The 288,358-nt window shown below is 36.7% G+C and overlaps 1 protein-coding gene across 5 annotated transcripts; it reads left to right on the plus strand.

Moving 5' to 3' along the window:
- The first annotated feature begins 15,101 nt into the window (after positions 1–15,101).
- Positions 15,102–216,202, plus strand: DIAPH3 (diaphanous related formin 3). Of its 5 annotated transcripts, XM_064713699.1 has the most exons (28): positions 16,047–16,262; positions 27,193–27,225; positions 37,680–37,853; positions 41,323–41,427; positions 46,664–46,794; positions 47,572–47,646; positions 47,811–47,880; positions 48,282–48,418; positions 48,863–48,968; positions 58,446–58,556; positions 58,996–59,114; positions 59,843–59,959; positions 61,158–61,276; positions 61,396–61,460; positions 62,121–62,225; positions 64,476–64,814; positions 65,798–65,912; positions 99,512–99,610; positions 100,549–100,643; positions 106,958–107,059; positions 118,343–118,582; positions 121,133–121,262; positions 130,780–130,904; positions 140,613–140,777; positions 144,725–144,860; positions 160,484–160,579; positions 161,007–161,066; positions 214,727–216,202. In XM_064713699.1, exons 1-28 carry the CDS (start codon positions 16,083–16,085, stop codon positions 214,981–214,983), a joined length of 3,606 nt encoding a protein of 1,201 aa, XP_064569769.1. In that variant the 5' UTR covers positions 16,047–16,082; the 3' UTR covers positions 214,984–216,202. The 5 variants fall into 5 exon arrangements, with proteins under 5 accessions (XP_064569798.1, XP_064569769.1, XP_064569779.1 ...); XM_064713728.1 differs by lacking the exons at positions 16,047–16,262; positions 27,193–27,225 and adding an exon at positions 15,102–15,174; XM_064713709.1 differs by lacking the exon at positions 27,193–27,225.
- The last annotated feature ends 72,156 nt before the right edge of the window (positions 216,203–288,358 follow it).

Consider the following 288,358-nt stretch of genomic DNA (forward strand, 5'->3'; position numbering starts at 1 on the left):
GTCCAAATTATGCATACAGAAACATACAAGGTAACAGACTGTGTGCAACACTCATACCTGGCTTGTATTGCACAGCAGGCATTTGATTAATGAACTGCATATTTCAAGTTTTGAGTATCTAGTTTTGAAAATTTAGCCCATGTATCCATTCACTACAAGTAACAGTATTGACTAAACCACTTTAACACTTGTTGTCTATTTAAATGATACTTATCCAAGTAAAATAGACAGACATTTGGACAACAAGACAATGACTGTTTTATCTCCTTTCTTCTCTATCTAGAGACAAGTATTCCATAAAGCAAGAACAGGAACTACAAAAACCAGTTCACATACTGGAGTTTGAAGTGTTTTCTGCAAGGAAAAAAAAAGAAAAAAGAGAACTCATTGACAGCTTGTTTATGACTAGAAGAGTGTAAACACACATCTATTTTATTTAACTTGCTAATCCTCTGACACAACTTGTGAGGTGTCTGATCAGCAGGCTTCTTGTTCATCTTCCACTGTAGAAGTATCTCTGCTTTCCTTAGGGGTACTGACAGCTGGCAGCAATCAGAGCCATCTGACTGCCAGAATCTCATTTAAAGGCAATGACATTCAGCTACAGAAATGAAAATTACTTTAATTCACTCTATTGTACTGTGCATCTCAATGAAAAAAATGCAAACTCTCTTGAGAATGGAGACATTTAGACCCTTTCTTCTGGAAAGGGTTTTGTTCACTAATCAGTACTTCAGAGGTGAGCAGTGCAGGACATTTCTTGTTCTTGAGCAGGCCTCAGGCATAGAGCAGCTATGCCTATCATAATCCACTTTGGATATATTGTCTTCAAGTTCAACATTAGGACACAATCTTCTTCAGAATTAGCATAATTGTTTTATTTGTGGTCTTTCAAACAAAGGCAAGACATTTTTCAGCAAATCACACTTTTGAAACAAATCCCTCCACCTATCTGGATTTTCAGCTCATTCAGGGCAAGTCAAGTATAAGTTATCCTATCATGTGCTGGAGTGCTGGAGTAGAGTCTCGTGTAATTTCCTTCTATCTTGTCCTCTCCAATTCTCTAAGAAAGTCAAGCCAAAAGGGTTTTTAATGACAGAGATGGAAGGTGAAAGAACTTTTCCTAAAAATTTCAAGCGGTATCAAGCTTTCTCAGCATATTGTTCTGACTTTGAAAAATGTTAGGGGCTTAGTCTCCTAGACCCAGTGTATATTAAATTTCCTGGAACTACCAAGTGGTTTTCCAGCAATTTCCAGCTTCTCCCAGTGTCAGGTTTTGATATAGCACAACTCCCTAGAAAAGTGAAAAAGATAAACTGAATGTCCCAGTGCTCTAGAGAACTTTATATATTGCTGGACAGATGGACTAACAAGAACCAGTGATGGGACTTACACAATCTTTTTCTATGTCATCACTTGTAATTTCTGCAGAGCAGTGGGGTCTATTTTGCTTCTTACTCAGCATGTTAGTAATTGGTTACCATAGTATGACCAGGTCTGTATCAAAATTTCAATCCATGCATGTCTCTGTCATATGCCTATTATCTTTCTTGTCCTTTAAGTTTCAGAGCATTGTAGGCTTCTTAAGCATAAATTGGTTCTTCTGAATTCAGTTCTCAGGAAATGCTAGCTATGTCACACTTTTATACATTGGTGTTCAATCTTCAGCTGTGTATTCCAGTTTCTAATTTCAATCAGGATTTTTATCAGATGTCTCCTTTTTCCTGGCATTACATATTTGGCTTCTGTATCACAAACAGATTATTACATATTTTCAGACTTTTTCTACATTCATCCTTCATGCATTTCACATTTGTATGGGAGGCCCCACAATCTGTCCAGCTTCATAGTGTACTGACATGATGAAGTTACTTAACAATTAGCTTAAGTTAATTAAAAACTATGACGCATAGCAAGTGACAGAACCAGATATAAGTTAAGGACATTATGATTGTCTTCCTTCTCATTCATTGCTTAGATGGCAAATGCAAGTGTTGCTTAAAATTTTGTCTTTGACAACCCAGGTGAAAATTCTAGTAGTCTTTTACATGTCCTATTTTTCAACTCGGATTTTTTTCCTCTACCATTTACTCACAATACTTGTGTTCAGTAGCCACATCAGGGCAAAGCACTTGGATGATATCTTATTTATTCAGTGACAAGTGCCAAATGTTTCTGCATAATAGAACACATATGTAGTTCATTCTTTGGCTCTCTAATTCAAACCCAGTTATTATAACAGTAGATTCCTCACATTTCTTTCTCTCTTTTAACATGACATGTTTGCTGTAGTCCAAAACAATTTATTCACAATATTTAAAAAGTTAACTATAATCCCCATTTCATACTAATTGCATAACCTACTGATCAGGTTACCCAGATGATGAGCTGTGCTAAAATTCCACACTGAAAGAGATGTACAACACTACAACCCAAAACTTTGAGTTGTCCTGTACCAAAGTAGACAAAAGTCCAGTGGTGAGAGCTGCAGTGTAGGGCTGCAGAACTCAAATTGACTCAAGTTGTTTCCATGGAATATTCTATGAAAGAATGTATCCAGCAAAACCTTGGAGTAGGGGAGAGCTGGTATTGCTATCTACTCACTACCCAAATAAATAACTCCAGCAATCTAGAAAACTGACCACATTTCTTTCAGCTATAAAAATTAATCATTATATTATCAGTTCTCCTGTACACTTTTCTCTGCCATTTTTCCTCATATCTGTATACTTTCCCAAACTTATTTTGCAACAACATGTTAAATTTTGTACATAGGATTAGAAGGCATGCATTGAGCAGTTAATAATGGGTACTCATTTTTTTTCCAGTTCCATTTCTGGTCATTTCTTGGTATTGTAGAAGATCTTTATACAGTTTTCCTAAACTGAGTATTTCATCAGTCAAAGCCTAGGTAAATCAAGAGTAGAGAGATAAAAATGTCATTAGTTCAGCTGTTTATTATTTTTTCCTTGAGGTGACATCAGATACAAAACCCTTGCAGCTTAAAACTGAACCAAGATACATACTGCAACAGATTGCCCATCTGGTGTGACTTCAGAGTATTAAAATATTCTGCAGGCTATCAGCACAAGGACCAGTCAAAATCTTTGCAATCGCCCAGACATCTTATTTCACACTACAGAGAGTTGTGTGATCTCCAATTAAGATGTTCAGAATCACCATTATTAGCTTGTGATGAATGTTGATCATAGCACCCAACCACAACAGTTCTGCATTTCAGCTACAACTGTCCAGCTAATATGCAGTTACTGAAACAAGGTTTTGATCCAAAATATTACAGAAAATCAGGAACTGTCATTTACAGAGTGTGAAATCAAACGACTTTCTAGACTCTGTTGAACACTGTCACTGTAGATTAATGTGATACAACTAAATGATTGCAAAGGCATGATTTACATAAGACTGAATCTGAATGAATATAGCTTGTATAATCTCCCAGTTTAAAATAAATGGTTATACAACGACAACTTTGATTCTAGATACACAGATCATTTTCCTCTATTTCCACCTAAAACATAAATGGATAATTATATCCGTCCCCACCTCCCTCTCAGAAGCTATACTAATAGACATGGGCATAAAACATTCAATTATGAGATTGTGCACACACATAGTTCAAAGCTAGAAAATACCACAAGTCTGAAAACGGTATTGAACAATGTCAATTATAAAGTATGGATTATTTACTAAATATGGCAAACATTTAGAAATTACAACAGGTACTTAGTTACTTGTAATACTAGTCAAAGAGTGGAAAGTTAAGTATGAGAAGCAAGCTGAAATATCTGTTCTGGTGAATTTTCTCATGTAAACACCGGCAGAAACTAACAGAGAAAGTCTAGAAATCAGAGTTCAGGTGTTGTAGTTTTCGCATGTAACACAAGTATCAAGCTCTGTGTATTAATCAAGACATTTATTATTGTAAAATGCCAGAGCTGTTTAGAATGCGGGAAAAAAAGCAATGCCCCAAAAGCTTGTTGTCTCTTTGTGGAAGACAGACAGGAAGGAGATGAAGATGAAACCAGGAGCAATACATAACAATGAGAGAGGCTGTATTTAATTCTTCACTTCTGTGGGCAGATTGGCAATGGAGAATTCTAAAGAAAGATTAAAACATTTAAGTTGTTTGCAGATGCTTACATACGACTTCTTCATAGACTGAATGCCATCTGGGGAGAAGGCACAAAGGTACCTGTTTAGAAAGCTAACATCTTCATGATGAGACTGCTGGCATGTACCTATTAGGGAGTTAATTTCTTAATCTTGCAAAAGTTTACAAAGTTGAATGCGAAGCTCTGCAAGTGAGAAAAAACCCCAATATATTGTAGCAGAAAAGAGGAAAAAAAAAGACAAAACAGAAATATTGAATAGATTTTGCCAAGAACATGTTTTAGAACACTTAGGTTAGTAGCAGCATTAATTCTTTTAATCACCATCCAAGTAATTCTGTACAACAGGAGAGTGCATTTGCAACTTAACACTTTGCACAGTTTTTGAAGTAGTTTAACATCCATAATGATAACAGCCTGCAGCAAAAGGAGTAAGGGAACTAGTCATTAAACCTTTCAGGGAAAAAAAAAATCTGTCTTCAGTTTTCAGACTATCAAAACCTATTTTCAAAGACGTGCAGATTACCTTGGAAGTGTGATTATTCGAGATTTTATTCTCTGAGGATCACAAAAGAATTTTATTGTTAATTCCAAGGGGTCATTAGCATTGCTATTTAACTATATCTGTGATTCTGAATTAATATGAATATGTGTAATAAAATCTATTGAAAGGGAGTGAATTTATTGACTGAAGATCACTGAAATCCCCAGAACAGCTTGAGAGAATGAGTTTTACCTCACCTGCTTTCAGCATTTAAATATACTCTTCTGGTCTAAACCAGGTATCAAAGCATCTTCTATAGTCAGTGAAGACATAGAAGGATTTCCAGAGGTTCTTTCCATTTGTTCTAAATTCACATTTTAAGAGTGAATTTTTGTAGATGTTAGTTTTTCTTCACTACATAAAAGTGAGAACCTCAATAAAGTGTTAATTCCTTAATCATAGAAAGAGGCTAGCTTAGTTCTTTACTGATTTTATTGTCCTTAGCCAGAGAATATGGACCTCTCCTACACGTAAATGCTACAAAACTCCCACATATTTTGTTTTACAGAACCATACCACATTGAAATACTCTCATTTCAGTTATGTTGTCACTTGTTCCCACTATTGTAACTGACTTGTGACACGAAGGGCCACAGGGAAGTCACATCACCTAAGCAGAACTTGGAGTGATCATTACAGGCACAAGGAGTCTCAGAATGAGTAACACCATTGTGGGGGGGTGGAGGGTGGATGAGTCAAGCTCATGATATGTTGAAGCAATGCAGTTTATTTGGGATCGGTACATTCCAGCACTCTGTTCTCAGCAACATTCCATACATAAGCCTGCCTGCTGCCTTGAGCTGTGAGCTCTTTGCCCTGCTCTTGCTTCTGGGCATGCTGTTCTTCCAAAAATACTCTTTTTTTGGTATCCTATTTCCAGCAAAGAATGAAAGAGTTGACCACTGTAGTGCTTTTAATTATGTGTATTTTAAACCATCTTTAGGGCAACATTCTTCCTTTTTCCATGTTGTAGTTCATATATAGAAAGCTGTTTGAAAGTATATGCCATGCACCCAATGCTGTAAATGGATTATTACATCTTGGCTGGTTTATTAATCTCCCACCATCCTGCAAGCCTGCGCAGGCAGATCTTCATATTCCCTATCTTTCAGTAGGACAAAAAGAGGTCTTCGTTGGTGCCTTTGTAAATGGAAAACCTGCATCTATTTGATGTCCAGATTTGAAGCTCACAAAACATACAGTAAATAACAATTTTATGAGCACTTACTGGGGTATAATGATTGACTTCTTGATGACCTCCTCCTTGATTTAAAATATTGTTAAAGACTTTCCTTACTCCTTTGAGGAGACTTCCTCTTCATTGGAACCAGCACCAATGTTCCATACAAGGGGAAATGAACTCATGAATGAAAACAAATAGAGTTTTGTAGACAGATGTGAATAAGGAATTACATTACTTTTCAGAGACTAATAGACACACTTGCAATACTGGATTTTTTTTTCTCTCATATTAAGGGTGGCAGTAGAAGCAACAAACAAAGCTCTTGAGCCTCATGAGTTACTCATCATCCATACATGATGGATTCCTATACGTATCACATCACAGAAAAGAAGACAGACTTTCACTCTGCCAGATATGAACCCTGTCGATTCCACACAGTATGGGACTCCCAAGCTTCTTGTGTTTCATCACTGTGGATACACTCAATCATTTCCAGACCCTTGTTACAGTCACGGGAACTGCTCCTGATGCTGGTCTTGTTGCCATCCCATTGCAGGGGTTCCATACTGGTGTCTCCTATTACAAAAGTTTCATACCTTCTTGGTTTTTCTTGTGGACATCTCCTCAGCACACTAACTCCTTCATCTTCACAATATAGCCAACCAACTCCAGTTCCCTTCTCACCCAGCCACCCCACTCTTTTATAGCACTCTTCTTCTCATAGGTCACAGCTGTGGCCTGTTCAAGTCAGGTCTGTTCCTAATCTTTGATAATTGGCCCAGTTGCAGCTCCTTAGGGGTAAGATTACTTTCTACACTATCTTTATTTTCTTATATCCTATCCCCCTACATGATCTTTGGCCTGACTTTCTCAGACTTGCTTCATCATCCCAAAGTCGCCTGACAATCTGGACTACTGGATAAACCTGGCTATCACCTCTGGGCTGGTCTTTCTTTCCTCTGGCTGGAATCAGTGGGATGGGTCCTGGACAGCAAGGGCCCTTGTCCTGCTGGCCATGGTATCTCCCTCAGCACCATATCCCTTAGGGAAAGCTGGTGTTCACCATGCCCTGACGCCTAAACCGAGGCTGAGATTCTGCTCTCTCTAAATTTTCCATTTATAAGGAAACTATGTCAACTGGCTTTTACTTCTCTGGCAAATACACCTTGGTTTCATAAGTGTCCATTCTGGTTGGGCTGTCATACAATGAACCAAAAGCATCTTGAGACCCTATTGCCTATGGCCAGCTGAGGGGCAATCCTGTAATTGTTACAATAAAATTTCTTTCACTTGCCTCCCTCCCCTCAAACACATATCTGACAGCTAATTGCATCTCTAGGTCCTACAGGACATCACACTCCAATATAATCATATCTCCATTTCTGCAGAAATACTTTGTGAAACTAAGTTAAAGTGCTCATTTTTCTTAACCAACAGCTTTCATTTATCACAACATAGGTGAAGGAAGATGGAAACTTATGAAGTTTATTCTGATTCACACTGTCATAAAACTGCCACTTAAGAAACTTCCTAGGAAAAAACCCTAAGCTTAGCTGTGCTGCACTGGAAGACTACTTGTGATGCAAAGTACACCCTCCAATTACACTCTTCATCATCCTATGACAAGAGATGAAGCTACTATTTAGCATAAGAAAGACAGTGCATTGCACTCTGTAGAAATTTATGACTATGTGTGTTAAAAAGCCATTAAAAATCAGGTTGTCCATTGAAACTTGCCAAGAAACAGAGCATCAGAAAAATAAAATGCAGTTTGGATAGCAACAGAGAGACTTGCATTACCCACAAAGTTGCTGATTATGTTTCATATACAATGTATTTCAGGAATTTCCTCAAATAATATATATTGGTTTTTTAAAAAAGGATGCCTTTTTCTTAATCTACATGTACAGTACTTACTGTAACTGAATATTAAGTTGCAGTAACCATAATATGATTATATCCACTACTCTGGCAAGAGGAAAAAGTAGACTGAGAAACTTAAAGATGGATTAGAATAAGAAAATCAGAGAGAAATAAAAACTATATAAACCAATTATAGTCAATTTTGAGACTTCTGCAATACATAACTAACACATAAAAAGCATTATATATGCACATACATATATGTATTTATCTCTCTTTCTCTCCCTCCCTCTCTTTAAAAGATACATCTATCAAAAGAAAATAAGGGACTTCTGAAAGCAAACTGTATCATGCCCTAGTAGAAAGTAATATAAATTATCACAAGGAAAAATGAAAGACAGAATCTTAGAAGAAAATTTGGAAAGTGAATAATAAAAATATACAGAAGTATATTAAAAAAAGGAAAGCTATGAGGAATTTGGAGAGTTATCAAAAGTAATGGAAGATAATTGTATCTCAGAAGTCTGACAGAAGGCTTGAAATCTTTGCAGTGAACGCCCTGAAAAAATCACTAAGCTTGATCACACTTCTATGGACCCTTATATTCACAAAAAAAAAAACCTTCAGCATGTGTGGGGGCATAGAATGTAAGAAAACAAGATAGTGCAGAATGTAATCTGGCCCCTGAGGAGTTGCAGCTGCCCTAATTACCAAAGATTACAGCAGGCCTGCCCTTAACAGGCCACAGCTGTGTCCAATGAGGTTGAGTGCTATAAAAGAGGGGGGAAGCTGGTTGAGAAGGGAGCTGGTATTTTCTGCCTGTGCTGTGAAGAAGAAGGAGTCAGTGCTGTGAGGAGATGCCCACGAGACGAGAAATCACCAAGAAGGTATGAGAGCTTCGCAATAAGATGACTACAAGTGTGATTTTATCTCTGTTTGTTTTTTTTTTTTTAAAGACAAAATTGAATGTTTGCAATAATTTTACTAGGAGCATAACTATAGAATAGGCAAGGTTTGAACAGATCATTTAATTCTTTAGGCAGCTCTGAAAATCCCACACGAAGTATAAAATTAAGTAACGCAGCCTTTATTGCGGCCCGTGACGCTCAGACCATTTACAATTTATATCACCTGTCAGGCTTGGCCGAGTCACTTCAACTAAAGTTAGAACTGAAGATAATTTGGTCCATAATTAAATTACAAACCTGAACTTTCTAATAACGTAGTATGCAACGTATCCTAAATAGTGCCACAAATCACATCTTAAATATCCTCGTAAAGAGCCATTTGATGAACTGTATAATGGACTTCTTTACTGGTTTTTCCCATCTAGGCAGTATCTTGAAGGAGGTATATTAGATTTCCTCAGCTGAATGAGAGGCTAGCCTAAAATATTTTGTGAGAAATTATTAGCAACATGTAATCCACAATAAATTGATGAAGCAAACTACTTTCCTACTTCTTATATCCTCATCTTTTACAAGGTGACTTTGAGAGCTTCAAGAAGGAGAGTGGTGCTATTCAGACTACAAATATTTCTGAAAGTCCTTAAATTCTAACTAGAAAAGACAAAAAATGAATCCATTGCATGTTAAATTTTGTTTGGAATTTCAAAAGTGTATGACTGATATATCAATAACAGGACTGTGGCATATGCTGTCCTCAGGAATGCCTTTCTTGTCTGTCCATTCTGGAGTAAAGATGGCTATACTTGCAGGCTCTACTAAAACCTGCAGGATCTTGCTTTGTTGTTTTCTTCAGTAAAAACTTTCATCTTATAAAAAAAAGGTGTTGTAGTATTTTAGGCACGACTCTCACTGGAAATTTCGTTTAAGCTTGAGTCATTTAATTAGATCTTCAAAGTGGAAAATACTGCCATGCAAACACCAAGAATAGGCCTGAAGTCCTTTGTGCTTCTCTGAAATCCAAGTATTTTCTACAACTGTTGCAAGATAGATACACATTCCATTGACACTTAGCTCTGATACCATCCTGCAAGTGTGACAGTCCAAGACTCCTAGTGATAAGGATGGCAATCAGGGATATTCTGGTTTCCAAAAGTATTTCTACTTGTAACAGAAATGAATTGCAAGAAATATGACCATAATAGGACTTTCCTGAAATACAACCAAAATACCTTTTCTATAAGTAAGGGAAGAAAAGGGCTGTTTGCTGAAGACTCTAGTTCAGATATTCTTAAGAAACAAGAAATATATGTGCCAAGAGGTCTGATGAGTTCAGCTTTATGAACACTGTGATTGAAATGTCTCAAAGCTGCTTGTTTTTACAGACTATTTGCCATACCAGGCAAGACATAATTTTCTTTAATTTTTCTTTAATTATCTGTCCTTCCACAAGTCCCCCTCTACTTCTGCCTAAACTATTATACAAATATTAACTAGCACACACTACTCATCTTCCAGGGTGCCACTGAATTATGGCAAACAATTGTTTAGAGTACTTCTAACTGTACATAGCATGCTGGGCAGTCAAGACAGATGAGAGCAAGAGCAGGGCTTTAAAAGAGACGCATCATAAGACAAGTGCCATCATATGTTCTTAAAGCATCACATGAGAAAAATTATCTTATTACCAAAGAAGAGCCTAGGGAATATCAAAGAGAATTACTATTTTTTAGCACTGTCTTGGTTTAAGACAATTTAAAGAAGCGGATTCTTTAAAATGAGTTACCTCCGCTTAGTTTCAACCAATCCCTTTCCTCAATAAGGAATATGAGTATATATAAGTGAAAAAATAACTATTTGCTAACAAGCAAAACAGCAAGAAGCAATATATAGCAGTGAGTAATCACTAGATAGAAAATTGCAAAATCTCACCAACTCCAGAGAAACTACGAAACACCCAGAATGTTCCCAAATCTGCTGACCATGTGTAGGGAGACAAAGGGAGAATGGTGTCAGACCCTTTCCAAGGGTGCCCATGTGACACCCCAGTTACTTAATTCCAGGGTATGACCAAGATTTTTTTTTTTTGCTCTGGGTAGACACAAAGGAGACAACCCCAACCAGATATCCTTAAAAGGTAAAAACCACAAAAGTTTACTGGCAAACCTCATGAAATAAAGTAACATTGGCAAAAGAGTAAATGCAGCATAACATCACTTAACACAGAAAAGACTTAGCCCAGAGAAAACATAACATCGAGTGGATTTAAAGGTTATGGGAGAAGAGCGTTCAAAGAAGAAAGGGAGAAAGGCAGGAGAGGCATAGAAAAACAGTCATAGCTCCCAACTCATGGGTAGCAGCGATGTCAAAACCCCAAGACGATGGCAGGGCTAAAAGACAACAGGCTTGTCCTGTGGTTGGGCTTTTTTAAAATCCTGGACCCAGGTGGGACCCGCGGGTCTTGGTCACTCAGGGGCTGGGTCAGGCAACACTGGGGCTGCTCCATTGTGCTCTGACTGACAGACACTGAGGGGCTGGGGGGTATCAGGGGCACAGCACCCCTCGCCAGAGCCAGCTCTGACCCACGCCCTACCACACATTCCGAGCTTCCCGAGATGCCCTGAAACAGACTGCTTTCCCACTCTTTTACAGCCGGCCACGGGTGACCGTGTGATCTGGGAAACAAAGGGACAAGGCGGTGGCCAGAAGATCTCTCCCAGTAAGGCAGGAGCTGCTGCAGGAGCTCCAGCGGCCGATGAGAGGCGCTGGCGGGCTGGGTCAGCTCGGGCGGCTCCTCCTGCTGCCCGGGGCTCGGCTGGGGTGGAGCGGAGCGCTCTGCGGGCTCCAGCGCCGGCTGCCCCAGCCCGGGAACCCGCTCGCTTGGCGAAATTCACTCGGAAGCTGCTTGTGATGGCGAAATGCAATTTTTCTGAGTGGATACTGTTGCAAGCCCAGAAAAACAAACAAAAAAAAAACCCCTAAAATGCCCAACAGGCAAAAAGCCAACTGCCCAAAACAAGCCCCCTGAAGCAGAGCCTGCGCCTGCAGCAGCACTGCCAGGCACAAGCGCAGGCTGGCTCAGGTGCCCCAGCCTTGTAAAGGGACCTGGGGACCGGCAGCTCCCAGCTGCCCTAAAATGCCAGATCTTGGAATCTGCTGGGTCTGAGAAAGACAGTAACAAGTTTGGGGCTGAGACAGATATGGAATATAATAACACTCTGTGTTACCCACCACAAGCATTTAGCCTGAACTCAGTTCTCAGAATCTCTTCAAATAGATTCATAACAAACATAAGTTATCCTGATCATGAGCTTATGCAAAAGAAAGATTCAATCCTTTATGAAGAACGATTAAAACCAAAACTCCTTTTTGTCACATTTTAGTAGACTTACAATTCTGTAAGTTTTACAACTAAGATCATAACCATAATCATATATCAGAAAATGCCTAATACATTTTTCTCTTGTAAGAACTTAAGGTTAGTGTCGTATTAGTTGGCAAATTTTCAGTTCTTTCCTTTTTCTGATTATCATGATCTTCTAGGATAGGTTTAGCTATGGATTTTAATTTTTCCCAGTCTCTGCTAGAAACAGAATGTAGAGATGACACATACTACTACAGGGGCAGTGACACTGACTAAAGAAGAATCAAATTATGTGCAAAAAAGCCAAAATAATTGTTTGTTTTACAGGAAATAAAACTAAAGCAAATTTTTGTCAATAAAACTTTATTATTTGAACAGAGGATGAATTTTCTCATAACTGTACCATAAATTTGTTAATATATTAGTATGATAAACTTACAGCCATGTTCCTTAGTAAACTTAATAGGCTAGACTAGATGAACAATTTGAGATTTTATCTTCCCATTATCCTAATAATGAAATAATATGTTTTGCGAGCCACCCATGCTGTGAAAATTAAGTAAGATCTTGTCCACAGGTTACATTTAAGGAAATTACATTGCAATAAATTTAAAATACTAATGAGTGTTGTTTCAATCTAAAAATACAACTGTTAAAGACTTTCTTAGATAAAACAAGAATCAATTGCCTCTATAAGACACAAGGACAGGCCATGTTTTTCTAATGTAATTTTTATTGGCCTTGTGAGTTAACAATCACATATGTTTTTGTAAGTCCAGTATTAATTTTTTAAATAAGATGGTAGGAAAGGTATAAGATACATATTCAACTGGTACAACTTACAAATAGCTATGCAAGTTTGAGAGATTTGGGCAAGAATTGCCTGTTTGGGGCTTTCCATATGAGAAAGAAGACATTTTGCTGAAAAGACATTTGCCATTTGCTTGTCTCTGCCAAGCCACAGGAGCTGTGGTTAGGAAGGTTTTCCTTGTTAGCGTACTTAAATAGAGTAGTAATAAACTTGTAAAAACAAGTTGCTTGCTTGTAAAAACAACTTGTTGCTTGCTTTGTAAAAAGAATAACACTGCTGAAAAAATCCATCATAACTTTTATGTGACAGGTCAAAAGGATGAATCTCACAAAAGAACAGTTAATTGACTGTTTTCTTCTTATGTGAAAGAATTGGGTGTCTCCAAATTAAATGTGGACAACTGCCTAAACACAGGAAAGGCTGCCTTTGAAATACTTTGTACAGGAATATATTTGGAAAACTGCCTCTCTGGAACAAGGAATATTAGGAGGGTATTCTTTATTATTTTTTTTAAAGTCATGAGTCACAGTATATTAAAAAAAATAAAAGAGAGATGGAAGAGAAAGCTAAAAGCCTAAATGAATCCATCAGTCTAAAGGACCACTTCTGCAAATGTCCATGGTTAACTTTATGCACTTACTTTGTCTTGGACTTTCATATTTGAAAAATTCTCATTCCAGAACAAACATAATGCAAAATGGCCAAGCTATTTGCATGCCCTGGACAATCTGCATGCTATGACTACACAGAATCTCTGCACAATTTTAGTATTAGTGATGCATTTCTTTCTCAGAGTTTTTTCCTCAGTCATGATTAATCTTAGTAAACTGAGCTGTTGCAATAGTGTATTTGTTCTGTGAAACACCTAATGAGCACAAGAGGGGCAGTATAAAATAATAATAATGAATCAAAAGTACTAGCATTTACTTTTGGCTTAGTAAAACCGTCTGATAAATTATTCCCTTCAGTGTTTCTCTGTTATTGCAACACAGTACCTTGAAAGTGATATATTGGCACAAGCCATTGTGTTCTACCACAGTGCAATTAGGAGGTCCATTTAAACAGCTTTATCATATGCACACATAGCTTGATTAATTTTCTAATCAAATGTTCCAGGAAATCATTAACCATGACATTAAACACTGTTCTGCTAATTATACTCTCCACAAAGAATTCCAATATAAATTTACAAAACATCTATAGAAAGGTGCCAAAGGATGAAACAGTTTAACTTATACAAATAATTTCGGCATCTACTCTGCGTGGCCCCACAGCTCCTCGCCCTGCAAAGGCTGAGTCTGGGGCTGAATTCTGCTCTGTTTCACCAGAACTCTGTGTACTGGCAGATGTTACATTTTGTAGGTCACTGCCTGTGTAAGTCATGGTGAAGGACTGAATGAAAAGAAATTCTTCTGTTTAGGAAATACTCTAGAGGTATAAATGCTGAGTATTAGCATTTTCTTAATGATGCCTAACACTGAGATTTGGAAATAGATTTTCTTCTACATAAGTCTCCAGTTTGCATCATTATTCTAACTACTCTTAATTTAAAATAAAGATAAATGCAAGGTATTGATTGTAGTAATGAGAATTCAATTGCCTTGTAAACCATATGCAATTTGCTAGTTTACAGCATAATGAAATCTCTATTTATGTATTTCTCCGTAAACCACAGTGTCTTGCAGGTCTTTCAGTGATGGAAAACAACAGATTGCATTGAACAAATGCAGACTGTAGGTACACCTGTTCTTTTGGCCTTGGCAGAACAGTTAGCAGCTCCTCCACACAGACTGTGTCCATCACAAAACAGAAACTCAGCCGCAGGAGGATGATGGAAACACTGCCACTGCTTTGGATAGGTACTGTGTCTCTTCTGTGTCATTCCACCTTCTTAACCCAATACTTCCAGGCTGGTATAAAAGTAAAAGGAGAAGTATTAATAATAGATAATATATATAGGTATGTATGTATATCTCTGTATGTATTGCTCTCTACAGCTACCAGAGAAGAGGTTCTCATGGAAGTGGGGGCCAGTCTATACTGTGACTGCAGGGACAGGACCAGAGGAAATGGCCTAAAACTGAGACAGGGGAGATTCAGATCTGTGGAGGGATGGAATGTAGGAGAATAGTGCAGAAGGCAATCTCACCCCTGAGGAGTTGCAGCTGCACTAATCACCAAAGGTTAGGAAACAGGCCTGCCCCTAATAGGCCACAGCTGTGTCCAGTAAGAAGAAGAGTGCTACAAAAGCGTGGGTGAGGAGTTGTTGGAGTTTGTTTGTTGTGCTGTGAAGGGAGTGGGGGGTTTGTGGCTGTAGTGAGAAGAAGAAGGAGTCAATGCTGTGAGGAGGTGCCCATGAGAAACCACCAAGAAGGTATGGGACTTTTACAATACGATGACAACACAGATCAGGCATTAGAAAATTATTTTCACTGTTCAGATGGGCAAGTGTTGAAATAGGTTGCTTGGGGAGGTGATGGAGTCCCCGTCCCTGGGGGTGTTTTAAGAGGTGGTTTGGATTTTTGGACTGGATGATTGTAAAGGTCTCTTCCAAACTCGATGATTCTACGATTCTGTATAATAATGTATATTTACATATAAAAGTCAGTGTTCTAATGATATAAAAAGGTTATATAGAAATAGGTGAACCATTTTTCACCTGTTAAACAGCGGCTTGAGGTAAGGAATCAGAATTTTTAACAAAGCCACTTGTTGGCAATCGGCATCCTAGGCCAAAGAGGTGAGGAGCCCGCCCCGTGATCAGATCCCGAGCATTCAGGCTGCAGAGAAGACAGGATTTGCACGATGAGGACACTAGCTCTCCCCTCCGCCGTGTGTCCGTGCGCGCACCCCGGAGGCGCCGTTACCGCACCCGGCGGGCCGCTCCCGTTCCCGGCGGGGCGGGGCCCGGCGCGAGTGGCTGACTCACCGCGCACGGGCGCAGCTCCCGCCAACCGGGAGGCGCCGCCGCGGGCGCGGATTGGCCGGGGCGGGCGGGCGGGGGCGGGGCCGGCGGTGGCGGGACGGTTCGGACGGCGCGGACGTTGCCGCGCTCCGCCAGCCGCGGCCGTTGGGAGCACGCGGCGCGGGCGTGGCGGGATTAGAGCTTCTCCCCGCTAAATCCTGCGCTGCGCTGAGGCCGCGGCTTTAGCGCTCAGCCCCGCTCCTCCCCCCGCGGCGCCCTGCTGGCCGAGCCCAGCTAAGCCGCGCTAATCGCGGGCGCCCAGCTCGGCCGGGGCCGCCGGGCCTGGGCCCGATCGCGGGCGGCGCTCCCCCCTGCCCATGTCCCTTCCTCGCTCGTGCGCGGCCATGGAGCCTCCGCGGCCGCGCTACTGCGCCCCGTCCCCGCCGCCGGGTCGCGGCGGGCGGGAGAACAAGGGGCTCCGTCCCCGGAAGGGCCCGCCGGGCACCGGGAGCGCCGGGGGCCCCGAGGAGGCGGCGGACAGCAGGAAGCCCAAATTCGTAAGTACGAGCCGGTGCCGCGGCAGGGGTGCCCGGGGAGTGGGGCCTGGCTGGCCTGTGCCCAGGGGGCCCGGCCGGGCGGGCGGTGACAGCCCCGTGTCCGTCCCCGCCGGGGCCAGTCAGTGCCCTGGGCCCGCCGAGACCGGGCAGAGTGGGAGTACGTGGCACAGTCGAGTTCAGCTGGGCTTCCAAGGCTGATCCCGCCTAGTCCAGCTCGCCTCTTGCTCGCCCCTGTGAAAGGGTGCAAGAAGTTTTCAGTTCTCTCCCGAGAACCTCATCGCAAAGGTTCATTGCCTTTGCTTGCTGCGTGACAGCTCTGGTTGCAAGGGGAATAGAACAGATTTCCAGCTCTTAAACGGTGTTACTTCTAATAGGATGTGGAGTTTGGTTTGTTGTGGTTCTTTTTTTTTTTTTTTTTTTTTTTTTACTTGAGTGATATAAACTCTACAGTGTAAAAGCTGTCTTTGAATTTAAAGGACTTAGTGAAGTTCTCTTCCATAGGCCCGCTTTTACAAGCTTTTGGCTAGCACATCAAGAAACTGGGAAACTCAAGGTGGCTTGTCATGAGATAATGTGTCTGCAAGATGTGCTCTAACCAAAGCGTACCCAGAAATAACCAGTTTTTGTTTGGACATGATGAAAATTCCAAGCATTAGAGTTGGGACCAACGTATATTCTACAGGCCTTGTATCCACACAATCAATTGGGTTGGAAAACACCTCTGAAATCATCAAATCTAATCTGACCACCACCATGTCAACTTGACCGTGGCACCAAGTGCTGTGTTGAGTCTTTCCTTAAACACTTTCAGGGATGGTGACTCCACCACCTCCCAGGGTAGCCCATTCCAATGTCTCATCACCCTTTCTGTGAAGAAATTCCTCATTATGTCCAGCCTAAACATCCTGCGGTGTAGTTTGAGACTGTCCTCTTATCCTGTCGCTGGTTGCCAGGGAGAAGGGGCTGAACCCATCTGGATACAATCTCCTTTCAGGGAGTATCTGCCGCATGCAGAGGAAATGCACCCTGTGCTCATATTCAGGTGATGCATGTTGAGCTTTGTTCAGCTGTCCCTGATCCCACCTGCTCTAAACTGTATTTGTTACAAATAATTACAAAAGAGATACCATAACGTTTATATTAGACTCTTGATTCTAAGGTGTATTTATGAAGTGTTCAGTACTTGAGTGCCTGGCACTTGTGCACAGGTTCAAAAAAGTTAGCCAATAAGCGGTATCAAACAGGCTGGCCAGACCCATTCTGGAGGGTCACAGCGTGCTCCTGGAATATTCCTGTTTGCTGCAATCTTTTTGTATTGTGGCTGCAGAGACTGCTGTTTGAACCATGTCCCTGTGCCGTTTTCTGTATGTGAGAATGGGCATAATTGAAACTGACCAAGAGCTACACGGGCATAAATGAAACTGACCGAGAGCTTCATGGTTATAAATGAAGCTGACCAAGAGCTATTTGCTTGGCTTCCTAAGTGGCTGTGTATCTATCCACTGGGGACACACGTGTTTTAGTCAGGAAGGTGACGTGGCCCCTCACTTGATGAGGCTTTCAAAAGGGCTCATGATTGTTCTTGTGTTCTGAGTTAGAAATAGCAGCAAGATATTCTCAAGAGGTCAAAACATCAAAAGAGACTTTACTGGCAACCTCAGACAATCAAAGATCTTTGGCAAAAGGTTTAGTGCAACATTCAATCAACATAAAATTCATCTCTAAGCATTAACTTGGCCCATTCGACTTGGCAGACTTTAAGCCCTTTTAAGTTACTCAGAAATTCTAAGAAGTGGGAATTAGAAGAAAAAGGAGAGGAAGACAAAAAAAGATATAAAAAAGGACACACATAGCTACCAGCTGCTGGGTTCCAGCAGTGCTCAGCTGACAGAAGTTCCAAGAGGAGATAGGGTGAAGACATGTGCTTGCCTTGTGTTCACCTTTAAATACCCCTTGGCCTTCTGGGGCCCCTCCCCCAGGTGGGACTTCTGTTTGTTTGGCTGCTCAGGAGCTGGGTGAGGGGCTCCAGAGGCCAGGTGTGGAGCATTGCCTCCTCTGTGCCAGGGACTGGCAGCCGCTGTGGGGCTGGGGTACTCCAGGAGTGGGGTGTGTGTGCAGAGCAGGGCATCCCCTTGCCAAGGCAAGGCCCAACCAGCCCCTTGCCCCCCACACACATATACCTCAAAGTGTCTCGTGACACCAGATCTTCCTAGTCTCTCAAAATATGCTTTAGTATATGATCTGCGAGGAGAAACCTGTGTGGTCTGGCCACTGTAAAAGATTGGATGGTGTTGTTGCTGTATGAGTTGAGAGTTGGATTATTCCTTTTGTGAGAGTCATGGATTTTTGTGTGTTTGTGACTGACAAGCGCTCTGGGTCAAGAGAGTTAAAGTACTACTAGTACTTTAACTGCCAAGTTCTTATGCAGATATCACAATGGTTTTCATTTTTTCCTATAATTATGTGCTAAAACAGAAGTAGTGTATTGCCATCATGTTCAGTTTTGCTAATCATGTGTTAAAAGGGCAGTGCAATAGTTTCTATGGAGAAGAACATGGATAGATATGTGATAAAAGCCATTGAGACTTTTTTCTTAGATGACATTTCATCTTTTCAGTGAAAGCAGGCCTTTTCTCTGGTGCAGGTGAGTTGGGTATATATGTCTAGGACTCCCAGGCTGTGCAAGGGTGATTTTGATAATGTTTCAATATAGGTATCAGCTGGCTATTTTTTTAAGGTCATGGTGTTGAGGTCACAGCTACAGAAAATAAAGGAGGTTGAATTTGGGGTTCTGACTCAGGTTTGTAGGGTATATAATAATCTTGTAGGTAGGTGTGAATTTTGATAATTTTTTTTTGCCTCTTCCTGTTCCCCTGCCCAGTTTCTTTTTAAGCAGGGATAGATGAGAATGCCCTTAATTCATGAGAATGCTTTGTCAAGCTGCAATTTTCAAAAGCACCATAGTTCTAATGATAGTCCTATTTTCATCTTTAAATAATGTCTTAAAGCAAAGATTTTATCCTTGGATGTTGATAGGGACTGCAGAATTATGGATTGAACATGGATTGTATTCTAGGTGTGCCATAAACTCACTGGCTGACCTTATTGCTCTCTACAGCTGCCTGGAAGGAGTCTGTAGTGAGGTGGAGGTCAGTGACCTCTCCTTAGTAACAAGTGACAGAACAAGAGGAAAGGGCCTCAAGTTGGACCAGAGTAGGTTTAGATTGGGTATTAAGTAAACTTTCTTCACTGAAAGGGTGGCCAGGCACTGGAAGAGGCTGCCCAGAGAAGCGGTTGGGTCACCATCTCATAAGGTGTTGCAAAGATGCATAGATAGTGATGAACTTGGCAGTGTTTGGTTTATGGTTGGGACTTGATCTTAGAGATATTTTCCAACTTGTCTTCTTTGCATCTAACTCTTTCTGTAATACATCTTCAATGTAATTTTAATAGTTAAATTAGTTTTGTGTCCGAATGTGTAAAGCCTGACTCTCATGCCTTTGGGCTCTCTGTAATCCAGTTTTAGATTTAGCTTATGCCCTTTTCTCTGTTTGGGGTATTTAGAGTACCATACCTCATGTTACCTCCGTTTTATTTCTATCTGTGTACATTTGTCAGATTAAAGTAGCTGTTAGATTTATTGACCTCAAGTAATACAGATTATGTGAATGTAATATTTCTCAGTGTTCAAGGCTTGAAAATAAGTTCCAGGTTGGACCCTTCCAGTCAATGCAACATATTGATCTGTCATAGCAGATATGCTAATCTGGAAAATAATTTGATTCCCTGACAAACCTTGAGGTAAAATTGGATTGCTTATTGACAAAGGTGACATCATTAACATGCATCTCGGTTTTTTTCTCCCTTCTAAAGAAAATTCTTTTTTTAAGTGAGGAAAATACAGTTTTTTAAAATGCATATGAGGGATGGAGGGGGGAGAAAGAGGCATTGGAATCAGCCACTATAACTGTTTAGCCCTGTCAAATGAGGCCTTGATGGACTCTTTTTGAATAAACTTCTCAAAAGAAGTGAATGAGTTTCAAGTCTCAGTTGTCTTGGTTCTTTTGCAGAATAATTTTAGATACTTTTTTTGGAAGAGTGATGGTTCATTTTGAGGCACATACCAGCATGACTTTGTTCAACAGGTCCAAGTTTTTAGAGGAGTGGGACTTCTAAAAGGGTAAAAGAATTTCTGTGGTACTGTGGTATACTTCAGCTTATTGAAAGCTCATCCCTAAACCCCTTGTCGTTTAGGATCTTGTGAAAAGAGGAAATCTACAGAAGGATGGCAGATATTTAACCTGTTCTCTATGTATACATTGATTGAGCAAGAAACTTCTGAAATCTGCTAGGGCAAGGTGGGGCAAAAAGCAATTGTTTGCCACTTGCTCTCCTTTATTTCCCCCCTTCCCCCACCTTAGTAATGTTTGAAAAACATTACAGTGCATGCTGTATTATGTGACTTCCAACTGCACTTTACAAATGCTACTTGTAGACAGTGGTCCTCAAGAGATCAACTTCAATTTTTTAGCTCAAATTAGAGGTGTTTCTATTAATTTCAGTCTAGTGTTGACCTGACTTCAGTGCCTTTCAGGTTATGTTTTTGATTAAGTTCTTTATGAAATATATGAGTCAAGAAGGGTTTGTTTACACCAATCTGTTAAAAATAGACAAATTAACAGTTGCATTTAACAGTGTCTATAAATCAAAGAAAGATGTAGTTAAGAGGGAAAGCACTTCCATTTCTCTGGCATAGAGTAGAAAGGTAAGACCAATCTGTGTCAATATCTTTAATTACAAAGTGACTGAATTATTGCTGCAGTTATGCTGCAGTGTAAGACCTTGAATCTAAATTAGTCTTTTAAAGAAATGATTGCTGAACAGATGTTACCTAAAACACTTTATCGCAGCTTTGTAAAATTGTAAATTCTTCATGCTGTTATTTTTGTTGGCATGAATTAACACTGTGGGTTATGATACTAAATTTTAGTGCTGTGTTATAGCACTTTGTTATATGATCTTACCTGTAAGCACCAATTTTGAGTTTAACTCATCAATGCCTAAAGAATATCACTGTGTAGAACCTGTCATGTTAAGGTAGTTTTGCTCCTGATTGCTTTTCAGACTGCTTTTCAAGCAGCAGAGACAGAGTGTGTGATAAAGCCATTATCTAAATGCTGAAGTAGTATATTGGAAATTAAAAGCAAGAAATGGTGTGCAGTTTGTAAATTGCATTTTCAGACTGAGGTAGCAAAATTACTGAGGGAATATTGTTACAAAGGAGACCCTAAAGTGATAGCATTTTCTGTAATCATCCCATTAACTTTTCTCTGAGTCTACAGGTTTTCTTCAGTCCTTGATTTGGTCTTCTACTTGTGTTTCTGCTGGAGAATATCCTTTGGGGAAAAAAAACCAGCTAGTGTTGAATCTCTTTTTGGTGATAATATTAATGGCAATGCATTCTTGCTCACTTAAAATTTACAAAGATGCAGAGGGTTGTGATTATATGAACATCCTAGTCTTCATTTGTCTGGTTTCAGTGTTCATATTTTGTTGGTCTTTCTGTTATAGTAGCAATGCCCATCCCTGCCAGGCATGATCTGAGTTTCAGTACCAAACAATCTGTGTATTTAAACTATATGCTTACATTCAGAAAGTTAGATGAGCAGCATCACTTTGTGCTTGTGCCCCGGTGAAAAGACCACTTGTGGAGAATGTAGATGCTGCTCCTTTTGGTGGAGTGCTAAAACTCTTAGATGATACAGACTATACTCAGTATTGTACTAGGCTGGTCTTCACTGGTTCCGGCCCACACTGCCCTGTAGTGTTGGTGGAAAAGCTGAAGACATGGGATCAGAGTCCAACGTGAGATGTCATTATCCTGAATTCTGATCCTGTTTCCTTGAACTGCTTGTACCACATCTAGAGAGAATTTTGTCCATAAATATGCATATGTAAAGGCAGGGAAATAGATGTAATGACACAAAAGATCGGACTAGTACTGTTGATCCAATTAAGTAGGATTTGTCATTGCTTTGCTTCACTGTCTCTACCTGGATTTGACTGCGGTAATTATATAGGCAATCCCTCAAGTTATTACATTCTATCTGGCAGATGAACTTCAAGTATGTACTGCTGTTTGGATGTGCAATATAAGATCATCATCATCTTGTATGTTGATACCTGGGCAACAAGATAATGTTGCCCCATCACCCTCCCTGGTTTGCCCCTCCTCCCTTCCTTGCTTTTGATGCCGAGGCTTTTTGTGCAAAAAGCTGTAGCTATGCGGAAAGAAGTAGTTACTTTGTAACAGGTTGTGTGAACGAAGCATTTTTTAGGAATCAGCAGATTTAGCAGAACAAGCTAACTGCAAAAAGCTAACCACTGGCTGTTTGAGCAGACAAGCTTATAGAGCATGTGCAGAGACAGAGGTGAAAAGTTCACACCCGAGGAAGACTTCTGAGCCTTCATCCAAAACGACCACCAGGAGGCTGATGACCACCTTGTTCAGAAACCACGTATGTGCTACAAGAGCTTATGTAATCATTAGAAAATATGGAATTAGAAATTAGAATATGATAATTAGAATATATGTAATTAGAAAATATGTTACAATGTGAAGGTTAGGAAAGTATAATATGTGCATTAAGTAGAAAAAGTATAAAAGCTTATACTGTGTGAAGAATGGAAGAGTGAGTTTGTGGTGGAGCTGTCCCACTCATTCCTGGCGCTGAATAAAAAAATACCTGCTCCGTAGGCCTTATTCTGTGAAGTACAGTTTTCTTGCTTAGTTTTCAGGCATAAGTATGACAATAAGATTCTTTACTGTGGATGTATATGAAGCTTATAGTGTTTGGCTTCTTTTAGCTGGATGGTGTGAAAGTTGCCTCACACCTGTCTTCATCATGTGTGACCTTTTCAAGAGGCACAGTACTCTTTCTGTCTCCAGAGCAGTCATCTTGTTGCTGTGCTTGTGTTGTGGAACTCAGCCCTTGTATCCTGCTGTACCTTTCAGCTTCTGTTTAAGACTCTCACTATCTTTGGAGTTTTGCCAGCTCATCAAGAACACAGTATCACATGGTGCATGTGTGTGTATATCCTCTGTCTTATGACACTGGTTATTTAACAGTATGCCTGAGGGACATCATCTCCCATAAGGGCTAATTCTGTCAGATTGCTTGCTTTCTTCAAAAATGATTTACCCGTGTATTTCTTTCTCATTGGACTTAGCTTCAAGAGAACTGCTTCTACTCAATTGCAAAACAAAATGACCTCTTCCTCTATGTCCTAGACTAAAAACTAAGGTACACTGAGGAGTGCAATTTTAAAATTTAGCTTATAAAAGTGTTGTATATCTGAAGACTAAGCAATGGTGTTACTTCTGCTTTTCTAACTGTAGGTGCAGCTGACAAATCTCTCCTTCTGAACTGTCCTGAGTAACTCTTTAATCTCGTAGTGCTTTCATATATCTCTGACTAGAAAACACAATGTCAGCATATTTAAAATATTGATAATTTGTCTTTCAGTTTTGCATATCTACTTTCTACATGACAGAGAAGAGACAGACTGGAGTAACACTTGTACATAGCTCCTATGCCTTCAAATCAATAACTTTGTTATTGTGGAGTAGTTCATGGAAGGCTCAGAATAGCATAGAAATATTTTCATCCATTGTAGCATTGAAGTAGTATTCTGTAAAATTACTTAATGTTTTTGGCAGTGACTGAATATTATAGGAATATTACTTAAGTCACATTTATTTACTTGCAGGCCTGTGTTTAAGGCAACCTGTTCACTTGAGCAGAATGTCTTTTGTGAGCTGATATATCTGAGCCTGAAAATAGAAATATGTCCCTGTGGTAATAAAGCACTCCAGCCTCTACCTGGTATTTACCTGACTCCTAGTCTAGTTATTTGTACCCTTACTAGAAATATGTTTTCTTCGGCTGTCAAGAGTAAAAATATTCTCTTGTTCTTGAGCCACAGCACTCCTCTATATGCAATGCCATTAAAAGATCCAGTGTGGTGTGTTTCTTTGTTGTGGTTTTTGTTGTTAAGACCACATGCAATGTTCCACGTATCTGTATCCTTGAATGCTGTAGGAGACCAGTAAAGCTGTCAATTGATTTTACCTTTCACAGCCTTCTCAGAAGAAAAGGACTAGGTGAGGGAGTGGGGAAAAAGAGATCCCCAGTTCTGTTTTAACCAGCCCCTCTGACTGAGAAGCATTATAACATAAAGTTTACTAAATAAGTATTTAGAGATGTCTTACATCAAGTCGTTCAGCCTTTTGAATTCTGAAAGAGCTGAACATTAGGGTGTAGTTTGCATGGCATTTCTTCTCCTCTGTAAAGTCTCTAAATATGTCACCAGTGTTGATATTTGATGCTAGTTGAGTAGATTCTTACTTAAGAACCTGCTTTTTGCGCTTGCCTTCAAACTAGGCTCCACAACTTTTTATGAAAGAAATGCTGATATTTTTAGACTTCTGTACTCTAGGTGTCCAGTAAGATGTAGACTTTGAGAGGAGGCTCATATCTGTATGTTGAATTTGTTATACTGTTTTGGTGCCCTTACTTGTTTGTGTGGTAGTCTTTTTTCACTAATTACTCAGATGATTTGGGTCAGTGAGGTGTTCTGATACACAAAATGGAAAGATTTTCACTCGTTACCATATTAAATTACACTGCTGGATTTCATTACTTAAATGAAAAATAAAATACTGGCTTGAACAATCCCACTAACTTCTGTCTTTTTCAAAGAACAAAACCTGAATCTGAAATTGCCTGGTTACCTGCAAGATGATGGTGTCTTGTATGGAGCAATTTCAAAACACCCAACATCTGTTCTTAAGTGGAAATGAACCTGATGTTGTTGCTTTCCTGTGTACATGAGTTTGACATGAATCTTGAATTTCCACTCAAAGCATAGAATGCAGGTGGTTTTCATTCTAAGCAGATTATGTAATCTCCTGCCATGCTAGAGGAGCTCCACGATGGTATTTGTGCATTGCTTAAGGCTTAGTGATTTAAGTCATCTGTATGAAAAAGGAATAAATTTTCATGTTCTTCTCTACCTAGTTGCACTGTCAGACCATATGTTAGTGTTTTCTCTTGCAGTTTTGCTCACTTAAGGATAGAAGTAATATACCAAACCTTGGTAAATGAAAAGTCATGAGCTTTTGCAAATGACACCAGTTAACACTTTTACTGTCTTTGCAGATAATTAGCAGAATGGGAAAAACAAGTGATAAACCCCAGTTCTATAGCAGTGTGTGATGCAAAAGTCTGATCTACCCCTGTGGCAGGAGAGCACCATTGAGAAGACTGGGATACAGATCTTCAGTCTCCTGGTTGAATTGGAATAGTTCTTATTTATTTCAAATCCTCACCTATTAGAACGTGGAATGGAATTATAGTAAAGGTTCAGTAGTGACCTAGCACCTTTTTAAGCTTTTTTTTTTTGTTTGTAGAACGTAGTGTGTCACTGAATACTGTGTTTCTTTGCACCTTATTTGTCTTTTATTTTTAACTCCATAACCATTCATCAGACATTTCTTCCTCAGTTTCTTGACACTTTTCAGACTAGACCTATTGTGACTTAACACATATTGTTCTTTAATTCTGAGGGGTGAGCCAGAGAAGGTATCAGAAGTAATGGTCACAATCATAGAACGATTAAAGTTGAAAGCCTCTGAGATCATCGTCATTAACCTAGCACCACTACTTTTGCTGCCAAACTCAAGTGTTACGTCTCTGTCTGCCTTTTGACCACTTCCAGGGATGTTGATTCCACATTTCCCTGGGCAGCCTGCTTCAATGCCTGACTACCCTTTCAGTGAATAATTTTTTCCTAATATCTTAGCTAATCTCCAGTGGTTTACCTTGACGCCATTTTCTCTTGTTCTATTGTGTGTTAGCTGAGGGAAGAGACTGACCCTTACCTTGCTAAAACCTCCTTTCAGGTTGTAGTCAATTATTGTTGTCTTGGTGAAGAGTTTCCAAATCTGTCAATTAGGAAATAGTTGTTGACAGTTGCTGTAGCTGTGGCCAAGCTGTGTACACTAGGCAGGGAGGGGAATCTAAGAGAAGGGTAAGAGTCTACCTCAGTAAGTATCTGACTTCACATTCTTGACATTTTCCTGCTTAGTCGGTTCTCAGCCTCCTCATAAAAATGTTACCTGGGATCCCTGCAATACTGACTCATCCGTTGCCAATGTTCTGTGCTGCTCTTTGATTTTGTGTAAGAGCTGTACATCCTGACACTTGCTGTGTTTGTAAATATGCAGTGGAGAGCAAATATTGGTTCAGAAACTACTGTTTTGAGTGATCTATAGGTTTTATTGGATGCTGCTATTATTAAATGCTTAGTTCAGTTTCTGCTCACAAGTTCATGTTCTGCTCGTGTTGCTCACATTACACAGAAGTATTACTTGAGACTTTTCAACAGTGTGAGTAGTTTGAGTGTTGCAGCTTGATGGATAGTTTTGAACTCTTGAGGAGCTCTGTGTTCTTCTATTGAATTTGAAATCTCTGGATGATTTGTTGTCAGTGTCCCCACAGCCATCTTGAGAGGACGCATGTCTTGTATCTGAATTTTGAATGTGCAGGTCGTCTGTATATTTAGCTATAAAGCATAATTTAGTTATGAAATATCATAAAACGCAACTTCTTTCAAGCTGTGTTTGGTTCACAGTCTTCTGATATTCTGTTGGAGGATCAAATCGAAGTTTTTTAAAATCTGTATAACTTGCTGTGCCATGTAAACCAGCAAGGTACAACTTGCCAAGAAACTTAGTTCATTTCAGGCCTCAGGATTCGACACTATATAACTTGCATGCGATTTTGAATTAAAGTAACTATAACTAGGCTTATTTTTTTTTTTTTTACGGAACAATTTTGATGTGACTGCTTTCCTGTTTGATTTACAGCACTTAAATATCAAGACACTGACAGATGATGTGGTAAGACAACTTCAGTTTTGCTTTGGCTGGGCTAAGCAAATAACCTTACTGCTAATGCAATAAAAATAACCTTACTAATACAGGAAACTATCTTAACTTTGAGGATAATTTAGTTAATTGGCAAAGTCTCACTGCACTGGTAATTAGCTGTAACATAATCAGTATGAGTAGCAAAAATGTATGGATGGCTTTGAAGTATGCTCTAATCACAGCTAAATGAGCCTGACACAGGTAATTGTGCCAATCTACATGCAGTATAGTTAAGATATCTGTGATTGCATGTTTAATATCAAAGTTACTTAGGCTGCATGGCTAGCTTAAAATAACATGTTTAACAAAGTAACATTTGCTTGTGAAACTCATTATTGCTTGCTCAAACCACCTTAAGTATATTCAGTGTCATGTTTAATGCTGTTTCTCAAATTTGATCAGAGATGAGTTCTGTATCTAACCACAAACCAGATTTTTTTCTTGCTCTTGAAGTTACCTATTTCACTTCCTGCACTATTCTTTTGTGCATAATATTTTTTTCTTAAAATACATAATTTTACAATGCCTTTGAATTTGCCTAGGAAGTAATGTTTTGTCATCACCTGAAGATCAGCTGTTATGACTTCAGTGCTATGTAGAGTTCTTGCTAAAGTACTTCTGTGTGTAGCTAGGAGCTGAAGTGCAGAGAGATTTATGTCTGTCAGTCTTAGTTTTACTTAAATCATCTGTTTCTATTTCTTTAGCAGAATTTCATTGGATGGAAATTATGATTAAGAAAATTTGAGTTTGATTGGCTGATAATACAAGTTTGATTGTATAAACTTGTGTTTATCTTGGAAGGCTAAGAAAATACTATCAGCTTTCTGAAAGCAAAAGTATTTTTTGGTAACTAGAAAACAAGTTTCGAATAGTGTCATGTAAGTGTTGTAGTCGGGATACATGAGATCTTGCTGGTTGTTTTTGTGAGGTGCATTTTTTTCCTTTTAAAGAGGCTAGACTGCTGCATTTTTGCATTTTACAAAGCTTATTGGACTTGTCCAGCTTGTAATCCTAGCCTCAAAAAATTGGCAGGTTTTTTGTTCATTTTGGGAATAAGAACAAAAAGTCTGTCATCTCTGTAGTAACCAAACTTTTCCCCAACTCCTTAAATTTCTCAGAGCATGAAAAAGGCCCCTTCACAGAGGAATGAAATCTCATTTGCAGGGTAGTACCAAATTGTTCATATGAATATATGTTTTTGAAAAGGGGAATGACAGCTATTTAGTAAAAGGCTAACAGTGAAATAAATTACAGCACCACAACATTTGAGAACTTTTAAATACACATTAAGGGGGGATATTCTGTTTACTTGCAGCATCATCTTGGAATGAGGGTACGCTTTCAAATGGACACTTTTTATTCCTCTATTTCAGTTTTCTGTTGGTTTAATCTTTCTGTGTGTGATTCTGGGACAAGAACAAAATAAGTAGTAAGAGAAGGTGAAGAAAATGAAGGTTTAAGATAACTTGATTTTGTAGCTTTCAATGAAATAATAGATTTCCTTTCTTCTCATGGGCAATCTCATGGGCAAGTAAGTTAACTTGCATGTTAACTTACTGCTTCATTATGCTTTATGAAATATTTATATTTCTGAACCCATTTCTTATAAATACAGTTGTATTTGTAAGTTGGTTAGTGACCAGGAACTTCTTTTGTTTTTAAATTCAGGTGTGTTAGCAGCATGTTGAGAATCTAAAAATGCAGGCTGTTTTTCAATATCTAAATTGGATTATTTGTGAGATGCTGATGAATTGTCTACTTTTAGTGATAAATCCTCATTAAGTTCAAAAACCTTGGTTTTTACACATGTGCTTCTTTTAGCTTGATTGTTTGCTATCTGCAAAGATGGCAATTGCGTTCTTGTTTCACAGAGGAATGGAAAGCAGGCAGCTGAGATATCAAATTATCTCTCTCAAGTGCTCCATATTCCAACAATCACAGAATCATCAATGTTTGAAGATACCTTCAAGATCATGTAGTTCTACTATCAACATTGCACCACCATAATCACCCCTAAACTATATCAAGTGCCACCTCCAGATGTCTTGTGAGCAGTTCCAGAGATGGTTACTCCATCATGCTCCTGGGCAACTCATTCCAATACCTAACCACTCTACCAGTAATTTTTTTTCCCTAATGTCCAATCTGAACCTCCCTGGGTGCAACTTAAAGCCATTTCTTCCCATCCTTTCACTTGAGATGGCAGAAGAGACCACATTGCACCTTGCTAAGACCTTCTTTCAGGTATTTGTACAGAGCAGTGGGATCCCCCTTGAACCTCTTCTGCTCCAACATAAACATCCCCAGCTCCCTCAGCTGCTCCTCATAGGACTTGCTTTCTAGACCCTTCTTTCACCAGCTGCATTGCCCTTCTCTGGACACACTCCAGCACCTCAATGCCTTTTTTGTAGTGAGGGGCCCAAAACTGAACCAGGATTGGAAGTGAAGCCTCACCAGAGCATCATCAGCGAGATGGTCACTGCCCTGGTCCTGCTGGCCACACTATTTCTAATACAGGCCAGGATGCCATTTGCCTTCTTGGCTACCTAGGCACATGCTGGCTCATGTTCAGCCGCTGTCAACCAGCACCTCCAGGTCCTTTTCTGCTCAGCCATGTTCCAGCCACTCTGACCTCAACCTGTAGCTCTGCAAGGGGCTTTGTGTGACACAGATTGAGGATCTGGCACGTGGATTTATTTGAACATCAGGCTGCTGTCCTCAGTCCATTGATCCAACCGGTCCAGATTCCTCTGCAGAGCCTTCCTGCCTTCCAAGAGATCAACACTTGTCAACCAGTGTGGTGTCATCTGCGCACTAACTGAGAGAGCACTTAACCCCTTAGTCCAGATCACTGATGAAGACATTTGACAGGATGGCCCCAATACTGAGCCTTGGGGAACCTCACTTGTGACCAGATACCAGCTTGATGTGGCACCATTCACTACCACTCCCTGGATTCAGCCATCCAAACAGTTTTTCACCCAGCAAAGAACGTACCTGTCCAAGCCATGAGCAGCCAGTTTCTCTATGAGAATGCTGTGGGAAATGGTGTGAAATGCCTCAGTGAAGTCTAGGGAAGCACCATCCACAGCCTTTTCCTTATCCACTGACTAGGTCAAATGATTATAGAAGGAGATCAGGTTGGTCAAGCAGGACCTGCCTTTCCCAAACCCATGCTGGCTGGGCCTGATGTCCTAATTGTCCTGTACATTCTGTATACTGACACTCAGGATGATCTGTTCCAAGACTTCCCCTGGTACCTAGGTTAGTTTGACAGGCCTGTGGTTCCTTGGATCATCTTTCCAACACTTCTTTTAGGTGGCCTTTATATTTGCTAATTTACAGTCAACTGGGAGTTCTCCAGATAATCAGGACTGCTGGTAAATGGCTGAAAGTAGATTGGTGAGCTCTTTTACCAGCTCCCTCATTATTCTCTGGTACATCCTATCCAGACTCATAGACTTGTGGGTGTTTAACTTGCATAGCAGATCACTATCCATTTCCTCCTGGATTATGGGTGCTTCACTTGGCTTCCTATCCCTAACTTTCATCTCTGGGAGTTGGGTTTGCTGAGCACAACTGGTTTTATTATTAAAGACTGAGGTGAAGAAGGCATTAAATACCTCAGCCTTTTTGTCATCCTTAGACACGACGCTACCATATGCAAGCAGCAAAAAATGGAGACTCTGCATAGCTGTACTTTGCTGTTAATGTATTCGTTGAAACTTTTGTTGTCTGTAACAACAGTGACCAGGTTCCAGTTTGGCTTTGACTCTTCTACTTTTTCACCTTACATAACCTTACAACATCCTTGTAGTCCCCCCAAGTTATCTGACCCTCCTTCCAGAAGTGATACGCTTGTTTTTCCTTTTTCCTCGCCTGAGCCTCGAGTTTCAGCCTAAAGTTCTCTGTTTAGTCAGGCTGGTCTTTTCCTCCGCTGGATTTTCTTATGGCATATGGGGACCCCCTGCTTCTATATCTTTAAAATTTTCTTTATTAAAGTATCTTCAGCCTTCCTGGACTTCTTTACTCTTCAGAATTGATTCCAAGGGGCTTTGTCAGTCCATGTCCTAAAAAGGCCAAAATCTGCCTACCTGAAGCCCAAAGTAGCAATTCTTCTGGTGCCCATCCTTACTTTATTCAGAATTGAGAACTTTATCAATGTTGTACTTCCTGTGCCCAAAATGGCCACCATGCACACCATATCACCCGCTAGTCCTTCTCTGCTCACAAAGATGTATTGGGACAGCTCCCTTGGTAGGTTGGGAGGGGATTCACCTGGCATCCCAAGCAGGGACCTACATCCATTCTCCCTGTCTCTTAGGTCCCCTCTTCCTTATTGGGGGTGAGGACCTTCCACTTCCTGAGATCCAGTTTGCTGGCATGTTTGTCTCAGTGTTGGCAGAGAGAGAGAGAGACAGTAAGACTCAGAAAGATTAAAAAACCTCCATATTAACAGAATTTTATTAAAAGGTATCTTATGTAGACAAAAAAGAAAAACATACTGAAATTCCTTAGAGCATCAAAGTATACTGATTTCATAGCAATTGCTTTAAAGATTAGAAAGGCTGTATAATTTTCAGTATATAGAGAAATAAGATTCAGAGTGAAATATTGTCTACGCATTTGGGATGTGATTGTGCACAAGTCTAAATTCTATAAATTTAAGATTGGTAAAATAATCTCTGAGATTGAGCTTATAAGGAATAAGAAGTCATTTTATCAAAGGGTTTCTTCTGTGTATCTTGGTTTATGCAAGTCTTGCTCTTCCTAAAAGCTCTACTGCTGGCTGTGGAATTTCTCACATACTAAGAAGTTAATCTTGTAGAGCAATTTGGCTGTCAAAGAAAGAATATACTTTTTTTAATCTTCTGGAGCTTCAAGGAGGAAAAATATGTTAAGAGGTCTTTGACTTAGCGTCATTGGAAGTAACTTCTTTGATCTTTTGAGAAGTATTTCTGCTGGTAAGTGGGTTACTTTAAGTTCCGAAGATACTGAAATAAATTGTTGCAACCCAGTTCATCGTGTTGGTTGCCTATCCAGTAGGAATAATAATTATTTCAAGTCAAGACACAGGATTTGTTCCACTTTGTATTCTCCTTTTGTTCCTTCCTATGTTGATAATGCTCCCCTAAGCTTTTGTTATCTGTCAGCATCAGGGTTTTACAGCAGACTTTCATGACTGAGCTGTTGGCTTCTGTGACCAAAATGACTGGCAAAATGTCTGTGAAACTGAGTTATTCTGTAGTGCTTGAGCAGATTTTTTAGATGTGAAAAAGTGTTTACTGGGTATATAAATAGCAAGCAGTCAAAAATGTGAACTTGAAAATAAAGGGTGGCGGTACTTTTTGTCCTACATATCTGTAAGGCAGTGTGAGAGGAACACCCGGTAAAAGAGCAAAAGCTATAAGCAATACTTTTGGCTTTATGCTTTCACTCAGGAAAGGAATATTTTGTACCTGTAGATATTTTATATCAGAACTCTTCTAAAAGACTGAGCTTAGTGATCGCCATCAGTGTCTTAATGGTCCATGTATATATGAATATATTTTTTATATATATGTGAATGTGTGTGTCTCTTCATGAGAATGCGAGTGAAAGAAAGAAGATTCTTCAATGCTTCTAGTAAGGTATTTTAGGTTAAACCGTAATAATTCTGTAATGCTCTGTCTTCATAATGAGGTATCAGAAGTTGTGTCCTTAGAAAGACAACCTATGGGGAAGATACCTATGTCAGGGACCAAAGACGAGTCTAAGGCCTAATGTATTTGGTCTGTGATTGTGCACGTCAACAAGATAATGTAGAAGAAGAACTTATTGTTAGTTGGCAGGACTAACCTTCAGAAATGAAACTATGTATCAGTGGAATTCATCCTGTGAAAGGGGAATGATAAAGCTGTTGTTGGCATGGAGATGTGATCATGGGCCCTTGTGACCTCATCTCATGCGCTTTGCCCCATGTGAGATGATGTTGAAACTGGCCACTCCTGAGGGGGAGATGTAAGGGTGGAGGAGAGAGGATGACATGATGCACACGGTTTTCAGCAGGGAACACGCTGAAGGTGTGTCGCCCTCCTGCCCCTCCCACTCAGGAGCCGTGCTCTTATCTCCATCTGCTCGGCAGCTTCTCCAACATCCAGGGGTCGGTATGTATTTATTGCAAACACAACTAATAAAATTGACTTGCTTTGCTGTTCTGACTGCGTCTTGAGTTTTTTGTGCGCAGGCATTCTCCTGAACCCATAACAATAACTTCCTACATCTTTCTTCCCTCCCCCTTTCATTCCTTCTCCTCCAGACTGATTACAGTAGCCTTTGAGAATTTTAAAGATTTTGAGTGTCCTGGAAACAAATCTGATCTTTCTCTTGGAGCCAGTATTTTATTACATATGGTTCAGGTCTGGTTTAAGATCAGACTCCTAATTAAGAACATCACCCAGACATTTGCCCAAAAGCTGGGTAATTTGGAGTGGAGGAGTGTGTGGCACTGTATGGGCTAGTGTCTAGGGCAGTGGTCTGCGATTGCACTTAACCCCTAGCAAGTGCATAATCCAGAAAAACCAGTAAAAGTTTTGGCCTTGGAAAAGCTATTCTGCCACCTTGGCAATGCAGGAGGATCCAAACCCCTGCAATGTGTTGGGACCTGGCCCAGGCCTACTGAGCCGTGCCCAGCGCTGCCCAGTGCCCTCGGGAGAGAGAGAAGGTCTCTAAATCCGACAGTGAGACACCAGGCCCACAGCTGTTCTAGTCACCGTGACAGACACTGTGGTTAGTTCACGCCTGATGACAAACAGTGCCACTGAAGCAGAGAAACAACATGTGCTGGTGTCACTTGCCCCGGTACAGAAGCAGAAGAAATGTATATGAAGGTAACCTTTCAAAAAAGATTTAGCAAAAGCAGTCAAGGAGAACAAGGAGGTTGGAGAGGGTGGAGAGGAGGCAGAAGCAGGGCTATCACAAGGGCCATTTTCAGTGCTGTTGCTAAGGCCATCACTTACAGTGATAATGTGTTTTTTTACATGCATGTGCTGGATTTTATTTTTGAGGAATTTCTTAATATAAGAATAAGTGTTTTGATGTGTTAATTAAGGGAGAGATGAGGGAGGCAGGGTGGCACTGAATTAACACCTTTTATTCCTGCATGCATAGCAGATTTATTAATGGGTGTTGTCTTGATAAGCTGTAGTGCCAAAAATTATTCTAGCAGTAACTGATCCATTGATTCCTGCATTATCAAATGTGTAAGTTCAATATATGCTATTTTCTTATGGAGAAAGGTACAAGAAGTCATCACTAAGATCAAAATCAGAGCACAAAAAAAATTACTTTCTAGGGACCTAATTAGAAAGTGTGATGAGTCAGAAAGTTTGTATTGTGGATCTCTTTGTAACTTTGACTTTTCAGGGCCATGGTGTAGGCATAAAATCACTTTCATATTTCATGGACTCTCAGTGGAATAATAGTCAGCCTTTGAAATAAGCCAATAAAACCTTGCCGTTCATCCTTGATGGTTGCTTGATTTTGGCTCATACAGATTTTTTTCTGACTTTTCTAGAGCACTGTTGCTGTATGCATCTATATATATCCATTGATAAAATAAATACCAAAAAATAGAAAAGATGCAAGGTCAAACCTGCTTTAAACTCTAGTGACACTGTATCAAAGCTAAGCTTAGCTATAACCTGTTGGTTAGCCTGATTTAAAATGTTTTGGTGTAACATGGAAGATTATTGAACTTTTTTTTTTTTGCCGTTTCCTCCTCTATGCACTTGGATCGCCAGCAGCATCAGTGGTAGATTTCATTACACCCAAGCAATGAAATTTCTATTCTTTCTGTATAGTGCTTTCTGTGGACCATGAAATTATTTGCCTGTGTGGAATACTGAGAAGTATTAACTTTTCTGAAGCACTATCAATGTATAATTCAAAAGGGAAGTATATGTAGAATATCCACACTCTACTGCTGTGCAAATCTTGTTATGAATTCCCTTTTATTAATGTATGGGAATCTTCTTTTTAGGTTGCATTGTTTTAAATTATTTAAAATAATTAGTTTGGCACATTTTTAAATGTATTTATAATCCTATTATCTCAATTTATCTTAAATGTTCTGTCTGATCAAATATATTCCAAGATGTGCTTTCTTGCTCTAGGATGAGTGGTATAGGATTTGGTGAATATGGGGAATATAAAGGTTATGGCATAATGTATAATGATGCAAAACATGTACTAGATATTCAAGAGAAGATTAAAACCAAAATATAAACTAAAACTGGGAACCAGTGAAATATCTCTTTTCAAGGAGGAATAGGCCCTTCTCCCTGAATAAGGGCTGTCTGTTTCTAGAGACCTCTGGCACTGCATGCAGTTCTGCATGGCCAGAACTTCTGTTGCTGCTGCTGTGTGGAGCAGGAGAAGGAAGAGGAGACACTTGGGGAGCACAGATGGTAAAGAAGGGACTGAGATTTTTCAGGAGATACTGGAAAAGAAATTTAAGGCACAGCTGTCTTAAACATAATTTGTTCTCTGTTCACTGATTCATGGGCCGAAATCCATTATTTAGCCAAAGTGTCTTCCCTCTACACCTTTTTCAAGTCTGTACGTGAACCATCTACAAATACAATGGCTTGTATGTTAGGTTATGCACTTTATAGTGAAGATATGGGGGCATGCAGAAGCTACAGGCTAACTCATTTTTTGGAGCAGGCACGCTGCCTTTCATCAGTACTTATGAAAGACATTGCTTGAAAAGAAAAGTCTCATATAATAGGATTTTTTTACAATTCCTGTCTAGTCACTTCAGTTTGAAGTCTGGCTTCATCTCCCCATGCTTACCATAGACTTCTGATTTTAAAAGCAGGAAGGGAAGTTGCTTCCCAGTCAAGATGTAAGATGGTTTTTGTTACTGATGACTGCTACTTCACTTCCAGTGATGTTAGCCTCCCTTTTGCTTTTGTTGCATTCTTTATCTTCCTGGGTCTTGCCTATGTAATTATTCCTGTAGAGTATGCTCTTCCTCATTGCCTGCTGGTTTGATGTGACACTGAAGGGCCCCATCATCCATGCTGAGCTCTTTTATGTTTATGCTATATTAATTTTGTGCTTTTGCATGTTCTACAACCATCTGTGAGTAGCTTACGATCTATTTCTTTGTTCCAAGAACTGTTTCTTTTCAATTTTGAACTGGAAGAAGTAAAGTCTTTATATTTTTCCTCTAAACATCTCTTCATGGATGTCTGATAGTCAATTCTTGCTCTGACTAGAGTGGAACACTTGTACCCAATTTTTGCTACTGATTTCTTTGCTCTCTCTGATCTTAATTCCACAGATGCTATAATAATTTTACTTGTCATTTAGTTTGGTAACTGATGTACTTGTCTCAAGATACTTATCTTAAAGATATATTGAAGCCTCAGAATATTTTTGCATAGCATTCCGAGACAGAAGTCAGTTGATACGGTTGAAATCTTGTCCAAAATCTCTTATGCATCAAATGTTTCCATGACTTTCTTTTGTGTTGAGGAGTGTGATGTTGCTGTTTGTATCTGTTCAAAAGAGTGTTACAAAGATGATGATGTAGCACATCACGTTAGGTGTCCTCTGCTTTTGCCTTCTGCCCCCACGTGCCTTAAAACACAAGCTGTAGCATGGAAAATGTGTAAAGTTTCATTTAGTAACTCTTGATCAAAAAGTTGGTAAATATCTAACCTGTTTAAAATCCCACAACCCAAACCACTTTTCTAAAGAAGGTTTTTGGCTCTTGGAAGGGTTAATAAAGCCAGAGTGATTGATGTGTGCTGGGGATTAGTCATAAGGATCATTCATGGAATCATAAACATACTCTGTGTAGCTTTAATAGGGGAGTCAATGGTTTCTCCAAAATTAGTTTTTAAATAATTGGAACAAAGGCACTAAATTTTGTATTACATGATACAAAAAGAAATCGAAATATAAAGAAACGTGTCTTAGTTATGCTAACTTGTCTTTTAATAAAAAGCAGTTTCTTTGCATGTCTATATATTCTGTAGCCATGCTAGGAGTACAGCTGTTTCTGGGTAACTAAAACCACTTTAAAACTATGCTTTTGGTAAATCAGCCTGCTTTCTCATATTCTACATGTAACGCTTGGAAAGAATTCTTCATAAATTGGTTTTGTAGATATCTATTTCTCCAAACTTTCTGTAAAATTCTGATGTTCTGCATGATTTCTTTCTAATGTAATGGGATTCTGGTCGGTTAACTCCAGTGCTAGGCAACTGACCATCATATGTATCTTTAGGAAAAGCCTTTAGAATAAGGCAGTTAAAGAACAGGTAAGCTACCACAGAAAAATAAGGATTTTCAACTTCCAAGAACACCCATGTTAATTAGAGTTACCCAGAATGGAAGCAGTATGTGATATGTTACACCTTTTATATTTTCAGTTGGATAGATTTGCCAGTATAAGAATTCCAAGAAGTAAAAAAGAAAGACCTCCTCTGCCACATATGAAGCAGTCACACTCTACAGATTGGCCATCCACACCCATGGACCTGGAGGGTTTTGCTACAAAACCACTGTCGGAAAGGGAAATCATAGCACTGTTTGAAAAAATGATGGTAAGAATCTTACAGTTTCTTTTACTTAAAGATTGACAAGATGGCTAAGTGATAGGTGGAACAGGTATTCTTCTGTGCATGTGTTCTAATCTTTACCTGAATTATTAATATAATTGTTATTGTGAGTTGTAATTGTGTATTTATTAGGATGTTTCTCAGGAAATAAAGTATTGGATTATTTTTGCAAAATTTTGGTCCAAGTATATTTAAACAGAAATTAAAAAAGAGATTATGCAACATGTTTTGAGGAGGAACAAGTAGTGGGGGATCTTTCTTCCTTTTAAGAGATGATGTGAAACTTTTACAAAGAGATTTTATGCCTTCAAATGTCACGGTCACATTTAGTTCTCAATTTATATGCCATGTCACTCTTGCACAAAAAGAAAGAATTGCCTCCAAAGCAGCATTTGTCTGCAAATTTGCTTCTTTCCTTAGTTGTCATTGTTAGTGCACTACAAAAGAGCAGTCATAAAGACCATGTGGCATTGGTAGCACCTCAGTAGGTTGAGCTTTTTGTCGTGATGATGACATTTTGGGCAATTGAAAACTAAACACGAATGGCCATGAGAAAAGAGTGACTGAAATCTGAAGAGCACAAGAGAACACTAACAAGGAGAATGATGCCCAGATTATTATTTCTTTCTCTGCCTCACAGCAAGTAACAAGTAACTCTTGAAATACAAAGGGACTGCCAGGGACTGGAATGTGGAGAAAATGCAATGTGCAATGAGAGAAGTATCTTCGTGGAATTTGTACTTCCTAGTACTCAGTGATAATAGTTTAGTTTTGAAGAAGCTTTTGTAGAACTCTTGAGAACTGTAACTGAAGGATAACATGCAGGTTTTTCATGGTTAAACTGGTGAGGGAAAGGAATAATTAACTGTTACCGACTTCTCTATTTGTACTTATTGCCAAATGGTTCATTTTTCTTTGATGTCTTGCTTCTCTTAAAAATTTTGCTGTAACAGATAATTGCTCAGAAAATGGGAGAGTTCTTTTTAATAAAAGTGAAGGTGTGCCTTCAAAAACACCCCTTGCATTTAGATGATATTTCTCTACCATCCTAAAGACATTGTGGTATAGAGTAGACTGTGATGTTGTACTGTGCCATAAATAAATAGAAACTTTCAATAAATCCTCAGAAACCTACTACTGCATGTCTAGATAAGTACAGATGCTTATATCCATGGATCCTGGAATAATTAATTCCAATTTTAAAACTACTTTGCAAAATATGTTAAAGTAGTGATGACATCTGGATAATTTGAATGCTTTCCTAGTTTCATTGAATAACAAAGCACTTAAACTTGTATTAAGCTACTTTATCAGTGTTGTTTTATCTATAACATGCACTACAGAAGGGATTTTTCAGATTATCCACATTTGAATGGGCTGGAATAAAGCTAGTTTAGTTACAGTAGATTACATAGCTAATTATATATTGTAGCCTCTAGTTTGCTGTTCTGATCAAATTAAGTGATTTGGAGGGGTGGATTGGTGAACAATTTGAACAGTTTGTTGTAGCCAGGCTTTTAGAAATAATTTTGTATGGAAAAATAGTCAATGTGTTAGTACTGAAGGGAGAAGTTTTTCAATTCTTAGGGTTTACTGAATGTCTTACCTTGGGCTTTTCCTGGATGCTTATGGCTTCCTTCTCCCACTATTTTATCCAGTGGCATCTTGTGTGGTTTTCATGGCAAAAATTATGAAAGAGCTCATAAAACCAGATAATAAATATAATAATTGTCATTTACCTCTTTTAGTTTCTGTTAGTGCTATTAGGAAAATATCCATGTGAAATGATATATTCTTCTTTTCCAAAGAGGTACTGCTTACCTGTAGAATATACTTCAGTTATTTAAGAGATAAAGGATGGAGATGAAGTATTTTATTAACTAAGCAATATCTGTTGTGCCCCTTGTATCACTCTAATCTGTATAAATTAATTGTCTCAATGATGTTTTGTTTGTTAAAAACAAGAACAAAGAAATTACTTTTTACTGCACACACAGACAGAATATTTCCCATCAATTAACCTGCTGTTATACCTAGGCTTATGGAATACAGTTTATGTTGACAGTTTTCTTAATTCTTGGGGCTTCTTTTTGTGTTTAGATACTTTTATTTAAGTTTAGAAACTACTTTTCAGAAAACATGAAAGAGCAAGTCTGAAAGAAACTATTTTAAATAGAAGAATGAACTTTGCAATAGCTACATGATAACGTGAAAAGGGTTTTTATTCAGTAAGTTAAGTTCAAAATTAATCCTGTCCCAGCTGAAACCAGGATAGGGGTCAAGCATTTTCTGCAATATCTTCTCAAAGCTTGGATTTATACAAAAGTGTAAATGTTTCTAGGAACTGTGCTTCATTCTTTTCTACTCAGTGTGAAAGCTATTGAAGGACAAAGAAACTTGAGTTTTGGTGTAGTACAAATTCTAAGGATTGTCTGTACTGTTTGTCTTTGATTTCTGACTAGGTGAAATAACTTTGATATCAAGATGGTTACTCACTGATTTTGTAGCATTGCTGCTGCCAAAGCTGATGAGGATTCACCTCATGAGTCTCAGCTGAAAATAACTGCAGTAATTCTTGCTAAGCTTGAGCAATGCACATAGTAAATCACATGCTGTGTGTGCTTCATATGTGTATGCCAAAATTGTTAATTGTTCCTGCTAACTTTATTTTAATTTTTTTTCTCTTTTCCCTTTTATTTATTAACTTATACCATGATGAGGAATGCCATTTCTCACCGATGTGCGAAAGATTGCAATGATCAGAGCATGTGTAGGCTGGAGCAGTAGAACTCCCTGTGTCATAGATGCTAGTGACATACAGGAGTGTCATTTGTGTGGTTTTCAGTGTAGGTCTCTCTGCTCTTTTTGACCTCTGGATTTATATTGGGGTGAATGAATTATGATGGGGTTTTGATAATGGTTGAATGTTTTGATTTAATCCTTAAAAATTTGGCCTTGCTTATTGCAAAGATGTTTATTAATTTGTGAACTTGTTTCAGTGCAAACCACATTCTGCTGCCAAGATGAACCATTTGGAAACAGAGGAAGAGAATTACGGAATAAATTAAAAATATGTAAAATACTGGTTTGAGTACATTTATAAATGTTTTGGGGAATATTAAATAATGCTCTTCTGTAGTTTGGTGCATACATGTGTGAAACTGTGGATCTTTCCTAAGAAAAGAGTGTACTAAAAATGGTTGTGATGCACTTGTTAATCCTAGTATAGTTGACTGGTTTTGTTTTTTTCAGTCTGAGTTCAGAGGGATATGGATAAGGATTTTTATGGTTTTGATTAACATCTTATGAAATGTTGTTTGTATAACAGCTTTCACTTGTATGAGTTTGTATTTTTATGTCTTTATTTATTTAAGTCAGTCTCTTACCTTAAAGTAATTCTGTTGATGTATGGTATTTAAGACTGTTTTTTCTTTTTTTTCCTATCCCATTCTAGGAGGATATGAATTTAAACGAAGACAAGAAGATGCCATTGAGAGAAAAAGATTTTCATACCAAAAAAGAAATGGTGATGCAATATATTAGCAGTGCTTCCAAGTCTGTAAGTAAATGACTAAAAGCTTACATTATTTCCCGTTGGTCAGAAAAAGAGATGCATGCATGTTACATTCCTTTGACTAACTTCTGTTTCTCATAGTGCTCTTTGAAAATATTTGTGTCTGTCTTGCTTTTTACAAGTTACAGTGGCAGATAGTCACTTGTACTTAGAATGTGTCTTCCATACAGAAACCAGCATTTCTAAAGATATGGCTAAGAGTAGAGATGGAAAGATTCTGCAAAAACTTCTTGCAAAAGTTTGGTGTGAACCTTTTTCTTTTCTAGCATTGTTTAAAAATAATTCCTCAGCTGATGAGCCTTTTTCATGCCTGACTTTGGAAACAGAGTTCATGTTTGATGTTATGTAATAGCTGATAATGAAAATGTTTTGCACAAAATCAATTATTGTCCATTTTTTACCTATAATGATTGGTTGCTCTAAAGCAGTGCAAGGAGTTGTATATAAAGGCCAAATTAAGGATTCACTTGGCATAAGAAGAAGGCTTAGTTTTTGCAGAGTGAGAACTGACTCCTGTGCTAAATGCTGCATAGCTAATCCTGTCCTCTGATATTCTGATTGTTTTAGAATTCATGTGTTTGAATCTTCAGCTCTCACTGCTGTATGTGACTAGAGATATCAGTAAAAATAATCTGGATGTAATTATAACTAAGTACTGAGAAACTAAAACATTAAAGATAGTAATTTAAGTGAGATATGTATCTTACTGTCTACTTCACATGATGTATATTATTAGTGTTATGCTTTAGCACTTTTAGTAAGGTAGGTATGCCTTGTGCAGGACCTAACTGCCTGGAGATTACATTTTTTAAGATGAGTTTATTAAAGCTACTAGTCTTGTCTATAGCTTAACAGGTCCTTAATACCAGAAGATTAGGTCTAGCTTGTTTTTCTTTTTTTAGAGATATTGCATGGGAAATCAAGAAACTTCAGACTAATAGATCTTACAACATTCTTGAAATTTATCTACCCAAAATAGTATGTAAAGGTTTATATATCATTGGCATCCCTAGCCTCTATATGTATTTTAAGACCTCAGTTTTTTGATCTAAAAAGTAATGTTGTAATAGAACATGACTGGCTCTGCAGAGTTGCTGCATTCACATCTGTTGCTGAAATCATAGCATGCTGATGGTGGTGATGTTAAGGCTCTCTTTGTCAAGAGGAAGATTTTCAGGTCTTTGCTTCTTGGCCACAGAGTATGTCTCATTGATCCTTCTTTCTGAGTGCCATTCACAATTTTCCTTTTTTCTTTGGATGTTGTCACACTTGTGTTTTGGCAATGGAGCTTCTTGCACTATGCCCAGAGGAGCTGTATAAGGTGCTTTCTGGAAGAGGACAGGTCTGTTTCCTCCCCCAGGACAATGATTTGTTATCACACACTGTTGTCTTGTGTGTTTTCCTAAGGCTTCCAACAGCATTTTTTTTTCTATTCCCTTCTCTTTTCTTCCCTCTGCTGCTAGACCATGTATTCCTCTCTCCGTGGTGGGAGATGACTAAAGAGCAATCTGTGCAGGCAAACTTGTCTTTCCTGAACTCTCTTTCTGCTGTTGTGTCTTTACTGGAAGTGACATTCACCTGTTGTGTACTGGGAGAAGCTGTTTCAGTGAGGCACAGATTCAGTACTTCAATCCAGTTGTGCTGCAGATGATTTCAGATTAGTGCTGGAGCTATTGGGATGGGAAATGTCTTCCCTTGCAATTGAAAACTCTTTGTTCCAGGCATGGTCTTTCTTTCCTTGAGTTAGTTGGACTGAGTGCCTTCTGAGTCTAGAGAGAATAGTGCACTGCACCCCAAGAGTACTTGGTTAACTTTTGGTGTACTGTGACTTTGTGGAAGTGTCATACTTTTTTGGAACAGGTGAAATGCCACGTAGCTCCTGACTGTTGTGTGCAACTAATCCCATCTTGGGCCTCCCTTCTATGAGTGATAGTGCAGTAACTTCTTTTGGTGGTTCGTACTTCTTTTCATACTTCTTGAACTTTAGGGAGATGGGTACTAAGATATTTCGCCTTGGGAAAGATATCCTCATTCACAAATATTATGGAGAGTACTGAGCATGTTTCATTTAAAGCAATTATCATTTGAAGAACTATTAAAATGAAGAACAGAGACTGCACCTCTAATGAATCAATGAAAATGAAACAGCCTCTAGTGATCAAAGTGGGCTCTACTGTAATCAAAGCTTTATTATTGACCTCAGTGTCAGGGTTTCTGTTTCTCAGAAGTGCACAGCTCCTTTCCAATAATCACAAAGCACACCTCTTTGCATAGTAATACCTGCAGAAAAGAAAAGTTTTGAAAATAAAATTTCATGTTATGGAGTTAATATTCAAGGGGAAATAAAATGCATTGCTCTCATGTTACTCAGCCATCGTTTTTGCTGTTTTATACGTTCAAAGCACACAAACTGGGTTTTTAAAGTGAATTTTCTTCTTAGTATTTTGTTTTTGTTGTTCGCATTGTGCCCTTGTGATGTTTTAACTAGATTAATTAATGCTGACTTCATGCTGCATCTGCTCACAGACCAGTTGTTCTTCAGTTGAGCAATTAAGTTTCTAGAGGCACTGGTGCCTCAAGATATTTCCTGTTTCTCAGTAAACTTGAACATTTTGAACTTAAGCAGCTTTTCTCATGCTGAAATGCAGCTAATATAATCTGTTTCACAATTGACACCAAATGCAGCTCTCATTTTATTTAAGCACTGCAGATGTATCATATTCTTATTATGTTGCAGAACTTTGGCATAATATGAATAAGTGGTACTTAGCACTGTGGTAGTTTGTTGTACAGACATGTTTACTGGTTCTTTTGCATAGGGTGATGTTCCAGTAGGGAACTGAGTCTGAAATGGGATGACTGGTTACTCTCTGGATGTTGATGTGAGTCTCCACTGCGTGTGGCACTGTTTTCAGATGGGTCACATGAGGCTTTCTGAAATGTCATTCTAGTGCTTTCTTCTAGTCTGACTGGGCTCCTGTCCCATGTGACCTTTGTACTGCACACATTTGCTATTGATTATATTAAATTCCTTCCAAAATATCTTCTAACCATCTTAACTGTATGTCCTATTCATATGACTGTCCTATATGACTGTGCATCAAAAGAAAGAAATTTTACTGACAACTTACAAGTATTTTGGTTACATCAGTTTTGTCAATTTTACAGCAAGAACTGCTGGGAGAAGTCACTGGAAATGACAGATTCTCCACGCAGGATATTAATCCTTATGCTTAGGCATACAAGTAGTGCTTATCAAGTAGTGTATGCACATCAGGAGCTGCCAGCAGAATTTCTGAGACGTCTTGAAATTTCCAACTCTCTTGTAACATTTAGTTAAATACTTTGTCTGCTGGGAGTTTGGTCATTTTGTCTCTAGTCAGTCTGTTATCTTATCTATGCAGAGTCCAGCTGGAAAGAGCCATGAAAGAAAACTGAAACTACTGAGTTTCATTTTGTTTGCAGGAACATTTATTGTTCCTGATTTTTAAAAATTTTCTCTGGGTTTCCTAGATCTGTCTTCCAGATTCTCATCTCAACCCTCATCCTTTGCTGTACATCTCATCAACTTTTTTTTGTGGAGCATAGTTATTGGAAGTTACCCTCATACTTAAGCAAGTAGGGATATCTATCAATTCAGAAGCATGTTTGGAATGACATTCCATGTATTACACATGGTGTTTCAAAATATAACACGAGATGCTATATTTTTGGGAGGATTGCTGGTAGCAGGTGTTTAGAATTAGACTGGAAGAGACCCTGGAGATAGTTGCATCCAACTTCTTATCTATTCCAATTTAAATATCGCTGATAGGGGAGACTACACAGTGTGCCTGAGCAAACTGTTCCAGTGCTTCACCAGCCTCATGCTTAAGAAAACAGAGGGAGGAGGGGGGAAGTTTGTGGTTGTCTTATGTTTAACCATTTTCCTGTATTTCAATTTGTTCTTCTTGTCCTTTCACTGATAGGGTTCCCCTGAGCCTTCTCTTCTTGGGGCTAAACAATCTCAGTTCTACCAGCCTCTCAATGTACTACAGATTCTCTTGTAATTGTGCCCACAGCCCTTTCTGGATTCATTCCAATATGTCCATGTCTCTCATGCTGGGGAGTCAGGAACTGGACAGAATTCTCCAGATGTCTCACCACTGCTGAGCTGAAGGGAAGGGTCATCTCCCTCAACCAGCTGGTGATGCATTCACCTGTGCTCAGCTTGTCATTCATCACAACCCCTATTTTCCTACAAGCCTACATTCCAGCTGGTAGCTTCAGCACACGTTGGTGCATGGGTTTATTCCTCCTCAGGTTCAAGATTTACAGTTTTCTGTTGTGGAACTTTGTGAAATTCCTCTTCCCATTTTACTTGTCTGTTGATGTTCCTCTCAATGGCAGCTCAGCAGCCTGGTCTGTCTGTATACACTTCCCAGCTTTTAACTTAATTTCTTTGCTAGAAACTGTTTGATCATCTACTTCATAGGAAAAAAAGATTACTTCTCAGTATTTCCTGAGGATCTAACAAAGGGAGAAAACACCACCTGTATGAAACTAGCTATAATAATATAATGAGACTACCTTACCATTTACATTGAATAATTTCAAGTTATTATTGCACTGCAGGTGTAATTCTCTTCAATTACTGACTTAAGCCACTAGTTAATCAAGAGGTATTTAGTAAGTCTCTTTGTGCAACATGACAGTTGTACTTCTATTTTCAAATAAAGGAGTCTTGCAATGAATTAAGTCAAATCTAAGTTTTATGCACCATTGTATGCCTGTTTTTTTGTATTTAGATATGTTCTGTCGAAAATATATGGTATGCTGCTTTTTTGCTCTGTATGCTTGTGTGAATGCAGTTACCCTTCTGGACATGTGCCCTGTCATCTCTTCAGAGGACCTCATAATTGATCTTTTCTTCTGTTGACTATTGACTTATTAAGATCTTTGCAATGCATAAACAGAATCCATTCGATACAAAAAATTTATTTCACTGAGCATGTGTGATAAATTTGTACGTTTCATGCCTGTTGTTTTTGTCTGCTGGTAATAAATTTATTCATAAAATGACCAAATTTAGTCAGTGTTTGGCAAATAGCAGATAGGCATCAAAGTTACAGGTTTACAGGTCTACATTATATATTATTCAAGGAACAGAAATGAAACTTAGCCATTAATAATCTGTTTAAGTTCTATATGCATCAAATAAAGTGTATTTTCTGTGTTTCAGGGAAGTCTCAAGAACAGTAGGAAGATTTCTCCCCAAGAATTTATTCAGGATTTAAAATCTGGGTCAACGGATGAAAGACTAGTCGCTTGCTTAGAATCTCTCCGGGTGTCCTTGACCAGTAATCCTGTCAGGTAACATCATTAGCACATGTTGAAGAGATTAATCATATTCTAATTTCTTAATGGATTAAAATTAATGGATATGTAGAAGGTTTTCTGGTTAATGAGTATGTGTGCATTAGTGAGTGATTTTAACTTCTTTCTGTTTCATTGATTATGTATCCTCTGTAGGTCTGTTATTTTTAATAGAGTTGTCTGATCTATACAAGGTAATACTAAGGGAAGGTAAATTACATGTGGTGCAGAAGCAATTCCCTTTGTTTTCTAATGCTAAGTAGTCAGTTGTTTTTCATTTTCATTTTTAAAATATTTTCTAAGTCTTTGATCTTCTAACTTATTTTTGTCAGGGTAATCAATAACGGGAGTTAGGCACCTTGGTGTAAGTTTGTTCACCAGAAAACATATATATTTCTAAATGTGTCCTGCTGCTTCTGTCCAGTGTACTTTAGGCTTTCATCCTTCCTTCCTTCTGGTATTTTTTTCTGCACCTGTAGGGTTTATCTATTCAGAAGAAAGAACAATCTTTGTTTACCTGCTTTATTGAAGGAAGGTTTAACTCTTCAGTAACCATTGATAAGACTTAATTTTGATTTGTTTCATGCAGCTTGATTTCTGAATGCTGACTTTATTTCATTAAATTAGATTTTTTCCTATTCTATTTATCTTGGAGATATTTTGGGTTTAACACCATCCAGTTATGCATGCTTTTATTTATGGTGACAATTTTCTTTCACTGTGATTAGTCTTCAAAATATCAAATTTTTAAAATGTCTTTTTTCTCTCTCCTAGCTGGGTTGTAAACTTTGGCCAAGAAGGTCTGGGACTGCTGCTGGATATTTTGGAACGATTGGTTGAGACAAAAAAGTAAGTATTTAGTATAAAATTAACTTTTCTAAATATAAATAGATTATAAATATAATATAAATTATATATAATATCTAATTATATATAGAAATATCTTAATGTAAAGTTAGCTTTTCTTAATATTTAAAGATCATTTATTTACACTAAAATTTTGATTTATTCAGTCAGGACAGACTTGTGAAAAGGAGTCAGCATAAAGTTATACAGTGTTTGAAAGCCTTCATGAATAATAAGGTATGGGATTTTATTTATTCTAGAAACAAAATTACTACAGTTCAATTAGATAAAGTACCTCCTGATGAGTGTAAGTCCATATGCAGTTTGGTGAAGTGGTGGGTTGGTCAGTTGTGGTTTGAAGTTCTTTGTGTCTGCCAGAAGTCTGCCACTTTCTCTCTGCAGAAATATAGCAAGAAACTAATGCAAGCTTTTGGTGCTGTTATATGCCCTTCTGACAGAATAAGGGACCTATTTGAGACTTTTTCTCTCTTTTTTTTTTTTTTTTGTTTTGTTTTGATTAGTTCACAGACTAAAATGTCATTTGAAATACTTATTTGAGGGGAACTATTGATGTCATTAACTAGATACTTGATGGTCATTTGGATTCCCTCCCTTACAAATGTTCTTCTGTTGTTTAGTATGGGTTGGAACGAATTTTGGGAGAAGAGAGGAGCCTTTTGTTGCTGGCCAAAGCAATTGATCCCAAGCAAACTAACATGATGACGGATATAGTTAAACTCTTATCTGCAATGTGCATTGTTGGGGAGGAAAACATGTAAGTACTGTATTTAAGCAAGAAATATAAGGTATTTTTACAATATCCCAAATTATATCTGAATGAAATTAGAAAATCTTCAACTTAGTTTTGAAAGTAGTATCTGTATTATATTGTCAGTTTTCAGCATACCTTTGTGAGTTTTTTTATCGTGGCCATATCAGTGAGTTTTCTTTTTCACGTCTAGATGTACTGGTAAGATGGAAATAGTTATACAGCAATTCTTTTGCTTACTATTTCTTACCACACTTTTTTGACCCTTGTAATCCAGTAAGTAATTCTTCAGTTACAAAAATCGCTAAAGGCAGCAAGTATTGCTTAAACCTCCTAAATTTGTTTACAAGAAATTGAGGCAGGTGAATAATTTGGCAGCATGGCTTTTAAGATAGCAAATAAACAAGTTTAAATATCTCTCCTGAGTGAAATTATTCTCTTTTCTCACAGCCTTGAAAAAATATTGGAAGCTGTAACAGCAGCAGCAGAGGAGAGGAATGTTGATAGATTCTCTCCTATTGTAGAAGGTCTTCAGGATAACTCAGTTCAGCTGCAAGTAAGTAATTTTTTTTAATCACACTAACAAGTGAAAATAAAATTGCATGATTTTCTGGACTGAACAAGTCATTACAATAAAAGGAAGTAGGAATACTGTTTCAAGTTGGGGTCAGATTTTGGAATATTGTTTATAATTTTGTCTTTTAAGGTGTGGCATGGGAAGATTTGGCCTGGAAACATGGGGGTGTTCCAAGTCAATTTGTTGATTTTCCACTGAGATCTTAGCTTTGTGAGTCAAAAGACAATATATATTTAAAATAAAGGATAAGTCATATGTTTGGATACAAAAAGATCATATCACTTCTGGAAATATTTGTTGAAATTGAATATTGATTATAGTAAAAAAGCAAGTTTTTAGGCAACTGCATTTTATAATTAATGTTTTAAATCATTGGGAGGTCTGTCTCTCATGGTCACTTTATGATATCATAAAATTGCACCCAGAAGGTCTGAGGAAAGAAAACTTGCACCTTATTTTCAATTTGCCTCAGTTGGGTGTGGAGTTTACTGCAGGAAGGCACAAAGTATTCACTTTGTTTGAATGATCATTATGAATCATTGGTCTGTGAGTGTAGATATGAACTCATTGATATTCATGTAATCAGGTTGAACTGAGAGCTGTTCAAAATTTAAATCTTTAAAATCTTCTACTATCTTGCTTAACATATTTATTTGCTTGCATGAGACATATTTTTAATATGCTTTGCTTAAAGCATATTTCAGCTTAAACTAGAAATCTTGATTTTTATTTCATGTCTATTTCACTGTTCTATTCTAAAGCTTCAAGCCTTCTCCAAGGTCTTGGGTCAAACACTGTATCCATCTCTATCTCTGGGCTTGTGTGTTTGAGGCCTTGGTAGCTCTCTGTGCTTGCATTTCTCACATTAATTCTTTGTTACTATTACAAAAATAGTAAAAGATTAAAGTTTGAAAGAAATGCTTGCATTACTCAGCTTTTATATTAAATAGTTCATGGCTGATAATGAGTTGCTGTTTGTTTTATTTGTCTCACAGAAAAGCTAACCATAAAGGAATATTTGCAGGTGGAGAATTGTTTGTAGTTCAATTTTTCCAGTACTGATGGAATTCTCTTTTGAAAAATTGTGCCTTCTTTCTTACCCCTTCTCTCTTCTAATCATAGACTGTTTTGGGTTGGAAGGCTCTTTAAAGGCCTTGTGCTTCCAACCCAGCTGCCTTGAGGGGGAATCTTTTCACCAGACCAGGTTGCTCAAGGCCTAGTTCAGTTTCATCTTGAACACTTCTAGGGATGGGGCATCCACAGTTTCCCTGGGCTATCCATGAATTTTATGGACTTTCAAAAAAATTCTGAGGTATCAATTTTTCTCTGGGATATGAAAAAAAATTAAAATACTTCGATTTTAAAAAGTATTAAATGTAAATATTAATGATTCATTCATCATTATTTGATTCATTGATTCAATACTTTAGATCACAAAAATTCTTTTTTCAATTCCAGGATGTTGTATCTAAGTTAAGAGAATTCAAGAGTCTTTGTAGAGCATATAAGGATTTGAGGACTACCAAGTTGAAATTAGGAGGATGTTGTTTTGAGTGTAGTGCTGAATTTTCAGGGCTTGTGTATATTTGCATCTGTGTAGATTTCATGAAGGAAAAAAAAAACTAGTGTAGATTTAATAGAGAAAAAAAGTTAACATCTGTAACTTCCTTTTCTTTATAGTTGAAAATGCATGTGAAACTCCCCTTAAAGCAGGCTGTTACTCTATTTGAGCCACCAGGCAAGTTAACTTAATCCTTAGTATCTCTCATTTTACCCATGATGGGCACCCACTGTTTGCAGGGGTGCTCAGCTCCATGAGCAAGATACCACTGGTGAGATAACCAATTCAGCGCAGAAAACTTCAGTTGAATTACCTATGCAGCAGCAATTTTAATTTTTCTAGGACTACTATTCAGATATTTAAAAAGTTTGTTTCTACTAGTTATGCCTTCTACCTCAATTGGGCTATACCTCCATCTGGTATTTTGTTATCCTCTAATATAGAAGATAGAAGCATTGTTAAAAATGAGAATTTACTCTAAATATTACTGTTGCAATACTTCTGCTAAAATACTTATGCTAAATATATTCATTTGGTTTTGCTGAGAGTGTTAGCCTCAAGTTTCTGCAAATAGGTAATGCTTTGCCATTTAGTTTTCTATATCTTATGTAGACATAGAAACTCATTAAAAGTTCTTTTCTGTTTATTTTTTTAGTTAAACTTTCATTACAGTATGTTCCTTCTGCTAAAAGGCTTTTTGATATTTACTTTTTCAGACTTCATAAATGGTTGCTAGATTTCTATTTTTTAAGACCAGAAAAATCAAGCCTTCTCATGTGAATCAGCTGTACACTTTTCTAACAATGACATTGACCTGGTGGTTAATTTGACAGGGTTTTAATGAGACAGAAGTTTACAGTTGTCAGTTACTTGGCATACTTGCCTTGATTGTCTGCTTGATGTATGTATGCTTGCTTTGTGGCAGTTCAATTTGACACTAACAACTGACCTTTTCAATTTTGAATTGACTTAACATTTCTGTTACTAGAAGACTGAATACATAAAAGGCCTCAGTAGGGTGATTTTTGTATTTTTAGTGGAAGCTCTGTCTATCTATTTTTTGCATTTGTTGAATGCAAAAGATGTTGTATCTTTCATAAAATCCAAAATTATGGAAGGCATACTTAGTTGATTTTGGTTCAAGACAAGATTAGTAGTCTTATTCTGAAAATATAACTACAGCCAGGAGTAATATCAAGTTTCTGGTTTTGCTAAAGTAAATGTAGTTCAACATCTTAAGCCTAAAACGCGAATAGGGCAATCTTGTACCTTGTGTATTTATGATGACGACTGAAAAGTCTAATATTTCACTTGTTCAAGTCATGGAGGCAGGAAATACAGCTCTTCTGACACAACCCATTTTGATATGTAAGAAAGTTAAGAAAACAACAACAACAACTTGTTTGTTGCCTATTTCTCATTCTTCTAGGAGAATCAAGTGAGTGCTTATACTCTGTAATCATCAACTTTCACCACTGCTTCTCAAGCAGGTGGTTTAACTAACAGCAGAGTGCTATTCTTCCATGCAGATCTAGTTGCAGATCCCAGCTCCTTCTAATTTTCTAGTTAGGACTGAGAAGAGGAACAGTGGTGAAGCAAAGGTGCAGTTTTTCCTTTCCTGGATAAGTTCCTGAAAAATGGATACTCCTCATCCATGTGGAAGTGTGCAGGTTCATGCATAATATCCTAGGAGAAGCCTTTTTGTAAGAAAGTAAAAGATCCCAGGTATTCATCAATAGCCTTAACCTCACAGTGTTTTCAATTGTCAGGGAATACCATTTTATCTTTATCATTTACTACTATAAGAATGTGAGATGGCTGTGACATTTTGGTTTGCTGAACAACTTGATGATTCTTGGTTGCTCTGTGCTAATGAGGTCCTTCCCATAACTGGTTCTGTAATAGGGTCAATCAGAACAAAGCTTACCTTGCCTAAATGTCAAGACTGCAGAAACTAATTTCAAATTATTGTGGTCTTGTGTGATTTAAGTAGTTTATGCTAACCCCTAGGTATTGAATTAGTTTCACTTGGAATATGATTTAAATGTTTGTGATCTACTATCAGGTTCCTGCTATTGCCTTTATCATTAGTCCTTTAAAAAGTTTTTAAACTTAGAAAAAAGAATTTGTGATCTAATTTACTCAAATCTAGATGTGTAAGCATTGTGTCTTGCTTAGACTTGTTTTTCTTTCCTCTTGTGTAACTTTTTCTCATTCTGCTTTTTGTAGGCTTATGTTTGGGACTTTCACTATTACTCTGTATTCCTACACAAATAAATAGTTAGCTAATATTATCCAATGGATCTTTGTCTTGTTTGTTCCAGGAAGGCTAAAGTATATTCTTGTTCTGAGCTGCAATTTAATTCCCACTTGATCGAATTTGACTAGAAATACTAGAATAGCAGTACATCTTACTGATTAATTTATTGCTTTTCATCATTGTATCATGGCTCTGTTTGAGTAACACATGTGCATGTGTATTGTGTTGATTTGGCAAATTTAAACTAAATAATACTTTTTTGGTACAATTACATCTGTAGATATCCTTTCATTGAAATTGCCCTACTATCTCAAAGATAAAGCTATAGTTTGCTCTTGATCAGGATTTTCATAGTAGTACTTTTTCAGTCTCTGATTGACTCCTCACTGATAGTTTTAATCATCTGTGATAAATGCTGTTTCCTTGCTTAACAGTCCTTTCACATAGTGTTTTGCAGGGAAACATACTGTGTTTTAAACTGCTGTCATAACAATGACAAAGATTCCAAATTGTATATAATCAAACAACATGGAGTTGAAATGTAAATGTAACCTTGTAGTACTGTACTTTGGTACTGACTCTGTGGTAGTGAAGTGTACAATCATTGAAATGCCTCCCTGATGTTAACAGGAGAGCAGGTGTTGGTGGCAGCTGTCAGTGCACCGAATTACTGGTTTTGAATGGCACAACTAATTGAATCCAGAAAATGCAATTGAATGAAAGATTTTGTACTCCAGAGAGATGAATTGGAGATGATATAACTTGTTTCAACTAAATAAGATCAAAATGAGAGGAAGTAAAAATTTTCATCTTGGCTGTTGAAGGGGAGGACAAATACTCATAAAGTGGACCCATACCAAAACAAATACAAAAAGCTTTAAAAAGAAAGCCCATACTCAGATAATAAGACAGTATATTCTTTAAGGGTTTATTGCAGTAAATTTAACTGGTTTGATTGCTTGCGTTTTAAACCACTTGTGACGTCCAAATTCTTCTGTTGTGCCATTGTAACTTGTGCAGTTTGTGGGCCTAAAAAATACACCTGGTATTCAAAGCCAAGGACTTAATTATTAGTCTAAGCGATGTCTAAGTGTTCTAATAAAATTGCTCTCAGTAGTGCTAACACTTCTCCACCCCATGCCATGCCTATACATTTCTATGCTGCATTTCATTTGTGGTCATATTCTATCCACTAATTACAGAAATGTATGTAACAGTAAACTTTATTCCAGAGACTTGCCAAGGCTGAGAAAAATGTACACCTAGTGGGGTGATAGTGATTCTGTTACTCAACAAATCCTGTTGCAACTAAATAAGCCAAAACTGAGCTCCAGACAGGCAAGCCAAGTCTCAGTGAAGCCTGAGAGGTCTGGAAGCATGTAGTGTTAGCTTAATACAAAACCTATAGCCTGTTACTAGCAAAAATAAGTGGGCTACAAGGCCATGTGTCCTGAAGAAGACTGTAGAGAAGTACAGACAAGTATTCAATATGAGGAGCTTTTTCTTTGTTCAAAGCTCTTGGTTGTGCAGCAGAACCTTTCATCTCTGTTGGTTGCTATTGAGACAATTCCTGGAAGATTTTTTTCAGTCTACTTTTGAAAAGTGGACTGGGCACCTTAGCTGGTTTCAAAATTTTGGATATTGTAGCGTTTGGATGTAAGAGAATTATATTATTTGTATTTATCTTTTGGTTGTTGTAGTTACCTTTGCTGGGGTTAGCACCCTTCTTTCTTACCTAGTGTAGAGTGATGCTTTGGCAGTAACAAACATTAGAGTAACTCTCAGGAAAAAGTACTTGTGCAGAAACAGGCTTGAAGAGTAATACAGAGGTTTTGTTTGAATTTGAAGAAAATAATTGATAAGTTAACCAAGTCCTATTTCCCCCTAAGTTTCTAAAATGCTGTAGACATAGATACAGAAGCAAATTGTATAAAATGAGGGCAATAACACATTTCAGGGAGGAGAAGTATCATAAGAATTGTTCTGACAGGCACTACAAAGATGAAAAATCCACTGTGAGAGTTAAAGGCTCAAATTGTTATCTATTTAGCAGCTTTATAAGAAGAGAAGAATAACCAAGGGTTTTTTCTTATGTATAACTTCAAAGAAGCCCCAAATCAGGAAGATCTTTCTACAGGAAACATACTTGCTATAAGGCAAAACAGTCTGTGTTGCGGTATTGTTAGCTATATTCCTATTTACCTGAGCTCTTTTATAGCTGAGTGCTACTAATGGGATGCCTGTACCTTTTGGAAAGAAAACACACCGTAAGTATATTCTTCTTTGATGCGTGAGGTTATTTACTTTTCCTCATCAGGTGATGATCTAATTGCCCTCACTGTAAAGAATATGGAGAAGGGACAGGAGCAGGCTTTCATTGCCTTGCCAAGTTTGTTAAACACTTTGCTAACAAAAACATACAAAGGCAGACTTACAGTGAGGCAGGGGGGAAAACATTAGGAAACATTACTTGAACAGAATTTAATATGGCGTAATTTTTGAGCCATATAAACTTTTTTAAAAACAGACTTTTAAACATCAAATTCAATATTACTTATTATTAGTAGAATTTTTGATATTATCTACTTAGCATGCTGTTTTCTACATTTTTCTGAATTGTTTAAATATTTGTCAAACTTGTTTAAATTTTTAAAGTCCAGACTTAGATTGGAACATTCTTGCCTGTTCCTTGGGCCTTTCAAACAGCTCTGATTGATTCGTGAAATAGGACTTTGCTTTGCAAAGCCATTTATTTATACTGTCTCTTTATTGATATTACATTTTTTGTATTACTCATTAATTTTGTTCTCAACTATAAAAAATATATTTCTATTGTAGAAGAAGTCAAACTTGCCAATCTGTAGTTGTCCAGATCTTCCTGAAAGTGGCCTTTTAAATGTCAATACAATTTCACCATCTTTATTTTCTTCAGTGTCAAGATACATTTCAGTATAAACTTGGATTATTTTGTCCTCAATTTTTTTTAAAGCTTTGAATGTTTGAAGGGTGAATGCTCTTTTGTTACTTCTCATGTTGGCTTGGTTCTCTGAGTTCTTCTGCCACTTAGGAACTGTTTTGTCTCTGTTCTATTTTGTGATCTCCTCTCACATGCCAGAATGACAAAGTGTTGCTATTTGTGTTGCTTTGTTTTCTTTGGGCACTTCTTTACACCGTGGTCTTTTACTGACTCTACAGATTCTGTTGTCTTCCTTCTTTTGCTATCTTTGAGGAATTAGATGTGTTAGTCATAGATGCTTTTGCAAATTGTCCATCAAAGTTCTCTGACTCTTTTATTATATTTTCATATTTGATTGGTTAGTTTTGATTCCTCCTCCCCTCCACTGGTGTTGAATTATTTTGTTTAGGTGTTGTAACTTGATTATTGTCTAACACTGGAGTAAGTTACAGAAATCTATCTTAACACTTTTGCAGTTGATTTAAATAATCCTTTTGAGTCCTGTATGCAGTTTTGAGTCCCACAATATAAGAAGGACATAAGACTGTTAGAATGTGTCCAAAGGAGGGCATTGAGGATGGTGAAGGTCCTTGAGGGGAAGCTGTATGAGGAGCAATTGAGGTCACTTGGTTTGTTTAGCCAGGAGAAGAGGAAACTGAGGGGAGACCTCATTGCAATCTGCAGCTTCCTTGTGAGGGGAAGAGGCAGGCAGGCACTGATCTCTTCTCTGTGGTGACCTGTGACAGGACCCAAGGGTTCTTTCAGCCTGAAGCTGTGTCAGGGGATATTTAAGTTAGATGTTAGGATTGGGTACCAGTTTTTCACCCAGAGGGTGATTGGGCACCGGAGCAGCTCCCCATGGAAGTGGTCACAGCACTAAGCCTGTTGGAGTTCAAGAAGGATTTGGACAATGCTGTGAGGCACAAGGTGTGGTTCTCAGGACTTCCCTGAGGGAGTTGGACTTGATGATCCTTTTGAATCCCTTCCCACTCAGGACATTCTATGATTTTATATCTTTAATTTAGTGTGATTTTCCTTATTTATATCAATAAACCAAAACCAATACTTTTCTATTATGCAAATATAGATATTTGCATGTACTGAATTTCATAAAAGTTCTGAGGCAACAGAAGTTAATTTCAGCTCTTTCTTCAAGTAAGAAGAACTCCCAGCTCCTAATGCAGAGTTGTGGGGCCCTCGAGATTCTCTTTTCAAGTGACTCCAAATACCGTCATTTACAGGTTTGGGTGAAGAATACCTCATACTTAATTGGGTCATTCTAACCCTAAAAACCTTTTGTAGCTCACAGTCTGCTTGATTTTATCAGCAGGTTCATTGCTCTCACATTAACAGATTGTTTACATTTGTTACATCTCTGTTCCCATAACTAAGCTGATCTCTTCTAGAGTGTTAGCCAGTAAATTCATCTACATAGACTAACACTGCAGTCAAACAGGCCTAAATTATGCTAATTGCCATTCACCTCCATAACAGTTCAGCTGAAATGATATATAAAGCTACTCTCATGCTTACCTACTTTGCAGTAGGGTAAAAGTGAGATAATGGTTGTGGTCTGTGCTATTATGTAATCTTAGCATGTTCCTTTTGGAAACCTAATGGATCTTATTGTTTCTCACAGTCTGTTTCAAAGTAGCTTGTACATCTTTGTACCTAGTTGTTCTTGTGGCCGTATGTAAATTCAGTACTTGGAATTATGCGTGCTTTGGAGATGACTGGGATAGCATCTTTCCGGTATCACCTTTTGCCTATGGCATAATGCATCATCATTTTTTAAACTATAAAAGGCTTTACAGCAAAGTATTTGAACCAGATTGCTTTAATTGTTGACATAGTATGTGAGTTCCAAATAGAATTATAATGGTCTTATCCTTTTAAAAAGCCCCTACAATGCTGGAATTACTTGAATAACATATTTTTTGTAAACTGAAGCAAAAAGTGCAAACAATAAAGAGGGTAAAAAAGGGAAATAATGTCTCTTTTCATGTGTATTAGAAATAAACAGTAAGTTGCCATAATTCTAAAGGCTTGTGAATCCAGACAGTGAATTCTTGCTGCTCCTGGCTGTGGGTTTTCAAGATGAGTCTCTTAATTTTTCAGAAGAGGGTCTGCTCAGTAGTTGGCCTGATTCTTTCTTTTGAGCTGAAGGAGTGATTCCCATGAAGTATTCTATAATATTCAATATGTTTAAAGAATGACTATTTCAAAAAACAAGCGGGGAAAAAACCCCATTCTGTTTTTCAGGCTCAGTTTAATTTACTCAGCATTTTAAAGAAAAGATATGTTTCACTATACACAGACTGCATTTTTTTACTAACTTCTTATATATATGTATAGATAAATGTATATTTGCAATGATTTTTATATGTCCATTATTATGCTTTATCTGCTAAAGTTCATTGGCTAAAGGAACTTATATTTGTATAAAATTACAAAATTCAATGGAGTGGAAAAATATTTAATTGTAATGGAAATTTGTGAACTAGAATTTGATATTTATAGCTCATGTGGCTGATGAGGAATTTAAGTATCTTATTTAGAAGATTACAGTAGTTTCATAATTAGAAATTATGTAATGTCTAGTTATTAGTTTGTTGTATCTTCTTCATTGTGATGCATATTGAAATATTAGAAATAAGATTATTATTTACTCTATTGCAGGTAGCTTGCATGCAGCTCATCAATGCTCTTGTTACATCTCCTGACGACTTGGATTTTAGGCTTCACATCAGAAATGAATTTATGCGCAGTGGATTGAAAGAGTTATTGCCAGTAAGCGTCTTGTCTTCTCTCTTTGCATTACTGTTTAAATTTTTTAATTATTTGAGCCTGAGAGCGGGAATGCGAGAACAAGTTCTAATAAATTATCTTCAAAGGCATTTTATTAAGTTTGGGAAAGAACAGTAAGGGACGAGAATCAGCCTTAAAATAAAAATTAAAAGGTGAAATGTGCTTTCTGAGTTTTATTCTGATTTTATTCTGATTCCTCAACATTTTATGACTTTGCTAAGAACATGTGATACTCTGTTGTTCAAAACTTTTAAGCCAGCCTGAAAGTTCATTTACCTTTTGAATATTTAACTTAACTCATGCGTTGTTGTAATTTTGAACTTTTAACTATTATAAACATATGGAATTTATTAAAGAGATACATTTATTTACATATGGAAATACTAATTTTGCAAGTCTTTGTGCTGTTTCTTCATTGCAGCAACTACGATATATAAAGAATGAAGCACTAGATATTCAGCTGAAAGTGTTCAATGAGCATAAAGAAGAAGACATGATTGAATTCTCTCATCGTTTAGAAGATATTAGATCTGAACTAGAATATCCTTTTGAGGGTGATATGATCTTTGCTTGTGTCAGAAACAGTGTGGCCAGCAGGAGCAGGACGCTGATCATTCCCCTGTATTAGGCACTGGTGAGGCTGCACCTTGAATTTGGTGCTCAGTTTTGGGCCCCTCACCCACAAGAAGGACGTGGAGGGGCTGGAGCGTGTCCAGAGAGGGCTCTGGAGCACAAGTCCTGTGAGGAGCAGCTGAGAGCGCTGGGGTTATTCTGGAGAAGGATGCTCAGGGGGGCCTTGTAGCTCTCAGTGACTACCTGAAAGCAGGTTATAGGTCAGCCAATTCTCCCAAGTAACAAGGGACTGAATGGGAGGAAAGGGCCTCACACATAGAGGTGTGCTGTATGAGGTTGAGATTGGATAATAGGAAAAATTTCTCAGAGAAAGGGTTGTCAAGCACTGGAATAGGCTGCTCAGGGAAATGATGGAGTCTCCATCCCTGAAGATACTTAAAAAGATTTCTAGATGAGACATGTAGTGGCATGGCTGAATGATGGACTTGGCAGTGCTTGGCTAATAGTTGGATTTTATCATCTTCTAAGAGGTCTATTCCAACATAAATGATTTAATTATATCAGCAGGACAAACAGGAACAAAATAAAGCATTTAATGGATATTTTTTCGCTATAATTTCTGTTTAAAGAGGTTATCAGTAAACATTGACTAAAATGTTTTGATTCTTTGTTATTATTCTCCTTAACACTTTCACTGAAGTAAATGATGTTTACAACATGGTGTGGAATACAGTTAAGGACACTAGTGCTGAAGGATATTTTCTTTCTATTCTCCAACATCTTTTGCTGATAAGAAATGATTATTTTATCCGGTATGTTTAATGCTGTTTTAAATGTTAATTATGGATTTTTTTTTTTTTTATTATGCAGTCATTAATAGAATATTTCTTCCATAAATCCAATGATAGGTTTTAGTCTTTCTGTGTGGATTGTAATTTGTGAGCTCATGTTCAAAAGAATCCACTTGGAATCAATAATTCCATCTATATGTTTTTATCTCTTCTGCTTAGCGTATAATTTTATTTTATGAACATAGAAAACTATTTTTGTTAAGAGCTGGGCCTTTTTGATTGCAAGTATAAGTGATCAGGAGAGATATCTTAATCAGTTATAAGTCATGGTAGTAGCATTATAATTTTGTGGTGTATTTGAGTCAAAGGACAAAACCGAGTATGCAAAGAAATGCACTATTTACAGAAATCTGAATATATGCCTAATTAAGATTAACTTTTGGGTTGGAATTGAGTATTTTCAGTATATATTATAGGTCAGTGTAGACATGTTTGAGTCTCCTGGAAAGTTCATCAGCTAAATTAAGGGGAAACAGTTAATGAAACTTTAGTGTTTCAAGCTGAAAAATACTTTCCTTCCAAAACTCTTGTGTTGTCTTTGAGGAAAGACTGGAGGAATGAGGTGTGAACTGAACAGGGGCCATCTGTTTTCTGCACAACATTCTGCATAACCTTGCATTTCAGGCAAGGTCTAGCACAGATGTATGTTTAAAGGTTAAGGGTGCTTACCTGCTATGGTACATCTGTGCTAGACCTCTTCCATCTGAAAAGGTTTAAACTCACAGCTTGCATGTTCTGGGCAAGTGACCCAGCTGTCATACCCCCTGGCATTTTAGAACAAGGTGTTTTTCATTCCTTGTACTGAAGCACGGCTGCAATGCACTTCTACTTAGAAAAGTCACAAAACTAGTGGAATCAAGCTGAAGGAAGAGCATTTTCTTTACTGAGAGGAAGCAGGAGATCTTTCCTTCCTATATTTCTGCAGGGAGGGAGATGTAGATTTTATAATACAAGAATTATTTATCTTTAGGACCACTGTTTTTTCAGGCTTTTTGTGAACTCCTTTTGTGTAATAAACTGCCATATGTAACTTTCCTTTGAAACTTTTACCTTTCTGTGGAAAAAAATCAGCCCGAAGCATTTGACTTTGTTCACAGACAAGATTTTAAATATAGATTGATTAATAAATATCTGTAAAATAGCTAATTTTTCTCTTTAGTCCACAGTATTTCAAACTAATTGAAGAGTGTGTATCACAGATAGTGTTACATCGAAGTGGAACAGACCCAGATTTCACGTATCGTAAGAGATTAGATATCAATTTCAGCCACTTACTAGGTAAGTACCATGCTTGGAAACGATTACAGCATCATACTTCCTTATATGAAACTGAATAGCTGACTAAGAATCTTGTGTTCCCTACATATGTGTAAGTGTGTTTGTTGGTTTTTTTCCAGATGTTTGTGTAGATAGAGCAAGATTAGAAGAATGTGAAGAGAGGGCTTCTGAACTTTCCAGAAAAGTAAGTCATTCTTCATCGCATCATCATGTGATCAAAGGATGGACATGGAATTACTTAATAGAATAATGAATGGCATAACTGAACCATGGAATAGTCTTAACTTTTACTTACTATTAGTTCTGTGTTAAAGTGGAAATTGAGATGTTCTTGTAGATTAGGAAGCAGAGAGGTATGAAGTAGTTAACCTTAACTGAGAGTCTTTCTACTATTTAAATTTTCATGTACAACTCTTCCAAAAAGCAGCTTTATTTCAGCAGTTACCAGTTTCCCTAACAAAATAAACAATGGGAGAATAAAAACAGACTCCTTCATATCTACAGACTGTATTAGTGTACATCCATGGCTTTCAAGCTCCTCTGTGTAATGTAATATACATTAAGTATATTACATTAATATACGTTGACATACGTTAAGTATATACGTTATATACTTAATATACGTTAAGTATACGTTATGCCATTTTGTATAGTGGAGACCTGTTGTGACGATTCAGATGATTCTTCCACTCAGCAGACACATGGAAGTTGGAATAGCAGACATGTGTCCTTGGTATTGTTATCACGTATGTTGTAAAAAGCACAAAAGGAAAAGGTGGAATTTAAAGAAACTATGCAGAACTGACTGGTACCAACAATTTTCTTTTTACTTCTCTTTTCTTAGTTTGAAAAAGATTTTGTAGTTCATCAGGAGACTCAGGCCCTGCTTCAAAAAAAAGAGGAAAGAATCAATGAACTTGAAAAAGAATTACAAGCTTTTAAATCACAGGTAAAAGACAGTATAAGTGAATGTATGAAATACTCTTTTTGAAAGGGACTCCTTTTGCATCTTCTTCAGATTTTGATAGTATGGTTGAGAGGTTTTTCAAAGAATCTTTGTTATCAATTATTATTGAATGTTAGTTTCCTTTATTTCTGTTTTATATAAATAATTGTAATGTGACAATAATTAACTGTGAGTTCCCAGATGATCCTTTTTATGCCTGAGCTCAGTTAATTAAACTAGTTTCTTAGGTTTCATTTGGGTTTTGCTTTCAGAGTCATACATTTCCAAAGTAATTAAGCACATAGGGTAATAAGTCTTATGCTTTTAGATTAGCATTCATCATTGTAATCTTTATCCCTGCACAGGAAATTGCTTATTATGCAGTTTGCTATACTGAGGCCTTACCATGGATATCCAGCAGTGAAAGAAATAACCTGTGGCTGGATAAGAACATTTCCTGATAATTTTTCAATTTTCAAGCATAAATATGTGATGGAGAGGAATAGTGCAGATTTTTTGAGAGTAATACTTGAGTTACTTGTAAGTGCTTCAACTCTTAAAGCTATGTAAGAAGACTGTGTGACCAAATGATATTTCCTGTGCCTGGGAGTAGCAAGAACAGTCTAAAAATGCCTGAAGAAGAAAACATCAGAAAAACATGCTTTCTAGGTGTTTATTTTAATACTTCTGAGGATTTTTAAGAAAAATTTATTGGCTTCTTTAATTTTCTTAGTGAGGAAAATTAATTTAGCTCTCCTTTGGTCTATTTAGAAATGTCATTCTCATTCATGTTTCTGGTCAAAATTAATTGTTAATGTCAAAGTCAAACATTTAACAAAAGCAAGAAATTGTTGCAGCCTAAAAAACTAAATATAGTAAGAGTGGTACATCATTCATTAAGAAAGTACTTTTCTGTGTGTATCTTGAAGTCATACTTAAATACTATTTGTAAGTGAAATTGGTTTCCTCCATTTTTTACTTTTTCTGTTATTCCCTGCATGAAATATAAATACTTTTATATGCAGACAGAGCATAACATATGATTCTGCACACTAATTACCATACCATGAATTATCCCACTGTTGTTAATAGGATACATGAAAAGTTTTGTAAATGTCAGGTAATTGATTACTGCAACTTAGTACTTTTAATCTTTGGCTTCTGTATGGCATCAATTGCTACTTAGCATGTTGACTTCTACCTCTAATACTATTTTTTTCTCTGGTCTCATTCCTTTACTCTCTTCTTGCAACTGGTATGTGTTGATGTATTTCTTTCATTTCTGGAGCACAACTGTTCAGTGTCTATTTGTCAGTGTAAACAATGCTTATGCTCAGAAATTCAAAACATTATCATGCTGTTGTGCTAGCATTTATATGTATTCATTGATATTCAGCTATTTCCTTTTAGAAATTTAAAATCTTTTGCATATTGTATTTCCTTTAATTTTCTAAAATAATCATTTTCAGCTCATAGTTAGTTGAGGAGGTAATTAGTGCTATCACCAGTAGATAAATATTTCTTATTCTTTTATTTTTGTCAGATACTTTCATGTTTATGTTTACAGGCCTATGATAGAGTTTTTCAAATAGTAGTAGTAATTTTATTAGACTTGCTGAAGTTCTAATCCTATTTTGATACATTATAGATGTCGTTTCTATATGGAATAAGAAGCTAGTGTGTAAGGAACACTAATTTTTGGATGGATATTTTTTCATTATTGCTTCATGTTTTCAATTTTGTAGAATGAGAATGGTCCTAAATTGGAAGATACCTGTTTTTCAGTAGGATTATTTATCTCTTCAGATTTTACTGTTATGTACTTGGAATGTTTCTCTGTCATCTGTAGGATGAAAACAACAGAGACTAGGATGTTACTTTTTTTTTAATTTGAGGTAAACCATGGTAATCTAGGTAAGATCTCAGGATATCTATCATAGCCTTTTTAGCTCATGGTCAGTGAAATGCAAAAGGTGGGAAACACCATTTCAGTTTGTCATTTTTGGTGTGCACCCCCCAGGTCTGAATGTCTGCTTCAAAATATTGGCACATCCAATCATGAAATCAAAAGCACATTGGCCTTTTGATTTCATGATTTTGATTAAGAATGTTATCATTCTTGTTTGACTGTTCTATACAAGACAAATGGCATTGACTTTCAACTGGCTTTCTGTATTTAATCTGTAAACTATGATTGTTGGAGCATTTTGTTGGCAAAACAGTGAAACTGAATAAGACTATTTTCCTTATCAGTATGGCTCTCTGCCACCTGGTTTTCTGCCATCAACTCATGGAGATGCATCTGTTGTTCCACGGAAAGGTGCAGGACCACATCCATTTCCACCCCCTCCTCCTCCACCACCGCTGCCTTCTAATGGAGCAATTCCACCACCACCGCCTCCCCCACCTCCTCCACCACTTCTGAATAGCTTGGGAGCTCCTCTGGGTTTTGCTGGTGCTCCTCCACCACCACCTCTGCCAGGCCTGCCTGGAATACAGTGGTCCCCGCCTTCGTGTGCTTTGCCATTTGGAATGAAGCCTAAAAAAGAATTCAAACCTGAGGTTACCATGAAAAGACTCAACTGGTCTAAGGTAGTGTTGATTAAGGACAAATACTTGATGTAAAATCTGACATTGAACTTGGGGAAAATAGATTGTCAGAAGTAAGACTAGACAAGCAATTTATACATTAGTTAAAATTATGTAAGATATGAATACTTTCTGTCTTTAGTTTTTCATTGTGTTTTGAAAACTGTGTTTCATTAACCCATGAATCATCTGGGCAAGTATCTGTTGACTTTATGAGATGCCTGGAAAAGTCAGTTCTGGTCTAAAATAAAACAACCTTGATAGCAGGATGCTTCTTATGCTTCCTATTACGCCTTGTTTTTCAGCAGACTCTTTATGTTGGATCAGTCACTGAACTATACTGATAGCTATACAGTTTCCAAACAAGTGTCTTGAATCGATCTAGCCTGGGCTGGAAACAGGGAGTGCAGGTCTCTCCATTTGTCTGTAGTACTTCAATGTACTTCCATAAATTTAATGACTGACAAAATACAGACTGAATTTGGAGTTTGGTTGGTTTTGGTTTTGTTTTTTTCTCCTTCTCCGTTGTGACAAGATTAAGTATACCAGTCTGCTACTGAGTTTGGAAACTATATTTAGACCAAAAATAAGTCAGTAAAGAGATTTTCACAATTAATGAAGTAATCAAAGCTAAATTCTGAATAGTTAGGTACTTCGTATCTAGTTAAACCGATTGTCTTCAGAGATTATTTGAAGTTTGCCCAAGTTTTAACTCTAGACCAAAGCTAATTTTCGCCTTGTAGATCTTGGATAACATAGTGTGTTGTCTGCATTGTTACAATCAGTTTTTTTCCAAACTCACTTATTTTAAATATTATTATTTTTAATGAGAAATATATTAACAGCTCTGAGGATTAATTGTGTACTAAAAATTAACATGTTTTACAGAGCTCTTAAATGTTCAATGTGCTTTAGACTTTACAGAACACTGTTTCTGCCTTGTATCAAAATAATGAATAAAATTTTGTTTTGTCTCTTGCTTGTAGATCAGACCTCAGGAGATGACAGAATCCTGTTTTTGGGTTAAGGCAGAGGAAGACAAGTATGAGAATGCTGACATGCTTTGCAAATTGGAACTTACATTTTGTTGTCAAAAAAGGGGTAAGTAGCTGATGGATTTAATTTTCAGCTTTTGGAGATGCCTTTAACATTCTTAGGACTTAAATATATGAAAAAACCTTCAGAGTATAATAATAATGTTCTTATTTCTAAGTGGGATGTATGAAGAAAAATGTCTGAAAATCCTAGACTGCTTAAAGCAGTAATATTGAACTATTTTATGTAAGCATGACAATAATTGTGTGAGCTGTAGGAAACTCTTACTGAAAAAAAACCCAAGAAGTTCTTCTGGGAAATACAGATTTTATTTATCACATTAAAAAAATTATAATATTTTATCAGAATACCTTCCTCAATTACTGAAATCTAATCTGGAGCCCAGAAAGTGATGTGTTTACCCTCAGAATTGATATGATAATTGATCTTGTGTGTTGGATCTGTGATGGACGATAGTCTTTCAGTAATTATTTTTTACTTCCTGATAAACCTGTAGGAGCACAGATCTCCTTTGATATTTGCCTAGCTTCTTTAGCTTTTAAGGCATTGTAAAGCAACAGAATATTTGAAAGTATTCCTGGCTTTAAAACTTTTCTGCTTTCTGTGGCAGTAAGTTGTTTTAGTAGTAGTTTAGGTTATTCTGTCTCATATATAAAATGCCTGTTACTTCCTGACACATTTTTTTCTACCTCCTTTTTTGATATCAGAGATGCAGTATTTTAGAGCAGTCAAAGGCTTGTGATTTCTTTGCAAATTAAACAGGGGCCTTTGTATTTTTACTTTGTTTTAAAAATTCTATTTTGATTTTTTTATTAATTAAATGACATGGCAGTCTCAATTTTTTCCTTTTTGAGGGGTATGCTTTAGTGTGTATAATCCAATATTTTTTTACCATAACCAAGAACTTTATTCCACTCTTGTCAAAGCGTGATTTTTATGCCTTAGCAGTGTTTCTGATTTAAGTATTACAGCTTGTTGCTGCAGATACCTAATAATATTAAGAATGTTGCACAAAGATAAAAAGGCAAGAAAACCTCGCCATAGACATATTTGCTTGAATCTATTAAAGTAAGTCTAGAAGCTAATTATGGTGCCTTTAGAATGTTAGGAGAATTCCCAAGAATATTCCCTGAATTAATAGGTTGAAAGTTTTAAAAGCCACTGGAGGAAATAATTTCCTGTGTGTAATTAAACAGTAAAATTTGGGAGACAAGATGATGTTCAGGCCAAACATTTTAATGCCTCAGAAGAGGATTGTGAGTCTCCACAGACAGCAAGAACATTAGAGTTAACAAGATTAACATCCCTCAATATTTAACAGAATGGACTGAATACATTGTTTTGACAAAACCCAATAGAAGAGAGTTACTGGATCTACAGCTGGAAAGTCAGTGAAGTACACTTTTATATGAAACGTGTGTGTGTGCAGCAATTTAAAGGCTGTAGTCCCCAGTGGCAAATTTATTTCTTTTTTACAAGTGAGGCTTACTGCTTAATAATTTTAGTTTTAAGTTTTGAAATCTCTCTCATCCCACATGGGTGATATAAGTGTGCCATCATCTTAATTTTTCAAAGGAAGTGAAGACACTAAAGATTTTATTTAGAACAGCAAGTAGGTATTTAAAGGGCAACATGGAACTAAATTTAATCTTTGTTCAAGTGAGTGGTTTACAGCACTTTAAGTGAAAGCCTAAGTGTGTTAGTAGGCAGGACCAGATCTCAAGGTCCCTTGTTGACAGCATGAATTCCAGGACAGAGGACAGAAAAACAACTGCTTTTGTTCTCATGACCACGGAGAGAGGGCATACTTCTTTGTAGCTTATACTTAATTTACTGATTATAACAAAACTTACCAAAGAAATTAGAGACATATAGTCTTCTTCACAATCTTGATGAGATTTAACAACAGGCTCTTTGAAGTAAAATCAGCAAGCTATTCACTACTCTCAAATTGGGAACAGTCCTTAACTGTTTCTAAAGCTTTGTGTCTATAACCAGAAAGAAGAGAAATTGAAAATTATTCTGTAGCCAAATGATGGCATGCAAAGAATGAGCTGGTTTCCACTCTGCTGAAGGGTCTGCTTATGCACTCTTTTCATTAAAATCTTTGCATAAGAAGAGGTATCTGGTAGAGGAAGTGGGGATCAGAATGTTCAATGATGCTTCAAGTGAACTTTATTATCATTAAGTAAAATCAAATTGAGGTACTCAAATATTCAGTTGGTGCATTTTGTCAGCTAATATGCCAAAAGTATATCAGCATTGATCTAGAAAAGGAAGTCTTATGTCTATGTAAATAATCCACTGAAGAATTTTCACTAGAAAAAAGAATACAGAACAGTATAGAATAGATTTGAAGATTCAGCAGATGTTTGTACAGGAGTTATAAAATATGTTGATTCTGAAGGGGCATTGAAGCAATTGAAAAACTGAAGATGCTATGGAGCTATGAAAGAAATACTGTTGCAAGAATAAAGAAGTAAAAGAGAGCCTAGCTTCAGACTCTGGGAACTTTTGTTGAGTGTATCCAGGGATATTTTGGAGACATGAACCACAGAAGAAACCCCTGAAGGTCATGTGAAAGTCTAACAACTTTTCGAGAAGGGACCAGTCTAGTTTATCTCGTTCAGGACTTTCTCCAACTGAGTTTGAGGTATTTTTCCAGATAGAGATGTAGGGATGGATAGCCTATTCCCATGTTTGTCATTGTGGTGAATTTTTTTTCATACTCTCTTTTGGGATGTCTTTTGTTGTAACTTGTGCCTATTTCCTCTTGCTGTTGTGGACCTCCAAGAATTCTGGTTCCCTCTTATTTCCAGCCTTCTGTCAGGTTATTTTTTTTTCATCAGTAAGTTTTCCCTTGTTCTTTATTATCCTTCTCAAGACTGATGACTTTTTCAACTTTTCTGTCTGCATCTTTTTGTTTCAGCCCTCAAGTCATATTGATGATTTTCTGCTCTACTCATTCCAAAGTACCTATACTTTTTTTCAAGTGGAGAAACCCATACAAAATACTCTAGATACTTCTCTCTGAGAGTGGGGAAGTGTCTCCCTGAGAAGGGGAGTAGAGGGAAATAACCACTTCTTTGACTTGTTGCTGGCAGCAGTCTTGGTACTTTACTGGAGGAAATGTTTTCACTGTGCTGCTCGCTGATGGTGGTTGCGGAAAGTCCATACACTATGGATAATATAGGGTATTTTCTTTTGTGTTTTATAAAGCTGGTTTTGTCACTTTTCGAAAGTTGAATAATTTTGTGAAAGCAACATGTTTTATAACAATAAAACCTTGAGATGAACACTGGGAAGTATCAAAGCACTAGTTGTTGATGGTATTCTCGTAGCAACTTAATGAAGGTGAAATGAGATTTTTTTTCATTAATTTCGAATTTAGTCAAGGGCATAATGGCAAACCAACTCCTTTGTCATAAAAGCCTGAGCGAGAGGCCTCCATGTGTGTCAGTGCTTGAGTGTGTACTTGAGGTCATTGTTGTTGTGCTTGTTGTGGTGATATCCCTAACTGATACAGTGAATCTATCACCTGTGAAATGCCACTGGATTATCATTGTGGTTACCCTTGTTGTGGTTTGTTTCGGTCGTTGGTTTTGGTTGTGAGTTGGTTACCTGAGTAGAGTTGGTTTTGTGTACCTCTGACAGTTTCATGACTATTCTCTGGCTGGGAGGAAAGAAAAATAATTGACAAGTTCTGAAAATAAGGTGATGAATATGAATGGTTTGCATGGGTGGTCTTTGGTTATGTGATACATTTTAATGGGAAAAAGAAGGATTAGTATGAAGAGTGGTTGGAAGAGACATGAAAGAGAAAGAAATGAAAACTCAAGAGACTAAGAATTAGCCACCAGGGTTATCCTCATGATCTCAGACCAATGAAGAAATTCTGTGTAAACCCTTTTTGGCAACAATGGTTTTAAAGGAATCTCTTACTATGATTTTTGGGGAACATTTAACTAAATGTGTGACTTAAAGTCAATTGATATGTGAAATATTGAATAGCAGAGCTGGAGCTTACATGTGCTTTTATGTTATTTAATCCTAAGAGATAAGATGAACAAACACAAATGCTCATTATTGAATGTCAGCTGCTTTGTAATACACTAGAAGCCTGTGGAAGAATAATCACTGGTCTGTAAAGCTAACATACTGCTAACTTTGCTGGAATTATTAGATGTACAGGCAGGGGAGTGACATTTGCATAAAAGATAGCATGTGCTCTAGAATGATGGAAATCTTGTGGGGTAAAAGAAATCTCCTGTGCGAAGCCTTGGGAATGGAAATTCCTTCTGTAATAATTTATCGTAATATTAGCTCTTGGATCACATCATGAATATGATGAGAAAATGTTAAGATTAGAGAAGCTGAATATTTTGTGATTAAAAAGTGGGAGGTTTAACTATATACAAGATTTGAGTAAACTTTGTGTTGTAATACAGAAAAATTGCCAGCACCTAAAGCTGCGGGGTAAAAAACTGCATGTGTCTTGATAGGGAAGTTCAAGATAGTATTGCAAGAAAAAAGTTAGCATTAAAAATGTAAAAGCTTGAAGATAATGGGAAAACTCATTTAATGTATCTAGATAAATATAAACAGGATGCTTTTCATATATTCATTGTGAATCTTGAATTTCTTGCAAAGGAAGCCTTTGCTAATTAGCCTAATTAGCCTTCAGCTAATTTTGAAATGTGTATTTAATTTTTTGTAGATTAAGCTAGCTAAGGAATTGGTGGTACCACTTGGAGACAACTTCAAAAGTTCAGTAGGTTTAAAGAACATTAGGAAAATTCAGGGAAAAATGGTCCAAAAGAAATACGAAGGGTTACATTTGTAAGAGGGAACTTTCTCTTTTGCTGAGTGAGGAGAATGGATTATAAGAAGTGGTAAGGCTGGCATAATGTCTTTTCTATGAACCTCTCTTATTGAAGTTCTTGTTTTTAAATCATTGATAGGATTGCCATGTTGCTTGGAGTGGCTTCAAACTACTATGTTTAAGACTTAGAATACTTACCTTTAAAATAAGGTAAATTTTAATATGCAAACACTGTGTTGATGTAGTTACTTTGAAGAGTTCTGGTGTGGAGAAGATCATAGCAGTAAGTTGTTGAAGTCAGTGAGTAAGTGCAATTAATGTAGTGAGACTGTAGTAGTTAGGCATAATGTGAGATATGTGTTCAGGATAACGAGAGAATCAACTGCAAATTCCTTACAGGAATCCTTTGGGCGGTTGAAGTGGCTTGCCAAGGTGGTTCCAAGACTTAGGAGGTTGTGTAGAGTACACAAGAAGGCGACCTCTAACCAAAAAAGAAATCTTGAAGCGTTTCAATCCAAAATGACAAGCTGGAAAACTCATGTATGCAAAATATAAGAAAGCTAGTAGTTTCATGAAATATGGGCTTTATAATTAATGGACTGTATTTATAAATATCCTACCAATATGTTGATTTGGCTTGATCCAAAGACTCTTATGTTTAAAGTGGTAAAGTCCAAATGAAGATTAGTAATTGCACATCAAACATACAAGAAATCACTTCTAAATCCTTCATTATTTTTAGCAATATGCAGATAACTGCAGCTAATGGGAGATGGCATGAAAAAATTAGAAATGTTCTCTTCTTTCTTTTGTGGATATCAAAGGGAATTAATCTTGGAAACTCGAGAGAGAAAGATTGCATGATCTCTCTTATTTTTTTTTTATCAACTGGGACAGATTTTCATCCTAATCTTATTGGAAATGGCAGTGTCTGATCCCATCACACCAGAGCTCCTGCCAGACTTGATTATTCAGAAATAAAGCACTTCTGTGGGAGTACTATCTCTGTTGGCACTTGACTTGAAAAGGTCAATATAGTTATAATTTTTTCCCCCTGTATACTCTGTAAGAAAAATCAAGACCTAAGGTGCTATAGTGCCAATTAAGTCTCAAATTTTTTAAATCAGAAAAGAGAGTAAATGCTACCAAGAAGATCAAATTAGCAATATAAATCAGTTTAGTGCCATGTTTAACACACCACAGCCTACCTTGCATAAGCAAGAGAACATGCTGTCATCCATCTGAAAGATTAGGTGGAGCCCAATAACCTTGTATTTTCCTCCTCCTCCAGAGGATTTATCAGAGATAGTTCCAAACTGTACTTCTTGTAGAATCTTATTATTACAAACCTGTAAGACTGCCAACAATACAGTTTAGTAACTTCTGCTGTAATACAGCTCTGAGTAACCTGAGTTGCCTTTTAATGTAACTGTACAAGTAGAAGTAATTAAAGCCTGCTATGCATTTGTTTGGCTGCCTTTCAGGATTATACTAACTATCCTGAAAGCACAATTATTCAAAAAGATTTGTGCATATAAAATGAAATAAGGAAAGCCAGGTTATTTCTGAAGAAGGCAGGAGTAAGTTACAAGCATTTGCAAGGAACAGCCACTAACACATTGAAATGTCAGTGGTATCTTGCAACTCAAGTGTGTCATCGTCTCATGGAGACACTGAATGGTATATTTAGTGTTGCTTGGTTATAAATTAATAATATAATATAAACTATATTAGTTGTTTATATTCTTAGCAAATAGAATGATATCTGCTCTTGTCCTTTTTAAATATTTGTAACAAATCATATTTGTTAATGTGGAGACTGATGCATAATAATCAGTGAGTAAATGTACTTCTGTGGTGCACTGAGCTTGGCTGGCTGCCAGATGCCCACCCACCTGCTCTCTGATAAAATACAAAAGCTTGTTACTGATTAGTGTCATGGTGGAACAGACCCAATGGAGGGAAAAGTAATCCAACTTAATTTATTTTTTCTGTTGTCCTGTCATGGATAGGAGAAACATTCAGTTGTTCAGACTGTTAAATGCATTTAAAGAAGTGGAATATGAATAACTCTTAAAACCTGACTTTGATATCCAGATAATTCTGTGAATGTGTGGCAAACAGAAAATAGAAAACCTGAAAAAAAAACATTAGCATAGCAGTGGTTAAAATAGCCTAACAATAACTTTTTTTTTATAGAGTGATTTTTTTTTAAGCTAAAATTGTGACATGTCTTCCAATTTATTCTCCTTCTTTGACAATTTCTTAGGATGAATTCTCCCTTGAATTAATGAATTATTGAATGACTGTGTCATCAGTGTTCTAATCTATGTCAGAATCATGAGTAACATCAGACCATTCTTCTTCTAGGACTGTAGGAAAGGGTGTGTCAGCATATATTGTAAATAGGATTAGAACAACCTTTTATTAGATAAGGTACTTTGATTTGTATTTTCAGTTAGGAACTACTTTGTCAGATAGTGAAAATATATTATTGAAAAGCTTGTTACAGCATTTGTAAGCATCTACCTAAGCACAGTATTAACCATACCTTAATTTTAATTTATTTTACCTTTTTCTTTTTCTTTTTGACAGAGTAGTAGTTTGTGCTGTTATTAAATGAGGGTTTCTTACCTTCTACCCACAGACTATTATTTGCTGTCAGCTTCAAACCAGATTGAGTGCTAGCCTTTTCTGCTCAGTGAAGTGCCTGGACAGAGTAGTTCCTTTAGTTCACCTTTAGCTTTTGCTTTCAAACAATTGATTCTTTTTTTTTTAATAGTTGATTTCCACACAAAATACAATATCAGTCTGCAGTCACTTTATGTTTGATGAAAATATGACAGTATATTCAGGGTAACAAAAGCACTACACTCCCATTTCCCAACACTGTGGTAGGAAAAGCCTTTGAAGTCTTCATGTTTTAGAAGCAATAAAAGCATTCCTTTATTGACTTCTACTAGAAAATGTTTCCATAGTGTGAACAAGTAAGATCTTAGAGCAGGTAGATATTATTTTCATGTATCTAGAAATCAAAAAAGGTCTACTCAATTTCATAAAGCCAAAACTATAAATACCAACAGAATAGAAAAATGAGTTTGGATCCTAAAATGCAAGTTATGGAAAGTCATCCCAGTGCCCTGCTCAGTCTAATAATTTTGTTTATTTAATGGAAAATACTCACTTGAAGAACTTCAATATAATTGTCACTATACTGGCGAGGATTCTGCATGAATTAATTTTCTAATATTTGTATCACACAGGAGGTATAAAACTCTATGCCTGGTACAAACCTATTTTCATGGGTTTTTACCTCCTATTTGGCTTTGCTACAAGTTTATGCACTAAATGCTTTTGATGAATTTCCAATCTAATGTTGCAAGCATTTACGTCTGACTAAAGGTAACACTATATTTGCATGTAATAAAATCTTCATTACACTGCTGCTTTTATTGCAGCCTTTTTTCATTGTGAACTGAGAAAAATAATTTACATGCAAGAAAAGTTTAACAAACCTTATTTGGCAAACCTTCAAAGTCACTGTTGATGAAAATTATTAGCATTTAAATTTCCATGAGCACTAGTTTTTTGTCCTTTAGAAAATCTATAATTTAGTTTTTCAGTGAATGGCTTGTTTCAGAAGAAATTCATTTCAAGGACAGTTCATTTTGAAAAACAAAAAATCAAGGAGATTATGCATTAATGGAGCAGTGATGTCCAATTAGGCAGCTGTTAGACAGTACTTGGGTACTGGCATGCCATGCAGACTTGAGCAGTATTATATTTGGCAGTCTTTGGTTCTGTTTGCATTTGATCAGGTTCGGCTGGAACAATATTTTAAGCTATTCATATGTATGGCTATGGACATTTTCTTTTCTTACCCACTAGGATTACATAATCTTCATTATCTACTAACTTTGTAAAAATATGGCCTGGCCTTATCTAATACATAATTTATTTTCTTAATTAAATTGAGTTCTTAATTAAAAAAAAACAGTAAGTTGAGTACTTCATATGAATTTTTGTGAAAGAGGCTTCCATTGTGGGCTGCTGTTCTCTGCATGATCTCAACATCATAAATTTCTCATACAATTTTCTCATTCTAAATAGATTTTTCTAGTCTCTATCTTGCCCTGATAGTTTGCTGACAGATATTTTAACAGGGCTCTTTCAATATTTTTTATGAAATAAACATCACCATGAAGCACTTTTGTAAATGTTCTGTACATGATGTACCCCCCCATTAAAAGCAATCAGGTTCTGAAGGTTATGTAAGAATTGAGAGAATTTATTTGATCTGAAGTAATTGGATTTTTTTGAGGTTAAATCAGAGCTTTAACAAAATATTCTTTTACATATGATATAATCTAGTTCCACATTCTGAAAACTTTTGTAATAGGGCAGGATGTGTTTGCACTGTTTTAGTTGTTGGCTGGCACAATAGTTGAATATTTACAGGGAAATAGTTGTGTTTTCAGATACATTCTTCTTCTGGATGAGTTTGTTGCATTCAGTGTCATTTAAATTTAAGAGAATGAGGGCGTGGACAACGTATCCTGTCGATTTTAACATCTTCATATTTCTGTTTTATGGCTTTGCTGCTCCACTCTTCCTATTCTTACAAGTTAGTGGAACTCTACTTTTTTAACTCACAAGATAGTTCTTCCACCTTACTCACCTCTAACATCAGTTACTGAGTAATGAAACTCAAAAAATTTCATCTGCTGCATTACTCAGTTTAACAGTTGTAAAGACTAAATGTTTCCTGCTGTGCAATCTGACTTGTCCTTTGATATAGAAATGGCTTTTTCTAAAATTGTAAATGCATATGTATTGCTGGCAAGGATAAGAAGCTAGAAGGAGCTTGCTTTAGGGTGGCTGCTTATCTTTGCCGTTCCTAGACTGCGTGGTGTAGTGTCTTGGGGCACTTAAAATTTGGCTGCAATGGACTTGATACATATGAAACAGAATTATGGTTTTCGTTGCTGGCGTATCAGTGTAAGGTCTTGAGAGATACTGGGTCATCTGTTGGAAACAGTGGGAGGATGAAAAAATAAAATCAAATCAGTGTTCAGCAAGATTGTTTGAAAAACAGCTGCTACCAAAGCTGACACCATGGAAGGTAGCTGTGGCTGGAATGCTGGAAGACAAACTTGGATTCAAGGAATGGTTGCACATTGCAGCAAAAATCTTGGCATCTGTAATGTTGCTGTAAAAAGAAACAAACATGGATAGATGTAGCTAAAACCAAAGCAGTTTAGATCACCTTAAGTTCAAAAAGCCAAAAGAGAAAGTTTATTTTCAGTACTAATCTAGTAGTGTGAACTACTGTTCTGTGAACTGCTGTTTTAATGCTCTATAGAAGAGAAGCTGTAGTGATAAATGGACTTGTTCAAACTTTAAAAAGGGGAAGATAAAATCCATTTGCTGCTAGCAGTTGACTCTCAGAATGTACCTGGGATTGCTCCTTATTCAGCAGAATAAGGAAGAGGTAGTGATGAAGTGGGAACAAATGGTGACATAAGCTAAGCTGTGCAGATGCATGCTTTATAATAAACAAAAAAAATCTCAACCACTTCAACAAAAATGGGTTTTTGAGAACAGGATGCTCATATGCACTGGAAATAGACAGTTCTGATCTCCAGGTTTCTGTTGCTGAGAACCTGGGAGTATAGACTGAAACGCAAAGTAGGAAGCATATTTGGAACTATATTAAAGCCCTCCTGAAACTACAGTGGCAAAAATAAGTCAGTATGAAAAGAATAGGAGAAATTAAAGGCAAAGCATTCCTTGTGTGAAGGAGCTAATGTGCTTCTGATTTGTCAAGAAAATTCATTTTGTTAGAGCTCATGCTTGCCTTTAGGATGAAATGTAAATTGTGTTATTCATAACTTTCTTAAAAATAATAACACATTGTTAATTTGTAGGAGTCTTGTTTGTTTTGGATTGTCAGTGTAGGTCTTGGTACTTATACCATTCCAGGCTCTGAAGCTAAGGCTTATTCTTTGATCACCAGCTGAAGTTTTCTGTTTACTCAGGGTAATGTTTGTATTCCACCTTTTGAGGGAGAGGGAAGTCATATAGATTTAATCAAATTATAATTCTGCTGCAGGAACTGCATTTACATATAATGTTATTTAGGTCAAATAAAATGAGCATGTTGTTACTAGTAGAACTATTAACTAATTTTTATGCATCTAAAATTAGACTAATTCTTCAATATCTGTAAGGTCTAGTGACTAGGTAGTCAACTGTTATGCATACATGAATGTAACAGGAAAAGAGGGATAGAATCCAATTGCACAATGTTTAGAGATGCTAACTAAACAATACGAAAAAGACTCCAGCTGGTACAAAATAGATTCATTTTTCCCTTTTTGTCTTTTTCCAGCAATTAAAAAATTGTGGCTAGTGCAAAGATGTGTGAAGAGATAGTATAGAAATACTACTGTTGTTCTCATATGATAAACTATATTTTTCTTCACAAAAGATGTGTGCAATAACCAAATCTGCATACTAGACTAATTATGCAGAATCTCTGTAATAGAGACTACATCATCTTCAGTCTTGTAGAACTCTTGCACAGACTTTGAGGAGCAGGACTTCAAGTAGCTGTCATACAAATATTGTTTGCCTGAATTGCTGGAGGAATAAGAAGCTTTCTGGACAGAGGCTTAAAAACTTGCATATTAGAATTTGCCTAAAACTATATTTACAGTATATTTGTCTGATATTCCTACTTAGGTAGATACATTAGATTATCAAATATCTATTTTTGTTGCAGAAATACATACCCTCTTTAACATAAGATGATATGAAGTTACATTCACTTTTAGAGTGTGATGTAGTATTAATGTGTTCTCCAGCCAACAAAGGCAAGAATTCACTTGCAATTCCAGCATTTCTGTTGTTTAGTTTCTGTCAAATAGTGTGTCAGAACAGCATTTCAGTGAGAATGAATGCTGCAGATCTCTCCTGCTTGCTTTTTAAAAAAAAATTCTAAAATGGTGAATATTCTTAAAGCTTGCTTGTAATGGATGCTTTCTGACTTTGAATCTCTGTGTTTATGATTGGCTCATCACTTCATTCCTTAATGTACCACAAGAGTGTCTCATAGTACAGTAAATGATCTGTATTACTGAATAGTTATTACAGGTTTGGTGAAAGAGGAGAGAAAACCCTAATACAGATGTTAGAAGTAATGTCAGTTGTACATCTGTAATAATGCATAAGAAATGTGATTCTGTAATTGGAAGATGCACAGCGATGATTTTAACTAGAAAACTTTTTTGCACTTTTTGGAAAAGTGAAGTCAGTGTTATTTTCTGCAAGATTTATTTTCAGGGAAATAGATACTTGTTGTCTTGTAACCCAGAATCCAAATGCTTCATTGATTCCTGTTTCTGTCATATTTTTCATATTTCTCTGTCATATTAGAGAGAGCTTTTAACAGAATATTTTAATTTGAAGAAAATTGTAGCATTTTCTTTGCTATTTATATGGAATAGTACACTGAACGTTAAATCTTTGAGTCTATTTAAATATTGCTAAGCACTTAGCTTGTGAATTAATGGAAAAGGTTCTTTTGTGGATTCTAAATCATGTGGATTCACCTAAATTACAAAATTTACTTCACTCTTTGTATTTTTTATAGTAATGATTAAAAGCTTTTAATGTGCAAATTGTGAAAAACTGTTCTAAGATTAGAACACTTACATGTTGATGGAAAATGGTGCTGCAGATTATTATATAGTCTTCAGTTATACTCTCCACTTCTGAGGAAAAGGTTAAGGTGATTTACACATTTGATATGCATCCTGTTTACTTTCCTACAGAAACTGGAACTTTTTTGGCACTTTCTAAATATTGTATATGTCATAACTGAGCATTAAAATGGATTATGTTTATGATTTAAAAGAAATTCTCATATCCTGTTTCAGGGTTGAGAACTATGTAACTCTTTACATTGTATTTTACTGCACATCTCATGCCACTGACTACAAATAAATAACATGTACCTTTTTGCAGAGTTTGGGTGGCTCTAACTGTTAAGTGCAATCACAAAAAATACACTTTAAAATTTGAGGAAATTCATGCAAGGAGCAAGTGCTGTATAAATGCAAATATGAAAAACAATGAAGTTTCTTGGAAGTATTTTTAGCAGGTAGCTTTGTATTGTTGAATACAAGTGAAGATAAGCAGTAGCTGAGAAAATCATATTAACTGGTATAGATTATAAAGTTTTTTAATGTAACTTTCTGGAAAGTGACAGTAGGAAGTAAGGACTATTTGCACAAAATCAGCCTGTGGATGTATGACGGCGCTGCTAGGTTAAACTTCTTTTGGGAATGAAATACATGCTTTTGTTTCAATATTTTAGTTCTGGCACTGCAGTATAGCAGACTTAAAATAATCAAGGAAGTTTTATTGGTTTTAGTATATAACCAATATCTCAAACTTATTTATTTGGAGAAAAAAAAGATGTAAACTGCTTGTATCTTTCAAAAAGTTGGATAGGTGCATCACTATCAGAAGCAGCACTGAGAAAACTATATTACTTTCCCCAGTTTCATTTTATTATTTTTACAATCTGGAGAGAACAGATGTTGTTATTTACAGTAATTAACCAGATCAACTTAAAACCCCCTCTCTGGTAAATGTTTGGATATACATTGATAAGTGTAATGATAGGAGTCAATCATGGTAGTTCTAATGGCTTGCTTTTCTTATAGATTGCTATTGAAAAATATTGATTAATGGTATTAAATAAATCTTTTACAATACAAAGCTATGTCTTATTTACTGAATATTTTAGGTGAGAGTCCTTGTATCCCTTAGGAAAGAAAATACTCTGGTAGCTGAATAATCTGGTGTATATAGGTATGTGATGCAATTCTCTTGTGCCATAGATACCTTCATGAGTATGTTATGAATAGAGCAATTTTATTTGTTTCTGATAAAATGACTTGTGGATAGAATTCCTACATGATCCTTTCCCTCTTCTTTAGCCTTGTTAGTGTTCTTGTCTTTCAAGGCTTATTTCAACAGAATCAAAACTTTAATCAACAGTGCATAATGTCATAAAATTAGCTAAATAATCATTGCCTCATTTTATATGTTTTTCTTAGTACTTTTTATTAGATTTTTCCTGTGTCAGATCTGTCCAAAATCAATAGCTTAAATGGGCACTCTTCTGAACAGACTTGAATAATTTGCTTATTACAGGGTATATTAAAGCATATAATCTAAATAAAGGTATGCTCCATTTACCTTTATTTGCAGTCTCATTATGGCTTGAGACTATGAGAGTTCAGTATGATGAGCACAGATTCTTAGCAGTGTAACTCACGAGCTTAGAGGGAATGCCCTGTAACAGTGTAATCTTTTGCTTGACACACAGCACATTGAAGCTTCCAAAACCTCATTTACTTTAGCTGCTCCTAATATACTGGGCAACCCTTAAAATAGTCTTACAGTTTGATGTAAACTGTACAGTGTTAGGTAGAAACTTTTAATCTAGAATATCTTGATAGAATCCAGTTGTATCCAGCTTGAATATATGAGGCCAGTCAGATCCCTTGGCCTATAGAAGACTCAGAAAGGGCTATGGTTTCTTGGCTGTTAAACATCCCCCTCCAAGAAAAAGAAAATAATACACCACCCCCCCCCACCCTCCCCCAAAATGGCCTGCCTTTGCTTGTGCTCTGGAACACTTAATTTCTTTTCACTAGTTAATTTTCTATAATTTTCTAACATTTTAAAGATGTATTTAGGAAGTAAGTTGAAATTGTTTTTCAGACTTTTTAGCAAAAATTATTACAGAAATACTTAAGAGTAATTTCTGTAGTTTATGAGCTGAAGCAAGCATTAATTGTATGAGCTGGTATTTAATTTTAAAAACATTTAAAAAAAATTACTGTTAGCAATGTTAACACACTGGAATGAGTGTGGAGGTCAAGGTGGGAAATAAGGTTTAGGTGACTGCATTCCCTTATCTTTTTCTGCTAAGGTTCAGCATACTTTCAGTATGAGTGACCCCTTGAATTTAAAGAACATCTCATAAACTAATTGTTAGTGTTTGATCTGAAGTCCTCAGACTGTTGTCAGAAAGCTATTTTTGATGTGCATTGTACGACTGAAAGCATAGTATTTGTGATAGTTCATGAATTCCTACTGCAGATTATGTAAGGCTATTAATTATCTATCTTATTGAGGAGGTGCAGTACAGACTTATACACAGTAGTTCTTATTCTTCATTAACATTTTCTGCAGAATGTGGACTATGTTGTTAGTATTCATCTATTAACAAGTTAATGCTGTTGATAATACCTGGATTTATTTATTAAATATGGCAAGTTGAGCCACATGGAGACTTTGTGTGACCTTGATTGACATTGGCTTTAGTTATAGATCTCTGTAACTTGTTTATCATGCAATTACTCCCTTGTGCTCTGGAGATTTGCTGTTCAGTACAATTTGTTTATTACACTTAAAAGTGGATTGCTTTGTTACTTGTTGCTTTAAGTTTGAAAGATACATTTATGCTGCTTTCAGTAAGTAAATAATCTGGTTCATTCGGATTTTTCTCAGAAACTATTTTGACATATTTTTATCAAGTGGAATGTTCCCATGTGCAACTGAGAGCTTGCTCACCTGTAACATGTTTGCTACATAAATATTAAGCTTCAAATGTTGGGTTGAGTTCCTTCCGAGAGACTTTTCTCAGAAAACTGTACATGCATGCAATGATTTTCTCTGTGGTTCAGAGAGAAAATATCTTCTCCTATTTCTTGGACATTCAAGAGTAAATCTCTAAGATGCACATAGCAGAATAGCAATGCACTTTGTGCACCTACACTGCAGGCTGTCTGCTCGCTCCTGTTCATACACTGTCTGTTTCTACAGTGCTAAAGACTGTAGTTTAGTTGAGGTGGAATGTGACATTCTTGTGGGTAGACAGATATGTGAGATATGGACGTTCCCTTAGTAGAGCAAACCAAACATTCTTATAACTGTAACTTCTATTGTTCATCTTAATTTCCTTAATTCTGGGTAATTTTAAACCTTAGTCTTTACTTTGAGATCTTTACATATACTTGTAAGAATAGGTAGATCAGAATTATAGCTGTTGCTATTACTGTTGTTGTTTGATGCGAAACTAATGTTTAAAGGTGATAGTTTAGTTGCTTAAGTATAAGATGATAAATTTTCTGAGTTTTAGCATGTTTAAATCTGCCTGATAGTTTAATGACTGAGATAATTTAAATTAAAAAGACACTTCTGTTTACCTTAGATCTTAAACTAAATCAGACACTCATTATTGAGTAATGATTATGAAAAATCAAAATAGTATGATTTTTAAAAAATTATGTAAACAGTCCTTTTGTAATCAACAAGATTATTCTAACAAAAAACTTAGAAATGATCAAGAATTATAGTTTGCCACTTTTATTTTCTAGTAGAAATAGTAATGAGCTATTAAATTTCTGGCTCTGCACAGCTTTAGACTTTTCAGTAGGTTTCCAGCGTATGTTTCTGTCTTTGTATATTTTTCTTTAATTTTGCATATGTTATGTAAAATCAGTGTAATGTCTTATGTTACATTCTTGTACCACATCTTATTGTTATGTATCCAAATATTTTTTATAAACTATTTATGCATGTCTTTTTGACTTTCTACTGCCTCCTGTCTTCACCATAGCAACTATATTCTTGAATCTTTTTCAGCCTGTATTATGTCTTATATTATTTTTACCTTTCTACATGTAAAAAAGATTCCGAACTTTACTCATCGAGCATTCATATTAAAAATGTATCTTAACATCATATTGGATAAATTGCTAATTTGTGCTTCTCTGTAAGCATTGCAACCTCTGCTTTTTAAACAGATTTGTATGCTATGGTTTTAGAGATTAGGAAGCAAAGCATCTTTATTTTTTCTTTCATTTTTGTTGCACTTTAGGACTGTGATTTTAAAAAATATTTGGTTGAAACTATGATTTTTAGTATGTGTTGAAAATAATGGCTATGCAGCTTTAAGTACAGATCTTTTTTCCCCAGTTTGAAACAACAGCAGTTTTTTAAAATGTGTTTTCTATTATAGTTAACTTGGGGTTTTAAATATACCCACAGAGAATTAAAACAATGCTACCTTTATGGCTTCTAATGAAGAAATGTCATCTTATACCAAAGTTTCAGTTTTTCTTGGAGAAGGCTTTTAGCATGATGTGTTTCACGATAAAATCATAAAGTGGTATTTTGTAAATTTCTCTAATATACATCAAAGGAATTTTTTTCTACCAAATTTCAGGGAAAATGCAGGTCATAGCTTAGAAATAATTATGCTTCTAGATATGTACAGTATTTAAATGTAAATGTAAACAACAATAGCTTTGCATATTTATTGACAGAATTACAATGATGTCTCTGAGTGCCATGTATAGTCAAGTTTAGATCTGTGTGTTGGTTTGAAGTTAAGTGGACAGAGAAAAGAGTATTTTAAAAGTTGAACAGGTCTGTTATTGTTTTTTGATTAGTAGCTTATGTGGTTGCATTTTTCTTACAAAATAAATGCAAGAAGGCAACTCTGGATCATTTTTGTGGTGAGATAGCTTTAGAAGTAGAATTACTGTGCAGAGTCTCAGTGTCTGCTGCTGAAAGCCTGGATGATAGTAAGGGAAATTGTAGCTGTCAAGTACATGTTCCAGTCACTGAATAATGAATCAATTATGTCGGTACTTTTGATCAACAACAATAAAAATATCAACATTACAGAGCTAGTGTAAGCTTGTGTATTTCTAATCTCAGTGTCATATTTTTGCAAGCGGATAGCCTAGAGAAACATTGCTGTTTGGTTTTAGATGGTACTGAATAGTTGTCTTGAACATTGGAACAGTACAGACTCAGTATTTGGGGACCTAACTTTTGAAACATTATGGAATCTTTTTGATTTATTTGGTTTACTATTTGAAGCAGCATGGAAAGAAGTACAGCTAAAAGGGACTGGAAAGCTTTGGAAGAAGAATTTTGCATTTTTTCATTGTCTAATACAGTCCTGGTTATCTGTGGTGCTAGTGTGGACAGTTTTAAACTAGTCATGAAAGATTGAAGGCTCTACTTGGAAGTGGGAAACTGCTGTATAACCTCCCTCCTTCCTCTTATAGAGCAATGTAAATACAGCCACATTTTCCTTCAGGTTGACTGGGTAAAAGGCATTTTGGATTCAACTGCTGAGTGCTTTCAAAGAGACAACAGCTTCCTATTTTCATTCTGAGGAACAAAGGCTTCATTTTCTAGAGTGGATAAAGAAGACAAAAGTTGGAATTACTGTCCTGATTTTGAGTATTGATCAGATCAGTTCTTCTTAAACCCACCACCTCAATTATAAAACATGACATTATGAACATGTTGTTATGACACATTATCTTTTTCTTTTCTTATCCTAAATTTAAAATCACTAAGCCAAGTTTTGTAAAGTGTGGTATAAGAAAAGAAATGAAAAAAAAAACCCAACATTTTTTTCAGAGGTTCATGAATTGCACTATGATCATCTAAATCCTGCATAATGAAGGCAGATCATTGTATTTGACTATGGACAGAGTTCAGACCACTTCCTATCCTGGAGGAGTTCAGTGTTTGTACCTCTGGTAGGGGAAAAGAAGGAGAGAAGGGCAGGAGCATAGCTGACAAAGAACCTTCAATGGTGACTGCATAATGTTTAGAAGTCTTGATTTCTGAAGGCAGAAACCAAAAAATGCTCCCTATGACTATATGGCATTTTCCCATTCTTGTACTTCATTTTGGGTAAAATTAAACTGCTATATCAATGCTGCCATGACACTTGTTTTTGTTTTCACATGTGAAGAAATTTTGGTCTTTTTCTTTACAGAAAGGTTTATCCATCCAGAATCCAGAGACACTGGATATATATTTATTTATTTTTAGGTGAGGATTTTTTTCTGCTGTAGATTTTTGGATGAATTTTCCTTCCAAAAGTTTATCCATCTGAAATTTTGCTGGATATGTGTCTTTGGATGCACTTGAGATTCAGTGGAACCTTAGTAGAGAAAATAACTCAAATGTGTAGATAGAATTCCATCTGCCTTCTCTTTTTCCATAAGGTCCTTCCATAAAGCATTGTTAGCTTTTATGTGTTCTTAATCCCGTTTTCCAGAGTAAGTATGGGAAGTCTAAGAGGTTTTTGAACTCACTCTTTCTGAAGTAAGTGTTGGAAGTGTGAGAACTATAGACAAACAATGCTTAAGTATTTGGGAAAAAACTATCACCACCAGTCCACTAGCCCTCCCCTCCCCACTCCCCCCCACCCCAAAAAAAAAGCACCATAGGAGAAACACAACCAACAGTTCCAACAGCTTTCTCTCCATTCTTGACTTGCACTGGTATAGTTAAACCAAAAGTAAACATCATGTTTGCATCCCATCTGTTGTAAGTGTGCCAAAATCTCTATTGTATAGAGGCTCCAAAAGACTTCATTTGCAGATGCACCAGACATTGTTATAAGGAGAATGAATGGGTGGGATTTAGGATGAATAAGCATTGATTGCTGTATGGAGAGAACTTTATGATAATAATGTGGTTGTTGGTTGCTTCAAGTGCATTTATGCTTTTACCAGCTGTTCTCTTGCTGGTAACTCTAAGCATCATATTGCTTTTAAAAGGGTGATATTTATTCTGTTAACTCCAGGATGCTGTTCCAGGTAATGGATGATGTGTGAGTAGAGCACAGGAGAGAGTTACACAACTGTTAGAGAGAGAGGGTTTGCCTTTCAGTGATTGGAATCCATTGAGACATGTTATCCACGTGTACAGATGTAACTTTTTCTATTTTGAACATATGAGGTTGAAAGTAAAGTTCCTGCACCATGTTTGTATGGGAACATCCCCAGTTTTGGGGAAGACCATGATGACTAAAAAGTATGCTTTAAGAAATGGCAGTGGCTCAAAGACTTGTGGCCTTACACTGGAAACTATAAGTGCATTTATTCTCAGTGCTGCCTTTTAGTATGTGTTGAAAATAATGGCTATGGAGCTCTAAGTATGGCTTTTTCAGAAATCAGTTAAAACAGAAAACAATTAATGGATTAACAACTGGTTTTAAACTGTATTTGAAACCTTTCCTGTTTCCTGAAGACTTGCTAGCTGCAGAAAAGTAAGTCTTGCACTTTTCTCTTTCGTTCTTTCTTTCGTTCTTTCTTTCTTTCGTTCTTTCTTTCTTTCGTTCTTTCTTTCTTTCTTTCTTTCGTTCTTTCTTTCGTTCTTTCGTTTGTAATTATGCTTGTCCAGCTTTCTGTTATGAATAGATGCACTGGTCTGTCTCCATGTTGTCACTATGTGTGGTCTTTTCCTAAGGCAGTGGAAAATTTTAATTTAAGTCTGTTTCTTCTTTAAGTTGAAATTATTTTTTCCCTACACAATTGCCTTCTATGTAAATTGACATCACTGTCTGTTGCTGGAGGCCCATTTACTAGTTTCAAATTGAAGAATTTGGTCAGGATGTAGGTTTCTAATGGATCTTCAATGCAGTTTTTTTCTGCATCTAAAGTCAGACTTTCTGTTGAAAATCTGCTTTCATTTTTATAGCTCTTCTTTCATCACCAAGATTTTCTTTTTATCCTAGTAAAAAGACTGAATAATTTCTACAGGTATCTGTCACTTAATAATAAAAATACAAACAAAGCCCATTTCTATTATGAAGTCAGCCTTCTTACTATGAATAATTTTAAAGAAATAATGTTTTTCTAGAAATGGAGATTTTTCTGTTGCTGAAGTAGAACACTTTGATTTTGACAATTTCCTGGGAAACTACAGATAAATGTAGATGATGTTTTCCTCTGACTTCAAAAAAGGCTGAGTTTTGGGGCAGCAAAAGCTACAATTAATGCAGCGTTGAAGTGATTCTTCTAGAAGAGACAGGGAACACTATCAGCACATAGGAGTGTATTAAAAGAGTTAAAAATCTGAAAAATTGTTTAAATATAATTTGTAAGTAATCTTGTTAGGTTTTGTGGTGTGGGTTTTGGTTTTTATTTTTGTATCAGTATATTATAATAACCATAGGTTAGGTAGACATATAGTCTATTTTCCTTTAGCTTGTTGTGGAATAAAATTATACAGCTCCATGTACGGTTGTTTTCCTTAGTGATTTGTACTCGATCTGAATTGTTTTGATATATTCCTAAATATGACACTTATCTTGCAGAGGAGTACAGGAAACTTATCATCAGAGTTTTGTAAAGGTGGTTTATGATCTGGGAGTTGTATAAATTATTCTTGTGATTTTATTAGCATTTAAATTAATAACTGACAAGCTAAGCTTCACTTTATATTGTGTGACAATTTTATAAATACTATAGAGTTGTGAGCTCACATATTGTGATATTTGTCATGTGTTCTGGAGAAATTTTTATCTTAGAAATATAATGCAACTGGGTCATTACAGCCTAAAATATGTTAAGATTTCTTGCTAATGAAATATCTTGAAAGCTGCTGAACAGGACAGATGACTTTTAAAGCTAATTGTAATTCACTGAGGCACACTATAATCTATAGGCAAGTTCACCTCTGCACTGTTCCTGTCCAGTTGTTGTCTCAAACAATTATCACCAAGTTATTGTTCTGGTATGAGCCATGTCATGCTTCAAAGTGAGATGAAAAAAATTAATGAGGGTGCATGAATGCTTGTTAAGTAGATACAGTTATGCTCAGTTATGCTCTCAACATTCTTCACTATGACTGTTGAGATTGAGGCAATGTACTCTAATGAGACCATGCAAACAAATGTGCTGACTGACAGCTCTTTCTTTAGCAATAAAAAATGTTGGCTAAATTCATATTTTGTTTCAGCGTAATCCTTCAAGTGCTTGTGCACATAAAATTGAAGTGCTTGTGCGCTTGAATTTAACTTACACTGTAGACCATTATTGTTTTTTTCTTTATTCAATTATGTAAATCCATTTCACTGCTTTTATTAGAAACTGTGTATGATATTTAGTGATGATTGCAAGGGAATCATGCATCATTTAGTAGTTATAGCAAGGGAATACTGAAGGGGGTTTTATTTGTTTTTACTGGCAAAAAAGACAGCACCTTTTCTAGAAGTTATATTCAAACATGTCTGAGGACTATTTCATAGATTCATTAGTTCATTATCAATGATATGCAGAAACACTGAACAGTTTTTCTACAAATTACAATCAAAGACACAGTGGTAGATTAAAAAAAGGAGAGTGAAGTGTGTGTCAGATTCGGCATAAGAAAAGTAAATTATGCTAGGCAATAGATAACATTTTAGTTTTTTGAGATGACAGTTTTTCTAAGCAAAACAAATATGATCTGTTTAAAGTCCGGATTGCAGTAGGACTGCCATTGTACCAGTATTAATGAAAAGTGGGATTAGCTGCAGACTTGTAAAACAGGTACGTTTAAGAGGATGTGGGGAATATTGAAAAAGGCTGCATTGGACTATGAGGCTATTAATAGAGTTTTTGAAGGATCAGTTTTGGGAATAATTATTTACTAAATAGTCTCAATGATCTGTTGCATATGTTAAGAAAAGGCTGAACTTTGTGATGGCAGAGTTTGGAAGCATTTTCAGATTCAAGAAGGGTAGGATGTTACAGAAGCTGGATGAGTAGAAGAAAGACAAATTTGAGAACAAAGCCAAATACTTAAATATGATTGGCAAATGTTATGTTACTTTTAAGTCCTCTTAGTTCTGAAAGAGCTTGCTCTGTTCAAGTGGATTTCAAGTAATCTCATGGTAGTTTTTACTACATGTAGGGTTTACAAAACCGAAACTGCAGGACTTCTTTTATACAAAGCCTTTAACTGTAGCTTCACTTGTTGATTTGAAACAGAACTTTTCTCACATAGCAGAGAAATTTTAACATGTTTAATCCCTTTTTCACATTGCTAAATGCTACTGCATTTGCCTACCTCATATTTACCAGTATGCTGTAGAGACCCCAGCATGTACCTGATGGCTGCGGGGGCCAGTACAGAGAGCAGGACAGGAAGATAGGTAGCTTGTTACTGGCTTTGCCTGGCCTTGCTGGCATTCCTTTGCTAATTGTGGATTATTCAGACCTCTGGTAGCTGACTGACTGCTTAAAGGTGGCAGAATATTGGTTGTGTTTGAGAATGGAGAGTGTGAGTGTAGCTATTGCGCAAGAAAGCAAAGAAACCTGGGAATTAAACACGTGAGAAAGAATCATTCTGAAACAAGCTCACACTTCTCCAGTCCATTCAGATGGATTTGATATTGGCTAAGAGCATAGCACAGTTCTCTTGCCTTCCCTTGTGGTCAGGGAATCAGAACTTAGTGGAGATGCTCATGCCTGAAATTTAACACTGTGAACACAAATTTTAGGTTAGCACTAGAATCTGTGATTTTTTTACTTCAGTTTATGTACATATGGGTATTTTTAGATATATATATATATGTATTGGTTGTTTACAAAAAAAAAGGAAATAAAGATGAGGGAAGGAGAGCAGAACAAATCCTGGATTTCATAGAAATGTTTCCAGTAGGGAAGCATTGTCATTAATATGTTTACAAGTCACGCTTTGTAATGTGGCTTTCAGTTCTACTGTCCCAGACTCAAGGCAGATTAAATCACAGATGCGTAGAAGCTTCTGGTATCATCAGGTGAAGAGATTAAATGGATTTGAACTATTTAATTAAAAATATCAAAGATCATGTTGTAGTGCTAAGATATTTTGACATTCTTTAAGAAGAGCATTAGAAAGGGAAAAGAACTGTTTAAACCGCAAGAAATAAGTAAAAACTAGTCATGAATAAATTGAACTGCAGATTGGTTCCAGACAAGTAGTTCAGAGAGATTCAGGCACACTTGCCTTGAGAATGCCTCTTTAAGAAAAAGACCTCAATATTTTAAAAATAGACCTAACAAAATTATGAAAAATGTATCTGCTGTGCTTTGTTTTAGGAGTTACCCGAACTTTGGACTATGAGTTCCTATTTTACGTTTATTAGATGACACAGTAGTTACTATTAATTGTTGCAAAACTTTACAAGTAAGGGATAGATTTGCATTCCTTTATGTTGTCTCTCCTGCTCCCATACAGCACATAGGGTACACGTTTGTAAGCAGCCGGTTTATCAGCGGTGCATGAGGAAGAGGGTGGGTTGCACATTGCAGGATGGGAGATCCACAGTGATTTGTCTTTTTTTTGGCTTGCCTCCCAGATTTCCGAGCTCTCAGGGATTGTAACAAGGGGTAAGCAGTCTCACTCTGAAGGTTCAAACCCAGACATCTGACCTGCAAGGCCACTACTTTCAGGCTGCTATTCAGCTAATGCCATCGTCCTGGAGATCTAGTCGCTATGGCTGACTATATACCAGCCTTTCATGTCTTAGGCTGATAGAAGTGTCCCATCCTGATCTCCAGATATGCTTCAGGTGCTTTGATGTACTTTAGGTGCTAGTGTGGGAGTGCTCTTTATTATCTCTGATACCCTTGATTGCCTGCTGCCTTTGTAATTTGGCAGTTCACTGCTGGCCATGGCTCTTCATTCCATTTCAGTCAGAATACAACAGCTCCTCCCTAGTAATTCCAGTTTGCTATTCTTTTCCATTTGCCCTTTTAGTTTGGAGTCCCATGTACTGCTGTTTCTTGTCACAAGTTAATGATCAGTCCTTTGTCAGGTTGGTACTGCCCCTGCCTTTGTGGTTTGTGAGGCACTGACAGTGCTATGAGGTGACAGTGGTAGCCTAGTAAGTTTTTTGTCCCTCTTATGTCAGATCATTCGTTCCTGCCCTTGCACTACCTCATCTATTCTAGTTCCATGTCTTGGGGTGTTTTTGTATAGTCACTCAAAGAATTAGCTTGAAAGCCTAATCCAGTGTTTTCCTCCTGGAAATAATTTGAATTGTATTAAGTTAATATCAGACATTAACAACAGAATTAAAAATAACATCAGAACACAGAGAATACTTTATAAAAAGTATTCAGCAAAATTGTTCAGCAAAATTACTTACAGATGAATAACATATAGTGCAATATGCACTATATTGTACTACAGTGTTCTGCAATGAAATTACATCTACATAATAACTAATAAAAATTGTGTTTCTTGTGAATTGAGGTATTGTTCATCAATAAGGATATTTAGTTAAACTGATTTTGAGACTGGATGCTGGTAAGATTATACAACAATATTTTACACAAGTGAAATGAACCCCATAGTTTAAAGGAAGGAGAAGAGGTCTTGATGGAATAATTTTTCTGTCAGAAAAAGTCTTCAACCTATATGTATACTCAGATGGTACTTGTTAACTTTAAATCTTACAATAACAAAGATCAAATCAATTATGAAAAATGTCTCTCTAATCAGTTACAGTGTACTATTCTGAGAGCAATTACCTTTAAAAACAAATGGTTAATTAAAAATGTGTAATTTTTGTTTATAATTTATATGATAGCAAATTTCATGAACTTGTTATGTGCCATTTCAGTGGCAGGCAAATCTGGTGCTGCTAGATGGGGGGAGTCCAATTCTTTTCTTGTTTGATAGTGTTTATATGGCTGTGCAGGGAAGTGGCACAACAGAAAGCTAAGCTCTGGAATTCACTATACAGATAAAAATAGGAAAATAGTGAATAGCTTCCTTCAGATGCATTGCGAGCTTCTGCTCTGCTGGGATCACAGGATGGTGCTCTTTGAGCAACAGAGCGCATGTCAGTTCATTGATGCTCAGTTGAAGAGGCCTGACTGATGTCTTCTGCCCTGCTTCTGGTTACATGATCTGCCTCTCTTCGGTGCTCATTTGATTACTCCATAAGCTGATTAAACTTACTACTTTAACGTCACATTTCCCCCCATCCCTGTTAATTTTTTGGTCATTTTTGTGAGTTGAAGTTTTGAAAGTACATTGATTATCATGCTTCCCTTTTCATAAATTCTAGGACTATGCAAGCAGGACAAAAGCAGAGTGTGTGTGTAGGGGAAGGAATGAACTTTCATATATTTCCGGAAACGCTCAGCTGTGTCTCCATACTGTGGCTTTTGGAATCGTAGAATAGTTGGGATTGGAAGGCCCATCTAGTCAAACTCATCTGCAGTGGGCAGGGACATTGTCCATGACATCAAATTGCTCAGAGCCACATCTGGCCTGCCTTCGAATGTTTCCAGGAGTGAGGCATCTGCAGCTTCTCCAGGCAACCACTGTTTCCTCACCTGCACTGTAAAAAATGTTACCTATATATCTAGTCTAAATCAATGGTTTTTAGGCTAAAACCCTTGTCCTGTCACAACAGACACTAATTTGTATAAGCTCCCTTGAAATATTCAAGAGCTTCAAGGTCTCCCTAGAGGCTTCTCTTCTCTAAGATAAACAAACCCAGCTCTCTCAGCCTGTATTTGTAGAAGTGCTGCAGCTCTCTGATTGTCTTTGTGGCCTTCCTCTGGACCTGGGCCAAGAGGTTCATGTCCTTCCTGTGGTGGGGACCCCAGAGCTCAGTGCAGCACTCCAGGTGGGGTTTCACCAGAGTGAAGTAGAGGGGTAGAATCACCTCCTTTGATCTCTTGGCCAGGCTGCTTTTGATGCAGCGCAGGATGGGATAGATTTCTGGGCGACAAGTGCACATTGTCAGGTCATGTCCAGTCATTCATCCACCAGCACCCTCACGTCCTCCTCCAAAGGTGAAAAAGCTTAAATTACTACATGTTCAAAGACTTGTAGTCTTTAAAACTCAAGGCTGGAAACATCTGTATTAAATTGAAAGTGAAGATTATGATGAAGTAATTTTTCCCGGGTAGTAAATTAAGATATAAAAACCAAAAAGATTCTTCTACTTTGTTTTGTGAATAAATAATAAATACCAACATTTTCAAGACTTGCACAGTAAGAAGAACTGAAATTAGCTTGTATGCTGGACTTTGGTCTAGAAATAGGCCAAGTCATGCTTCTAGAAGCTATTTGGTGAAGTTTAAAGAGTTTTGATATCAAACAAAGTAATGAATTCTTCATTAAAAGATAAAAAAATATTTAACTTGTAGACTCACCTAAAAAAGACCCAGAGCATAGTTAAGGAAATACAGAGACAGCAGCATATTAAGCATATTTAACAGATGCTACATATAATCTGTAAGCAGCAAAAGCCACATCTTTGAGTGTCTCTTTTTCATGCAGATTTCACTTAGGAGTATGTGCTTGTATATTAATGGTGAGGACTTCAGTTGGTTTCTGATTGTAACTGCTTTGCGATTTAGAGCTAAGGTTTAAAATTTTCATACTATTGAATTTTTAACATGGATAAAGATCTAATAAAAATGCTATATAAAAATATGATTTAGTGTGTCATATCTGCCTTCCAAAGGAAAAAAAAGGAGTAAGACACTTTTTTTCCTGTTTCCAAATGCTGAAGCTCTGAATTATTTCTGTTTGATAATAATGAACTTTCCTCCAAGCTGGACTTTGGGAGAACACCACATTAGCACACGAAACATAACTTCCACGGTCAGTAGAGTGAGTTTTAGAATAGGTCAATAAAGTGGACAGTAACAGATTGCTAGGACCAGCTGGTATTCACCCTGGACTTCTAAGGGAACTGAAGGATGAAACAGCTCAGCTATGAACTGGGCTATGTAAACTGTCGCTTGAATTTATGCCAACATCAGAAGAAAGGAAGCAAGGTGACAGTTTTAAAAAAGGCTTGAATATCTACTATTGCCAAAGTTGATACCAATTGATACAATCAATAAATTACTGATATACTGGCAAAAAAAGGGTTTTGGGAACTGTTAATAAAGGAAAACAAAGTAATCAGTTAATGTTTCATTATAAAAGTTCAAACTGTGCCCACATTCTCCACATTTTTTGTGGTTTCCTTTCTTCTTACTAATAAAAAGTATAGTAGAGATACAGTGAAATGGATCAAGATTATAAAAAATGATGTCTTTCTTCGCACAAAGCACAATTAAGAACTGGGACTGTGCTGAAGGACTTAAAGTTCAACATTTATTAGGGTTAAAGAGGAATTACACAAATGTAATGCGAGAACAATCTGTCAGGGATTATTAAATGAAAAGATTTTGCTCTGGAATTCAACAATGTTTGAAAGGCAACTGTTGAACACCAAACAGTAGAGGGGAACACTTGCCATTCCAATTTACAATCAATAATGTTATGGTGTTTCTTGAATCAGCTATGCTCCCTTTGGGTACAAGTGCACTCAGAGCTGTTATTCAGCTTTTGATGCCTTTGGCAAGTGATGGATCAGCTTTGTAAGGCCCAAACAACTAAATCTTGATGGTAGGAATATATCTTAGAATGGGGAGATCTGGAAACTATAGAATTAAGTGTCTGCTGGCACTAGTCTCTGTTCTGCTGGGAACAGCAGTATGCTTTGCTTTTCCCTGTCCAGCAAATTCCATTGTAGCTGAAGCTCATTTCAGCCTCCCCTTTTATCTTTCCCTTCAGACAAGAATTAATGAAGTTTCAGATCTTTCCAGGAGTTGAATCACTCTTGGTTAAAACTTTCGGTTCTAGTGGGGAGCCCAGCAAGTGTTCAGATTGTAACTAAGAGAATGATTGTTCTGATTTTGCATGCTGTATTACTGTGAGCATTTTAGTTACTTCCTAACAAATAAGACTTCAGGGTTGTTTTTTTTTTTTCCTTCAGAATTTTGTCAGCTACTGTTGAAAAATGTGAGAGTTTAATGTTCTTGGTTTAGAATGAACTATAATTTAAAACAGATCTTTTAGTGATGAGAAGTCCCTTATGCTAACAATTGTGTTGATGCAACCTTAGGTTGCTTAGTTTGGAAAGCAGAATATTTATCCACTTCCTGGTATTTCAGTGTTCAGGCATTCTTCCTACTTCTGTGAGCTATGCCTAGAAAACCTTATTTTAGCCTTGTCTTCATAAAAAAAAAAGAAAGCTATTTTCAAGACTGTTGTAAAACTACTTAGATCTAGTTCATAATTTCTTTTGTATTTTAAAGTAAATTGTCACAAATAACTGCTGGTGAACAGCTCAATATGAAATAAGTGGATCTGATGGCACCTGTGTAGTGTCATGGTCTAGGTAATAGGCTCGGTGGTGCCTTTTTATTTTTTCTTTTGAGACTAAAGGTTTGTTTTGTTTTGTTTCATGTCATATTATAGGACAGTAGTCATGCAGCTGTAAAAGCAATCCAAGTCTTCAAAAGTTAAAGCTTGTATTTCAAAGGTATTTTGTTTTGGTTTTTTCCACTAGGATGATATGTTTTAGAAGATTTTTTTTCTTTAGCATACAGATGCACAGACATGATTTTTCTTACAAAGATTGTGGGTAGCAGATTATATCCAGACCTGTGGCAGAAATAGAAATGTGTATTGCAATTCATGAATGTAGATTATTTCAGTGGCACCTACCAAGAATGAAATTGTTTCAGAGTTTTACAGAGTAGCTCCCTAGGATCCAGTCCACAATTTTATGAAGTGCTGTTCTGCAGGCTTCCAATACTTCCAAGTATTTATGACACAGTCCTGTCACCACTCTTTCCAGGACCCTAATTTCAGTCAGGTCATTCCCACAGATGGAGGTAGCTGACTACATTTAAATGTGTATATGGATCTGAATATGAAGGAGATAGTAAAAGCAATCTGTCCAGTATCCAAAACTCCTTTGAGGTGTTGGTGCGTGTGTATGTTGGCAACCACATCTGTTAATTTTAGTCTGTTTAATAAGGATATAGGGTGTGAAGATAAGAGGAGCTGTGAAGGGTGGGAGATGCATTCTTGTGTGGTTCAAAGTGCTGTAGCACTTTGTTTCTCAGCCTGAGAGGGCAGAGCAGGAGCATCAGATAAGGTACTACTGACAATACATAGCTCAGATGCTGGGGGCCATGTATGTGTCTCCAGTGGGCTAGATTTGATGTATACACAGAACTTTAAAGGGTGTGTAGTTTTCTATTGTATAATAGCTGAAAAGAAAGTCATTTTGAAAAAGTTCATGCTTAGTAAGATCAAACTTCTGGAGCTGCGAGAACTGTCTGTGTATTTTGTGATCCCCTGGTTTCTTCTCTCATTAGCATGGTAACATCTCACATCTCTAGCTCCTTCAAATAGTCACATCCTTTCTGCAGCAGCTGCCCACTCCCACTAGCCTGCTTTATTTTTTTTTCCACTGTAAGCAGATGTTCCCATTTTCTTTCTTGTGTATACTTTCCCTTCTATTCCAGTGCTCTCCACAAATGAAAATTTAACTGCATATTTTCTTTGATTTCCTTTTAGTCTAGATTCTTACTTAACCTGTTCAGATATTTCTATTCATTCCCTTCAGCTGTGGGATTTCTTTCTCTTTTTACTTGTTGGAAATAGAGAACAGTTATGTTTCTTGGGATTTTGGGGGCTTTTTTTTTTTTTTTTTTGCCACTTGTTATGGTTTAGGAGTGGCACTCCCTTGTTCAGTGCCCCTTACAACCTTCAATGGGAGATAAAAAAGGCAGAGATAAAAGCAATTTACTGGAAACAGCAATGAGATAAGAACAGTAACAGCAACAATATTAATAACAAAAGTTTACAAAAAGAGAGTGATTTGCAGGGAATTGCTCACTGACTGGGACAGTGAACAAAATGATGGACAGACCATCTGCCTCCATGTTTTGTCCCCAAGCCCAAGACAATGAAAAAAATGGCAGACAGATCATCTGGTCGGGACCAGTGTTACCCCACCACTGCATTTGTCACTTGGTTCCCTGGCAAAGGAATGCCTCCTCCTTCCCCTTCTTTTCCATGAAGCAAGAGAGAGACCCATTTCCCTCCTCGCTGGCCATGAGGTGAGATGGGATTGAATTGCACTGTGTCTTGGCTATGCCCACATGGTTCCACATAACCCGTGTCCTTGTCCAAAACCAGGACATTGATAAAGGAGGTGAAAATTTCTAGAGGCATTAGGAGGTATCAGAGTTTTCAGTGGGAAGTGCAATATTTCAAACCAGCAAGAAAAGTAATACATGTCCTCTGCTTCTTATTGCTGCCAACTACATAAGGACGTGACCTGAAGTCTACTAAAGAAGTATCATGTAAGTTTGCAGTAATTTAGTTTATTGCATAATTGGAGAACTCTGCATACAATTCCTGCATGAGTTGCCTAGAGTAGACACACTCTATGCTTAAATGTTTTTCCTTAGTATTGTGATGCCTTAAGTAGTGCTGTAACATTGTGTATGACCCCCTCCTGAGTGAAAATTCCTGAGGCTATTAGCCAGGAGTTTGTTTCTTGATTTGGAAGTAGGGAATTAAGTAGTGCATGTTTAACTGTTAATTCTTTTTGCATGTTTGTGTGTCTGTATTATCTCAGTCATAAGACTCATAATGAATAAAGTTTGCTTTCTAGTGCTGAAAGAGGCAAACTTTTTTTTTTAATACTTTTTTAATTTCTGCCCTTTTAGCTTCCAGTTTGAGGCTGTCAGGGCCCACTTAAGGAAATGAGTAAATTTAGATAATTTAACTACTTTTTATTCTGACTGCAAAGGAAATTATTTTGTTTCTTGTAAAGTTCCAGGTTTCTTTGCCAAGTTCCAAGGTAGCCATGAAGAATTTTACTGTATTTTCATTAAGGCATGAAAATTGCTTGAAACCTGTCCTGCAGGGATGTACAGGTCTTCTAGGAGAATCTGCAATTCTAGCATTGATAAGACTTTGAGGCAACTCAAAAGTCATGTTTTTAAGAGTCACAGTTTTCAGTGTGTAGTTGAAGAAGTTAAGAAATTTGAGAGGTCTGTTAAAGTGTGTAACTGCAAGAGAAAACAGTCATGTGATTCTGGGATTTGCAGCCCCTTGACATACCCTTCTGGGTTCAGTAAGGGCTCTTCTTCAAGCATAATCAGAAAAAGTGAACTTTTAGTGGTAACCTTTTTTTTATCCAGTAGCTTTAATGTCATTCTATTCCTTTGGTGCCTGCGCTATAGAGTTCTCACATTGCTGGTGAAAACCTACTTTTGCTTTCACATGTGTAGTAAGCAGGGTGTGTACAGGAGAGTGCTAAACATTCTGTTCAATGTGCTAAAAGAAATTCAAGGCCAAGTGAATTTTGTGGGTAGACTGGGAACAGACAAAAGAGGAGGATTGTGGCTTTGTAACCCATTTTCCAGGATGCTGGTTATCAGTCCTTCTTCTAAGGCCTGATTTATGTCTTAGCTTAGTGATTTCATTTTTGCAGAATACAGCTTCTTTTCTGCACTGTGGCATGTTCTCAGGAGCATTGTGCTGCCTAGCAAGTGTAGAGTATTAAAAGTGATTTAGGAGATGATTCAAATTTCTCTCTCCACCTACTCGGAAGGGACTTGAATCTGGTTCCTTCAATCCCTGTGTGAGGTCTTGAATTCCTTATCTCTTTGGTTGTATCCTAGACAACAAAGATCAAAGACCTCAACTTTGATGACCTCAAGGTCATCAAAATGACCTCAAGGTCATTTAGTCTGTGTCCCAATCCTTGGCAAAATTTATCGTGCTTTTGAAAACATTTTTTAAGAATTATGTAGCTCTTAAATAGCTCTCTTACCATTTTTGGCATTAATTTCAGCTTAGGAAAATCCTCTTGATAATTCATGCTTATGTCGAGTTTTGTCAAGGATCATCACTGAGCTAGAAATTTTAATCCTATGTCTCCTTGGCAGGACTTCTCATCTATGCCTATCTCCTTTGGAAGTCAGTTGCACATTATATTATTGTAGCATATTTTCTTCTCTCAAATATTTGAAGCATGTATAACTTAATTTGGAACAATCATCCTGTAAAGCTGGGAAACTAATCTCATTTGTGAAATAATATACAGAATTAGCTAAACAGTAGCAATGTATTTGGTAAACAGCATTTGACAGTGAAGATTTGTACTGGGGGAAGGAAGAAGGAAAAGTTAAAAAAGAGAGTATTTTGTATGATGTATTATTGTAAAATAATACAATAACAGATCATATTTAAGGAAAGATTTGTGTGGTTTTAGCTTTTTAGTTTGTTTGCATAATAATTCCTACTAATACTTTATCAAGCCTATGTTGTTATTTTAAGTGAAATTCTTATGACAGTGTGTGAATAATGAGAAATAAATTCAGCTTACACAATGTATTTGGGAGATCCTATTTGTATTAATTATTTTCTATTTGTATGAATTATTAAAAGAAAGAATAAGCCAAAATCTCCAGCAATGTTAATATATGTTTATACAATCACTTTTTCTTTGTGGTATTTTGTAATAATGTGATAACATCATATATTTAAAAATACATCTTTTTGAAGGGGACAAGAAAATAGAGACATACATATATATACCTACATGCTATATAGGTATACAACAACTCAGCTATATTCTAAGCTAATGTTATTTTTTTAATAAGCTGGTGATCTTTGATAATTTTGGTGCATATAGTTAGACAAAAGCAATCACAAAAATAGATAGATGTCTCAGTGTTGAGACATATTGCCATGTTTTTTAAGATCTGTTATTGTTAAAATCCAATTCATAATCCTAGCCTGGCCAGGGTAACTGGAGCATGTTGCATGATATTTTAAATATGACTCAATTTGTACAAGTAATATTAGCATGTTTATTCAGGCCCTATATATTAAAAAAAAAAAATATAGAAGGCTAACAAGCTGACAAATTTGACTGAACAGCAAAAGTATTGAAATACAAACAAAACATGCAAAACCTCTCAAGTTTTTGTCTGTGTGTTTTATGATCTTTTCTCTGTGAATTGACTATGCTTGATAGCAAATGTGCTTTCTGAATTCATGAATGTTTCCTTTAAATATTAAGAATTAACCATGATTGTATTTGTGATTAATCTGGCAGTAAAAAGAGAGGAGGAGGAGGATTTTGAAGAAAAGAAATCCATTAAGAAACGCATCAAAGAATTAAAAGTTTTGGATCCTAAGATTGCACAGAATCTGTGTAAGTAGATTCTGTTAGTTATTTTTTTTCCCTCAGAGTAATGTATAAATCTTCCGTAAAAATGCCTTTCTCTCTTGTGTGATTACCTGGTAACCACTTATTGTTTGAAATGTGTTTAAAGATGTGCATATTGTTTTAAGCACAAATATGAGTTTACACAACTGAAACACTTAAAAAGACCCGAGAAGTAGTTAAAGATTATTCCTTGTTCAAGACTGTATGTATTGAAGTGCAAGCATAAAGCTATGTATCTAATCCATCTGTATTTTCAATATATCCATCAAGGAGTACTGGATGCCCCCTTCCCCTGCATGTCCCCATCCCTTGTCAACAAAAGGATGAAAATGCCTGCAGTGTGTCTGCCCATCTCATGAACTTTGTAGAAACTAGGTGACACTCAGTATTACGGAATAATATACAAAGAAAATAAAGTTTTGATGGAGAGGAGTTCTAGGAAGAATAGGTTCCTAAATGCCAGCAGAGAGTAAATAAGAAATAACTGTATTATGGTGACTAAACAAAGAGTGCTTGTAAGAACATTTAACAAAACGTTCTGTTTCTGTGGCTTGGTTTTGGTTTGTCATGGTGCTTCTTTCAAAGAAGGCCCTGACAAGACTATTGAAAAAATTACAGTTGTCACCTTAGCACAAAATACTGTAATAGCAGTGATTCTTCTAAAGAGTAGACTTGTCTCTGACTGCTTATGGAAGTCTTCTGTGATGCTGGATGTTGTATATAACGAATGGATATGGAGAAGGCTGGAATTGCAAGAAAACAATAATTTAAAAATACATTAAAAATTGTTGTCTTACCTAAATTATTTGGCATAGTGTTTGTTAATCTGGAGATGCTATGACCTGTTTTGCTGCTGTTTTTTAAATAGAAGCAAGATAGCTCTTGTCTTGCTTTCTTCATTATTTGTGGAATCTCTGTTTTAGCAATTTTCCTTGGATCTTTCCGAGTGCCTTATGAAGAGATCAAAATGATGATATTGGAAGTAGATGAAACACAGCTCTCAGAGTCCATGATTCAGGTAACAAAAATAGCACTTTAAATCCCAGTATTTGAAGAGAAGCTTCTCAGTAAATAGAAATGCATAGCTAAAAACACCCCTTAATGTAAACTTTTGGCTAATTATTAATGGCAAGAATGTTCTTTTCCTGTGAACAGTAATTTTTTTTTTAAATTTGTAATGCTAATATTTTTATGAAAGCAGCTTGTGTTGTTTTTGGCTGGGACTAAGTTAATTGTCTTCATGGTGGCTGATATGGGGTTATATTTGCATTTGTGCTGAGCAGAGCTTTGATAATAGAGAGATGTTTTTGTTATTGCTGAGCAGGGCTTGCACAGAGCCAAGGCCTTTTTTGTTGGTACTGCCACGTTGGCAAGGGGGCTGGGTGTGTATGGGAGGTTGGGAGGGGACACAGCCAGGACAGGTGACCCCAAATGACCAAGGGGACATTCCAGACAGTATGACATGATGCTCAGTATGTAAAGTGGAAGGAAAAAAAAAGAAGGGAGATGGAGTGGTGGTGTTTGTCAAGTCACCATAACATTTGATGGAGCCCTGCTCTCCTGAAGATGGCAGTAAACATCTCCCAGCCCATGGGAACCAATGAATGAATTCCTTGCTTTGCTTTGCTTGTGTGCATGGTTTTATCTCTTCCTGTGAGTTTTCTGAGTTTAACCCTTCCAACCTCATCCTTATCCCACTGTGGGGAGAGTGAGTGAGGGGCTGCTTGGTGCTTGCTTGCTGGATGGGATTAAAGTATGACACAGCTGAATTTATATTCTCGATGTTCCATATTGTCTGCACCTAAATAGAGACTTTTCCATGTGTACATATGATGTTTTGTTTCTTCCCTACTTACCAAATTTTTCTTTGCTTTGTTTTAGCTCTGTCTTATCTGCACAAATCTCTATTTTTTTTGTTTAGTTTGGGTGGTTTTTTTTGTTTGTTAGAGCTGTAACAATCCAATGTCTTGCCCTTGAGCATTTACACCATTCACCACTTCTCTTCCATGGAGTTTATTTAAGTAGTGTGTTCTCTTTCAATATTACTTTTTTAAAACACAAAGTCAGTATGACTCTACGTGGAGCCAAAATAAACTGAAAGTTCTTCTATATACAGTGATATTTAAGGGTTGAAAAGCTGAAGAATTTAATGAAATAAACACAAGTGAATCATTTTAAAGATGGGAAAAATAATTTGGAGGGGGTGTCTTGAAGTCATTTGAGCCAAGACTCTCAAAGCCAGGTCAACTAGAGCACTTTGATCAGGGCCTTTCCCATCAAATTTTTAGTATCTCTGAGTCTGGAGACCCATTGGCTTTTCTGGAAACCTTTTTCAGTGTTGAATACTTGTAGTAGAAAATGTTTCTTTGTTTATCTAACTGGAATCTTAGTTGTGATAACTTGTGATCTTTGTTCTTCTATTGCACAACTCCAAGAACAGCTTAGTTACACCTTCTTTGTGCCACGTAGTTGGGTATCTGCACACATTAAGGGCCCATGAGGCTTTCCCAGAGTTGAACAGAGTGACTTCTCTGAGTCTGTCCTTGCCTGTCATGTGCCATATTCTTTAGTCCTCTTGGTGGGCATCAGTAAATTTGAAAATGTCGGTCTTTAGAAAAATTATCTGTATTTTGGACAGGACTCTGGCATACTGTGATGAACTTCAAATTATTTCTATTATGGCTCATAAATGTCAAAACATAATATAGCAATAATTGATAATTACTGTCTATGTACTAGTAATGTGGCATAGGTTTTAGATAGCTAATCTCTTCAGCATACTTCAAAGTGTGTTGAGACTTGGGTACCAGTCCCTGCTGAAACATGAAAGAAAGGTGAAGGTAGATTGGTTTTTTAGAAACATAATCTATTTGCTGAATGTTGATTAGGAATGTTGATTAGTTAAAACAAGTACAGGTATCAGGGTCATAAAGTTAGTTGTTACATTAAGGCTCACTGAAATTCAGGTGTGGCTTCTACTGCAACACATAGGAACTTGTATTCAGATGTCAAAACAAGACAAATCTGTATGTCTGTGGTTTTCCTGCAAAATGAATTTCCGCCATATTGGAATATCAAAATAACATCTTGTCTTATCGCACAGGAGGCTGTGCAATGCTCGGCATGCTTTTCTTCCTGCATGCAATTTTGCCCTCACTTCCTGTGACTTGGATTTTAAAGATGTTTAATTTCTCTTCAGCTATTTGGACTTCACTTTCCCTTCTTCATTGAAGAATGAGATGTTTCTCTTAAATATTTGAAGGAGCAAGCATGAACCGTGATCTCCAGTGACAGTATATATAATCATTGTATAATTCTCATTCTTTTGTTCAATGATGCAGTTAATATTGGCATTAAAACTATTACTTTAAGGTTATTAGGATGAACATTGTTTACACTTCTAAAATGTTTTTTTTAGTCTAATTTGCACTTAGATCACTTTTTCAAGGTTTTCTTCATGCTTAACAGCAGCATGATGTGTATCTTTATCTTATTTTATTTGGTATAGCAGTGGAAATTCTGTATTGTAGCATGAAAAACTGAGAGATGGAATATGCTCTTCTGTTATGCTCTGCTTAAACTCTGTCTCAGGTAGTCCATCTTGCTCTGAGACTCTCTCATGCTATTTGATCTTAGCACTGTTTTTCAACAGTTAACATTTAGCTTGTTAGAAAAATTGGGTCCACAACAATTAAATGAAGCAACCTGAATAAATAAGTACTATATATTAAAAATATAAAGCACTGTTATTTTGATAATTTCTATGTGTATTATCTAAAGAAGGCAAAATTTATTTTTGCATTTAGACTCTGGTAAAAAAAATAATCAAACCAGTAATGGGTAGTTAATTAATGGCATATTTCTATGTGAAGATGCTGTAATCTAAGAAGAGAAAATTTATTTTCATGGATAATTTTTTTGCTTTTGTATCATTATTTTTAATTTCTTCTGTGGATTATTATTTTCATTATAATTGTGTATGCCTTGGGATAAAGAATGCCTAATTTTCTGTATATTTAGAACATCTAGCACGCCCTATTCCCACTGGAGCTTTGCAGTAGGCATAGCTAAAAATATAATAGATTATAACTCTTTGACACTGTGCTGATAATCTTGTGGCCCTATTAATTGGTATTGGCAGTAAATTATGTTGAAATTCAGTGTATACAGTAACCTCTTTTTGTGTTTGGCATCAAAATTGAGTCCAAAGTGCTTTCAACAGTGGTTGAGCCCTTTCGTCTTTGCTTCTGGAGGGGAGTGAACAATTTTATTTAAGAAAAGGGTAAGAGAAGATGAAGAGCCAAAAGTGAGAAATTATATCCTACAAGAGTACAGTGATATTAGCAGCTGCTGTGATTATGTAAAATTCAGTGGAATGGAATACAAGTGATCATGTACACAATATCCTGTATGAACACATTCATATAAATCACTCAAGAATATAGACTGTATTTTTTTGCCAAGTGATTAATCCCTTGAAGACCTAAATCAGGTAGAAAATTCAGTAGAACTTAGGCTTCAAATTTAGTTTTCAAGTTTAGATGTAATAATATTTATCAAATGGGTTCATCCAAATTGCTTGTTTGTGAGTAAAACAACCCTATAATAACTTTGAAAAGGGGACTAAGTTTGAACTTGAAAAAGGACTTAAAACACCCATCTTCCTTTGAAAGTGGTAAAACAATGTGCCCCATTGCTTCAAAAAGTTGGTATGCACCTTCATATATACTTTTAAATAACTTTAAGTATCGAGCTCTATGTCTCTATTTCTACCTTCCACATACTTTTCAAGTATGCATTATGACCATGCTATGAAAATGTGTTCCATGTATTTCATCATTCCGAGAAGAGGGAAATATAGCCATATATGGCTAATTTTATAGCCATATATGGCTAATTTTCTTCATTCATACAGATTACCTTAGAGAGCATGGTACTTCTCCTTTTCAGAAATTTCTTGCTTTCAGCAGATATTTTTGTTTAGTTGTAACTGTTTTGTTCAGGGGATCCTAATAATCACTGTTTCTGAAGTTGGAAATTTGTTCTTAGTCCAGCTCTTGTTATGCTTAAGAAATAAAATGTATTTTCTCTCCATCTGTCTCCATTCCCCGCTTCAGTTAGAAATGAAATCTAGCACTTCAAAATGTAAAAACTCCAAAAGCCATGTTGTAATCCAAAGACTCATTGACTAATTATTGAAATATTTCCCGTGACACAGTCAAAATTCTTTCTCCTGCTTACTCTCCTGCTTGTTATTGTTTGATATTCAAAATGTATTTCATCTGTAGCTGCTCAAAAGCTTTATCTGAACACCATAAAAGCTGCTTTGATATCAGCTGCTCCTTCTGTTTTGGTTGCTTTTTTTTATATTATGATGCTCAACGTTGAAAATCTTCATTTAACACTTGACTGTTTTTGGTTTTTGAAAGTTTTGTGGACAGTTTTTCTTCATATGAAAACTATTTCTGCATCAAAGAATAACATTTTAATTTCAGTAAATATTAAGGAATTGTATTATATTTAGAGCTGTGTTTGGGAATGCTGGGTATCAAAAAAAAATAGGTGTGTTATGAATTTCTAATTTAAAATGTATTTTTTTTACACTTTGTACCCTTTCATTTTTGCTCAGTACTACTGATTTATTGCCAGGCATCTTCATCCATAATTAATAAGTGTAGTCTGTTTTACAAAAATATTTTCCATATGTGAGAGTGGTAAGGATATGTATGACTGCTGTTCCACTAAAATTCAGTTTGATCATATCTAAATCAAGCTCCTAAAATTTAAGTTTACATTATTGTTTTAAGCATCGTTGTTCCTGCATTTTTAATAGTTTTGTCTTTTCTTACCAAAATCCTTATTTGCGCATGGACATTCTGTTGAATCAGTCTACTGATTTAGGGATATTTTTCAGCTACTACTGAAAAGAGTAAAATTTGTTCTTCTTAAACTAAAGAAGTGCGTTAAGCAAAGCACAGGTATGACTTTTTATCTGCCTGGCCCCAGAGAGGTAATTTTTATATCTTAACTGGCTAAATTTCCTGTTTAAGAAGGAATTAGGATCTTTAGGGGGTAAAATTAGGGTTTTTAAGACTTTCAGATGGAGATTCAGCTCACTAACTGAAACAAATTCTTTTTTGCTCATTGTATATCACCAAAGCTATTTACTTGAGAGGTAATAAAACAAATGTTGGCAACCAAAATGTCTGCCTTTTCCATCAAGTAATGGGGAAGTTGGTCTTGTTTCTTTCTTGAAATATGGTAATAGTAGTGGAGTGGCTGTGTGTCCTAGACTGGCTTCAGGGTTAAAAGGATTGAATCTTAAGTTCAGGAGAGTGAGCTTACCAATAGACCAAAGAGTGTTTTAAGAAAGGAAAATCTCTCTTGTGTTTTTCTCACTGTGACAGAAGCACAAACGTGCAACCAGAAACACAAAGAGTCATGATCTGAGAGACACAGCAGGCCGTAGGGACTCTGGCTATTGCCTGGTAGTTGCAGCAGTCATCTTGGGAAGGGACAGAATTGAGCTACTGATTCAAATTTTATACCACAATTAAGTGTCTGAGAAGCTATTTCCAGAATATGCAAAAAGCCATTTTTAGCTGCCTAGCAGAAGCTAATTAGAGTGGGGTTCAGGTGCCCAATTGTGAGTGTCTTTTTGTAGATAATATGTGTCTGAGTGTTCAGGAAGCTCCAGGGAGTCAGAGGATTCTTCAGGGGAACAGATGAAGGTGAAATGTTTGATTCCCTTACCTGTAAGACGTTCACTTTATATGTGTCCAACCTCCCCATATTGAGTTCAGAATTCAGCTGAAGCTGAATCTCACCTCTGACTTACTACTTTTAGCAAGTTTTCATGCTAAGTAGTAGTGTAAGTAAGTAAATAAGTAAGTGTAATGGGTTTAAACTTTTGTTTTGAAATGCTAGAAAATTAATTATTCTTTTCCAAAATACTTTTGATCCAGCATTAGTAATTCTTGCCAGAATTTGGGTGGTTATGTTATGCTTAAAGTTTCTGTTTTGTTTGCTTTGAAGTATTCTGTTTCCATGCCTATCAAGCACATTCCTTCGTTAAAACAGTTCTAAAAAAATGCTACGGAAGTGTGTAGAATCAGTGTCAGTATTGCAGTATTGCTGGCAGTATTGTATCACTTATCTTTTACACTCTCAGTTACTTTAATTTGTGTGTTGCTATGTACATTCTGCTGTCTTCAGGAAAGAGTGTTGACTTTGGAGTGTATGGCAGTAATGCATGTGTAAACCTGTTTGTTTACTATAATAGAAGCAACAGTGAATCTGAGATTTTTAAGCCTATTTTATTTTCCTTTATAGAATTTAATAAAACACCTCCCTGAACAAGAGCAATTGAATGCATTGTCCAAGTTCAAGAACGAGTATAACAATTTGTCTGAGCCAGAGCAGTTTGGTGTTGTGGTGAGTTCTGTTTTATTATCACTGGTTGTTTTTTTTTTTTTTTTGTCCTTTCTGAAATACAGTGTTAATATAATATCATAGAAAAAAACCAAAACAGTTGCTTCTTCCTAAAAGTGAAGGGATTCCAGACTGGGAGAAGATTACAGGTGCTGCCATTCAACTGGACTTTTGTTGGACATATCCATGGAGATGAAAGGCCTGATTATTGAAATATTGCTTCTGGAATGATTTTGGATTCTCTTTGTTTAAACAAGTTATTTGTATTTGCAAAAGAAACCAAACCAAAACGATAAAAACTTAGTTATTTTCTGTGGCAAAACTTCACTGGGAGATACAGAGCTATTTTTGAATTTTCATAGCTATAATAGTTTGGCCTTACTTTTGTTTACATTAAAAAATCTGAACCTTTTTAAGTGAAGTTTTCTACACTTAAGTTTTTCTTTCTATTCTCCATGTAAATGAGAAGAATATAATGTCATAGTGATCATGTTGACCTATTCTGCCTCCTGCTGCCTCTGTTTTATACCATGTCCTGTAAAGAGTATCCCTAATCACTTTTCCCCTTCCCTCTGGAAAGATATGTTTGTAGTATCTTCCAGGTTGAATTCACAAAGGAAGACTGGAAGTGAAAAAAAGAAAATGCTACTTCAGAGCTGGCAGTTGATGCTTTTTGTGGAAATACAGTTTGCATCTAATTTCTCTATAGCTCATAATTCATAGTTGGTAATTACTTCATCCAGACAAACACAGAGTAATGCTATGTAGTTTCCTGGTGCATAAATCTGTACAAGGCTTTGATTTTTCTTGTCCATTCCTGGAGTTTAAACCTAAGGTGGTTATTGCTAAGATTATCTTATCTGAGGGAATTTCCCATGAGGGAGTAATACTTACTCAGTTAGATGGAACTGTCAGTTGATGAGAAGAGCTAGACCAGTAACAGTGTAGGTAGAGTTTTGCTGCATCTGGCCCAACTTTTCTGATAAATTTGTGTTTAAAAGTTGAGGCAATGTGATAGCTCAGAAAAATAAAATAAATGGACAAAATGATAAGAGTTCTTATATCTCAAAAATTTCTGGAGCTTATTTTCTGAAGGAACAGCCAGATTCCCACTAACTGAAAAGTGCAAGTTCTTGCTTTTCCTGGTTTTCTATGCAAAACGTTAAAAAACAAAGTCCACAAACAAGACCAAACCCCATCATCAGGAACAGTTTCTGTCATGTCACAGCTTCTATGCATGTAGTAGAGGGGATTTGAGAGAACAAGTGACAATGTTTATTACATGAAACATTTTTCCTTTCTGTTCCAATGGGAGAAAATTTGAATAAGTCACTTTTTTTTACTCTGAATATGGAATCCTATCCATTTACTTTTCATCAAAGTTCTTCAAGCTCCATGTGGCTCTCCTGGATATTTTCTGTTATTGTTGTCCACGGAGTGGGCTGAGAAATTCTTCCCATTTCTTAGGAAGCCACTGATAATGCTAATGCGAATCTTCACATTATTGCTGGTTTTGTTGGTTTTGTTTATTTTTCCTTAAAAATATTGGTTTATGCCTTAATTTTTGCTGTCTGTTTTAAATGGGAAGAATCAAACTTGAATACACAATGCAAGGCTTGAAGTCTTTTAGATGAGTAGTGTTTTATAGTTATGTTTTTTTAGAGAATTAGGAGATTCCATATTAATTTTCTCTGAAGTTGTGATTAAAGGAACAATTAAACTATTTGACTCCTAAGGAAGAATCTAAATAGTGAATAAATGGCTAATTACTACTTGTGCGATAAATTTTTTTTCATCATGGAAACCCATTATCTTTCAGGCTTTGAATTGAAAGTCAGGATTCGATACTCTGAAACCAACAGCGAGACACTTAGTGAGATATTGGCTGGCAGTGACTGTTACACTATTGTATGTTTCAAGAAAAGTCAATTAAATTTTGTTGTTGGCTTAAAGACCTTGAGAGCATGATTCTAAACAGTTCAGGTTCCCTTCATGAATGTTGCTTATGGTTTTGGGGTTTAGTTTGGGGTTTTGTCTTATGGTTGTGAGCATTTGTTTTCTTTGAATTGACCCTATGAGTTGCTTTTGTGGTTTCTGCCTTCCCTTTTTTAAGTTATTTATCATTTTTATATTTTCTGTTCATTCAGCAGTAAGTATAAAATAAATCCTTTATGGCCCTTATCTTCTCTTCCAGACTTGGGGTTTTCTTTAGATAAACTACTTTATTTTCCGCTTGGTTCTTTCTTTCACTTACTCCCGGCCAATGTCTCAGAGCACAGATATTATCATGTATTACTGTGGAGCTTTGTTTTTGGTTTAGAATTGTGGGGTTTTTTTGGGGGTAGGAGGGGGACAGGCAGGGGCTTGTACAGATTCATTAACTATTTCATGACAACTGCATTAATTCTGTTCATCTTACTAAAAATTTAGTTTGCTATTGTTACCTTAACTTGATGTTATATTGAATGTTGTATTTTCTTGCTCAAATTCATGGGGTATTTCAAATTCATGAGGAGGTTTTCATCAAACTTGTGCTTGATGAAACATAATTACTCAATTGCATCTTGTTTTACCATAGTTCTTGTTTTGGACTTGGTTTTACTTACTGCAATCAACTTCTCCAAAACTTCTTAAAAACTTCCCTAACCTTCATATTGTTTTCTTGGTAATTTCATTAATTACCACAGAATCACAGAGTATTCTCAGTTGGAAGGGACCCACAAGGATCATTGAGTCCAGCTCTTAAGGGCATAGCCCTTACAGGGATCAAACTCACAACCTTGTCTTTACTAGTACCATACTGAATCTTGAATAAAACTTGATAATGGTGAAGATTATCTTTGTGCAGTATGAAACCCACTGGAGATAAATGAGTTTTCATCTAGATGTTCATCTTGGTAACTGTTGAGAGAGGTTGTATTTTGGAGGTTTTTACTTTTTGTACCTGCTTCTTTCTTCAATGGACAGTATAAATATTTTGTTGCTTTAGGATTTTTAGCAGTGTTGATTTGTTTTGCAGGTAGTTCTTTCCTACTAAGAAAAAGGTATTGTTTTAGAGAGTATTTTTTCCTAATTTTTGGTGTAGTGTTTGTCATCGTATCAAAGAAATGTTTAAGGAGTAGATAATTTAGTAAATATTAATCTAATTTATTTTCAGTGAAGTTGCTGTAATAACTACTAGTTAGATTTATTGATCATGATGGATACTTTGAGTGCAGTAATCTGTTTAATGGATTTTTACTGAACTATTACCATACCACTGGTTAATATCTGATTTATTAGGAAGTTGGGCACAAGCATCTTCTAGCTGTTCAGAACTTGAATGTTCTGAATTCTCATAGAATTCCATTCTATGATTTGAGGTACACTTGTTTATTTACTGTGGCTGTAATTCTTTGTGTTGTAAAATAGTCCTAGACTATTTCAAATTTATTATATGGTTTGATATCCATGAATGCAATTCCATTTAAGAAATCACAGTTTGATGCTCTTTATCAGGGATCCCTGTGCCTCTAGGTCTGACATTTCAGGGCATTTAGCAAGGCTCAGAGGTGCATGTCGATGTTTAGTCCCATATCAGATGGTGCCAGATCTTTGCTGCACCTCCCCTCCCCTCAGTGTCCTGTAACTGCAGTTCCCAACTTTACAGCGCCACTCATCTGCCTCTCCTCCCTCTCTTGCCCACACAGCAGTGCTAAGGCTTCAGGCCTACCCATGCCAACATATTTTAGCTGTATGTTACACTAGGAACCATTCCAAAAAGTAGTTCTGAATTGCTAATGCTCCATGCATATAGCTGAATCCAGTAGTAAATTCCAGCATGAGACAACTGGAACAGGTTGCCCAGGGAATGTGGATGTCCCATCCCTGGAAATTTTCAAAGCTAGGTTGAATGAGGCTCAGAGCAACCTGGTCTGGTGGAGGGTGTCCCTATCCACGGCAGGGGAGTTGGAACTAGATGATTTTTAAGATTCCTTCCAACACAAAAAAATTCTAGGATTTTATATAGCCTCGTCAGTGCCTGTAATCCTTAGTGGTATAAAATGGTCGTGGTCTATATTAAATTTATTATGTGGTTTGAAATCTATAAATGCAATTCCACTTAAGAAATCAAAGTTTTGTTGTTGTTTATAAACACTTCTAATGTAAAAAGTTTCTGATGCTTGACAGGATGCTATTGGTAGACATTTGACCTCAGGTGTATGCAAGTGTACTAGCATTCTTACATATGAGAATGCTAGGTCTGTGTCTCAAGAGCCACATGTGATAGCTCCTGCTGTCTTCCTTTTCTTGTGATCTGAGACATTCAGAAAGATGTTCCGATATTGTCTGGTAGTGAAAAAAAAGGAAACAGATTTTTCCTTGATCACTTATATTTGCTCAAAGACAGAATTGAGGGAATTACAAAATATTGTTTCAGAAATAATTAATGTTCAGACCTTGTGAAATTCACTGACAGCTAACCCAAATAGAATTTGGCAAGCAATCCTCATGTGGCTTCACAGCTTGTTCACTGATGGATGTGTTTTTAATGAGTTCGTACCAAAGGAAAAGATTTCACTAGAGTAAATTGAAGATTAGAGTGAGGCCTGATGAAGGCTAGTTTGTCTTAAATAATTCAGCAGGCACTTAAATTGATCAATTCCATATTCAGCTGATGGTTTCACCTGTATGTTCTCGTTGGGGATAACTCAAAATGTATTAATGTTTTTTCACTGTTGTCTGGAAAATATCATACTATCACTGTTTCTGCAGAAGCGTACTCTGCCCTTCATAAGACTTGATGCTTGGACAGAGCCATACCTAGTGACATTTCAGTCTGTTTAAAATTCTGAAGTGCTGACGTGCATCTGAGCTGTGAGATATTTTGATTGTGTTAATTTCTATCTGCAAACCTTATCTTCTGTGTCTTCTAGATGTCACGTGTATCTGCTGCTCTACCTTGTCAGTGTTCTTTATCAGTATTTCCTGCCTTTCCAGGAGTGTTGCCAAAAATTAACTTTCTTTTATATGCCATTTGTGAGAGTTAAAGAATCTTTATGACAAATTGCAGTCAAGTTACTTATGCTGTGGTGAAGGAGAACATCCTTAACTCCTGTAATGTTGATGATTTTCAAACCTTGTACCTAGGTAAAGGTGGAGAGCAAGGCTCCAGAATACCTTCTGAAAATGGCCATCATGAATGATCTGCAATAATCTGACTGTTTGCAATTGCCTTTGGATTGGCTTGTATTAATTCCTTTGTGATGCCATATTACAGATGAGTGCTCATGTAAACGCTTCAGTAGAAGCAGACCTTACTCTTATCTCTTGTTTAGTTCTGGTAAAACCATTTTGTGTAGTTAATCTAAAGAACAATTTAAAAAAATTGTCTTACTGCCTGATATTAATTCAGATGGCTAAGTGGGTGCTTGTTATTTCTTCTAGCCCACGCACAGGTTATCTCAGTTCTCTTCTTGGCAGATATTGCTGCAGCTTCAGAGCAGGAATGTTATTTCTCTGAAGGGTCCTCATCTTTTGCTTCCAGCCATTCATTTGCACAATCTATCAAGGGCCTGTCCTGGATCCGATTTGATGTTTTTCTTCACTAGTAATGTAAGCAACCCTCTAATGATCATGTCATGCATTACGTATCATAAGGAAAACACTTCTGTGTGTAGTAGGGACCATGGTCCTGCCATTTTAACTCAGCAAATTCAAGGATTTCTTGGAATTTAGCCACCTAAATTGAGTTAGGTATCCAAATGACTGGCTAGTGTAGGGCAGCTGTGCTGAAAGAACGATGAGGCTGATCAGTACTTATTAAATCCCTAGAGCCTGAAATTAATATGCAGATATTTCACCTTTCCAGCTTCAGACATTAGAGCCCAGTACAGCTCCATGTGCTGTAGGATTTGCTTTCCCTGTGATAATTTTGTAGAACTGAGAAACTCTTCGAGTCATGCAAACTGTCATCTGCAGCATTCACTTATGTGACATGTCAGACTGTTTTTGCCACAGATTAACTATGGTTCCAAATACACCAAATAACCATTGGATAAAAATTCCCCAGTCATTACTGAATTCACTATTGACAGGGCTACAGAAGCTCTACAGTGGAGTGTTTTTTCCTTAGCGGTACTGTCATGATCATAGACACGTATCTTCCTTCTGAGAAAATTAACTGGGACACACCTTGGTGGGTCAGTAGAGAAGATGATGCAAATGGTTGGAGGCCTGAACTTTTTTGAAGTGGGTCTTGTCTGTCACATCAAAGACATCAAAATCAGCTGCAAGCTATGTAACATCAAATTCCACTTCTATGTGGGAATTGTTATGATGGTTCAACCTGATGGGAAGTACTGAACTTGCTGTCATGATTTTGAGACATTCTCATCCAGACCTTGATCATGTGTCTTCATGACCTCTGTGTTGGGATATTCCTTATAGTAGACTTTTCATTAGGAGGTGGATTCCTAGTAATAGCCAGACAGAAAATGAGGCATTTATTTTAAAGTCAGGCTTACCAGATTTTTAGATCTGGAATGCAGTTTCAGAAACTTTTCTCCATTTGGTTTGATGCTATAATATTTGCTTTTAAATTCCTCAATGACATCTGCCCTTGACTTCCGGTGTTAATTTATTTATTCTTGCTACCTGTATGAATTAGAGGTTTTACAGAGGATTTTTACCTATATTAAGCTCTTGACTTGGTTTCCCATGAGGAAACCTTTTCAGTCTGATAGCATCTGCTCCATATGTGTCTTTTAATGAAAATAGCCTTTCAGACATCTGTTAGGCCAGCTAAAAATAGAAGAATTTTGGAAATTTGGACCCTCTCCTTCTTGGAAGTTTTGTTTTTAGGAAAATATTGTCTGGTTTCAACTTGAAAAAACAAAAGCGATCTGCATTTCATACTGATCAAGATGTCAGTACATCTAATTGTATTTTTTGGATAAGACAAAAGAACAGGGCTACTTTCTTTTCACAGACCTTACCTTCCTGTGAATTTCAGCCTGAAGGTTGTAAGCTCAGCTTATTTTGACAGCTGTGTTGTAGCCCCCATTGGCAATTCTGAGATGTGCTCACTGACCTTGCTGGGCCATCTTTGTTGAACATAATGCAATCCAAAACAGTACCAGGGATTTTCTGCACTGTGAATCAGTGCACTGTCATCCACAAGACAAGAGAAGGCTGCCTGTGTGCAGCTGGGAGGTAATTGATAGGTGTTGTCCCCGTGTCACTTACAGTACACTGCCTTCTATTCTGCCCTGAATATCCTTTAGGAAAATATTTGATTTGCAAGAAACTTACTTAGTGGTTCAAGCTGATTATAATTCAGGCTGGAGAAGCAGAGTAACAGGACATGCTCTTCATCATTGCTAATAAGTCTGAAAAGTCGTTAGTTCAATTGTTTGCATGTATATATATATGTATATATATGTGAGTACGTATATATATATATGTTTATATGTGTACTCAATTTCTCTTAAGTAATTTTAATTTTGTGTGGGCAGTTCTTGACTTTATTATTATTTCCTTGAGTAAAAAGAGTATGCCAAAGGTGAAGAAAGAGATACTCTTTCCACTATACATAAAAACATTTCAACAAAAATACTGATTTTTATCGCAAATTGACTTCCCATAGTGTGAAATAATGTTTGATCTTTCCAGAATGCTGCTGGTTTTCACTAAGATTTAGGCATGTTGGCTGTCCTTTTCAAATTGAGCAGGATGTTCTTTTATCTTCTTTAAACGTGATAAAATACCTGTTAAGGTATCAGTCCTTCCCTATCTGACTTTTTTTTCCTGTTTTTCAAGTGCCTGGGTTTAAAGATAAGTGTCATTTTTACCTCTGCACTCTTAGGAGGTCACTGATGCTGCAGAGGTGAAAGCCATACATTATCCACAGGGAATGGTGTTCCAGTTTGCTCTCTTTAGTCAGCTTGGCTGTAACTGTTATTTTACCTTTTGGATGAGAACATTTTCAGGTGGTCTGACAGCCTCAGCACTGGTACTCCTTTTAAAGAAGGTATGAAACTGAAGTGCTTGCAGTGTTTTTTTCTATGAGCTTGTGACAGGAATGAAACCCCTTCAGTGATCAAAATGTAGTGTCAGTGAAACTTCTGAGATGCTTTCCTTTGCTTGACATCAACAGAAAAAGATAGTGAGAGTACACATATATCAGATTGCACATGCTTGTGGTTGCCTTGTGATTTATGCTGTATTTGAGAGGAGAACCCGCCTTTGCTGTTGGATGTGAGATCTGTGAGAGCTGCTACTGGGTATCTCAACTCATAAGTCAGTTCCCATTTGGACTTGCTTGTAGTGAAATTCTTTTTGTGGACTATTACTTAAAAAGTAGTACAATTCATTACCTTTGTACTGAGTTCTCTGACATGTATAGGTTTCTAATTCAACTTCCTGTTTTAGTTATTTGGATTGTTTGTTTTCAGAATTCCACTATCAAAACTGACGTAAACTTATGTCCTTATACTCTGATTATAAAAAAATAAGGGATGTTAACATAAGATGGTCAGCAACACTTAGATTCTTATCACCTCTTGTGCTAGGGTGTATGGATTTTACAGTTTAAATATAAGTGAACTACATGTCACAAAAAAAAGCCATGTTACTAAGGGAACTCTTCTCAGTTTTTGACTTAGCAAACAAGTAAAGAAATAATACCAACAACATGCATTGTGGATGGATTTCAGAGCATTTTCAACAACAACAATAATACTAGTAAAACAATAATAACAATCCCAGTGGCATTTTTGTTGTGTTTCTGGCATGTGTTCCTGTTTCTAATTTTTAAGATTACATATTTCTGCATTCAACTTTAAGAATTGCATAGTTATGTACTGGACATCGGAATTTCTTGTATTTCAAGTGGTTCTGATGAAAACTTTGCACTTTTTATGCAGATGTGCATGTTCATGTTTGTGCAACACATCTCTGTAGTCTAAAGTACGTGAATATTTCAGTTTCGAGGATCTTGAAAAGCCAAGCATCAACAAAAGATAGATCTTCTGGTGATTCAGTAATATCTTGAGTTCAATATCATTTAAAATCAATGCAACTTACAGTGAATTTTTGTAGTTTCTATGGTTTAATATCAATGGTCATCTCTATTGCACCCTGAGTATGGTATTAAATACTAAAAATCTGGATAATTTCAATGGAATGTTGTGGGGTTTTTTTTCCTAGTCTAGTCCCAATTTTTTTTCTGGCTAACTTTAGGACAAAACTTATAACTAAAAACATGTTCTCAAGATGCTGAGTAGTAGTAGTACATATACAAATTTAGTAAGATAATTGAGGAAAAGGAGTTAATAGTGATTCTTCCTGACAGAACTTGTAGAATGAATTTATGACACTTGCTTCTGTCTACTACCTTAACATTCTTTTATGTAGTTATTCTTAAATTAGGTATAAAGTTGTTAGAGTACTGTCTTAATTTCATGTGGAATTCAGGTATTTCTGTTTCTATTTTGCTGTGAAATGCCTTGCTCAAATTCAAGTGCCATTATCCTTATTTATCCATTCTTAAGAAAGAATTTTACCACACTTGGTGGATGCTATTTCATGTAGTATAAGAACAGAATATCTGCCTACAGTTGGTACTGAGCTAATAATGTTCAAAGTGTACATTTTAAGTGTTTTACTTGACGACCACGCTGGAGGCAGTCAGTCTACTAAAGTACAACAGTTGATTTTCAACCTAGTTTAATCTGAAAGACATCCTGATTATGTGATGTGCTCTATGATGAAAACCAAAGTACGGTTAGTGGAAATTACTTCTTATTTTACATCCTGATTTTTTATCTGAACTAAAATCCAAATGATGTGTTTACTTCAATGAAACATCATCATGTGGCTGCACAGCTATGCAGGCATTTCTGAAATGACCTAGTGACATAAAATGTTAACTCTACCTGATTTTATTTTCTTCTGCTGTCACAGTAAAACCAATAAAATAGATTGTAAATTCCATCCTCTTCTGCCTCGATATCAAACCCTTTGGATGAGACAGCCTTCAGTTTCACTTTACACTGAAAATGGATGGAGTGTCACCATTATCCTTTACACTGAGTCTCTGGGGATAATCAGTGCCATATGACTTATGAATGCTGCACTGTCAGAGCAATTTTCACATTGGTAGACTAGATCTGTATTGAGAAATAGTCTGTAAAACCCTGAGGTATCACTGTGGTTTGGAGGGGGATATGTCCAATTTAAAGGCAAAAGTTTAAGGCCATTGTATGAAGCCTACTGCTTTGTAGGAGAAGTGCCAATATTATTGCTTCTTTCTTGCATTGAGAAGTACTGATAGCTGGAAACAATGTGTTCCTTATTAAGAAAATATTAAGAAAAAAAAGTAAAAAAAAAGTAAAAACTTAGTTTAATTTTTGAGAATTGTAAAGAAATTATTGTCTTGAACCATGTCTTGAGAAAGAAGAAGACAAGCATGAGAAAGAAGATCTTATGGAATTAATGAAATTGATGAGAAAACAGGGATAGGAAAAAGAAGATAAGCAGCTTATTGAATAATGTTTTAGCATTCCTTGTGTGGATGTAGTAAACAATGTGCAAAGTTTATCTGGAGTGAGAATTTGGTGACCTAGTATATAAGAAGGTAAAAATTTCTGTTGAAAATACATGATCAGCAAGCCATAGAAAAAGCCAAGTCTTTTGTATATGATCTACAGAAGCTGTTTTCCTGGAAGCATTCAGCTGCAGCTAATGAACTGTATTAGGTTAGTATACAGGAGTGTAGGGGGTATGAATATTAGTATATATTAGTGTATACTACATTGAGTGTTTCAAAGATTTTTTCAAAACTGTTATTTTCCTGCAAGTTTATCAAAGGTCTTATTGACATCAGTTTTCAAATATTTGCACCAGAAAATGAGACTTGTCTTGTTTTGGTACATCCAGAGTTATACAAAATTTGTGAACTACTTTCATTCCTTTGCAACTGCTGGGTCATAAACTTGGATTAGTTTTATGGGATTTGGTATATGAGTTGACAGATGTGATATATGATGACACTTTATCTTTTATTGCTTACACATACTAGTTATTTGGAAAGGATGGAGGCAGTTCCTATTAACCACAAGATGGGATTTCAGTTGCTTACCCAAGTGTCTCTCATTCATTCATTTATTTGCTATCAGTTATAGCAGATATATTGCTTCTTCAAGCCTGTCACACCAATAAATCATTTTAGAGCGTATGCATTTGTACAGTGCCAAAGTGTACCATGAATTTTAAAGGAAATCTTGTATTTTTCTTTTCAATCAGATGAGCAACGTGAAGAGACTACGGCCACGGCTCAGTGCTATTCTTTTTAAGCTTCAGTTTGAGGAGCAGGTGAACAACATCAAACCTGACATCATGGCTGTCAGTGCTGCCTGTGAAGAGATAAAGAAGAGTAAAAGCTTTAGCAAGCTACTGGAACTAGTATTGTTAATGGGAAACTACATGAATGCAGGTTCTCGGAATGCACAGACCTTTGGATATAATCTCAGCTCGCTATGTAAAGTGAGTTTTGAAATGTCAATATACTGCATAAATAGTTTTGATGTTTTTCCTGCAGTTAATTATTTGCTTACTAATTTTTCCTTATTATTTGCATTAGTTGATAGTTCGAAAAGTACAGTTGATCCATGAATAGTCATCTTAAAACTGGCTTGCATTTAATCACTTTTAAGTGATTTTATTTTGAGGGAATAATATAAAACCCAAACTAAATAAGGTTGTGTAAGGATCCAGTCACTGTGATCATAGTAGTTTTGTAATTTTAACAGGTCTGAGCATTTCTAAGATATCTATTACATTTTAGGATGTTTTAATACAGTTATGTTTTCTTTTGGACATGAATTTACTCCTTATGTGATTCTCTTATGTTGCTCAGTTTCATCAGTTTCTTGCTTCTTCTGCTTTTTCTTAAATTTTCACTCTTTCAACTTTTGTATAAGATATATACAAGAAAATGTCTATACTTTTCTGGGTGTTAATTTATAATCCATTCTAATGCTAGTTACCTGTCCCATATTTAGTGTTGTTGTTTTTTTCCTATGCTCCCTGGGAGATTGCTGAATAATCTTCAGAGTGCACATGTAGTTCTTACAAGGAAGGAATTATTTGAAACTTTGTATGTACTCTTTGTCTTTCTGTTTCTTTATCTTTTTGCACAAGAGAAAACACAATATGTTAACTTCTACATTCATGAAACTGATCATCTTTATTCTGCCATATTTCAGAAGAATTCTGTCAGTGTTGAATGTGATACCTATGACATAAATATTCATAAAGAATAACTTATATTCTTTCCCTGGTCTAAAGTAAGCATTAAGCATGAGTCACCCACCTGAAGTTAATACATTGTAGATGAAGTGATTAAGTTAAAAAGACAACTTGCCGAGGAACATATTCAGAAGGAAGATACTAAAGGTTCTTTGTTCTTTAGGTGCATTTACTTAAGTATTATTTTACAAGAATCTGTCCTATGTCTGGTTATATTCTCTGTATTTTTAATGCACAAGACAAAAATGTATTATGAAAAGAATAAGAGCAGGATCAAAAGTCAGAATTTATCTTGGAGAAATAATTTATTAAGATCTAGAATATGAGGATTTTGAAGATAACCATGGAGTACTAGAAATAGGAGAGGGAATTGATGTATAAAGATAATGAAAGTATGGAATGAATAACTGCATTAGTTCTTCTACATCAGAGAACAGCCATGAGTAGTCTCAGGAGATACAATATTGATATGCTAATACTCAATCATTAATTAATTATTGATGTATTAAATTATATGCATGTTTCTAACACAGGCTTGTATTTATAGCTAACTATTGTTGTGTATCACAGTGTATTACATGCACCACAGTGTCACATTGTAGAAGTTTTTTGTGGTGTTATTGAGACATCTTTCAGTGAGATTCCCAATACAATAGAAGTAACATATTTTATAACATTGCATACAGTAAGGCTCCTAGAATATATTTTTGGGTTTTGATATATATGTGTTCCATTTCCTGTTTATTTGGAAAACTGTGTTACTTATCCACTTTTCTGAAGGAAAACATGCATGCTCTGGGAGAGTATATCTCAGCACAGTAGCATTTTGATCTTTGGAAATAAACAGACTTGTTAGAGTTAATTATGAAAAATCTATACCGTGTTAAGGACTTGGTGCCATGATATTCAGATGGACAAGTCTTTGTGTAATTGTGGCAGCCCTTTTTATACTCCTGTTTACTTTGTGCCTACATGCTTCTATACTTTTCTTAATATTTTTTTCTGCAGAAATAGTTCTTAAGTAGTGAATTAACACTTTCATATGTGATGCCATTTTCTATTTATAAAAATGTCTTTGATTTGAAAGAAAATCTCATTTGAAAGACTGCAACAGAAGTTTGTCAGTTGTCAATTGTTAGTTTTTTACTCAAGTAGCTGCAAGATTTAAATTGGCCAGGCTTGAAAATAATTTTATATGTATAAAGAGTCTAGCACGAAAGCTTTACATTTAAAAATTCTTTAAGTCAGCATTTTTAAACAATAAGACCTATGAGCTCTTATTTACTGTATTGAGAATTGATAACAGGAACTTGTGCGTGTTGAGCTTCTGTAGCTTCCACTACATAAATATTTTTAGGTTAGAGTTAATTTTATACATAAAGAAGGAAATCATGTCATCGGTGGATATGTGCATTATGTATAGTTAGATTTTGTTGATTTAACTTCGATTTTTCTTTTTTGTACTTTCATGTGCTTATTCACAGTTTTGTAAATATCCCTGTATTGGTGAAATAATTAGATTTTAAAAAGAAATATGTGTACTGTTTTTGAATATGAACACAAAAATTGTGTGAAATGAAAAAATACTTAGTCCGATCTTTCTAGGGATTTTTAGCAAGGGGGGAAATTAAACAGCCCATTACTGTCTTTAAAAAAACGTACTACTCTAATAGTTTGCTCTTTCCTTTCTCAGATGAATAATTACTAATATATATCAATTATTAAAATGGCCAGAAAAAAAAATTTTCTCAGTGTTTTTCCATTTCTTTTTTTCCCCCTTCCCAGCTGAAGGACACAAAGTCAGCAGACCAGAAAACAACATTGCTTCATTTTCTTGTAGAAGTGTGTGAAGAAAGCTATCAGGATGTCCTGAACTTTGTTGAGGATTTTCAGCATTTGGATAAAGCTAGTAAAGGTTTGTGTAACTAACTAAAAGTTTTGATTTTGACACATTTCAATGTCTTGTGTATAAGATGATGCTTTTTTTTTCTAATAATATTGAAAAAATAGATATTAATAATCAATATCTCAGATCAGTAGTTTAAGCTGCTGTGAATAATCTTGAATTGTTTGGTCCTCTAACACTTACTACAGGACTTCCCATTACAGTTCTTCTAACATATTTTCTAGAACCATTTTCCATACTGGATTTCTTTTAAAAGTTCTTTTCTGTTACCAGATCTTAATTCCAATCTTTTATGATCTTTTTTACAGTAAGAGTATCACTCACCGTCTTCTAATTCAGACATGTAGAAAGGCTGTCCTGGCATCGCTTTATTTTATTTTATTTTTTTCTAAACATGGAACAGTTGTATCTTCCCTACATGTATCTTTTTCATGCAACAGTAGCATTGGAAGTCTGTAAAAATGTGTAGTTTCATCATGCAAGTAGAATCTGTATAAGCACCAGCCAAGATTTTTGAAATTAACTTCTTAATTAAAAGTTCCTTTTCCACGTTTTATAAGTTTAAGTAATTTAAACAGGCAAAGCATATGGGTAGAAATTGATGTTACCTTAACACTATCCTTCTCTGGCAGGAAAAAGTGATTGGATGGGCTCAGTTAAAAATATTTTAGTTTATGTCAGTTTGGAAAATATCAAAGTTTATCTATAATGTTTTGTAGAGTGTCACTCTCATACCTCACTCAGTCCCCCTGCCACAAATTACAATTTTGCAAAAGCTGCCTCTGATAGAGGACTCGAGATACTGGTCACCTACATAGAGTTCACTTTCTGCTTCTCAAAATTTCCAGTTTGACTTGGTGTATTATAACCCTGAAAAATTTCACTTATTTTTAAATAGCTGTCAAATGCTTCAAGCCCTTCACCTAGCTGTTTGTACTGGCAATAGAAACAGTTTCTGCTGTATATTAATTTGGTGTGTTTGGCATTATTTTCAGTGTTAACTGGTCACTGATTTTTTTTTAATCACTAATATGTTACTGTAGGTATTGTGGTTGAGTTTATTTTTATCCTTAATAGAAGGCAGTATTTTCAGTGTAGATAGTTGTCTTATATGACACTGCTGACTGTTTTCTGGAAAATTTCTGAGATCTAGATCACTGACCATTCAAACAGTAGCCAGTAAAATGATCAGTTAGCCCAGGCTTTTTGTTCTGTTCTAGGCATCTGGTAATAACTAGTAGTCTTTGATCTCACTCAGTATGAGGTAGGATGGAAATCAATGATCATGTTTTCAAGTTCATATATTGAATTTACTACAGCGTATTCTGAGATGCATTTTGCATTTCAGTTTTCCTGTGTGAAGAAGACAAAAGCTTAGGATATCTTTAACAGCTTAGGGTATCAGTGTGTTTGTTTATATTTGTTTCCCTCCCCGCAAAACTCCATTCTGTTTTTCAAAGACTCCTGCTGCACTGGAATTTTGGAAAACCCAGCAGATCACAAAAAACTGTAACTCACAGAGTTTTTATAAACCTTTTAGTACTTCTGCAAAAGTACATTTTTATGAAGCAAGTTGATTTAATATGCACCGACTTTTGTACAGTAAATTTTTAATGAAATGGCTATTTTTGCTTAAGCTTAGCAGAAGGTCAGTTATAAAGAAAGTCTATGAATCTGTTCAGTCACATCCACTGTAATGGTCTCATGTATTACTGATATGCTGATGAAGTCTAACAAGTTGACCAAGAGAGCTGGAAAATCATAGCAGATATTACAAGCCATCCTTATGGCTGCTAGGAGCAGTGATAGAGGGGAAGTAATCAAAAATCTTTTCTATAGTCAGATATGTGCATTCCAGAAAAAAAAGGCCAACAATTTGTGGTAGAACAGAGCTTTGGTACTGAGGGCTTAGAGAATTTCCTCCATTCTAAGATATTGTGGTTGAGGGTTTAGTAGAAATAATCCATCCTGGTTTGCATTCCTGGGAGGCAATTTACACTTCCAGTAAATTTGGAAAACCAATGGATCCAAATGTTATGTCTAAGGGTTACAGGCTGCTGCTGGCCCGGAAGGGAGGAAGTCAGCCTTGGTTTTTCCTGTCATCCAATAGAAAGGTTCTATTCACACATATGCTGCTTTGTTCCTCAAAGTTGTTGGGTGAAGAGACAACATTGCTCTTTTCTGCTTTTGTGTCATATTAATATATTGTTCAATTTTCCCCTGAACCATAGAGGTAGCATTTTGTTCCAGTACTTGTTTTTAAATCCTCTTCTGCAGCTTTTGTTCTGGCAAAGGTTAGGGGCTTGTACAGGTGGCAGAATTTAATTCCCTTCATGGTTTTACTGAACTTTCTTTTTGGAAGCAATTCTTAAAAATATTTTCCAATAATAAATCAATTAAGTTGGATAAGAATATTCTATTCCCCTATACGTTTGTTGCAAGCTGTTTCTTATTGAGCTGGTTTTATTACCTGTCTGCATATTCATGTCTTCAGATACAATAATTTCACATTTTTATCTGGCATAAAATAATTATTTGCAGCTGTTCTTTAAATTATAAATCAAAATTATTGTGGTAGAAAGATGTGTAAAGGCCATTTGAACACTATTAACAGAAAACTTGAGGTTGCACATATATTTATACATAAAAATGGAACTATATTGTGCATTTGTTAGCTTTGGCTCGATCATCTTTGAGTAGTTGTTGAGTCTTCCTCAGGTTTCTCAAAACAAGTGTCTTAAAGAAGCTTTTTTGTAGAATTCTTCCTTGACATGACTGTCATTGTATCAGCCAGCCTATTTGTAGCATGCCTTGGATTTTTTTGGTTTATGCTTGCTCATTCTTAAAACTTCTCTTTCAAGTTATTTCTTATTCAAAATGGTGAACAGTAGAACATTACAATTTCAGCAACTCGTTTACTTTTTATACTTTCCAGAAGAAACATTCATGCTTCTTTAATTTTATTAAACATTGTCCAGTGACCATACAGTGTTAAAATGACTTGTAAGACTTCAAGAGCAGTGTCAAGTGACTGCACCAAGTTAATGGCGACACTATTGTATTTTACAAATTATTAAATATTCACATTATGTAAATAACTGTTGCAGGAAAAATATTTTTTAAAATCTAATTTTGAGAGGCAAACAGTAAGGGACATACGACCTGTGTGATTGAAGTTTGCTTCAGGGTATTTAAGGTATTTAATTTGTGGTTTTGGTTTCTTTCCATTGTATGCTAAAATTTTAGTTTTTACTTCTGTAATACTAGAAGTAGATTTAATTTACTGTTACAGTACATGAATTAAAGATACCTTTTTACTTTGAAGTGTAACAAATCCTGTTTTTTAAGTGCTCTTAGATCAGCAGGAGGAACTTTCATTGCAGCTAATGAGCTTACAGATATGACAGTTCCTGAAGATTTCTATAATTAAAGCTGTCCTTTCTTTTAAACATAATTACTTCCCTGCTTTTCTGTTAGTATTCCAGACAAGAAATATTTTGGTAATTCAGTACAATTTACTAATTCTTATTTTATGGTATTATGAAGTTTTATATTGCATTTATGCAGGCTGCAGTTTTACTTGATTGACTCTAATTTACTCAGACCTTACAGGTAAGTGTATTGAGTCTTTCATATTGTACTAACACTGTAAAGCTGCAGATTTTCCTTTCTCCGAAAGACATTAACTCGTCACAGCTTTACAAGTAACATATCCATTTTCTCTTTTTTGAAACTTCTTTTTTTTTTTTTAATAGGCAATTAATTTCACTTCACAATTAAAACAGCTAGAAGCCAAATTGAAAATGTGAAGTTTAAACTATATCAATGAAAAATAGGGCACCTCCACCTATAAAACTTAAAGACATTAGGGCAGCATGAGAGAAAAATAGTAATATATATGTTGTAAGAATTCTATACATCATAAGGAAAAGTTGTTTTTCTTATTAGAGAATTTCTAAGGTAATGATAAGTTTCTCAGTACTATTAAATAATATATTTATTCTATGCATTTCTTGGGTTTTGATTTGGGTCACAAATTCACAGGCTCTTGTTTTCAGGCCATCAGGGTTATATACTCTGTAGGGAAAAACGTGGATATCTGCTGAAATACAAAAAATATTGACTGGGTTATGCAGAAATCAATTGCAAGAGGTACCTTAAAATGGTGGAAAAGGCAATTAAAAAAGCTGAATGCATTGTGCAGTTGTATGGACTTTTAAAGGTGAGAAAGCTTAATTTTAATGAGTACGAAGGTGCTGAAGTTGCATTTAGATGTACATGTAGACTTGTGTATCTTGCTACCTATATACCTCAGGGAGTTTGATTTTAGAGAGACACTATTGGATAGAAGATTGATAAATGTGGCCACTTTTAAAACTTTATTTTTAACTCTACTAGACCGATATTCATTGTCATTCCATGGTAATAGTACATTTGGAATCATTATTAACCACTCTCACTGCATATTCAAAAAAGTTAGTTATTAACAATCTTACCCTAAATTATCTGCAAGTATACAACACACTGCAGTCAGCTGAGCACTTTGTGGTCCCCAAGGAAGCAGGTGGTGAAGCTCAAGAATCAGCAAGGGAAGCTGCCACTGATGCAAGGGTCTTCTTTGTGCTCCCTCCTCTGAATTTAATTTCTTCTTTTATAACATGGTTTTGTCTCTTGACAGATCATGGTCCAGCACTGTGCCATATCATGTAGCTCGGGGGGACCTTGGTCCCTGTGCTCAGGGCTGGTGCCACATCCTGTTGCTTGGCCATTTTTCCCTGCTTGCCTTAGCAGCTGCTTCTTTTTTCAGTAGTAGCTCAGGGATGAATAACTGACAATCAGTGAATTGTCATTCAGGTGTTTCTGTTTTCAGCTGTTTCCCATATTAACAATTTCTGAGCTTAAACTGACCATTAAAAACAAAGATGTGGTGTCAGACTGCATTTCTCTCAGGAGGCTCTTGAAGTTTATAACAAGTCCAGCAGGCCAAGGTTCTTGTGGAGGTAGTATAGGGCATACTTGCTGTAAGCTCTGAGGCCTAATACTACTGGTGATAGTGCTGGTGAACTGGGCACACAAATGCTTCCACATTTTTTACCAGTTACACTACACTGGCATGCTTGTATTTGAATTAAAAACAGGAGACTAAAATCCTGCTTAGGTGTTTTTTTCATGTGTGAAACTAACATCTACTCTGGCTACAGAAGGGAAAGCCTGAGTGCTAAAGAGCCAGTGGCATTGTCAGAGCTTTGGGAAAAAAAAGGATCTCAAAAAGAGTGTTGTATGCACCTTAGGCACACACACAAAGAAGAAAGGGGAGAGAAAAGGCAAGAAAGCCAGAAAGTGGCTGTAGAGACAAGGGAAATCATTATTTTTGGAGAAAAAAGTATTATTTTTTATATTTCCAGTGCCGTGTGACACTGAGTACATCCAAGTAGATCTTTTGCTACTTTTAATGGATATTTCAGACCTTTGCTGGTGTTTACAGAAACATTCAATACTCTTCCTCTGCAATATTTCTTTGTTAGTTACTCTAAATCCACCTGAAAATATGGGTGAGGTTTTTTTTATGTTTTGTCATTTAAGTTTTCTTCTCAATGCCACGTTTATAATATGATGACAATTTTGGAGAATTATTCAGTAAACTCAGTCAGTCCAGTGTGATTTTCACTTGGCAAAACTAATAGTACGTTTCCAGAATATTTTTAAATAATATGGTATAATTTTTTGTATCAGGCTAGAGGTCAGTTTGTCACTGTCACTCTCCTAGAATAAAGGGGCCATAATAGCACAAGGGAAGCAAAATACTGGTAGACAAGAGAATGAAAATCATGATTAGGAGATAGGAACGTCCAAGCAAATTGTCATAGAGTGTGGGCATGATGTCTGAAATACTGACTGATGCAAAAGGCTTGCAGCAATAAAAATGAGAGAACGAGCAAGTATGGTTTCAAAGCTAGAGTAAATATTGTTTTATTTTTAAGCAAGAATAATGGTCTGGGGATGGGAGTGAAAATTCTTCATAGAAATCTTTGAAAGAAAAAATTCAGAGTACTGTATTCTTATACTGTAAATACCAGTTTCATATTCTGCATCCTGAGATAATTGAGATGAAACTAGAAGTTTAGTAAGTACATTTTTTATCAAGTTTTGCTGTGGCTATAGTAATGTTTTTGCTACTACAGATTATTTAAGAATCCAAAAAAATAATGATTTGAGCAATTTCATGTCTCTTTATCTGACTTTATCGATATGAAGATTTATAAAGGAAAGAATAATCCAACACAGAGAGAGGTTAATGAGAGTAGCATGAAATAAAAATTAATTTATTGATAGCTTTTAATTTATTTTTTTCAATCCCATAAAATCTTTGTTCACTTTAGTAAAGCACTTGATATTAGGTACAATGGGAGAATATTCATTAGAATAAAAATTACAAGAAACAAAATACTGTCTTAAAAGGAGCATGGTTTAAAAAAATTGTGGTATTGCACCAATGAACATGTCTAACACAGGGTTAGTTTGCCAGATGAGAGGAGAATCGGGTTGTTATCACTGAGTGATCCTGAGGAAGCAGAATAAAAGAAATGGAAATCAATAGTATGAAGTACAAGGTCATGCATTTTGATACTGTAATAAGGGCTTTGGTCAAAAAAAAGAGGATATTTTATTGTAAGTTAATCAGATAAGGTATTCCCAGAATAACTGGAGAAATTTTAATGCAAGAATTAAAGGGCTGGTGAGTCATCACCTGAAACACTGCAGAAATATTTGAAAACAGAAGCAGGTGAAGAGGCTTCTGGTATAATTGTGATATTAGAAAACCAGATTCAGAAGCCCTAAGAACGAAGTTGTTTTAACCATGAAAAACAGATGGTGGGAAATCTAATTATTGCTTACAAAAATAGCAGGAGCCCTTCTGGAAGAGGACTGTGAGAGCTTAGGGGGTGTGAGCAGGTGTAAGTAGGAGATTGTTAAGGCACACATGCACAGTATTCAGCAAACAGCTTGGCTTCGTGGGCTCACTGACATTCAGAACCCCAGGGTTTGACTTTGTTTTTTAACTAGCATTTGAGTTGTGTACTTCAGTTTGGTTTGGGTTTATTTCTGAATCCTTCCAGCATTTGGGGTTAAAGTTAAGGAGGTTTTTTTTCATTTTCTGCCATTCTTCTGTGTCCCTTCAGATTTTATACCATGGCTTTCAGAGTCACACAAGAAAATATTGGCAATTGTTTTATATGATATTTTTTGGAAGAGCTGGTTATATTTAGAGGTTTTATTTTTTTTAATATTTTCACTAAATTGAAAGCTGCAAAGACAATGGTACCGAACTTAATAGCAGCATATTGTGAACTAGCCTTTATTTAAGGCTATCATCAGAAATATAGTCTTAAAGGAAAATATATCTAATATACACTGCTGAAATCAAAGGCATGCTGAAATCTTAAGTTCAAGAACAACCTAAGATCATGACAGAGGAAAAGACATCTTCAGGACAAAATAGAGATATAAAGATTCTTGATCAAACATGTAAATGTTCAATGTCAAAAAACCTGCAGAACTAGAGTGAAAAACTGGCTTTGCTGGAAGCAGGAGCTTGCAAATCTCTTGTATAGAATCTGTTAATCAGCTCTAGGCACTGAGTTATTTTGCTGAGTTTCTCATCTGGGTAAAAGAGTGTAGCTGTTACTCAGCTGCTACCTGCAACTGGTGTAGAGGATTTTTTGGTGGGCTGGGATTTTGTATTATTTTTAAATTTGTGTTCCTTGCCAGGTCTCATAATTTGGATATTATATACTATACATACTATGTGTGTATGTCACATTAATTTATGCTATGAATTCTTTATGCAAGATAAACGGTCTTGTGAAGAGTTCAAGCAATAGTTAGATTAGGCACAAGTTGTTGTATTCTGTGTTTCTTAAGGGTCAATGATGTAAAATGGTGTAAAATGGTCCCTAACCCTTCTCATGACAGCAGAAGTGTGACTTTCTGTTAAAATCAAGTTTGTTTCTGGGGCTGGTGAAGACTGAAACATGTCTTAGTCAACATTGTCAGCTTCTAATTTTAGCTGTGCTCCCCAAACAAAACAATTGTTTAACTACTGAAGCCAACTGACCTAACTGGTGATGATTTTGGCTTACCAATTGCTGAGTCAAAACGTGCAGTTCTAACATACAATTGAAAAACTATTTTTTAAGTAACCAGAGGCTTTACAAAACGGTGATTATAAAGCAATTTATTACATTTCCATGGATCATTTTATAGTTTTCTTAACCTTTCTGCTATGAATGGGATTGTAGTTGCTATGCAGCATTTTACTGTGGTAATTTGGGGATTCTGTCAGGCTTTTTTCAGAGAAGGATGTGTTTATTCTAGGTATTTTATATTTTCTCTCACATAACTATTTGGTGGATGAAATTAGGTATCCACTACACAGTGTAGTAACATCATAGGGATGCAGACTTTCTCCAAGAAGAAAGTCTGGAGGAGGTTTTTTTTTTTAAGATGAAGGTAACTATACCTTTACAGATATTTACACTATATTATGAATGAAATAAGTCATTAAAAAGAAAAAAAATGTCTTTGGACTAGAATTCACAGTGTGTTCTTATATCTTTATATATTGCTCCTATGAAACTTGAATAAATGCTTGGTTGCCTTCATAAATAATTGAAAATAAGTTTTAACCGATGGCAATAATGTAGATCTAAGAAAGAACACATGTTAATCATCCTAAGATTACTCTGGTCACCTTGGTATTTCAACCAACTGTTTACAGATAAAGCATTCAACTTTACATGCAATGCTTCAAATAAATGAAAGTTGTATCTCTCTTTTCCTGGCAAAGAAAATTTGCACTTTTTCTTCATCCTTCCGTCATAGGTCCTTCTATAAATCCCTGATGTTTCAACTCCACTCCTTTCTTTTTCCTAAGTCCCTGTGTTGCTGTGTTGTACCCTCTCAAATGCTTGGCCAGCACTTTTGCTCCAAAAAATTCTGTTGTGTTTTTTACTGTACATAGTGCTTTTAAACTAGAGAACTAAGGTTTAGGTTTTATGCATAGGTGTTTAATAGCCCATGTGTTTGAGAATCTTATTTTCTTTATGGTCATTCATAAAAATGTTTGTGTTTTCTGTTTTAACAGGATGAAATGGAGAAAAGCTTTGTGGTTTCTTAGAATATCTTGAAAACTTGTCCTTTGGTTAATCAGAGGAGACAGCTGGCATATATATATCTCAGGTTCCCTAAAACAGAGTGTTGATTGGAATGCAAAACCTTGGGCATAAAAACAGATGAAAACACAGCTTTCAAACAGCATACATCTAGTGAGAATAAGGAATCTGTGTAAGAGGGGAGAGCTGAACATTGTAGTGACCTTCTCATCTTGCATTGTAATTTGTTCAGTGTGCTTTCATTTCAGAATTAACAATGTAGCATGCTGACTTGGGTAAGGTTTTAACTCTTGCATTTTGGAGACAATGGTTTTTATTTAGTGTGTTAACAGAATGTATGTTCTGTATTTTAGTCTCAGCAGAAAACCTGGAGAAGAGCCTCAAGCATATGGAGAGGCAGCTTCAACAGCTTGAGAAGGATTTGCAGACTTTTCCAGTTCCTGAAGATAAGCACGATAAGTTTGTAGCAAAAATGTCAATATCCTTTGAGGCACTCTGCAAATCCAAAATCCCTAAGTAATTTTACTGCATTGCTTTAAATTTTTAATTTATTTGCATAACTTCTGTCTAGTTTGTACCATGTATTTTTGAAAAATATGACTTATTTTTCCTCTCAAAAATGACATACATGAACAGTCCAATTAAAGGATTCCCCTGAAGTGGAATGAATAAGGGAAAAATGCTCACTGTTGTTACATGAGTTTCTTAACTTAGTAAAGAGAAGTTATTATAGGAATGTTAAGCTCTCTAGTGTTACATGGTATTTTTACGTCAGAGTCTCAGAAAAATATGTCTGTCACCCTGTGTCTCTTTGTTTTCTAGTGTATGCATTACCATTGTGAATGTTTTTGTACATGCAACCACAGAACCAGAAAATTTCTGTTATTTCAGAAATGAGATTCATAGCTCATGAAAACTGTTTTCTGGTGTTATTTTTGCCAAAAATTCTTTTTCTCACTATTTGATCCGAATCATGCAGCCAACATCACTGCCTGTCTTTCATAAGAATACCTTGTGACATCAAGATAATTAATTAAACTTGGAAAAAAAAATTCTTTTGCTTAGACCTCTCTAGCAAATGTTGGCCATATATGCTTGGCACCAAGACTAATCTGGAAGCAGAAATACGAGCATACAGGTTGAAATTTGCTCTGCAGGCATGGTTAGGTTGTTGCCTAGCTGGAAGACTGCTTTATGTACAAAGGCTGGAGGACTCAGGGCACAGTCCTCTTTATTATCTCATCCTATTACACAAGCTTGGCAAATGACCCCGATGCACTTGCTCTTACTTGTGTGAGGGCCAGTTCTGTCATTGTTAGATGCACTGCAACCCCAGTGCAACTTAGCTTCAGGCCTTCTGTGGCTGCTGTGGGTTATCTTAACCTTCCAGTGTCGTTAGTAATATTTTGTAAGGTTGGATATTTTGTTGTTGAGATTGTTCTGTTTAATGTTGGTGGTGATGCCTTTTCTTCCCAGCTCAATGTGGTTTTGGGAGATATGTTGCAGCCCACCAGCATGGTGTCTCTACAGTATGAAACATCAGCTTGATCCTGGAGAAACTGACAGCATAATAGGAGAACTAGGAGATGGGTCCTGAAGGCAAGAGATAAAATATTGCTAGGAAGTTAGAGGAAAATATACCCACGAGAGCTTTTGGAGAATATTGCTAGGACTTAAAAAGTCTGTACTCTTTTGGAAAATTATATGTAGTCTAACAAGTTAGGAATGAGAAGCACTTGTTAAAAAATCTAAACTATGAAAAAGGACAGACCCTTCTTTATCTGTTAAAATATAATATACTATATCAGTTGGAAAGGACCTACAACAATCATCTAATCTGAAATAGTCATGATGCAGGCTCTTCAAATACCTTCTAACTTTTTTTATTTTTTTTCTAATGACTAAAGTTTGAAGGAACAGTTAGTATTCAGCTTTCCTTGGATATGTAGTTGTAAAAAAAGATAAGAATTAAATTAGCAAAATTCAGTTGAGAATGAGTGAATCCTCCCAAAAATCTAAGGAGAGCAAAAGAAAAGTGGATAAATAAAGATGTAGTTTATGTACATTATGTGCTAATACCAAACATCTAATATCCAAAAATAATTATGTAGGATGCCTCATTTCCCTTTGTTTTGCTAACATTTTGGGCATTTATGAAACTTCCTGGCAGAAGTGAGTGGAATACTGTGATAAAAAGTTATCAGTTGTATTTAAGACAGAGTAAGCAGGTAGATCTTGTTGATAAGAAGCATAAACTTTTTCCAGGATTGAAATTCCCTCCCCATATATGAACACTATTGGAGCAGATTACTGATTGCTTAAAAAGGATAGTGATCATCTTAGGAAATGCAAAGGAGGATCTACAATTCTCTTTTTCAGACATCTCAAAATCTCTAATCCTGCTAGAGAAGATGAGGATTATCAATGTCATTCAAGAAGATAAGTCATAGCCATAAAGTTAAATTTGTTCTTTGCATCAGTTTTCTCTAGGGAGAATTTCAGTTCACCCTACTGTGTAATATTTTAGATGAAAGGATAATGTTAAATAAAGGAATCAGTAGAATTCTTTTTCTTAATATAAAATAAATAGCAATAAATCCCCAGGAGTAAACAGTGATCACAAAACACTTGAACAAAATTCAAAATTAACTCAAATATAAATTATTTATTATTATATATTTATATATCTATATTATTATATATTATATATTATATATTATATATTATATATTATATATTATATATTATATATTATATATTATATATTATATATTATTATAATATAAATTATATAAATAAGTCCAAACTTAATGGACTACAGACTCTTACATGAACTAAGCTAGCTGGAGACAGAAACTTCCTCATGCAACCGAGTTGGGTTTGGGTTGGAAGGAATCTCAAGGATCATCTGGTTTCAACCTCTCTGCTGTGGGCAGAACACCTTTCATGAGATCGGGTCAAAGCTGAAAAGAAGCCCACAAGTTTTTTAGAAGGGCTACGAGGAGGACCTTCAAGTCAGGCTTTGCTACCAAGAAAACTGATGAAGACTAAACATGAAATGGACATGTATTAACTGGAAGTAAAATGTGATGGAAGAGAGTCATTGTGTATTTTGTAAGGAGAAACCATCCTTTGCAGGTCTGTTGCAGCGTGCAGATAAAGGTAAGAAGTCAATAGAACATAACTGAATTTCCATTCACATTTCAACAAGGTGTTTTCACAAAGATTTATAAGGAAAGAATTTTCTTAGGTTAAAAAGGGGTTTCATTACTTTTTTTAATTAATATGTTTGAAAAAAAATCCTTACCTCAAAGGGAGATGCTGATAGATGCTGAGAAAGCAACAAGTGAGCTTCAGTGATTATAGACTGATAGATCTGAAGGAGAAACACTCTATTAGAATAATTGGGAACAAATCCAGTTGAGAACAAGGAGAAAACATAAACAACAAGATACTGTAAAAACCAGCAAGACTCTTACATCATCAGTTCTTCCATTACTACATCTCAAAAAGTGTGGTATGTATCTACTGATGTGGCAGAGAATGGTGGCAATGAGCAGCAACTACCAATAGGTTATAAAGAAGGAATGTTTTAATAGAGTAATACTCTGATGATGGAAAATCAAATTTCAAAAATCAAAAAATCAAAATGTTAAGAAAATGCGATAAAAATACTAGTAATTTTGTGTCCCATGCAGAAGGAAAGAGAGGAATATATTCTTTGTTTCTTTAAATAACCATGGGTACATCTCATGTGAAATACTGTCCAGCAGGTTAAAACACACTAACAGAAATGTTTTTATGGACAGAAGCCAATTAAACTGAAAATGTGAATGAATTTCATATAAGGCCTAGATGGGTGGCTAAACAGTAGCCTAGAGGCAGCTTTAGGTCAGAAGAATGACTAACATACAGATTGCTAGAAACTGAATATTACATCACTTGAATTATCATGCTACATTTGCCAAGTTTTGTTTCCTCCTTGTTTTCCCTAATTGTTGGGTATTGACTGCTGTCAGAAACTGGCAAAATAAATATTTGGTCTTAGAATAAATCAGTACAGGTTAAACCAACTCTTAAGATCCTATTAGTCCTGAGACCATATGCTGAAGTCAATAATACACATTTTATTTAACAGTAAATGGGAGTGGGTAGGGGGAAAGGAAGGGAGATGTAAAGCGGGAGATAGTCCCCACTTGTGGATCCAATGGTTTGCTGTTAGTCTTTCTTCACCTTAGGCTTCTTGGTGATGGTATGTCCTGAGGTGGTTCAAAGCTTTTCACTATTTATATAGTTTAGCAAACAAATAAATTAATGCTCACTGGCTACACACTTCTCTTACTGTTAGTCCTGTGCTCAGTCTTTCTCTTCATTTTTGTTCAAAGGGTTGTGATCTTCCCTGCCAGAATTACCTTCTACCCAGCTGGGACTGATTTCAGCACAGTTACTGAATTGGCTTTCCTTGTGGACTAGAAATTCTGTATTCTTTGTGTCCATTGTCAGTGATCTATTCTTCACCTCCAGCTTTGTTACCCTAGGTCTGAGATAGCACCCCAACAACAGTATCACCTTTATCTTATCTTGAGTTCCTGTCACAGTGTTTTATTTCTAGTCCCTCATATTTGGAGGCATATTCTTCAGTAGTCACTGTTGCCCGTCTATCCCATAACTTGGGGTGATCTTTGTTTGACCAGTGATATTTGTATTTGCAGTTGCTTCTTTACACAGATTTCCACAGAGGGAATTGTTGTCTGGATGCATTAACCAGGATTTGCTACCCAGATCTCACCTCTGCCAGGATAGAAACATCCTGTCGCTCCCTTCTGTGCTTATCTCATGGCAACATCCTTCTGTGGCCTGAAGAGTGCTTGAGACAGGCAACTGTGCTCTTTAAGTCATTACACCAGCCATACTACACATTTCACTGTATTAGACTATTCAAATACAATATTTTGAATAGTAAATATTATAAACAGAAGAAGTTTACCCTCACCTACTACCTGACCCAGCAGACAGACAGCAATTTCTAAACAGCATAATTGCCTATGGTTTCTAGTCATGTCTGTGAACGCACTAATTAAACCAGCTCACTTTTAGGAAAGCAGGAACTTCAATAAATTACAAAGCAGAAAAGGTTTGATGTAAAGGTTAGATAATCCTGCACAGCATGATGGAACCTGGACCTGTTTTTACTTTTATTCCTATGACAAGGAAATCTGAATGGTGATGATATCTTGAAAAGCATGTGGCTCATAAAAAGAAACCAGCAGGAAGTCTTAAAAAAGAGGGATAGTGCTTTGTAGAAAATAATTTTTCATCCTGAGTACAATTAAGCTCCATGGACAAGCAGGCCATTACATCCTGTCGCTAAATATCACAACCCAAGGCCCCCTAATGAACTGATTAGCATTCTTGTTTCTTTAGGAAGTCAGAGACATGCACAGTTGGTTCACTCTTTTATTGACAAAGTCTATAATTATGAATATTTCTCCTATATATTAGATTGCGTTAATTTGTGAGCCATCGTGTGTATGCTAGCTGAAAAGAAATAGTTATTATCTCAATTCTTCTGTTTCCTTTAATTAGGAAAGTCAAAGAATATTGAATTGATATCGATCTAACGTATTAAATCCATCGAGTGAAATGTTCCATAAAAAGCACAGTGAACAAAATACATTTGTACGTTCAATATAAAAATTTAGTGGGTTTAGGAAGTGTATTTAAATTGCATATTAAAAGTTTAATTAAGTGATTTAGTCAACATGCTGTTTATCAGAACAGCTTCCATCTTCTGATTTTCCAAGCAGCAGCTGAGAAAGTTTGAGCTTACTGATAAAAGTGGTGTTGATGGTGTTCTTTTACAGAAACTTATGGAACTAATACTTGAGAGACAATCAGCTGATTGCTGCTTTTCAGCTAGGAAAAAAATCCTTTATTTTGATCAATTAGCTGTTCCTTTGCCATTTAATTTGATTTGTTGACATTGCAGAAAGGGGAGGAAGAAACAGTACTTAAATGAGTCAGAGCCTTCTCTACCAAATGAGGTAAAAGAAACCCATTTCAGCTGCAGGGAAGGGACTTGCTGCCTCCAAACTTGGTTTGGAGGTTACTTAATTGACCTCATAGTTTGAAGTTCCCCCGTGCAACATAAATGAATCTGTAAGATGTCCTTGCATCCTAAGGACTTTGTGGATTACAGAACCTAAACTCTTCAGGTAAAAAAAGGTTGTGTGTTGCTCTTTGGTAGAAGGTCAAGATGTTAACTGTGTGGACAGGTAATGAGATAGGGCTTTGGCAACCCATGTAAATTTAATTTAAGTCTATACTTCTTTTAATATCTGGTCTGGAGTTAAGGCATATATTATAGCTAGCAATGGTTTTACTTGTAATATGTGATACATACACAGTGGATGCAGCAGCTTTGTGTGACACAAATACCTGCCAATTTGTGTTAGTATTATAACCTAGAGATAAGTAGGAGTGAATCAAAGAGAAGGTATTATTTGACAAGTACTCTTCAGAAGGTACTGATTTAAAAATCGAAACATTTCTATGTTTCTTGAACTATTATTTTCAGAATTTTTCTGTTGAACCTTGGTATATGCATATAAAAAGAATTCTCTCTGACACGTATTTTTCAGACAATTGCAATTATTTTCCCAAAATGTGAGAAATCCTTAACAGTCCTACAGCATTCACACTTTTTGCTCTTAGTAGAAAATTATTTGTTGAAATGGTTTGAAGTGACCACAAAGCGTTTTGTGCCAGTCTTCAAAAAGTTTGCCATGTTTTGTGGAGGCTGTTGTCATCCAGTATAGTGGCAGTCTCAGTTCCCTTTTGAAGATTCTTCTAAAATCTAAGTGGTGAATACTGCCGTCTTTTAAGAAAGTGTTTAGTTGAGATTAAAGTTATTCATCGTCTTTTCTAGAGTAACAGCTGTTTTTACTTAGCTTGATATGCTGCGCTATGTTAGTATTTTATATACACAATGTATTAAAATCCATATAAATTTCAGACAAGCAATTCAGTGTGAAAAGAGCTGCCAGAATATGCAAGGCCAAACATACAGCAGTTAGAAATTTTGCCACAGATCTTGTCTCAGCCATGCAATGCTGTCCTGTTACATTAATTAGCAGAATGATCTGTAGTCCAGTAATTCCAAAAAGGCAGTCCGTAAAGTAAAGCCATTTCAGAAAAAGTTAATAAATACCAAACTACTTGATTTTTTTCTCTTCCCACCTGTGTTGCAGCTCAGATGTACTTCTGTCTTCATTCATCCAAAACCAATGAATTGTGTAGTTGATAATGTGTATGTATCAACCTGTTCATGATAATTACAGTTGGGAATGCTGTACTCAGTAGTATTCCCTGTTGTTTCCAGTTTAGCTAGAGTTGGCTAACAAAAGCCATATTTAAGGAGAAAAGGAAGAGGAGTTATTAAAAATACCTAAATTGAAGCACAGTCTCAGTAGAATGCCAAGAGCTTAGAGGTATTCCATAATGCACCAGATGGAAAATAAAAATCTCAGGATTCATCATGTCTGGCATTGAAATATTAGATAGCAAAACATCCTGCCAGAATACTGTTATTTTGTGTTTAAAATTATGCATCAGATATTCAAGGGGAGTCAGTTTTCAACAGTAAAAAATTAACCATCTAGTATGGACTCTATTAACATAGCTGTAATTTTAGCTGTGTCTTGAAGAATATCACAAATTTTCTCTCACTTCCTCCACTCCCTGGGTTTTCTTTTCAGGATATTTTTTGTAATTTACAAGATGAAGTCTACATTTGACTGATAATTTCCACACTTTTTTTGTTTTGCTTCCTAGAAAATGAAAAATACTGGAGTGTTTAATATCTGGCATTTATGTAGAGAGGCAGCAAAACGAATTTATCTATTTTTCTTTTACCCTTCACTCTGTGGAAATAAACACCCTCACAATTGCAAAAAACTATAATTTTTCATAAGATCCATTAATAGTCAAAAAATCACAAATAATAAGTATCCTGAATTTTAGGATCAAAAGTTAACCAGATGTAGGAATTGTTTTTTCTAGTTTCACTATTTTTTGTTGTTTTGGTTTGTTTGTGTTTTTGTGAACTGGTGACATTTCTTTTGATGGTATTAGCTTGTTTTGTCATGTCTTGTTTCACATGATCCTTTTTTATTTAGTCCTTGGGCAGCCTTTATAGACAAACCTCTCATCAACTTTCTTTGCTTTCGTACCAATAGCTTTTTAAGGGTCTGAATAATTTTTTAAGAATCTCAACTGTAAAGATCAGTTTCCTGTGTGCTATGCTCATCTTGGGAGCTGAGTAAAGGAGATTCAAATTGATGTAGAAGAAAAGAGGGCTGGCAGCATCAGTTCTCTTTGATCTGTTGCCAGCCAGTCAGCGCAGGCAGTCTGGAGCTGCTTACGAGCTGCATCTTGTGAAGTTACTAAAAGCATGAAAAGAAGCTTGTACTGGCAAAAGAGCCACATTGAGAAAGACTGAAATTAGGTGGTTGATGGGTGATGGGAGATGTATCTTTTAAAATTCTTGAATCTTGACTTTAGTTAGTCCTTTTTCACAAGACTGTCGTAGGGGAAGTTGTTCTGCACTTACATAATCTGCTAGTAGCCATTAGGGACTAATTAGAATATTGTGAAAGTGCATTATTTCTCCCTTCCTGCGCATATCTGAGATCACTATTGTGTGAATTTCTGGCCTGGATTCTAAATCACAAAAAAAAACCCTGGAACTTCGTACTTGTTATTTTTAAAGCAACCTTAACAAACCAGAAGGACACTTAACAGTGCAACTGAAATGGAATTCAGCTTCTAAACAAAATTAAACTAAAAAAGGAGTGCATTGCAAAAAACCTGAAGAATGAAAACAGTCATCCAGCTGTAAAACATTAATATGTACTGGTCACTAGTGGAGTTCCCCAGGATTTGGTATTGGAGCCAGTCCTGTTCAACGTCTTTATTGATGATCTGCACTACAGGATTGAGCCCACCCTCAAGCAAGTTTGGTAACAACACCAAATTGGGTGGGACTGTTGATCTGCTGGAGGTAGAAAGGCTCTGCAGAGGGATCTGTGCAGCCTGGGACGATGGACTGAGGCCAGTGGTATGAGATTCGTTAAGAAAAAATGCCAGGTTCTGTGCTATTCTGTTGGTCTAGATTTTCAGGCACTTGAATAAAAATTCTGCACTTTACAAAGTGACCATAGTGTATTTGTTCTGTAGTAGAAAGTGTGCAAACACAGTAAATTCTCTTTTGCAGTAGAGGTGGGCAATTTAGAGTAAAAATAAAATGGCTATTTCTTGTCTTTTGTAGCATTCACTGCAGCAGAAAAATAATGGAGCATAAATATTTGTTTATCTACCCTTCCATTAAAGTACACACTTCCTGAAGTTGCCCAACGTATAGAAATGGCTATGTAGAATATTTTGTCTTTGAGCTTCTTTGGCAAGCTACGTTATTGGAAGTCTTGAATAAACATAGGGGTTTTTATTTTGTATGCAATATTTTGATGCTGTTTATAAATTGCTTATCTTTTATAGAAGTAGTTTTATTGTTTTCACCTCTAATTTAATTAAGTTGTGTTGACATTGCAAATAGCCTTAGAAAAAGCATAAATACCTAATGCGGCCTTCAGGAACAGAAATAAATGCATTGCTGTTACAATGAAGTTTTTTATCTTTCATGATTTTTACTTTTAATACTGTTTATCAATATTTCTGTTTTTATTCTAGTTTTATTAGGGACTTGTTGATAAAGTATTTATTGATAAAGTATTCAGGTTAATTATTGGTATCTGTACCTAAATTCCTAGGATATTGTAATTTATATACCTAAGCATTTAGCTTCAATAAGAAGACAATGATACTAAATAAACTACATGGGTGCTTGAAGTTAGATTAGTTACATACATTTCATTTCATAAGAAATTATGTAGTAATTGAATAATCTTTAAATTTAAAGTGGTTAGGTATTTTGATGAAAGTCCCTGAATTTATTCATAGACTTAGTATACACAGTAAATACCAGGAAGCATGTACAACGTGAAAGGAATTCTTTTGGTGCTTATTTGAGGAAATAAGAAATTGGTTTGACATACAAATCAATGTTAAATGAAAGCAGTGTTTTTGATTAGATTCACTGAGTATTCTTGAAGCCTTAACAGCAGTGTACAGCTTCCTAGTTCATGCCAAAGAAGATTTTCAGAAACTTTCACGGATGCACGAGAACATGGAAAAACTCTATCAGAATGTGATGGGGTATTTTGCCATTGACCTGAAGAAAGTTTCGGTGGAGGAGTTTTTAACGGACTTAAACAACTTCAGGATGATGTTCATGGTACAATATGTTTATTTTATATTTAATGTTTCTTAGAAGTTATATTTTGTAGCCTTGTCTATATGTATGAATTTGGATAATAAGCTGATTTGTGTCACATCTGGCTTCTTATTACATAACTTAATTTAATGACTACACTCCTGCAGAAATATTGTACGAGCATGAGTTTCGTGACAAAATCTGGAGGAATGATCCAGCTAATGCCTATAGATCAAAAGAAAGATTGAAAAATTCACTTAGTCATTCTGCCACCTACTCCTCATTGCAGCCTAGTCATTACAACTTAGTATTACAGCACACGTATTTAGGTTGCTTGCATGATTCCCAGTCTTGTTTGGTTTTACTTGATTGGTTTGGTTTTTTAATGATTTCACACAGTCTGAAAATATAGGTGGAAAAAATTACTTCTTTCACAGGTATTGAAAAACAGTTTGAAATTAATATAATTCATATCCATCGGTTTTGAGGAAAGCACTTAAACTGGAACCGGTATTTAGCAGCCATTTGGAACATGTAATGATTACTAAGCCTCTGCTGCTTCAGAGTTTCACAACTAAAAAGCAAGATACTATTCAATTGCAATAATTGTGCTTGACAAGTTACATATGTCAGATTTTTGGGAACAGGGGCATTGATTGTGTTTTCCTAACTTGATCAGTGCCTAATACGAAGCTCAGTAGTCTGATTTCAGAATTAATAAATATTATAAAACAGGTATATTACTTTAATTTCTGATGTTTAAACCGTACCTCCAATGCAAGTGTTGTAGAATTTTAAAAGCTTAGGTTCATGTTGAGTTGAAGGCTCTAAGAAAGTGGTTGTGCTTTGCATTAATTTTCTCATATTTCTTCTTTGTGTCTTTAAAATTAGCACTGATGCTAGCCTCTACTTCACAGCAGTTTCATGAAGATAGATTAATTAATGCTTCAAAACAGTTAGGTATTATTGATGAGCATGATAGAAGAAACCTTGAGGAAAATTAATAATTCTGTCTTGCAGAGCAGTTTGAAGGCTATATGAAAAAGATGTGTAGATAAGGCATGAAACCTCCTATCATTCAATGACACTAATCAAAATCTTGAGTAGCTGCTCAGTTTTGAGACTTTTCAGAAAAGATTTTTGAGATGCCTAGCATGAGACAAATGAGCTGATTTTCACGATTGTTTAGAATTGGGTGATGGTTATCTTAGAAAATTTAGTTCAGAAGACTTGTAAATTTGGTGCTAAAAAAATATTGGGTGATTTTGAAGCCCAAACTAAAAGATGGCTTGTCACCAGTAGGTATGGGAGAGTGCAGTTCAGTCAACTTGTTGTCGTGCAAAGTTGATGATTTACATGAAGTATTTTCCTACTTATAATTTTTTTTTTTTATTCTCAATTAATGGAAATTTATTAAAAAGATTTTAAAATCTCTGTGTTTAAATCTGGAGCCCTAGACTTATGTTTCATAGCTAACTTTGATTTGCACTTTGTATTTCAGTGTTATTTGGTAGCTGTGACAACTATTATTTGCACTCTGTGAGCACCAAATCTAGAGTACAGTTACTTGGCCAGATCCAAAAAAAAGGGGTGAAGCATCTTGCCTTCAGAGCTTTAGCTTCCACAGCTAAATTACTGGTACACTCAGTGGAACATCTTAGGTATCAGATATCCCTATTAACCTCTCTGTGTACTTTCACAGCATCATGGGTGCTGCTAGCAAGCTCATTCCTTTCCTGGGAAAGATGACTTTCATGATGAAGAAATTGTCTAATGGTTAGAATTTTCCTCCAGTTGTAGGAGGGGGAGCCAACACACCTTGAGGTAACAGCTCTTCTGTCCAAGACTAGGCTCATCAGGCTAATCATAGGGTACAGAAACCCCTTGCTCCTATTGGCACTAGGTTACTCTTCAGCAGAGACAACTTCAAGAATCAGAAGAAGAGCAGCAGAGTCTAGGGTACAGTACAAATGTACCCTAGACTCTGTTTTTCCTTTATATGAAGCAAATACTTAAATAAAAATTAGAAATTACCCTGAAAGTTGCAAGAGAGAACCCAAGAATGCCTCCAGTTTGGAAAATCAAGGTCTTGGCATTCCACTTGCATTTCATGTTGAAAACACGTGTTGGATAGAACTTGGCCTTAGGGCATATTTGTATGAGAGTTTGAATGTCTAATCTTGTGTTTTAGTCAAAGGAGATGCATACTTCATTAATTTAGTGGAATTTGGAAAGCTGTCTACCTGATGTCTCAAAAGAGATGTAACAACAGAAGTACCTGGTATCCTGGAGAAGCATCTAAATAGTACTCAAGACATCATCAGCCTGAAATTTCAAGCTTTAACATAGAATTTGTGGAAAATTGGTTTCCTGTTAGAGAAGGGCTGAGGGCAAGGTGTGATACTCCAAAGCATCCAATTTGCACTGTATATGAAGGTATAAGCTATTAAGTCAGGCCCACTTGTTCAGTGTGGTTAAAAAGAATACATATCTGCATTTGAATGACTGCAGTCTGAGGCTGAGTCCTGTTGATATTTTTTTGGGGGAAAAAGTAGGTGCAAAGTAAAAATTTCCTTTGTCACTCTATAAGGAAAGAGTGTAATTTCTGCCAGTATTGTACTTGTCAACTACCAGGTCCCATTTGAATTTTATTCAGTAGTTTATCCAGTAGTTTATTCTATAGAATGCTCAGTCTGAAAATCAGCAAATAATTTGTCAAAATTATTTTAATCAAAAATTTTAGCATTTTTTAGGAAGCATCTACCCTCTTCTCCCTGAATCAAGAAATTTGACAGAAGTGACTTTGGAGGAGTCACTGTGAAAGTACAGTTTTGCTTTGTATAAAAAATCCATTCCATTGTCATTTTTCATGATGGAAAGCTTATTCTTCTTCAGTTATCCAACACAAGTATTTCTTCACAAGCTTTATGTGATAGTTTCTTCCCCCTTCTTTTGGTCACTCTCTATGGCAGTGATGCTGCAAACAGTGTCTGTGTGCCTGTGCAAGTATTGCTGTAATCCCCATTTGTCTGTACTATGTAATACTTGGCAGCCCATTTTTTTCTTTCCTGAGTGCAGTCTGGATGTTTTCCCAGTAAAAACAAATGAGCTGCAAAATTGCAGTTTTTGCCTCAGACCTTGTGAAGATGTATGCCATTTTGTAAGAGGGGACACTTTAATATATTATCAGAGTCAGGGTTCTGTGTAGCTGTTCTGAATAAAAAAACTTTCTGCAATGAAGAATAGGTGCACTTATGCAAATGTAGATTCTTAGGGCACTGAGAGTTTGCCAGTGTACATAGCTGATGTTAAAATAATGAAAAGGTAATCCCAAAATACTTTTGTTAAAAATGTATTGAATGTAACAGAGTTCTTTTGCTTAGTGTCTGAATATGCAAAATGTTTTTATTTCAAAACTCTGAAACTCATTGTTCTGTTTTAGCTTCATTGGAAGTTTTAGAGTACATGTTTATAATTCTAAATAAACAGTATTGTGCAGATATTAACCAGAATTTTTAAACCTAGCGAAATAATGCAAATGTTGATAAGAATAGCAAAAATGCAACACTGTTACACAGGCAGCCTCGTCTTGCTTGGTGTAGTGGCAGCATGAGAAAGAATACGTTGAAATTGTTTTAGAACTACAAATCGTAACACATATATTTGTAGAACAAGGTGGTTTAGACATTTTGAATTCTTCCTACATGTGTATTCTTAAGATGCATTTCTTGCTGAATTTATAATCCTCATTTGGGAGCAATTAGTATGCTTTTAATGTATTTATTCTGAATTTGCTTACTCTTCTGAATGAAATGTTCTAAATATGGAATGTGAAATACTTACTTGATTTGATAAATTAAGGTTAGTTAGGGGTTACAGTTTGAAAGCTTTTTTCTTTGTTTTTAATGTTCAGCTTTGTTTTTGCTAAGACTTCCATTTTAATGGAACTCTATTACCTTTTTTCATAGCAAGCAGTAAAAGAAAATATGAGGAGAAGGGAAGCAGAAGAAAAACAGAGACGTGCTAAAATAGCTAAGGAGAAGGCAGAGAAAGAAAAACTAGAGAGACAACAAAAGAAAAAACGCTTGTTAGAAATGAAAACAGGTAAGTGATGTAGAAAATACATTTGACCAAGCATTTTACTGGAAATAAATCTTCTATTTTTTCATTATCTGAATGTGCTATGAGAAAAAAAATAGATTAATGCTTTTTCATTGATCAAAGTTTTCAGCAAAGAGGCATTTAAATTTTGGGGTTTTTTATTGAGCTTTCCTAATCGCCTGGAGTTACAAAATAACTCAAATTGCTGCTTTTTATTTTTCCCTTGGAATATATTGAACCTTGTGTGACCACATGTAAGTTCAGTTATGCTCAAAACTCTTTATGTTACTTGAGAAAAGACATTCTCCAAATCACAAAGCCATTTTCTTTAACTAAGGTTACATACTCATTTTTGCTCTTTTATAAGACTAAGCTCTTCCTGAATTACTTGGTATTTTTCTTTGAGTATGTCAATTGTTATTTTAACAGGTCCCTACTGAAACACCTCAAAAACCCCTTCAGCCATGCATTTTAAAAGTTACTGGTGCTATATTGTCTTTTGTACCAAAAGAGATGGCAGATGCTGTGAGTTTTCTGTTGCTAAAAGAGGTGTCTGATGATCCTCTATATGCCTGTATTTTATCCTAGGCTGAGCTTCTGTAGTCCTTCAGAATGATACATGACTTACTGTGTAAATTGCCATGAGCTTCTCTTTTTCTTTTCCTGAGCAGATCTTGTTAAACAGTTCCCTAACTAAAGCCTGGTTGGCACCTTTGGCATAAATGATTATCTGTCTCTTCCAGTTTTCACTAATAGCCAGAGTAGGTGTGCTTAGTTTCAGAGGTGTTTCAGACCAAAAGTCTTTGATTCATTTTTATAAGCCTGTCCATGTTTTGAGTTGTGAGTTCTTGTGGGAAATCAGGCAGCTGCTCTCTGGACACAGAAATTCTACGTACAATTCAAGACTCAATCAGAAAACCACCAGTGACAATCTTTTCAATGTTCACCGAAGATAGAGGAGGCTGCAGAAGACTAGGAAGGGGTAAAAGTGGTGTCTGTATTTATGCGTGGATGGAAATGTTTCACACAAGATACCTCGCAGACATTTCTCTCAGATTTCTCTCAGTATGTATGACTGATAGTATTTTGGATGAAAAATTGATAGTGTTTTAGTCCAAGTTAAAGCTGGTCTCAAGTCCTGTTCTTCACAATGTCATGTTCAATCTTCCCAGAATACAGGTGCCAACATTGGAGACTTATGTGTTATATAACATATGTGTATGTAGGCCTCTGATAGTGAACCTGTCCACTTCAGCTGATGTGGCAGGGAACTAAGTACTTGTCCTCTACTTGTCTTTAAGTAGCTTGGGGTTTTGATATCATGCAAGTGTACAGAAAGATCTTTCTTCTCCTGTGAGTCATGGAAGGTTCAGTTTGAAATGGCTGATCTAAACAGCAGATAATAAAAGATGGTGTTAAGGTCACTTCAAGCTATAAATATCTTGAGCCTGATATTGAATAAATTGGCCACTGATGAGTTATAAGGTTTCTTGTGCCTTTTTGCAACATATTTTCAGGTCTACTAGAAAACTTGAATTTTGGGAGTGGGAAGGAAAGGACATGTGGTAGATTTGTTTGTCAGGGAGGACAACAACAAATGTATGAAAAATGGGGTTGTTTGTTTTGCTTTTTAATGATGATAATTATTATTATTTTGACAGTCTTACCAAAATTATACTTACAGTATTTAATTGGAGGCATAATGAAACTCTGATTTTTTTGGAGTTACACAGCCAATGAAAAAAAAACCTAGTTTTTTTTTCCTTTTTCCGTTTTTTTTCCTAGCTATGATTTGTTCATTTAAAGGCTGTCTTCTCATTAAGAATCTGTAAATCAGTCATGTCTGATCTGCTAAAAAATTCATAACCAGGTCCTCTGTCTGTCAAAATATCAAAACACTCTTACCTGAAGTGTGACTGTGGAGTAACTAATTTTTGCTGCCTGTTATTTCTTTATATGGTGACTGGATCACATGTTAGATTTGTAGGAACATTATTTCAAATATTGCTTGAGTAAAAATCATTGATGTAACTAACCCAGAAGTTATTTTTGGGGTTTCAAAGAGGTGCATATTTGGTAAAAGTGAAAAGATGGGAGCATATATACTATATGTCTCTCTTCAATGTTTTTTTTTTTTCTCAGTGGATAGATCATAGTGTATTCTACACCTCAACTCTTTTCTTTTTTTTTTTTTTGAGTAACATGGCATTTTAACTGAAAATTATTTGATGATTAGGAAGGGCTGTGAATCCCTGTACTATGTGCTACTTCATGATTTCTTAATTGTTTCTCTTAAACTTCTTTTAAATACTCTAAGAAGCAGTGACAGCAAAAAACAATAAAAAAATAATCCAATCTCATTTTACTGGGCTGACAGTCATTAGCAGCACTGGTTGTGCTATTATCTTACCCTTGTCACTATAAAGTGTTCTGAGTACCTGTCAATCACTACCTCTTCATAGTGTCCAAAATTTAATGTCAGGATAAAATCCCACGGAGTTGATACTGTAGTGTTGGTGATCATGCCTACCAGTGATGTTTCTAGTTGACAAGATGACATACTGAAATTTCAGAGGTTTTCTACAAGGGAAGCTAGAACTGAAATAGATTTTTTTTTCCTACTCTACCATCTCACTTTCCTTCTCTAGGCACAGTTTTGGACTTGTTCTTTTATAAAATGGTTTAATTTCTAGATAGTTCAAATCCTCTTGTTGATTAGCTCCCCAGGCCACAGCAATGCCTTTGATTTTCTCTTGCTTAGCTGCTGCTCCTTTTCTTGAGGTAAAAGCAATCTTTCAGTGCTTGAGGTTGTGCTTTTATTCAGTGACTGTTAATTAGCCATTAGTGACTACTTTATGATGCTAGAGCTACTCTTTCAGCCTATACTTCATACCTTTCAAGACCTGAGGTGCCATCCAGTGCTTAAACAGGATTTGTATCATCATCCTAAGCTTGCATTGTTAACCACTGGCCTCATTTACTACACAGATATCTAACCTTCCCCAGATTCTGCTTTGTTCTTGAAGTCCTTTTCTTTGGGTTTCTTCATCTTTTATCTGCTTTTGGAAGCTATTTGAAGAGGAGGGATTGTTGCCTGTCATGCTACGTTTGGCTGCATGAGGTGGAGGAAACTAATTTTGCATAAAAGTAATCTACATAATACTGCAAAAGTTTTTAGTTATTTGGGGTTATTTGCTGACTTTTTTGCTTTGACAAAAACTTAATATATAATCATAGAATAATAGAATGCTAGGGGGTTGGAATGGAAAATAAACTCCCAACCCCTCTGCCATACGCAGGGATGCTTACATCATAAAGGAATATGTAACAAAACATAAATTTTATTAAAATATACCCAGTATGTGACTTGAGTCATTAATTTGCATACAGCGTGTTAGGACTGTATTTACACCAGTTTTGCATGAACTACAACAAAAAAAATGAAGACTGCAAAGGTCATATAAATCCGAAAAAAACCCCAATCTGGATTAAAGGTAACTCCTCAGTTTTAGTTTAAATTAATTTCTTCAGGATGAAAACAATAATTTTGTTAGTAGTAATAGACATTTGTGACAAATATGAGTTCCAAGGTAATCCTGTAATATATTGGCCTTCTCACAAACTATAATAATCTTTCATAGCCTGTGTTGTGCCTTTGATACGCAGGTGACAACTGAGCCATCTAGATCCCAGGTATGCTCTGTCATCCATGCTTCTATATCAGGCTTCTTTTGCCATACTGTTGCATTGTATCAGCGTTGATATGGTCATTTTCTCAAATTAGATAAACATGTGCACTTTGTGATAAGTCTTTGTGAAGTTTAATTTTTTTTATATATCTCAGATATACATGTTAATATTTTATAGTTTGTGAAGTGTGTAGTGTTTTATGAATATGCAGTACGGCATGCTTTAGTGAAACCTGAAACATTTTAGGTAGTCTTTACAATATATATTTTAACTTCTGCTAATAAGACCACAGATTTCTGTTATTATATGGAATAGTTTCATTTGCCCTCTTGCAAATTGTTTTTGAGATTTGGACCTGCAGCAAGTGTCAGATTTACACACCTCTAAAGTGTAGTTTGCTAAAAGTCTCTATCTCTACTTTACATCTTAGCAACACCTTCATGTCCTAGTGGTCACAGCTCAAATAGCTCACTGATAAAGAGGGTTGTGAGTCTTCAGTTTACATAGTAAAAGTGTCAGCCTCATATTTTCCTTTCAGCTCCATCCTAACTGTAAAAGTAAGTGGAATTCAGTAAACATTTTGACTAAGTGATACTTAGCATTTTGAAATTTATGTTAGTAAAATCTGTCCACTAAATACTCTCTAGACTACAAAATTATACTCATCGTGAGATACTTTACTTGCTTTTGTGCAGCCAAATCAAACTATCACACACTACTCTTCCAAAGGTAAATATCCAGTGAAAGGGGATCTTTATGTAAATGCCACTTGTCTGCAAACTATTAACATTCAAATACATACTTTCTCATGCTGTTCAGATTCTTAGTAGAAGCACACCAATCAATTATTTTGATCTTATCAGAATGTAAAGAATTCTATAGCTGAGATAATAGCAGCTAAATTTATTGCAATATAATTGAGAACTCCATCATTGTGGCATCTTCATTGTGTCTTACTTTGAATGCTATTTAAGTAACAAGCCACTTTTATCAGTGGTTATTTACAAAGATTGCCCTTTTCTTGCATAAAAGCAGTGAAGTAATGCCAAAATGGAATATCTGATTTCCAATATAGCATATTAGTTTGTTAGAGTTGTGTCATTCAGTTTCATTTTTATCATCATGATCTAGTTTTAAATAAGTTTTAGTTCATTTAAACAGTTATTACCTTATTTGCAGTCAATTTTGCAACATTTATTTTTGCAGAGGTTTTATATTGTTTATCTAGTTTTGGAAAAAAACAAAACAAAACACATTCCTGTCTCACAAACTTGCTAAGAGCATTTTAGGCTTTGGTTCTTCATATATTTACTGCTTTATTATTGTCTGATAAGTTGAGCAATATGAATATTTTCATTAGTTCTGTAGTGTTCTGCAAAACAAAAGGACACCATGGATACCAGTACTGATAGTTTAAAAAATGAAAGTAGTAAATGTAATTAGGTAATTAAAGTTCAGGTTCCAACAGATAAAATGCCTGCCTTTAAAATAAATTGAAAATCCCCAAAGCTATTTATATTAGTAGGTACCCTCAAAGACCCTACTTTACCTGCTTAGCTCAAGTTCGTAAGGCATCCATTTTATTAATTTGTTCTCACTAGAGTAAGAGTTTCAATACTCCTCAGGAGTACTCCTTTCCTCTGAGGGGAGTGAAGGACTGCAAAGTCATTGAAATGACATCATTAGTTTCTAGCATACGTTGACAATTTGTTTTTTCAGAATTTCTACTGGGATAATATCCTGAAAAAATACAGATTTTTGGACAATAGTATGTGTAGTACTAGCTTTTGGGAATTTAGGAGTATGTTTCATTCAACTAAATTAGTAAATTTAGTTATAAAGGGGATATAAGATCTGACAATGATATATAAGAAGAAGTCCTAATATCCTACAAACATTTGGTGTAAGTTATTTTCTCCAGGTAGTTTCCCCTTTCAGAATTTCAAGTGCTCCACTCAAGTTGGTTCCTCCCTGGTGCTGGTAACTTTTTCCTCTTGTTCCCTGATTGCCTCCACTTATCCTCAAATTGGGCCCTCTTCACCAAGAGGATTCCTGAGGTCACTTTCTGTTATTTGAATTCATTCTTAAGAATCACTTTTATTAGGAAGCCAGTGGGAAATAACTCTTTTCCATAACTGTGAGGAGTGTAAGCTCTTCCTCTTATGTTAAATTACAGTGGCAGAAGCAGAAAGAACTCTGAGACCTTTCAGAGTTACTTACTCAGTATTTACTCATGTTAATATTTACTGGACAGTTGGTAGAGTAGATCTAATTTTTGCATAATGTCTGTTTACAAAAAGAAAAAAGAACAAAAAGAAGAACATACTTATGAGGAAGGAGATGTGACAGACATTGGCCACAAATCTACCAGAAAGGAGTTATCACTTGATACTTCCCTAAGTATGGAGGTTATTTTTCAGCTACAATTGCATTGTTTTGACAGTAAAGCATAAATCTGGGTAAATTAGCAAGGACATCCAGATGTTCCCTCAAGAATAATTGGCACATACATGCTTGAAAAAGGTTCAAGAGAACGATAAAATACAGGTATGTTTAATCAAAAAAAAGTCTAAGAGACTCAATGTGATACATCTGATGTAAAACATCTGCAGAAGCCACAGCAAAAGATGAGATACAGCAAAACCTTATCTGTTCACAGAATTTGATGGTTTTAGTGCAAAAAAATTGAACTGATCTGAATGTATATTAATCTAATCAACAACTAATAGTCACAGCTTTTGCTCTAACAAGATGTCAAATGTGTTAAGTCTTCTGGAACGTGGAGGTTCATGCACTTATTTGCAGCCCATGGGCTCAGAATGCAGCAACTGCTGTTAGTCTGTATGTAGAAGCTATGTAGAAGCTCCAAAAGAGCAAGTTGTTTAGAAGAAACAATTATTTTCCTTCTGAAAATTTTACTTAGAAGTGGAATCTTTGGAGATAGCAGCTGAAAAGCATTTGTGAAACTGAGGTTTACACAAAGCCCAAGGGAAAATAAATAACAGCTGTATTTGGAAGACAGAAAAATAATTAGAACAAACAGAACTGTTGAAAAAAATTAAGGGTCAATAAAGAAATGTCTGTAGATGAATATTCTCATAAGGCTTGCCATTTATGTTATAGCGGTAAAATTTCTCAACAAATGTGTAAACAATGCTGCAAACTTAAAATGGCATTACCATGAAAAACAATTACAATCTCTGGAGACATCTTTGGGATTAAGAGCTCTAACAGCTCTAATGTTTGTACAGATAGTAGGTTTTGATTTGAGTAGGCATTTCCTAATCCAAATACTACCTCACATCTCCTCTGTAAGGAAATAGACATCAGAGTCCTCTAGAGTCTCACTCCTGCTATATGATGCTTTTATTCTTTCAGGTTTTTTTCTGTATCATCAAAAGTTTCTTTTCTCAAGTTGCAGAGGAAGGGAGGAATAAATATCCTTACCAAAGCATTGGAGGATATGCTTTATTTTTACTTTCCTCAGTTCAAGGTTGTAAAAGAGCCAAGAACCTGCTCTGTAATTGTTGGAAAGCTAGCTGATGGGAAGGTCATGTCTCTGACTCTTCCTTCAAACTGAGTCTGCTGCTGCTTCTATTACTATGCTGTTTGCTAGGACGCTTATCTTCACTCAGCAATACCTCAATGGTTGTACAGAAGTACAGCCTTGTTACTGCATACCAAAATATTCTTGCTCTGAAGCTTGCTGACAAAAGTGACTTGATTTCTCTGGCAGCTTCTCCCTATTGAAGACTACTAAAATCAAATACAAAGTCTTTGAATCATGAACAGCTGGAGACCAAGAGACCATTCTAGAAATGTAATTATATATTTATCCTGTCCTTTGTGTAAATGTTTGCTATTGGCTACTAGTGCACAAAGGATGCAGGGGTAGTTGAGCAGTTGATCTGATTTTTCTGAGTATTCTTAGGCATTTACACCTACCCAGCCCAAGACCAAAGGGTCTTTCCCACCCAAAGCTGCTCAGAAATTTTCCTTAGAGTAAGCTCAGTCACTCAGTCCAGTCTGAACTTTATCACTCCACCCCTGAAAAAATATTTAACCTGAAAATTTTCTTGAACCCCTCATCTCTGTAGCACAACTTTCAGTATGAGCAATCAATGTGTATATTGCTAATTTATTGCCTGTTTATAAATTTAAATGGAAACAGTACTGGTCTCAATAAGCTTATTCAGAGGCACACAGTAACCAAGAAAGAAGATGTTCACACATACCTACACAGGTGTATTATGTCCAGCTCCATATATTCTTTTAAGAAGCTATGTTCAATTAATAATGCTCCTATGTTCTTTCTGCTTTCTACATGAAATTGTAATAGATTCATCTCAATAATAGATGTTTTTATTTTTTCCCCCCTGTGAAACAAAACTAGTGAAAATACCAATTTTTGGCTAATCTGGAAAGCAGATTGGTTGTATTCTTGTCAGTGTCATTGGAGTTGTCATGTGTAAAGAAAATGGGAAACTCCTTAATAGTAAAACATGTTGACTGACTTCTTCATCTGTAATCAATAGAATCAACAGTTCTTGCTATTAGCTGTCCTTTCAAGTCATAGCTGTAGATAATATGAGTGCATAAGGCTGATCTGTTTTGGTTATAAGTGGTTAAATAAAACTAAAAGAAACTTAACATTGTTCTCGGTTTAGCAGGCTTTTTTCCCCACTGAAAGATACAGCATTCGTAGCGAATGGAAAAGGGCTATAAAAAGATTGAGACTTTTAAATGGCTATTAAAAACATTAGCAGGTAATGCAATATAGAATGCATTTCTAGACTATCCTGTATTGTTGAATTGGTGAGAGAGTAGGTGTGTACGCAAAATTCAGTGGACTTAGTGAAAAGGTAACCTCTTTGTAATCAGTTTGTGCTCATTGTCTTCTGTCCTCTCTGGGCATCTCTAAGATGAGTGGTGCAGTCCCCTTTACACCCCACACTGTTCCCCACAGGTGTTTATATATATTAAGATCCCTCTGAGCCTCCTCCTTTCAGGCTGAGCAGCCCTAGCTCTCTCAGTGTGTTCTCATGTGAGAGATGCTCTAATCTCTTTAGCATCTTCGTGGCCCTTGACTTTGCTTGGATATGTTTGTGTCTCCATTGTACAGGGGTGCCAGAGCTGGGCTCTACACTGCAGATGTGTCTCACCAGTGCTGAGAAGAGGGGAGGATGCCCTCTTGTGACCTGCTGGCAATGCTTCTGGCAATGCTTTTCTTTGCTCATCTTTGCCACAGAGCCACAATACCCATGATCAGTATGTTGTCCACCAGAGTCCCCAATTATTTTTTTTAAAGATGCTTTCCAGCTAGTTAGCCCCTGATCAGTGCTACTGGATGAGGTTTCACCTCATCACATGCAGGTCTTTTGTTGGAGTTCATTAGGATGCTTATGTGTCAAGCTTTTCAAGGGTCTTCTGAATGGGTCAGCCATTATTTTGAATTTTGCACAATATGCAAACTTGATCAGACTGCACTCTATTCCATCATTCACGTCATGAACAAAGATATAATAAATATTATCCCCAGTATCAAGTCCTGGAGTACACAATTTCAAAGGCTTAGCTTTCTGTTAATTCTTTTATAAGTCCAGTTTACTTAGATGTCTTTCAGAAACTTGCTTTGAAAGTCATTCTACTGTATCTGGCACCAATATAAATAAAACTGGATAATCTCCGTGGAAAACTCAGTGTGAGTTTACAGTGGTTTTTTTTCTGTTGTCATAGAAAGAAGGGACTTACAGACTCACAATGAACATCAGAAATGTTTTATTAACATTTTTATTAAAATGCTCAATATTAAGATGATTTCACTCTCAGTCCTATTATTTAAATGAGAAATTGTAATCCAGCTGAGATACAAGAATTGGTACCTTACACTACTGAACTATTTTTGTGTGTCGTAAAGAGCCACCTCTTACCACAGCTTACCTTTTGGTTTGTCATATGAGCAGTCTCAAATTAAATTTGTGTTAAGTATCAATCTTAATTACAACAGCTGATTTGAAAGGGACAGCTGTCTTTCAGACTTCATGAAGAGTGGAGTTTATTTGAATTTAACTTGTTTTAAGCTCTCTGGAGCTTGGAGCCCTTTTTGTTATTATGATTAGAGTCAAAATGTATCTATTTCTGAATCATAAAAGCGCTCTAGGACAGCTCAACAATGGGCCAGTTTATCAGGAGCAAACAAGATGGCATGAAACCCACTCTTCTCAGCTCAATTTATGGAATAGGTGCATAAGTCATTAGGAGAAATCATACTTTTTTAGGTTACACTTGCCAAGGGCTCTGAAGCACTATCAAAGGCTTTCTACTTTGTGTTGGGCATAAGTAACAAATGTAACTCTTCTGATACTGTACTAAAGTGTTGATTTGAAATGTGAGGTATGTGTGTGCATGTGTTTTGCTTTTGGAGGGGCTGTTATGTGTTCTTCACCTGAAGTCTCTGCAAATAATGATACTTTTCTTAAGTTTCATTTAATACTTCTAAATCTAAAAGGAGCTGTCCTTTCAGCCAGTCCATTCAAGGCACACTTGGCACCGGTTTCTGCTTTTAACTGTACACTGGAAATTTTCTTTTTCTTACTGTATTGTAACAAGGTTCTTCCAAAATTTTATCAGTGTCAAAGGAACCCCTGTGTTCTGTGTCATTGCTCTAGTTTGTGCACTGTTATTGAAAGTCAGACTGATAGTCATGTATTCCTTAACTCACCTGTCAATGAAGATTACCTGCTTGCTGCTATGGCTTTACCAGAAAAAATTTAAAGCCTTATAAAAAGTTCAAGTTGAAGTCTACATATCCCATGCATTTTCTTGACAAAGTTGCTCTTATCATCCACCCACAAATCCTTTATAAAATTGTATCTGAATTTCATTGGAATGAAGGCTCAGAGTTTAGGTAGTCATTTTTAAATGTCAACCGAAATGTTTCAATGTTACATTGAAACATTAAGTTTGCTTTATATGTTTACGTTTACAATGTAAAAGCCTTCAAAAAGTCTTCTACCCTGATCATATATATGGCTGAAAAATCTAGAAATTGTTCACATCAGCACTATGAATACTGCACAAAATCTGGCTGCCTTAGTGTGAGACTGAAAAGATGGACCCCACATCCAAAACATTGGAGCCCACTGCTGCACTGATGGCTTCAATTATTTTTCTCCCTGGGATCTGCTGTTTGCTTCCTGGAGCCTAACTCATTCAAAAAATGCATGCCTAAAGCTTTCCTCTTGTGATTTTGTTCAGAGAATGTTACTTCAAATTTAGATGGAGGCCTTTAGTCAGCTGAGCAATGCTTTGTAGCCTGCATTAATCAAAATCAGTTCTTAACTTGTAAAAGCAAATATAAAGGACTTCTCATGATGTCTTTAAAGTAAAGGTATAACAATAATAAAGTTAAGAGATATAACTTTCTTTTTTCCTTCCTTGTGCAAATAGTCTGTAAATATCTCAGCTGTCACTGTCCCAAGGTTGGCAATCATTTGCCTCTGAAATTTTTGTACATAAATGCATAAGACAGGAGGGAGCTAAACCTTGAAGTAGGCTGTGAAGGGCTTGCATTTTAGTCAGTCAAAAACTGGGTGAAGTATGTCTAACTTGAATTATGTCCTGAGCTGAAGAGAAAAGAAAAAAACAGTGTGTATTCTAGCAAACAAGAGTAAAAAATCATCAATTCTGGTATTTGCTGAATTGAGAGGATTTAATTCTTAAGATGAGGAAAACAAATCTGATACCCTCAGCACTCCAAGTTTGTTGTTACGAAGGTTTGAGTGCTGCCAGGAAGTTATGTCAAAGATGAAACAAAGATAATTAAACTCAGCTATCCAGCTGACTTCAAGAGTAGCCCTTGAGGTTTTGCATCCTTTTCCTTCTGTAACAGGTATGGAATCTGTAAGGTCTCTTTTTAATGTGTTTGTCCAAGTTGTGTGGTTTTACTTTCACATGAAACTTAGTGTTTAGCTTTAGGAGCTGGTCCTTTTCATTACCTACAGTATAACAAAAAGCTGCACATAGTTGCAATGCCATAAATAAAGACAGGTGGAAGATGATAGTCAAGATTCCTGTAGCTAAATCTCATAAGTGTACAGCTTGAGTAAGCAACATCAACAGTAACCATGCTAAAGAATCCATGGTTTGCTTTTTCTGAAACTTCTTGGTATTTTCCTTTGTGAGACGAGCAGCTGAATAAAGCTTTTATTCTGTGAAAAAGGAAACAGGCATGTTATTATGTTTTCTCCTGGTAAAATGAACTTTTGGAGTCCTGGTGTTCTGTGGTTTATTTTATATTGGACAGGTTCAGGGAACTGTAAAAATAAAGCATTTTTCATCCAAAATAATATTGTTACAACACTCTTTTTTAAAAACCACATTGCTAATGGTATTTGTGATTCTATCATGTCAGTGGACTACTGCTTCTGGGATTATGGTATATATAATTTGTTCTTTATAAGTACATGAAATACAGATGTCACTACTAACTGCAGTATCTGTTGCTATCATTATAAGACATTATAGGTGCACATGTAAAGCTAATGATACTCACTGCACTAGAAGAGAAGGGTCTTTAATATTCTTAACATTTTTAAAGATGTAATTATGAAATTAGGTAGTTTATATCTGACTTGGCACTGAAATGTCAAGGGCAAGACTCACCGGCTACTTTGGGAAGTTTACTTCTCCTTTAGATGGTATTTAAAAGACAGTTGTATGAGTTTTAATTAGGTATGATATTAAAAAGTGTTTAAATCTTCTATTCTGCAATTGAGGGAAAAGAGATCATTTAAATCATAAAAGGGTATCTTTCTCAAAGGAATTACTGTGGACTGTGTAACTATCTGCAAGCCAACCAGAATTCCTAGTTCTGTGGTGTCAAAAGATTGATGCACTTGACTAATTAGGAAGCTGGTTGGGGCTGGTGCCAGTCATCTGCAGCAGCTTGTGAAAGCCGCATTAAAGGCCCCTTAGGAAGTGTTAATATCGAACAGTATTTGTGACTCTTGTACTGGCATGGTAACAACATTGTATACGGCTCTCCCAAGGTAATTTAAAAGATTTCTCACATACTGCATGGTACTCTCATTTCTTAATCTTCCCATCATAGGCACTTGGACAACATTATTAATAGTGGGGGTACTGATAGTTACCTGCATAACTTAGCAGCAGTTGTCACAGTCAGCTGCTTATATGGGTATCAGAAACCAGAATTTGGAGCCTACTGAAGTTACACAAGTTTGAAAACCATGCTTTCTACATGTTTTGCGTGCAGAGATTGTTAAGTATGTGCTTTTATTTGCAGTGGTTAGCTTGTTTCAATACATCCATGTATACAGAGCAGCTATTAGATGAGTTTTTTCATTCAAGTTTCAATCTTCTACAATTTATTCTTCTAATACTGTTTTGCATGTCAATGGAAGCACTAATCTATAATCCACTTTGTGACTACCAGAATATTTCAGATAAGTGTGAAAAACAGATAGTGCATGTAAATGTTACAGATTTACTCCAAGAAGTTGTGGGTTTGCAATATTTCTGTTGCATTATTTTAAATCTCCTTTTTTAAAAAATTATTTGATTAGCCTTTTTTAGTAATCAGCTTTTTTTATACTGAAAATTGTTAAGTTTTTGAAATTACTATGAAATCTGTAGTAGTCTTGGACAGGCTTAAGAGGAAACAGATGACATGCTGAAATAGCATTGAAATTTTTCTTCTGTTATTCCTATTTCCTAAAATAAAACTTATTAACTCTTTTCCATAGACATGAAGGGTATCATTTTGGTGACTGTGATACTATTCAGTATTGTTTGAATTACCATTACCTAAAGTGCTTATAAGCTTTCCTCCAGCATTTGTTTTTCATGTTTGTTAATGTAACTAATGTCTTGGCTCAAAATTTCTTCAGGCATGTTGGTTTGAAAATATTCACTGACTATATTCACTCTAGACATTACTATTTTATAGACTTGCCTGACATCAGATGGAGAAAGTTAAACAAGTAACAAAAAACGCCCTACCAAACCAACAAGAAAAAAAGACACCACAAAAAACCAACCCCAAACCAAAACCAAAACAAACAAAACCAAAACAAAACAAAATCCAAACTTGAACAAAAAAATAGGAAGCCAAAGACATAGTCTGAGTGATTTTTTTATAAGGTGTATTCCAAGCCCTACTAATAGGTGTGATAGTCCATTAGTCATAAGAGACCAAACTCCAGTGTAATAAATAAAGCATGTTATAGCAAACACAAAGAAAAATAGAAAACATTCTCTATTTCAGTCTTCATGTTTATTCTATACCTGCCATAAATATAAATGTTAGGCAAAATTATTATTATTTGCTAATTTTCACTTATTTGGTTTTGTATGTAGCACTTTTGTCTAAGGTTGAAAACTAGTCTGGTAGTGCAGAGTATAGAGAAAGGAGAAGAACTAAGGGTTACTGTTTCCTGGATAAAAAGCTGGCTGGATGGCTGAGCCCAGAGAGTGGTGGTGAGTAGAGTTACATCCAGCTGATGGCTGGCCATGAGTAGCCCTCCACAGGGCTCAGTGTTAGGCCCTGTCCTGTTTAGTATTTTTCAGTAATCTGGATGAGGGAATTGAGTGCCCCCTCAGTCAGTTTGCAGATGACACCAAGCTGGGTGACAACTGTTGAATTGCTGGAGGACAGAAAGGCTGTGCAGGAGGATCTGAACAAACTGGATCAGTGGACTGAGGCCAGCTGTATGAGGTTCAACAAAGCCAACTGGTGGGTCCTGAATGTGGGTCACAGCAATCCCCTGCAGGCTGGTGGCAGAGTGGCTGGAAAGCTGCCCCGTGGAAAAGGCCCTGGGGGTGTTGATTGACAGCAGCTGAAAGTGAGCCAGTATGTGCTCAGGTGGCCAATAAGGCCACTGGCACCCTGGTTTGTGTCAGCAATAGTGTGGCCAGCAGGACCAGGGCAGTGATTGTCCCCCTGTACGCAGCATCTTGTTATATGCAGCAGGTGGTTTAGATCCTGATTTGCATATTCACTGTTAGCGAAAACTGCTGACTCTATCCACGAGGTGTGTTGACCTAGGGAGTTTTGCCCAGAGGGGTATAATGAGATTTCTATCATGGAAATCTTTATTCCTCCATGGAGGTTTTTTTGTTGTATAGTTAATCCCTGGGCTCTGTTCTTTGTCCTCCCCTGCATACATACAATTGGGTAACAAGGTTAAAAAATAGAACACTTTCTGATGTGTTTATTAACGGAAGTAAAAGGAGAGTGTTTAATACTTGCATTTGGTTACCATCTCAGAGTAACATTCATAATTCTTTTGGGGGTAATTCTGCACCTGTGTGTATTATTAGGGATTATAAGCATATAATTTGATGAGTAGAATTTTCCTGAACTACATCAATTATTTATTATTGGCCAGAGGTTATTAAATGTGAACTGAAAATGGCTTTTGATTAAAGCTACCTATGGATATCACTATATCCTATCCAGTCCAATACTGTTCATTCTGCTCCCTGCTGAGAAACAATTTTAACTCTTTATCACAATAACTGAATGGTCTTTTGTCAAATGTAACAAATCATATAAAGGACAGCTCTCGAAAGCTGACATGAGACTGATTATTTGCAGTTGTAGAAGGGTACTAAAATGAAAATATGAGTTAAATGACATTTTGCTTAAAACTATGCTTGACTCTCCATATAGAGAAAGAGGAATGTGAAATGAGTGGAATAGAATTTGGTCTAGTTCGGTCTCTAGAAAACCAAATCTGTTGTAGTTAATTGCAAGAGAGCAATTTGTAAATATTAAAGTACTGGTCGAAGTTTGAAATGATTTATTTTAATAATAATAGTGGTATGCATTATTATTGGTTTTTGTTGATGTTATTCTTTATGCTTTGATATTGCTATGGTAACCAAGAGGGTTCTTTCTTTTTCCTTTGCAGAAGGTGAGGAGACTGGAGTGATGGATAGCCTGTTGGAGGCCTTGCAGTCAGGTGCAGCTTTTCGAGACCGAAGGAAAAGGACACCAAGGTCCAGAGGTGAATATTCTATTTTAGATTTTATTTTCCAGAGAAAGTTAAAAGCATTGTGGCTTCAGTGCTCTAGAATTTAGATACTGTCAGATTTAATTCGTTAGTACAATGAATTTTCAGTGATGTTCAGACTATTGCTTATGTCAATAAGACTGGGAATTAATATAGTGAACTTATTATAGCCAGATCATTATGACAAGACTTTTCAATACAGCCAAATGTACTTTAACTTTTTAGGTTTAATAGTTGTATGGAGGAAATCACAGTTATCTTGCTCCATGAGTGAGTCTGAGTCTGGTATATAACTGTCATTTATTCCAAGAAATACCTAACTCGTAATTGTTAAATTCCTAAACTTCTGCTTTGTCATGTTGAAATACTCTGGTAGCTTTCAAACAGGTGTTTCATTTCCATTGTTTCTTTGCTTTTGCAGACACACCACAAAATCTCAGTCCAACCACACAGCGGCCTGTGCTGAAAGCTTGTAACCATGGTAATGAACCATATTCATGAATTGCATGCACTTCTTAGCTTAGCTTATGTAGTTGATCTGTGCTTTCAAGACTGCTGTGATTATTTTTTTCAGTTTTGTGCATTAGTGGAGTACTAAACCATATTGGAACTTGCTTTTTAAGAATCATCTGAATATTACAACCTGAAACTATACTTACTGATTCCTCTGCCAAGCTCTTCTATCTTTTGTGGGATTTTTATTTATTTAAATTTTGATTATGTTTTTAAATTGTAGTACTTTTAAAATCCTTAAGAATCATTATGCAAGTTTTTTAGGGTTTGTGGAATTGTAATAGAAAGCAGAGATTGTGTAGTGTTTCAAGTGTTAGTTACTAAGTGCCTATTATACTGAATCTGAGAACTTTTGGCATTCTGTGTTTCTTTGTCTTGGTTTTCTTGGTGCTATAGGTGGAATGGTTTAAGCTATTGTTTATCAGTATTAATTCAAAAGGAGTGTTGACTCAACGAGGATATAGTAAATGTTTATTTGTAAACTGCTAAACTATCTCACTGTAATCAGCAGGACTTGTTCTTGCAAGTTTTCAGTGCAGGTGTGAGTGCCTGTTAGCTTTGTTAGATAGTCAGTCTACAGAACATTGCTATACTGGCTGTGTTTTAATTAAGCTTGAGGAGTCCAGAGTGACTCAGTGACTCATGACTAGTGCTCTCAGGAAAAAGTTTATATCTGTAGTCCTTCTGTTGAAGAGAAAGTTGAATAATGGGAGGAAAAAGATCTTCTTTGTTATTTTTTAAAGCAGATTGCACTATTCTTCTAATATTTATATGCACTGCGGGTTTTATGAAGCAGATGCCATAAAATTGATTATATTAATTTTACCTCATATGTGTTTATTTCTCTAAGTAAGTGTAGCAAAAAAAATTCCCAAACTTGTTCAATTTGGCAAATAAAAACAAAATTGAAGAACATAGAGCTGAAAGGACAGTTTGTCGATAATTACAGAAATTGGATCAAAGAGAAATCAAGTATATTTGACAGGTACTTGTCTAGCACATAACATATTGATATTTAAGTAATGACTATAGAGCACATCTGAATTTATCCTGTAAGTGGTTCTGCTTGTAAGAGCATTCATATTGGGTACTGCTCGTATTGGATATTGCTCTTACTGTTCTTATCAGCACATTCCATCTAGGTAGCTGTCTGTAGACAGACTTGTAGCTTCCAGTTTTCAAACTTAACTGCCTTTGGTCCAACATTATGGCCATGTTACAGATTAAAAAACAAAACAACAAAAAAAACCACTCACACTCACCAAAATTTTAATGCTGAAAAATCTTAGTCTAAACCATGGATAGATTTGTACATCAGATGGATATAATTTGGTGCTAAAGTCTGAAGTTCAGATATCTAATTTGGAGAGAAGAGTAAAAGTAAACTCTTGGATCTTTTGTTGTTTTTACCAAAGTCAGTTTTTCCATAGAGCATTTTGAGAAAGTCTCATTCTAAGACATTTTAAAATGAATTCAATGTTTCTTTTACTTGTCTTTTTGGTTGAGAAACAGGCTAGTACAGATCCGAACTTGATTTTAAGGAATGAGCATGTTTTTGATTTGTTGACACTTGTCACAATGTCTATGTTTTACATCTTACTATCTTGAGCCAAATAGAGTACCAAACCTGGTGTAGATTATGATGAGTTCAGAGCCTTTTTTTTCCTTTTTAGTAAAAGTATATGGTCATTTAAGTTACTTACTGTCTAGAATGAATGCTAGACTCTGAATGTCAAAGTCAATTTTGCATAATAATAATATTAATAACCTTAAAAAAGTTAATGTGGCCAGTCAAGATAGGAATTAAATGATAAAGTTTCTTTAATTTTCTGAGTTCAACAATGTATGTCAGTATTGTTCTCTGTATAATTTTTTTCTTGCACTTTATATCTGATGCTCAATAGCTTGTTCTTTATATGTGTATAGTAAGTGATAAATGCTCTATACAATGGTCTATTATGTATATACCATACAAGCAAAAAGTCCATGACTTCAGAAAACCTGGAATATGTTATTGGACAGAAGTACTGGCTTGGTTGTTCCTAATTTGCTATTTTTTTTTCCAGCCCAAAACTTCAAATGGATGCCAAATTTTATATCATAGGAAAAAAACCCCCTGTCTTGCTGTAAAGCTAAAATATGGGGAGATTGCTGAAATTCCTTAAGTAGCAATTGAAGCACTTTCCATGTTTGCTTCTGTACTGGTTTTGGCTGTTTGTGTTGGCTGGTTACTGGTTTGTCTACTGTTTATTCTGCTGAGACTGACAGATTCATTTATATTAGATATATTCTATTAATGCACACTTCAGATTCATACCTAGGATTCATCATACAGTCAAAAAGAATTACAAGCCATGACTTGAAGTGGCTGTCCTGAATCCTTTAGAGTGGAGTAATCTCTGTTGAGCAGGTGCCATCAAGTTCTAACTAATCTTGTCTGTTTCAAAACACAACCAACCAAATTTAAAAAAGTCTAGTTTCATCCTTCTGATTAAAGATATTTCTCTTAAAAAAATGGTAACCAAATCAAATCCAAGCATAACTAGTGTTATAACCCCAAGCTGGCAATTAAGTGCCTTGCAGCCACACATTCTATTTTCTCTGGTGGGATGGAAATAGGTAAAGCTCATGGGTTGAGGAAAGAACAGTGTAATAATTGAAATAGGGTAATGATAAGAGTACTACTACTACTAATAATAATAATAAGGAGGAGGAGTAAAAAGTAGAGGGAGGGAGAGGAATGAAACACAAGAGAAACAAGTGATACACAGTGCAATTGCTCATCACTGTGGGCTAATGCTGAGCCAGTCTCTTCCTAGCAATCAACATCTCCTGACCAACCTCCTCAGTTTGCATGCTGAGCCTGATGCCACGTGGAATGGAGAATCCCTTTGGCCAGTTCAGGCCAGCTGACCCAGCTGTGCTCCCCCCCAGCTTATAGTGCCTCTGCCCACTGAGCAGGGCACGTGCAGAGCATGTGAACATCCCAGGGCATGGGATCCTGAAAATTCTTGACTTAGAGTAGGCACTGCTGAGCAACAGCTAAAACATTGGTGTGTTATCAACATTCTTCATAGACTCAGTTCAAAACAGAGCACTGTACCAGCTACTAGGAAGGGAATTAACTCTATCCCACACAAACACAAGACAGGAAACTGGCTCCATGTTTCATGAGGCATGACAAGGGGGAATAATATAGCCTGAATGCACACTTTCTCCATAGCTGCCATATAAATGGAAGCAGGAAGGAAATTTTTCTAACCATTGCCAGTGTCACCCTCAGTACAATGCTACACAAGGTATCAAACTAGCATTTGCTTTTCAGTCTTAGCCAAACCCTGTGAAACAAAATAATACAGAGGAGCCAGCCAACACTGCTCAGGTCTAGAACTGGGAACTGGAATTGTTTCCTTTAACTAAATAGACTACTTAAGGAAAAAAAAAAAGAGCAATAATAAATTTAGTGAAATGCTGGCTAATGTGTGGACTGTTTTTCTCTTTGTGATATGTTGAGCTTCCCTGAAATCTCTGGTGGTGTTCAGCTTGTACTTCTAGTTAAAAAAGACTGCTTGTTCTCATGCTACATTCCATGGTAGCGAAATGTGTGTTATTTTATTTTCAATCCTACTGCTTTCTTCTGTTTTTGAACAGATTGCCTCTTTCTAACCTGATATATGTTTAAAAAAACATGTGTTTAAAAAAAGATTGGATGTGGCACTTGGTGCTATGGTTTAGTTGAGATGTTAGGGCATGGGTTGGACTCAATGATCTTGAAAGGCTCTTCCAACTTTGTGCTTCTGTGATATGTAGATTTTGTCAAGTTTAAATCTGCTCTAATTTTGTGACCAGAATTACCAGTTGTATTTTTAATGCTTGTGACAAGGCCCATCAAGTCACAATATTTCTTGTGGAGAAAAATTCCTGCTGCATAACTAACAGAAGCAATATACATTAAGAATTGCCAAGTCTTGGAAGTGTTTTTAATGCCTTAAGAATGCAAGTATGATACATTAGATTTTAGTGTATATAGATACGATTGGTATATTTCATTCCCATTCTTAGTGGGTTTTACTTTAAATTACCTACTGAATTACATCTATGTGCAAAACTATGTGTTAATGTTACAGTTTGCTTTAACTGCAAAGGACCACGGACTGCAGTAAGTATTGTGGTACATGCTTTTGTGGTAATTCCAATTCAGAGCACTGTTTGACACAAGCAAAGTACTGGTATAGTTTTAGTGGTGTGCTTAGGATTCAATAGCATCTAACAGAGGAGCTCTTTTATTTTATTTAGGAAGCAGAAGAAAGCACGTAATTTTCAGCAATCAGGATGTTGAACATTAGAAGATCATTTCAAGCAGCTAATAGCTGTGGCTGATCTGAGTTTTTCAGTTGTTTACAACAAGAGTCAAGGCATATTTGCAGCTTGTATGTTTGCTTCAAGCTACTGAAGTCCAGATACATGGAGCAGCATATCCAAGGCAGGGCAGAGCCCACTGCAGCACAGAAAGCTGCATTATTCACTAAGTTTTTGGTCAGGTTTTTCAGCCTGCGTCAAGTTCTCTGCTGCTATGACTACGCATTTATTTGCTGTAGCATTAGCCAAGCTAATGCTACCTGAATTGCATGAATACAAATTTGAGATGCAGCTTTGATTGCATATAAACACATACCTCAAATGCAGCAGAAAGAATTTATCTTTACAAGTTGATCATATTAAAAATGTTGTGAGTAAAGAAAAGCTATAATAAAATGCAAGCAAAAAATACAGATTGCTTTTTGAGACTGCAGAGCTTGAAAGAAATCTTTCTGTCACAATCAGTAATTGCATTGTGGACAATATTTCTAAAGGTGACAAAAAGGTCTTGTTTCTATATTGAGATCAAACTTCCATTGTAAGAGATTGTAATTATTACAGCTTTTTGTTCAGTAAATCTATACACAATAGAATAATTTTCATGTCACATCTAGTCTGAAGCATTTTAAAGACTGCTGTTAAATAAAACCCTTATATAGTAAAGTCATTCTCTCCCAATTAAGCATAGGGAAACCCTTTTTTCATGTGTGTTCGGTTCTTTTCATCTCATATTTATAATAGAACTGTCATCTGATAGTCATATTAATGTCTCTGCTACCTTATTTTTGACAAGCAAAGCTGACAGTGAGCTCAAGCTCATCTTAGTTCTTGAAACTGTGTGACCACATAGAGGTCATTTTTATTTCATCTTTGTATGTGACAGCAAACTATGATTGTCATTTCAATCTAATTTTTCCTTAAGTCTGTGTATGTGGTTGTCTTTTCCTCACCTGTATGTAGTGAACATTCGGAAGTACCTAACAGTGAAGAAGCTACCCATGAAGATGACTTTTTCCCCAGAGCATGTTAGCAGTAAAGGCACCCTCTTGAGCATTAGCAGTCCTTCACAGTAGATACTGCTTTCAAGGCATTGTGCATGTTTAGCCACGTGATCACAAAACATCAGTACCTCTGGTGGAGAAAATTTTTGTTAAGCTTTGTGAAGTTTTACTCAATAGACAAGTTTTCTCAGTAGAAGACATGGAATAACTGTAGGCACTGTTATGAAAGGAAAACATTTAATAGGATTTCTATTAAAAAATGGTTCTCAGATGTTGCCATTTGAAGACCAAACCTTCACTTCAATATTGACTTCATAGGTCAAGTAAAATTGCTGCTTATTCTAACAGAAATAATTCCCCTGGAAGCATCTACACTGTTTATAATAGTTTTTTTCCTAGAGCATACTGCAGAGTTCAAAGGAACTGACCATAAAAGTCAATTTTGCATGTGTGGAAAGAAAAAATAATATCCAGACAAGGAAAGTGAATTTACACATTTTTATTTCCATCATTAGAAGTATTTCTGCATTGCTGCAATTGAAAACACATATCATCACAAAAATATCCCTGAAGAATTTAATTCCAAAATATCTAGGAAAAAGCTTAATTTTTGATGCAGAGTTTTTAGCAGTCTCTCACACTCATAATTTAATGTTAGAATGAAGAAAATTTCCTACTCAAAAAGGATGGCAGCCAGCAAGAAGAGTTTAGAATGGAAAATGAGAATTTTTTGGCGGGGGCCTTTTCTAACAAAAGGTTCTTTGAAATAAAGACTGACATGGAGAGGTATAAACCACTCATTTATTTAAACATGTATTTATTTTAAAGTGCCAAATGCTGAGAAATGGTTGGAGACTGCCAAGAGTGGGAAAGGGTACTTCCAATTAGTAGTAATGGCATATTATTACTGTGAAGATACTCATCTAGAGAGAAAAAAATGCTATCTTGCCCTTAGTATAAGCTAAACACACACTGGCAACCTGTATTTAGAAAGATGAGAAGGAATTGTAATCCTGTAAAAAATGTCTGTATTTTATTAAAGTCTTGTGAGATTTCCCTTATCAACTCTTATGAGTGAGGTTGCATGCATATCATTCACCCTGTGTCTTATCATATGGCATTATATCTGAACATAATGTAGACAAAAAGGAGAGCCCAAGCTTTTTTCAGAGTAAAAATTTTAAGTACTACCCTGAGACAAGGTGGAACTTATCATGTGACCCTTTGAAGATGTCAAATTAGACACTCAGAAGAGCTAATTGCTTCTGTAAATATTTTCCCAGTGTTCATTGCTATTAGTTGAATAAGATCACAGCTCTCAAGGGAGGCGAGGACACGTTCTGCAAGATAAGAACAGTAGCAAAGAGGTGACATTTGAAAGCAGTGACACTGTATATTCCATAATTGCACATACCATAAATGTCAGCTTCATAATTGCCTAGGTAGGTAACCGGATTTCCAAAAGCTGCAGCAGGCAAGTTATATATTCAAATCAGTCAGCTGAACATTTATCAGTGGAAAATCTTAAATCTGCAAAGGGAGCTGTAAATTGCCAGCAATTTACCCATATTTGTCTTTTCATATTTTAGTCACACAGAACTTCCATTCAAAAACAATTACCAAGTTGATAGGTATAGCAAAGAGATTCTGTCACTTCTCAGAGCACTTTTCAAGTCTCTTCCATATTTGTTAAACAAGATTTTAGGTATAAATTTACCAGTCTGTTTCACTTCTGTTTTCTGAATGTTAAGAACAAATAGTATCTAAACTTCTGCCTCATTCTTCAGAGGCTTTTAGAAATTTCATCTGAGTAGCAGATTTGCTGAACAACAGCCATAAAGCTCTTTATATTGTGGGTTTTTAAAAATAGCTAGATAGATATACACACATATATATTTTCTTAAGGGAGTTATCTTTCATAAAGAAACCACAAATAAACCACAAGTGAAATATTGGGTAGGAAATTTTCATCAGCTAGACATTAAAAATGAGCTGTCTCTGGTTAAAGACTTCACTGGAGACAAAATCTGAGATCCTAACAGAGTATGATTCCTGACCTGAGTCTGTTCTGTGACTCCAGTGATGTCTGATTAATGCAACATTGTTTAGTCAGTCAGGATTCAAAAGATTTAGAGAAAGCACAAAATATTTTTCATTAAATTCTTCAAGCACTTTTCTTAAGTCATCTATTTTTGCCATGTAAGTGAATGTGTTCTATTAATGTTCTGCGATTTTTTTTCCTCCTTTGGGAGAATTTTGTTCATTTTTTTTTTGCTAAGTGGTTTCTGTAGCAGAACAAAAATGTTGTGTAGAACTACTGGAGTTACTCTGCAAAGGGGCAAACATACAGAGAAAACAAGGGTATCTTTAACTTCTCCCTTTTGTTGGGGTGGGAACACTTGGAAAATTTACTTTCAAGTTTTTGGATATTCTAAAGGGAAATTGGCAGTTCAGTTGTATCAGAATTAGTGCTTGTGCCTGTAAGTTGCTTGATAAATCCAGTATCTTGTTTCAAACAAAAAATAGATTAATCTTGTGTATTTCTACCACACATACCTAAGGCAATGTCTGCATCAATCATCCAGCAAAATAATCCTCAGAAGGGCTTTTGGTGGCTCAAACCTGGAGATCATGAGTGATAAAGGAAGGAAATACACGTGTCAAATGCAGCTCTTGCTTGAATAGCTGGAGGAAAGATGGTAGCCAGGCTTCCACTGAATGATCTGGAATAGTGTGAGCAAGTTACAAATCCAAGATAGGAAGCTGCAGTTCAAGTAATTTAGGGAAAGATCATTTGGATTTTGGAAGATACTGGGCAAATCAATCTACTCCCTTTCAGCATGCACTGTGAAGTAGTTTGGCTCTTATGCTTGGCATGGTAATCTTTTGATTTACAAAAAAAGCCAACAACTTTTTAAAGCAAAATTGTTTTCACCAAACAGAAAAACTATGTGAAGTCTATGCAATTTCCTAGATGATTTTACTTCTTGGAGGATAACTAATATGTAGCTTCTTTCTGTGAGAGACTGTAACTGTCTAGTTAGTAGCATAGTCTTTCTGTTACAATAGTTTGTCATCATGTCTTCAAAAGAAGACTTTGTTGTAATGGTGATGGTCTTTATTTCCATGAGAGAAAGAGTTTTCATCATGCTTTTTCTGTCTCCTGATATTATCTATCTTCATATACTAGAGAAATAAAAGAAAAGCTGTTTCCTGACCCTATAAGCTTGACCATATTTGCCATAGGTGTTAAAAAATCTAAAGACTGGGATTTGGAAAACTAAGAGTGAATTTATTCTACACTATTCAAGCTTGCAGTTCTTGATTTTTTTCCTTCCTTGTAACATAGCAAAATGATAAAATAAGAAATTGAAAAGATAACATCGGGACTACTTAGTGTCATAAACAGGGAAATGGAATGAAATCTCAGCAGATTTTCAGCACAGACAAATAATTATTCCAGAGGTATTTCTTTTTATCTGTTTTCTTAGGCTTTAAGCCTGTTTCCTTGTATTTGAAAAGAGATGAGTGTACATGGTGCATTATAATACAGTGCACATAAAAATACTTGAATTGGCTCTAGACAGTCTACTTTGTGTACTTGAGGCAGGATAGCTTTTAGGTCAGCAACAAATTTGGATATCACAGCCCAGTTTGAGGGGTTTAGAAGATATTTGGACATGTGTGTACTATACCTAATTGAGCTATGCAGTTTCAGAAGCATGTCCAAGAATGTGGCAGGAATCATTACCATCCATCCCCATCCATTATGATTATTTGAATTAGTAGACTCACTAACATTTGTTATTTATAGTGGCACTCTGTGAGCAGAGGGGCTAATGAACAGAAGGGAATTTCCAGGGATCAAGAAAACTTGGTTTAAGTCCTCTCCTTGTGGGAACAATATATCTTAAAGAACCAGGGTTAAACACAGCTGAGTGAGAGCTTTCATTACTCAGTTTAACTTTGGCATCTAAATTTTACTGGTCTTTTAGCTTGGTAACTAAATTGATTTACAATAGAAGAAATTAATATCAGGCTTGTGTACCTTAGCTGAAAGGCAGCTGTTTGAGTTACTACAGTTACATATTAGCCAGAAAAATAAGTTTTAAGGTGGTGATCTTCCCATTGTTTTCTCTAGGCTCTAGAGAAGGGATCAGAATATAAAACCTATTAATACATAACGGCTTCTGCTGCTTTTATAGCTTTGTATAAGTTTGGTATTTTCTGGTTTTGTTTTTTTTTTTTTTTACTGTAGTCATAATTACATTTGATTATTTTTTTTAATGTTGCCTTATTTTCAAAAGCAGAGACTAATCCCCAAATACTCTCAATTCCTTGCCAAAATTGCTTTCTTTTTGGTGCATAAGCACAAAAACATTTGTCTGGGGACATATTCTTATTTCAGTGGGTGCATTTTATTGCTGTCATTACCAGACAAGGGAGACTGAATATATATTTTTTCTTCCTATGCTTTAAAATATAAATATCTCCTTTGATCCATCTTTTCCACGATAAAGTGAACTTTATGGTATCTAATCTTTCACTCTGCCATCAGTAGCTCAAGAGTTGTCTGAGTCAATCTAATGCTTCCAAACCTGCTGATTAACTCATATGAACACAATGCCAAATTAGGGAATTAGGCTGAGGGAGGAGTTCGTGGAGGACATTGTTTTGGTCAGTATTTATAAAGTGAGATAACATTAAATGACAGCTATGTCAAAATAAATGCTAGAAGCTAATAGAGTGTCCCATCCTTTCCTCTAATCCTAAACTTTGTGGAGGTGAGTGAGAAGTGGCTTTCGTTTTGGGTTGCTTGGGTTTTTATAGAATCATTAATGTTGAAAAAGACCTCCAACAACATTGAGTTCAACCTTTGATCGAACACCACCATGTCAACTGAAGAACGGCACTAAGTGCCACATCCAGTAATCTCTTGACCACTACCAAAGATGATGGCCCTACCACCTCCCTGGGTAGCCCATGTCAAAGCCTTGCCACCCATTCAGTGAAGATTTTCTTCCTGGTGTCCATCCTGAAGCTACCCTTGTGCAACTTCAGGCTGTGTCCTCGTGTTATGTTGCTGATTGCCTGGGAAAAGAGGCCAGCTTCCACCTTGCTGAAGGTGATAGAGTTGTAGAGAGTGATAAAGTCTACCCTGAGCCTCCTTTTTCTCAGGATAAACAGCCCCAGTTCCATTGCCCTTCTCTGCACATACTGCAGCACCTCAATGTCTTTCCTTCAGTGAGGGACCCATAAACAGAAGTCTTGAGTGCCTCACCAGTGCTGAGTACAGGGGGACAATCAGTGCCCTGGTCCTGCTGGCCTCACCATTGTTGACACAGGCCAAGATACCATTGGCCCTCTTGGCCACCTGGGCACACATTGGATCGTGTTCAGTTGCTGTCAGCCATCACCCCCAGGGCCTTTTCCACTTGGCTTTCCACCCACATTGCCTCCAGCCTGTAGCGCTGCAAGGGGTTGTTGTTATCCAGGTGCAGGACCCACCAGTTGGCCTTGTTGAACTTCATACATTTGGCCTCAGTCCATTGATCCAGCTTGTTCGGATCCTTCTGCAGAGCCTTCCTGACCTGCAGCAGATCAACACTCCTGCCCAGCTCAGTGTCATCTGCAAACTGACTGAGGCTGCAATTGAGGAGAATGGTGTAGGAGACAGTGTTGAAGATCTTACTGAGGTCTGTGTAGACTGCATCTACAGCCTTTCATCAGTCACCTGGGTGATGGAAGGAGATCAGGTTAGTCAAGCAGGACCTGCCTTTCCTAAACCTGTGTTGGCTGGGCCTGATGCCCTGATTGTCCTGCACATACCATGGGATGGCACTCAAGATAATCTGTTCTATAACCTTCCCCAGCGCCAAAGTCAGGCTGCCAGGCCTGTAGTTTACAGGATCCTCCTTCCCACCCTTCTGGTAGATGAGTGAAATTTGTCACAATTTGCATTATTTGGTTCTTAAACTGAGATCTCCAGGCTCTCTTTACAGACATCTACAATTGCATTGAAAGGTAGAATCAAAGCACTAAAAACATGAAGTGCTTTATAACGTTAATTACTCTGGTAAATCAGAGTAATCAGGGTTTTTAGCTGACCTCCAAAATTAATCTATGTATTTAGTCTCTTGCAGAGATGAAATACCTCATAAATAGATGCACAGTTTAGAGTGTTTAGGCTCCTCATAGTGGCTAGAGAGAGGCATATACCCATTCTATACAGGAGTTAGCCTATATAAATTGTTAATAATTGATGACTTCATGCCTCCAATTTAAAGTGCTTGAGGCTGAGAGACCTGATAAGGATTGTTCATGTTTTAGTTCTCTGTCTCTGTTAATAAAGTTAATAAAAACAGGGCACAGCACGCTCAATACTGCAAATGAAACAATAACTTGAATAGCTGAATAGCTGCTCTTTAAGTTCATATTCTGTCCTAGGCAATGAATGATACAAGTGCTTCTGAGGGGCAAAAAAAATTTAATTCTCTTACATGCATACATACAAAATTTACATTAACTTTGGATAGCTAACTTTGTTATGCTTCCAAATTCTAGTATTTTGATACTCGTCTCTTTTCCTTTACTATACAGTATGCTTGTGTAATTTGCGTTACACTGCTATAATATTTTTTTATCTACTCATGCTTTATTTAACTGAATTAAAAGTAAATAGATCAGCAGTGTGGCTTTAAGTTATGCAGCCTTCCTGGAATGTGAGGTGAGTTCTTAATTTCAACGTAAAGAGTAAGTCAGGACTGATGTGTGAGTAGCTGCAAACTCTGTTTTGGCCATTCAGCACAGAATGAAAAGTACTTTGCTATCAGGTAATCCCTAGTTTTATAATTGTACTGTAGATGGTAGTCTTCCCCTTTCTCTAAGAAATATAAAATCATTTTAATTCTGTGTGATCCATCATCAGGCAACTACTCAAAAAAGTAACATTCTTAAATGCTCTCAAATGTCCAGTAGCAAAAATAAATGAAGGGCAGAGTGCATTAAGGGATTTCCAGTTGTGTCTCACAGGGCAGAGAAAACTGCTGTGAGAGAGCTCCTGGGCTAGCTCCTACCCTTGCTGCCTTTAGCAATAGCTTCCTGACTAATCAGTCTCTGAGCTTACCCCAGTGCTTTAAGTCTGTTCTTTCTCTTGCCAGCTGCTGACTGAAAACAGGACACAGCCAATTACTCTCCGCTGAGCTTACCCAGTCTCTGTTTATCCACCTAACAGCAGTTGCTCTGAGATCATTTTATTGAAAACTTGTTATGTAGTGAGATCTGCTATTATGAAATCTTGTATTTGTTTCAGTGGGGTCAAAAATACAGGAATCTTACAGTCTAAGATTGGATTATATTATTTGGAATAATTGCTTCCTATGGGACAGAAAACAAAGCACGCTGAAGTGGAATTAATTTCTTCCTTTTCCACATTCCAATGCCCATCAAATAGAAAAAGTGTTATCTTTAATATTAGAAGTTAAAAAATAAACTGTTAATGACTTTTTAATTGTAGATACTACTGGCTATATCCTAATTTCTTGCTTTAGGTTCTGATCTTCCTTTGCAGATCTTTTTTCTTCCTTTCTATTCACATGAGAAACCGTGTGCATGATGCCTAATGATAGATTTTCTTGTCCCCAACCACATCTCGTAGCATCCTTTATCTAACCCATCTTTATTACTCATTTATCAGTGCTACAGAACATTAGCACGTTCAACAGAAGCACTTAACTCTAGTTTCTAAAACATTTTACTCCTATTTCTGTCTGTAACTGCAGGTTTAGCTTAATAAAAAAGGCATTTTTGAGCTGTGCCAATAAACTATAAAATGTACTGTGGTCTAAAAATGAGAATATTACTTATTATAGAAGTCTTTTGCAATCACATTAAGAATAAAGCTTTGCTGAAATTGTGCATGTTGCAGGAACTAAGCCGCCAGAAAGGCTGCAAAACACCTTCAGTTGATGTTTTCTGGGAAAGCAGTAATAACACAAAATATACTTTTATTATTTTTCTAGTAACTGAAAGTCCAAAGCCATGCATTAAAACAAATTATGTCCTAACTGCTTAAAGCTAAATGAGAGACAGGTCAGCAATAACTTATAATAATGTGCTGTCAAAAAGTCATAAAATATTTTAAAATTAAATAGCCATACAGTTTACATCCTTTTAAAGTTCTGAGGTAAAGGTGATGGGGTGGGATTCAAACATTGAACGCTTAGGCCTTCCCTCCAAAACTGGGTGGCACTCAGAATCCAGTTTTTTAGCTCAGATATTGCTACAAGATGCTCTTTAAGATCTACTAGCTCTGGGGTTGCACCATGCAGTCAAACACGATTTTCTTCATCTGTACTTCTACAATGCCAGTGCATTGAGTAGTTGCAGGGTATTTTTTCCTTATACTTAGTAACTCTTTAATTTAGCCCATTTGAAAAAAGTCACCAAACAGGTGCTGCTTCTTATTTTTAGTTTAAAAATCTTTATGCCCTTAGCCTGCACTGACATAGTGAAAGTTATTTCAATGTTTGCATTACAGTAATACATTTCTGCAAGTGATAAGAAAACTTACTTGGTCAAGAACACTTTTTAACAAAAGTACTAGCTGTATTTCATATGGAAATAAAGTTTGACTAAAATTAATCTACCAGCACCTGGCTTTTTCAAAGCTAAACTAAACAAGTTAGGGAGAACAATAGGAAAATATGAGAAAATGGGAAAGCTTTTCTTAAGCTGCCAGTGTGTTTGCTAGTAAAGAGTACACTGCACTGCCTTATGTTCTTGGCTTCAGTTGCAGATTTCAGCCTTAATTTTTTTAGTTATTAATGTAGAATTCTCTTTACATCAAATTGTCTACCTTCAAAAATTGAGTGCAATAAAATTTTATAATCTGTTAGTTTTCTTGGAATATGGTGAACAAGCTAGTGGGGAAGTCTACTTCATGGTGCTTTGTATTTGGAAAACAGTGCTGCAGCATTGCTGTCCTAAACAAGATTTTCAGATTTTGGAGCTAATGATATACTGTTTGCACTTACATGAGGTATACTGATGAGAAAAATATATTGCTCTTGAAGTGTTTTCTTGTGATGAAGCTGCTTCTCTGCAGTATAAAGTTCTGCTGCATATCTTTGGACAAAAAAAGTTTGGTAATTTTCACACTGCATAATACTAAAAGTATCATAATTAGTATTTCAATGTCTTTTAACATGTTCATATTTGGTGCATCACAGACATTAAATTTGAGCTTTGAGATTATGCCATTTTCAGTACATATTGAAATCCTTCCCCTGTTTGATGAAAGTAACATACTTCAACAGGTGTTTTACCTGTAGTCTTTGAGGAGTTACTTAACTTTGAGGTATATGAGCAGTGCTGGGTTTGATGTTTAGTTCTTAAACTTGCATAGAAGTGGGTATGTGGGAGTGAACAAATTCACTCAAGAAAGCTGAAATATCTTTCAATTTACTCAGTAAATCAGTCCAGGCTTATTAAGTCAGCCTAAGAATAGAACTTCTATCAGCTAAACTTTCCACTGGGATTTATGATTGGAGTGCATATAATAACTCATTACTGATCAATGCACCAGAGATGCTTTGTTGTATTATGTATTCATGGGAAGTATCTGTACTCGTTTTCCATTTTACATTTTTGTAAATAAAATCCCATTAATTATTAACAAAAAATTGAGTCAACCTTGAAACTCTCTGGATCACAGTGCATCAATCAAACAGAAGCAGTGATTTTTCTGGGAATTTTTTTTTTTTTTCAAAATAGGTTTTCAACTAATAGTACTTACTTCTTCCTTGTTGGCAAATTACATTTTCAGTAGTTAAAGGAAACAAGAAATACTGCAGTCTAACCGACACTATTTGTTGAACTGATTAATCCTTAAAGCAAGTTAATAAGACTATCATCCAGAGCCACAACAAGATAATATAAAGATTACCCAAGTTCCACTACAGACACATTTGATAAAATTTTTCATATTTCTTCATCACAATTGGAGTTTACCTAAAAGTTTCATTTCTAATACAATAGAAATAATTGCAACTAAAACTTGGCGCAGAGGTCTATTAGTTTAAAGAAAAAGAAAAGTTTATAGGTTTTTCTTGTTAAATTTTAGAAATTGTTTCATTTATGCTCATTCCTTTGATAATTTGATATATGAAGAGAAGTATGGAAATAAATTATTTCACTCAGACAGTGGTGGTAGAAATGAGTTTGTAGAATGACTTTTAACTTCTGAGTCACTTTTTAAAACCTACTCTGATAATAATCGTTCTCCCCATATTAAAAAAAAGAGAAAATAAAGCACTTCCTTTGCAGAAAGAAATCAGTGAAGTATCTACATTCCTTACTTTTTCCCTACATACAGTACAAAAATGTGGCAGGTGACATCATAGTCAAACTGATTCTTCAAGTCTTGAAATATACTAATTTCTTGGGATGGGTATTTGTTTACTAGCCAGTTCAGTGGCCCAGCTGTGTTAGCATGAGTCACCTGAAGAACTGTTTATAACCATTATTCTAGGTGGAGTTTGCATTTGATAAACTCAAAAGCATTACCAAAAAAAAGTAACAAGACTATGGTGTTTTCAAGGGTTTAACAACTCACAGCAGCTTCCTGACTTAAATGTATGGCCCAACAGGAAGAAGCAGCTTGAAGTTCACTGTTTTGTTTGGGATAAAAGTTTTGAAGAGTGCTTCTGAAACACTTTATTTACGTGTTTTATTTTTTGGTACAGTATTTTCAGTTAATTCAGATTCAGCTCAAATTAGCAACTCTGTGTGCTTTGGGATAATTAAATTATGTTTCCTCTTATCTTGGCTCACCATGCAGACTGTTGCCCACCCCTATAGCTGCTTTTACTCCATTGCTATAGCAGCTCTGTTATTGAGGGATAAATCTTTTCTTCTCCCCATCAGCTGTTGTGAAAGAAATGTAAGCCACCTGTGAAAAAAATTAGCATATTTGGAGTGACTTCTTGGGTTTGCTTGTCTGGCTGTATTCCAGGTATTTTTATGTCTCTGTAAGGGAAGGAGCAAATAAAGGTATTTCAGCTGTTCCTACTTATTAAAATTGACCTGGATGCGCCATGGACTGGGAGGAAGGGGAACGGGAGGATGAAGAAAACCCGGTTGTTATGAATCAAAGTGGGGAATGAAGGAGGAGGGACGTGAAGGGTGCCTGAGCCCCAGGCTGCTGTTGGGAGCATCAGCCGCCACATGGTCCGGGCAAGCCAGGTTGCCATGGCGATGGCGGCAGGACCCAGGGATGAGCACAGCTCCCACTGCCCGCCCTCCCAGGGCTGCAGCTGCCAGATGAGTGTTAGAGACTCCCCAGACCTTGTTCTGGCCAAACACCTTGGTTCCCCGAGGGGAGGGCGAAACAAAGCTGCTGCTGGATTTACAAAGCTGTTGCACATTCAGCAAAGCTTTACAGTCATGGGTGTTTCTCTCTGGCAGTTGGTGAAGAGCAGTAGGGCTTAGAAGGTAGATATAGAAAGCAAACAGTGGTTCTGCTCCAGGGAAACTTGCCATGATGCAGTTGATTTTTTAAAATTTATTTATTTAGAAATACAGGTGACTACTAATAGCACAGGCGCTCTAATTGCCTCCCAGGGAAACAACTTAAAACTGATATTGTCCCTGTTATTTGTTATCAAGAGGTCATTACATAACAATGCATTTCTATAGTAGTAGCACACTTCATTTTTCCTGCACAAATAGGCATTCTCTGTCGTTTCAAATGTGAGTTGTACTTAACTCTAAATGGAGGTTTTAATACACTTGTCTTTACATACCAGAAAAGAATCCTTAAAATAGCCAATTACATTCAACCTTTAAAATTTCATCAAAGAAGGACACCATGTGTGTTTGTTTCTGGAAGGTTAAAATTGCTCACAGTTAAAACTGGTTACAGTATTTTTAGATGACCAAGATTTGTATCACCATTGTATCATATCAATGGTACAAGCTTAAAAGGCAGAATGTTTGTTTTTCTGCTTTTTTTTTCCAGTCTGTGCGCATATATACCTGTTTGCAACATCCATCCTATCACTTGATTATTTCCTTGAACTCCAGGAAAACATTTGAAACTGACTGTTAAATGAGGATTTTGTTTGGCTTAGGTTTGGGAATTTGGGAGCAGGAGATGTTTGCTTGCTTGGTTGGGATTTTTCAGGGCTTTTTGTGTGGTGGGGAGGAAGGGGGAGTATTGTTGTTAAAGTTGTAATGTGATACCCAGAAAGATTTAGTAGAAATCCTAGGCTGAAAATAAATGTGGTAACTCTTCTGTAAGTGAGTCTGTCACTGATCAGCAGGCTGACTGCCATCAAGAAACACTTCTGACACAGTAGATGTATTTTGGGAAAGGAGGGAGTAATAGAATGGGTTATTTGATGGGGAGTCTGAGAACGTATTGCCTGAGAGAAATGTCTGGGCTAGAGCTATGATACCTAGTCTTTTTTTCTTCCTTTTTTTTTCTGTTGCTAAGGCAAAGGGAAAAAATAAATTTTACCCCAAATGTGCATTTTTCTGCATTGTATTGAAAACTGAAATTTCTTTCAGTTTGGCATGAAATATTTGCTTTTCTGAGAGAAGGAAAGAAAAGCAATTGAGAAAGAAGGATGTTACTGCTGTTGCTCAACGCCCAGATTACTTCATCATTTAGCCAGGAGATGAGAACAGAGATTCAGTTTTGTTCCTTTGTGTGAGAATGTTTGTGAATTTTCTAGAAATAAACAAGTCACCTACCCACAAAGCCTAGCTGTTCTTTCCCAATCGCATGCATGAATATCTATGAGTAGTGGAACAGTCCCAATGGATTAAGTCTAACTTGGGTCTCAGTGAGAAATGGGTTTGACAGAATTAATCAAGACATCCAAACACTGGATTGGATCATCAGCTTACTTTTTAGGTGAAGTTGCAAGGTTTATGGCCTCAGTTACTACAGTTTAGATAACCCTTAGGTCAGGGTATAAAATCTAAGAAGATATAGATTGATCTATGTGCCTTTTGTGTGAGGTACAGGATTTTCTCTGTAGATGATGTGCTAGTAGAATCAAAAGAAAACATGCCTGCAGCCTTTCTTTTCACATCTTTTATACAACCCTTCTTTTTGTAATAACCTGTGAAAACATGCCACAATAAGTGGCAATTTTTTTTTACCTGCCTTTGGAGAAAACGAATCCCAAGGCGCCTTCCCTGAATACCTTGGGAATAAAAGCTACTGTGTTTGACATAGTTCTCAAGATCATAGGACCAATACTATTTCTTCATGGTTTTTTCCTCCTTTTTCTTTCTTTTCTTTTGGAGTTTCTCTTTTAGCAACAGGATTAAAATTACCACAATGACTTCTGAAAAAAGTTGCTGTTCTAATTTCGCTTCATATTTTTCCAGATCATCTCCCTCACTGCCCTTTTCTGGGGGCCTTCACGGGAGAAATTGTTTTAAAAGGATGATGAATCAATTTAGGCAGAAGCAAGATAAATTCTCCTACACTTTCAGAGAAATGTCTCTTGTATTTTTCTGTCAAATGATCATCAATATGTATTAAGGTCTGGTGTGCAAGTACTTACCAGTCATTTCCTGGATATTTTATCTATTTCTAATTTTTTCTTCCTTTTTTTTTTTTTCCACATTAGTTATGGCTAAGATAAGCATTGAAGAGCACAGTGTATGTTTGTCATGTCCCTACCATATTTTCCTACACTAACAGAAGGATATAAGACAGCACTTAGGTTAGGATTTCATCCCAAATGAACATGTCCTTCCTGGTCTTTACATTTTATGAGAACATCAATTCATTCTTTCTTGGGTTTTACATTGCTATGTTAGGATCTTCCATCACCTCAACAACCCACCCATTTCTCTAAATGCATTCCTAGAGTTTGGTGCATCTAGCATAGTGATACATTAAAACAAACAAGCAAACAAAAACAGCAACAAACCCAAAAACCTCCTACTCTTTTTGACTTGCTGCGTGTAAGACTGAAGTAATTGGTTGGCAATGCTGAGATAACATGGTAGGCGTAAGTGTTCATTGGATAGCAGGTGAAATTTTTGACTTTCCATAATGTAAGAGAGGAGCCTCTTGTTTAAAAAAAAAAAAGTGGCAGAGCACTCAGAGGAACATCAGAAAGGGAGTTTCCACCAGCTGATTTGTGTGGCTTTGGTTGGTGTGGGTGTTGTTTGTTTGCTTTTTCAGTAGAACTGGATGTCCCAAAAACTGCCAGGAATCAGTCTGAGGGGATTTTCTTGTTCTTTTATTAATCCTTTATACTTTAGCTTAGGGAACCCTGGGAATGTCTTGTGATAGTGTGAGGGTTTTTTTACAGAAGGAAAAGTGGAATTATCTATTGATCAATTAATATTCTCCCCAAGACTAGTGCATACTTTAGTGCACTGTTCTGTAAGACTTAGGTGCTAATGGAACTATTTTCTCTGATTTAACTATATAATATTAATACTATGGATCAGAAATAAATTTTCTAAGTGATTTTAAAAAGGATTTATTTTAGTCAATGAAAGTATTACCAATGTACATAATAACAGTGCTATTAAGTTCCACTATAGAAATATCATTGTTATCTGCAGTGGAAATACAACGTTTTTCATCTCAAAACACAGATACATTAAAACAGCATCCCCCTGCAGAAACATCTGAACAGTGGTTTACTAGAAAACTGAGTGTGACAGAGCTTTATTTTTTAAGCATACACTGTAACCTGATACATACCATGGTTTAGAGCTTCACACAAACCAGAGAGCTGAGCCGTTCACCAACTGCTTTTAGCAAAGGAAGATTGCAATTCATTTAGTGATTCAGTTCTTTCCAGATCAGCTTGGAAACTTAGATGTGAAGCAGATCCATATGTTAAGATATGTAGCACTGCTGTTGCCACACAATTCATTGTGCCACTTAGTATACAAGTAAATTCTGTAATATAATACAAACTTACATTTTTAACTACTGTTTGTGTTTTAAAATAGTTATAATAGTTTTAAAATATTATAGTTATTATTTTTCATCTTTGTAGAACATTAAAGATCTTCTCTTTTAGTATTTAACATCCTTGCTGAGCATGGTAGGAAGAATACAGAATTTATCTATCATCTCATGCTTGGAAAGTCTGAGTTTCATTTAAATGATTCACTGTTCAACTTTCAGGTATAATTACTGTAAGGCCATAATAACAGGTCAAAAGAGCAATTTCTTTTTGGATCAGATGATAGTATTACCTAATAAAGAGAAAATTCCCAGCAAAGCTAGGTGTCAATAAATTGTTAAAATTACAGAGCATGATTCTCTTGGTTCCTCCTACCATCTTTAAAAATAATTGGTGCTTTATCTTTTCTAAGTGTTGCTCTGGTGTCAGTAAATAGGAGATTCTAAACAAAACCAGTTTTATACATTAACCTTCGTGAATAGTTTATGCGTTAAAAATTACAACAGTAAAGTGAAACCAGATGGACTGAGTAGAGTTGACAGCACCTTTCTGAGTGATGAAATTGCTATTGATTTATGACAAATGCCAGTAAAAGCAGGCAGGGACTGTTTTGTTGCTGTCAGATGAGAACTGAAAGTAGGCAGGTTTTGTTATCAATCATTTGTTGTCGGTGTAAGACAGTGGCAGGCTGCTATAATTGATTTGATAGCTCTGTCTGACTTGAGCTCCAGTGACCACCACAGATCGTGGCAATGCAGCAGTGCAGAGAATTGACGTGAAAAAGAAGTGACATGACTCCTCAGAGGCCAAGTTGTATGATTTAAAGGTGCATGTTTGTCAAAACATTTTATAAATCAGAATTTTCAGTCTTGGAAGCAATTTATTGATAGCATGCAGTTTTGAGGTTAGTCTGGAAATGGGCTTATTTTATATTGTGGTATTAATTTAATAGATGTTTTATGACCTAAAAGGATTTGCATGGGTAAAGAGACTTCCTTTTTCTCTTTTCTTTGCCTTGAAGAAAAGCTTACAGGATTTCACTCAGTTTGGTCTTTTGATGAAACTTTTCCCCTGATATAGTATCTGTCCCAGTTATGCCTAGTGTGATTGCAGAATATTACTATGACACTTTGATACTCTGTAATAGGCTGGGTTTTGTGTTTTAAAGAAATAAAATAATGATGGCTACTGAAGACCTAATAGGACTATTGAATAAAGCTTTGGGGACTTAATTCTGAGGTAACCCCAAATTAATCTGTAATGTAGTGTCCAGAAAACCTTACTCATTTCTCTGTGAATTTTCAATTTCTGAACAGTTTCAAGTGTGGTGCAAGCTGAGTTAATTAACAAACACAGATTGTCTTCGTTTCCATTTCCTAAAAGGGTAAGGATTGTAGAATTGGAAAACATACAGCAGAGAATTATCTTAAGAAATATGAAGTTATGGATACATTCTGCCTTTTCCTTATTTCAAACATTAATTAGATACAATTAGATACAAACTTGATTCCCAAACAAAACTCTGTAATGATACTTATTTTATGTATATGAGAACTTGAGATAAGTTCTCACATACATAAAATAAGTATAAGAGAGATAAGAAAACATCATGTACTTTATATAAACAAAGGATTCATGAGCTAGGAAGGACATGGACAGTTAAGTAAGTGTAAAGATCAGACTTATTTTTAATTCCACTGCTGTGCATCTGTACAAAAAAGTCAGTAATTCTCTGTCTGGGTCAAGAGAAGTAGTTTTGCAAATAAAAAGTGAGATAATAGTGTTCAAAAACAATTAATTCAACTAGAGTTAATGTAGAGCATAACTGCTAGGTAAATACAGACGAATAGGCTATTTAAAATTAAGTGATTGAAACGGTATGGCTTGTTTAGTCTAACAAAAAGAAAGACAAGAAGAAAGTGTATGTGTACATAGATATGTGTGTGTGTAAAATACACACAGATCTGTACTACATGCAATGTAAATATATATGCAAATAGAATATATACAATATGTTGTATATGTTTGGGAGGGTAAATATTGGAGAAAAAAATGTTAACAGCTTAAACACAAGAACACGTGGAGATTAGTAACTAGTGCAGTTTTGAAAATAGCATTCTAGTAGGCTGGGTAGTTGGTCCCATTTACATGGGGACATTTAAAAATTTCATCTATTAATCAGCAAGTGAAAGTATTTTAGCATAATCATTGAAAATAATGAACTGGAATCTCTTAAATCTTTTAACTGTGACTTTCTCCACGCAATTTTTTCCCCCGTCAATTCCTGTTTGTTTAAAAGGCTTATCATTTTTAGATAAAATGATCTCTCAAAAAGAGATGTTCATCAGTTGTGTTTGTATTACAGAAAAAAATTATAAGATCTTTACACTCCAGATGTCAAATATTGCTAGATCTTTTAAATATATATAGCTTTCCTAATTTTTTTCAGTTTTGTTAACATCCCCACAGTCAAAGAAAAGCAAAAAATGTTCATTTCATACACTGATGGATATTAGTTGCAGAATAATATTATAGATAGGATGAAGAAAGCAAAGACAACTGATGGATGTAAAGAGAGGTCACATTTCATACTGTTTCTAAAAAGATTCTAGTTTAAAGAGAGTATCAGGTGGATAAGACATGGAAAGCTACTTCAACTACATGGGTGTTTTGATAAAACACTTAAAAATAAGATTTAAAGACAACACAAAAGGAATAGTGAATTCTGCAAGGAGGCTGAAGAGACAAAAAACATTGAAACAAGGATTAGAGGCAGAAATATCAGAATAATCTTGAAGTTCTTGAGTTTCTACAACTGGAAAAAGTTGTAGTGAGTTCCCAATTCCAACTCCTAAATGTTACTCTAGGAAGAGATACCCAAAATCTCTGTGAGAAGAAATTTTCTGAAGAACTTGAGTCTAAATTATTTGCACTTCATACAGTATGTTTATCATCTTAAATTTTACCTAGGTACATTTACTACAAGGCATCAGAACAAAGGTGTAATACACTCCTGCAGATTACTGAGCAACTGCATTAAATGTAGAAATACTGAGTAAAAACCCTACACAACTATAACATAGAAAATTATGCATTTGATTGCTCTACTTTAATGCCATATTTATATTCAAGAGTAATACTGTAAATGCAGTCAATTTAAGCTGTAAAATACCCTGAAAATCTGTACCACAACAGGTTTGAAACTTGCAGAAGATGATCTGGGTTAATTAGCTGCAACCTTTAAGACACATTTCCAACATGCTGAAGTTCATGGGTTTGACATAACCGGAGTACTGAAATATCAAAACTGCTTCTGTCAAAGATGATTGTGCTTAATGATGTATCTCAACTAGTGTGTCTCTGCATCCTTGTCTCACTATTTATCTGCCTCACTTCATCATTAATGCTGATCTCTATGCTTGTTTCCACAAGCAGTGCATTTCTGTATGCCATGATTCCTTTAATACACTAAGTTCCCTGGCTGAGTGGACTGCTCGCTCATTACGGAGCTGGCACTGCACTGAGGAGGCTAACTGAGACTCAGTTAAAAGTGGCTGCTCTGCACTCTTGCTATGCTCATTACACTATTGGTTTCTAACCTTTACCTCTTGCCATCCCCTAAAAAAGTATCTGAAAAAATCATTTCAGTTATTAAACTTGTATTTCTCTCCACCAGTACTCTGCAATTTTTATTTTATATGTGCTGCTTTAGACTCCTGTGTCCTCTTAACAAAATTTGAAACAATTCACTAGAATGTAACAACAATACTGTAGCCTCTAACATTAAGGGTAGAAATTCTGGAAATTTCTCATCTTTCCTTAGATACTGTGAACCCATTCTTTTTTAAGTACTACCGTTTGACATAAGCCATAATAATACTCTCTTCTGAAATCATTATCTGTATTAAATAGATATTAAACCATTAAAAGGTAAAATTTTCTGTAACATATCCTGTAAACTATATTTGAGCTTAGTTACAGATGGATAAAGTGAGTAGCTTGTTTCCATAATTTCACTACTTGAGCAACTTGTTATCAAGCTAATATATGACTACTATTTTTTCTTAGGTGTACTAATTCAGAAACTCTCCTTCTGGTCACCTGGATTAGACCATTAACATTTCAGAGAGCATTTCATTAACATTTACATAGTATCTCATCAGACTGTTCTTTGACTTGATATAGCATGAGACCAAATCACCTCTGAGATTTCCCAAGGTGCTTCTTGCCTCTGAAGCTTGTGTGTCAAAAGCCCTTAGGAACTTGCATATTTTTCAGCTAGAATATAATGATGGGACTGCAATTCAGAGAGAGCTTTGAAGGAAGTGTACCAAAAGACACAAAAGGCTCCCTATTTATCTTCCCATTGTGGAAGAGTATAAAAAGAATAAAATAATTATGTATGTAGCAAAAAATCAAAACTAGTGGGTGAGCTGGATGACCTGAAAAACTTCAGAACTCATTTGTATCCTGCCCTCAGTGTCCTCTGAAAAAAAGTTCATCTACTTCATCCCCTTCTATTCTGCATTAAGAAACTTGGCTGAAGTTGAGCATGATTACTTCCTCAATCAAGAAGCAAAATGCCCCATCTCCAGAAACTTCATATTCAGCTGCCTTGCATTTGTCTGGTGATAGTAAACCAGCTTTCCCCCACTGTGATCTTTTCACAAAATGGCTGTTACTGCACCTATGCAGTGAACAAACAAGCTTTACAGCTATTTTCTATATAATCCTGTTACCAGAAATAAATAAAGATAAATAGAATCACTTCAAGGTGTCCACATCTTAACTGGTGCTTTGGTGGGGAGAGGAGCAAAGAAAGCTTTCAGTGTTTGCCTCTGCAATATTGTCTGGGAATCTGTAGGTTAAATTTCATTTCTTCGTTATAAAATATCTTTATTGTCAGTGGTTCTTTATTGTCTTAATTTTACTCCCCCGTTCCTTAACTTGAAGGGTAAGGCCACATTATACTGCAGTAAATTATATATTTGTAGCTTAATACTTTGTATTTGGAGTTTTCTGGGGATATATTTTAGCTTGAAATTTTAATTGCATGCATTTGTATGTAATTATGTATGCCATTTCTACTTTTTGTGGTTTCATTATTATATTTTTCATGCTTTTCTGTCCATTATTGCTTTGCAAAAGTCCAATGGAAAAGAGGAAATGGGTAAGTTAAGCAAGGTAAATAATGCAGAATGTTCCCCTATAGGGTAGAATTATTCCTTTATCTTATTTCTTTGAATTGCAGTTGGGCAAATGCGATTTTTAAGTTGGCTGTGTCCTTTTGGAAGCACTTTGAAACATTTAATCAGGTACTGATGGCTAGCTAAATCTTCCTGAGATATGAAACAATCTCCATCATTCTTCATCTTCCTAAAATCTTCCAGTTTTCCCTTTCACCTTTTTTTCTGTTTTCCTGAAAGAACAGGAGACTATAAACAATGACTCTCCATTCTCACACTATTATTTAAGAGTCTGTGTACTGAAACCTTGCTAGCCTAAAAAGGCCAACATGGTGATCACCTATCACAGGAGTTTTACACTAAGACATTCATTTCACCGTTTCTCATCTGCCTCTGTGTGTAGGTGCACACACTTAAACATTATGGTTTTGCATTATGAATATATTAATATCTTAAAATCTGCCCTTGCCATGCCAAATTGTCTCTAATTTGAGATGCCTGTGAGTTAATGCTTCAAGTATTTGACTACAATTTATTATCTTCTTCCACATCAGTTTCAGTGTGTTAGTATAAAGCATGTCTGTGTGAAGGTGTATTCCAAATGAAATGAAACAGCTGTAGAAAAGTACTGGGGGTTGTGCTGCCAAAACTGCTATGAATAATATACTGTGTATTTGTGTGTTGCTAGAAAAGGATCTGAATGTACTGTATGGATAGTAAAAAAGAGGGAAGGGCTGTTTATTAGTGATCTAGTGCTCAGGCACCTGATCTATGGAGACTTTACAGTTAAGAGTCTTAATTCAGGGGGAAAAGCTGAGGGAAAACCTACCAGAGAGGTATAATAATTATTCCTAATAATCGTGTTGGAAATTCTGAGTAGTTAAGAAAACAATCTGTCATTTTTGATTGAGACTGGTAATTTTAATTTAGGATGGCTAATCCTAAATTATGGATCAGTCATAGACATGTAAAAAACAACTGTTTAAGAAACTATACATTAAAATATTGTAGTTGGGAACAGAAGTCAATGCATGGTCTGATCTGTAGATTTAAATGTCTGGGTGTTAAATTAATGACACAAGTGGTTAAATATAGTACTTAGAAGGAAATTCAGGAGCCAGGAAGAAAACTGCAGGGATAAAAGGGAGAGGTGTTATTGCTTCTGATAGGCATGACTGGCACAGTAGTACATCCTGTACTTCATTTTTGCATATAAATACATTTTAAGCTTGTTGTGGTAGAAATTCTCATCATTGTAATTTGTTTCCCTGTTTTTTAAATTAATTCAGACTTCTAATGTTATTATAGCAACCATTTCCAAATGAAATCAGTTGTTTAGTTTTTTTTTTAATGTAACTCAAGTAGATTTAATACAAGTAGTATTTATAAATACTTAGAATATCACTGTCTGTCTGTTCTACAATTGAAAATGTAGGCTGCATTGACTGTAAGGCTTTTACTGTGATGCTGCAGTCCAAGATTGTTCTTATGTCCCAGTTTTATATATGTTCAACTTCCCAGAAAAATGAGTTTTAACTAAAAGTTATTTGATTATTTTAGAGATATAAGTAAATTTAGAGTTGTATCTCTTGCTTCTATTTATTACCACTGTGGAATTTCTGTTAATAAATGTCAGAAATATGTTTATTTTATAAAGCTGGTTCACATATGTAATTTAACTGTTTGCACATGGTCTATCACATCTTCTCATTGATACTACAACAAGATTTACATGAAGTTTCATGTTCAGTGTGACAGATGAGCTGCAGGGGGATTTTTCAACAAATCCATATATACCTTATTAGTGTTCTTGCTATACTCCTTGTTTTTGTTATCCTAATTCTGAGTAAAATAACATAGTTATATTACTCAGGAGAAATAATAAAATCACTTTTTTGCATGGCAGATAGCTCTCCTTCCTTTCACTACATTTAAGAATCATAAAACTTAATGGATATTTAAGAGTTTATTTAATCTATTTCCCTTTAACATTGTGAGCTCAAGGGTACAAATGCCATTCTCAATGAAGCTTTCTACGAAAAAATTAGACAAACACATCCACACTGGACAAAATGAGCAGCGTGTTTTTTTCTTTTTTTTGCATATTTGTTTCATATTTGCTTCTTTATATATATTCAGAAAAAAGAATTACTGAATTGAGTGTCTTACTGCAGAGGAAGACAGCTAGCACTGATCAAGGCAATAAGAGGCTTATGTGGACTTCTGAAGTACCTTTATCATCCCATGTTTTCCTTGGTATTTTACTGTCTGCAGACATAACAACATGATACTTTTTTCCTGTCTGCTCTTGTAGATTAGGATTTTCAGCTATCTAAAAGGAAAACTATTTCTTGTAGTTCAGTGTCTAAAACTAGACAAAAATCTGAAGTTGATGAACAGGAGAGCTAAGACATAGTTCATGTTTTTTGAAAGATGATGTTCTTGTTCATACATCCTAGAAACAGCCTGATATTTTGACTTGTGTTGAGCAATTCTGTGACACTTCTGTCCTTTGTTAGTATTAGAATCATGACTTTAACATTATTTCAGTTTTCTTAAATCAAATCTATTCTAAAAAAATTTATCAAGTGTAGCTGCAATTTGGTGGTCTCATCCACTCAAAGATTTTCTTCCCTTTTGAGAATGAACCAAGTCTTTATTTGGAGTCCTCCTTATCAGTATACCTAAAGAGTGATTTTTTTTTCTTTCTTTCCCAATTTTTGTGATGCTATTATTTTGTCTTTACGCAATTGTATATATTCATCCTTACTAATTCTCTCCAAAGACTGTGGTTTCTGCTTTTCTTTTCTGAATTTCAAATCATTGAAGTCTTTGTGAATTGATCAAGTTGATTTCTTACTATTTCTTCTGTACTTTCTCTGTGTTGAGGTAATGGGATTTCAGTATTTTTATATTGTATTTGTTAAAACACGCCAATGTTTTTGAGTCCACTCATTCCTAGTATTTCCTGGTGTTTCCTTCTATGCAAAAAATAATGTGGGCAGCGTTTACAATAAAACTAACAAAACCCATATTTATTTCTCCAGTTTCAAGGCATTTCTTTTGAGGATATAAACTATTTCTAGCATTAATCTAAATTGGAATGTTGGTGTTCCAACCTATTTATATCAATAAGCAGCAGTAATAACTTCCCTCTTTAAGAATGAGCAAAATGCTATATCCAATGACTTGAAAATTTCTTTTTTCAGAAAAAAATATATGTTCTTCTAGAGAAAACTACTTTTTATTTAATTTCTTGGTTGCAATCAAAAAGATAGCATAGACAGGTTGTCTTACACCAGTTCAGATTTTTGGAGTACTTAAAAATCCATTTTCTGGTAAGATTTCTGCTTGATAAATTTTCTCATTTCCCATGTCAAATGGCTGAGATAGCTGTTCATACCAATCTGTTTGGCCTTCAGCTAGACCAGAATTGAAGGTAGTATATTTAAAAATTGTTTTTTAATATATCAAATGAGAAAAGTGTCAAAAAGTTGCATTTTTGGTGACATTTGGGAAATGCAGAACATATCAGATGATTTGAGTCTGAGGCCATTTTAGTTAATGATTTATATGAACACCAAAAATGGTAAGCTCTCCTTGATTTTGACATACTACAAGGCTCTCTTTGTCATATAAAACTTATTTATTGAATATAGTGAAGAATTTCCCTATTCATATGTTTTTTCTACCTTTCTATACTGACTGTCCTGGGTATTCTAGAATATGTGCAGTACATTGACAGAAGGAGGTTGTTTGCCAGGGTGTTTGTTTCCTGAGCTGTGTGTAACCCTCTAATGTTAGAGAGTGAGCATTGTGGTGTCAAATTGGTCCCACTGTTAGTACAAAGCGCTGTTATGCAATAATTACACAATATTTTCTTTAGAGATGAAGATATAATATTCCTTATTGAAGTTACCTTATGAGAGTTTGATAAGTGAGCAGTTAGCCATTTTCACCCTAATCCTAACCCTATTGCTGACCAGCACTGACACCGTTTCATCTTCACTGGGTGGACGCATTCAGGAGGCAGTCTGTAGATTGTATCTATGAGTTTGTCAGATAAATATTTCAGATATTTAAAAGAATATAAAAGCAGTTCTGAGAATGACTTCTGCCATGGAATTAAGTGGCTGTGTTGCCAAAGAGATTACATAGATGCATTGTAGATGCCACAGTTGTGATGTATGGCTCACAATCCGTTACGAGGCGAAAGAATCCCCTTCAAGTATTGTCATGCCAACATGTAATTGGGAAGAAAAGCAGCCAGATGACAAACTAAATAGACCTAATATCACATCCATCAAATTAGAATTGCTTTCTACTTGCTGAAAGCTAGTAGCTGAGAAAAACCTGAACAAGGATTTTTTTTTAAGCAGCAGCCTGGGTTGGGAGATATTGTATACAACCTGAATTTGAGAAGATTAATATAAAGTTAACTAGACAGAGAGGAATATTTTAAATACAATAAAACTTGTTTGTTGGGAAGATTTTTATATTTTAACAAAAGAAATTTGCTTTCTTTTTTTAGGAGTGTTAAAAATGAATTTTCAAAAGAACTCTTATCTTTTATTTTCCTTTTTGTTGACTCAACATAATTTCTAGACATTTTTTCATGTCTTTGTACTTTTTCCCATTATAATATGTAAATATTATTTTTGAATCTTTGTAATGCACTTGATAAATCTTTTTTTCTGAGAATAAATTAGTTAAAGGTGAAGTGCCTTTTTGCAACTGAGTTTAGACTGACAGCTGGGATTTTGCAAAGTCACTGTCAAAGTATTGGCGTAGATTATTCACAGAACTTATCTTGGCATTAAGAGTTTTACTAAAGCCTGTTGAGTCAAGAAATCTGGATGTAATATATATTCATGCATAATATCTGCATATGTGTAAAATGTCTATAGACATCATCATTTTTATATGAATTTAATAATTATATATTTGTTAGAATCAGGCATTAATTGTTTAGTAATATCAAAAATTAGGGTTTTCAAGAGTGTTAGTAATGAAAAATATTCTCTGTAATAGTTGTTATTCAATGTAGATATGGGTTCTCTTGCTTATATTTTTTCAGCTTAAGGGAAACAGTTTGGTTTGGTATATTTTTTCAGCTTAAGGGAAACAGTTTGGTTTCCAAAAACAGTACATTAAAAAATTGTAAGATTTTTCACTTGTCTACCTAAATCACTCACTAGAATTCATAGGTCAGTTATGTCTGAAACTCATTAACTTTAGATTGACCTGGGTAAAAAATGTGTTGAATAGAAAGCTGTTTTACAAAGAATCTCTACAATTAATCAGTATTTCATATAACTGTTGTCCTCTTTTTTTTCATATGCTGACATGTTAAAGAAGAAAATTAAGCTTTTTAATTAAATGTTACCAAAATACCTAGAAAGTAGTTGTGTAATATGAGAACAATCCTATTACTGATTAATATTTACTATCCTTCATTTTTGTAATTCAGATTTTTCTTAAGCTCATTTTAAAACATATTTACAGTGCTTAGTTAATTTTCAGGCAATAATCATATTTTAAACTTTGAATATCAGTTTCTTCTTGTGACAGTTCTACCAGAAGAGAAGCCCAGTTTGCAAAGTCTAGTTGCAATGAAATTCTGATTCCCTTAGCCTTGTTATTGGCAAGAATTTTGGCCATAGTGGAATTATGCTGGTGGTAAAATTGTATCCAAAAAACCTACAAATGCAAAAACTTTCATATTTGGGCTGCAGGTTGTTTAAGGTAAAATCGTATATTAGGCATTGCCAGATTATTTTTTAGCCAGTGCAGAAACAGTCTGAATTATTACAGTGTGAAGTTCTAGCTATTTACTATAAGAATGTAAATAATGTGGCACAAAGCCATATTTATAATGACTAATGAAAGCTGTTACACTGCAGTCAGAGTGATGCAGAGCAACAGGGCAATTCATTAGGAGAAAAGCAGTTAATAAACAGCTAAAGCATGCCAGTTTGGACCTTTTCCTTTCAACTTCAAAACGTACACTCTGCTCTTGGTTTGTTATTCTAAATAATTATTTCTAAGGTAAAGTAGATAAGGAAAAGTAAGGTTATTCCTGCCTGCTGATGCTTGCTTACTCACAAAAATGCAAAGAAGTGTCATTTCTGGCTTTGTTATGAGCAGATAAATATGCTTGCTGTGTTCTGCTTGTTAAACATACTGTACTTGTGATTTGTTGCAGTGGGATGTTGATTCAGCACAGCATATAAGCACATACATAAGTCCCTCCTGACTTCAAACTCCTCTATTTAAATTCAGTGTTCAACTAAACTAGATCGGGGAATCAGTAAAGTAAATCAGGCAATCTGGACTTAAATTGTATGCTTTTAAATTACAGCTTCTGTAATACTAACAATGTGTATCTCAAAAGACACTGCTGACATTTTTGATTGATTTTTGGTTCCATTTTCTGTCTTTAAGACACTATTACAAGAAATAGAAATTATAAAGCTGCATTTAATTTCAATTTCTCTTTTATATAAGCTATATATATATATATAGGGAAAAAGCAAGTGTCACAGGTGCTAAATTATAAACTTCATAGTTTTTAGGACAGGCTTCATCTGATATTTTATTTTTGAAATAGTGTGAACCCAAAATTTAAACATATATGAAAACAGATATGAAAAACACTTTGCTATATTTATTTTAGAAATAGCATTTTTTACAAATTAATTTTACCAAAGGCTATTGACAAAAGTATGTGTCCTTTCTTTAAATATTAGCAATATTACATGCTGAAATCTTATTGTGGTTTTAATTGTATTTGCCCATAAATCACCATTTCCTGTATGTTTTCATTGACTAGCATTTCAGGAAATTAATTTATTAAAAGGTGAAACATTCAGGCAGTAAAATTGTAGCTTGCTAGTACAGGAGAAGGAATTTTTAAAAAGTGTCAAATAACCTGACTGCCATATTCCCATCTCTTCTTATCCAGACAAAGCAGGATCTTGCACTTATATGATGCAGTTCAAGAAAAGGTCCATTTCATATTGACAGGTTAACTAAAAATTCAAAACTTATTTGCAACTACAGTTATTTATAATCTTGTTCTATTTCTAAAGTAGTTATATTTATGAAATATGTGTCAAACCTCTCTCTAATTGTTGAGGTTGTTTTTGTTAAATATGCTCAAATTCTGCTCCAGTGGAATTTTATGTATAACACAAAGAATACAAACTTTGTGTATAACATAAAGTTGCTCAAAGTCTTTTCCACAACCAGCAAGTACCTCAGGTTTGTTGCACGTAAGACAGTTTGCCAATGAGAAGTTTCCTGCCATGTATATGGTAAGGTAGAGTTTCTGTCAGTCTGGGTCAGACTTACAGATTTCCGGTCTGTCCCATGCAGGTCAGCCTGCTAAGAGCAGAGGTGCTTATGCTTACACAGAAGCAATGTTTTCTCTTAAGTTGTTCTCACATCTCTACTTAAATAAGAAATCCAGACTTCCAGAATCATGCTGAAAGTTTTGAAGTATTAAATGAACAACTAATCATAGAATCATGGAATGGTTTGGGTTTGAAGGAACCTTCAAGAGCATCAAGTCCCAATGCCTCTGCCATGGGCACAGATGCCACTCACTAGGATGAAGTTGGTCAGAGCCCCATCCAACCTGGTCTTCAGCATTTGAGGGATGTACATGCACAGTCTCCCTGCACAACCTGTTCATTCTTCTCCACTCTCTGAGTAAAGAATTTCTTCCTAACATCTAATCTAAATCTGCTGTCTTTCAGTTTAAAGCCGTTGTCCCATGTCAATATCTGCTTGCATAAAAAGTCCCTCTCCTTGTTTTTGTAAGCCCTCTTTAGGTAGTAGAATGCTTCTTTAAGGTCTCCCTTAAGCTTTCTCCTCTCCAGACTGAATAACCCCAGCTCTCTCAGCCTTTGTAGGAGAGACATTCCAGCCTTTCCTTTGTGTTTGATACATTTACTGATTTTCTGTAAATTTTCCAAATCACAAAACTAGCTTTTATAATAATGTGGGCTTTTTGTTCTAGTATAGTTTTAAAGGAAAGTTTTAGTAGTTTGAAAATGTGAAATCAACACTGTCCAAAGCATGTTGCTGACCAGAACTGCAATTGTAGACTTGAACATGAGCAACTTCTGCAAAGAGTGACAGTATTTGGAGTAAGCTGAAGTGCTAAATTAGGTTACTTCTTTGGTTATGTTTCAGAAAAAACTACAAGTAGGGATGAAATGATTCTTAGCAGCATTTAGAAGATGCTAAATGCTCCACCAATTATCTGAAGAAATGTTTTTGTTTCTAAGGCATTGCATTAGCTATTGAGAAAATAATCTTAGAAAATGACAGGTATGCAGCAGATTTCCCTTTTTCTTCGCTCTAGTCAAGCGAAATGATCCATTTTCTTTAATTTGATAGGGGAGTAAATAACATTTGGACCTGTAATCAACATGATTCTTCTGAACAATCAGTGAAAGATTGCTTATAAGACATGACCATACCTAGCACATTTTCAAGCAACTCCAGAAGTAACTTCTTATGACTCTCTAATCTTCTAAAATTATCATCTTTACAACCCAAACTTTCATTTATGCATCAGAATCTATTCAATATATTCAGTAGCACTTAAATTTAATAGGTTTCCATCAACTGAGTCAGTAAGAATTCTATAATTTAATTCCTAAGCCTCTTTTTTAAATTTGAAAATGGCAATAGAAAAACTGCACGCTCAAAAAAAAAAAAAAAAGTCATATAGGGCAAAAAGCCCCAAAAGATTTTGCTCTGTGATCTGTATTGTTCATGAAGCTTGGTTACTGTACATTTGTGTTCATTAGTTGATAGGCTGTTGAGGTGAACTTTCCTTACTGCTCTGCATAGACTAATCATGCTGTCCTACATGGAATGGATGAGCATTTTTGGTGTTATCTTTGACTACTTAATTCAGGTGATGTGATTAAACGTCACCAAGGTTAAATTATGAAGTTTGAATCTTGAACAGTCTAGCCTTTGAAAAATTTTATGATCCGACTTAACAACTGTATCTCACTTTGAAGCTGGGTTTGAACCAGATGACCTCTACAGAGGTCTTCACCAACCTAAGCTTTTTCATTATCTGAGAGAGCTCTATCTCTTTATTAAATTTTGTGAATTAAAACATATAAGTACATTTTGAAGTTACGACATATGCAAATGTCTTGAACATAAAGGACTTGTTTCCATCAGGTGCCATGTAGAAGATCTGATCATTAACTTTTAGTAATATTTTCACATCCATATAAAAAAAGAGAAGCTCCTTGATTAACATAAAAAGGCATTTGTCTGGCATTCCTCATATTCAGGTTTTAGTGGGGCACCAGACATTTCAGATAAGTGTCAGGAATTTTTAGTGCACCTATTCTACAGTACCTAAATCTTCTGTACTTGTGTTTCATGTCAGCAAGAGCCTTGGTATTCTTGCATTCTCTTTATCAGGGAGATAAAAGGCTGTATTATTTTATTGGTGGTTTTGCATTCAGGCTGATAAACTGAAGTATACATTCTTTGGACTTTTTTATAACTGTGTTTCCATTGGTCTTGTGACTAAGCAACTATCTTTGTATGTCTCCCCAAAATCCCACTGGAAAGTTACTTATTAGGAAATCACCTAATCCTAAATTTTATTTTGTGATATTTAACAAATATCTGTTTACCTCAATGGCAAGCTGAGCAGTTCTGGAAGCAGTACTACTGTGTTTTACCTCCTAAGGATTCACTTGCACAGCTTCAACAGGTCACAAATTTGATGGCAAAACTTAGTGACTCTGTCTCATACTTTGGCCACTAAGAGATTTTCCCTAAAGTACATATTGCAATAGTTACAAGTTTTTATCTGTAACTTCTTTTATTCATAGCAATAATAGGCATCTCAATAAAAATGGGAAAATGCTTTGCATTGATGGAATTAAGCTTACTGTAAATGCAGTAGCCAACCTTGTCACATTCAAATTGGAAAAACGAAAAAAACACTGTCAAAAATTCAATTTAGCATTACAGAGATTACTGCAGTATAACAGCCCTTTATCTGTAGTAGTGTATAAAAGCACTTCTAACAGTGCATCAATTTTCACAGCCATTTAGTAGATTAGAAAGCAATTGTAAACAGAGTAAAACCCACATTAACTCCTGTCAGCAGCCTGCCTTTTTCTCAGTTATGGATTTGTTTGAAATAACAGTGAAGTCTAAAGTGATTGCATCAACATCACAGATTGTATTATAAATATGAATGAACCCATTGTAATGGACTGCATAGTAATAGATGGCAAGAATTTGTCCCCTCCCCTCAAAGTAACAGCTTTTGTAAGTGAAGAATGGCTGTGGCATAAGGAAACATGTCACTCTTCAAGAAATTACTGCTCCTGTTGTGAAACAGTAACTGCACCAAGTGACGGATTTTTCAACTGCCCCTATTTTAATATTTTAGCAATGCACCATTAATAAGTGTCTAGTATTTCTTTTAACTGAAATAAACTGAAAGTTATATATATTAAAAAATCCTAAATCAAGCATTTTTAAATGACCAGTTCAGTTATTTAAACAACAGTACTGATGGTGTTTTTTGAGGTGCAGAGAAAGAAAGTAGCCATGCATGGGTTTGTGTATTTTGGAAAATTGCCTTTCTTTTAACTGCTTCAAAAAAATAAATACAGTAAAAATGAGAAGAATACTATTTTTTCCCTCATGATCAGGTAGCACAGAGTTACTTACAATAAACTGATTCATGGCCAGCGTGGTGAAAGCTGATCTTGAAAGACTTGAAGATTCTTCATACACAACATCAGGCAGAGTGGGGTGTCTTTGACATTTTTTTCATTTCTCCAGAAGATGTCTTATGTCTCTAACAAACACTGGTCACTAGATATTTCCTAACACCTGTTTCTAAAAGGTGTCCTACTGCATATCTTGTTAATTGCTGCTGTCCATTTAGCTATTCCTTTCAGACTTCAATAAGTCGACTATTCCACTATTCTGCTATTCAATTGATTTTTTTTTGAAAACTCTGGCTACCAGTGCTTTGTGATAAATGTCCCACAATCATTATGCTAGGGTGCTATAAAATAGTGCTTCTTTGAAGTAAAAGGTACAATACTGTATATTTGAGTTCCGATTTATCACACACAGGATATTAAATGTTGTGGACCAAATTTGCAAATGAGGACAAATGTAATGTTTCAGATTTATGGGAGTAAAATCTGTTAGTAAAGTAACTACAAAGATAAAAATAAAATTTTCTCCAAAATGTAAGAAAGAAATGTGACAATATGTATCTTCTCTCAGCTGTTGCATTTCATTGTTATTTTGTGAAATACTATGGCAATTACTCAATGAAACATTTTGCACAAAGACTTCATTTTAAAAGTCTTTAAATTTTGGCTGAGAAAGTGAATGGTTTTCTCCATAGAGACTTTATATTTCTTTGATAACCCATGTGTAATTGTAGTTTTTAACCTTCAACTTTGTACATTTAAGCAAAAAAAGGTTTCAAGAATGGTGATTTCATATTAGTGAATTTTCTGCTTTACTGGGTTATAGTTATTTTTGATATTTTTGTAAATATACAAGAAAATGTAATTGATCTTTTTGAGAATGAAATGCTTAACCAGTGCTATATTTGGATTTATATTATTTCATCCAATAAAAAAAAATATCATTCTTTGGTAATAATAAAGGATGTTTAATGAAACTTAAAAAAAAATAATCATCACTAAAAAAATACAAAACATCTAAGAGCTAATTTTATAGGTATCTGATTTCTTGATTTATATTTTTCAAAAAAAAATTCAAACATTTTTTTCTCTTTTTTTTTCAGAAAGTGCAGGTGAATGATTGGTTTCTTAAATTGGACCCAGCATTCTAATGTAACTTCCTGTTGTTAAGTTTCCTATTCAGTGGATTTCAATATTCCAAGTCAAATAAGTGCACAGAATTCAAGTGCTGTTCTGTGTCCTAGACTTACACAATCAGAAATTTGATTATCTTGCCTTTCCCTATCCTTCATTTACCTACACGCTCTTGGGTGCAGCTGAAAATGTTTTTCCAAAACTCTCTCATCCATCCTAAGTGCTCAGTTCTTTCTAAGATGCTTTCTCATCTAATTCAGTTTCACATGTAGCCAATGTTTTATATAAATTGATAAAATTAACTGTATATTGCAGTAATTTTATTACCATTAGCTTACTAATCTGTCTTCTTAAAGAAGACTTAAATGTCACTTAAAAGCAAGTGAAACTACAAAAGAAGCTGATAGAAGCTAAACCAGTGAAGGTCCCAGGGCTAGAGAGCAAGCTGTCTTCTCATTAGGACCTGCTTTAGAATGAAATCCTCAAGAAGGAATTGCAGTTGCAACTGAACTCAGACATTGTTCCTGAACTCAGACAAGAATGATGTCACGTCACCCCTAAAGCAGTCAAGAGTCTCTTTTCTCTGAACAGCAGAATTGTCTCTCCAAGGCAGGTGAGGACTCCCAGTCCAAGACTGACCAGTCTTTCTGGCCAGGAAGTCAGGTCAGTGCACGCTCTGCCGCCATCCAGCTGCCCACAGTGCTGCTCCTACAGGTGTTTCTCTCTCATATACTCTATTTAACCACTTCAGCCCACTTCTCTTTCCAAGTTGCACCACTTCTGTTTGAAAGAAAACATCCTTTGAATACTATTGGTGAGAAATTACTGTTCAAAGCTGGCAGTTCTCAGACAGGTATAGACGCATGTAAAGCAGGTAAATAAACTTTATGTTCAGGTGTAGATATATTCCACTTAATTACATGGGATCTGTTTTGCTTGCCTTCACTATCTATTTAAAACTAATCTAAGCTAGGCTCTGTCTCTAATCGAAAGAAGCCAATAGATACCTAAAGTATGTGCTTTTAATTGTGCTCTGAAGATTGCCTTTTTCCCTTGACTAGTCCCTTGACAGTGCAATCTCTTTGCCATTATTGTTCTGCAGAGTCAGGCATAATGATTCTGCACCAGGACTACCATGCTCTACAATGATTTCATTATAGTGAAATACAGCACTAGTGGGTACGTAGGATCCATAGATAACATTCCACACTTTGTATTGCTCTCAGAAATTCTGTATTTTGTGTAATTAGTACGGTACAAAACAACCTCAGCCACCCACAAATAGATTTTTCCTATAAATGAGTTGTCTCCTAAATTTGAAATACCTTTCAGCTGAATCTTTGTGTATCACAGTCTTTCCTATATGCACCAGTGACTATGGAGCTGTGCATAATCTGATGAGGAAAATGGTATTTCTGTTGTAATTTTGATGGGCATAGGTCATTTGGATTATTTTCTGAATGAATGATGGAATATATACCAAAGTCTGTTAAACAGTGAAAAGATTGTTGAAAATAGTCTTTTCAAATTATTGAGTCTCAAGTAACGGCATGTTTTTGTTTCACACCAAAAATAGCTTTGTGTGTTGACATTTTATATTTTTTACCATGTTGAACTCTTAATGCTTTTCTTTGCTAGTTCTTTAGCTTTATGCTTTATGGAGTAATTCAAATTTAGCATAATATTTAGTATGTTGTACAAGTAAGAGAAAAATATTCTGTAATATGGGTGCTATGGGTGTTTTGGGTTTTTTTGAGTTATCTTGTTTTTTTAGAGAGACACTTCATAAAACATTTTCATGGAACTCAAATCTCTGTTACTTTAATTCTTTCACCTACTAATCTATCTTACTTAACAAAAATGCATACACTCCAGAAGTAATATCTAATAATCACAAAGTTGCCTTCCCTTTTGAAGTATCATCTCTAAAGACTAAGCTTAAACACTTAGTCCTCTGTAGATGTGAAATTCTTGTGTTTTGATATATACAACTCTAGTTGTATAACTAGAGTTTTGTAAGTTTGCATGACCAGGACTAAATCTAAGCCAATTTCAGTTTAAAGAAGTGATGATTTTCACCTCAAGGGTAGGATTCCATGTACCAATGCAAAAGTAGAAATAATTTATTGCATAGGCTGATTTTAAAATCCAGAATATGTTTCAAGCTTGTCAGAAACTTGCCAAGCTATACACAAGTTTGGGTATCCCAAATCTGTCAGAGAGAAGAACCTAAACAACTATAAGAGCTACGTCTACTGGAGGTGTAGGTTAGTGAACATGAAGGATATTTAAAAAGGAAAAAATGGTGATAGGTAATGGCTGAGCAGTGTGCCCAGTAATGGTGCCTCACATCTACAGTTCTTGTCAGCATATTGCATACTGAAGAGTGGTCCCCTGCTTATATCCAGTGTTCACTGTAGCAACTGTAACTTTTTAAATTATATTCTTAATGTAGCCAGAAAAAGCTTTGTGAAATTTTACAGCTTCTGTTAAATAAGTGGTGAGATGTATACTTCATATTCTATCAGTCCTTAAAATCCCCAAATCTGCACCCTGTCCTCTCCCATAGGGGAGGTGTCATCTCAACAATCCCTTGTCTCGGTCCAGAGTAGGAAATGCACCTTTTATGCAGATTTTGCTGTGGTCGAAAGTCTAAATCTTCCAGATAGAGAAGTTACTTTTAGATATCTGAAGTGCGGGCTCTCTTTGCCTGTTTAAAATATCCACATTAGGGTGAAATGAAGCACAGTCTGAAAGTGCTTGTTTCTCCTCGCTGAATGTGAAGGGGGCCTGAGGCAACCAGCACAAATTCATTCGGTCCACTTAATCTCACACTGGATCAAGGGCCTTTGGTCAGGCACAGGGACGCACAGGACTTTGCATGCTCTTGTTACAGACAATTTTATATAACACTGAAGAGTCAGGTTTGTTACAGTACCTGCAAAACATCTGTATCCATAGTCAATGAGTTATATCTATTTCAGAGTTGTAGTTATAATAAGGCCAGTTAAATTTGCAGTTTATTGTTTTAAATTTAACTGAGAATATTTCAAAGTATTCATTACCACACAAAAAGAAAAAGGAAATGCATCTACACAAATGTAATTGAACATTTTGCTTTAAGCTGTATTCTGTTACATAAGCAAAGAGTTATAAATTTATACATCTGCTTCAGCTTATTGAAACTGTCCTGATTTTAAGCCTAATTTCTGGAAGAAATCTGTCTTGCTACTAAGCTCAGAAGAAGCAAAGGTTTTTAAGAGATGTAAGATAAATTATCGAGTGCCATAACTGAATTCTTAGACATAGAGGACTAAGACTCCCTTCGCACTCCCTTCCACAAAGTTTTCCTCAATTATGTTTCTGAAATAAAAACACATAAATATCTAGCCTATTATTTTTGCTGCAAAATTTTTACAAATCTCCTTGGAGTCAGCTGAATTGTTATTCCTAATACTGCTGACTAATATTGAGAATCTAAATAATAATACCAATTGTATGTGGTATTATTTTATTACACATAACTGAAAATTATATTTCTTCTATAGGATGTTGCTTTAAAATTAATAGTAACATGCATGAAATTTGCATTTTAATAAGTTTTCCATAGACAAATGAACTGCTGAACATAGTGAGATTTTTCAATTGCATTTGTTTTTTTCCTTAGCATTTAAAGCTACTCAGGTGTAGCTTTTCTCTGGGAATGAGCACTAATGAAGGTGCTAGAAAAGACTTGAGAACATATCTCTAATGTGTTTAGTATGAGTGACTAATTTAACTGATGAGCTAGCAATGAGTTTACACAATATAGCTGTTCTAGAAAGAAGTGTCATTTTAATCGTTATTATGTATATTGTGTTTCCTAAAAGCTGTTTTTATCATCTCTTTAGAACACGGTGGGAGAAAAAGAATTCTCTTTATGAGAACTGTGTGGTGATTGTGCTTGTGTATAACTAGGAATAACCTATAGACATTCTAGCCTGAATGAATTTATACACACGTGAATCTGTGTGTGCATCTTGTGTCCTAAAAAAATGTTTTCAAGTTTTTTGAGTGGTCTTAAATTTTTGAGGAGTATCCAGAGAACTTCCCATGGCTGTCTTCTAGTTTCTTCAGCAATGTATGGAATAATGGGGAGGAAAATTTAGGAGATTTCTGACCAGTCAAGTGATTTCCATCACAGACTAATTTGGTTCTGGAAATAAGTTGTTTAATGGGTTGAGGTTTTTTTTTGTCTACACCAGGTTGGCATCTATAGTCAGTACAGTTGCAAAGTAGTAAACACTAAAGATTTCACACAATTAGCAAAGCTCACCCCTAAACAATTGCTGGTTTACAGGCAGAAGGATCTGCACATGACCATTTGAGAAGAAATTATCATTGCTTAGATGTGATCATGCATGGGCTTGGAACTAAAGTCTAGACTTGCAGTGGGGTGCATGGCAATATAAACTGATACAGTAAACAACTAAACAAAAGCCTAAACAGGAAAAAATGGAATTGTGTAAAAGTTTGCCTTTAAAATCTGAAATCTGTCATGTGAACAGCTTCCATCAAATTCATATATGCAATGGCATAGAGTTGTTACACCATCTCTGGTTTTATTGAGGGTGCCAGGGCTGGCCTCTGTGTTCTCCATGGCAGCTCATAAGCTGCTATGCTTTGTCTTAGTGACTGGTGATTCCACCAGACCAGTGTTTCGGCTGTTGCTGAGCTGTGCTTGCATGGTATCGTGATTTTCTGTCTGTCCACACACAAAAACAGAGCCAGGAGGCTCAGGGTGGGAAAGAGATTGGAAGGGGATAACTGACACGGCTGACTGATGCTCTACCATATGATGTCATGCTCAGCAATAAAATCTCAGGGAAAGGAGGAAAAGTTCTTTTTGAACATGTTCCCTTGCATATCTTAAAGGGACTAACCTTAAGCATATTTTAAAATGACTGCATTTTTCCCAACTTCATTCAGAAAAGCCTTTCACAGATTTTATGCTTTTATGTGTCATAGTATGAATAATATTTAGTTGAATGCCCAGAGTAATTGAACAAAGAAAAGCATTCATGCTAATTCAGATAAACTTCAGTGGTCTTTGCTGTAATATGTTGTTCGCTGAATTCTTGCACTGTTCAAGCATTTACATTTAACATGAGAATGTATTTGACCATGCATGCTATAGAGAAATAAGTTAAACATATGTTTTTTTTCTTTGTGAATGTCTGAGCTTGTGTATTATTATTTTAATTACCCCTCAGGCAATCTTCTGATATGTGATCAAGTGCAGGTCAATGTTCTGAGAGTCCTTCAACATGACAGTTCACAGAATAATTATCCTGTCATCACACCTTGATTCATTGTTACATCGTTTCTTGGACTTTTTCCTCTTTCTCACATTTGCTTAGCAACCAGATCACAAGTCTCATACTTATTATTCAAGTAATCACCCTCTGCAGCACATAGATGCATCAATTAAAGCTTTACAATGAGGTATATTGTTCTGTGTGGAATCCTCAGGTGTCAGGAATTAAAAATTGATTTTAAATGTTGCAGGCTGCGTTCAAATGGCTCATCTGTGTTTATGTTAAACAAGCAAGCATGCTAACAATTCCGAACAAAAGAGATAGGTCAAAATCATTAGGAAATGAATGATAAAATTATATTCTGTTCTTAAAGCACTTAGTCTTTTAGAGATTTACCAATTAAATTCAGCTCTGACATGTCTGAGTGCCTAACATTTTTTTTTAGCTCTGTTTTTTTCAGATGCAAATCAATTTGATATCTGCTTTATATGTTCTTACCTATGGTCTTTGTAAACATTTTCTGGCTAATTTTCCGATTTGTGTAAATTTCACAGCAATTTATTATTAGAATGAAATTCAAGTACCCAGAAGCTGTCAAGATGGTTCAGTGATTTAATGTTGGCGTCCTGCAGCTTTGACTTTAATCAGCAGATGCTCTGGCATTACCATAAATGTTTTCTTAACCGTCTCTGTCAAAAAAAAAAAAAAAAAAAAAAAGAGAGAGAGACAATTTTTCCTGTTTGGAATCTCCTGATTAAATTCGGTTTGGGTTCTTTTGCATAATTAATATACCATGATGATCTCTAACCATTTGTTTTTAATATCACCTTTTGAGCTAAACTCATTTGCAAGACTGCATCATAAGTCAAAACAGACAAAAGAAAAACAAGTCTATGTTTAAGTCTATGTTAAAACTCTGTTTCCTTGGCCTGGGAGGTCTTATTGCCTTCTGCCTTGTTTTCTCAGTGAATATAAAGGCTTCAGGGTTTCAGTAGTTCAGTTTTTCATATTCTATGTAATATTTTAAGTCCCTCCATGAGAAAGAGTTTTTTTTTCTGTGCGTGCAAAGGTGTGTTGCATTTTAGATTTTTGAAAATTTAAAAAAACCTCCTACACGGTAAGATTAACCTTTTTTAGCTGGTGATTACTAAATAGTATTTGAGTGCAATTGATTAGGAATAGAAGGAGGAAGTACTACAGTTAGCTTCTGTTGTTTTTAACATACCAAAGTGGCTGCTAAGAGTTTAACTGGTCAAATATAGGGCAGTAAATATGTTCATTGCATAAAAAGTGCATACCATTAGTGATGTTAAACACAGCATTTTGAATTCACATTGACCGGATTAATTACCCATGATAATGTAGCTTGAATTTGTCTTGTGATAATTCAGTGGTATTTGGAGGAGTCAGTAAATAATTAAATTAAAATAATAATTCCTCTTTCAGAGACTGTTGAAATCAGTGTCCCTTTTCAGAGCAGTTTGTCACACTTGCAGAGTACAGTTGTTAGTGTCAAATACACATATGGCTGGATCATGTGCAGAGTAGAAACATTTTTTTATGTTCCATCTCTCGCCACACATGAACAAGGCCAAATTAGTCCATCCCAAAGAGAGGGAATAATTAGGTGAAAGCACATAGCATTAATTAGAGCATCATCTAAAGAAAGAGAGAATTATCAAAGGAGTATATTTATGCAATCTAGTAGAGTGAGGGAGAGATTAATAACTTTTCCTCTGCCTTTATTTCCCAATATTTACTTTTGCATAGAAATCTTCTTGAATATGTACTATTTCCTGCTCCATGATTACAGTCTGCTCATTAGCATGCTGTCAATTATTTTCTGCAGAGCTTTGTCAGAGGAAAGTAACGACCATAATAATAATAATAATATGAAAGTTACATGAATTAGGATGATTTGGCTTCATTCTATTTCCATCCAGTGTATTTATGAAGGCAATCTTGGATGTTAGTTTACACAAGTTAAACTTCACAGTCAGGTCTGCTTCTGTTCTCTTAAAAAGCACCCATGCTATAAAGAAGCACAGATTAGAATTCAGAGTTCTCATAAATACTTGTCTAGGTTAGTAAATCACTACACTCTTCCCTGTCATAGCATTAACAGCATGTAGTGCTCTCTGTTGCTCTTCTTCCAGAGACCTCTTTTAAAAACGTTTAAAGGTAGAGCAGCCTGAGAGCCATATGCTATTCTTGCAATCTTTTGAATGATAGTGAAGGACAGCCCACTGTGACTGTGACCTGTGTGGGCAAAAGCTACCCCAGGACGTTGGTCCTGGGCCTCTTACTGCAATGTGAGGAGACTGTGTTTCTATTCAACTGTTAAAACTAATACCCACTTAATTTAATTTCAGCTCTAGCCTCTCCTTATGCCGTTCCCAAAAGTATTTCCAGGACTCTGTGGATTTATCTCCCTTTAGCTCAGAAGTAGTTTGATTCCTTAGGAGAAAAGAGCAGCAGATGATGAGAGAAAGATGTTTTTTCTCATTGGTTTGATCTGATATTACAAAGTATTTGTATTCAAACTTAAATCAGTTCAATATACCAGTACTCTCATTACTCGTATAAACCTGGGAATGGAAGTTTGGGATAAAAAATAAGAAAAAGAAATGGCATGGATTTGTAGAAGCAACTGGAATAGCTAGGGAATAATGGATAAGAAATATTAATAGTGTCAGACTTTAAAGGTAATTACTAGAAATAGATACATGTCCTGGTTTAAGGCAAATTTGGGAGGAAACTTTCGAAGGGGTCCCTCTAGAAAGCAAATTCAAGCACCCTCCCCCCCAGTTTTGGAGACATAAATCTCTTTCGAGAAAAGCGGAAAAAATTGTTTATTTAACAAAGTACTCACAAAGGTGGAAAAATTAATAATATGAATCAATAAAACCTCTCACTGTTCTGAAGAGATGACAAATTCAGAAAGTCCTTGCCATGGGCTGTAGCTTGGCTCACTCAGTCTCTTATCAGTCCCTCCTGTGCTGGAAAATGCCGCGTCCTGGGCCCTGGTGGGACACAGGTGTGAGCTCCCAGTGTTTTGCTGGGTTTTCAGTCCAGAGCAGGTTTGAACATTTCCAAGAAAAAGAAAAAAGCCACAGTCTGGGGAACTTCTCTGCCTCAGCTAGCTAAAACCTAACTAGGAGCAAAGGAGAGCTCTGTCCGTCTGTCCATGCTGCAGACAGCACAGTCAGGAGCAGGAATGTGGAGGAGTGAGTGCAGTGTCTGAAAGCAAACTGCTGCTTCTTCTCTGCCCCTTCACACTGAGAACCAATCTTAAAGGTGCAAAACTTAATATCCAGCATAAACAGAACAGACCACTGGGGACACAAGCATCATATAGCCAACCCAAGACAAGACATAAAATCATAGAGTGGTTTGGGTCAGAATTGGCCTTAAAGGTCATCTAATTCCAACACCCACACTATGGGGACAGACACCACCCACTAGATCAGGTTGCTCAGAACCCAATACAGCCTGGCCTTGAACCTCTCCAGGAATGGGGCATGTTTTTTGTGGGGTTTTGTGGATTTTGCTTGTTTGTCTGGATTTTTTTTTTCCAATGTGTATGCTAAATAGTATATACTCAACAGAAGCAATAACAACATTTAGAACCGCAGTGAGTAGAATCTCATAAATATAAGGTCAGTCTTAAAGATTTGCTTTGTGCTTTGGATTTGTTGTTTTTCCAGAGGAAGGAGGCTTCCTACTGTGTTTTTCCTCAACAGTTGGTAAAAGAAGACAAACTTGTGTTTCTTTTCCATTTCAGTTATTTTCCATCAGCATGTTGCTTATCATTCCCTATTGCATCTGCTAGTGACTTTCCTTTGATGACAGCAGTCTTTATGCATATTCCTGAAGTTTTTTTATCAAAGTGCACCTTGAAAGCAGTATTCATCTATAGGGAGCTGGTTGCAGACAGGTTTGGAGACTAAATGTGTCTGCTGCTCGAAGGCATTTTAGTATGTGTGATCTGCATTAATTATCATCAGCTGAAGAGGGTAGCTTTGGACTATGGACCTCTGTGTATCCTGTCACAGGTCACTAACTTAGACATTCATCATTTTTGACTGTTAACTCTAAACACAGTTTGGAATGCAAGCTGCGGTATACCTGTGAAGAAAATAAAGCAAGTAATAGACCACATTTCAGGACTTTAAAATACTGTAAAATATGTTAACTTCCAGTTTTATTGTAATTTCCCTGCTACTTTTTGACTTAAGAGAAAAAGCTGATGTTTGTCCTATTTGTACCTTGAGAGAAATCCTATAAACACCTAGGATGCAGATTGTTTCTGCCTTCTGGGCCCTGAAGACCCCATGCCTCTGGTATTCATGTAGATAAATATTTGCCTTTTAACCACCTTTGTCTGACATAAATAAGATTAATTTATTAGTTATTAATACTAAAGTTATGGTTTATGATTTATTCATTTTGAAATTAAGATACTTAGAATTTAGTTTTTCAATAATATTTCAAAGCATGTGCTCTAAAAATCATTAATGACCACAATGCAGATTTCTGTTTTGGAAATTTCCATTTTGCAGTTTTCCTAGAAACTGCCAAATGTGCCTTCTTTTGGGGAAAAAATGCATTAAAAGACACTCAAAATCAACTGTAATTCAGGGTGAAATAGGAAGGATGCCAAACTCCTAAGTCTGAAACAGTTGCCTTAGAAGACACCTGCAGAGGACTCTTCTCTCACCGACCTTGGGTGATTTCTGTCAGCAGCTTGATCCACACTCTTGTTCTCTTATCATCTTGACAGGTGCTCAAGACTTTTGTTAAAATCCTAGTAAATGAAAGTTGCATTTCTTGTAAAAAAAAATCATTGTCTTATCACAGGCGAGAATATATTAGTTTAAACAGAGAAATTGGTTCAAACTCATTGCAATTGCAAAGTGTCTTCAGAAAAGATAGTTAAAACTTTGAATGGAGTGATCAGCAGGAACTTAAAGTAGTCTTTGAGAAAACAGAAGGAGGAAAGGGATTAAAATAATTTTTAAAGGCTTTACTTTGGGGCCAAGTAAAAGGGAGCTGGTCCAGCATAGTTCCTCTTGTCAAAAATTTCTTTGCTCATAGTTTGTAATTGACTGTCTTTGAAATTTAGTTTCTATAAATTCTCCGTATTAGTCACACAGTGTGTTGATGTACTCATTTCTTGCCTTTGAAATGTGCATAAACCCCCTATATTCACTATTTCTGAAAACTGTCTCATCTAAATTGAGCTTACTGATAGTGTTTATTCCTTGTGTTTCACACCTTTTTAATGCAACACTCAAGAACAGCAGCAAATATTAAATTATATGTTCATAGTTTAAAAAAGAAATGTTCCAAATATCAGTAATACTTTTTCATGTCTCATGAGTTATTGCCTGCTTAAGATCAGTAGAGTTGTGAGCATTAGGTATGAAATACAGAGGTGTAAGAAATTGCTTATCAAGCAAAGTTCTTTTGAGTACAGTTCACACTCCTTTATGGATTAGGGTTGAAGCTGCAGGTTCAAAACTGAAATAAGTCGTAGCAACACACAGTGCTCCTTTTACCAGGGACATTCTTCAAGCCTACCCTTGTCAGTCAGAGATATTGTTGCAAAAACATGAAATCAATAAAAAGTATTTAAAATATTTTCCATTAAACCATCCAGAAAGAAGCTATCCTATTTTTTCATGAATGATCTTATGTACTACAGTTGGACCTACTAGCTAATAGCAGTCTTTCATATTATGTCTAAATTCTGGTTCTGAGGGAAAAGGCAAGCTTTTAGAAGGATCTTTTCCCCTGATGTTTTGCTGGGAAAATACATGAGTACAGCATCAGCATGGTGTTGGTCTTTGAGAATTTCAGTTCCATGCATCAGGGATGAGGAATGAGAGACAAACTATGGCACCGAACTGGGGAGCCAGGGGTAAGAGTTATGGCTCAGGCTGTTAGCTTTTCCAAGCTAAAGCCCTTTGGTATGGGGTCAGTCCTTCAGAGTATTGTCTAGGACATGACTTAAATGACAAGTCATGACTGGAAATGTAAAAATAATTTTTATTTTCAGTAATGTCAGTATGGGTGGGCTTTGGAAAATGTTGGCATAGACATAGCTTCAGGAATATGAAGTAGCATGTGAGGCACAACTCAGCGAGATCAGAAATATTCCACTGGGTTTTTGAGCATTTTTCCCTGTTAACTTGGTAAGAGATGTAATGAGGTTGTAACTGCAATTGTTGTTTTTATGTTACAGTTTTGTCATGCCCTACATTTAGATGTATGACTGTAATACGAGCATATAATGCCACGCAGTACTGTTCTCTTTGTTGTATTTGCAACTTTATTTTTCAATCAGTCACTAGTATTTACATAAAACCAAAACATGTCCTTAGTATCAAGACATTTACTGAGATGCTGTGATGAAATAAAGCTTTTCAGCATCGTTTTTAATATTAAATATTTATTAGTTGTTTTAAAAAAATCTATCTCAACTTTAGTGAGTCTCTTGCAATCATTTTTGTTCTCTATTAAAGGTAATATATAACACTATTGTGTAGGATTTTAAAATCTCCAACTGATCATATTTTTTCCCCAAGTTCACAGCAGGCAAGTCTCATACTACTGATTTATTTTTTTTTTTTGTTCAGATACTAGGGCACAATTTCCTTTTCTGAATATGATGTATCCTTTAATAGGTTATAAGCATATGGTTATAAGTTGTGCTGTGTTTGGACATCATTTCAACTGTGGACAGCTATTTTAAGCACAATTCTCTGTCATCTGAATTTCCTGAGCATTGCTGTTATAAGTCTTGTATCTATATGATAGTAACTATTTGGCTCTAGGTTTTGTGAATATGGCTTGGGAATGGTTTTGATTAACAGCAATGTTCGAACAATTAATATCTGCAAAAACTGCATTTGAACAGTTCTGGAGGACCCACAAAAGTTCAATATTGAACAAGGGAAAGAAAAGATTTAAATATCATGGAATCTGGACACTGAGACTTTTGTAGTAGGCAATATAATCTCTGCCTAACCTGTGCCTGGGAGCATTCACTAGCAGTAAAGTCAAAACTATTATAGGTTATCACCTGAGCATTTAGAAAACTTAATAATTAATTTAAAATTATTGATTTTTTTTTGATCTGCATAGTGATTGTTATTGTATGGCTGAATGACAAATTTTGATTGTTCAAAGTGACCAAACAGTAGAAACTTGTCTCAACTACTTCCAGTATATACAGGAAATTAATAAGTTCTGTCTTTATCCAGTGATTTTAATGTCTGATTTCTTTTTGTCTTGCTACTGCCGGAAGATGCACCTTGCTACAGTAGGTGGACAAATAGTGCATCTCCAGAAATGTAAGCTTTCTTCTTAACAGGAATTCATGCAGAAGTGCCTTTTCATGAGTAGCTTTTGTTTAACCTTCTGTGTGTTTAATTATATTCAGTTCTTTAGAAGTGTATTTGAACCAATACATGTGAGTAAATACATAATTTGTTTCAAATATAGTTTATTGTCAAAAGCAGAAAACAAATTTATGTCTGTCTATGATGTAATGGTTCAAAACATTTTAGGAAAGTCTGTTAAGACCAGTATGGTTTGTGGATCTTCTGTGTGTTCCCTTTTTCTGGAGGCATAGGTGGCAAATGTGACTAAGCCATGTCCTGGCTGTTTGGGCAGCCATATCAAATATTGTTTTCAGAAACAGATCAAATTCATGCTTATGACTGGTTATGGTTTCCTGCTTTCACATGTATATATGTGAATTCCAGAATTTCATTACTCTGGTAGTTCAAGGTTTTAATGTCTAATAGCAGTAAATTAATGGCTGTTTCTTCTTGTACTTACTTTGTCAGGTAATCTTGACTTCTGGCTTTTTTTGCAAGTAAATAACTATATGCTTTATAGTCTTTATCGTATGGGACTAAGGAAGTCTGATTTTTCCACAGTTGTGGTCAAAACTGTGTGCTAACCTGCAGCAGTTTGCGGCCATGTAGTTCTGAATTCACATGCAAGATGCACTGTTTTTTTTTAAACCACTGACCTCAACACTGACAGGTTGAAAATTTAACTTCTTTGGTTTTACCACTATAGCACAGGATTTGAGGGAGGTGAGGTTACAATCCCAAGTCAAGGCAGTGGGATGGATGTGGTACCAAATGCATGCGAGTTTTGAATCAGTGTGTGAAGCAGTATAGAGTGCTTAAGAGTTTGAATTTAACACAAATTAATTTCTGTTGTCCTAAAATAAATAACTGAGGAATTAGTGAGACTTTTAACCTTGATAGTAGTAATTTTACTAATTTTACACTTTGATTTAAAGAGAAGTCATCTTTTGCTCTGATAAGAATGCCACGAGCAGCACATACACCTCAAGTAATACAGCGGTTAATTCTTTGCATGCACACTTACTGAAGTGAAATCTAGGGCTGTAAGTAAATGTGTATGCTTTCTGAGCCAAGCCTAGCAAAGTTCAGTGTTTCTGGATGAAATTCACAACAGCCAATTTGCTAAGCAGGGCACTATCTACCTCCACATCTGCTAATACTGGACTTGCACTTAGGCATAGCAATGCTCTGTGAAATTCCTCCTTGACTGAAGAACATAAGCAGTAAAGATGGCACCTGATGTAGAAAGCAGCTAAATAACAACTTTGAGATGATGATACTGGATTTAGATAAAATATGTGTCCAAGCACTATTTTTTTTTATTTACTCTAGCTGCTCAATATTATTTGTAACATGTCTGAGACCAAAGTATTCTCATTATTATGGAGTGCTGCTAATCACTACTGTGACTTTGTGATTTTTCTGGTGAATCTTGACGTCATCAAGGAGATAAAACAAAAACTACTCACATAAACGAAACGCTGTTTAAGGCACTTTCCTAATGCCATTTTTCATTTTTGCAGGACCCTTCAGAGTGAAGGGAAAGGCTGGTCATTCGAGTTAAGTGTTGCACTTATTAGTGAGTGCCTAGAAATTCACAACTGCTGTTGTTTTAAGGGGAAAAAACGGCACAGCTGTCTTCAGCTTTACTCTGTCCTATCCCTACACAACAATTCCAGATTGCAGGCAGCACTGAAGTGAAAGCCTCAATTACTTACTGAGTTTCAAAGTGGTGAAGGGGTATGGACAGATCCCATGAGCTACTACTTATTAGTAGCTAGCTTGCAGCAGTTTTCCCTGCTTAGGCTGCAGTTGTGAGTCTCACTCTAAGGCACCTCTACTCTGCCCTGTGTATGCTATGACAAAATTGGGGGATTTTACTGCTGGATTTTATTTTGAGGCCTCAGTTAATAAGAGTTCCCCATGTCTGTTATACAGTCTAATTCACCGCACCTAATTCATCCTCACATTTTTGGGTGAAGACTGCTGAAGTGCAAAATAGTTAAAATTTAATTGATGGTACATTTGAGAAGCTTACTTTCAGTGTCTAATTTCTTTTATACTTTTTTAAAATCCAACAATTATGCCTCACCTCTGATGATGATATGACAGTGGGTTTTCTTATACTTAAAAGTGTTGATTTTTAAACACCAACTATTTTTCCTGCTGCCCCTAGATTGAATGTAAACAGGAAGGTCTGTGGTGCAGCTGGTAGTTTGTATATTGACACAGGTAGCACACTTTTATCTGCTTGCAAATCTGTGTTCAGAATCAATAAGCATAAACATTTGAGTAGAATGGGACATTTAAGAGTGCACATACAGGGGATATTTTAATTATATATGACGGGTTTATTACATGTAATTATAAAGCTATGTTCATAACCAGTCATTGGCCTCCTGTGATTCAGGAACACTGTGCTGCTGCATATTCAAGGTCAAATTATTTTCCATAGTGAAAAAAAAAAATTACGTTTTTCAGCTAAGCGTCAAATTTATCTTAAGAAATTTTAATTAAGAATTGCTTATCTGATTTAGAAGATGATGGAAAGAAGGTATTTATTTTCTTCCCACCTCCCAAAAGGTGATCGTACTTACAAAATTCGCTGAGATTGTCCAAGAAAGTGTGTAAAATCCTCATCCATCACCAAGAGCCCCTGGTCAGGGAATGACAGTGCAGTAAATATCTTCAGCAGCTGCCTTTTAATGTACAAGCTGTTTTCGGTAGGAATTTTCAGCACTCACATAAAACACACTGTCATGAGTGACTGCCTGTGCTCCAAAGTCATTACTATTGGGATGATGGAACATCTTTCAGCGAATAACCAAAAAACTTTAAATGTCATGTCAAGTGTGTTGAAGGCATTTTCAGGCCTTGCTCAAGGTTACATGAATATTGAGTAGGCCTGTTTTTAAAAAGTTTGAGATCTATGAGAGAAGCCACTCATATGCTGGTTTGGAAAACAGTCACTTGATTTGGAAGGGGGATGGGGAGTGACAGAAAAAGAAATCTGTCTATTAATACATGCCAAACCTGCAAAACTCCTGCCTGGATATTAACTGAGTGCAACTTTGTGTGACAGGCAATGCTAGTGATGTTTAGCAAAAAATAGTGAATTATGCAATTTCTTGAAATTATTTAGTTGCCTAAAAGTTCCCTAAGAAAGAAAAGGTATAACAATAGATAATTAAATTAAATTTTAAAATACATTTTAAAATTTGAACAATTAATAAGTATGTAGGAAATGTAATTAATGAGGTAAAACCTTGGAAGAGGTGCTAGGTATCTCTTTGACTCCAGTAAGAAAGGAGGATCCTGTCATGCTATATCTGTGATTTTGTAAGAAATATGGATGTTAATTTAATGAAGACATGTAAAGTCTGTAGCACTTCCAAAGGACCCAGTCCACTGCTTTTGAAGTTTGGTAATATATTTTGTCTTACCTCCTTGGCATTCATTACTCCTTGTAGTACATCATCTGCATGTAAAATTTCTCTGATCAATTCAGGTCTTTTTATATTACAGAATATTGAAACTGAGTGTTTTAATATGAAACAAGGTTTGTTTGATTTGTCTCTGCAGAGAACCAGAAAGGACAGCCAGAGAAGCCGTGTTCACACCACAGTATCACTTTAAACTCGACAAGAAGCCCAGTCACCAAAGAAGTTACATATGATGTGGAAACAAGCTCTAAGGTGTTGAACAGGGCTGTTGGGAGAAAGGAATCCTGTCATGGAGAAGGTGGCAAAGAAAAGAAAATGGATCGTATTGGGTCCCCTCCTAGGGGAGAAGCCATTCCAGAAGTAGAAGCTCTCTTGGCAAGACTGCGAGCACTGTAGAGTAATCATATACCAGATTAAAGTTAAAAACAAGAGCCTACACTACATCTTTAAAGAAATAATAATTTTCTATTTTTGACGCTACATATTTCTGACTTCCTGACTTCTTTGTGGATGAAGGATCTTTGTTAGCAAGACTATAGAAAACAATACTATAGTTTTGGATAACTGCAAGACTGTTTTTTATTATATGTTTTTACTTAATAATCATATGAAAAGTATCAGAAGAAGATAAATACTAAATTGTTCCAAAGCACAATCTTTCTAGTGGACAGGCTGCTAACCATCTGTTTTGAGTGCTTCTGAAAATAGGAATATCCTTTAAGTATTGTTAAATCATCATGCCTGGGAATAGGGTCAATAAATAACAAAAAAGCTATTCTTATATTTTCTACTGTAATTTTTATATTTAGGAGGCTAAAGCACCAAAAATGTATCATTATAGTGTCCTTTTCAATTACAGTAATATACAGTATCAGCTATATTCCAGTTTGAGCTCATCAAAGAGCACCAAAGCTTGATGAATTATAGATGTATTTACCAAATGGTAATCCATGGGCAGTAAACAAAAAATCTATGCAAATAATATACTTTATGTGTAATTAATATATCGCTGCTTTAAAGTTTATTATGGTTATTATATCAAAATAATATATACAATTGCTTTGATTGCAAGATTTTGCAATTGTGTCCTTAGTGGGGGAAAATGTCTTCACAGTTATTTACCAGTGTAATATTTTATCTTTTCACATGCGAAATTAATATGTTTCTATAAAAGGAACATGTAATGGAGAAGATTTTTTTCAATTGGTTTTTCACAAACTCATTTTCCAGTAGCCCATAAAGTCTTACTGCTGGCATAACAGGAGTCTTGCAAGTGATTGCATCTCTTTTATCCCACTGTCACTGTACAGGGTTCGCTATCGTATTTATTAATTGCACATCAGAAAGAGCTGCTACCAGTGTTACCAAGTAGGGAGCTATTGTTAGTCTCTTTGCTCTGTTATTTAAAGCTTCCTTAATATAAGAGTGTATTAAGAATCTAATATCTTTCTTCTAAATTACTTTATTTTTCTTTACAAAATGCTGAAAAATATGTCTTTCAATAAGAGTCAGTTACATGAAACCCGTGTTTCAATGCTCCAGTGCTTTTTATATCCTTGTTTAAGTTGCCTTTGTACTTCCTGCACTAAACATTAATAAAGTTAATTAGAACTCAAAAACTGGGCCTGATTACACACGTGGCATAGGGGGGTTTTCAGCCATGGTGGGAATCAATCTCCTCTTTCTGGGACTGTTGTAGCTGTCATTATACACTAATTACATTTCCCGCCTTTGCTGAAAAAAGAGAGGTATAAACACAAATCAGGGAAGGATTCAGAGCAGGCCTGTAAGAAAGATATTTCTTCAGCTCCCCTTGCAAACAATGGGCACAGCTGTCATACAAAAGACACCTTTGGTAACTTGAAATATGTCTTGAATATATAACTCAAACTACAGCGACTGATAGTTGTTCTACTAAGGTCTTCTGCACCTCCAGTATTAACACTTACTACCTCTATTTACAGGGTGCAGTAAAAATTGCTATCTAAAAATCCAATATGATTGACTACATAAAATGACATTTCAAACACAAAGAAAATGCCTGTTCAAGGGGAATAAAAGTTAGCAGTACACTGGATCTCTTCAGTTGCTGGGGATGTGCTAAAATAAACGGGCTAAAAGTAGAGGCCATACCTTAAATATTAGGATGTTCCTTCTACATTTGGAGGATGGTAGTGTAGGTGGAAGTAAAAATTATTTTCATGAACTCTGTAAACTTGTTCATTTGAATTAATGGGTGAAACTCCACCTCAGAAAACTGACAGTTCAGGATGCTACTGCATAGCTGATCAAACAAAGAAAAGTTACAAAAGTATCTACTGAATTTTGCAATGAACAAAATGCTGCTAGAAGCCTTTAAAATAAATATTTACCTTTAAATTTCAGAATTTAAGCTACATTTTTTTACAGTTTGGGAAGCTTTTAGAAAGGTATTTCAGGGCTTTTAGTCCTTCTAAGGTACTGTGTTTCTGAATTAATCCTTTCAAGCAGCCATCAAGTTAATTTGCAGAGGTTTTATTTCTGTAACAAGACAAATAAAAAGCTGTGCAACTTCTTAGAATACATGTAAATACAGTATCCAGTTTTTTTCTCCTTCTGTGCTTCTTTGTACTATCATAACTTAATCTATTCAAAGTTAAAGTACATCGTCCAGTTGAAGTACACAGTATGCTTTCTTGCTACATTTTATCTTTCTTTAATTTCCATTAGACACAAACTCATACACAGGATGTTTTTGATATGAAAAATGCTAGTATTGCCTAATGAGTTCAGAGAAAAAAAAACTTTGAAAGTATTATAGCTGCATTGATTTCTATAATTTTATGTTTTTATTAAAGTATAAAACTTGGCTTGTAAATTATATAGAGTAAATTGCTTTAATTAATTTTAAAAATTAATTCATTTATTCATCTTAAAATTTAAAGTTAATTCAATCTCAGAATACTTAGGGTAGACTTTATTGGTAGGTGCTAGTCATTTTTAGCAGGTATCGAGCCTACTCCTACAGCTGAAGGATTGAGCCATGAACCACTTCTGTTAGAAATGGACAAAGATTTCACATACTGTGCCACACCCTCTCTATAATTCACACCGGAAAATTAAGTCCTTATAAAAAGAGCTCCCTGATTTAGTCAAACACGACTGCTCAGATAAAAGCACTTGAAGTTATCTTGCAGGGCTCCTTCCCTACCTGAGCAGCAGACAGAAGGCACAAAAATCCATGACTTTTCTTGCCAGTATAACTGTAAAGGTCTAACACATCTTTTTGATACTTCATATGCATTTTGGATGACTTTTCACTCAGTAAAATAATTTTGATTACTACATCAATTTTTACTTCCTGTGGACACTGTATTGTTTGTGGTGGTAGTCTAAATTTGTATGAAATATTCTAATGTTTTGACCTTAGCAAGGCAGGAGTGTTTGCAGCAGCCTCTTCAAGCTGCACACAGCCAAGCCTGACACCTGACTCACAGGTTGTGGGTAATACCCCAGTGTGTGTAAGCCCAGAAGCAAAAGTGGAGGAAGTGCTTTCATGGCAAACAAGTCCAACAGTGCCAGCACCTGGTGGCTGCCATGAGATGTGATAGTGCTCTGGATCGGGCGCTTCATTGAAGAGGCATCGACCAGCAACCTGAAAATACTTATTTTTAGCTCCCAATTATTATGGCAACACTACTGCTTAGGAGACTGAAAGGACCACATGTAGGAAAAAATGTCTCAGATGCAGTTGCTACAAATATTTTTTCTCCAGCACAAAGTTTTCTTTGTTTTCCCTCAGACAACCATTCCTCAACCCGACCCATCCAAAGTCACATTCTCCAGAACTGCACGAGTTAATGCTGACCAGCTGGAGGTGTTGCAGCCCTTCAGGCTTTTATAATAAAAGCTGAGAAGGACGACATTTACTGCTAACACTTTTTCCACAACCATTTCTAATGACTAGGACCAAATTATAATTTTTACACTAATCTTTCCAAGCCTTACAATACTCAGTAACTATAAAACAAATGGGCAACAAACAGGGGTCAATAAACCCCAAGCTATGGCACCTAAAACATTATAATAAGCAAGCAGGGTCAAGTGAAAGAGCTCAGCAAAAAAGCAATTACATGACAACATTGCTTTCTCCAGAATGAAATAAAGCATTACTATACTATTTTCTAATTTTTCTTTAATGTGATGTATGGGTTCTACACAACTGAACCGCAGCAGAAAAATAACTTCTCTTGAAAGTTTGAGGAACTGTTTGTCTAGTTTATTAAATAAAAGGAATTAGACAAATTACACTTTATCAATTTTTCAATCTAATTTTATGCCAAGATTCCTACATCTAAGAAATTCTAAAATTACCATCTGCTATTAAATTAACTGCAGCACCAACTAATGAACTTGGTTTGCATTTTTTTAACACAAGAAGCAAGCACATTTTCTTCCTTTCCAAACACATTTTCTCTATTGCATTCTTGTGTGTTTTAGGTGAAGTATAGTATTTAGAACAGGGCTCTACCCGTCACTGTAAGAACATGTTTGATAAAGCATTCTGGTCACTCTGACAGCAGTGCAAAATAAACAAGAGGTGTTCAGGCACAATTTTTCTCTCCCTCACAGCTGCAGAGGTAGCCATTAAGTTTCATATGTTAGCTGGGTACATTTAAACTCCTTTGTGCTTCTTCTTCCATAATGCAGCTTTTTCTTTTTTGTGATCCATGCAAAGGCATACACTGAAGAATTGTTAAGGGAAATATTTTCTAGCAGCATACCAGAAGGACACTAAGCAGATGACTTGCATACGACATCAGCCCTATAAGCTGTAGGAGGCATAACACTTGAAATGTAACCCAAACAGGCAGATAAGGTATTTCATTCCACAGAAAGAAAATGGTTCCTTTAATCTAAATGAGTTTATTCCACTGCTGATACCAGAATTGTATGTATTTTGGGAGGATAATGTACCCCTATTTTTAAATCTGTGTTACATTAGCCAGAAAAAATAAACTATGGAAAGACAGAAGTGCAGAGACTGGGGAGCAGAATTGATTAATGTGCTGCCTGATTTCACTTCTGGGACCTGAAATTGCATTCAGTGCAGAATGAAAGAACTAGGGGGGGAAAAACCCAGTCTCATTTGACATCTATAAAGGTCATGAAGGAAATGATGGTGGGTGATCCAGAGTTGGTATGGCCACAGGTGTCTTGTCTTTTCAAAGACATATATCAGAATATCCTCAGAGTAAGCAATGCTGTTGGGCTGTTAGTTCTTGAAGCCCTCAAATTAATCAAAGGAAGGAAAAGTCTGGCAGAGATAAATATGAGCTACCATAAAACCTGAGAATATTTTCATCTTAAATCCAAGCACCAGCCCTGCTCCTCTTCACTTTGGTAGCAAAAAGAAGAGCATGAGGAGAGAGAGGATTCCACATGGTGGCCATACCTTCCCTATGGCTGTGCCAGACATTGCTGCTCTTGGCAGCTGCCCTGGCTGGCACAGTGAAGGCAGCACAGATGCCTCTCTTCCCTCCCAGTGTTTCAGACTGTGGAGAGACACAGGAACCATGGCCAGCAAATGTGGCCTCAAATCATGGGATCACCATAAAAAGACCCCATGGTTCTAGAGCCACACATTAAGTACAATTAAAAAAGACAGTCTTCTAAATTATTCAGGTGTCAAAACAGCGCCAGAATGTGCACATATTCCTTATGCCTCCTAAAGAGAGCTATTACACCCACTCTCCAAGTCTAATGACTCCATGCAAGCTGCACAGAAGGAGCTTAAATTCTCAATTATTTTGCCTTCTTATATATAGTTTAGCCCTTAATTGAAATTTTCTGTCCAAAGCAAGCTATTTTAAACTTTGCAGTCTATAACTGTTAGTTAAAAAAGAGGCTTTTGTAAAAGCTCTGTTTAATTTGTATCATTTTAATGTGAGGGTTGTTGCACATAGTTGAAAACATGGAGTGCAACACGACTCTTTCCATTAACTAAGACAGAAATGGCAATTATGCAGTCTGTTGATCGAATTCCTTCCTAACGAAGGGTACTTTGTACTAATGGATAGAAAAGCAGAGCAGTCCAGTCAAACAAGTCACCTTGATAGTGGAATGTAAGACCCATCAATTTTACTCACGACTTCTTCAGTAATGAATCTCAGAGCACAACCCATGAGCACTGCTCCTGAAAGACAACCACTGAGGCAGAGGAGCCACAAAAAGTGGTTTGAAATGAAAAATGGGGTGAGAGATTTCCACCCCTTTAGAAGGGGAGGGAGTTGGTTATGGACAAATTTATCTCCAAGGTACCTGGGCACTGCATTAAAAACACTTGGACAGGAAAACTTTCCTGCCATGTGGAAGGTGGCACATTTCCTGCAAGTGGCACCTTGCCTTTTTGTGCTGCAGCATCATGGCAAGATAACCAGACCCCTGTCTTCATCTCCATCCTGGAATCCACTGACATTGTGGAGAATCAGAAGGAACAGTAACCATGGCAGTATGAGAATTTTTTCACTTGGGATGTAATGGATTCCAGCCTGCAACCCCACACCACAGATTAATTGCTCAAGCCTCTGGACAATGGCTGGGAAGAGCCAGCTTTCTCCCTGTCCCCTCAGCAGGGGACATGGGGCACTCTTGTCCAGAAGGAACAGAATGAGCTCTCATTAACTTTGGCTCCAGAATACAGTTTGCTATTCTTTGATTACCAAATCCCCAAGGAGACATTAGATGTTTTTATTTTTCGCAGAAGGGCTGTGATACAGTAAATCTTTTCATTATCTAATAAACAGTTAAAATTGAATAGCACCTAGGTAGAGCATCAAAATCAGCAGGCAAGAACAAATTAAGTCTTTCATGAAAGAGGCTGTGCAGGATCATTTCTTCCATTTCCATCTCCAATATCTTTAATACTAAATACACAAACCTATATTAAAGTTAAAACTGCTTTTAATTAGATAAAACCAAGAAGACTCAATGTTGATCTTACACCTTTTGCACTGGTGCTTTGATTAGCAGTTTCAGCACCTTCTCTGAAATTATTAACCTGCCCCATTTTCAGCTCAGAAGTCCAGTATATGAACAGAGGTGCCCAAAACCTAATCCTGTGAGGTCCCCAGCATGTCCTCGCAAGTACTCGTCATCCTCAGGCTGCATGGAATTACTCTGATCAAAGGGTGAGTGCAGCCTTTCAGGATCACGCCCTAATGAATAAAATATACAAAGGTGACTTGAGCAAAATCCTCTCCAATGTGCTGACAAAGGTAAAATAAAATATTCCCCTTAGGACATTTTCCTGGCAGAACAACTTGACCCCTTTGTGATTGGCCTTCAGAAAGAAATGGATAATGCTCCAACTAACTAATTCATTCACTGAACTTTTGGGCAATTTTTTGCCAAATGATTGGCGTGTTCCACCATATATACAGCAGATACATCTCAAAGCACCATAAAGTTTTAGATGAGTACATAATACATTTTTAACTTCAAGCCCCTTGCATGCAAACTGCACTGCTAATTGCTGTGGTTTTTATTTCTAAATGCTGCCTATTTTCCAACCATGGATTTTGTTTTTGACAAACCTCTCCCATGCTGCACATCAAGCATTACCCCAGAAATTCAGCTTTGTCCTTGCTCACTGATGAAATTTTACTATTATGTAGTAATTGCAGTGCCCTGAACTCTCATCCTCCTGCAAATTTTGTGTTCCTCCAAGGAGCATGTTTCTTCTTAAAGTGATATTATTTCATTGGTACAATGTGGCTCACGAAGCTTGCCTTTTGCCCCCTTGTTCTTAGACTTTAAAAGGAGACTGTAACAGTCTGATCCAGCACCTACTGAGAAGAAATCAAAGGCTCCTGTTGACTTCAGTGAGTGCTGGAGACAGCTCCTAAATAGGATGACTCAAAGTGCAGTTCTAGCCTGGAGGCAGCTATACAGCTGATACTGTGGGGCTTTATTGTCTCATTGCTTCCAGCTCCAATCTGTGCAGTTTTTTAGTATAATTATAATTTTCTTGTTGCCAGTCCAATAAATATCATGCTGGATAGGAGAGTTGAATTACTGCCTGAAATTTTAACCAGCAAAAATGATCCTATAATCAGATTTCTTATGTCATGCGGGAGTCGGGATTGTGTACAATTCTAATTTTCCTTAAATGAGCCACAATCATAAAGACCCCACAGCAGAAAACACATGGTCTACAAGGCAGCATTCCAGTCAATGGCTGAGCCAGTTGGGAGCAAAGCAAAGGGCAAGCAATTTTGAAGGCCATGTCCCAGGACACACAGCCTCTGTGTTGTCTGTTTTGTCACCCCACAAACTGTGCATGGGCATATTGGCATAGGTCACATTTATTTCAGGGACAGATTTACAATTATATAACGTGGTGAACAGTGGGCCAATGCCTCAGCCCATGCTATGACTCCTTGAAGAGTACTGTTATTCTCAGAGACTTGGTGAACTTGAAATCCACAACCAAGTATTCTTATAAAAACAAAGTCTGTTACCACGCTTCTGTCCACTCACAACTAACTCAGGCATGCAGTATTGGCCCATAACAGAAAATTTCCCTGAGTCACTGAGACAGTCACGCTGGACAGAAACAACTCCTACCTTTAAGGTAGGTCATGTTGTTAGTGCTCAGCACAGTGCACCTCACTGAGACCTCTGCTGGGTTTGTGTGCAAGCAACAGCCACCACCAGTAGCCCCTGCCTTTGGTCACCACTAACAAGTGGAAGAGAGTTAATAGTGGTATAGTTAAATTAATGTGAAATGCCTGACTTGTCTCATTCACATTCCTTTGACAGTAGCATATGTTCCTGCTTTACACATGAAAGCTTAATTACAGCATTTTAGGTGGCAAACCAGTTAATTATATAGAAATGGGGCCCAGAAGTCTGTGATATGACACCTTTCCATGTTTCCCTGGGAGATGTCATGAACAAAAGAAGATGTTTATTGTTAGCAGCATCAGGCTGAGGGCTGCAGGGGAGCATTGCCACTGAAGCCTGAGCTCCCTGTGCACAGTCCGGCTATAATGGAGAGCAAAATGCATTTTACACAAATTGCTCTTGCTAATAATAAAAGTGAAAGGAAAACTCTTTTTTGCCTGGAACAATATGCAATCTCCTGTGCAGGCTTCATATCACCTCACTTTAGATGTTGCTGATGTTAAAATCCCCAACAGAGATTACCATTCATCTCAACTTTTCTTTATCACTCATCACAGCTTTCCTCCTACACAGGACAGGCCAATTTGAACTCTTTCATCTGCACATGTTGGGAAGAGAGAAGGCAGTCTGCAGCCATGCCTATCGCCTCCTTCAACTAGAAAGAGAGCCTGAGGGGACCAGCTCAGGTGTGGGCAGATGTAACTGAACATTTGCAAATGATTAGAGAAACCAGTGTGCCACCTAAGTCTAGATAAAAGGGAAGATGGAGCCCCTGCTCAGCATCATGTCACGAACTCCATGTGCTTTATTCTTTCTTGCCAGGCTTGAGACAGCAGATGTCTCTCATGTTCACAAAAGAAGGAGGTGAATTGAGTCCTCTTGGTGGAAAATTCTCTCATTGAATGGTATTAGCACAACTTTTTTCCTTCAGAACCTAACACAAGTACCTGGACAATTCTTTTCCCCGGGGCCCTTCTGTCTGCCTTTCAGTTGATGGTGTGCTGGAGGCTACCACATGTACACCGTGATCCCACAGACTGCATGTTTTAGACTCTGTGGTGCTGTTGCCTGTTGTCCCATGGATTTTATGCTCAGTTTGGACCTTGAAATTAAATTCCCACTTTTGACCCATCCACCAACAGTCACTCACTAAGCCTATGGCAGAACAACTATCCACTTAAAACCAACCCACCATCAAAGCAGCAGGCACTGCAGGTCAAAAGTTCCCAGCAGCATAAATTTGTAGCAATCTCCTGACAGGAAGGTGTCTTGTTTTGCTCTTCCTCCTGTGTGTTTTTGTGCTTTGCATCAGACTTTGGCTGGTACAACAGCTAGTCATAGCCTATGTATATTTGGAATAATCAACTTCCACAAATGTCCTGGCATTGCACTTGCATGCAGTCACATGTTTTCCATCTCATATCCTGCAGCTATGAAAATTCTCTATTTAAAATAATATATATGAAATGTACAATACGCTATTATTATATTATTGTTATAAAATGTACACCTCACGCTCTTGATGACAAGAATAACTCCTTGAACTTCATCTTGCAGGTTTATAATATGACTCTAGGGTTTTTAATAAAAGCGAAAAGAAGGTACAGCTTTAGTGTTAACATAGCAAAGGACTTGCTATCTGTGTTTTTAGAGACTACCTCAGAGAGCCCTGTGAACAAAATAGAATAAATTAAGCTTGCAAAAACAAGGGCATCTCAGAATGCTGACCTCCCAGTTTCACCTTTATCTCACCTAATTATTTCAACATGCAGAACTGGATAATGCCCTGCTACAGCTTTCCAAGATGCTTTGTAGACCATAGGTGCAGCAGCACACTGAAAGCCTCGGGCTTTAGAGCAGATTTGCACTGTTTCAGGGAAGGCAGAGGGGGGATTGTGTCATGTTCCAAAAGGGTGAAGAGTGCTACTTTTGCACAGAGGGCTTCTGAAAGGCACAGCAGCTATCAGATGGCAAAATACCTAGTGTTGATATGTTTACTTTTTTTTTTTTTTTTTAAGTAATGGGAAAAGCAAAATGCACAATCCTCCAAGACTGCTGCAGATGTGGTGTCAAGACAAAAAGCAATGAGATTTTATTCCTAAGCAAAGATTGCTGTGTTACTGAAGGCAAAGAAATCTTTATGCCAGCAGCTCACAAAAGAAACCATGAGATTTTCTAAAGGTAATTGAATACTGGTAAAGGAACATAGCAACAAAAACAAACCATCTCTGCTCCCTGAAGGGGAATGCAGGGACTTACCTGTGTCTAGCAGTTGGAAGCTATGTGCTATGGAAACGATTCAGTTCTGTAAACATGTCTAGTACTCATCTGATCTCTCTTTCTGCTGCTTTTCCAGTCATGTAAACATCTCTTGTGCACAGCATCCTTTGGCAAGGAACTCAACTCCCTTACTGCCCCCTCGGCACCTCCCTTTGTTTATTTTGAGCCTGACTCCTGCTGACACCGTGTGCTGGCACCAATCCTCACGTTGCAGGTACAGCGCCAGTCTCACTGGCACTTCAGGAAAAGCCACACACTCGAAAGGCTCAGCAATTCATCATCATTTCCAGGAAGAAGCAAAAGAGCAGTGGTGGTGACTGCTGCCTCTTTCCTGAGGGCAACAGAGGAACATATCTGTCAACCAGGCATGGCATCCAGGGAAAGCTAACACCAAGTGCTCCTGTGCTGCTCATCCCTATAGTATTAATAACACTGACAGGAATGACCATGGCAGAACAAAAGTGACTACAAGGAGTTGGAGCGTGGGTGGAAACCCAGGCATGTGCCAATTGTTCCTAACAAGAATCATGTTTTGGGTAACAGCAGAAATGGACTTCTAGGGTGGCACTGGAGTGCTGGTTTCTCATCTATGGGCTGTTGCTTAATAAGCAGCTGGGTAAGGATTAAGATAACTTATAGTGAGTGTGTTTGCATTTAATAGAGGATAGTGAAAAGATGGAAACCCATCCTGGAGGATGTCATCCAACCCTGGGGTCGTCAGTACAGTGACCTGTTGGGGTGGGCCCAGAGGAAGGCCATGGAGGCAAGCACAGGGCAGGAACATCTCTCCCGAGAGGACAGGCTGAGAGCTGGGTCAGTTCAGCCTGGAGAGGCTGTGGGGAGGCCTTATTGAGCCTTTCAGCACTTAAGGGCAGGTATAACATGGAGAGAAATTATTAGCAGGGCCTGTTGCACCCAGACACAGGGTAATCATTTTAAACTGAAAGAGGGTAGATTCAGACTAGATACAAGGAAGAATTTTTTTTTTTATGAAAAGGGTGGTGGAACACTGAAAGTTATTTCCCAGAGATGTGGTAGACAATTCAAGGTGAGATGGATTGGGGCTCTGAATAACCTGATGTAGTGAAAGGTGTCCCTGCTCATTGCAGGAGAGTTGGAATTGGATGAACTTTAAGGTCTCTTCCGACCCAAACTATTCTATGATTCTATAAACAGACTGCCCTAAAAATGGGAGGAAATCAGGATATGCCATAGGGTTCATAGAGGAGGATGCTAAACTAGCCAGAGCAGTTCAGTTCCTGTATTCTGCTGCAAGTACCTGAACAGGAGATGATGGAAAGGCAGATACATGATCAAATCTGAAACTGAATCAGTGTATCACATTCAGATGGATAATGCTTACCAGAAGAAGGAGAATACCAAACCAACCTTTAGGGTTTCCAGTGGGAGACTTTAATGAATTCAGAGGTTTGCATGGTAAAATCATCTGTGATTCTCATCCAAAATAAAGAAGTGTTAAAGATGGCATTTCCTAAGAAAATATCCCTCCAAAATGAAACACATAAAAGATGGGAAGAGGTAGCTATCTGTAGAGAAAAATGTTAGCAGATACAAATATGAGTTAGATTTGAGAGTCATAGAGGTTGCACAATGGGACAAACATAACTCAGGTTTCAAATGACAAAAACAAAAATAATTTCAAAGACACAGAAGGAAAAAAAAAAGCAGCAATGTAACATGATATTCAATTAATAGAGAAAATAGAAGATAGCAAGAAATTGGTTTGTAAGAATACTGATGTATCCATCAAGACTGAGAAAAATTGTTGGTCTGATACTCAATGGAGAAGGAAAATAATCAAGAGACAGCTTCAGGAAAGCTCTTTAACTCTTTTGTATGCCTTTGCTGAAAAGAAAAACCAGTCACAAGGCTGCTGTTTCATAGATGTGAGTAAGGACAAAATAATGCAGGGAAAATGATCACAAAGAGGACTATTCTGTTCTTCAAACCTTTAATGGTTAGGACAAAAGTCACAGACAAACTGAAGCGACAGGACTTCAGACAGACAATAAAAGAGAATTCCTAGCCATATGGAGAAGGGCAGTGATTCCACCATACATCCTGCTACCATCACACCCACCCCTCACTGCAGAGGATGCACAGTCCTCACATTGTATGTCTTTTAATTGCTTAGTCAGTCATCTATCAGGATTTCCATAATTAGAGTTGAACTTGGCATATGGCAGGATGATGGATTAAGTAAACAATCTCTCTTGCCCTCTTATGTTTTTTGTCCATCTAAGAAAACAGGGCTTTCATCCTCCTCCTCCCTCATGACACGGTGGTCAGAATGATTGCCTGACACCTGAGCTGATCTGCTGGTGCAGATCACCCCCAGATGGGTGTCCCACATTGCTATTCCTTCTCTGGAGCCAAACACAATATTTGACTGCCCTGTTCTCAGCAGATGAGATGCTGGTGCAGAGCCCTGTCCCTGGCATGTGGGAGGGAAACAGAGGTCTGTTTCAGTCACGAGAGGCAGCATGTGGTGCTGCACCCCAAATATGGCAAAGGCTTCCACTGAATCCAGTTCAAATAGGTGAAAGTGAGGGTGGAGATTTCAATTTCCAGTCCTAGTTTTGCCTGCTAGGATTCCTTTCCTTTTCTTCCCAAAGCTCACTATGAGCAGAAGGCTGCAAGAAAAAGGGTTTGTGTGAAACAAAAGAGACAAAGGACAAGACAGCAATAGAGCTCTGAACACCACCTAATCCTGCTCAAACAAATCTGTTATTTTGGATATTTAAAGAAAGAAGCCTGTCTACTTGACAAACCAGAGTGGTTCCAAAGAAACGATTACAACCTGTCGCATCAGGTCATGCTGAAAAGAGTTTCTATACAGCCCATGGTTCTGTAAATTACATTTACAGTCACTTCACTTCCCAGCCTGAAGCAGCACAGAGCAGGGCAAAATGAACAGTGACAAAATTGTGCAGGTTTTACACAGTGGGATTGCAAAGAATAATATGGAGATGGGAATGAACTTGATCGAATTGCAATGAAAGATTAATTGTGTGACGTGTATATAATTGGTTAATGGGACTGGGTCAGCACCTGGTGTCTGATGGTTTGAAAGGAGGATAAGAATGCAGCTTCAGCTATTTGAAAAAGTTTTGCAGGCCAAAATGTTCCCAGCTCTGTAACTTGCAGAGTCTGGGAAATTAAATAAATCTAAATGTAAATTACAGAGTTGTCTGCTTTGAGACTGATATTCACATTGTCCAGGTCTGAGGCACAAAGAGGCCAGAATGGGAATCCAGAAGGGGAAAAACATGGGCTGGGCAGATGAACCTGAATGATACGTGATGCATTAACCTGGAAGTAATTATAAGGAAAGGGCAGGGGGTAGCCTTGTTAGCGACTCCTCAGTGTGTAACAGAGAGACATTATGGTAATATGAGACTGTAAAAAATGGGGCCTTGTCTGCTCTGCAAGGACATTAAAGAATGAGTGACAATTCTCTCATGAAAAGAAGGATTGTCCCATTGTCCTTCGCCAACATTTTCTCTGTCTTGTCAACAGCCTACCTGGCTATTGCCCTTCCCTGCAGGTTGGCTACATCTCAGCTGTGCTATAGCTGTGTGTTTTGGAAAGGTAACAAACTCACAGCAGCTCTAAGACAATTATAATGTAAAGAATATTTCAGTCAGTATTTAAATAGGCAACTTTTCAAGATTATTCATGAAAGGTTTTTTTCCCCCCTCTCTATTACAATATGACAAGTTCACATTGCACTTGTAGGAAAGAAAAAAATTTCCAGGTGATCCAAACCAATTTTCTCTAAGAGTTAAAGACCGCACTCATTGTGATGTTCAGAGAAAATGTCAGTGCTGAAGATTCCATTTCAACATCTCACAGAGATGGGATTTTAGATCTGGACTTCCATGTTTGCCTACAGAAATAAGTAACACTCGAGTTCTAGAACTACTTTATTGGATCATGCCAATGCACTATTAAGGAAGAAGAAAGGGATAAAATCAGAAAAAGTCATTTTACAAGGAATAAAGGACATGAAAGAAAACTAGAAGAAGATTTAGAAATAAAATTGAAGTGTGAAAAAGACAACAGAATACCCAGGCTGATTATTCAAATCAGAGGACAGCAATAGTACATGGTACAAAGTTGTATGAAAAATCTCTTGCACCAGTCTTCATAAAAACTGTTGTGTGTGATCAGCTGCCTAGAGCAATGGTTTTAGAAGGAGAGAGAAACATAAGCTAGGAGAGGAACAGAATAAAGAAATATCACTTAAATAGTCTAGATGAATTCTTGTCAGTATTCCTCAAAGAAATGCCTGCTTAGGTATGCAAGAATTGAGAAAAAACAGACTCTGTAATCCTTGTGGTCTTCAAGAACTTGTGGATTCAAGACAGGTTGAAGTGATCAAGAGGAAGGTAAATATATCCCCTGTCTGATTAACCAAAAAGAGCTTGGGCAACCAAGAATAATTAGTAAAGTTTCATCCATGATGACACACAGGAACAAATGACTCCACAGCAACTGGCAAGCTCTGGAATAGCATTCCTGACCCTTTTTATCTCCTTAGACATGTTCACAGAGCAGAGCAGGTAGGTCTGAGGTGAGACCTGGCAGGCTGGATGCTGGGAAGAGGACAACAAAAAGTGCGGCTCCTTAAGGACCAGATGCCAATCATGGACCAACTGCATCCCACTTAAAGAGGTGTCCTGGACCATGAGCAGTTTGACAGACACTGGCCTAAAGGTTGAGGCTGGGGTGGACAGCCAACAGCAGAGATCTGGATAAACTTCAGGATGTGACAGGATGTGACAGACTTATGTCATTCTCTGACAGGATGTCATGCATCAGAAGGTGTGTATCTTTTGAGATAGTCTGATTTTACTAGAGTTCCTAATGTTAACCTATGTTACTTTTTAATAGCCAAAACCCATGTAATTTTATCTAAGTGAAATTGCCATGTGGTGCCTTCACAGCTGCTCGAAAAAGGCCTCACAGGTGAGCTGCTCTAAGTAACACACTGATAAAATGAGGAGAACACTTTTCAGGAGAACCAGATCCTGAGAGATTGACCATGGGTCCACTTCTATGCCAAGTTTACTTTGAATTGGTTGCGTTGCAGGAGTGGTTACATTTGGAAAATGTACAGATGGTACCTGACCATGAGGCCTTGCAAGCATTTGGAATAATAGGATTAGTGTCTTAAATTGTTCTGTAAATTGAGGACATAGTATGAAATAAGCATGATGCTATTCAGTAAAAAACAAAGAGTAATACTTAAAAGGATTAATAGAACAATAAAAATGTGGAAAGCTTGATTAATACAGTAGTGTACTGTTAAGAAATCCTATTTTGAGACAACAAATTACCATTGTAATTTGCCCTTTTTTTGCATTTTGGGATGTATTTATTGATATATTCACTCAGATACCTACTTATTGTGTATGTATATACTTTATGATTTTCTTATGCCTACACTCATGCACACACATGAAGGGACTAAGGCCAGTCATTGTCCAAACTCACTGAAAGAAAAGACAGGGTCAGATTCACTCAGGTCACAGCTCTGCAAAAGTGGATTTGAATATCACTAAATTAGTAGGAATGACAGAAATGCTGTGGTCTCACTGTGCCCCCACACCAGAGTAGCTGAGGAGCAGCCTGATCTTAGAGACAGCCCATGAGAGATCATCTGTTCTGTGGTACACCTTTTAAATAACAAAAAAATGAGAATATGCTGCAGGGCACTGACACAATTGGACAAATGTACAACCAACACTTTTGCAATACACTGTGCATGGAGTGCTGTAAATCCAGGAGATTTTTAATGTCTTTTCTGTGGAGAGAAGCTGCTAATCCTGAAGCCTAGAGGTCTTCTGCTAAAAAGAGGAGAAACAGCAGGCAGTCTGCATCTCAGACCAGCAGCGAAACAAGGGATGCATTCCATTGTTAAGATGAATTTTACTTCACTTATAATCTTGTTTCTTTCAGCCTGTGTATCTATCCCTTTGATAAATGACAACTGGATAATTACACTTGTAATTTGTTTCATTACAAAGACAGCCTAGTTTCACAGGATGAGCCAAATGTCATGGGATGAACCAGGGTGGAGATGATAAACTGGGAAACACTGCCTCTGTGGAAATGATCATCCTAAGGCAAAGTGTAGAGATCTGAGCCCTCAAGAGGTTCAGTGGCTGGTGAATACACTTTACAGGGAGCCAGCACAGGATGATTGTGCTGCAAGTTGTCATTCTTGAAGATGAAAAGTATCAGGAAATGTATAATTAACTGCTCCCCCCTTCTCCCCCAGGCATGACACCCATCATCAATGATTTTCAAGGAAAAGGTTAGACAAACACCAGTGCAAGGTACTCTAGGGAGGGCAGGCTCTTCCTCAAAGCAGGAGGATGAACACACTTCCTAAATTTATCTCACTAATTTACCATGTTACAGGGCACAGGACAGACAAAAACACCTCCAGGGTGTTTGTACCAGCCCAATCCTTCCAACAGTCCCCCAGCTTCCTCTGCGGTCTGGCCTGGCCAATTTATTACATTTTGTAGCCTGAGAGGGTCCTTGTTAAATGAAGGAACTCACAGTCAATTAGCAATAATGTGTTTTTTTCCTAGTGCCATCCACTCAACACTAGGGAAGTGATATCCTGTTTCCCAACGAGTCTAAATTGGTCTTTAGGTCATTTTTACTTTGAGGGCAAAAATAATTGGCCTTGTGGTTAGATCTCCTCCTGGATGTACACTCTACATTTTACACCCAGTGAGATCCATAACTCTGCTTGAACAAGTGATTGATCTGGCACTGACTGTCCTCACACTGCGAGTGCAAACAGGATGCCAGTTCAATTCTCATTCTGGCAACCAATCTCTGCCTTGTAATATGCTTTTATTTTGCCTTTTTTGTTACACAGAGGAAAGAATGCACCACCAGGTTTTCTAACATATATGCGAAGAGTGGAGTTTTCAGTCCAGCTCTGCACTGTTACAGTGCATCTTCACAGATCATATCAGCTCACATCTGCTGTGGAGGTCATTCACTCCACTGGCTCATGGTAATGCCTCACTTCCATCCTTTCTGAGCAATGCAACATGTGCACTTCATTTTCCTCAGAGCCATCTGATTTATCCTTCTTCCAGCCTCCCTGCAAAAACTGTTTGACAGGGGTTTTTTGCCTCTTTTTTCCCCTTTTTTACCCCTCTCCGACCCCCAAAGTGTCCAATTTTTAGCCTTTTTGACCATTAATTTTATTTTCAAAATCTCCAGTTGATTATCTCCTTAGAGGCATGAATTCTTGTCAGACAGTCTTCCCATTTTGTCTGTTTGCATCAGTTTGACATGCTGTGAACAGACACTGTAAAACTTAAGTCTTCCAGTCCTGTCTTCATTCTAGTGCTGCTACCACAGCAGAACTGCTCAGATCACATTCCCTTCCAGCAGCTACTGTGCAAGAAAGCTCTTATTTCTGGATAACCTAGATGAGTCTATTTTACACTATTTCCTTTATGGCAGCGATTTTCATACAGCTTTTCCCTGTCAACCACCATGTCACTGGTGAGGGCTGCTCAGCACAGCACAAGGCACCTCCAAGTGAAGCTGGTGTGCTTGCAGCAAGAACTTACATGCTGATCCTGCATATCATTTTACAGAAGAAAAGATCTCACTGAAACTCTCTGAACGCTGCAGCCAGCATTATATAGAAACTATCACAATCTAGGCTGTTGACATTTCTGTATCTTCCAAGTCATGCTGGAGGCTCCCCTGCTGCCAGTGGTAGTCACGCCACATCTCTCCTTCTCCTTAGTCGTAGAATCATAGGATAATTCAGGTTGGAAAAGGCTTCTAAGGTCATTGAGTGCAATTGTTACCCTTATACCTCTGAAGTCCTCACAGCACCCTCCGGCCCAGCAGCTCTGCTGGCTGCTGTGGTGTGTCAGACACAGAAAGTAAAGGACAGGGACACAAATAGAGAGAGACAGAGTCCGGCCACCCACTGCTCAGCCCACAGCAAATACAGGAAAAGACAGCGGGATGGGAGAGGGAAGAGGAGATGTTGGTGAGAAACTGGCTGTCAGTCCAGTGCAGACTGAGTGCTCCTCCCTCCTTCAGCCAGGATTCAGGGTCAGGAGCTTTACCTGCAGGAAAGGGAGGAGAGCACTGTGGCAGGAGTACAAAGGTTCTGCACAAAGGTCTCACTTCAAGAGGATGGGGAGGTTCTTCTCACACTCAACAGAAGGAAATGTAACATCCCACAGAGCTTTAGTCACTAGAGGGGTGTTCTCAGCATGTCTCATAGCTGGCATTCTGTGCAGCCAGGGTAGCAAAAGGCACCAGGTCTGCTCATGGGAATAAAGAGGCAGTCCAGAGTTAACTCAGGGCACTACACAGAAAGAGAGATTTTGGGGTCTGCTCCTCATTTCAGGGTATGACATAAGTGTAATATGTAAACACCTGACCCGATTTTTGTCACTTTGGCTAGGTGTCTTGGGCACAAGGCTAAAGAATGTCTTCCTATTATTTTTTTTCTTTTCTTTCTATTCTTTTTCTTTCCTATTTTTTTTGTCCTATTTGATTTCTTGCTTTTTTTTTTTTTTTTGTTTTGGTTTGGGACATTTTTTTGGTTTTGTTTTTGTGTTGTTGTTGCTGCTGCTGCTGTTTTTGGATTCTGTTGCTTCTTTTGGGTTGGTGGGTTTTTTGCCAGCTATGCAAAGAGCTCTCTTGCATGCCTGGCTATACATTTAACAAGAGAGCTTTTAAGTCTTTGCACACCAAATGCTCCAATGGACTAAGAGCATTCTCATAGTTTATCAGAGACTGGTGTTCAACCAATTTTAGGCTGAATATAGGTTAGAATGAGGTTTAGCTATTTCTTGTGTGTGTTCATTTATTTCCAAAAGCATAAATTGTGCACCAGCTCCTCAGATGAAGTTAGCCATAATATCAGCCCTGTCTAGATTTTAAAGTTGTTTTTGTTTTTCAGGTGGCTAGATTGAGGTGTTTATCCACTTTCCCCTGAACTCAGGATGATAAATGACAACTGTATACTTATATTCCCAGAAAAGTTAATGCTGAGAATTTACATCACATAGGGTGATATTTTATTACTCTGTTCTGTACAGGGCTATACAGTCCTGAAACACTTATGGTAATTTTTCATTGCTTGAGCCCTAACTTGAGTAGAGAGTAGGTTCACAGGTAGGTTGCTGTGTATGAAGGCAAGTTTGAGCCATGTCCTAAACAATCCAAAAGCTTTAAAAAACATATCAATACACAAAACCACAATTTTACTTGTAAAGAAGTTTTAAAATAAAGTTTTATTTTGTGTATTATTTATATGAATACAGCCACATAGTACTGCAGCCATGCTAACACTTTTGAAAGTCAGTTTAGCTCCAACACAATGGGAATCCCTCCTTCACCTTTTCCCCTCACACTGCTTATCTGGCTGGTGAACTACAGCTGGCTTGTGGTGGAACATCTGCCCTCCATGACCTTTGCTGGTTCTTTCATGATTCCTAATCCTGAGCTAAAATACTTATTTTTCATTTGTGTGAGCGTGCTGGACAATCCTTAATGCAGCAGCACTTTACTCCTTCAAGTGTCGCCCACTTCCAAGTTGTGGCCTGAGTCATGTTCCACCCACCTTAAAACAGCTACTCACACGCATGCTGCAAGGCATCTCATGAAAGATTTTCCATCAATCTGCATTTAACAACATTTCAAACCACAGAAGATCCATTCATATCTATTCCCTGGAGCACCTGTGGCGTTTGGAAGCAGGCAGGAGTCTTGCAAGCAAAAACCAAACCTACCAATTTAAGCAGGTCAGCAAAGCCTTGGGCAAACACAGCCTGGGACCAGGTCTCTGTAAACAACTGCAGTGTTGTCATGATCATGAATTCTTAAATTACAAGTAAGATACCTGATTTTCCATAGTAAAAAATGCCCAGCAGCTTGCAGGATTCCTAGTGTAATTCCAGCCTTGCTTTCCAAAAATCTCCATTTGGTAGTTTTCACTGGTATAGTTTGATGTACAGCAGTTTTTTCTCCTGTTTAAGCTCTTGTCCGCTGTTACAAAGCCAAACTTGGGAGCTTTTTGAAAGCAGATTCTGTTCAAAACCATTGCAGTTTGGAAAGTTCAGATAAGAATTGGCAAAGTTCCACTTTACATTACAGAAATGGCAATCTTTCAGGGAGTCCCACAGACAGAACTGAACTCTACAGTATAACTATTTCTTAAAAGAAAATGGGGATCAAGTGCAAAATGAAGGTCTAAATACTGCAGAATCAACCATTTATTTCAATACTGCATCAACCACAGTTCACACAAGTACAAATATTTTCCCCTGTTTGAGTCTCATTAGATCTTCAAATTGAGAATTACTATTTGACTTAAAATGAGTCAAGGTAATATTTCAACAAGGTTTCAACAAGTTTGTCACTTAAGATGAATGAATCTCCACCTTCCTTGTAAACAAGGAAATGTGAACTTAATGAAGTACCTGGCTACCACTGTGAAGCAGAGGATTCTTGCTACCATCATCTGCAGTGGTGTGTTCAAGTATGTATTCTTAAAATTTCTCCAAGAGTGTGGGACGCTATGATCAAACTGCTGGCACAGAGAGCACTGGAGAGAACAAGCACATGGGAGGTAATTGCTGACAATTGTGGAAAGAAAATGAGGGAAGCAATGACTGCTAGCTGTGCTGGGGGAGCAAAATAGCTGTCTGGACTGACGGCAAATCTGAGATTTCATCCTCCAAGAGGACCAGCACACAATGCCATGTTCTGTACAGGGAAGCACACAGACTGCAGATCCAAATTTGGCAGTAAGGCTAGGCTACAAATGATCTAATTTATCTCAATTCGTATCAGCTTAGCAAATTTGGAAGAGTTTATATGAAAATAGGTAACAAGGGAGTCACAAAAGCACGGATTTAAAAGTCTTTAAGCAATAATGACTTTTCATAATGCCTGATCTTTTTAATTGATGTCCCTCTGGTAAACAACAAGGAAATAATGAAGAACAGAATGGATTTTTTGTTTAGGAAAGGTAAGAAATACCAAAAAGCAGGCAAACAGATTTTGTAATGCTTTAACAAAGGAAAATAGCCTACAATTTCACTGTCAGGGTGAAATACAAAGAATACCTCTGTGCATGTTTACACAGAAAACAGTAATCAGTCAATCATCGACACAACTGATTATATACTTTGATATACAAGCATGAAGCATAAATCTAAAATGCCATAAAATTACTCTGCTGACATCATTTGCAAAAACAAAGCCCTTATGACAACAAGAATGATTAATGCAGGAAAAAAAATCTCATAAAGAAATCTCAAAAAGAAAATAGTCTTTTTAATGCAAAAGCATTTAAATCACAAGGGAAGCAAGAAATAAGGAATGTAAGTAATGAATAGTGGAGAGGAAAATAATTGCTATCTTCTTCATTCTTTTCCCTATAAGACTGAAAGGACATCCAGGCACACTGAAAGACAACAACTCCGAATTTGAATAAATAACAGTTTGATTGAGTAGGGAAATCAGAAAAGTGTGACCATCCTGTTAAACGGACTGTCACAGGGCACTCTTGAGATTAATAAACCAGCAAAATTAAAGGAAGTCTACACATAATCCTATTAATAAAATTGTCCAGCTATAACATCAAGCAGCAATGCCAAACAAAAATAAAGAGGCAGAATTTAGAGTTTCAGGGCTGATCTGTAAGGAGAAAACATATTAGGAACCATATGATATCCTATGATGATATCCTACCATCATCTGATCCCACAAGCATTTGGTAGTAGCTGCTATATGGTGCAGACAATTCTTTAAATATACACACAGCCCAAAATCAATGAGTGTCAAGTGTCAATACCCTCAAGTATGATGATTCCTAAATTTGTATGCTGTGTCTACATTCCACTGCAGTTTACAAGATATTGTTCCTGATAGTTGCATACAATGTAATGTTTCTTAAAGGCCTGTAAAAAAAAAGGGGGAAGACTTGTTTGTTTGTTTGTTTGTTTGGTGTGTGTGTTTTGGTTGTTTTTGAATTTGTTCTTTTAGTTAGAAAGAAATCAAGGAGGGCCCTTGTGGCAAGAAGAGCATTGGCAGGAGACAGAGGGAGGGGATCCTTCCTGCCTGTCCAGTTCCAGTGGGACATCTCTGGAATGCTGGGTCCAGTTCTGGACTCCCCAGTGCAATACTGACACAGACGTGCTGGAATGAATCCAGGGAAGTGCCATGGACGTGGTAATGCACCAGACTGACCTGAGGATGGTTTCCTTGGAGAAGACCAATGGCAAAACTTTAGCAAAAGAAATGCCACAAAAATTGTTGATATAGAATGTTGAAATGTGAATAAGTCTTTCTACAAACTAATCACTAGAGTTGGTTAGGATACACAACTGCCATAAGAAAACTTAACACATACCATTAGAACAAACCTCTGTCTGTGATACTGAAAATATTATTATTTCAACAGTCAATATGAATAATTTGTGAGAGATTAGTTTTTCTTATGGTGTCCATTCATTTTAGACTTTCCACTATATGCTGTAATTTTAAGGAATCTCCCCCATTTCATTACTTCTAATTGAGACAAAAACACTGCATAGACTTTAATTAATCTCCTGGAAAAACAGAGTTTAGAAATGACAAACTGCACACAGACAGCTGCCTGATCAAACCATGTGTTTGAGTTATTCCCAAATCAAAGCATCCCAGAGACCTCATTCGTTAATTTTTTTCTCTCATTCCACCAATGTTTCTACTGCAGCCTCACTATTTCCACAATATAAACCTCTGAGAGGAACCTGAAGATATTTCAGTATTAGAATCTTGTCCAGAACACAGAGAAAGAAAAAAAAAGGTTTTTTTAAAAATTATTTATGTACTATTATTTATGTACTCAAAATTCATTGAATCTGTAGCAAAACTGGGCTGAATAAAAAAAGACACATACCCATGGGACTAACTACTTCAAGCCTAAAAAGAAGAAAAGAGGGTTGTTTAGGGTCTTATTTCTCTGTGGTTTTGGTTTTTTTTTTTGGCACATATGATAAAATGCAGTGTGTGGCCTTGGACTGCCACTCACTGCTTTTTATTATCTTCAGATTTATTGCTTGTTTTGCACTTAGACACTTCTCTCATTTTTCTGTCTGAGTATGTTTGTAACATGGCTCAAGTTGTATGAAGAAATTCTCATTTTGTCCTTATTTTTCTGAACACCTTCCCTCTAAATAGCAACTCATATCCTGCCTTTCACCATTCGTTACTGTTACATCGTAGATAACTGGCCTATGTGAACTGACTTACTGATCTCAGCCCCAGCCTAGCAAGGTGCAGAAATGCTGTCACAACTGCTGCTGGTTGGCACCTTATTTATAGACTCAATAGCATATTAATCAGTATCTCATGGAAAAGTGCACCACAACTTTCCCTTTAAAAAATGTCAGTAGTTTTCCAGTAATGTGGCGGCACCACATAATATGTTGTCAAAGAGTCATCTGATATTGCTTCAGTGGTTTTATGTTGTACTCCATAAAATATAAAAGGGGACCTCCCAGGTTATTGCCCTGCTCATGGATAAGAATAAGATTTTAATTACCTCCAAGATAATTGGATCTCTTACTTTGAGATTTTCTGTAAATGAATGGTGATTTATGGAATGCAAGCAAAAAATCAGGAGTATTATATACTTTCAGAAAAAGAAATTTCTTCACTTTCTTGACAAAGCTAAATTGTGTCTCCATTAATCCCAAGGTCATTTGGCCATATCTTTCCCAAATCTATGGCAAACCATCTACCAATACGTGCTGAAACTTAACCACATGCAGCAGTTTGCAATACATGGCCAGACCTGGTGCACACCGTGGGCGATGTGGGCACCACAGGGGTGTAATCACACTGCCTGGGTGGGCTGACAGGGTGCCAATCCCTGTAGCTGCTCCCTCAGACCTTAACGCTGCTGCCTCTTTCCCTCTTTGCGATGCTGAGTGTGCCTGAGTGGCCAGGAGAAAGACCAGCTGTGATTTAAAGAAGTTCCCAGTCCATGCTGGGTGGGTTTCTTTTTAGCCTGATGGTTTTGATGCTTTAGGTTACAGAGCAGCCCCAGTAAAAGCAATGTTTGTAAAACTGATGGGCTGGTGAGATGCAGAACAAGTGCCTGGGGACAGGGGTTCCTTCAGCTGTCTTTGTTACCAGCTAAAAATTGTCACTGGACAACACTGAGCATTATTGTCTCTGGGAGATTTTTCCCTTTGGACTGTTTCCATCTTTCTTCCATGTACTCAGTGACCAGGCCACTCTCTCAAAAGATGAAATCTGAAATGGATCACTGGCCAGACATTCCCATTTCTCCAGCTCTGGTAGCATGACAAGTGCATCTGGCATCTGTGAGCCCTTCTTCCTTCAGGGATTTGTGACTGCTGAGCCAACTGCAGTTTTTTTCAGATTTTTTTTTTTTCAGAACAAAGCACTCTCTTTTTCAAAGTTACACACATGCAGAGAAGAGAGCTAAAAATAAAATAACCTTTTCTGCATATTTCCTTCCTCTCTCAAAGAAAATTTTTCCTGAAGCTTTGATACATTCCAGTCAGCTCAATACACTTCCTTCAGTTTATGCACTCCTTTCTTTGTCAGAGACTCTTACCCACCTGTTGGTAACTACTTCATTCATCTTCATTTCCATTAAAACCTGTCATCATTAGGGCTTCATTATCTCCTTGAAATTTAGGTCTAGTAAGACAGACGAAAATTTCTCAGTCTAGTTAAACTACTCTCAAAAACTAACTTGTCCAGAAAAACACCCTTATGGTATAATACTGATTATTTTTCCATCTCCCATAGCTTCCCCTGCTCTCCTGCTTCTACCTCTTAAAATCTTTAACTCTGTCTGGGCAGGCAGGATGATATTTACCTGTAAATGGAGGTACACAGAGAACTGAGTACCAATCACATCAGTATGGTTTCATCCTCTGCCAAGTAACATGGATATAAATGCTTTTCAGATACATTTTTGAAGTAATTTGGAACTGAGCTCCAATTTACTAACAGAACCCCAGTTATTACAAATTAAGCACCTGTTATATGTGGAAAGCAGTAATAAGGAGGTATCCAGAAGAATGCAATTTCCTGTGTCCTCAGGAGAGCTGCATTACAGTATGTGCATATATTCCTTTCTGCTCATACCTCAGTGGGGAGTGCACTTACTGAGGTCATGGTTAGTCTCTGGATAAATTCCTACTATTTCTTGAAAGGTTTTGAAGACAGTGCTGGTACCTAAACAAAAAAATTTCCAGTGAGGAAAAGCGCAAGATTATGACATGCGAGAGTAGGATATCTCAGAATGTGAATCCTTACATCTAAGCCTTTTTTTCGTGTTCATGCTCAATTAAAAAAAGTGCAAGATGGACCTGTTGGGAAATGGGATTTTGAGTCCACCCAAGCCAAGGAAGACACTGAGCCAGGTTTTCTGCCTTTTGAGGATGTCTCTTTAACTCCTGTTTTACTGTAGAAAAGGCTGCTTGTTACTTTCAACCTTATGAACATCAGTTGCTGGAAAATCCATTTCCAGTACAATTCTAATTGCAATATACGGATCAGGTTGGGCCACAGTGCTGAAATCTGGATTTTATTTCGCCAAAGTTCCTCATGCATGAAGGAGGTAATTTCTCCATAAGAGAAATACAAAGTTCAGATTTCACTTGATAATAATGGATGTATTCCTGAACAGGACTGTGGGATTTGGTGATGAGTTTTGTCTTGATATGCTGATAGTAAATCTGCTGTTGATGGACATTTACCAATTTCACGTGAATCCCTTTTTTCTTTAATTCTTCGAACCTAAAACTAAATGAGAATATTTCCCAATCTCACTGATAAATTTTCATTCAGAATCTTCATGTGAATCACATTACGCAAACAATGGCCTTTTGTAGGTAATATATTAATATATGGGAATTACATTTAGCAAGTGCATATCTTTTAACATGATCAAACACAGAGCTTAGCCACATTAATATAAATGAAAACCTGATTGTATTACTGTTTGCAGTCGCACAGTGCACTGCACTGATAACAGACGTGCCAGTGCACGCACTACAGGTTATGCAGGACAAAGAAGGATTTTGCTCTGTGAGTCTTTGTTGCTGAATATGTTATGGAGAACAGAGATTGTGGTTGCTAATGCCATTTTTCACTAAAAAGTCTGAAAAAATTTTCAAAACTGTTGGCAAGTATACAGAGAAGATGAAGAGACATATCTCTCCCCTGTATTTATACAAAGCCTTTGAGTTAAGAGAAATTAATCAAAATAATCCTTTTTTGCTGCCCTTAAAAAAATCTTCTTTGTAATAGGTGAATAATTGTTATTTCCGTAGGCCCTGGGTGTGTATGATTTTGAAAGCCATAATAAAAACATACATACAGCAGGAAAATGGCCAAACTAATTGCTGATAAATATTTTCAGTATCAGATAACTTTCCCTTGCAGCATTTAAGGGTCCTAAGCATGGGTTATTACTTAACTGATGAACACTTACTTACTATATGTTCTTTTTCAAGAAATGAAAGCATTTCTACAGACAGCTGTGAGAAAAACGAAAACACCTTCTGATATTTACCATCCATATTTATCAAAACATTTATATTATAGTCTTTATAATCTGATATTTACCATCCATATTTATCAAAACATTTATATTGTAGTCTTTATAATCTGTTCTTTCTCAAAAAAATGTCTTGTATTTTGCCCAGTCTAGATTTCCCAAAATTAGCAGTTTTGAAGCTAAACCTCATTTTCAGAAGGGGAGAGACATTTTGAATCATAAATCTCCTTGGCAGTTGATGTCATTTTACTCCTAAATTATTTCTGGGAACAGGATTTGGAAATGCAAATCAATGAGATTTTTGTAAGGATTTTTTTCATGTGGCCTGCTGGAGGAATCTGAAAATCTTGAAAAGAAATATAAATAGTAAATAACCTGTTCTGGTTGCTTGCAATAATTGATGGTTTTTTTCAGTCAGCATGCTTGGTTCAAGACTTCTCACCTCTATAGGCAAGGCTGCATTTTGCCATCTTTGTGTTCTCAAAAAAATACTTTAAAAAGTATTTCATGGAAAGGTCACTAAGATGCTACAGTCTGTACCTTTCTTTTCTTCTTCTCAGGAGCACACACAAAAGTTCCAGCTAATGGAGTGAAATAAAAATAGAGGAATAAAAAAGGTCCAAGGAGCAAGGCACATCAGTGGGCTCCTCATCATTCCACTCTTGGTCCAACCTCGCACTTCTTCCTCTAGGTCTCCCCAAGCCAGCCCTGTGATGGAAAGGACCAGGGACCCCATGAGTACAATTAACCTCAGAGCCAACACTGGGTCCATGCAATCCCTGGAGAACCACCAGTTAAGCCAAAATACCTGCCCTAATAAGTCTAATTACTCATCAAGTAGAGCTCACAAATTTGGGTGGAGCCCGAGCACTCTACCTGTCACGCTAAACTGGTGGACAGTGCTTGAAAAACAGAAGCTCAGTCCTCAAGCAGAAAATTTACTATTGTTACCTGAAAAATATCTAAACACCTGTGTTTGATAATGCACATTGATATCTACTCGTGTGCTGGAATGCAGCCAGCTTTGCCAGATACTGACAGCAAATAAAAGAAGCATCTTCCTTTAATTAGTATGTCCAGATTAATCCAAAGTTGCAGCCTTCAGTCAAGCAATGCTCCAAAGAGTCAACACTCTAAGCATGACAGAACCTGTCAAACTTCACTTCATAATAACAAACACAAGTCCTTGGATATCAATCTCCATTTTTATTTCTAGATAATATTTTATCTTAGGATCACCTAAATCAGGGGATATTAATACTTGAAAAATAAAAGGTTACAGGCAAGATTAAATACATATTTTTCTCTCTTCTCCCTAAAGCAGTTATACTGACTGTTGCCCAGGCAAGTAGTGGAATTGCCATCCCTGGAAGTGTTCAACAGTGGGGTGTGGCACATAGGGGCATGATTTAGTGAACATGTTGGTGCTGGGTTAACGGTTGGACTCAATGATTTTAAAGGTTTTCTCCATCTTAATGATTCTATGATGTTATAGCAGGTATTTTTACTTGTCAAGGCAGTACCAGAATGAAATAGTGTTCAATACAGAAAAAATAAAAATTACCAAATGATGTGGGTATTAGAGTAAATCAAATCTGCTGTTTAGAAAAGGACTTGGCTAAGAAAAAAATTCAAAATACATATCTTGATGGATTCTCATATTGATGAGAATATGTTATGAGCTATGCTGCTCAGCATTTGTCAATATAGGAGAAGTTATGACTGCCCCCACCATTCTCCCTAAGGACTGGACTTGGATGTTTAACCAACACAGAAATTTTTCCTGATTTTACTCGCATAAAGACTGAAATTTGATGCTCTGTGTATCTTACATAATTACTGGTATCTATCTGGAAGAAATTTCTAACCAAAAAAAAAAAAGGCACTATTAGAGAATAATATACATTATGAGGTTGATTTTGTGTCTATTAGCTAGAAATTAAATTTTAAATTACCTTTTGCAGGCAGGATGCTTGATGTGACTTCAAGAATATATGATGCTGTTTGGTCCCTGCCACTGAGAGATTTTGTTCTGTTGTCATGTTTTGGACTGGCAGAAGCAGTCTCGTTCTCAGCTTATCACAGGGACATACTGGACTGTGAATAGCTTTATTGAATTCAATATCCTGTGAGGATATACTCATATCCTATGGAGTTGCCAGGAAAAAGGTTGAAATAGTACTCAGCTAAAGCTTTATAAATGCAAACAGTTTCTCGTTACATCGCTTCCCTGTCCAGAAGCACATGGTACTTTTGCCAGCGAGTATAAGAGCAAAATCGAACTGTCCCTTGCAAACTGAGTTAAATTTCACTTGAATTCCAGCATCCTTGTAACCTTTTGCTGATGTACTAGAAGGAAAAATGGTTACATGGAAGAGCTTGAAAACATTAAAAATCAGGTAGAATTCTTTCTTAACACTTTCAGAGGCTAGTAAGGAACCACTGGAGGTCTGGGGTTGTTGCCTGAAGATAGAAGTCCTCAAGGAAATCCTTGTAACTGAATAGTACAGCTAAACATAAAATCCTATGAATCCCAGGAAGATACTGAAATACACTGCTGAAATAAATATCTGACTCAAAATAAAAAATCCATCTACTCGCTATGGTTGCAAGAATAGTTGAGATGATTTTAAAGCAAGACACTAAAAACACTACAAAAACAGTATGAAAATCATGAGTGAGTTAAATTTAGTATCTGTAACCAAGTAATTTACATGGTGTTTAATTCTGTGCTGCTCTACTGGACAGACTGAAATTCCAGTGTGAACTGGAAATGAAGGGACTGGGGTGTGTGAATGAGGGAGCAGAGATCCACCTGCAGCCTGTGGAGGATCCCAGGTGGATGCCTGAAGGAGAATGTGACATGTGACCTGTGAGATGCCTGAGATGGAGCAGGTTTGCTGGCAGGACTTGTGACCTCACAGGAAACCCATGCTGGAGCAGTTTGTGAAGTAGTGCAGCCTGTGGGAAGGATCCCTGTTGGAGGAGTTCAAGGACGAGTGTCTCCTGGGTGCAGGACCCCACAATGGAGCAGGGGAAGAAAAGATTCCCTTGCAGCCTGCAGTGCAAGCCATGGCGAGGCAGGCTATGCCCCTGCAGCCCATGGAGGACTGTGATACAGACTGTACTAATGGTGGGCTCCAGCTTCAATCCCTTGTTAAACAGGTTGGGAACAAGGGGAAGAGTTCTTTGCAATGTTAAACCAGACAACTGGGCCCAAGACAGCCAGGGGTGGAGATTGAAAGGGATGTGCCTTTCAGTTGTTGTGAACCATGATTTGAGTTGTGTGTTATAGGAATTAGCATAACAAGAACCTCCTGAACCATGGGAAGAAGTGAATTTCTGCATTAAATTGTCTTTATCTCAACCCAAGAGTTTTCTATCTTTTACCCTTCTGACTCTCTCCCTGATCCTGCTGGTGGGGGAATGAGTCAGTGGCTCTGTGGGACTTGGTTGCTGGCTGAGGTTAAACCACAACACATGGAAAGAAGAAACACATTTTAGTAATCCTGAGACAGCTGGAGATACTTCTAAAGCTAGACTGAAGTTCACTGATTTTTTTTTCTTTTAATATATAATTTTTATTTGCTATACTTTATCAGTTATAAGACAGGTTTGGGGTTTTTTGATAACACCAAAGATAAATACTGATGTGATTTATAGACAAATGGAGAATGACAGGAACCCTGCTCAAAAAAAAAAAAAATTACATCTGTTTTATCTATATATAGTTAGGAAATATAAAAGCCCAAGAGAGCATATCATTTCATTTGAGTTATTCAGAGTGTGGGGTGGGGGAGAAAAAAATTGTTCTTCTGTTAAGCTCAAGAGAGCTGTCAACTCTTGGGACTCTAAGGTATGCATTTGCTTTCAATGTGCAGAAAATAGAGAAAGAATCCAGACAAGGGACAATCTAAATAGCTCGAACAAATGAAACAACTGAAATAAACACTCCCGAGGGGATTCAACAATTCGCGTAACTACTCCGACACACTGGCACTTGCGATTGTAATGGATTTCATAATGGTGCTGACTTTTCCTACCAGAGTTTGCAAAAGCAAAGTAGAGTAATGACATACTGTTACACTTATTACCTCTGAAAAATACCTGATTTATATTTATTTATATTTATAAATATATTTATTTATATTTATAAACTGGGTTAGGGACAGGGTTTAAAGTGCAAGAAAGCTTACCGCTTCAGGGAAAGTGGGGCTGGAAAAGTCATTCCAAGTGGATCACAGCAAGGCAGTAAGATTGCTGCCTCCACACATTTCTAATCTGGGCCACCCATGGGGATGGGATGAGGGGAAGCCATAGGAGAAGTGACTGAGATCACTTTGTCTGTCCAGCCTGGAGGAGACTGAGGGGAGACCTTGTTGCAGTCACAATTTCCTGATGAGGAACAGCAGGAGTCAATCTCTTCACCCTTGGGACCAGTGACAGGACTGGAGGAAATGGCCTGAAGCTGAGTTGGGGGTGGCTTAAGCTGGATCTCAGGAAAAACTTCTTCACACAGAAGGTAGTTGGTAGGGCACTGGAATGGCTCTCCTGGGAAGTACTCACAGCACCAACTTACCAGAGGTCAAGCACCGGGACAATGCTCTCAGGCACATATGATTGTTGGTGTAGCACTGCAGAGGGCCAGAACACGGATTTCAATGATCTTTGTGGGTTCCTTCCAACTTAGGATATGTTAGGATTTGATAATTCTCGATTCTCGGAAATTTTCTTTTCTTTCAAGGCAAGTAAGCACAAAGGAAGGTGGAAGCACTTTCTGTTTTCCTGAATTAGATCAACTTACACGTTTTCAGCCCAGATTGCAAAAAACATTAAAGGTACAATCCCATCAAAATGACCTTATTGTTGCTTTAGAACACTTCTTCCTAGTGCTGCAAGGGTTGGATTTTTTTGCTTGTTTGTTTGTTTGTTTAATTTTAATGCTTTTTGTTTAATTTTTCAGCCTTGATTCCTTAGATCTCAAACTGTTTAAGATCACAATACATGCAAGTAAGAGATGCATGCACATCTTTCTGTCCTGTCCCTTACAATTTTTGAAAATGGAGACGTATTTTAGAAAAATCCTGCTTACATAAATGGGCAACTAATAAAGAAGGTTCTCCATCAGTACCACCTCTTCTCCAAAGGAAAAGTTGCAGGTATTACTCAACAACAAATTTCTGTGGTCAAAAATGCATGTTAGGAACTTTTCAGCTAGCAAACACTTCAGCTGAATTAGATCAAAGAATTCAATGAGATGACCAATTCCCTTTGCATACCAGGCTTCCTTATCTCTACTTCTGGTAGAGCTACCTTTTATCCTCATTTGCTTTGAAATACACTGATCTTGAAGTGTTCTTGACTCCGGGCATGCCTCATTTTTGGAGATTAGGGCAGATTCCTGGGAACTGTACATGGCTCTGATAAATTCTATAAATACAAATGTAGGAGAGCACAAGATTTTTATGACAATTAATAGGAAATAACTAGTTGCCTTCCATGAGACATTGCTGAGCGTACTTACTATAGACAGTTATATTCAATGAACAGTTTAAAGTCAATACTGTAAATATTACTTATGACCTTTCAGATAAGACAGTAATAAGCCAATATGACCTGTGAACTTGGTGGATGATCTACTAACTTATTCCTACAAAGTGCTGACCTTGTCAGTTAAAAGACACACCAAGTCCACAAAGTCAAACTCATTCCTGCAGGACCATATGGGTGCACATAAACATGCACACTTATATCACTGCGGATGGTTGAAAAAGGTTTTGGTTAATAAATTATAATTATTTCTTCAAAGTACTGAGCTTAAATCAAAGGTAATTTTTCAAAAATAGACATGGTACAGTGAAAACAATGCAAGATTAATAGCTTCCCCTAGTTGCCAGCCTCTCTCAACATCATGCAGTTATGATGAAAAAGCCTCTGATAAAACAGACTAAGGCTAATTTACATATCCTTTGCCCTGACGTGAAATCCCTTTTGGTTGATAAGGGCTAATTTTCTCTCGAATGCTGTGCAAATTCTAAAAAATGAAGAGTTCATTCACAGAACTTAACGAAGACCTTTCCCTTAAAATATCTGCCTTTTTTATTTTTCCGAGAATTTCTGTAGGTATATTAGTTTTCTTTCCATGAAGTAACACCAAAGGAATATACCCAAACCCAAAGCTGGTAGGAAGGCAGAGGACAATGCGAAGTCTCTAACAGATTTGCTTCTGTTATTCCTGCAAGCTAAACTCATGATGGTCAAGAGTCAAAGAGAGGGAATCACTGAACAACTTCCTCCTTAAACCTTACTCACAAATGGAGAAAGAAGATCCCACCCAAGAAAGGTAATACCCAATGACTTGAGAGAGGAGATGGCTCAAGACAAACAAAGATCCCTCAACTGCACATCTTGAGGTCATGTTTCCAAGCAGTGATTTTTTCTGGAGTATGGCTAGATATGGACTTAACATACTTCAAGCTTTACCCCGGCCTAAACATTAACTAATTGACCCTTAAAATCTGACACTTTACCTCCATGGTGAAAAGTTAGCACAATACATATCAGTACTTTTTCCAGACCTCTGATAGACAATATGTATTATATATCCCACTTACAGAGATCCTTAAACACTCCATAAAAATAACTTTTCTCTAGGGAAAGGAAAACAAATCAATGGCTTCCTAGCGAAATAAGGCTCTTTCCCCATAAAAAAATGAAACAGAACATTAGACAGTGCTGCCAGACAGGCTTTCATAAAAAATCAGTGAAAAGACTGGCAGATGCTGACACCAAAATAGGGATAGGGCACTTGCACCTCAGCCATACTTACTTCTGTAATTTGCACTTCAAGAGACCCTTTTATCTAAGCATGTTAAAGTACCTGACAAACATTAAATTTGTCAATCAAACGTTTCCAATATATTAACTTCCTTGTACCTGAAAGGAAACTGAGGCACAGTATGATTAATCAAAGTTATCACAAAAATTAAAAAAAAAAAGAAGGCATATTAAAAACTCCAAACACTACAGAGATAGAAACATGTTTTTAGGTAACTGGCTTTCTATCCTGTATTTAAATCATCAGTCAAAAAGTTCCTCTGTAAATGAGATATATTTGCCTTCCTAATGAGCTGACAAAAGGCAGCAATCCTGATTATCACAGCACAACAATTACTTTTGTGTTACACTGGCATTTCTGCAGAGCTGCTGAGACAAAAAGACACACAGGAAGCCAGGCTAACACTATAACAACCTCTCTTGCACCCTGCTATCACACATTAGAGAATAAGCAAGTTGTTGAGCTAATGGGGCCTATGGAGATTAACATCAGTTTCTCCTACTATTACTTTAGTTTTGAACTCCAAAACTCCCGCTGTTGGAGAAATATATATCCATGAAGAAACAATAGCTGATGCTGTCAAACTACAGACCTTTAAAAACTGCTGGGGGAAGGGAACTTCAATCCACACCACTCCTACCAGTTTGATGCTAGGGCCAGTGAGAAATGCCCAGAGGCTAGAGAGGGATTGCAAGTCAGGAGAGCACCTGAAGTGCAGCACAAAGGAATTCCAGCCACTTCAGCCAGCAGATCAGCTTCACTGTCAGTCAGTGAAATGCCCCTATGCAAACACATACAGCAGGGGGAATAAGCAAAAGGAGTCAGAGATGGAGTCAGGCCTCCATGCCTGCAGGGCTGTGATCCTATTGGCAGCATGGAGATGTGGTGGGATGGCTAGTGCTGGAATGGAAGGATACAGGCTCTTTAGGAAGGACAAGCAGGGGAAACCAGGAGGGAGTGTCATGCTCCATGTTAGTGGCCTGCTGTGGTGCATGGAAGTCCACCTGGGGATGGATGAGGAGTCAGTGAAAGCAGGGGCAAGGGAACACTACAGTGGGGTCCAAGAAGGCTGGGTGATGTCAAGGAACACCTCCTTCAAGCTCAGGAGTGACACATCCTGAGGAATTCAGACAAAATTACCAGCAGGCCTGTATGGATGAACATGGACCTGTTGGAAAGAGCCCAGAGAAAAGTCACAAAGATGATCAAATGAATGGAGAACCTCTCCTAAGAAGATCTGTCCTTGAAAGAGTTTGGGCTTTTCATCCTGAAGAAAGGCTCCAAAGAGACCTTGGAGCACCTTCTAGTACCTGAAGAGAACTACAAGAGAACTGGAGAGTGACTTTTGACAAAGCCATGTAGTGATAGGACAGGAGGAGAGGCTTCAGACCGAAAGATGGTAGATTTAGATTAGAAATTATGAAAAAATTCTTTACTGTGAGGGTGGTGAAACACTGGAACTTGTTTCCCAGAGAAGATACAGATGTCCCACCCCTAGAAACATTCAAGGCCAAAGCTGGATGGGGCCTTGAGCAATCTGATCTAGTGGAAGGTACCCCTGCATGTGGCACAGGAATTGGAACCAGAAGATCTTTAATGTTTCATCCAACCCAAACGTTTCTATGAAAATTTCCTCAGGGAATATTCATAAAAAATATCTTCATGAGGATCTTGCAGTTGTGGTCTAGTCTGTCCAGAATAGGCACATTAGCAGGTGTAAGTGCCACATGAATTCTAAATTATGTGCACAAATTCCCTGCAACAAAATGCTGATGGGAAAAACCCCAACTAGTTAGCATGTTTCTGTGAACTGAGCACACATACCCTCAAAGCAAGCAAAGTGTCTCTGATTGGCTCCCACAAAATCTCTTTCTGGCTCCCATCCTTTATCATTAGGTTGAGGTCAGAAAGGCTGGAATAATATTTAATTACTTGGGCAAAAATGAAGCTGCTTGTCATCATTCTGCCATGATCAGACAGTAAGAAAGGATTTATATGAAGCTTTAAGGTCACTGATGTTTTCTTTACTCTTTTCAGAAAACTATTTTAAAATGCAGACATTTTGTGGTTTCTGAAAAATCCTAAAGAATCTGAAAAGAAGTGACGGCTGTGAAGTTGCATCACTGAGATAGTATAATCCTTTATTACATTCTATCATTTTTAGAATAATTTAATCTGTGCTGGGTCCTGAAATACTTCAGAAAGTATATTCTTGAAGAAAAGCAGAGAAATCAACTTTTTTATTAGGAAATGATAAATTCTTGTCTCTCTGACTTCAAGGAGGTGTGCTTAGTATCTGTCCCCATTCCAGGAAAGATCGCGGCAAATACTTCATATAGGAATATATTGTGAAGAAGCCTGTGAGATGTACCTTTATGTGAAAACTGAAATAGGAATCACCACCTAAAGAGTTTTGATCTGTGTCTTTGACTCACTAGTTTTAATGTGTACAGGGATGTGTAAGGGAAGAAATACAATGCTGGCAGAATGTGAGTGAATGTACAGCTATATAATAGATAACGTGCTCTGTGACCAGGCTTTTCATGCCTGCCCTTAATCTCTTTCCTTATAGACTCACTCAGGTTTCCAGCAAAATCTTTCAAATATAGAACACTTGAAGCAAGTTTTCTTGTCTAGTTCCTTCCCCACCTCCCTTTCCCTCACCAGTGAGTTTCCTGCAGGGAGGTGGAGAAGGTCAGGGCTAGTGACTCCTCTCCTCCATCAGGGTCCATGTCATGGAGGCATCACATTTTTGTGCCTTGTTCCCCAGCTGTTGGAGTCCAAAGGGCAGTCTGGCTCTCAGACACTGTTGTGGCAGAAAAGAACAACTTGTGAGAGACCCAAGCTCTGTTTAGCTCTGGTTTCAGGTCTGATGATCTCAGGCTGAAAAAAAATAAGACCAGACCTGGAAGGTTTCCAAGCAAACACTGTCTCAGGATTATTGCATGTTACTCGACATCTGTCATTCCCTATATCTTTGCCTTCCCACAAGTCATGTGTGGGACAAAATAGCTCTTCCCTGGATTAAAATATCTGGTATAGTCCAAGAGGGAGAAGAATTACTATCTATATACTGTGGATTTCAACTATTCAGAATCATTCATACTCATGTATCTCTCATACTTAGAGAGAGAGAGAGAGAGTCGTTTCCAGTAACTGTAGAGGGTAATTTTGCCAATAATCCTAATAAAATAAGAAAGCCTTATTTTCACCTAGTCAATAGAGCCACGTTTGTGAAAATAGAACACTGACAGGAGACACTAAAGGTTTAGCTGTATCCAAATGTGAATGACATTTTTAATCTAAATAATATCAGAATGCCTTAAGAGAGATTTCAGAAGGCAACACAGAGGCGCAGTGTTAAAAAGTCAGGTGAAAATCTGAACTGAACCTTTCTTTTCCTTCATGCTGAAATTCAGAGATGACCTGTCTGTCATATGCAGTCTACATTTGTCCACCACCATCCAGGAAAGAACAATTCTAGTGTCTGCAGATCATATCAGCTCTGTTAAATCTTGCCCACTTTTGCCCTCATTAAGCTAATGAGATTGTTTCACATTGATGATGCTGGTATGAGATAGAGCCTTCCTTGGTCAGAGCCAGTGTTTCTACAAGCAGCAGTAAAAGACAGACTGGCATTCTCACAAAGAGAATATTTTCAGTTCATTTTTCAGGGAGTATGTTGAAGTCAGACCAATATTCTCTATTTCTGTCACAGCTGTATGGATGTAGGCACTTGCATAATACTGTTTCCTTCCAAGAAAATAGGGCAGAAAAAGAAGTGTTCTGAAGTAGTATTTATCAGAAAAAACAAAAGTGCTGTTTTACAGGTTGTGAAATATTAGACTGTAATAGTGGGAGAGCTGTCTGAGCAGATGTAAATAACAGAGTGCATATAAAATACAAGTTTGCTAAATCAATGGGCAAAGCAGCAGACTGATGAAGGCCCAGACTAACTTCATTTGTGTTCCTTTTAAATTTGAGCAGCTGGGACAAGGAACTCACCTTCTGTACATGCAACATAGGTACATGTTTTGTCTTATGGATGGAGGAAAATATTGATACTTCAGAAACATAACAGCTCTTTAATATTTTCAATTACCTAATGACATTTTGCTTTCGTTATAACAGTTGTCTCAGCCATTTTTTCTTCCTTCCTTCCTTTTGTCTTTCATATGAGGCCCTTTATTATACAACCACATTCTCTATTGTGTTGCATTATTAACAAAAAATGGCCTATAAAATGTTATTTGAGTCACCAGAAAAGCAGAGTAGGATAAAGTGACCTATATAAAAAGCAACCATTTTACTTCACAGCTACAACTGATATTGTGGCAGCACTCCCATGTTGAAAAATGCTCCCCTCCCAGATATTGTATACATTGAACACAGCACTGCTTCTGCCCAAAGATCTTATGTGAAATCATAAACAACATGTTTCAGAAATTAATGGCAAAAACTTAATGCTATTTTCTACAGCAAAAAAAACCCAAAAACCCTATTTGCTTCTAATTCCACAGTTAAGCCACCAGTGTTATGTGACTGTACAAATACGTGAGATTAGAATTTCAGGAAATTCCGACTTTGAAAGATCTTGAACATTCTGCAGTTAATACCAAGCCAAGAAACATAACACAATACCATGAAAAAGTAAAAAGCAAGACTCTAAATATCTGAGACACATTTCCATCAAGCATGTCTGTTTTAATATTTTAATATACTTAAGCCAGATGAATCCTGCACAGATGAATCCAGCTTTCCATTAGTGGGCATGAAATGCAAATGATACCAGGTTTGCAGACTTACTCTATGGAAAGTGAAATATATCAGAAATTAAGTTTAAGAAAAAAAGCAGTATTTTTGACAAAAGTGCCTTACAATTAGCATTAACTGTATTGGTGGGTCTATTACACTGTGCCATTTACCAATGCAATCTAAAACATCTACAGTTTCTCTAGCTGCTTCTTTAGGTGGAAGTTTATAAGTTTTCAATGCTTAATATCGCTCTTTAAATCACTTTTTCTTGCAAAATATTGAATGAAAGAAGAATACCTTAATCTTTTAATTAGCATCATGGCCAGAAAACATCAGCAAGATGGCAATAAAAGGGCTTTAAAGGAAAGTGTGCTGTGATAAAAGGATGTCTCACCCCAAGAAAAAGGAGAAGGCAGTACTATTAAAATTGCTAATCGCAACCAAATAATAAAATTATTTTGAGACATTTCAAGAATGTCTGAAGTTGTAAAGTGGATTATATTATCTATTATGTTGAGGCCTGACTCGAAAGTGCCATACTGTATATGCTCCTCTGAATCACTGAACTTCATGAATTGGACGTCTGCAGTTATAGGCAGATCCTTTTTCTCTACTTGAACGTCTGTGCTTGAACAAAAAAAGATGAGAGGCAAAAAAATATCATTGTCTAAACAGAAAACAACCTCTTTTTCTCCTGAAGAGAACAAACCACAAATATTAAGTGTGAGGAAATGATGGAGACTGCATTTTGCACAGACATATTTGTCAAGATATGTTTTCAAAGTAAGTGCTTGATTTCAGTTCCTGTAAAAGCATAAATTGGGCAATGACTCCCCAAAGAAATCAGGGAATCCATTGCAAAAACCAAATGGACTACAACATCCTTACATTCCTCTAATTTCTGTTCTTGCCCCTTGGTCTGAAGCAAGCCATTTTTATTTCTTACCATTAAAGAAATTCACTACAACTGAGTAGGCAGATCATGGTCAAGGAAAGAGGGCTATCTAGGCGTACACAAAAGTTTGTGCAAGGTCAGAATGGGAAAGAAATGGACAAGACAGTTCTTTATTCAATGTAGAACCAAATAAATTGCATTTTAAAGCATTTGCTTAACAGCTAGTTTCTAAAGCAACACTGATTGGTGTCCATGTCTGTCTAAGATAATGGACAGCGACTGCCTGAAGGACCCATGGGAAGAAATATATTGTTATCCAGAAATATAATAAAGAAATATTCATGATGACAGAGTGGCATGTCAACTTTTTTCAATTTTTTAACATACATTACCCAGGAAAAACAGCTGCTTTATAAAAGGTGGTGACCACCTAAATGTGAACAATCAGAGATGAACGAAAAATAAGAAAATGAAACAACTTCTGAGTAAATATGCTTACAAGTGAAAAGAGTCATGAAAAGAGTCAAACTGGTCCCAATTCAGTTTTTAACAACTACAGTATTATGAGATTGGAGAGTTAATTTTAAAATATTGATGTCAAATCTAATTCATATCTGACTATAACTGAGCAGGGCTACCAAACAGTAAATTTAGTTTGAATACCAGGGTGGTACTGTGGACGCCAGGAAAGCTGGATTAATAACTATGTTTTCAAAACCATTTGGATTAATAACATCTTATAAACTGAGTTTTGTCACACTTTGCACTTCTGATGACATTACTATAACAAAATCTGACTACTTTCCCACTTTTTTCTATATTTTTACTTTTAAATTTAATTTTTGATTGCTGCATCTTTGGAATTTCCTTAATACTGATTCAACATGAAACAATGAGGTCTGTATCTTTTAAATACTTTTGCAGTCAGATCAGAGTAATGCTTGTGTCTTTCCAATGTATCCAAATAGAGACAAAAAAACCCCAATCTTTCTCTTCCTGTAAGAGAGAAGAAAAAAAAATTACAGCTGTGTTTTATGTCTGTTGTGTTCACTGCTTTTCCCATGACATTTTGCATTTGGACTTGACTGACAAAGCAATGCCCCACTTCATCAAAACTTGTGCTGACTTTTATTCTTCCTAGTATGAATTCCTGCCAAGCAAACTCTCAATTCTGCTGCACAAATGCATGAGCAATGTGTGCTGGACAGCAATCTCAGGGCTCAGAGGGTGTGTGTGTTACTTCTAATGTAATTAGAAGTCAAAACTGGCAACTATTAACTTCTAAACTCTGCACAGCACAAGTACCCTCTTTTATGATCACATGCTAAATGTGAAATAAAATTTTGGGGTTTAGGCTTCTGTTTTTTAGAATCTGAAGAAGAATATGCAAAGGACCACAGTACCAATCATCTCAGAGAAAGAATCTGAATGATTTGCATTTTTCTTTGCATAATTTCAGAAACAGAGCTTGGAAGCATGTAAATAAATGAGATAGGGGAGTAGGGGAGAGGGGGAAAAATACCCAAAGAAAGAAAAGAGAGTGTAGAGAAGAGATCAGTGCAACTTAGCATATACCTGCAAAGAAGAGTGCTGGAAAAAAGAGAGGAATTGAAAGGACAGAAATAAATTTGCTCAATGATCCTTCATGAGGAAAGAATGGAGGGAAGACCCAGAACGTAAAGTTGCCTCACAATATTGTCTGAATTCTGAATTCAGTCTCCGGTTTGTTTGCAAAGTGGAAGTAATTTTAGTTCCCTTACTCTTAGTTTCAGAGGACTGATTCTTAACCCAATCTTTATTTAGGCAGGACTGTTAAAGACCTCAAAGAGCACTTAGCCTCAACAAAAATCTGAGCAAGGGGATATTGATGTGGTGTTCTGTTTGTTTGCATCCTGTGATTAGCTCTGAGCTGGTAGCACCTCGCTGGCAGAAGGAAGGCTGTGGAACAGAATGACCAGGCGTTAGTGGAGGCGTGTGAGTCAGCCAGCATCGACTCTGGCAGACATGGGGGAAGCTTCTGGCAGCTCCTCAGAGAAATCACCCATGTAAAACCCCCCTGCAGCCCCTGCTACCAAACCCTTGCCATGCAAATTCAATTAATATCAGGTTAAAAAGTGGGCAAAACAAGTGGAAACCCCTAAAGTTAAAATGACATTTTGAATTACTCTATTTTAAAAACAAACAAGAAAGTCAGATTTCAGATAAAATATCTAAACATAAAATTTCTTCCCTGTGGCATCTTCAGATGAAAAAACAGCTAAAAAAGACATATTAGCACCATATAAAATATGAATTGAATGTAACCTGCTGGGTCACTGATCCATGTGGTGTTGCTGGTAATTACATCATGTGGCTCCCTCTGTGAAATGATTGTATCATCTCTGCTGGATGCTTATGAAATATGACATCATCCCCAGAAATTAGATCATGCATAACCCTAGTTATCAGACCATTACAATGACATTATATGCAAAAGGGAATCTGCAAAAAATTACCTTCTTTGCTTCATCTGTTCATCTTCACCCAATATATACTTAGACCAGATTCTTGCAGTGACTGAAGGAAGGCAAATCTGGGTCATACCCAGCCACTATGCAAATTGTTCAAAACATCCTAAAATACTCATCAAACTTGTACATTTTCCCCCCAATCTCTTTTATCATATGTACCTCAAATAAAGCAAGGCATTTTTGCTCCTCCTGGATAAAACACAGCAGACAGCACCTATGTCCTTCCTACCCTATCTCTAATTTGTTTGGAAGATCTATTTGATGAAGTAAAAAGCCCAGTTACAACACTCTAGGTTCAATGACTCCATTGTCACTGGTCATGCTAGCAAGGTGTCCTATGATATTAATAGAGGCTTGATTAAGATTATGCTGGGATCAGAACTGGTATGTGCTGAATGTTTTTAGATAATTATTTTCACTGTGATGCAGCCATTACCTAGTTATTTAGATTTCTTTGTTTTTTTAGCACAGAAAAATCCCAGCACACAGCATAACTCCCATTCACTTAATCATCCAGTCCAAATTTAGCTCAGTTTATAACTATTGAAGAGTTAATATCCAGGATTTTGACCTGTCAAGAATAAACTGGACTGTAACGTCTTGTGCCAGATTGTTCTAACCCATCACACTCTGATTATAAAATGGCACTCCTTCTGACCCAAGTAATTAATTTGGTTCTGGAAATATCAGCTTCCCAAACTCTGTAGAATGAGGGACTGAATAAGTGGATTGGAGAAAGGAAAAACTGAAAGATAGATTAAAGAATCAAATAGGAAAGCAGCAACAAATATACTAAAATATGCTATAAATACAGAGAAGAGAGGAAAAAAGAGCATTTTTTTTTAATTTAATAGTTAAATGGCAAGAGAAAAATAAGCAAATGAAAGAATCCACAGTAGGTCAGGGGGTGGAAGCATTATGGATTTCCCAGTTCATCCTCCAAAAGCAGAGGTCGAAAAAAGGTTGATAACAACTGATTGAACTCACTGAACGGTTATGTTGCAAATTCCACAATAGTGTGCAGGCTCATAAGAGCACAGAGTCAACAAGTCAGGGGAAACACAGAGAATTAGGTAGGAGAAACTGGAGGGCTATCACTCGCAAAGCTCGTGTTAAGCAATGGAAATCCTTTTCAAACATCAACAGCTCTCTCTTAGCATATGTCACATATCTAATGTATGTGTCTCAAGACTCCGAGACAGCAAGAGTGACATGCAGCAACCAACATATGCCTGGCACTTTTCAAGTACTGACATACTGAGCGAAACAGCAAGTACAAGGGGAAGAACAGCATGAGAGTATTAGCATCTTCCATTTTCCTGGAAGCTGGGAGTGAGAGACATTCTGTAGTTGCCAAAGGCAATATCAGCCTTACACACAGGCTCTAAGGCACACAGCATGTGCACTGTGTGTGTTACTGGAGAAACCACTGTATGTGCAAAGCTGGATGTCTAGCCAGGTACCAAAATACTTAATTGACCACCTTCACCACCACGTATTTTATTTGTTTGAATGTGGAATTGTAGAGGTGTTGGCTGAGTCATGAAGCCTCTTTTTTACAAGTAGCTATTGTGGCAACATACAGGATGAACTCCACTTATAGAAAGGGTACAAGAAGAAATCCTGAGACCTACAGACTAGATTGGATCTGTAGGTCTCAGTGGAATTCTGGCTTCCACTTTTGTTAAGATAGTGGTGTTTATAATAGACAATAACATAACTGAGACCCAAATGGATGGGGATTGCTGCAAAAAGAGAAAGCACAGCTTCTGTAAACTGAAATCTTGCAACACTAACCTGCTTTTACTTAACATGAGATACCTGGACAAAGACAATACCCGCCTAAATAATATATTTGAGGTTTTTATAAAAGTATATGATAATATTTTACATCAAAGATTATGAAAGAAATTAGGCTGCCTCTGTATGTGGTGAAAATGCTCTCTTGTAGACAGAAAGTTGGTTAAAGATTAGGTGCTACACAGAGAGGTTATTGGTCTTTTTTGTTAAATTAAAAGGAATCTTCAACGGTCTCCCAGAGATCATCAGTGTCTCAGAGAAGGAAATAAACAGCAACATTCCCTAGCCTGGAGACATAAGGCCACCTAAGGCAAAAAGGTTGGCAGGTGAACTTTAGTGTAGACAGACATGAAGTAATGCGCCTAGGAAAAAAGAATCTGAACCCTGTGTACATGGTGCTGACATCAGAACTGATACTAAATCTAGTGAAAGAGGTTTTAAAGCAGCAGAGCTGGCAGTTCTCTAAATCGAGTCAGTGTGCAGGGGCCACCAAAAAAGCCTTCAAAATCTTGGTCACCACCAGGATGGATGTAGTGGACAAGAAAGGATGTCACTTCGCTTCTGTGCAAAAGCTCAGCTGTGCACACACCCAGTCCTGTGTGCCATTCTGCTCTCTGCATCTCAAAGAAGGGAGTAGTGGAGTTGGAGAGGGTGCAGAAGAGGACAGCTAAAATAGCCCATGATGAGGAGCAGCTGCTTTCTAAGGAGTAGAGGCTGAGAATCTTCACATTGGAGAGGCTAAGCAGGAGACAGGATTTGAACAAAGTTTGCAAAAATAACAAGGCAATCGAATAGCTGAATGCAGAACTGTTATTTGCTAAATATTGCATACTAAACTGGATTGAACTGTGGGAGTTAAGTTTAAACCAAATAAAAGAAGGGGTTTTTCTGTGCAGCTGATAGTGTTCTGAGCACTGAGACTATGGAAGCAGACAGTATCAGCAGGGCTTAAAAGAGGTTAGATAAATTCATAGACAGCACATCTGTTAAGGGGTATTAAAAGAACTAGACAGGAATGCAACAACTTTAACTGCTCTAATACACCACTTCTAGATGCCATGGGAGTATAAGGAAAAAGATCATAGAAAGAAGTCAAGCCCATGTGCCCTCCCTAGAAAACATTCTCTTTTGCCACTATCAGAAACAGAATTCTGGTCTTAGCGTTTTCTTGGCACCTAGAAGTTAGATACAGCTCAGCAGTACCATGCCTTGGGAGACAGATACCTAGCCCTTGCCAAAGTCCCAAAGCCCCAGGCAGAGATGGTTAGGTTTCATACAGACTCATAGCTGCCCAAGCTGAAAAATATTTAAGAGATGCTGACAGAATTAATTAAAAACAAATACAGCAAATGCTGATTATACCAGCACAGAACTGAGTTAAAGCACAGCATGGCTTTAATACTGACACTGTCCCATGCTTGCCTGACTCATGCCACAAATTAAACTGTGCTGCATCTGTCTACCAATGATCATGTAAAGTCAGTCTTAGACTTCAAGGCAGCAGACCCGAGCACAGAAAAGTAAAAACCCAATAATCTTACAATGACAGTCAAGGTCCAGTGCTCAAGCTCCTTGGCCCACTTTTGTGTAGCAACACACTTGTGTTCACTGGTGCTGGATTGCTCCACCATAAACACTGAAATGGGGCCAAGAATGACTTTTTCCTGGTCACTATACTCTTAACTAAAACTGAAGAGTGTTGCTCATCCTGATGTAGCACAGGCTGCTTTAACATTAGTGAAGCTGGATCCTGCTAGCAGTGTCATGAGGGCAGATGGGAGCCCAGCAGGGTTATGTCTCCTAGTTACATGCCTGGGGTCTGCACAGACTTCTTCTGCAAGATTTAAGCTCTGTGTTGTTTTTACTGCATTTTGTTGTAGCAGAGCTGGCAGCCTACAGGAGCTGCACTGCATTTTTGGCTTCAGTGTAGGCAAATTTGAAGCAGAAAAGGAGGTAAAACTCACTATGATCTCTCACTATGCCAGTAATTTATTTTGTAGAAGTCTGCTTTTCCATGCAGACACTTAAAATATAAATAGGAGCAGGAAAATATCACTTTTTCATTTCAGCCAGGAGAGAAACTTTTCCCTGAAGTTCTCTGATGGTGTTTTTCTTTGCACAAGTTTTTGGCACATTTGCTGGCATGTGATTTGCTCAGAGCTCAAAGGTGACACATGTAGAAGGAAGGGACTCACTCCATCTCATGACCAGCAGACATTGATTCTGGGCTTCATTAAAAATCATTCTAATCTTACAGAACTGTAGCAGTGAGCACTAACTGGCATCAATTTATGTGTGTGCCTAAATATTCATAAGGATCTGTTGCTCTGTTTCTATATATTTTAATTTCCTTCACCTGGCACGGCAACAGCATTAACTTACAAACTGCAGTTCTGTGAGGTTCTTTTGTTTAAGAGCAAAAAAAAGAAAACATAACAAGCCATTATATAAGAAAGACAGAACATTGGTTTTGGCAAGGAAAATCTCATTGTGTATGGGGAAATGAAACGAGTTTACAAGACATCCCCCAAATTAGTCTGGTTGCACAGAACAAGCCCATAGATAGGGGGCTCTGCAGGACAGGAAATAGACGAGACTCTTTCTCAAGCAGACTCATAAATCTAACGTGATCTTTTCGTGCTCATATCCCAAGTACAGTAGACCTTGTCCCTCTGTTCAGATGATAAATGATGATAGATGTCGTTCTAATGCATTTATATATATTTTTTCCTCCTAAACAGAGAATAACTTACCTGCAGATAGTTAAATAAGACAACAGTTTACGTGGTTAACAGAACAACTATGCCATAAAACCAACAATCATGATGCTGCCATAGTTTATAGCAGACAAACACCCCAGTCTGTTTCTAGTATTTTTTTTTTTCATCACAAACTTTGGAACTCTGTATCCTGCAGTTCTACTGTTCTGTGTTTTACAGGGTGAAGTCAGGACCATTAATGGTGCTCTGTGATGCACCAGTGCAGGGGATAACTGCAAATCTAGGACACTAAATGTTTAAAATCTCTTTTCCTCTCAGAATGTAGCAAACACTATTTAAACTTGTTTAGCTAATGGTGGTATGGCTTTTTTGGCTCTTATTAGTAAATCTCCTTCTCTAACTTTCAGAGGGCTCAGTGTGCTGGCACAAGCCTCTCAGTGGCCACAAGACACAGCAGTATCACACCTACCTCAGCTGAGCACACTCACTCCATGGATGCTGCTCTGTTCCACTATTTGTCCCTGGAAGTCACCAGGTACCTGAATGAAAATAAACCTCCATAAATCCTCCACTCATTTCCATTCCAGATACCTCCTCAGCCTACTTTTCTGATTTGTACCTGTCCTATGCCATTTCTGACCCTGCAAACATCACTCCATCATCCTTCAAAAAGAGCATCTGCTTCCTGCTCCTCCCTCCTTCCTCTCCTCTCCTTTCCTCCTCTTACTCAACACAATGGCACCTTTTTTCCTAAAGCCATTCAAACAACCTGGCTTCTTACTGACCACTCAATGAACGACTTTGATTATTCACACACACAAACATACTCCTTCTCTTTCACACAAATATTTGGTATTGTCCTCACCCAACTCTCTCTTTAGCCTTTCCAACAAACTCAGCATTCTCATCTGCCATCCCCCCAGTGACAGCTATCCATACACTACTTTTCATCTACGGCTCCTATCATATCACATCAAATTTTTAAGATCATGCTGTCTTTCTCTCCTTTCACTAACATTTCCTCTCCAGCATTTCTTCCAGTTAATGCTTAAGCTCCCTGTTACTCTGCCTGATGGACATCCCTTTCCACCTCTCTCAAAACATAAAAAAATTTAATCAGCTCTGCAGAAACCAGGAAGATTTGAATGGTTCATCAGGTGGGACTGTGCCACATACCCACCTGAGCTGCAACCTCATGTTCTCTGCGGCTGTCAAACTCTCACTCATGTCATGCACAAGCAGGGTTTCTGGGCAACAGACCAAGCTTCCCCATCTGGATATCCTTCCCACAAGTAGCAAGAGATCCTTTCATTCCCTAATCCAAGCACTTGACTCAGCTCCACTCCTCCAGCAGAAGAAATTGCACCAGAAATGCATAGAAGGATCTGAGGAGAAATAAAGACGAGTCAGCTTGGATGGTCAAAAATCAGTTAATGATACAAGACTTTTACTTGTAATTGATCTGAAAATAATCTATTGTTATGCTTCTTACTTGTAATGTGTACTTTATAAGGGACAGATTTCTTGTGTAGCAAATTTATTTAAATTTATATAATTTGGTGTGATACTCTTTCCTCCCTTCGTGTAGTGTGTGTGCATCTCTTATAATATTCCATGGTAATTCTTCTGTTTTTATCTTGAAATCTGAGTACTCTATCACATAGAGATTAATCCTTTTATTTGCCTCCTGGTAATAGCTTTCATTTCCTTTTGTCTTCTAGGAAAAATGTACTTCAAATAACACAAGTAAAACATGAAATAGATAAGACAACCAACATGGCCCATTGGAAAGAGGGAAAAAATCCACCCCAAAACCTGAGATAAGCAATTGAGCTATCCCACAGGAAATAAATTTTAATACCTGGAATACTGAAGAGAAATAGCTCCACTTCACTACCTGCAGTTTGAAGATGACTTATACATTACTCCATCCAGCAATTTCTTTGTGAATTTTCTGGTCACAGAGTGGGAGATATCTGTCGCAGACATTTTTTCATAGAAATCCTTTCTTTCACATTTGTCCATCTTCTGGGAAGCAGAGCCCCAGAAGAAGAATGTAAACAATTGTTATCAGCTGCTGTGAAATGTAGCAGGTGCCCCTGTGATTGGCTCATCTTCCACGTGTACCATTAAAGGCCAATCACAGGAGCAGCTCAGGGACAGATTCCCTGGACACAGAACTTTGTTATTCATTCTTTCTATTCTATTCTTAGCTTAGCAGCTCTCTGCAACTTGTCTTCTTATTCTTTTTAGTATAGTTATAATGTATTATATATCTTATATAAATAAATCAAGCCTTGTGATCAAGAAACAAGATTCTCGTCCTTCTCTCACCACAGTGACCATCTAAGGTCACTGTAATAGATATCTTAGTAAGAACCTAATGAAATAGAAAGATTGCTTAACATATTCAAATCAATATTTATTGAAAGGAAAAAGACAAGACAAAATAAATTTCTTGCCTAAGATATTGTTGGCTACTTAGAGACAGGAAACAGTTTAGGGGGGGATGTATTTTGCTGGCGTTTTTCTCCCTAACATTCACACAAATAATTGCAATAAAATATTTTGACGGCCGGCTACATTTGTAGAAACTTTTGATTGCAACATTGCCTTTATAAACATAATTGTCCAACCACGGACTAGTTTCCAGTTATTTCTCAGTCTATCAAGCATTATCTTGAAAAATGTTCTTTTTTATTTGATGAAAAATCCCATTTCCCATCAATACAAAAATATTCTTTTAAAAGCACCTAACATTTAAACCCATCCTTTGAAAGAATGGAAGCCACTGGTTTTTAAGGTGTACAGTGAGAACATCAATTTATTTGTTAAACAGACTTCTGAAAACTGTTGCTGATGACATTACCAAGCTGATAATCTAAAATGTGAACTATTACTGAATTTGCTGTCAGAAGTTTTAGTTACAATTGCTTTTGCAATCCAATGTAACAAGGTGCTTTCTGTTCTGGAAAAAGGAAAATCTCAGTGCACTGCTGTGTTTCTGTTATTGTCGCAAACAGATAGTGCAGGGGGAATTCTGGATAGAATTACATCTGTTAGTAAGACCTGCACTGATCCTTGTACAAATGTGCCTTGTCTCAAAATAAAGAGTCAGGAAGGAGCTTTTCAGATGCACATTAATTAAGCCTTGTTATCAGTCAGGCAGGCTCTACTACCTGGAAAGTAGAAGCTGATTTGCAACTCATGATACAGTTCAACAGAAATCAAATACCCATTCGGATGAGTTGATACACATATTCACTGTAGTGGAAAGATCTCTCTCCTCTGGCTTACTATGGATGTGACTTACATATGTTCAGGAATCAGCTTTTTATATCTGCTTGCTGTACAACATGGGCAAGCACAGCTATGAAAAGCATGTGAAACTATTTCTGATTACATTGTCTCCCTTCCCTATAGTCCTAGGTAGTGCAGAATTGATCTGAAGAGCAGATCAGACAGAGGTGCCTGGAAATGCATGAGGAGAGGAGGTGCATGTAATTTCTATGGTTCTGATTTCATATAAAAGGACCCAGACTAGTAAATCATGGAAACTTCCTAAGGAACATTAATGTTGAAAAGAGTAGGGAATTACTGCTTTCTCATTTCTGGCTGCTCCAAAATGGTACATCAGACAGGTATAACTGGTGCGTGTCAAAGGTTACTCCAGCTGACCTACCTCTGCCACCTTTCAACCTTCACCTTGATTACGCAGGAGACAAACAAAACCGACTTCCAGACTGCAAGAAAAGATGACATATATGATGGAATTGGAACAATTGGATTACGAGGTAAAACTGCACACATATTAATAGATTTGAGACTTGGATGTTCTTTGGGAGACTTGTGCAGTCAAGTCAGTAATCTGTGTTAACATCTCATCTCTGAAATGTTGACCTGGTTTGAATCAGTGTTTCTAGAAAAAGGATTTACTTTTCGTTAGTTTCAATCTGATTATTTGGCTTAGAAAATAACTGCTTTAAACAGGAGGCTTTATACTTGTCTGGGTAAATTTTGTTCCAATTTTTATTTTGGCCACAAGTCAAAGATAACAGCTGTACACTTGTGGGTTCACTGAACTTTACGTGCTTGTTGGCTGCATCACCAACTAGAGGGAATAACCAATAATTAGAACATTTCAGGTCATCTTGAGAAGAACAGAGTTTTCCCGTGTTTGAAAAGGTCATGTGACCTCTTTTTCAGATGTTCCCAAATGTGGAGCTGTCAGCCATAGAGCACAGACCTGCATAAACAAATAAAACAGCCATCACTGTTCAGAGACTAAAAGAAAACAACACAAGGATCTACATCTGATGATGAATATTGAGCAGAGACTTTCAACTACATATAGCAATTTTAACTCTCCAAATTCATAGCAGACTTAAGGAATAGCAGAAGAACTCAGTCGGGTATTCTTTGCACATAAGCAGCCCTGGTCATAATGATTTTCAGCACAACATTGAAAGTCTTGGTTTCTTCGTCTTTTTCTGTTTCTTTTATTCTTTTTTTTTTTTTTTTAAGTTGAATCAATACTGGTTTACATAAATATGTGTTCCTGTTTTCCAATTGTTCCTGCAACAGCATTTATATCTATCTATTGGCAAGAAAAACAACAATAAATGTAGTAAGATGAAAGCAGAAAGGAGAAGAAAATAGACATGACTCAGATTAAATGGCTTTAGGCTGTGCAAATTTTTTATTTCTGTTAGAAGTGTAAATATTTTTTGGCACTTTGAGATTATCTTAAAGAAAAATAAAAAGCAACAAGCTTCAGAAAAACTAGCTGACAAAACTGTGCTTTTCTTGTTACTAGTAGCATAGATCCCTCCTAATATTGAAAGGAATGAAAATAGTTCTTGTGTCACATCTTTTAGTCCTCAGTTATCCTAAATCTGTCTGTAGAACTTCTATTTAGTAGTCCATGAGTTTGTGCTGTAGATGGGTAATTTATTTGACAATATTGGACACTCACATATTCCACAGCACGTATTTGACGGACTGAATGAGAGGAGAATTCTTGCAAGGCTACTACAGTTATATTTTTTATCACTACAGAATAGGCCCCGGGAGCTCTCAGTTACAGTTTGTGCAACCTTGGAGAAAGGAAATTGCTCAAACATCATTTGATACAACCAAAGGATGGTACCACTGAGATGCTGGTACCTTCTACCCTGCTATGGGTATGTACTGTGAGGTCAAATGCCAGAGGGAGGACTTCCAAAAGGCAGAGTGCTGTGGGCTCCTTATGCTTTGTGATATTCCCAATACACGTGAGGTTGATGCTAAGACCATGAAATATGGGGATTCTCATGCATTTATATTTGTGTGTTCTCCTAAGTTAGGAAAGCTCTTATTCCATGTGATTAAGTCCAGCAATTGAAACTTCAGCCTGAAATTCCAGACACATGTCTAGCCCACCAAGCTACTAGGCGTTTGAGGAAATTGAAGTGTTTGCTAGTATCTCTTACTGAGCTGCTGCTTGCTATATGTATAAATAAATATCCTTTAGAACAAGTATCTGACCTTTCATCTCTTGTACCCAAAAGCAGTGCTGAAATTAATCTTTTTTTAATGCAAAGTGGAACTCTCTGAAAGGTTCCTCTGGATACATCCAGAGTAGTTGAAATGTGTGATGATCAGGCCACTCATCTAACAATGAAAAGTCTGCAGATTAAGTTCTTCTGAATCCCACAGAAGAGCATCTTCATACTGATCTCTCACCTAATTCTTAAAACTTCAGGCTACCAGCTGTTCTTGTGGCTAAAGAGCTTTCCTGTTTTGATCATAAATTCCACCACTTTGGAAACTAAACTGAGAATACTTGCAATATAAGAACTATTACCTACAAAAATCTTTCTCCATCAAATAAAACTTCCCATTGGAAAAATGCTGGCCAGTTCAATTTATGCAACTATAACCTTACTGCTTCATATTTTAAACAGACTACCACTGTGCTGACAAATCATACACATTACACATAAATGCAGAGTTAAGTCCATTGTTTACAAGATGCTACTAAAATGCACTGCTGAGGCTATTGTATATGCATTCTCATGCTCATGTTATTCCACAAATGCCTTCTGTATTTCTTTGTGAAACTGCCATTGAGTAGATCCTTGTGGATAATTGGGCAATTACGCAAGTCTCAAAAGACTGAGTGCATGAAGGACCCGAAAATGCCATAAAATACATAGAATAGTGATAACAATTGCCCGAAATTCACACCCCCAATCTGTGTTTGTGACAGTTAGCTCTCAGATTAACACTGGCAAGACACTGACCATTTCTTGATGAGTTTTTGAGTGCCAAGTCTTCAGCAGTGAATAACTGACTTGGTAGTCTAAGGAAAACTTGAGTGATACAATTCCTCCTAATGCCTCTCAGGGGAGCTTTCATCTTCTCTGCTGGTTTGTTTTTCAACCAATTGAAAGTGAAACAACTATTCACTAAGACTCCAGGGGAAAAGAGGCGGGAGAATGAACCGGGATAGAAATAGGCAAAATAACAAATAAATATACCTAAGGCAGCCAATTCCATTTAGAAGCATTTGCCTGCACAGTTCAGCTTTTAAACAGCAGTTTCTAGGTGCCTGCTTGTCTACAAATCCTTGATAAGAGGATGGGAAAATTAGTTTTGCAGAAGTCTGTCAGTCTTTCAATAATATTTATGCCTAAGACTGCAGACCTTTTGAAAGCCCTCTTGAACAGCAAGGCAGGGGGACAGTTGTTCACTAACCTCTGCACAGACCAGAATGTGGAGCGCAAGAGATTTATGGGAATTAATTTTATATCCTGAGACAAGTCTAAAAAGCTCAACCTACGTAATTAAATTTGATATTGAGGTTACTGAAGAAAAGACATGCAACAGGATGCCATCAGGATATATGGCCAATTTTTATCAGATCCTGGAGTCTGTGTCTCAGGAAAATTCTTTATTACTCATGCCAGCAGCTTGTTAGTAAAACAGGAGAAAGGTTCTTGCTGTACTGGAGGTGCAGCAGTTCTGCTGAGATGCTACTGACTGGTATTTAAAATGCAACAGTTGGAAATACTGGGTTGGATGCAAGATGAGTTTGAGCTTGTTATACAGCAAATAAAAGTCACTTTTGATTCAGTCTAGATAAATGCTGTAAACCACTAATTATTACCTGAGCCACATGTGTAGTCATACTCTCCCTTTCTTTGTCCAAACTGCATCCTTAGAAGATACATATACTGATCAAAGAAATAACTGCCATTAAAAACAGACAGCTCTTCCAGTTTCTGGAGACAGTGGGCAGGAAGGACTGTAAATATAACTCCCCTTTTATCAAGAGATCAACATTATTCCCCCGTTCATCTCCTCTTCAGTTCAAATGTTTGGTTGGATTTTTTTTAAAGTATTGCCTCATATCCCTGTAGTGTAATATCCACAGAACATTTGTGGAGCTTTAACATTTTGTTATAATTAAAGGGATTTGTTTTGCTCACAAAATGTTGAGATGCATCCATGACTCCTAAATCTGCTGAAAAGTAGAGCTTAAATATTGGCCACACTGAAGTCAGCACTCAAACTACCATAAAGAGAAACATGTTTCTACCTAATGAGAGGGGAGCCAAGCATCTTCTAAAGGGGCAAAGTACAGTATTACCAAAACAGAATATGATTCATAAGTGATTTATACTTTTTTTATGATGTGTAAGTTATTATCTAGAACACAGTAAATTATTCTGGTCATTTGCAATAAAAAAAAAACTGCAGCTGGTTCAGACATAAGATGTTAGGATAATAACTGAAAAGGCAAACTCTTCCAAAGCAGTCTGGTTTTCTTTAGCTCAGCAAGATGAAAGCTGTGAGGCGATTTCACCTGTTTCTGAAAGTGCATTGCAAAAATGGGAAGGCAAGTCTAGTTAAATTAAAGGATGAGCCTGGCATAGAAACTAACTGTGTAAACACAATTAAGCTGTGAATTAGGGAAGGGTTTCTAACCTTTATAGAAATGACATTTTGAACAGCCATCCAGTAGTAGTAATGAGATTAAAATCCTAGTTTCTAATATGGAGCTCAATAAATTTATAAAGTCATATGTGTGGTTGCTTGAAAAAGTAGAAGCCTTGATTTATGATGTAGGAGATTCCTTTCAGACCTATGTAAAACATGTATCTCATGGCTATAAAAATATATTCCTGATGGACAAATTTGCTGGGGTTTTGATACTCTAGTGCATTTGGGTGTATGTTTATTAATTCAAGAACTAGCACAGGTTTAATAGTCCTGTAAGTATCCAAATAGGTATAGCAATTCTAAAACTAGCATTTTTTAATGACAAGATAGTGAAAAAAAGAAGCCCAGGAAAAAATGTAGGATGAACAATTTTTTTTGTGGGTACTGAAAAGCCTTTGTGCCTTAGCCACTGAGTAAACATTCTGTACAATGCCAGGATCAGTCTGGTTCAACTCTAAGTATGTCCCATGTTATAATGCTTGGGTATATGCAATCAATGTTTAATGTGTTGTTTGCTTTTGACAAAATAAAGTTTAGTGTAAGGCTTTTCTCAGTCAAACGACAAACCTCTACAAACCAGGAAAACCAGATCCTTTCAGTGATCTTACTAATGAAGGCTCACTAAGACTATGGAAAATCTCTCCATACAAGGCTCTGCCACAGCATTGTTTGATCCTGGGGACTGAAATAGGGTCCTGAGTCATGGGCAGAGCTGGGGGACCCAGCTGGGGTGGGCAGGGATAGGCAGGGCCCAGAGCTCTGGCACTGTGTAATTTTCTATTTTTTTTCTGTCCATGAACATCTGAATGCAAATGAGTGAACAGGAAAACAGAAAACTATGCCCCAAATTCTTTTTGTGCACTGGTGTGAGTAATCAACACTGAGGAATTACTGGGAAAATCTTGTTTTCCTCTTTTGTTGGCATACAGCAGCAGAGAAAGCCAGTCTGATGTTGTGTTTGTCCCCAGTGGTCTCCTATCTTCTAGTTCTACCTCTGCCCTTGGAGATATTTTTTCCCACAACTTTAATGGTCTGGACTGCTAGGACCTTCCTAACTACATAAAATTTTTATATTTTTCCTATCACCAGAAGAGCAGTGCTTGCTTAGCTTGAATGAGACAGGTATTTCCTCTCTGTTTCTTGGAGAAAAAAATAATCTCATCAGTGTCTCTTCTCCAGTTATGAACCACTCCTTTTACAAAATTTTTTTTTATTTAAAAATGATTTTCAGAAACTGGTAATGAAAACTTACTTCTCTGCACTTCAGTGGGAGTCTTTTTATGAGCACTCTTTTGTTTACCTACTCCTCTTGCATTGTCAGATTCCCTGTCCTGTCATCAGATCAGGGCATTAAGCAGCAGATCACATTTAATGGATTTTGACAGGCCTCAGTTGCTGGTACCTCCTACAGTGACAGCCCCAGAGACAAACACAAGGCAATGACAAGGTTTAACATCTCTGTGTTTTAATCACTAGAGCTCACATAATTCCTCTGCCTACTTGACATGAAACCTCTTGGTGATAAATTATATGCTTAGTTAAAGACTGAAAAGAGAAAAATAAACTTCTTCCAGAGTAATTTTGGAAAATCCTTTCAGGTATATGTATATCCTACACATTTCACTTGGTCATCAGGTAGGAATCCACAATTTGCTTGAACTTTGGCATTCTACATCCCTGAATTCAGAGGAGCTAGCCAAGGATTTCTGCATCTTTCGAGTCAAGTTTCAACAGTCCCAACCCACCTTGGTGCTGTGCAGCAGTGTAACAGGAGAAAAAGCAAACCTTTGTGAGATGCTTTATGCAGAAGTTTTTGAAACCAATTGTACAGCTGAAACTTTAGAACTCATTTCCATGTTTTGAGCAGCCTCTTTGGGGTAGAGCCATTTTGTTTGCCATTGTCAAGTGCCTGTCCCAACCAGTGGCTTTGGTCAGCAGGTCAGTTGGAGGCACATTCCATTAACTCTTAACACAGCAGAGGCACACAGGTCAGTTAATAAAGAACAGGGCAAGGAGATCCGTGAAGCACTAAGCTTGATTACATGTTAACAAAAGAAAAAAGTCGATGGGCATTTAATTCCTTTAATGAAAAAAAGAATATTTACCACTCATTCAGGATATGACCTCAAAGTATGACATTTACTTTTCATGGCTAAGTGTCCTTTGCTAGCAACACTGAGCATCTTCCCACTATTATCTTTTAGTCAGCAGTAAAGGATTGTCTTTTGAAAGAGATTAAAAACCTGCTATTAGAATTTCTGGTTTCCAGTTTAAAATGCATTATTTAACACTAGCACTGTCCTGGAAGTGCACTATAGTAGTAAAAAAAACCAACCCATATATCTAGATATATATGATAGTTGAAAAAAGCTATTTATAAATCTGACACTTTTATGAAGCCATAGCCACCTATTTTGGCAATTATGATGTCCATTGAAAAGAAATACACTTCTTTTCATATAAAAGAGAACAGAATTGAAGTCCCCCAGACTGGGGACTGCACAGTAAAAGAAATCATTGCAACTGTTCAAGTACCATCACGATTCTTCAAAGATTTTATTAATATATTTGTCACTGGCATAATGATTTTTCTCCTGCTCAAGTGAAAATTAAATTTCTGAGCAAGTTACAGCCCTATTTAAAAAGAGACAGGGAGTTATGCAAAGTTTCAGGGGTAAAACGTCCACCCAAGCTAGCTGCAAATATAAGCCTTCTGCAGATCATTAATAAAAGTAATAGTTGTTCATACATGATTGCCTCATTATAATAGTGACATTCCAATTAATTGTTTCAGCACCTTTCAAATTGAACAAATTTTCTTTTGACGTTCTTTATTGTGGCCTTTATATTCTCTTGTAAAAGAGAAAAGCCCTGGTCTGCTTGAAAAGAAAACAAATAGGAAGTTTGCAGGTGCTATTTTTTCAAGTAAAGTAGTGGATTTTCTCTTTCAGAAGAACTCATAGGGAGTATAAATCATATTTTACTCAACTAAGAGAGCAATCATGTATTTTTCAGCATCTGAACACATCCCAGATTTGTGCGTTTCCCTTATTGAGTGCAGTTCTTTAATAACTGTTTGGTATCTGACTTCTGTAGGAAAATTGTAAGCTATGCAACACGCATTAGAAATATATCATTACAGTGCTGAATGCTTTACACCTATGCAATATGATTTGGTGTTCCTTTTCAGATAGGATTTGAAAATAGTTAGAAAATAAAAATAATTAATTAAGGTGTAATAAAATGCAACTTTATTTGGCTTCCAGTTTCAGCCTAGTGCTTGCATGCACGCATTTGGGTGTGCAGGACATGAACACACTGACTGTTTTAAAAGAAATTATTTAAAGTGTCTTAAACATGGCTTTCTTCACACAGTTCCTCTTGGCAGACAGTACAAATAAATATTTGAACTGTCAATGTGCAATATCAGTAGCCCATTTCAACATCCAGATATTTATACAATAACCAAAGGTACATTTAATATTGGTTTCAGTAAAAGCTGTTATTAAAGACAGATGCAGATTTGAAATTTGATGCAAATTCCTAGGCAGACAATATGCAAAATGAAGACCACAGTGATGGTAGCAGCAGTATACAAATCTTCAAAAAGATGACTATTTTTATTATTAATAACTGCTGTAGCTTAATAAATTATAGTTCACTCAATTTCTCCACAAAATGTGGAAATCAGCATAGCTAGTTCTTTTCTGCCATATTCCTCTTTCTCTTATTCCTCAGTGTAACTGAATCTCCTCCCCTTATGATGCTATAGAAGTGATCAGCTAAGTTCATAGCTTCACAGAATCATAGTAGTAAGACTATGACTCAACATACAGCCTTTTCATCCATTCCAATTGCATGTATGCATTGCAGATTACAATGAAAAGCATTCATAAAATAACAAATATTGGATTCAGTTCCCTTTGGCCACATCAGTAAATGATCAGTGATTATTATTTCCTGATCACACAGTCACTGAGATTTTTCACTGAAACCCTGCTCCTTTCAACTCAAGAGCTAGATAATGCTCAAAGAGTGAGCAGATGCTAGGTTTTTTTTTTTTTTTATCCGCAGAATTTGATGTGTGGCCCCAGGCCCTATTTGCTGCACACTATTCAAATGTCATTCTGAAGACTGAATTATTACTTTCTGCATTGGTATTCCCTATGGCATCTATTATTATTGTATCTGAATACTTCAGAAAGGAGCAGTTAACCATCCTCCACTTTACCTCTGTGAGCTTTCTATACAGCCGAGCCACTAGCGAACTCCTCAGCAGTGTTTAATGTCTTCATCAATGGCTTGGGCAATGGGGCAGAAAAAATCTTTGTGAGCTTCTCAGATGACACCAGACAAGGTAAAACAGTTGATACTCTGGAGGGCAGGACTGCGACACCTCCACAGCCTGGAGGAATGAGCAAGCAGGAACCTCGGCACCCTCGGCAAAAGTGAGTTAGAAGTCCTTCTCCTGGGATGGAATGCGTCCATGTATGCTGGGCCTGAGGGGACAGGCAGCAGCTCTGCAGAATGGCACTGGTGGAGGAGCTGCAGTCTTTGTGAACAAGTAGAACACAAATAAGCAGCAATGACTCCTGGAGGTGAAGGATAGCCACGTACTAGGATGCATTAACAAGATGGTAGCCAGAAAATCAAGGAAAGGGATTGTTTCCTTGAACTCCAGCCTTCTGAGGTTTGGAGCACTTTGTCCAGCTTTGGGCTCCTTGGCATAAAACAAACATTGACAAACTGGAAAGGATCCACTTCAGAGTCACTAAGATGCCTGTCCAGGTCACCTAGTGACTAGGGGCGCAGAACACTTCATATACAGAAAGAGCCACAGGAAGATCTGTTTGCATAGCCTGGAGAAGCGAATGTTAAGTATGAATCCAATTGCTGCGTTTGGTTTCTGAAAGGGCAGTTATAGAGAAGCAGAAGAGCACAGTAAAGGACAAGAGGCAATAGTCACAGTCTGCAGCAATGGGAATTCTGGCTGGATAAGCTGGATAATATTCTTCAGTGTGAGGTCTGCTGAACACTGCAAAATGTAACTGAAAAAGCTGTTGGAAACTGTCTCTTGAAAGATTTTCAAATCTGAATTGTTTTATAATTCTGTGATTTCCAAATAATTTTCCATCACTACTGCATAGAAAGGAGTGTCACAGAAAGGAATATTCTTAAGGGAGACAAAAAGGAAGAAACTTGTCTTTGCAGCCTTGTAATGAGACCAGTTCTCTGGAGAGGAAAACATCTTATTTTACTTCTCATGAAGACTGCTCTACTATGATACTACTGGAAATTACATAAACCTCAATATCCTTGGATAGAACTTGCAGAAAATGAATGTGGAGGGTATACAAGATAAAATGCAGGTAAATTTCAGTATTAAAATTCCCTTATTGTAAGCAGTTTTTATTTGGATAAGAGCTGCTACCTCTCGCAAGGTAAACAAGTTTTTGACAAGGTCCCCCCCAAAGTAATTTTTTTCTTTTCGTGTTACAGATAATTTTTCACTAGTTGAATTTTGTGCACGTCAGTCTCAAAGTCATCTGTTCTGTGAAGTTCATAAGTTGATAAAACATTTATTAGGATTATGCTGGAGATATTTTTATTAAGGTTAGAAGTATTTAAAGAGCAATCAGTGCAGAACTCCAAAGAGTAATAAATTATTTTTTAAAGATGTGAAAGAGATGCTTTCTTTAGAGCAAACACAGCAAATCTTTCAATCTTTGCCAATCTAATGTGATATTTTAAACTCCCATAACAATGAAATAACATTCATTTTCTAAGATAATTTTGAAGTGGCCAGCACAAATACATAAAGATTATACAGCAATATATGACGTGTAATGGGGCCAGCTGTAGTCAAACATCACATTACAGGCCTGCGCAGAGGATGCTGGGGAAGGAATTCCACTCCCAGGTTATCCATACTGGGTGCCTGGGGAGGAACAACCCCAGGCACTAATACATACTGGTGGCTGCTCATCTGGAAAGCTTCTTTGCAGAACAGGAACACGATGCAGTGGCGTGGTCTTTTAGTAATGAGGGGTGCCAGTATTCTGGGTTGCATAAAGGGAGCATTGCCAGCAGGAGAAGGGAGGCGATCCTTTTCCCCTGTTCAGCCCTGGTTAGGACACAGCTGGGAGTCTGAATGAAGGTTATAAACTGTGGCTGCCCTCACTTGGTCTGTTCAGCCTGGAGAAGAAGAAACAGGACTGAGGGGAGAGAGACCTCGTCGCAGTTACAACTTCCTTGTGAGGGGAAGAGGAGGGGCAGGCAATGCTCTCAGGCACATGGCATGATTTTTGGGGTTGTCCTGTGCAAGACCAGGAGCTGCACTTGATACTTGTGGGTCCCTTCAACTCAGGTTACTCTGCGATTCTATGATTCTATGACACTGTGCCTCATTCTGGGCTTCCCAGTACAAAAAAGACATGGACACACTGGAGACAGTCCAGGAGAGAGTGACAAGGATGGTTAAAGGACTGGATTGCTCTCATGATGAAAGGTTGAGGAAGCTGGGGCTGCTTAGCTTAAAGAAGGCTCAGGGGAATCTTATCAATGTATACAAATACATGAGGGCAGTCTGTAAAGAGGACAGAACCAGTCTCTTTTCTGATGACAGGACCAGAGGCAAGAGGCACAAAACTGAAACACTGGAAGTGTTCCGTGTGTGTTTTTGACATTTGTAATTCTGTCCTCGTAGTCAGTTTTATAACCTCCCCCCCCTCTCCCATTTTGTATTGTTATAGCATATTTTACTACCAAAGGATTGTTCCTTTCCCCCTTGTTGTTGGGTTTTGCCCTAATTGTCCATCTACCCAAAGACCTTTCCTTTTGTTCCCTGTTGCTCTGCTTGTTAAATGTCAATCCCTTCCCATGGTTGCCCCTTTCTCTAGAAACTTCTCCATTAATTTTGTATCCTTCGAAACCCTGTTGATTTGTTTAAGTTGTTCTCCTCCCCTGTACTCCCCCATTGGTTTAGACATTGTATTCCCAGCCTTGTGTTCCACCTCCAGTTCCTCCCAATTGGTTAAAGATTGTATCCTCCCCTGGGACCTCCCCCATTTATAAGTTGATGGATGCCTTTGTTCAGGGTCATTCTATCTCTGACCTTCTGGGGTATAAATATCTTTGGAAAATGTCCAGATGACCTCTCCTGTTCCTTGTCCCTACTCTCAGCACAGTCCTATCCCCAACACAGTCCACCTGTTCCACAGAGCAGCTGTGCCCTACAGCTGCACCCCGGATTCCACAGATATCTGGGGGTGGCCCACTCTGGCTGATGGTGTTGGGAGCTAGCAGGGCTGAAGAAATCCATCACCGCAGCGTGGGAGCTCTGTCAGAGCATCATCAAACATGTTTTATTTTTTACTGTGATGTTGATTGATCACTAGCACAGGTAATCCAGAGAGGTTGTGGAATCTCCTTGGAGACAGTCAGAAGCCACCTTGACATAGTCCTTGGGAGTCTCCTCTAAGTGGTCCTTCTTGAGTGTAAGGGCTGGACTAGCTGGTCTCCAGAGGTCCCTTCCATCCTCAGCTCTTCTGTGTTATTCTGTGATCCCATTATAATATTGTTGCTCTATAAACAAAGTTAGAACTGGTCTTACCATTAGGGTGTTGTGGAAGTAGTTAACCATTACACTAATATCCAATCACAATAAAATAGTTCTGCTGCGTATCTCAAATGCAAGATCAATCATGGCATATGTAGGATCTGAGTGTGTACGTATGTCTGGATGTGACAAATCATATCTAACTGCTGAGGCTCAGTGACAGGGGTTGGATCTAGATCCATGTACCATGATCAGGGAAAGCTGATCCAGAATCTGGATAATCCAAAACCCCTGACAAGACCCCAGTGTAGTTAAAAAGTCTGTTGAAGATAAGTGGCAAGATCCTAAGGCAGAGTTCAGGAGACAGGAAAAAAGAGCAAGATTAGTAAGCACAGCTTCCATCAAATGGCTCTGTCAGACATCAAACAGCTGATAGGTGGGTGCCTCCCATGCAAGCTCTCACCTCTTCCACCTAGAGTTTGCTTGAACTTGATTGCTAAGGCAAAGCCTTTCTCTGTGGGAGCTTTGTGGGAACATTCTGGTGCTTCTTTGAGTTCAAGATCAATGTAATGTGTTTCTTTATGAACCAAGGTACTGTGACATTCAAAAGTAATAAATTCTGTTTTTAATTTATTTCAGTCTCTCCAAATAAAAAAATTAAACCCACCTTCAAAATTATCCACTTTCTTTTTCAACCCTCATTCTTCTAATTCACCTCTTTTATCTAATTTGCTGCTTAACAAATTTGAAGCACGTCACAACAAATATCTATGCAGAAACTCAATTTATAATTCTTGTGTCTGTAGTAATGGAAAATACTCTGCTAGACAAACAGAAAAGTGGATCCATGTCTGCATTTTATGATGGGCTTATGAATTATAGGAATGTGTAAAATTTGCCTCCATCATAATGGAAAGTCAAATTTGTCCTCCAAGGTATCGGCGTTACCAAGTATGTAGTGAAAACATAAAAAGTTGCAAGGGAATTGAAAAAGTCCTGAAGTTTTTCCTGCTGACATATTTTTAAAATCACTTTTGAATTTCTTTAGTTTCAAAAGGACAGTCTAATCTGGCCTTTTATTCTGCTGAGTAACCAGACATATTAGCCTTCACAATCTGACCTTTTATCTCTAGAGACCTGTTTCTTGCAAATATAAAGGTGTTAAAAGAAATCTTCAAGGAAGTCACAAATTTCTTTTGGCTCATATTTCATAGGTCCAATACAGTCCTTAATTGGTAAAATAGATATTTTTAAAATTATTTCTTTCCCTGTCTGAGATTGTAAGCTAGCAGCGTATGAGCTTTATTGTTTCCTTTGAGAAAATGCTGTTTTAGTAGTTTGAAGTCTGTCAGGTTGTGCCCACAGCCCCCTGACTTTAGTGTTTAACAGGATTTTTCTAATTTTAGATCCTTCTCAAGTCTGTGACCAGCAGATCCTTTCCTAAAAAAGGCTTTGCATTTTCTCTCTTCCCTCAATCCAACCCAAAGCTGTATTAACAACTTCAGTTTATTCACTTTCAGATGTTTTCCAGGCAATATCTGATTTTTCACCACGTGTAGCTTTTGCATTTTCCCTGTCTCCTCTCTCAAAAAGTATCCAGGTTCATTATGGTGTTGTTTGTTCTGTAGACAGAGACATTTCAGTGCCATCCTGCCAGGGTATCTAGACTGTGAGTGGGTTCAAGGGAAGACTTCAGTATAAGAGAAATCCACTGAGGCCATGAGAGCTTCAGTCACTGCAGGGGACCACACAGACCTTTGGTCTGCTCTGGTATGGATCTCACCAAATTAATGTCCCAGATACTGAAAGTACTTCATGTGGAGTACCATCAAAGGATGCAGAATTGCATTGAATTTAGGGGGCTGGGGGAGAGTTTAGGTTTCACCTTTGAAGATCACATAAGGAGCTGAGCCACAGCAGTATGAAAACAAGTGTTTAATCAGGATGTATGTGACAAGCAGAATGGTCCTTCACATAGGGTAGTATACACAGCTTCCATTGTTTATTTTCCCTCTGGAAAAGTAGAAGTTTTGTTTTATTTTTCTAAGTTTTAGCCCTCACATAGAGATATCTGGGCAGAGGCACGGATGATGAAGGGGCTCTTGGGGGAGGGCTGGGTCTGCCAGGTGCCACAGTGTCTGGGGGACAGTCCACTGGGGGTCTGCAGCTTTTTCCTCTCCTCCACAGCCAGCCTGGGCCAGTAGAGAAAGAGGGGACAGGAATATAAAAGACTGCTCCTGTCTTTCTGCTTCCCACTGGTTATCCCCAAGTCTGAGGAAAGGGACTGGAGGATGAGGGAGTGGAACTCTGCAGGCCAGGGGCTGTTGAGGTGTTGTGCTTAGAGAAGGACAACCATGCCCCATGCAAGGGGCTTGCAGAAGGTGCTGAGAGAAGTCAAAAGGGCTGATTCTGTCACTGTTTGGCCTACCCAGGCAGTTCCCTAGGCATGGTTGTGGGTCTAGGTGCGCTAACCTTCAGCTGCTCTACCCTGTGCCCTGTCTCTGAGGAGAGTCTCACTGAGAGGTGTTGAGCCTTGGCTGGCCACTGGTTTGGCCTAGAGTGAAAGCAAGGTGCTGAGTCCACGGGCAATCTGATGAGACAGCAAAGATTCAATCCTTAAGGCTGCATTCAGGGTTTTATTATCAGGGAGGGGTTTTTTTCAGGATTTTGACAATCCAGTGAACTGGTTTTGGTTGCTGATGAAGCATTTCCTTTCTTTCACACGAGGCAGCACTCTTGTCTGTGTCACAGACTGCTGAAAGCACTAGACTGATGACACCAGCGAGTAACATTTGTCGATATTACCTTAGCAGGGATTAATTTAAGCTTCCTGATATCACTAAATCTCCTTCTATCACATCTCAATTTAGCTATAATTGATCTCTTCTGTCTCTAAAGTGCAAGCTGTAGAATAATCTATATTATATCTGTGTTAAAAGACACACCTCTTTTAGTCCTAAGCCCTCCTCCCTGGTTCTCAAAATGTCTTTGTTTACTTCACTAGAGCAGACATTGAAAAACCCACATTTCAGTTCAGCTGTGGGACTGATCTCTTTATTACAAGGGCCTTAGTCCTAGCATAAAGCAAAAGAATGATTTGTTCCATAATCAGTAACAGAGGATATATAACATCCCCTTATCATCTTGCTATAATATTTTCATGACTGCCATGGGTTAAAGTCTCCAAAGGGTATTTTCTTGTGTGACTGCACTAAAATAGAGGTATTTCTACTTGCATCAAGCTACATTTTACATCTCTCAAGTTCTCTCTTGGCATGTACACATGGCAGAATTTATATAACAACATGACTAAGAGAGCCAGCATTTTATCCTACAGAGTTATCTTCAACACTAGTCCCTAATCAAGCACACTGTGTCAGGAGCACTGCAAATTAAAAAGATACATACTATGTGGGAGGAGACATGAGACCTGGAGCTCTAGCAATAAGCTCCATTTCACAGTGCAGTTCTACACAGAACAGCAGTTGTAAATTGAGTGAAACACTGACATAAAATAGAACTAGAAAGGCAAAGAATATTTCATAAATGTCTTCAGTATTATCCAGTGCTGGCCCACATGACCACCAACAATAAAAATAATAGTGGTAAATCATACTTCTGGAAGACTTATTATAAAGCTGCTTCCAGCCTCCAGTTCTAAGCAAAATATAATCCTGCACATTGTGTTAGTGTTTTGTTTGGTATATGAGCCACTTTCAGGATGTGCCACTTGGTCAGCATTTTTGTCTCATTGCCAAGAACAGCAACCATGCAAAATCATTTTTTGAAACCTGCATTTCTGTCATTAGAACTTTTATGTGAAAATATCATTACTTCAGTGACAGTGGTTTGGGTTTTTACAATCTGAATGATATTCCTGCAAATTCAGGTAATAGAACACTCACACTGAAAACTCTAAGGATGTTTACTTTTTTAAAAGTGAAGTGGGGCAGTAGGACAGACTTCAAAATTTAAGGAGGCACAGGAGTGAATGCACAGAACCCAGGGGCTTTAACTTTTGGCTGCGTGAAGAACAAGTTCATTGATTGAAATTTCAATGGAATTTGCCTTTTTGCACATTGTAAAACAAGTTGAATATTTCAACTAGTTCAGCTATTTCTAGCACAAATAGAACTGTTGCTGCTGTTTAACTCTGTATCTGTAAATGCTAAACTCATGTCCTCTAAAAGAGGCTCTGCATTTTCTCCTTATTTGCTGGGATTGACAGTAATCCCAGACAGAGTATTGCTGTTTAAACATGACTGATTAAAAACCTGATAAGCTTTGGGGTATTTTCAAACACTCACTATACACATTTTTGTTTCATGTCAATTTTTAGGAACTTTTTTTTGTAGTGCTATTGTGAGTTACCATTTTTAATCTTTTTCTTACTAGAGCTGGCAGTCATGTATAAATAGATATGTTTTGGATTCAGTCAATCTCTGTCACTGCCTTGGAAAGCACATTTAATCATAGAATGTTTCCATTAATTTATTTTATCTAAAAACTTTTATTGTCCTTCTTGCTTACTTTTTACTATTATTTTTCTTTCAGGAAGAAATATGATCAAAATTACATTAGGCTTATTCCTAAAAGATTTTTGAACACCTATAATTTTAATTTAATTTAGCAGAATCTGACAATGCTTGGCACCATTTATCATGCCCATCAAAGAAGAGACAGAGAGGTTTGGCAGAGCAGTTGATTGAGTTTCCTTTTGTTAATGAAAACAATACTGCTGACAGTCCATTAAAAACATTCCATTTCTTTTTAATATTCCTAGAGTAGCAAGAATAAAGCCAGAGGGAAAGCTGAAATTGGAAGAATTGTTTTAGACTTCACTTCTCTCATTTGTGTTTAGACTTATAAGGCACTGGGTCTTCTTGGTATTTTTTTTTATTCTTATAGCTGTGACAGAAGATGAAAGGAGGAATGGAAATGCCCCAGAAACTTGCTTTGGACCTTTAAAAGCAGCTGCACCCAATTTGTTCGGTATAAACTTGTAACCAACATTAAAAAGATACTGTTTAGGTTTTGTTCCTAATGAAAAGCAAACCCAAGTGTCCAGACTTACCTACCATGCAAGTGTTCAAAGAATACATTTTTAATGCATTAAAATGTCAATGAAATGTGAATTTTAAAAGTAAATCTAAAACAATAGAATATACTTGGACTTTAATTATTTGATACACTCAGTTTTGAGTCATCAAGTCATCATGACAATTCTTATTTTTTTTAAAGGGGGATTCTGCAGTTGCCAAGAATGGCAGCATTTTTCTTTCCCATTGGAAAATATAACCTGCATATGCAACATGAGATCAGATCTTTGCAAATAAAGTGTGTACCTAGAAATTAGCTTTTTGTTTCACACGCCCTCCATTCTCCTCACAGCATTTTAACAAAAATAGGAGAAGCAGCTGTATCTTACTGCTCTATTTGCCAATGATATATATTCTGAAATTAAATCAAAAAAGAAATTAGGGATTAATTTTGATTTTCTTCACTGTTTTGCTTTTAAAACAAAGGAATATAATTAAAGGTGTAATATGTACACTACAGAATAGCATAAATTATGACAGTCCAATTTAAAAGAAATTTGTACATATAGATGTAACTCTGCCCTATTTCCTCTCAGTCCTCCCACCATATGAACCCTGGAATACATAAAGATGATATTTCTCTCTGCCCTGTTCTCTCTGATACTGTTTATCACAATCCTAATGCAGTTTTTCCATCTGTGATGGGTACCCAAAACTAATTCACAGCTGAGTGGTAATATTTGCTAAAAAGATAACCTTGAACTCTGCTTACCTGACCAACAGTATTCAACAAATATGTTCCATATCCTCTCCTTTAGTTTATATTGTCTCTGAATCTTTGCATTTGTGTAATGATTGGACAAAGCAGAAAAAAAGGAGAGGTTTAATTAGTAGAAACAAAACCTATGTAAATTATTCATGGAGATTCACCAGTTTCAGTTGCCAAAATCTCACTCTTGTTTTATTTAAACGTTTTTAATAGCAATAATAAGATTTCAATGCAAATGAAGCTATTCTAAATTAAGGCTCACTTCTCAAATACTTACTGCAAATAAGAAGCACACACCCTATCCTCTTACTGGGCTGAATAATAATTTGAAAACAAAGGTAGAACAGATAAATCAACTCAGATCTAATTTATTCATTAAATATCACATATATCCAAATATGATTCTTCTTTGTGTTAAAAAACATAAACAGAGACAGCATAAAATTAACACAACAGCAGAACATTACAATGAAAATCAAAGATAATTGAAATCGCTAAATCGATTATTTTTATTTTCTCTAGAAAGCACTTAAAAATGTTTCAATTTCTCCCAGGTTTCAGAAAATTAGTCATTGTTATTTGGGTTCTAGCGTTTTGAGGATTTACCTTTTTTTTTTCCACCCAGTGAGAAATTGTGTCAAAATCAGAGAATACAGAGAGACTGTCTAGTGACTCAGCAGGACTCTTTATTCTCGTTTATTGCTGTGGCAGGCAATGCTTGTTACATTTTTTTTCCTCAAAAAACTTCTTCCTATTTTCTTGAATTAATAACATGAAAACTGTGAATCCAGTTTTTTGGGGGGTTTTTTTTGTTTGTTTGGTTTTTTTTTTGTTTGGTTTTTTTATTTTTGTTTTTTGTTTTTTTGTTTCTTTTTTTTATTTTCAGGACTGCAATCCCTCCTTTTGGGAGTTACAGTGATACTACTTGTGGGCACAAAGAACCATACCAGAAGTCAAGGTGTTCTAGTACTAGAGAAGAATGCAATTTTAAACAGTACAGAGTACAGTATTAATGTAAAGAAGCAGGATATATCAAACAAAACTTCATCCAGAGACTGCAGATGAAAAAACTGTGGAAGAAAATCCTTATAATCGTATGATGGGCTTGACTGGTTTAAAAGCTCTGACTGATAATAGAGAATATCACTACAGCAGAAAAAAAAAAATAAAAAGCTCTGTCCTGAAAGAGGGAAATCTGTTCATGATAAATGTTCACACTGAGATTTTGCAATCTTGATTATGAGTGGTGCAGGACATGAAGAGACATTCAAAATACAATAGGGGGAAAAAATGCAATGGGGGAAAAATATTTTTTTTCTGGAGCAAAAAATATATACTCTATTAAAATGCTGACACAAGCTGTGTCCTTTAAGGCTGTTCTTAAAATAATTCCTTAGGCTTATTGAATGAAAGCAAAATGAAAAATTTTTTATTTATACAGAATTTTGTTTCACCTGAATGTGAACCTTAAGGAAAGATCCCAACTTTATGAAGGCTCTGGCTTCCCAGGACTTGTTTAAAATTTATGCCAATGTGAATTTCTCTGAAGTAAATATTTTAAGTAGAAAATGTATCATCTCTCCATGAGCACTAGCATTATTCTCTTCATCTCTGTCTCAGCAAAGCGAAACTCTAGCACTTATCCAGCAGAACTAGCTTCTGGTTTTCCTGACATGTTTCATATTTCAAAAATAAAAAATACTGCTTTTCTTCATACAGGAAGACTTTTTACGTTTTCTTTCTCCTTCTGTCTTTTTTATTTTTTGTACAAGCGTACACAAACACATGTACACACGTATTGTTACAGACAATTATTGCTAGAAGTGTCACATATAGACAACAATAGGAAACAGTTAAACTTAAAAGTTGCTTACACCTAATTTTTCTTACAAAATTTTGAATGCAACTGGCAAGACCAGGTTACTTTTATTTCTCCCTTATCCTTCTTTAATTTCTTTCTTCTAACAATATTGAATTTTCTATCAGCCTAGTTAAAAGCATGGAATTTTCCCAGCATTTCTCTGCCATTTATGTTAAGGCAAAGGTGAATTAATAAATTTTTTTTATTAATTTTTGTTATCTAGTTTCACTTTGTTTTGCTTGTAGAGTACTGGAGAATTCTGTACTGCTGTATTTTAAATTTTTAGTACTATTTTTAATAATTCCTTTGATTTCTCCTTTAAAATTTGTTTTCATTCCTTAGCATCTACAGCAAACAAGTTTTCAGAGGGTACAGTATTAGCAGTACTCTCTTTTGCTCAATTACTGTGAATCTCTTGCAGTATATAAATTTTTAAGTATAAAAAATTTTAACATTACAGACTGAAAAGTTGCAATTTAAAAACTTTTAAGGCTATTTTTTTAAACCATGAAGTGTCTTGGAAATATCAAAATCTGTACTCAGACTTTAAATTTCAAGTAGCACCTTAAAATTTAACTTGGCTCAAGCTTGGTGATATTTTAACACACAGTGACTCCATTATTATCTTCACAAAACTTTAACTGAAATTTTTCCTTATAAGTATCTACTTAAGACATATGCCCAAGGACAACTGTGTAGTTACCTTGGATTCACCTTACATGAAAAATTTGAAACCTAAGGAAATAAAAAGGAGCACAGCACTGGAAGGATGTGTGTATCACATATGCCCTGAGAAAGGAGTGGAATCTAGAACTAAATGTACAGTAGTTTCACAGAAACTTTTACATATAGTTATGACAACAAATCTGTTGAAATTATTGGACACCAATTTGTGAAGAAATCAACCATCTCTGGGAGAAGTGAGTATTATTAAAATTGGAGCTAACTTTACAGAAAGCTGTTATTAATTGCTATCCAAATTGAATTTGATATGGCAGAGTCTGAAATATTAGCTCAAGAAACTACAGAGCATGTCCGTCTATTAATTCATTAGGAGTGCAATTGCCTAAACACTGGCAGAGCACTGGCAGAAAAATCGTGCTTAACAGCATATAGCTCACTGGAGCTACTCAGCACCAGCTTTACACCATCTCCTTTACATTAAAACAAAGCAGTGCTTCATGATGCAGATCATCAGATCCTCCAGATTCCTCATAAAATGCTTTTAGGGATGTAACTGTAAAAAAATGGACATTTGGTAACGCCTGTTTTGTTTCTTTTTGCTAAAATCAACACTACTACGACACAAAAGCCAGAGAGAGTGTTGCTAATCTGCCTGGAGGCTGATCTCTACAGTATCAGCGAACCAGTTACCAAAGACCTTTATAAACAGTAGAGACACAGGTGTACATAAGGACACACACTCCCATCCTAATCAGGTCAAGTGCCTGATGTAAACCTTAACATGTACATTTGTTTCTCCTCAACAGGAAAATCTAAGTTCATTACATCAGGGATGGATTTCCTGCGTAGAAACACTTAATATTAAATGACATATTGTATTTTACAGTTTATATACATTTGCCTGCATAACTTTTGTCTTGTTTGACAGACATTTGCTCCTCTGTTTTACAGTTACAGCCTAATCAGACAAAACTGTGTAGAAATTGAAGGGGGCATGGGCTTCCTTATTTTGAATATTTTTGAATGTTTCTCCAGTTACAGAAAGCAGAATATATTTAGTCACTTATACTGGGATAGCCTGATTTTGAAATATGCAGAAGATATATGTCAACAATTTTGATATAAGCAAGAATTACATAATGCTAGTGAGAAATATTAACAATTGTCTAAATGCAAATTCCCTGCTCCTTTGTAGTGCATTTCACTTACCAAAATGTATAGGTCTTCAAAAAACTCATTGTGTAGAAAAAAAACACAGAAGCAATTGTTGCCTATTGTTTATGTGTTTCCATATCCATGGCATTTCTGGTAGATTGACCTTGGCTGGACACTGGGTGCCCACTGGAACTGCTCTCCTCAACTGGGCAGGGGAGAGAAGATACAATGAAGGGCTTGTGGGTTGGGATAAGGACAGGGAGAGATCACTCACCAATCATCATAATGGGCAAAATAGACTTGACTTGGGGAAATTAGTTTAATTCAAATCAATTAAATAAATTCAAAACTGGAGTAGGTTAATGAGAATAAATCCTTTTTCCCCTACCTCTCCATTTTCCCCCCACCTCTCCCTTTTCCCCTTTCTCAAATTCACTTCTGAATTCTCCACCTCCTCAGCTTCAGAGTCTCAGGGGGATGGGGAATGGGGCTGAGGTCAGTTCATTGCACATTGTCTCTGCTGCTCCTTCCTCCTCAGCGGGAGGACTCCTCACTCTCATCCCCTGCTGCAGTGTGGGATCCCTTTCATGGGACACAGTCCTCCATGAACCTCTCCAACACGAGTCATTCCTACAGGCTGTAGTTCACAAACTGCTCTATTGGGTTCACAAATGTTTCCCTAGGATGCAGTCCTTCAGGAACAGCCTGCTCCAGGATGAGTGTCTCACAGACTCATAGGTTCTGCCAGAATCCTGCTTCAGGGTGGGCTTCCCATGGGGTCACAGCCTGCTTCTGGCACCCATGTGCTCCAGTGTGGGGTCTTCCACAGGCTGTAGGTGGATATCTGCTCTACCCCAGACTTCTATGGGCTTCAGGGGCACAGCCTGTTTCACCATGGTCTCCACCACAGGCTGCAGGGGAATTGCTGTTCTGGTGCCTGGATCACCTCCTCTCTGTCTTTCTTCAATGACCTGGGTGTCTGCAGGGCTATTTCTCTCATGCACTCTCTGGCAGCTGTTTTTTTGCAACTTCCCACTCTTCTTAACTTCATTATCTCAGGTGTTACCACCATTACTGACAGGCTTGGTCTTGGCCAAGGGGGGTCATCTTGGAGTCAGCTGGTATTGACACTCTTAGATGTAGGGGAAAGATTTTAGCAGCTTCTCACAGAAGCCACCCTGGTGGACCCTGCTAACAAAAGCTTGCCTTGTAAACCGAACACAGCATTTCACCATAACATAAGGAGGGAAGGTTTCTGTAGTAACAATCTTGCAATCCATATGCATTAAATATGATTTTCTCTCTGTGCTGGTTTTGGATAAGATAGAGTTAATTTTATCTGTAGTAATTAGCATAGGGCTATGCTTTGGATTTGTTCTGAAAACAGTGTGGGTAGAAATAGAGACAGAGATGCTTTATCTATCACTGAGCAGTGCTTACACAGAGCAAAGGCCTTTTCTGCCTCTCACCCCACCCAACCACCAAGAATGCTGGAGATGAACAAGGTGTTGGGAGTGGACACAGAGCCAGGACAGCTGATGCCAAGTGCCCAAAGGCTTGTTCCAGATTGTATCACATCATGCTCAGCAAATAAAGCTGGGGGAAGGAGAGTGGGACATTTGGGGTGATT

This window comes from Zonotrichia leucophrys, chromosome 1, assembly GCF_028769735.1.
Source record: "Zonotrichia leucophrys gambelii isolate GWCS_2022_RI chromosome 1, RI_Zleu_2.0, whole genome shotgun sequence".
NCBI classification, from domain to species: Eukaryota; Metazoa; Chordata; class Aves; order Passeriformes; family Passerellidae; genus Zonotrichia; species Zonotrichia leucophrys.

Coding starts and splice junctions, on each gene's coding strand:
- DIAPH3 (XM_064713699.1), top strand. CDS start 16,083: ATGTCCCTTCCTCGCTCGTGCGCGGCCATGGAGCCTCCGCGGCCGCGC. Junction 47,881..48,281: donor AAGCCTTCATGAATAATAAG/GTATGGGATTTT, acceptor TCTGTTGTTTAG/TATGGGTTGGAACGAATTTT. Junction 48,969..58,445: donor ATAACTCAGTTCAGCTGCAA/GTAAGTAATTTT, acceptor ACTCTATTGCAG/GTAGCTTGCATGCAGCTCAT.